Here is a 288358-nt window from a genome sequence, read left to right on the forward strand (position 1 = left end):
ATTTAATTATTGCCTCTTTGACATGGCTTTTATGAAGCTTCAAGACAGAATGCTAATGATGATAATAATCCCTCCTTTATATAACAGCACTACATATGGGTAAAGGAAGTATCAAGAAAATGATAGAAACTTGATGTGTTATTATTCAAATCGTATAACCCTCTTCAAATGTATTTTATTAACATCCGTTTTAAATAGTGTTATTAAAGCTTATTATAGGCTCTGTCCCCTACCCCCCAACCAGGTTTCTTGAGATATAATTGACATATACCTTTGTGTAAGTTTAAGGTATATGACATAATTAGATACACACACACACACACACACACATATTGCAAAATTATTACAATAAGGTTAGTCAATACATGTATCTCCTCACATAATTACTTGTGTATGTGTGTGTAGATAACAATTAACATCTACTCTCTTGGCAACTTTCAACTATATAATACAGTATTATTAACTATAATCACCATGTTAAATATTAGAGCTCCAGAAATTATTCATACTTTAATTGGATATTTGTACCATTTGACCAATATTTGCATTTTCCATAAACCTCCACCCCTCACAACTATCACTCTACTTTTTTTTTTATGGATTTGGGTACATTTTTTTTTGCTTAGATTCCACATAAAAGTGAAATCATATGGTATTTTTCTTTCACAGTCTGACTTATTTCACTTAGCATTATTTCTTCAAGGTCCATTCATATTGTCATAAATGGCAGGATTTCCTATTTTAATGGCTGAATAATATTTCATTGCATATATATTTTTAAATATCTTATAATTTTATTTGTCAATTATACCCTAATATAGCTGAGATTAAAAAAAATGCTGAAACAATAACACATGAGAAAAGTTGAAAATAAAAAGGAGAGGAGTTAAGATGGTGGAGTAGGGGGATCCTAGGCTTTCCTCGTTCCTCAAACACAGTTGTATTGAGGTTAGATTACTTGGAACACACAGGAAATCAATCTACAGAATGGCAGAATGACCTCCACAGGTGGAGGGAGACAGCTTGGCAGGTGGGAGGTGTGTGGATATGAATTGACGGAGAGAAAAATGTCAGTACCATGGAAGGGAGTGAACACTTTCCCTGGAGAGACAAAAGGGAGGGAATGACAGAGGGGTTGAGATAGTGCAACATCGAGTTATCACAAGAGGAAAACCCCTCTGGACCACAGACTGGAGAGCAAGAAGTACTGAGCGTTCTTTTCCCAGTTCTTTTTCACAGTTTTTGGAGCTCAAAATCTGAGGTTTTGGAAGTGCATAACTTTCTCTGGAGTGAAACTGTGGTGAGTGTTCCTGGAGAAAAGGGAGCTGGCCCTAGAGTGCATAGGATGTGGTAGAGATCCCTGGGGTGTACTTGGAAGAGAACTCCCTTCCTGGAGTACTTTTGGAAGAGGGTTTATGCCTCCCCTAGGACAAAAGACCCTGGGGGTGCCAGCCAAAGGCCTTTTATCAACACAAAGGAGAGGCTCTACTCTAGAGGTGGAGAGTGGATATGTACTTTGCCACATCTTTTAAGACTTTAGGTTTTGAATCCCAGCTGTGCACCAAAGAAAAAACACAGGAGCATTGTGGCGCAAGGCAAGCTGACTGCCTTTACTATTCTGTGAGGGCTGCCTGAAGAGCAGGGGTGAGATCCCTGGTCTGGGATCAAGAGCTTAGTGTGGTACCATTCTACCCCCAACGCCAACATGGTAGTAATTCACAGAGCAACTCAGTGGCTCCCAGTGGAAGTGGGACCTGTCTACACCAAACCCTGCCCCTCTGTGCCTGGCACTGGCTTATTTACTGGGACAATACTGACACTGAATGTAGCTGGCCTCTCTTCTAGAAGAGCAAAGCCAGTACCCCCCCCCCCAGGCACCAAGAGACAACTCATCCCCCCCATATTTACTTTTATTAGTAGTAGTATTAAGTATTAATTATTATTTGTAATCAGGCTCATAGTTCCTTACTTATTTTGTATCTTTTCCTTTATTCACTCTCTCTCCCTCTCTTTTTTCATATCAAGCTTTTTTATCCTTTTCTTGTTCTTTTATTTTTTCCTTTCTTCTGATTTTTTTCTATTTTTTCTCTTCTTTTTCTATGGAATAAGCCTCATAGTTTTTTGATTCTGTTTAAATTTTTTTGTTCCATTTGCTTTTCCCTTTTTTTTGGCATCAGTCTCACCCCCCTTTTTTTTCCAGGGTTACTTAACAAACAAATCAAAGCACACCTAGTTAAAGGTTCAAACAATACACCACTGCAAGCATGGAGGAGCTCTGCAGAGGACTGATTAGTGTGAAAGAGTAGAAGGCACAAAATACAGCAACAGAAGACACACAGCATACAGCAGAAACATTTCTTGGAGTGACAGGTGCCAGACAGTGTATGACCTCTTTTTAATATAGCATAGCTCTCAGGTGCAGGACATATAACAAGCTTTTAGAACATGCAAAAGACAGAAACTTAGTCAAAATGACAAGATGGAGGAATTCTTCCCAAAAGAAAGGTCAAGAAGAAATAACAGCCAGGGACGTGGTCCAAACAAATTTACACAATATAGCTGAACAAGAATTTAGAACAACAGTCATAAGAATACTAGCTGGGCTTGAAGAAAGCATAGAAGACACCAGAGATATCCTTGCTGCAGAGATCAAAGACCTAAGAACTAGTCAGGGTGAATTTAAAAATGTTATAACTGAGATGAAAAATAAATTAGACACAGTGACAATGAGGAATGAAGAGGTAAGCAAAGAATAGGTGAAATAGAAGATAAAATTATGGAAAATGATGAAGCAAAATAAAAGAAAAAAGGAAATTACTAAATCACAAGGTGAGAATTAGAGAAGTAAGTGATACCATGAAAAGAAACAATATCCGTATCATAGGAGTCTCAGAAGAAGAAGTGCAAGAAAAAGGGCCAAAGGTTTATTTGAACAAATTAAAGCTGAGAACTTCCCTTCTCTGGGGAAGGAAACAGGCATTCAAGTCCAAGAGACATGGGGAACTCCCTTGAAAATTAACAAAAACAGGTCAACACCACAACTTATAATAGGGAAACTTACAAAATACAAGCATAAAGAGAGACTTCTGAAAGCAGCTAGGGACAAAAGATACATTGGCTATAAGGGTAGACACAAAAGGTTAGAAGCAGACCTGTCCAGTGAAACTCGGCAGGCCAGAAGGGAGTGGCAGGAAATATTCAATGTGTTGAATAGGAAATATATGCAGCAATGAATTCTTTATCCAACAAGGTTGTTATTCATGAAAGAAGGAGAGATAAAGGCTTTTCCAGACAACCAAAAACTATGGGAGTTTCTTACCACTAAGCCAGGCCTGCAAGAAATTGTAAGGGGGATTCTCTGAGTGGAGAAAAAAAGGAAAAGAACACCAAAACAGTAAGGAGTACAAAGGACCAGAGAAAATCACCAGAAACATGAAATATTCAGATCACAGGATGGGACTAAACACATCTTTCAATAATCACTCTGAATGCAAATGGACTAAATGGTCTGATCAAAAGACATAGGGTATCATAATGAAAACAACAACAACAACAACAACAACAACAACAAAACAAGATCCATCAATATGCTGTTTCTAGAGACTCATTTTAGACCTAAAGAATCAATCCCATTTACAATTACCCCCAAACCCATAAGATACCCAGGAATAAATCTAACCAAAGAGGTAAAAGATCTATTCACTGAAAACTATAAACAGGTTGTGAAAGAAAGTGTAGAAGACTCAAAGAAATGGAAAAACATTCCATGCTCATGGATTGGAAGAAGAAATATTGTTAAAATGTTGCTACTACCCAAAGCAATCTACATATTCAATGCAAACCTTATCAAAATAAGACCAGCGTTCTTCACACAGGTAGAATAAACAATCCTAAAATTTTTATGGAACCACAAAACACCCCGAACAGCCAAAGTAATATTGAAAAAGAAAAGCAAAGCTGGAGGCATCACAATTCTGGACTTTAAGCTGTATTACAAAGCTCTAATCATCAATAGAGCATGGTACTGGCACAGAAACAGACACATAGATTAATGGAACAGAATAGGGAACACAGAAATGAACCTACAAATGTATGGACAACTAATCTTTGACAAAGCAGTAAAAAGAATCCAATGGAAAAATGAGTCTCTTTAGCAAATGGTGCTAGGAACACTGGGCAGCAACATGCAGAAGAATGAAACTAGACCACTTTCTTGCACCATACACAAAAATAAATCCAACGTGGATAAAAGACCAAACGACAAAACCATCAAACTCCTAGAGAAAACACGCAGAAACCTTTTTGACCTTAGCCACAGAAAATTCTTACTAGACATGTCTCTGGAGGGAAGGGAAACAAAAGCAAAAATGAACTATTGGGACCTCATCAAGATTAAAAGCTTCTGCACAGCAGAGGAAACAATCAACAAAACTAAAATTCCCAACATAATGGGAATGATATTTGCAAGTGACATATCAGATAAGGGGGTAGTATCCAAATTCTTTAAAAAAAAACTTTTTAAACTCAACACCCAAAAGTCAAATAATCCAGTGAAGAAATGGACAGAAGACTTGAAAAGACACTTTTCCAAAAACTATATCCAGATGGCTAACAGATACATGAAAAAATGCTCAACATCACTCATCATCAGAGAAATACAAATCAAAACCATGATAAGATACCACCACACACCTGTCAGGATGGCTAAAATGAACAACTCAGGAAACAACAGGTGTTGGCGAGGGTGAGAAGAAAGGGTAACCCTTTTGCATTTTTGGTTGGAATGATACCTGGTTTAGCCACTCTGGAAAACACTATGGAAGTTCCACACACACACACACACACACACACACACACACTAATAATAAATAGAACTACCCTATAACCAAGCAATTTCACTACTAGGAATTTATCCAAAGGGTATAAAAATGCTGATTGATTTGAAGGGGGTGCATGCACCCCAATGTTTATAGAAGCAATATCAACAACAGCCAAGTTATGAAAAGAGCCCAAATGTCCATTGACCTATGAATGGATAAAGAAGATGTGGTGTATATATATGATAGAATATTGTTCAACCATCAAAAAAACTGAAACCTTGTCATTTGCAACATGGATGGAGCTAGAGTGTACTACACTAAGCAAAATAAGTCAGTCAGAGAAAAACAAATATCAAATTATTTCACTCATATGTGAAATTTAAGAAACACAACAGATGAATATAAAGGAAGGGAAGGAAAAATAAGATAAAATCAGAGAGTGAGGCAAACCATAAGAGATTCTTAAATACAGAGAACAAACTGAAGATTGCTGGAGGAGAGGTGGGTCAGGAATGGGCTAAATGGTGATGGGCATTAAGGAGGGCACTTTTTGGGATGAGCCCTGGGTATTATCTGTAAGTGATGAATCACTGGGTTATGCTCCTGAAACCAATACTACATTGTATGTTAAATAACTCTAATTTAAATAAATTAATTAAAAAAGAGCCTTCTTTAAAGGTTTTTATGCTAATTCTGCTGCTAACAAATTCCCTTGATTTTCCTTCATCTGAGAATGTCTTGATTTCCCTTTTATTCTGGATAAAGGGATGGATATAGAGTTCTAAGTTCATGGTTTTTTTAATTCTTTTTAATTTTTATTTTTTACTATTATTATTTTTACCACTTGAATAATGTGACACTTTCTTTGGGCATCCATGGTTGATAATAATATATCCTTGTCATTTGAAGTTTTCCCTTATTAGCAAGGTGCCATTTTCCTCTTGTTGCTTTCAATATTTATTTCTTTGTCTTTAGTTTTCAGAAATATAATTATGAAGTGTTCTTAAATTAATTTGTTTGAGTTTATTCTGTGTGAGGTTTTCTCATTTTCTTGAATCCATAAGTATAAAAATCCTCTTTTGGCACCCAAAGAAAGATCACCCTTATTATTCCTGGTTGAAGGAAAGAGAGCTCCTCCACTAGGCCTACCCTTAAACTTCTCTTGCTGTCTGGGTTAACAGTGCCTCATTACTGCTCCCCACATGGCCTTCACTAATACCAAAAGGAAGGTGGGGTTGCTTCATTACTGCTAGGTGATGGGGAAAGTCCTGACTCTGTAATATGTCTTATACTAATCCAGTGTGGAGAGTGAGGAGTGCCTCCTTAGAGCCACATGTGGGTAGAAATCCAACCTTATCATACCTCCTTTTGGTCTTGACTGACACTGAATGTGGGAGATATTCTTTAATACTCAGTAGAGATTAAATTCCTATCTCTCCATCCTACCTTTTCTGAAAACATCTGGGCAGGGAGTTTGGGGTGCCTCTTTAAAGCCTGGAGAGGGTGGAAGTCTAGGTTTTCCACTTGGCTTTTGCTGGCAGGGATAAATATTCTGTTGCTATTTCTGTGGTGTCGGCTGAAGTAGAGCAGTTATTGTCTAATTTTTTTCTCTTGCTAAGGTGCCCCATTTGTAGTGATTTGGGTATAGAGAGCTAGCTTTTTGTTAGGATTTTTTCCCCTTCAACTTTAGGCAATTTTGGGTTGTTACCTTCTTCAGCACTCAGTCTGGGATACATAAGACAAAAAGAAAACCTGGAGAACTTGCAACTGTGTTGTTCTTCAGGTTCGAAGGTCCCTAACTGATTTGTCTTCTCTCCAACTTACAGAGTCATTTTATGTTTGTCTTACATATAATCCCCAGTATTTTCAGTTGTACTTTGTGAGAATAGGGAAAAGTGTACCTATTCCATCGTTCCAGAAGTATAAATCCCTCTTGAATATAACTTTTACATTTAATTTGCCTGAAGACCCAGATGCCCTTTTTTAAGGGAAGCAATATATCATCACGTTTTCCTTAGAAAGCTGGATAAGGGGAAATGTCGATCTACTTTTTACATTTCTATTTTATACCATTATTTCCAGAAATCATTTTACCTCTTCTATGATACCATAGAAAATTTTAATCCTCCATCAACATTCTGGTGTTAATGAAAAATCAACTAGAAGTGCAGATTTTCATTCTTCTGACATTTATGTTTTCAATAGATGCTAAAAAATGTATTCAAAAAATGACAATTTTTCTATTTTTTATTATTTGCATTGAATGGCTGAGTAAATAAATTGAGTAGCTTTGAGAATGGAGTAAGGTGTTATCTTCTACTTATTCTCCCAATTAAATATTGTAACATTGAAACAGAGAGCTAGCAGATTTGGGACATCAACTGTCTATGTCAAGGGTATTAATAAACATTATTTTAGTTATTTTATCAAAATCTACAATGGCAAAGATGGACCAAGAATTCAGTTAATCCTAGGAAGTACAAAATATTAAGATAGAACCATGAAAATTTTCAGACAACAGTTCTATGAAACCTGAAGTCAATCATAAGACGAAATATGGAAAGACCACAATTCACGGAGGTAAAGAACATTCTAGTAAATACTGAATGTGTTAATCAGGAAATTAAAGAAGAAAATAAAAAAATGCATGGAAGGAAATGCATGAAAACACTATAGTCCAGAACCTTTGTGACCCTGCAAAGGCAATCCAGAATTTTGGAATCCAGCAAAGGCAGTCCTAAGAGGGAAGTATATATTATTACAGGATTACCTCATGAAGCAAGTAATGTCTCAAATATACAACCTAATGTTACATCTAAAGGAGCTACAGAAGGAACATCAGATGAAGCCTAAATACAGCAGAAGAAGGCAAATAGTAAAAATTAGAGCAGAAGTAAATGATATAGTAACAACAATGATATAGTAACAACAACAACAACAACAACAACAACAACAACCCAGTAGAACAGAGCAATGAAACTAAGAGGTGGTTCTTTGAAATATTTAATAAAATTGATAGCCCACTAGCCAGACTTACCAAAAAGAGAAAAGACCCAAATAAATAAAATCATGAATGAAAGAGGAGAGACACAATCAACACCACAGAAATACAAACAATTAGAGGGGAATATTATGAAAAATTATATACCAACAAAGTGGTTTTGTTTTCTTTGGATAGAGCTCCTGTAGTAGTTTTATTTTTATTTTTTTTATATGCAATTTATTGTCACATTGGTTTCCATACAACACCCAGTGCTCATCCCAATAGGTGTCCTCCTCAATGCCCATCACCCACCCTCCCCTCCCTCCAACCTCAGTTTATTCTCAGTTTTTAAGAGTCTCATAGTTTGGCTCTCTCCCTAACTTGTTTTTTCTTCCCCCCTTCCATGGTCTTCTGTTAAGTTTCTCAGGATCCATATAAGAGTGAATACATATGGTATCTGTGTTTTCCTGTATGACTTATTTCACTTAGCATAACACTCTCCAGTTCCATCCACGTTGCTACAAAAAGAAATATTTCATTCTTTCTCATTGCCATGTAGTATTCCACTGTGTATATAAACCATAATTTTTTTATCCATTCATTGGTGGATGGACATTTAGGCTCTTTCCATAATTTGGCTATTGTTGAAAGTCCTGCTATAAACATTGGGGTACAGGTGCCCTATTCATCAGCATTCCTGTATCCCTTGGGTAAATTCCTAGCAGTGCTATTGCTGGGTCATAGGGTAGGTCTATTTTTAATTTTTTGAGAAACGTTCACACTGTTTTCCAGAGTGGCTACACCAGTTTGCATTCCCACCAACAGTGCAAGAGGGTTCCCATTTCTCCACATGCTCACCAGTATCTATAGTCTCCTGATTTGTTCATTTTAGGCAATCTGGCTGGCGTGAGGTGATACGTCAGTGTGGTTTGATTTGTATTTCCCTGATGAGGAGTGACGTTGAGCATCTTTTCATGTGCCTATTGGCCATCTGGATGTCTTCTTTAGAGAAGTGTGTATTCATTTCTTCTGCCCATTTCTTCACTAGATTATTTGTTTTTCAGGTGTGGAGTTTGGTGAGTTCTTTATAGATTTTGGATACTAGCCCTTTGTCTGATATTTCAATTGCAAATATCTTCTCCCAATCCGTTGGTTGCCTTTTAATTTTGTTGATTGTTTACCTTGCAGTGCAGAAGATATTATTTTTCTTCATGAGGTCCCAATAATTCATTTTTGCTTTCAATTCCCTTGCCTTTGGAGATGTGTCAAGTAAGAAAATGCTGCGGCTGAGGTCAGAGAGGTTTTTTCCTGCTTTCTCCTCTAGGGTTTTGATGGTTTCCTTTCCTGAAAAGGATTCAGGTCCTATATCCAATTTGAGTTTATTTTTTGAATAGTATAAGAAAGTGGTCTAGTTTCATTCTTCTGTATATTGCTGCCCATTTCTCCCAGCACCATTTATTAAAGAGACTGTCTTTTTTTCCATTGAATATTTCCTGATTTGTCAAAGATTAGTTGGCCATACTTTTGTGGGTCCAATTCTGGAGTCTGTATTCTATTCCATTGGTCTATGTGTCTGTTTTCATGCCAGTACCATGATGTCTTGATGATTACAGCTTTGCAGTAGAGGCTAAAATATGGGATTGTGTTGCCTTCTTCTTTGGTCTTCTTCAATATTACTTTGGCTTTTCAGGGTCTTTTGTGGTTCCATACAAATTTTAGGATTGTTTGTTCTAGCTTCGAGAAGAATCCTGGTGCAATTTTGATTGGGATTGCATTGAATGTGTAGATAGCTTTGGGTAGTATTGACATTTTAACAATATTTACTCTTCCAATCCATGAGCACAGAATATTTTTCGATTTCTTTGTATCTTCTTCAATTGCCTTCCTAAGCTTTCTATAGTTTTCAGCATATAGGTCTTTGTGACATCTTTGGTTAGATTTTTTCCTGGGTATTTTATGCTTCTTGGTGCAATTGTGAATGGGATCAGTTTCTTTATTTGTCTTTCTGTTGCTTCATTATTAGTGTATAAGAATGCAACTGATTTATGTACATTAATTTTGTATCTTGCAACTTTGATGAATTCATGCATCAGTTCTAGCAGACTTTTAGTGGAGTCTACCGGGTTTTCCATGTATAATATCATGTCATCTGCAAACGTGAAAGCTTGACTTCATCTTATCCAATTTTAGTGCCTTTGATTTCCTTTTGTTGTCTGATTGCTGATGCTAGAACTTCCAACACTATGTTAAACAACAGCAGTGAGAGTGGACATCCCTGTCCTGTTCCTGATCTCAGGGGGAAAGCTCTCAGTTTTCCGCCATTGAATATGATATTAGCTGTGGGATTTTCATAAATGGCTTTTATGGTGTTTAAGTATATTCCTTCTATCCCACCTTTTCCAGGGTTTTTATTAAGAAACAATGATGAATTTTGTCAAATGCTTTTTCTGCATCAATTGACAGGATCATATGGTTCCTACCTTTTCTTTTATTAATGTGATGTATTGATTGATTGCTTTGTGAATGTGGAACCAACTGTGCAGCCCAGGAAGGAATCCCAGTTGATCATGGTGAATAATTCTTTTTATACGCTGTTGAATTCTATTTGCTAGTATCTTGTTGAGAATTCTGGCATCCATTTTCATCAGGGATATTGGTCTGTAGTTCTCTTTTGTGGCTGGTTCTCTGTCTGCTTTGGAAATCAAAGTAATGCTGGCTTCATAGAATGAATCTGTAAGTTTTCCTTCCATTTCTATTTCTTGGAAAAGATTTAGAAGAATAGGTATTATCTCTGCTTTAAATGCCTGGTAGAATTCCCCAGCGAAGCCATGTGGTCTTGGACTCTTATTCATTGGGAGATTTTTGATAACTCATTCAATTTCTTTGCTGGTTATGGGTCTGTTCAAGTTTTCTATTTCTTCCTGTTTGAGTTTTGGTAGAGTGTGGGTGCTTAGGAATTTGTCCATTTCTTCCAGGTTGACCCGTTTGTTGGCATATAATTTTTCATAGTATTCCCTGATAATTGCTTGTATCTCTGAGGGATTGGGTGTAATCATTCCATTTTCATTCATGATTTTATCTATTTGGGTCATCTCCCCTTTCTTTTTGAGAGGCCTGGCTAGAGGTTTATCAATTTTTTTTCAAATAAACAACTCTTGATTTCATTGATCTGCTCTACAGTTTTTTTTTTTATTCTATATTGTTTATTTCCGTTCTGATATTTATTTCTCTTCTGCTGGGTTTGGGGTGTCTTTTCTGTTCTGCTCCTATATCCTTTACGTGTGCTGGTTGGATTTTGTATTTGGGATTTTTCTTCTTTCTTGAGATAGGCCTGGATTGCAATATATTTCCTTCTCAGGACTGACTTCGCTGCATCCCAAAGCATTTGGATTGTTGGATAGTCTTTTCATTTTCATTAGTTTCCATATATTTTTTTAAAAATTTCTTCTCTAATTGCCTGGTTGACCCATTCATTCTTTAGTAGGGTGTTCCTTAACCTCCATGCTTTTGGAGGTTTTCCAGATTTTTCCTGTGGTTAATTTCAAGTTTCATGTCATTCTGCTCTCAAAGTGCATGGTACGATCTCATTTCTTTTATAGTTATGAAGGGCTGTTTTGTGACCCAGTATGTGATCTATCTTGGAGAATGTTCCATGTGCACTCGAGAAGAAAGTATATTCTGTTGCTTTGAGGTGCAGAGTTCTAAATATATCTGTCAAGTCCATCTCGTCAATTGTATCATTCAGTCAGGGCTCTTGTTTCTTTATTGATCTTGTGTCTAGAGGATCTATCCATTGTTGTAAGTGGAGTATTAAAGTCCCCTGCAATTACCACATTCTTATCAATAAGGTTGTTTATGTTTGTGATTAATTGTTTTATGTAGTTGGGGACTCCCGTATTTGGCACATAGCCATTTATAATTGTTAGCTATTCCTGACGGATAGGCCCTGTAATTATTATATAATGCCGTTCTTCATCTCTTGTTACAGCCCTTAACTTGAAGTCTAGTTTGTCTGATATAAGTATGGCTACTCCAGCTTTCTTTTGACTTTCAGTAGCATGATAGATAGTTCTCCATCTCCTCACTTTCAATCTGAAGGTGTCCTCAGGTTTAAAATGAGTCTCTTGTAGACAGCAAATAGATGGTTCTTGCTTGTGTGTGTGTGTGTGTGTGTGTGTTTTATCCATTGTGATACCCTATGTCTTTTGGTTGGAGCATTTAGCACATTTACATTCAGTGTTATTATTGAAAGATATGATTTCAGAGTCATTGTGATGTCTGTAGCTTTCATTCTTGTAGTGATGTCTCTGGTACTTTGTTGTCCTTGCAACATTTCACTCACAGAATCCCCCTTAGGGTCTCTTGTAGGGCTGGTTTATTGGTGGTGAATTCCTTCAATTTTTGTTTGTTTGAGAAAACCTTTATCTCTCCTTCTATTCTGAGTGATATACTTGCTGGATAAAGGATTCTTGGCTGCATATTTTTTCTGTTCATCACATTGAAGATTTCCTGCCATCCCTTTTTGGTCTGCCAAGTTTCAGTAGATTGGTCTGCCACCACTCTTATGGGTCTACCTTTGTAAGTTAGAGCCTGTTTATCCCTAACTGCTTTCAGAATTTTCTCTTTATCCTTGTATTTTGCCAGTTTCAGTATGATATGTCATGCAGAAGATCGATTCAAGTTATGTCTGAAGGGAGTGATCTGTGCCTCTTGGATTTCAATGCCTTTTTCCTCCCCCAGATCAGGGAAGTTCTCAGCTATGATTTGTTCAAGTACACCTTCAGCCCCTTTCTCTCTTTCTTTGTGTTCTTGAATTCCTATGATATGGATATTGTTCTGTTTGATTGCATCACTTTGTTTTCTAATTCTCCCCTCATACTCCTGGATTTTTTTTATCTTTCTTTTTCTCAGCTTCCTCTTTTTTCATAATTTTATCTTCTAATTCACCTATCCTCTCCTGTGTCTTTTCAATCAGTGCTTTGGCTGCCTCTATTTTATTTTGCACCTCATTTATTTATAGCATTTTTAGCTCTTCATGACTATTTCTTAGTCCCTTGATCTCTGTAGCAATAGATTCTCTGCTGTTCTCTATGGTTTTTTCAAGCCCAGTGATTAATTTTATGACTATTATTCTAAATTCTTGTTCAGTAAGATTGCTTAAATCGTTTTTTTCCAATTCATTAGCTGTTGCTTCTTCCTGGAGTTTCTTTTGAAGAGAATTCTTCTGTTTTTTCATTTTGGGTATTCCCTGGGGTGGCTTTAATCTGCAGGGCACTTCCCTTGTCTGTCAGGAGTAACTTGTCTTGGTGGGTGGGGCCGCAGTCAGACCCAACGCCAGCCCCCAGCCCACCACTGGGGCCACAGTCAGACTGGTGTGTACCTTATCTTCCCCTCTCCCAGTGGCAGGACTCACTGTGGAGTGGTGTGGCCCCTGTCTGGGCTACTGGCACACTGCCAGGCTTGTGGTGCTGCTTCGATGAGATCTGGCATATTTGCCGGGGTATTTTTTTTTTTTAATTTTTGAAGTATCTCCATACTGTTTTTCATAGTGGCTGCACCAATTTTCATTGCCACCAACATTGCAAAAAGGTTTTATTTTCTCCATATTTTCACCAATGCCTGTTATTTCTTGTCTTTTTGATAATAGCCATTCTGACAAGTGTGTAGCAATATCTTTTTGAGGGTTTGGTTTGCATATATCCCTGATGATTAGTGATTTTGGCCAACTTTTCATGTGCCAGTTGGACATCTATATGTGTTCTTTGGAAAAATTTATTCAGGTGCTTTTCCCATTTTTAAATTGGATGTTTACTATTGATTTTAATGAGTTCTTTACATATTTTATATATTAACACTTTATTGGATATATGATTTCCAAGTATCTTCTCACATTCAATAGGATTCGTTTTCATTTTGTTTATGGTTTTCTTTGCTATGCAGAAGCTTTCCAGTTTGATGTAGCCACAGGTAATTATTTTTGCTTTTGTTTACTTTGCCTTGTAGTCAGATTCATAAAAACATTACCAATACCAATGTTCAGGATTTTACTGCCTGTTTTCATCTAGATCTTTCATGGTTCCAGGTATAACACTCAAGGCTTTAATTCACTTTGAGTTTATTTTTGTATATATATTGTAAGATACTGATCTAGTTTCATATTTTTTGCATGTAGCGGTCCAGGTTTCTAATGCAATTTATTTAAGAGACTGTCCTTTTCCCATTGTATATTCTTACCTCCTTTTTTATTAATTAATTAACCACATATGCATGGGTTAATTTAAAGGCTCTTTATTCTGTTCATTGATCAATGTGTCTGGTTTTACACCATAACCATACTGTTTTGATCACTATAGCTTTGTAATACAGTTTGAAGTTAGGGAGTGTGGTACCTCTGGCTTTTTTCTTCTTTCTCTAGATTGCTTTCGCTATTTGGGATCATTTGTGGTTCCATATAAATGTTAAGTTAACAGTTCTAGTTCTGAGAAAAATGCCGTTGGGATTTTTTATAGGAATTTTATTGAATGTGTAGATTACTTGGGTAGTATGGACATTTTAACAATAGTAATTGTTCCAAACTATGACATGAAGCATGTTTACATGTATTCATCTTTAATTTCTTTCAGCAATGTCAGGTAGTTTTCAGTGTACAGGTCTTTCACCACGTTGGCTAAATGTATTCCTAGGTATTTTGTTCCTTTTGATAAAATTGTAAATGGGATGGTTTTCTGGATTTCATTTTCAGATATTTTATTGTTAGTGTATATAAATGCAACTGAATTTTGCATTCTGTGTTTGTATCTTGCAACATTGCTGAATTCGTTGATTAGTTCTACAGTTTTTTGGTACCATTGTTAGAATTTTTTTTTTAATATATGAGATTATGCCATTTGCAAACAGAGACAACTTTATTTTTTCCTTTATGATTTTGGTGCCTATTATTTCTATTTCTCACCTAATTGCTCTGGGTACAACTTACAGTACCACGTTTAATAGAAGTGTTTCTGTTCCTCATTTCAGAGGGAAAGCTTGCATCCTTTCCTCCATTGAGTATAATGTTAGCTGTAAGTTTGTTATATATGTCTTTTATTATTTTGAGTTATGATCCTTCTCATATTTATTTTGTTGAAACTTGTATTATTACAGGATGTTGAATTTTGTTACATGCTTTTTCCACATTTACTGATATGATATCATTTTTACCTTTCATTTTAATAATGTGGTGTATTATGTTGATTGATTTGCAGGTGTTGAACCATTCTTGTTTTTCTGGAATAAATCCCACCTGTTCATGCTGTATGATTTTATTTAATATAATTTATTGTCAAGTTAGCTAACATACAGTGTAAACAGTGTGATCTTGGCTTCAGAAGTAGATTCCTATGATTTATCGCTTACATACCACACCCAATGCTCATCCCAACAAGTGCCCTCCTCAATGCCCATCACCCCTTTTCCCCTCTCTCCCATTCCCCCATCAACCCTCAGTTTGTTCTCTGTATTTAAAAGTCTCTTACGGTTTGCCTCCCTCTCTGTTTGAAACTATTTTTTTCCCTTCCCTTCCCCCATGGTCTTCTGTTAAGTTTCTCAAATTCCATATAATGAGTGAAAATATGATAACTGTCTTTCTCTGACTGACTTATTTCACTTAGCTTAATACACTCCAGATCCATCCACGTTGTTGCAAATGGCAAGATTTCATTCTTTCTCATTGCCAAGTAGTATTTAATTGTATGTATAAACCATATCTTCTTTATCCACTCATTGGTTGATGGACATTCAGGCTCTTTCCATAATTTGGCTATTGTTGATAGTGCTGCTATAAACATTGAGGTACATGTGCCCCTATGAATCATCACTCCTGTATCCTTTGAATAAATTCCTAGTAGTGCTATTGGTGGGTTCTAGGGTAATTCTATTTTTAATTTGTTTTGCAGAACCCCCACACTGTTTTCCAGAGTGGCCTCACCAGTTTTCATTTACTCCAACAGTGCAAGAGGGTTCCCATTTCTCCATATCCTTGACAACATCTGTTGTTTCTTGAGTTGTTAATTTTAGCCACTCTGACTGGTGTGAGGTGGTATCTCAATGTGGTTTTGATTTGTGTTTCCCTGATGATGAGTGATGTTGAGCATCTTTTCATTTGTCTGTTGGCATCTGGATATCTTCTTTGGAAAAGTGTCTATTCATGTCTTCTGCCCATTTCTTCACTGGACTATTTGGTTTTCGGGTGTGGAGCTTTGTGAGTTATTTATAGATTTTGGATATTAGCCCTTTGATGAGTGACGTTGGGCATCATTTCATGTCTCTGTTGGCCATCTGGATGTCTTTGGAAAAGTGCATGCTGTATGATTTTTTACTGTATTGCTGAATTTGGTTTGCTAATTTTTAATTGAGGAATCCTACGACTATGTTCATCAGAAATATTGGCTTGTTATTTTATTTTTTTGTGGTGACCTACTCTGGTTTTATTATCAGGATAATGCTAAACTTGTAAAATGAGTTTGGGTGTGTTCCTTTCTCTTCAATTTTTTGGAAGATTTTATTTTATTTTATTTTATCTTATCTTATTTTATTTTATTTTATTTTTGGAAGATTTTAAAAAGGATAAGTATTAAATCATTGTTTTCAGTGTTTTGTAGAATTCAACAGTGAATCCATCTGATCCTGAACTTTATTTAGTTGGGAGGTTTTTGATTACTGATTCAAGCTCCTTACCAGTAAACAAGCTATTCATATTTTATATTCCTTTATGATTCAGTCTTGGAAAATTTAAGTTTTTAGGCATTTATCCATTTCTGCTAGTTTTTCAACTTGTTGGTGAATACTTGTTCATAGTAGTCTCATGATTCTTCATATTTCTGTGGTATTAGTTATAATTTATCCTCTTTCATTTCAATGATAAATTGAATTATTTGACACTCTCTCATTTCTTCCTGGTAGATCTAGCTAAGTGTTTGTTCATTTTGTTCATCTTTTCAAAGAACCAGCTTTTAACTTCATTGATATTTTCTTTTGTCTTTTTAGTCTGTATTTCTTTTATTTCCACTCTGATTATTATGTCCTTTATTCTTATAACTTTAGATTTTGTCCTTTTTTTCTAGTCCTTTTAGGTGTAAAATTAAATTATTTATTTCAGATTTCTCTTGTTTCTTGATGTAGGCCTTTTTGTCATAAAATTTTTGTTGCATATAGAGATTTTGGTATGCTGTGCTTCTGTTTTTATTGTCTATCATTTTTTTTATTTCTCCTTTTATTTCTTTAGTAAGACAGTAGTTGTTGAGTAACATCTAATTTAATCTCCATGTATTTGTAGTTCTTTCCAGCTTCCTTCTTGTAATTGATCTATAGTTTTATACCATTGTGATCAGAATAAATATTGATATGATTTCAATCTTCTTAAGTTTATTGAGACTTGTTTTGTAGCTTAAAATGTGATCTATCCTGGAAAACATACTGAGTGCACTTGAAAAGAAAGTATATTCAGCTGCTTTTGAATGGAATGTTCTGTATATATCTATTAACCCCATCTGGTCTAATATATTGTTTAAAGCCAATGTTTTCTTATCGATTTTCCATCTGGATAATCTATTCATTGATGTGAGTTAGGTGTTGAAGTCCCCTACTATTATTTTATGGTTGTCAATTTCTTCCTTTAATTCTATAATATTACTTTATATATTTCAGTGCTCATCTTTTGAGTGGATATATATTTATAAATGTTACATCTTCTTGCTGAATTGACCCCTTTATTATTATGTAGTGCTGCTTTCTGGCTTTTATTGCAATCTTTGTTTTAAACGTCTATTTTGTCTGACATAAAAATAACTATAGCAGCTTTACTTTAGTTTCAATTTGCATGGACTATCATTTTGTATTCTTTCAGTTTTAGTCTGTGTACATTCTGAATACTGAAGTGAGTCTTTTATAGGCGGTGTATAGATGTGCCTAGATTTTGTTTTTTCCCTTTAGCCACTCTTATTTCTTTTGATGGGAGAATTTAGTCATTTAACTTTAATGTAATCATTGATACATATTTATTGCCACTTTGTTTATTGTTTTCTGGTTCTTTTTGTAGATTCTTTCTCTTTTCTTTTTCTCTTACTCTCTTCCCTTGTTATTTTATGACTTTCTTTAGTACTATATTTATATATTTTTTTAATTTGTGTATTCAATATAATTTTTTAGTTTGTAATTATTGCAAGTTTCACATATAAAAAAATTAATGTTTATTTATTTGTGAAAGACAGAGAATGAGTGAGAGTGTGAGTGGGGGGAGGGCAGAGAGGAATACACAGATTCTGAAGAGGCTCCAGGCTCTGAGCTGTCAGCACAGAGTCTGACGTGGGGGTTCAAACCCATGATCAGTGAGATCATGACTTGAGCCAAAGTCAGTCACTTAACTGACTGAGCCACACAGGCACCCCTCACATATCTTATAGTGTAAATTTGAGCACATTCCAAGACATTGATTTTTACACACCCCACCAATGTTTTATGTTTTTGATGCCACATTTTATTATATAATTATATTATTATTATTATTAAATAATTCATTAATTATTGTAGTTTTAATTATTTTTACTACTTTTGTCTTTTAAACCTCATAGTAGCTTTATAAATGATTAACCCACTACCTCTACTATATATTGACCTTTTCGAGGGAGATTTTTACTTACATATGTTCTGTTGTTATTAATTAGTACCATTTCTTTTCAGTTTAAAGAAGTTCCTTTAAGATTTCTTGTAAAGCTAGTTTAGCAGCAATAAAGTCCTTTAGCTTTTATAGTCTGGAAAACTCTTTATCTTGCCTTCTATTCTGAAGAATAACATTGGTAGGTAGAATATTCTTGGCTGTTAATTTTTTTCCAGCACTTTGAAAATGATATGCCAATCTGTTTTGGCCTGCACAGTTTCTGCTGAGAGATCTGCTGATGGACTTTTGGGGTTTCCTTTGTACCTATTTGTTTTTCTCTTTCTGCATTTACGATTTTTTTTAATTTAACTTTTGATATTTTAATTACATCGTTTCTTTGTATGTATATCTTTGAGTTTATCTTATTTGGAACTCTCTGTCCTTCCTAGAATTAGATATCTGTTTTATTTCCTATATTTGGGAATATTTCATCAATAATTTCTTTTCATTTTCAGTCCTTTTTCTCTTTCTTCTACTTCTGGGATCCTATAATGCGAATGCTATTCCATTTAATATTGTGCTATAGTTGCCTTATGTTATCCTCATTTTTTTAAATTATTTTTTCCTTTCTGCTTCTGTCTGCATAAGGTTCATTGTTTTGTCTTTCAGCTCACTGATCTGTTCTTCTGCTTCATCCCGTTTGCTGTTGAACATCTCTATTTTTCATTTAAGTTATTCTTCAGCCTATGATTTATGTTTGGTACTGTATATATGTTATATCTATTTGTTGATATTCTTATCGTGTTCATCCATTCTTCTCTCAAGTTCAGTGAGCATCTTTATGACCATTAGTATGAATTCCTTATCAGATAGATTACTTATCTCAGTGTCATTATAGTCTTTGAGGTTTTGAGTTTCTTTAATTTGTAACATATTTCTCTGTTTCCTCATTTGGCTTGGCTCTCTGTTATAAGATGAAACCGGTAGATCTCACAGGTAGATCATGTCTCATCCCATGTCTGTGATGCCATTTATTCAACCTGCAATAGCTTTTGGTGGCCTCTCAAAACTGCGATTTTCGAAACTGCTTGATTTATTCTTGATAGGTCTTGTTGGTATGCTAAGGTCAAGATAGGTCTTGAAGGTATGCTAAGACTTGTTAGTGTTCCAAGGGAAGAAATCTCATTTAGCTCCTCAATTGGGGATGCTTGGAAATCAGACCCTCAGCAGCTTTACAGTAGCCAAATATATATATGGTTTTGTGGGGCTGCAATTGTAATCCTTATTGGTGTTCAGATTATGAGGTCTGGAAGAGTCCTCTGGCTGACAGTTGGGAAAAAATGGGGCTCCAGACAAATGTATAAGCTCCTTTCTTAAAGGTATTGTCTAGCTGTAGTGAGGCCAAAAGAGTGCACAAAGATAAGATTTCCTTACTTACATTCCCAGAATGTACCTCTTTAGCCTCTAGATGTGTGGGAGAACTGAAGCCTGTCCCTCAGGATAGAGTTCCAGGCTAAGAAAATAGACGTTTTCTTTTTTATTTAAAATAAAATTTATTGTTTATTTACTTTTGAGAGAGACAGAAACAGAATGCGAGTGGGTTGGGGCAGAGAGAGAGGGAGGCACAGAATCTGAAGCAGGCTCCAGGCTCCGAGCTGTCAGCACAGAGCCTGACATGGGGCTTGAACTCAGGAGCAGTGAGATCACGAAGTCAGACACTCAACCTACTGAGCCACCTGGGCGCCCCGAAAATAGATGTTTTATATAGGAAGAAAAGTGTTTCAGTGTGTTGTAATTTCAGAGCCCTGGGGACGGTGCCCTGCCAAGTACTGTCTTTCCAATTGTTACATTCCCTTGGATCTCAGTAACTCCACATTCTGTGGCCACCAGGGCTCGTTGAACAAGTATCATTTCCTGTGGGAATTGTGTGCTACCACTAGCTTGAGCTATGCAGCAGGAGAATGTAGGAGATAAGGAACACTTGTTGCCTTCAGAAAGACAATACTGAGAAAGTAGAACAAAGCTGGAGGTATCACATTATCAGATTTCAAGATATAGTACAAAGCTGTGGTAATCGAAACAGTAGGATACTGGCACAAAGATGGACACATAGATCAATGGAACAGAATAAGAACCCAAAATTAAATTCACACCTATATGGTCAATTAATCTATGACAAATGAGGACACAGGACACATTGAGGGAAAGACAGTCTTTTCAACTTATGGTACTGGAGAAACTGGGTAGATAAAGCAATGGAATGAAACAGGACCACTTTATTACACCATATGCAAAAATGAACTCAAAATGGATTAAAGACATAAATGTGATACCTGAAACCATAAATCTCCTAAAAGAAGACATAAGCAGTAACTTTTGTACATTGGCCATAGCAACATTTTTATTTTTATTTATTTTTCTTAATTTTTTTAAATTTAAATTTTATTTTTTTGAATTTACTTCCAAATTAGTTAGCATATAGTGCAACAATTATTTCAAGAGTATATTCCTTAGTGCCCCTTACCCATTTAGCCCATTCCCCCCTCCAAAAACCCCTCCCGTAACCCTCAGTTTGTTCTCCATATATGGGTTTCTTCAGTTTTGTCCCCCTCTCTGTTTTTATATTATTTTTGTTTCCCTTCCATTATGTTCATCTGTTTTGTATCTTAAAATCCTCATGAGTGAAGGCATATGATTTTTGTCTTTCTCTGACTAATTTCACTTAGCATAATCCCCTCCAGTTCCATCCACGTAGTTGCAAATGGCAAGATTTCATTCTTTTTGACTGCCGAGTAATACTCCATTGTATACATAAAACACATCTTCTTTATCCATTCATCCTTCGATGGACATTTGTGCTCTTTTCATACTTTGGCTATTGTTGATAGTGCTGCTATAAACATGGAGGTGCATGTGTCCCTTCGAAACAGCACACCTGCATACCGTGGATAAATGCCTAGTAGTGCAATTGCTGGATCATAGGGTAGTTCTATTTTTAGTTTTTTGAGCAACCTCCATACTGTTTTCCAGAGTGGCTGCACCAGCTTGCATTCCCACCAACAATGCAAAAGAGATCCTCTTTCTCCACATCTTCGCCAACATCTGTTGCCTGAATTGTTCATGTTAGCCATTCTGACAGGTGTAAGGTGGTATCTCATTGTGGTTTCGATTTGTATTTCCCTGATGATGAATGAAGTTGGGCATTTTTTCATGTGTCGATGGGCCATCTGGATGTCTTCCTTGGAGAAGTGTCTATTCGTTTCTTTTGCCCATTTCTTCACTGGATTATTTATTTTTTGGGTATTGAGTTTGATCAGGTCTTTATAGATTTTGGATAGTAACCCTTTATCTGATATGTCATTTGCAAATATCTTCTCCCAATCTGTCTGTTGCCTTTTAGTTTTGCTGATTATTCCCATCACTGTGCAGAAGCTTTTTATTTTGATGAGGTCCCAGTAGTTCATTTTTGCTTGTGTTTCCCTTGGCTCTGGAGACATGTTGAGTAAGAAGTTGCTATGGCCAAGATCAGAGAGGTTTTTGCTTGCTTTCTCCTCAAGGATTTTGATGGCTTCCTGTCTTACATATATATCTTTCAGCAATTTAGAGTTTATTTTTGTGTATGGTGTAAGAAAGTGACCCAGGTTCATTCTTCTGCATGCCACTGTCCAGTTTTCGCAGCACCGCTTAGTGAAGAGACTGTCTTTATTCCATTGGATATTCTTTCCTGCTTTGTCAAAGATTAGTTGGCCATACGTTTGTGGGTCCATTTATGGGTTCTCTATTCTTTCCATTGATCTGACTGTCTGTTCTTGTGCCAGTACCATACTGTCTTGATGATTACAGCTTTGTAGTATAGCATGAAGTCTGGGATTGTGATGCCTCCTGCTTTGGTTTTCTTTTTCAAGATCGCTTTGGCTATTTGGGGTCTTTTCTGGTTCCATACAACTTTTTGGATTATTTATTCCACCTCTGGGAGGAATGCTGGTGTTATTTTAATAGAGATTGCATTGAATATGTAAATTGCTTTGTGTACTGTTGACATTTTAATATTTTTTCTTCCTATCCAGGACCATGGAATCTTTTTCTATTTTTTTTTTGTGTCTTCTTCCATTTCCTTCATCAGCTTTCTATATTTTTCAGTGTATAGATTTTTCACCTCTTTGGTTAGCTTTATTCCTAGGTATTTGATGGGTTTTGGTGCAATTGTAAATTGGATCAATTCCTTGATTTCACTTTCTGTCACTTCATTCTTGGTGTATAGGAATGCAACCAATTTCTGTACATGGATTTTATATCCTGTGACTTTGCTGAATCCATGAATCATTTCCAGCAGTTTTTTTGTGTTATCTTTTGGGTTTTCTATAAGGAGTATCATGTCATCTGCGAAGAGTTAAAGTGTGACCTACTCCTGGCCATTTTGGATGCCTTTTATTTCTTTGTGTTGTCTTATTGTAGAGGATGACTTCCAATAGTATGTTGAATAACAATGGCAAGAGTGGATATCCCTGTCTTGTTCCTGACCTTAGGGGGAAAGCCCTTAGTTTTTCTGATGGAGGATGATATTAGCATTGGGTCATTCTTATATGGCGTTTATGATCTCGAGGTATGCTCCTTCTATCCCTACTTTCTTGAGGGTTTGTATCAAGAAAGGATGCTGTATTTTGTCAAATGTTTTCTCTGTGTCTATTGGGAGGGTCATGTAGTTCTTGTCCTTTCTTTTATTGATGTGATGAAACACGTTAATTGTTTTGTGGATATTGAACCAGCGCTGCATCCCAGGTATAAATCCCAGTTGGTAGTGGTGAATAATTTTTTAACGTATTGTTGGATCCTGTTGGCTAATATCTTGTTCAGGAGTTTTGCATCCATGTTAATCATGAAAATTGGTCTATAGTTCTCGTTTGTAGTGGGGTCTCTGTCTGGTTTTGGAATCAAGGTAATGCTGGCTTCATAGAAAGAGTTTGGAAGTTTTCCTTCCATTTCTATGCTTTGGAACAGCTTCAAAAGAATAAGTGTTAACTCTTCCTTAAATGTTTGGTAGAATTCCCATGGAAAGCCATCTGGCCCATGACTCTTTTTTTTTTTTTTTTTTTTTTTGGCAGATTTTTCATTACTGATTTGTTTTCCTTACTGGTTATGGGTCTGTTCAAAATTTCTATTTCTTCCTGTTTCAGTTTTGGTGGTGTATATGTTTCTAGGAATTTGTCCATTTCTTCCAGATTGCCCATTTTATTGGCATATAATTGATCATAATATTCTCTTATTTTTGCTTTTATTTCTGCTGTGTTGGTTGTGATCTCTCCTCTTTCATTCCTGATTTTATTTATTTGGGTCCTTTCCTTTTTCTTTTTGATTAAACTGTCTCATGGTTTATCAATTTTGTTAATTCTTTAAAAGAACCAGCTTCTGGTTTCATTGATCTGTTCTACTTTTTTTGTTTGTTTGTCTGTTTGTTTTTGGTTTTGGTTTTGGTTTGGTTTCAATAACATTAATTTCTGCTCTAGTCTTTATTATTTCCTGTCTTCTTCTTGTTTTGGGCTTTATTTGCTGTTCTTTTTCCAGCTCCTTAAAGTGTAAAATTAGGTTGTGTATCTGAGATCTTTCTTCCTTCTTTAGGAAGGCCTGGAAATCTATATATTTTCCTCTTATGACCGCCTTTGCTGCATCCCAGCAACGTTTTTCTAAATATGTCTCTTTTGGCAAGAAAAGCAAAGGAAAGAAAAAACAATTGGAAGTAAACTAAAGTAAAAAGTTTTTGCACAATGAAGAACATTATTAATAAAATGAAAATATGACCTACTTAATGGGAGAAGATATTTGCAAATAATTTGATGAGTAAGGGGTTACCATCTAATTTATATAAATAAAACATATAACTTACTGCCAATGAAGCAAACACTCTGTCTAAAAAATGGACAGGGGACCCGAGTGGACATTTGTCCAGAGAAAACATACAGATGGCCAACAGACACATGAAAAGGTATCGAACGTCACTAATCACCAGGGAAATACAAATAAAAATGAGAATGAGATATCACTGTACACCATTTAGAATGGTTGCTATCAAAATGGTTGCTTTCAATAACAGGTGCTGGCAAAGATGACAAGCAAAGGGAAAGGTTGTGAATTGTTGATGTGAATGTAAATTGGTGCAACCACTGTAGAACCAGTATGGAGATTCCTCAAAAAATTAAAAACGGAAATACTATATGATCCAGTAGTTCCATTAATGGGTATTTACACAAAGCAAATGAAAACATTAATTTGAAAACATATATGCATCCTCAATGTTTATTGAAACATTATTTATAATAGCAAAGATATGGAAATATCTTAAGTGTCCGTAAGTAGATGATGGATAAAGAGGAATACACACACACACACACACACACACACACAAAATAGAATATTACTAATCCATAAAAAATAATTAGATCCATTTGTGGCAACGTGGATGGATCTACAGGGTATTATGATAAGTGAAATAAGGGAGACAGAAAGAGGCAAGTACCATATGATGTCATTTACATGTGGAATAAAAAAAAATAAGTAAACAAAAAACCACAAAAAAACCAACCCAGAACAGACTCATAAATACATAGAACATACTGGTGGTTTCCAGAAGGGAAGAGGGTGGGGAATTCAGCAAAATGAGTGAAGGGGTTTGGAAATTGTAGCCTTCCAGTTATGGAATAAATAAGTGATGGGATTGCAATGTACAGAATAAGGAATATAATCAGTGGTATTATAATACCATTGTATTGTGACAGATGGTAGCTACACTTGTGATGAGCATAGCATAATGTATAGAATTCTTCAGTCACTATATTATACATTTGAAACTAATGTAACATTGTGTTTCAGTTATACTTCAATAAAAACATTGATGAATCTGGGTAAAGAATAAAAAATAAATGGTGTTTTGCATTATTAAAAAACAACAAAAAAATACCTAAAGCCATATAGAAGCAACCCAAGTATACATCAATAGAGGACTGGATAAAGAAGAAGTGGTACACACACACACACACCAGAATATTAGTCATAAAAATTGATTTCATACAGAGAAATACCAACAATATATTATTTCACGTATATTTGGAATCTAAAAACCAAACTAATGAGTGAACAAACAAACAAAAAGCAGAATCAAAGCTATAAATACAGAATACAAACTTATGGTTGCCAGAGGGGTGTGGTCAGGGAGAATAGATAAAATAAGTAAAGGGGATTAAGAAGTATAAATTTCCAGTTATAGAATAAGTAAGTCATGGGAATTAAAAGTTAGGTGGAGGGAATATAGTCAATAATATTGTAATAATTTGTATGATGACGATGGTAGTTACACTTATGGTAAACATTTCGTAATGTATATAACATCAAATCACTATTTGACTTATTCAAGTTGTTCACTTGAAACTACTATAATATTCAATGCCAACTACACTTCAATTAAAAAAGAGAGAGACACACAGAAAATACAGGGTTAATATGTACATGGAAGAAGTATATTGCAAATTAAAGTTTTGGACTTATCATTTGTGGAAGTACAGACTGAGGAGCAGGAGGTCTCAACCTGGCCAGAGGTTAGTTTGTGAGAAGAAAACAGACCCATTATTGCAAACCATAAGCTAAAAATATGACCTAGCCAGTAAAATATATAATGTAATTCTAGTACAGTAAAAGTTCAGAATCTAGATAAAATTAGCAGTGGACCACATCTGGGGTACGTACTTCTAAAATGAATGCTTTCAGATAGGGAATCATCAAAATCCTAGAGGAGAACACAGGCAGCAACCTCTTTGGCATCAGCCTCAGCAACTTCTTACTAGACACGTCTCTGCAGGTAAAAGAAACAAAAGCAAAAATGAACTACTGGGGCTTAATCAAGATAAAAAGCTTCTGCACAGTGAAGGAAACAATCCATGAACCTAAAAGACAACCTATGGGATGGGAGAAGATATTTGCAACTAACATATCTGGTAAAGGCTTAGGATCCAAAACCTATAAATAATTTATCAAACTCAACACCCCAAAACCAAATAATCCAGTTAAGAAATGGGCAAAAGAAATGAAGAGACATTTTTTTTTCCAAAGAAGCTATCCAGGTGGCTAACAAACACATGAAAAGGTACTCAATATCACTCATCATCTGGGAAATACAAATAAAAACCATAATGAGATACCACCTCACACCTCTCAGAATGGTTAAAATTAACAACACAGAAACAAGGAATATGGAGGATGTGGAGAAAGGGGAACCCTCTTACACTGTTGGTGGAAATACAAACTTGTGCAGCAACTCTGGAAAACAGTATTGAGGTTCCTCAAAAAATTAAAAATAAAACTACCCTACGGCCCAGCAATTGCACTACTAAATATTTATCCAAAGAATATAAAATGCTGATTCGAAGGGGCTCATGCACCCCAATGTTTATGGAGGCACTACCAAAAATAGTCAAATTATGGAGTGCTCCCAAATGTACATTGACTGATGAATGGAAAAAGAAGTGATGGTAAGTATACATAATGGAATATTAGTCATGAGAAAGAGAGAAATCTTGCTATTTGCAATGATATGTATGGAACTAGAGTGTATTATTCTAAGGGAAATAAGTCTGTCAGAGAAAGACAAATACCATATGATTTGACCCATATGTGGAATTTAAGAAAGAAAACATACGAACATAGGGTAAGAAAGGGAAAAACAAAGAGGGAGACAAACTATAGGAAACTCTTAACTATAAAGAGCAAACTGAGGGTTGCTGGAGGGGTGGTGGGTGAAAGATGGGCTAAATTGGTGATGAGCATTAAGGAGAGCCTTTGTTTGTGGAGCACAGGGTGTTATATGTAAGTGATGAATCACTAAATTCTACTCCTGAAACCAATATTATACTATACATTAACTGACTAGAATTTAAATAAAAACTTAAAAAAGAGAAAGCCAATAAAATTTTTATGGTTTCAGATCTCACATTTAGGTCTTTAATTCAAACATTAGCTGTATTATTTTAGTCACCACAGAATTATTTAACTGAAGTTCATTGTTATGTGTCATATTTTTGTCATTTTTACACGTTGATAAAAAAACATCCTTATGAAGACCATCTATTGTTTTTTTGCTGCCTAATGATATTCACCTTTTTTTCTGGTAACCATCCCTTGATTTCAGTCTTCTTCTACACCTTATTTTCCTCAATTTTTGTCAATGTGTTCCTGGTGGAGTTCTCTCCTGGTCTGAGAGGTGGTTATATGAATCAGTCCTGGTCATTCTGATCATTACATTCAGTAAGTCACACCATTAATTTAGAGTTGAGCTAGTAACCCAGTTAGAGCAAATGATAGGATGTGAGATTTCTGTATAGGCTTGCCAGATTTAGAAAATAAAAAAAACAGGATTTCAGTCAATTTTTAGTATGAGAGTGTATTCTGTAATATTTAGGACATACAAAAAACATTGTTTATCTGAAACTCAAATTTAAGTAAGAATCCTGTATTTAACCTAGTGACCCTTCTTCTATTAGGACTTCTAATACTCTTGCTCTCTCCTTTTGGACATTATGGGAGAGACTTGGAGTCTCTGAAGAATATTTTTCCTCATGTGGAAACTGAGAATCAGCCCACATGGAAGAAAGTACAGTCAAGACATGAAGAGAAAACAAGTTCTGATGACATCATTTGAACTTTATATTCAGCAATGCCTGAATCTGGGTCTACCTCTGGACTTTCTCATTATATGGCACATTAAATACCTTTGGTTTTTTGACAGCTTGAGATGAATTTTCCATCACTTGCAATCAAATTTGTTAACATAAAATAGAATTTACCAGTGACAGAACCCTGAAATATAGAATTGGCTGACTTAAGCAAAGGTGTAGGACTAATGACCCCTCTATCTTGAGGTGGGAAGTTGGCAATCTTTTGTTATGTGGTAGCAAAAGAGGTGGCTAAAATGTCACATTTAATGATTAAAAAATGCATGTGTTGGAAACTAAATGAGAGATAAAATTGGGATATTATAGAAATGAAATCCCTAGGCCTCTTCCAAATGATTCCTGTGTGGAGTCTTGAGATCCCTTTCAGAGAAAGGCAACAATTACCACTATTATGCTTTCCCACCAAGGTTATTGTTATAAATGGTTGGAGGTCAAAATAGAGGATATTAAATTGAAAGGTAGAAGGATGAGCAGGTTTGTTGAGAAATAGAATTTTCCAGAATATATTCTATATTTAAAGATTATTAAATTTTTTTTTTAAAAAATTTTAAAAAAGGGGGGCTCTTGGATGGCTCAGTCAGTTGGGTGTCAGACTTTGGCTCAGGTCATGATCTCGTGGTTTATGGGTTTGAGCCCCGTGTTGGGCTCCATGCTGATAGGTCAGAGCCTGGAGCCTGCTTCAGATTCTATGTCTCCCTCTCTCTCTCCCCCTCCCCCACTCATCCTCTGTCTCTCTGTCTCTCTGTCTCTCTCTGTTAAAAATAAATACACATTAAAAATTTTAAAAAAATATTATGATTTAGCAAACTTACTAATTAATGGTGTTCAGCAAAATAAGAATAATTGAGAGTATGTTATTTTTGTTAATTCCAGTATACTTAATGTATAGTGTTATATTAGTTTCAGGTATACAATACAGTGATTCAACAATTGTATACATTAGTTATTTGTTCATCACAACAAGTGTACTCTTAATCCCTTTTACTTATTTCATCCATTCCCCCTCCCCCAACTTCTCTCTGGTAATCATCAATTTGTTCTCTATAGTTGGGAGTCTGTTTTTGTGTTTGTCTCTTTTTTTATTTATTTTTTTTTGTTCCTTAAATTCCACATATGATTGAAATCATTTGGTATTTTTTTCTGACTGATCTTATTTCATGAGTTTTTTTTTTTTTTCTCTTTGATTTCTTGGTTGACTCAATCATTGTTTAGTGGCCTGCTATTTTTATCTCCTTGTATTTGTTTTCTTCCCAGATACATTTTTGGTTGATTTATAGTTTGATACCATTGTAGTTAGAAGAGATGCATGGGATGACTTCCATATTTTTGAGTTTGTTGAGATATGTTTTGTGGCCTAACGTGATCTATTCTAAGAAATGTTCCATGTTATCTTGAAAAAAATGTGTATCTTCTGTTTTAGAGTGAAATGTCCTGAATATATTTGTTACATCCATCTGGTCCAATGTGTCATTCAAAGCCACTGTTTCCTGGTTGCTTTTCTAATTGGATGATCTATCCTTTGATGTAAGTGGGGTGTTAAACTCCCCTAGTTTTGTATTCTATTGATTACTTCCTTTATGTTTATTTTTAGCTCCTTTATATATCTGGGTGCATTTACAATTTTTATATCTTCTTGTAGGATTGTTTTCTTTATGATTATGTAGTGTCCTTTGTCTCTTGTTACAATTTTTGTTTTAAAATCTGTTTTTTTCTGATATAAGTCTTGCAACACCAGCTTCCTTTTTTTTTACATCCATTTACAGAGTAAACACTTTTCCATCCCTTTTCATGTGTTTTTAGGTCTGAAATGAATCTCTTGTAGGCAGCATATAGATAGGTCTTGATTTTTTATCATTCTGTCACCCTATGTACTTTTACTGGAGCACTTAGTCCATTTACATTCAAGTAATTATTGATAAGTATGTACTTATTGCCATTTTGTTACTTGTTTTATGTTTGTTTTTATAGTTTTCTGTTCCTGTTTTCCCTTGTTCTCTTCTCTTATGTTTTGGTGGCTTTCTTTAATGATATACTTGGATTACTTTCTCTTTATTTTTTGCATATTTATTTCTGGTTTTTCATTTGTAGTTACCATTAGGTTTATATGTAATATCTTATGCATATAGCCGTCTCTATATATTAAGTAGATGGGATCACTCAAGTTTGAGCCCATTCTAAAAGCAATAAATTTTTACTCCTCTCCCCCCATGTTTTAGGTGTATGGTGTCATATTTTACATCCTTTTATTTTGTGAATCACTTGACTGATTTTTATTTTATGTTATTTTACTTTTTTTAATGATTTTTATAAATATGTTTAATTTTGCTGCTTTTGTGCTTCCTATTTTCTTACTCCCCCTTACGTTCTTTCCTTTCCATTCAAAGACTCCCCTTTAACATTTCTTTTAAAGATATTTTAGTGGTGATGAATTCCTTTAACTTTTGTTTATTGGGGAAACTCTTTATCTCTCCTTCTATTCTTAATGATAGTCTTGCTGGATAGAATATTCTTGGTTACAGTTTGTTTGTTTGTTTGTTTGTTCACTTTGACGATATCATGCCACTCCCTTCTAGTCTGCAATATTTCTGCTGAAAACTCAGCTGAAAGCTTTATGGGGTTTCCCTTGTGTATAATTTTCTTTTCTCTTGCTGCTTTTTAAAATTCTCTCTTTATCACTACTTTTTGCCATTTTGATTAATATGTGTCTTGCTGTGAATCTCTGTGGGTTGATTTTTTGGGGGGCTCTCAGTGTCCCCTCACCTGGATTTCTGTTTTCTTCCCCAGATTAATGAAGTTTTCAGCTGTTATTTCTTTAAATAAATTTTCTGCTCTCTTTTTCTTCTCAACTTTTGATATCCTATAATGTGAATGTTATTAGGCTTGATAGTGTTACTGAGTTTTCCTTAATCTATTTTCATTTTGTATTATTTGTTTTTCTCTCTTGTTAAACTTGGTTGCTTTCCATTACTTTGTGCTTCAGGTCACTGACCCATTCTTTTGATTCCTCTAGTCTATTATTTATTCCCTCTAGTGTGTTTTCAATTTCAGTTTTTGTGTTCCTCATATCTTATTGGTCCTTTCTTATGCTTTTTATCTCTTCACTGAGGGTCTCAATAGGGTCCTCCACTTTTTTTCTCAAGTCCAGTATCTTTATGACTGATGCTTTAAATTCTCTATCAGGCATATTACGTGTCTTCATTTCATTTAGGTCTGTTGCTGTGATTTTGTTTTGTTCTTTCCCTTGGGATATATTCCTCTATCTCCTAATTTTAGTTGTCTCTCTGTGTCTGTTTCTATGTGTTAGGAAAGTCAGCTAAGTCCCCTGCTCTTGAGAGTAGTGGCCTTAGGAAGATGTTCTGTGGTGTCTTGCAGTGCATTTTCCCTATTCGCCAGAACCTGGAACCTCCAGGGTGTCTATGTGTGTTGCTTATGACCTACTGTTGTGGCAGAGCCATGCTTGTCTTCTTGTTGTGGGAAGGGTTTGGTCTTTGTGTTATTAGTGGGCAAGTCTGGGGACACCTTGGGCTTGAGTTGAGTCAAACTAGGCATTTGCCAGAGATGAGGCAGCACTGAAATGTAGGGCACTCTTCTTGTGTTGTCCCCTGAGAAGCTTTCATTAGTATGCAGGCCCATTGCTAGACCAAATGTCTGCCTCCTGCCCACTGCCAGGGCTGAAGCTGGACTGGTGTGTGTTTATCTTCCCTTCTTCCTGGGGCAGGAGTCACTTTGGAGTGGTGTTGCCCCCTGTTGGGGCTGCTTGCACCCTGCCAGGCTTGTCACACTGCTTTGGATTGTCTTCTGCCAAGGGCATGTTGGAGGGGGTGTTTTCACAGGAGAGCATTGGGGCACAGCATGTGTGCCAACAACATTTGCATAGGTCCTCTATGGGATAGGACTTATGACCACCTGGGAAAACTTCTGAGGCCAGGATAGAGGGAGTAGTTTCCCAGATGAGTATGGGGGTGGGACACTCTGTTAGCAAGCTAGGTAGAGAACTTTTGTGCTGTGCTGGTTTCTGTAGGTGTCTGTGTTATCTAGGCTGGGGGTGGGGTAGGGAAATGGTGCCCATGTGTCCTTTTGTAATTTGAGAAGTCTACCAAAGATCTTTGCCCCTCCAGCACGTGTTCTGAGATTAGTAAACAAATCTTCCCTGTATATCCCAGGCATTTCTCAAGCTGCTGCTTCTATGCTTTATTTCAGTAAGGCTGTTTGTTGTGATGTCTAAGGGCAAGGACTGTTTGCTATCATCCTCTGGCTCTTCCAGAGTGGAGATGCTGATTTTTAAAATTCTAGGTGTTAAGCACCACTGATTTTAAGAAGTAGCAAAGTTTGGCCCCTCTGGTTTTCAAAGCCAAATGTTATGGAGATTCATCTTCCCAGTGTGGGTCTCCAGTACCTGGGGTACTAGGTGTGGGATCTACTCCTTTCGCTTCTCCATGGCCAAGCATGCTTCCCTCATATGGATAGTCCTGTGGCTCCTGAACACATCTCCACCATTTCTACCCTCTTAGATGTAACCTCTTCTCTACATTTATCTGAGGACAGTCAGTTCTGCCAGTCTTCAGGTCATTTTTATGGTTTATTTACTCTCATGTGGGTGTCATCTAGGTATAACCATGGCATGGGGTAAGCCTAGGATCCTCATACTCAGCCATCTTCTCTGGAAGTCCCTGAAAGTATGCTGAACTTTTAAAGGTGCCATATTATCATGGTTCTTAAACCTAATAAAATCCTGTACTTATTCAACCCTTAAATGAGTAGTTCTCAAATGTAAGGATATATCAAATTGCCTGAATTTAAACCCAGACATCTCTGGGTCCCAGCTCTAGTTTCCAGTTCAGTAGGTCTGCAGTGGGCCTGAGAATCTGCATTTCTAACAAGTTCCTAGATGATACTAATGCTTCTGGTTTATAGCCTGCACTTTGAGAACAACTGGCCTAAGTCAATTTACAGTGCCTGAGGGAACTGAAAGAAAATAGGCTGCTAAGGACAGAATTTTCATTAAGATCAATTAAATTCTTATTTCTGATGTGGCCTTTAAGGGCAATAAACATACTTCAAGAACCAGGTGCTCAAAGATCAGTGAGTAAGGGCCTCATTCCATTACAATGGCAGAAAATCCTTATTCCAACTAAGAAATAGTTTATGTTCTATGGACTGAGGACCATTTCCCATTCTCACATGACCCAGTGAAAATTTTTGTTGCAATAATCCTGTTTTATCTTCACCATTATATGTTGGGAGTAATTAAATTTAATTATATTTTTCTATGAATCATAGGCATGTTGATCCAAAAGTTCATATAGAAAAATAAACACACAAGAATGGCTAGTTAAACATTTAAAAAGGAGCTATTAAAGTGAGGAGAACTAGCCACATCAGATATTTAAACATTATATCATGATGGGCACCTGGGTGGCTCGGTCAGTTGAGCGTCCAATTTTGGCTCAGGCCGTGATCTCATGGCTTGTGGGTTCAAACTGCACATTGGGCTCTCTGCTGTCAGCTCAGAGCCTGGGGCCTGCTTTGGATCCTCTGCCCCCCCACCTCTCTCTCTGCCCCTCCCCTGCTCATGCTCTCTCTGTCTCTCTCAAAAATAAACATTAAGAAAATTTTAAACATTATACCATGAAGCTTGCATAAGTAAAATACTGTAACATTTGAGCATTGGGTAGTCAAATAAGTGGCACAGAATAGAAGGTCCAGAAAAGAGACCTAACTACATAAAAAGTATAGTTCATGATACAAATAGTATATCTCAAATCACTTTGAGAAAGTGTTTTCATAACTGCTGTTGAGAAAACTAGATAATCATTTGGAATGGATAAAACTAGATACATTCTTAACACCATACACAAGAATAAAATTCAAAAGGAATGCAAAGAAAAATTTAAAAGTATACAAATACTAAAATAAAACATGTGTTACACTTTACCTGGGGTGTTGGGAAAGGCTTCCTAACTATGATTAAAAGCCTTGCTACAATGAAAGATAAATATGATAATTTTGATTTAAAACATTTTTAATTTTTTTCATGAAAAAATACCATGGGCAAAGTCAAAAACAAATGAAAAGCTGGGAGAAAATATTTGCAATGTATATCACAGATAAAGGTTAACAGCCTTAATTTATTTAAAGGACTTTTAAAAGTTGAGGAATTGATGGGCACCTCGGTGACTCAGTCGGTTAAACGTCCGACTTCATTCAGCTCAGGTCATAATCTCACGGTTTATGAGTTCAAGCCCTGGGTCAGGCTCAGTGGTGTCAACTCAGAGACTGGAGCCTGCTTCAGATTCTGTGTCTTCCTCTTTCTCTCCCTCTCGCCCACTCATGCTTTGTCTCTCAAAAATGAATCAACATTAAAAAAAATAAATAATAAATAAAAGTTGAGGAATAGAGAAGTCAGAATCCTGTAGACACAAGCATGCAAAAATATGTTCAATTTTATTCAAAATAAGAGAAATTCAAGCTAAAATTATACTGAGATGTTGTTTATCATTCCTCAGCTTGACAAAAATACTAAAGCCTGTCAATATACTTTATTGATGAAGCTATGGAAAAACAGGTGCTCATGCATTGCTGGGTAGAATGCAAAATAGTGTAACTCCTATTGAGGGGATTTTGGCAATAGCTAATAAAATTACATATGTAGTTACCCGTCAACTAACCAATCTCATTTTATAAATACTGACCATAACTTCAACAATATGAAAATGTATACACACAAGGCAGCACTGTTTGTTATTAAAAATATTGGAAACTATGTAAACATGGAAGAATAGGAGTTTGGTTAAATAAACTATAGCACATATACACAATAAAGTACCATGCAGCTCTAAAAAGGAATATGGAGGGTATCTATGAACTGATACGGATTTCCAAAATACATCAAGTGAAAAATAAAGCACAAGAGAACACTTACAGCATGCTACCTTTTGTGAAAGAAAAAAGGGAAAAGAGTAATACATATGTCAGTTTATCTTTACATAAAGAAACATTGAAAGGATGAACCAGAAAACAATGAATTTGGTTATCTACAAGGGGTGTAGGAAAATGGGGTAGAGAGGATACAGATAAGGGTGACAGTTCTTGGAGTATAACTTTCTGTATAGGTTTGATTTTTGGAAACATGTTGAAGTTCTACATATTCAAACATATGTAGAACAATAAAAAATTTTAATGGGTAATGGCATTCAAAAGGTGAAAACTTTAAGGGATGCCTGGGTGGCTCAGTCGGTTGAGCATCTGACTTCAGCTCAGGTCATGATCTCATGGTTCATGAGTTCCAGCCCTGCGCTGGGCTCCATGCTGACATCTCAGAGTCTGGAGCCTGCTTCCGATTCTGTGTCTCCCTCTCTCTCTGCCCCTCCCCTGTTCACACTCTATTTCTCTCTCTCTCTTTCAAAAATAAATGAACATTACAAATTTTTTTAAAAAGGTAAAAACTTTCAGCCATAAGGTAAGTAAGTCACAAGGATGAAATGTTACAGCACGGTGACTATAGTTAATAATATTGTATTGTATATTCAAAATTTGTTAAGAGAGTAGATCTTAAAAGTTCTCATCACAATAAATAAATGTCTGTATGTATGTGTGGTGATAGGTGGTGAATAAACTTATTCTGACAATAATTTTGCAATATATATGTATATATATCAAATTATTATGTCATACACCTAGAACTAATACAGTACTATATGTCAGTTATATCTCAATTTAAATAAATCAAGAAGAATGGGATGAGGGTGCTAAAATTGAAACTAAGTTGGAACAAATAAACCCAAATGAATTCCAAATAAAACACATAACCACACTGAAGAGAAACAACAAATCTTAGCCATAAGTTATCCATCATCCCTGATTGAAGGAACTGCACATCACGTAGAATTCCTGGTTCTGAAAGTACATTACTTAAGTGGATGAGACTTTGGGTATTCTGTTTGAGGAAGAATGGTACATTTATATACATGTAGGCATTTTTAAAAGTATATATGTGGGAAAGATATTGGGTAGCCAAAAGAACAGCAGACATGATTTGTTATGCTGTGTCAATTTGCCCTTCTTAGGGTTACATCAATTTCCATCAGAAAGATCACTCCTCTTCCCATTTTCTGTTCAAGTATTTTTTGTGGTGTTGACTCTCCTCCCAGAGTTGAACATGAAAGAGGAGGCATAGTTTGGACCTGTTGCTGCCATCTTGCCACCATGTAGAGTCTGAGAATAGGCCAACACTGAGATTTGAAAGATGGAAAAAAAATGTCCCCATGAAATTGCCTAAGATATGAATCCAGCCAATAAATCCATTCTGCTCTTTTAACCCATTTTGAATTAAGTATTAGCGCTTGAATCTATAAAGAGCTTAATGGGTTTCCTGTAAAACCCTGGTTAAAGACATTCATTTGAATGCCCCTAGCATCAAATTATCCTATGTTAAATATTTTGAAACATTAGTATCAGCAAAAAAATCTCTTGCTGAATTCTCATGCTTCTTGTCATATATTTATTACATAACCTGCTGATTTTCTCATCTTGCCTTTCCTGTCATGAAGCTCAGAGCTAAATTCAATGTTTAATTCAATTATCTATTAGTTCTGGCTGGGGGGAATGCTTTTCATTTAATGTTTTTTTTTTTTTTGGTTTCAATTTTAATAACCTTATTGCATACTTGTCTGTTACTATAAGCAAGCTTGCATATCTTTTAGAAGAAAATAAAATTAGTAATAGCATCTGGCACAGAAGCACAACATATGTCTGTTAAGTTAAAAATGCATTTATTAACAAAGAAAATGTGTTTTTGTCAGAATCTGAATAATCAGAGGTCAAATAAAGTGGCTTACTTTAAAATAATAAAAAAGAGAAAACTCTAAAGTATATAAGTTCAGGAAATATAGCAAATGTACCTGAGAGTCTTACAGCAAAGAGAAAAGGAATGCCCTGGGTTCTAACCTGTACTTAGGGAGGTGGGTCATAGGGATAAAGCAAGGAAAGATATAGAAAGAGAGGCTGCTGGGGTGCGTGGGTGGCTCAGTTGGTTGAATGTCTGACTTTGGCTCAGGTCATGATCTCACAGTTTGAGTTCAAGCCCCACATCAGGCTCTGTTCTGTCGATGCAGAGTGTACTTGGGATCCTGTCTCCCTTTTTCTCTGCCCCTCTCCCGCTCACTCTCTCAAAAATAAAAATAAAAAAAATACACTACAAAAAAAAAAAAAAGAGAGGCAGCTGCAGGCTTGAATAGAGCATGTTCTAATTCTAGAAGAAGCTAGTGGTAAAAGGACATATTTTCCACCTTCAAAAATAGGTCTCCCAATATTTTCAGTCTATCTCTCCAAGTAAATAGAAGGGCACCTTGGAATCATGGGAGAAACAAATTGTGTTCTGCTTCTTCCACCCCTTATCATACCTTCAAAGTCAACTTAGGAAGATTAAGTCAGCTTTAGCCTGGTAGGCCTGAATTAATTCAGGGCCCCACAGACCAAAAAACACATTCTTATCTTGGTAGCTAATGCTTACAAAAATGCAGAAAGAAGTTCAGTGCAAATAAGCTGCTTAAAGTATGATGATGTATAAATGACTATCAGATATTTTACTAAGGGGTTGGAGGGATGGGAGGTATGAAAGAAGTAAAAGTAGAAGATAAATGAAAAAAGAGGCGGCTGTGGGAAAGCAATTTTTGCAGACTTCCCAAAGTTGCCCTAGAGTCTATCCTGTTTACCTTTAAGAAGTTTAGAAATATAGAAGAGGTACATAGAGATTCTGATTTCCAGGCTCTAAATGCATTTTTGAACCTTCTATAAAATCATGTCTAAATGTGTATGCATAACTGCTATATCCTAACATGGCCTACAACTGTATGACTTTTTGTGGATGGGCACAATTTATGTAATTCTACTTGATACCAAACTTAAAATAATTTTTCCAGTACTTAGAGACTAAGGTTTTAATTTTTAAATACTGTAGAAAAGGTTGTCACCTCAACTAACTTTCAGACAAATGTATTTTCCTGATAAAGCCTAAAACTACTGTTAAGTTTTCATCTTCATTTTCTTAAATTACTTTGCCTTAAAGAAACATTAGAAGAGTAATCCTAAAGTGGGAAATTTTACAGCTCAGGAAATCTCAAGATATATGAATAAATAAATATCTTGAAACACTTTTATTATAACTGGCTCCTAAACAATATTGAACAGGTTTTAATAAAATATGCAAATAGCTGTCTGTGTTTATAAAAGTAGACACAGTTTTACATCTATAAATAATGAAACAAGGTCAATTTTAAAGTGTTAGAAAGTCGCAGCCTTTTTATTCAGTACCTAGAGAATGCCAGTAATTTAACATGATATAATGATAAATGTTACTTACAGAGTTTTAACAAGAACAAAAATAAATATAATTTCTATGTCATCTTTGGCATGTTGTAAATTCAAAATGATAACAATTTATTTAGCAGCACTGCGAGGGAAAAAAAACACTGTAAAATGTACTACTGGACTTGGTTTTACATGAAAAAAGTACAACGAAAACTTTAATGTCAAAAGTAACAGTGCTTTAAAGAAAACAGTTATAAAATAAATGATGGTGTTAATTCCATAATTTATCAGAAAAAAATATAGTTATTTGAATGTTGGGGACCTTGTTTTCTTAATTTAAACTTTTAAGTTTTTAAGTACATGTGGTTCAAATTTACACACAATTTCTATTTAACACCATTTCTGCCTTGAGAAGTGTGATAAAATGCCAGTAATTATATTTTTTATATCAGAAAATAAGTTTAGGAATCCCAAAATGTATGGGAAGTGTTGGAAAGACATTTTTTCTTATTGATAGCAAACATGTTATAGCTGCATAAACCCTATGTAACTCACATCTACTAACCCTACTAATTGTTTTTTTTAAATCAAATACAGAAAAACCATATTCTCTCTTTTTTTTGTACTGTGTAATTTAATGCAATATAAATTCTCATTCTCAAACCATGCTGGCATTTGTATATTTAATTAAGGTTTCTTGTATAACTTAAAACATTTTTTTTGCTAGAATGCTTTTGCAATGTTAGAAATAATTTTATTATAATTAAGAACAAACTTACATTTTTTGCTATTAGTGGTATCAGTTTCAGAGAGTGAACTGGAGAACCCAAATGTGACCTGAGCATTATTAGTTTTATAGGAAAGAAAAAAGCAAATCAATCCAATTGGTCACATTGTGTCAATTTATTAAGAAACTAATGCACATAGTATATTCTGCAAAAAATATGCAGAACTGTTCTGCATAAAATTAGATGTTTAATAAATACCTTTTGAAGAGAAAATTCGTTCACATAATTAGACAAATAGTATGAAAGCAAAACAGTCATCCAATGATGACTATTGACTATTGAAGGTTTAGAAATGTGAATATAGAACAAATCCTAACTTCGTAATCACATATGGACTTATTTCTAAGCATTTACTAATATTTCTTGCTGGTCAATAAAAGGTACATAATTTGTGGAATATATGTATACAAACTTGAATTACTACATTCTAAAAATACTTTTCCTTAGTGTTTTTATTTTTGTTTCAAAGAAACTTATCCCTATAATTTAGGACTTAAATACCTTCAACCAAACTGAATTTTAGGTGATCAAGCATTATCATTTTATTCAAATTATTTGATGGATTTTACTATATTGAAAGAATAAAACCAAGAACAGTGCATCCATAAGTATAATGTATTTGTGAATAATCATTATCAATGCCACTACACTCTTGCATAGGAAGGCAGATAGCACACTACTGAATTGTTCTGTTAATTTCAGCAATTAATAAATATAAATATACTGAGATACACATCAAAAATACCTAAGTAGGTTTTGAAATGTAAGAAATTGTTCTAAAGTAGTTTGATTGAAGTTGACCAGGCTATACTTAATATGGCTTTCATTCTTGTTGAGAAGTAACATTGAGGATCTCTGCATCCTGAAATGTAGACAAAGGATCTAGAGACTTGGACTCCACTGATATTGCATTCAACCTTTCCATACTCTTGCTTATCAAAAAACAGGGATAGAGGCTGGGGGGATGGGCTGGAGACTCCTTATGTCATAGGTTATATACTATGAGAAACAACAATACAGATAAATGTGCATTTAGCAACTGTCTCCCTCCACACCGTTCTGTCATAGAAGTTCACTGTGATTAAAAAGTTTGGAATCTACTCCTGAAATCATTGTTGCACTATATGCTAACTAATTTGGATGTAAATTTTAAAAAATAAAAAAAAATAAAACCAAATGTAAATGATAAAAAATTATTAAAAAATCATGGAAATTTCTTGGAAGAGAAAAAGAATTTTGAAAAGTAGAAAGGATGAAGCAGTGCAAAAAGGAAATCATTTATGGGATAATCTGATCCTGGGGCATACTGTGTAAATTCCTTGTCCCGAAGTATCTTCCCTGATAATAACTGATAAAAAATTATTCTCATCTGGTTAAACTGCCTAAAAATCCAGCAACTAGAAATTCATTAAATTAATGGGCAACTTCCTTCAAAAATACCAATTATTTATTAGCCATTGACAGAAAAATGAGAATTAATTTATCAAGATAATTCTCCTTTCACCCTTTTAGCTGAATATAACTGCTCTTTGAGAATGGAAGCTCTGATTTGGGGAGGGGAAAGCTTGTGAGGTACTTTGGGGCACAAAATCCTTCTGGAGTAAGCTTTAATCATGGAGTCCTCTGTGAGGTAGTCAAGTAGGATAGCATGTGGGGACTGGAAAGCAGGAGAAAGAGAATATACAGAATGCCAGAGACATATTTTGCCTAGTTTAAAACCTAAGTTTTCTAGTTGATCTTAAGGCCAAGTTAAGCAGGTTTATTATTTCCTTTTTTCATATATGAAGGGCCTCTTACTTCCAGGGAAATACTATTCGATCAGTATGAGTAAATTTCTATGGGCAGTAATACACAACATGAATGTTCAATGAGGAGACATTGTAAACATTAAACATCTATTCTTAAGTTTGTGGGTTGTCTATACATAAGAAATCCTTTTGGATTAACCAGAAGTACTATAAAAATGTTTTTTTTATGTTTAATTACTGATAGCAATACATTGCAAAAATTAATGTTTAGGCATTTCTGTGTCTAACAAAAGAGGCTCAAGTTTGATTTTCATGAATTGGCTGAAACCATTTTACCCCCACAAAATCACCACCACTACATTTCAATTTACTTACCAATGGCTTCCTGTGTTTACTTACGATAATATGCCCTTTAGGACCATAGATTCTTAGTCTTTCTGGGCAAACATGATGTTTTCCCTCTGAGGAAAATAAGAATACAATATCCTCTCCTTTCCAGAACAACAAAACTCCTAAATTGTGCTATCAGTAAATACTAGCAAGAACCATCAACTAAAAAGAAAAGCAATGGAAATTAATTGTTCATGAATCCATTAGAAACCACAGTATACTAAAATTTTATAGAAAGGATTTGTTTTTACTGGTTAAGCATTTATAGGAACCCCACCAAAACAGCTCCCATTTACATATGAATTTATTGCTCTAGCCAAAAAGTACATGAGTAAACGTCCCTATCTGGATTCCTTCTATAAAATTAGAGTATAATTTGAAGATTTCCCTTATACTAAAGTTGTCCCTACTACTTTTTTAAATCTACTTTGTTTGAATTTTCCAGCAGAAAAGTTTTGCACCATTATTGGGAAAATCTACTAGTGTTTCTGTGTCTTTTTATAATTTTTCAATCCTCATTGAGTGATGGAGAATCTTGCTGTTCATTGCTTAATTCTGATTGTGTTCCATTCATGAAAGGACTGTATAATATTACCCCTCTGAGCAACCTCAGTGAGAAATTAAGATAATCTACTTTTAAAAACCATTAATTAATTTAGAAAGATTGTAATTAATTATATGGAAAGATTAATTAATATAGAAAGATTGTAAGTTATTTTGTGATAATTTTGCACTTTCCAATTTCACATACCCTAATGCTATTACTTGAAAAGAATACTTGGAAATTGTATCTCTGTTCTGAAAAGTCCAACACCAAAATCATACCTCTAAGTTTGTCATATTAATTCTGATAAAAAGAAGGCATGACAACACCAATAAGATAATGACAAGAGGAAAGTAAGTCAGAATATATGAACACAAATGGTTACATGCAAGTAATTCTAGTAAGAAAGCAAAATGAGGAAAGAAAAGGCAAAATTGGGAAAGAAAAATCCACAAGATATGGTACATGTCTATTACTAAATAATGTTTTCCATGTGGCATTAGATGTTTTTAAATCTTTCAATTATTACAAAAGACACCTCAAAGTAAAGATGTATACTTTTATACATCATACCAAAGAAACAGATCTTTTTATATGGAATATATATCACTTATATTATAAAGAGAATATGTATAGTTTCCTTTATTGAATACCAAAGTTACAAGTCTTCTAGACTAAATTTTATACTTCAGTGCTTAGTAATCAGCTTGCTCTCTGGATTAAGCAAAATACACAAAAAACAGTACACTTAGCACACACAAGTTGTTCGCTTATATTCACTAAACAAAGCTATAATACCCTCCAGTTTACATTCATGAGTTCTTTCTGTCAGTAGTAGTAGTAGTAGTAGTAATGGTATTTTCTTCAACAAAATGAAAAGATTCTTTAAAATTCTATCATTTGAGATAACAATATATACTACCCCATGGTTCTAAATCATAAATTTAAAAATAAGACCAATTTTGCCAGACTTTTTTCATAAATAAGATGTAAAATGTGCTCGAATTTTATGTAGATCATTAATATTATTTTCTTTTCAAAATGTTAGTTTATCTCTTTGTAGCAATGTTTAAAGTTTACTGAAATGCATTGTATTATATCATGTGGGCTAAGCCCACAAGTCCATTACAATAAAATTTAAACTATATAACCATAGGATTCAAGGTAAATTAATACACTACACTGTAATTAAATTTTGAAAGTCCAAAGACAAAAATGTAGTTCATTACCAAAGGGAAAAATATGATTAAATCCAATTGAGTAAATTGAAAGTATGTCTACATATCATGAAGGTGGTATCAACACATGTACTTTATTTTCAAAGGCTTAATTATAACCTATTTAGTAGATTACAAGACCAATTATAAAGCCTTTGGCTAAAAAATTTATTCATTTGTACCATAATTTCATTAGATGTAAAATTTACAGAGGTCTTATGGAAACCTTTATTTCTAGATGAGGACATTTATGGATAATATATAGGTCTGTCTGAATACATAATCTGTGATTTGATTCTGTAAAAATTTTGGCACCAACTATATCAGGAGCTCATGTATCAGCACAAATGAATGTAGTCCTTTGGTTGTATGCAAAAACAAGTTTGTACAATACATTTTTGTTTGTTTTCTTTTTAAAAAAGCCTATTCTTCAGGATCTGATGTTAAAAATATTGGCATTGCTTGGCATTATACTATTGTATTTGCATCCTGATTGTTGGTACTGATTCCCCAAATCATTATTTTATGAAACTAGAAAAACTATTAAAATAACTTTATTTGAAAGGAACTTTACAAGTTAGTGTGCAGAGAAGTTGTTAGGACCTTGTAGACACCAATTATATATTTAAACACTTGGACACCACTACAAAACAACATAGAGTATGAATACTGTGGACCTGTGTATTTTTTTTTTATCTCATCTCTCCCTAAAAAAGGAGGCTTAAACAGAATATTCAAGTAATGTACCAGAAAACAATGCCTTTGATATAAGATTAGGCAAAAAGCCACACATTTAATTTTCTCTTCATCCAGTCTGGCTGAGGAACACTAGAAATATTATAGGCCAGTTGATGTTCGTTTTTTCATGCTCCGTCGCTGAGCTAAGTTTGAAGCAGCAACAGGCTCAAGGACTGGTTGAAAGGTCTTGTGAGTCAGGGCAGAACATGTGGTGACCACTACTCCCTAAAATAATGAGAAATAAGACAATCTGAATAACAATCTCTGGAGGTAAAAAATTTCCACATTATATCATGAGAGATTTAACTACAATACAACCTTATTTCTTAGGAAAATAATTGAGTATACTTGATCTATGCATTAATGTTTCTTTCACGAATTAATACCTGAATATACCTTGTATATTTTTTTTATTTCAATGACTATGCTGCTTACAAATTTTTAAAACACTAAAATGTATTATTTTTATCAGACTTTCATCACTCATGTAATTTGTTTTAAATGCTTTAAGAATTTTATTTAAAAAATTTTAAACTATTTTAAAATGTGTTTTTGAGAGACAGAGAGACAGAGTGTGAGTGGGGGAGGGGCAGAGACAGAGGGAGACACAGAATCCGAAGTAGGCTCTAGCCTCTGAGTTGTCAGCACAGAGCCTGAGGTGGGGCTTGAACCCATGTGCTGTGAGATCATGACCTGAGCTGAAGTCTGACGCTCAAATGACTGAGCCACCCAGACGCCCCAATAATGTTTTTTTTATCAACTAACAAAGATTTCATGTCCAGTCACAATAGACACACACATTACAGAACTATCATAACTCTGTTATGTTTTTTTTTTCTTAAGTCAACATAGTTTATTCCTTTTTAAAATTTTTTTAAATGAAATTTATTGTCAAATTGGTTTCCATACAACACCCAGTGCACATCCCAAAAGGGGTCCTCCTCAATACCCATCACTCACCCTCCCCTCCCTCCCACCCCCATCAACCCTCAGTTTGTTCTCAGTTTTTAAGAGTCTCTTATGCTTTGGCTCTCTCCCGCTCTAACCTCTTTTTTTTTTTCTTCCCCTCCCCCATAGACTTCTGTTAAGTTTCTCAGGATCCACATAAGAGTGAAAACATATGGTATCTGTCTTTCTCTCTCTGATTTATTTCACTTAACATAACACTCTCCAGTTCCATCCACGTTGCTACAAAAGGCCATATTTCATTCTTTCTCATTGCCACGTAGTATTCCATTGTGTATATAAACCACAATTTCTTTATCCATTCATCAGTTGATGGACTTTTAGGCTCTTTCCATATTTTGGCTATCATTGAGAGTGCTGCTATAAACACTGGGGTACAAGTGCCCCTATGCATCAGCACTCCTGTATCCCTTGGGCAAATTCCTAGCAGTGCTATTGCTGGGTCATAGGGTAGGTCTCTTTTTAATTTTTTGAGGAACCTCCACACTGTTTTCCAGAGTGGCTGCACCAGTTTGCATTTCCACCAACAGTGCAAGAGGGTTCCCGTTTCTGCACATCCTCTCCAGCATCTATAGTCTCCTGATTTGTTCATTTTAGCCACTCTGACTGTCGTGAGGTGATATCTGAGTGTGGTTTTGATTTGTTTTTCCCTGATGAGGAGCGACGTTGAGCATCTTTTCATATGCCTTTTGGCCATCTGGATGTCTTCTTTAGACAAGTGTCTATTCATGTTTACTGCCCATTTCTTCACTGGATTATTTGTTGTTCGGGTGTGGAGTTTGGTGAGCTCTTTATAGATTTTGGATACTAGCCCTTTGACCGGTATGTCATTTGCAAATATATTTTCCCATACCGTTGGTTGCCTTTTAGTTTTGTTGATTGTTTCCTTTCCTGTGCAGAGACTTTGCAGCTTCTTGAGGTCCCAATAGTTCCTTTTTGCTTTTAATTCCCTTGCCTTTGGAGATGTGTTAAGTAAGAAATTGCTGTGGCTGAGGTCAGAGAGGTTTTTTCCTGCTTTCTCCTCTAGGGTTTTGATGGCTTCCTGTCTCACATTCAGGTCCTTTATCCATTTTGAGTTGGTTTTTGTGAATGGTGTGAGAAAGTGGTCTAGTTTCATTCTTCTGCATGTTTCTGTCCAGTTTTCCCAGCACCATTTGTTAAAGAGACTGTCTTTTTTCCATTGGATATTCTTTCCTGCTTTTTCAAACATTAGTTGGCCATACATTTGTGGGTCTAGTTCTGGGGTTTCTATTCTATTCTACTGGTCTGTGTTCTGTTTTTGGGCCAATACCATGCTGCTTGATGATTACAGCTTTGTAGTAGAGGCTAAAGTCTGGGATTGTGATGCCTCCTGCTTTGGTCTTCTTCAAAATTACTTTGGCTATTTGGGCCTTTTGTGGTTCCTTATGAATTTTAGGATTGCTTGTTCTAGCTTCGAGAAGAATGCTGGTGCAATTTTGATTGGGATTGCATTGAATGCGTAGATAGTTGGGTAGTACTGACATTTTAACAATATTTATTCTTCCAATCCATGAGCACGGAATATTTTTCCATTTCTTTGTATCTTCTTCAATTTCCTTCATAAGCTTTCTATAGTTTTCAGCATACAGATATTTTACATCTTTGGTTAGGTTGATTCCTAGGTATTTTATGCTTCTTGGTGCAATTGTGAATGGGATCAGTTTCTTTATTTGTCTTTCTGTTGCTTCATTATTAGTGTATAAGAATGCAACTGTTTTCTGTACATTGATTTTGTATCCTGCGGCTTTGCTGAATTCATGTATCAGTTCTAGCAGACTTTTGGTGGAGTCTACCGGGTTTTCCATGTATAGTATCATGTTCTCTGCAAAAAGTGAAAGCTTGACTTCATCTTTGCCAATTTGGATGCCTTTGATATCTTTTTGTTGTCTGATTGCTGATGCTAGACCTTCCAACACTATGTTAAACAATAGCGGTGAGAGTGGACATCCTTGTCGTGTTCCTGATCTCAGGGAGAAAGCTGTCACTTTTTCCCCATTGAGAATGATATTAGCTGTGGGTTTTCATAAATGGTTTTTATGATGTTTAAGTATGTTCCTTCTATCCCGACTTTCTATGAAGCCAGCATTATTTTGATTCTTAAACCAGACAGAGACCCAGTAAAAAAAAGAGAATTATAGGCCAATATCCCTGATCAATATGGATGCAAAAGTCTCAATAAGATTCTAATAAATCGAATTCAACAGCATATAAAAAGAATTATTCACCATGATCAAGTGGGATTCATTCCTGGGCTGCAGGGCTGGTTCAACATTCACAAATCAATCAATGTGATACATCACATTAATAAAAGATAAGAACCATATGATCCTGTCAATCGATGCAGAAAAAGCATTTGACAAAATTCAGCATCTTTCTTAATAAAAACCCTCAAGAAAGTTGGGATAGAAGGAACAAGAATTTTGTTTTTAATATAAGTTGTATATATTTAAGACATGGAACACATTTTGATGTGCATATACATAGTACAATGATTACTATAGTCAAGCTAATGAACAAATCACATAGTTATCATATTGTTTTGATGAAAGCATGTGAAATCTACTCTTAGCAAATTTCATTTCCAATATTTAACAAATTTTTTTCAATTTTTTTAACATCTATTTATTTTTGAGACAGAGAGAGCATGAACGGGGGAGGGGCAGAGAGAGAGGGAGACACAGAATCGGAAGCAGGCTCCAGGCTCTGAGCCATCAGCCCAGAGCTTGACGCGGGACTCGAACTCATGGACTGCGAGATTGTGACCTGAGCTGAAGTCGGACGGTTAACCGACTGAGCCACCCAGGCGCCCCTTTTTAAAAATTTTTAATATTTGTGTATTTTTAAAAAAGAGAGAGAGAGAGAGAGAACAGGGGAGTGGCAGAGAGAGAGAGAGAGGGAGACAGAATCTGAAGTAGTCTCCAGGCTCTGAGGTGTCAGCACAGAGCCTGATGTGGGGCTTGAACTCACAAACCATGACCTGAGCCAAAGTCTAACACTTAACCAACTGAGCCACCCAGGCACCCATCCAATATTTAATACAGTATTATTAACTATAGTCATCATGCTGTACATTAGATATCTAGACTTATTCATCCTACATAACTGCAACTTTGTATTTTGACCAACATCTCCCCATTCTACCCTCTTCCCTGCCCCTGGTAACAACCTTTCTACTCTCTGCTTTTATATATTTAACTGGTTTAGATTCCACCTATAAGAGAGATTTATTTCTGTGTCTGTCCTATTTCATTTAGCATGTCTTCCAGGTTCATCCGTGTTGTTGCAAATGACAGGATCTAATTTTTAAAGCTGAATAGTATTCCACTGGATATTTGTCCACCACAATATTTATCCTCAAAGAGATCTTTGTTCTCCCATGTTCAGTGCAGCATTATTCACAATAGCCAAGACATAGAAACAATCTAAGTGTTCATCAACAGATGAATGAATGAAACACTAAATTTTCCATCTAGATTCAATGTCTATAAATATGGGAATTTGCAACCACGGTTATTTAGGAACCAATAGCAATATTTTCTTTACATATAAAACCTACATTTAGTATACTCTTAGCCCCAGTGTCTAAAGAGAAAGTTAAATACAATTAAGGAATTTTTATTTATCATCTTAAAGGCAATAGGTAAAGAAGATTAACAAGAATCCACAGTTGTTATTTAAAACAAAAACAAAGAACCTATAAATACATTTTTAAAAATAAAGATATTTAAGGTAATTATATGTGTTATCAGTAAATGGCACGCAATAGCTTTATCAAACATTTAGAAGATGCATAAAAAATGTTTGTTTTACCTTAATGACATGTGATGCATCATATCTATTTGGCTGATCATTCAGCAACTGATCTCTGTGGGTTATCCATGAGTGTTTTAATACTTGTTCTGTAGTGTACCGCTGATGTGGGTCCATATGTAGCATATGGGAGAGTAAATCCTATATTAAAATGAAAAAAAATATATACATATATATATACACACACACACACACACATACACACATATGTGAAACTGTATAGCAGTAAAAGTTTTAGTAAAATGTATTATTTCATATTTTCTTAAAATATAAAAGCACCAGCAGCTTTGTGATCAGTTTTAATTGACCTATATACAGGAAAAACTAACCTATACTCTGCACAGATAACTGTCAGATCTTCAAACAGATTTTTTGATATATGGTAAACCATTATTTGTCATTTCTAAATCAGAGGACACCAAATCTGTGGAACTGGAATGTGGTTAGTAGGAGAGGAAGAAAATATAAAGTAGCAGGAGTTATTCTAGAATGTGTGAAATGGTCAAGAGGAGAAAAGAGCTATTGATCTTTGCTGGTAAGCTGGGCCCCAAAGTATAAAGGTATACTTTTATATAGAAATTTCTATACTTTTATATAGTGTAGAAATGTACAACATAGAAGGGAGAACCCCATGTTGTTAACACACTCCCAATAATTGGGGGTTTATGTGTAAAATACTAAAGAAAGCAAAACATAAATTCAAGGCTAGCAGGTGATGGCTAGCACTCTTTAATGGTCAGAATATCCTAAGTTTCTCACAGAGCAACTGTGAATATGCTTATTTATTTCTGTTATAAGAAGTTGTAAATTTACTACAACTTGATAGTTTACCTCTGTGTTAATAACAAGTTGTAAATGTACTATAACTTGATAGTAAAACACAATTTTAAATACAAGCTATCTTTATCAAACATCTTTTAGGAAATGGAGAAGTGAACTCTCCTTAACAAGCATCATATAAAATAGAAACAGTCATCCATAGCATAAGTAGTGAAACTAAAGACTCTAAGTAGTTACATCAGAATTTGAAGAATAATAAAAGTATATAAGAGAGTAAAACAACCAATCAAAATCTATTGGAAAAAGGACAAATATGAAAAAATGAATGGGAAAATAATTTAGAAAATAAAATAACAGTGAATTACTTCAATAAAACACACCTAAATGATAGTCATAAAAATGATAAAAGTTCCATAGTCCAAGGACTTCTACCTCTGGCCAAAATAGACTATCAGAGATTGGATTCATCCACCTGTTTGAAACAATAACCCCTCCCAACACAAAAATAAGCAAATTAATTAATAAGTTAATAAATTCATTAACAAAATACAACAAACAACAGTTTCTAGAGATCAAATATTAGGCAACAAAAGAAAGCGATTCCCAACAGACTGGGAACAAATCAAACAAGCCCTATGATTGCCCAAACTTACCACCTTGAGAGTTTTCAGACTGTTGTGTAGGTAAAGGAAACTCAGACAGAACCTGGCAGATTCTCTGAGTTGACGAGACAAAACTGAGAGTCGGGGGGACCAAGGCAGATAGATTAGCATGATTGACTACTAGAGTGGTGAGAGGAGCAGAGAAAAGACTACAGAGACCTGTAGAGGTCTCCTCAAATATTCAGCAGATTACTGATAAACCTACAACTGTGAAAAGAACTATTTTAAAGGTTTAGAAGGAAATCAGAACTCATGGAGGATGGACATAAAAACACTGCCTGTTTCCACAAGCCAGGCTGGAACATCTCACAATTCATGAAGTACCTGGAGTTAACCAGCCTGAGTACTGTGTATCTCTAAACATTGTTCTGATCCTGCCTAAAAATCTTATTTATTTATTTTTTAATGTTTATTTATTTTTGAAGAAGAGAGAGACAGAGCATGAGTGGGGGAGGGGCAGAGAGAGTGGGAGACACAGAATCTGAAGCAGGCTCCAGGCTCTGAGCTGTCAGCACAGTCCCGCGGGCTCAAACTCATGAACCATGAGATGATGACCTGAGTCGAAGTGAGTTACTTAACCAACTGAGCCACCCAGATGTCCCTAAAAAGATCTTAAAAGGGAGAGTCCAAAGCATCAGATTGTTTCACCTAACTTAATTGTGCCCCAGAATAAAGTTCAAGAATATGTATAAGAATACAAAAGTTTCCAGCACACAGTAAGGCAAAATTCACATTGCTTGGCTTCTTATAAAAAATCGTCAGGCATTACATTATATGTTAATGGCATAACATTATATGTTAAAAATAACATATAATAAGAAGAAACCAACCAATCAATCAAAAATGACCCAGAATTGATACATATGTCAGAATTAGCAGATAAGGATGTTAAAATGGTCATTATAACTCCATTCCATATGTTAAAAATTAGAGACAGAGAAGATATAAAAAGCCACAAATCAAATTTCTAGAGATAAAAAACTAAAATTTGAGACAAAAAATAAAATGAATGGGATTAAAAGAAAATTTGATATGGAAGGTAAAAATATTGGGGAAGACACAACAATAGATGCCATCAAAAAGAAACACAGAGTGTAAAACAGGCAAAAGAACAGAGCATCTTGTGAGAAACAGAGCATCTGTGAGAAAACGTCAAGCAGTATAATACACAATTGCAACCGGTATCCCTGAAGTAAAGAAAAGGAAGGAAAAATATGTGAGGGAATAATATTTCCAAAATTATCAAATTTGGCAGAAACCATAAACCTACAGACCCAACAAGTTCAATGAAGTACAAATACAAGATATATATATATATATATATATATATATATATATATATATATATATCAAGGACATCAAACCAAATCTCAAAATCCAAGGCAGAGAGAATGTTAAAAGCAAATAGAGATTAAAAAAAGACACGTTACATATAGTGAAAAAATGATAAGAATAACAGAAGTTCTTGTCAGAAAAAAATCGAATAACAAGACAATATAACTCCTGAACAACCAATGAGTCAAAAAAAAATCAAATGGTAAATATAAACAAATAAAAATGTAAATAAACCATACCACAATTGGGGCACCTGGATGGTTCAGTTGGTTAAGCATCCAACTCTTGATTTTGGCTCAGGTCGTGATCTCACCATTCATGAGTTCGAGCCCTGCATTTGGCTCTGTGCTGACAATGCAGAACCTGCTAGGGATTCTCTCTCTCTCCTTCTGTCCTGCTTGCACTCTCTCTGTCTTTCTCAAAATAAATAAATAAACTTTAAAAAACCACCAAAACTTTATGAGATGCAGCAAAAGCAAGTCTAAAAGGAAAGTTTATAAAAAAGAATGCCTACACTAAGAAAAAAGAAAGATCTCAAAAAAAGAAAAGAAAAATAAAAGATCTTTAATAACTCAACCTTATACCTCAAAGAACTAGAAAAAAAAGAAGAAAAGAAAAGAAAAACAAAGCCTCAGAGCAGAAGGAAGGATATAATAAAGATCAAAGCAGAAATACATGGAATAGGGACCAGAAAAACAGTAGAAAAGATCAAGAACTAAGAGCTGGCTTTTTGAAATTATAAATAAAATTGACAATCCGTTAGCCAGATCAATAAAAATAAAAAAGAAAACTCAAATAAATTAAATTTAAAAAAAGGTGACGTTACATATGATGCCACAGAAATAAAAAGGATCATGAGAATACTATGAAAATTTATATGCCAACAAACTGGAATATTTAAAGGAAACAGATAAATTCCTAGATACACATATCTTACCAAAACTGAATAATGAAGAAAAAGAAAGCCTGAAAATACCAATAATAATGTGTAAAGAGACTGAAGTAGTTAATAAAAAATCTTGTAACAGAGAAAATCTCAGATAGTTTCACTCGTGAATATATGAAATATTTGAAGAAAATTAATGCCTATCCTTCTAAAACTCTTACAAAAATTGAAGAAGAGGAATATTCTCAAACTCATTTCATGAAGGCTGTATTGCCCAGTATTAAACCCCTATAAAGATACTATAAGAAAAAAAAAAGGAAACAAGACAGTATCATTGATTAATATAGGTGCAAAATTTCTCAACAAAATAGTAAGTAACTAAATTCAGCAGCACTTAAAAGAAAATACACCATGATCGAGTGGGATTTATCCCTGGGTTGTAAGGGTGGTTGAATATTCACAAATCAATCAATGTGATACACCACATTAATAAAAGAAAGGATAAGAATGATATTATCATTTCAGTAGATGAGAAAAAAAACATTTGACAAAGTACAATATATTTCATGATTAAAACCCTCAACAAAGTAGGGTTAGAGGGAACATACCTCAACATGATAAAGGCCATATATGAAAAACCCACAGCTAATATCATCCTCAATAGGGAAAAAATGAAAATTGTTTCTCTACAGTGAGGAGCAAAACAGGGATATCCACTCCCACCACTATTATTTCTTTTTATTTTTTTATGTTTTTTATTTATTTTTGAGAGCGAGAGAGAGAGAGAGCACGAGTAGAGGGAGGACAGAGAGAGAGGGAGACAAAGAATCCGAAGACAGACTCTAGGCTCTGAACTAGCTGTCAACACAGAGCCCAATGCGGGGCTTAAACACATGAATGTGAGGTCATGACCTGAACCTAAGTCAGACGCTTAACCGACTGAGCCACCCAGGCACCCCTCACCAGTATCATTTAATATAATACTGGAAGTTCTAGCCACAGCAATCAGAAAACAAAATAAAAGGCATTCAAATAGTCAAGGAAAAAGTAAAACTTTCATTATGTGCGTATGACATGATACTATATTGGGAAAACCGAAAAGACTTCAACAAAATCTTGCTAGAAGTGATACACAAATTCAGTAAAAGCGATGGATACAAAATCAATGTACAGAAATCTGTTGCATTTCTATATAGCAATAATGAAGCAGCAGAAAGAGAAATAAAAGAATCAATCCCATTTACAATTGCACCAAAACCCATAAGATACCTAGGAATCAACCTAATCAAAGAGGTAAAAAATCTGTACTCTGAATACTATAAAACACCTAGGAAAGAAATTGAAGATGAGACATAGAAATGGGAAAATGTCCCATGCTCATGGATTGGAAGAACAAATATTGTTAAAATGTCTGTGTTACCCAAAGCAATCTACACATTGACTGTGATCCCTATCCAAACAGGACCAGCATTTTCATAGAACTAGAACAAACAATCCTAAAATTTTTATGGAACCACAAAAGACCCTGAATAGTCAAAGCAATCTTGAAAACAAAACAAACAAAAAAAGCAAACCTCGAGGCATCACAATTCTGGACTTCAAAGCTATAGTGATCAGGACTATATGGCATAGGAACAAAACCGGACACATAGATCCATGGAACAGAATAGAAAACACAAAATTAAAACCTCAGGAAAAAACAGATGTTGTCGAGAATGTAGAGAAAGAGGAACACTTTTGCACTGCTGGTGGCAATGCAAACTGGTGTAGTCACTCTGGAAAGCAGTATGGAGTTCCTCAAAAAATTAAAAATAGAACTACCTTATGACCCAGCAATTGCACTACTAGGTATTTATCCAAAGAATATAAAATATTTGAAGGGCACATGCACCCCAATGTTTATATCAGAGCTATCAACAACAGCCAAATTATGGAAAGAGCCCAAATGTCCATTGACTGACAAATGGATAAAAAAATGTAGTATATATATTTACAACACACATACACATACATACATACACACATACATACATACATATACAATGGAATAATACTCAGCCATCAAAAATAATGAAATCTTGCCATTTGCAACAACGTGGATGGAACTAGAGTGTATTATGCTCAGCAATATAAGTCAGTCAGAGAAAGAAAGTATCGTATGATTTCACTCATATGTGGAATTTAAGAAACAAAACAGGGCCCCTGGGTAGTTCAGTCAATTGAGCATCTGATTTTGGCTCAGGTCATGATCTAATTTCTCGTGAGTTTGAGCCCTGCATTGGGTTCTGTGTGGACAGCTCAGAGCTTGGAGCTTGCTTCAGATTCTGTGTCTCTCTCTCTCAGCCCTTCCCCTGCTCGCACTTAGTCTCTCTCTCAAAAATAAATAAATATTTTAAAAAGTTTAAAAAAACAAAATAGATGAATATACAGGAAGGGAAGAAAAAAGATAAAAACAGGGAGGCAAACCACAAGATTCTTAAATACAGAGAACAAACTAAGGGTTGCTAGAGGGGTATTTGGTTGGGGGTGCACTAAATGGGTGATGGGCATTAAGGTGGGCACTTGTTGGCATGAGCACTGGGTATTATATGTAAGTGATGAATCAATAAATTCTATTCCTGAAATTAAAAATAATAATAAAATACTAAAATACATTATTTTTTTAATGCTTATTTGTTTTTGAGAGAGAGATGGAGAGTGAGAGGTGGAGGGTCAGAGAGGGAGGGAGACACAGAATCTAAAGCAGGCTCCAGGCTCTGAGCTGTCAGCACAAGGCCCTACACAGGGCCGAACCCATGAACTGTGAGACCATAACCTGAACTGAAGTCAGACACTTAACAAACTGAGCCACCCAGGTGCCTCTAAAATACATTCTTAATGCACCTTATCAGGAAAGTGAAAAGACAACCCATGGGAGAAAATATTTTCAAATCCTACACCTAATAAGGGATTAATATTAAGAATATATAAAGAACTCCTACAACTCAACAACAAAAACAACCAAACAATCTGATTGAAAAATGGGCAAAAAACTTGACATTTCTCCAAAGAAGAAACACAATTGTCTAGTCAACACAAGAAAAGGGGCTTAGCATCATTAATCATTAGAGAAATATGAATAAAAACCACCATGACACTCCACTTCACACCTAGTAGGATGGCTATAATACAAAATACAGAATATAGCAAGTTTGGTCAAGAATGTAGAAAAAATTGGAACATTTGATGTTATGGGTAGGAATGCAGTATGATGCAGCTGCTGTGGAAAACATTTTGGTATTTCTTCAAAAAGTTAAATATACCCATAATAACTGAAAACTGGTACTCAGATACTTGTATGCAATGTCCATTGTAGAATTATTCATAACAGTTGAAAAGTGGAAATAACCCAACTGTACATCAATATATGTATAGATAAATAAAATGCGGCATATCCATACAATGAAGTATTATTCATTCATAAAAAGGAATGAAGTTATGATACATGCTACAACATGGATGAAACTGAAATAAGGCCCAACACAAAGGACAAATATTATATGATTCCATTTATACGAGGCACTGAAAATATACAAATTCGCACAGGCAGAAAGTAAATTTGAGCTTACCAGAGAAGGGAGGAATAGGAGTCATTAATAGGTGTAGAGTTTGTATTTGGGGTGAGGAAAAAGTCTGGGAAATAGCGGTGATGGTTGCACAACACTATAAATGTAATTAATGCCATGGAAATGTACCCTTAAAAATAACTGAAATTGCAAACCTTATGTTATATATAAATAAGAAAATTGAATACTAAAAAAATAAAAATAAAAATTTGAGTACTTTAATAAAAATAAGAATACTAAAAAATTAAAAAGAATGATCATATTAAGTGGGAATGTAAAAGGATAGACATTTCAAAAGAGTTTGGTGGATTCTTAAAAAGCTAAATATAAAAAAATTTAAGTATATACCCAATCATTCCACTCCTGTGTGTTTATACAAAAATATGAAAGCTATACATTCATATAAGCAGTTGCACACACATACTGAGTGCAGTTTTAGTGGTAATATTTCTAAACTGCCAAAACCACATATTTTCATTAGCAGGTGAGTATATAAACAAAGTTTAGTGTATCCATACAATGGAATATTATTTGTGATATAAAGAAACTATTGATACATTCCTAAAAGTTTGATGAATCTTAAAATAATTATGAGTGAAAGAGACCTAAAAAAGTTTATATACTGTATGATTCCATTTATAAACATTTCTAGAAAGTGGAAAATAATGTGTAGTGTCAGCAGGTCAGTGGTTGTCAGGGAATCAGGGGTGGAGATAGTGAGTTGGGAATGTGGAGCAGGAGGGAAATATTATAGAGGGACATGAAGAAACTTAGGGTAATGGATATGTTGATTATCTTGATTTTTGTGATCATTTCATTGGTGTGTCAATATATCATAGCATTAAATTATATACTTGAAATACATGTGTTTTCTTGATCAGTTATACCTCAGTAAAGTTGTTAAAAAACAATCAATGGTTTAGCCCCAAAATAATAGGCCCCTCTGTTCTTACCAAAGTGTTTCAACATATATATATATATATATATATATATATATATATATATATATATACTAACATTTAAAAAAAAAACACTTCTCTGCTCTTCATTAAACCTATGTCACCTTTTGCATCTTCCTGTGGATTCTCAGAGACTACTGAAAAGTACAGGTAGCGATGTTGAAAGAATGAAAAAGAATTTAGGAAATGATCCTCTACAATACTGAAATACACACCTTAAATTTTACTCATGGGGGTCTTTGTTGCTAATAGGAAGGTCAAAGATAAACATATATTGTCAGAGTGATATATAGATTCTTAATGATATCAGCTAATACTTACACATACTACTTACTATGTGCCACACATATTAACCTTCATAATAGCCCTGAGGTGGAAACTGTGGCAGAAAGAGGTTAAGCATAATTCCCAAGGTAACATAAAGTAGGTGTAACATAGCTGGTAAGTAAGGAGATGCATCCAGGCAGTACGCCAGAGCCTGGCTCATAACTATACTATTTCTCATTCTTCCTCATTAAAATCAATGTTGATGCCTGAACTTTATATAACTGTTGCTGCTTTTTCAATGTTTATAGCATTAAATAAATATTTGTGGAAAACATCAAAATCCCTATTTCAGAAAAAAATAGTTTTTAATAATGAAGTGGAACAATACTGTTTTATTATATATTCATCAACAAAATTTAACTGACATTAAGGAGAGTTAAAGCTAGGTTGGCCATATAATTTGTTTATCCAAATCAGGTCACTTGAGAGTGAAAGGCATAAACCAAAACTATCCCAGGAAAACTGTCATATATGATCAACCAAGTTAAAGCAAAAAAGATATAATTACTTCTGGGGTAAAAATCAGCTAACTTATATAGGACTAATGTAATTTTATAAATGTTTCACAGGTTCTTAAGCATACAAAATGGTCACTTTTAATTTATAAACAGACTGATTTGCATAACCAAAGTGGATTCCCCTGAAATGAAAATGAAAATATAGTAAATATGGCAATATCCTAAATGCTGATAAAATATTACAAGTATTTTTTCCTAGGAAATGTATGAACAGAATGCTGATTTGTTTATGCAATCAAATGGCTTTATAGCATAAGTATCAATATTTTCCTACTGTCTTTTAAGTAAATGGAAGTAGTTGTAATATGACTTAATTTACCTTATTTCTTTTTAGCCTCCCTCGGAAATGAATGAGTAGCAAGATCTCCTTGACAGAATGACAAGCGGAGAAAAGATGACAAATGAAAGAGCAAAATCCACTGAATTTTCTTGATAGCTAAGAGGCAAATGAGTTCAGCCACAGTTCACAATTGTATATGAATAATTTTCCACTTTTTCTAAGTGGATGTATAAAGTGTTAACCAGTTTAAAAAATGATACTGAGCTATGGTAAGAATGATCACTTACACAATGAGTATTTAGTTAGATAACTTAACTGGTAGAAAACCACTACTAATAAAAATGATTAATTTAATCTAACCTAGACTTCAAGTTTCTTACTTTTTTAATATACATTTTAAGTAAATGCCAGCAAAACTCCAAATTCTTTGAATGTACATGAATACAAGAGAATGGCAATTTTCCTATTCTTCTTACAGTACTCAGATGGCAAATCATTAAAGTTTAGAAACTATTGATTAATAATTCATAAATTTATATTTCAATTTTAATAATGTGACTGAGATAAACCATTTATTCCATTAGAGTTATTATTAATTATACTATAAGCATTTTAATTCAGTCATATATGTTACAATTTATACTTCCTCAGTATAAATAGTGAGTTCCATAAATACTTTTTTTTAATGTTTATTTATTTTTGACAGAGAGAGAGAGACAGAGCATGAGCGGGGGACTGGCAGGGAGAGAGGGAGACACAGAATCTGAAGCAGGCTCCAGGCTCTGAGCTGCAAGCACAGAGCCAGATGCAGGGCTTCAAGTCATGGGGAGTGAGATCATGACCTGAGCCAAAGTCGGATACTCAACCGACTGAGCCATGCAGGAGACCCCATAAATACTTAAGGAACACTTACTGCCTTGATAACAGGTAACAAATAATAATCCCTACAGTAAGACTAAGAGTACAATTTTAATTACTGAATTTGCTAGTGTATCTTTTTAGCTTTGATTAGACATTGTAGTCTTTTTCTAGTAAAATTTGGCACAAGGCTACAAAAGTTATGATACCAATAATCTGTTATCACACTTTGTATTTCTGTGGTTCTCTGTTGTATTGTTTTCTCTTCCATTTTTCATTTTGGTTTTTGAATCTTCTCACTTTTATCCTTAGTGTGGTTAAAGTTTTGTCAGTTTTCTTTTTTTTTCCCTTTCCTTTCCTTTCCTTTCCTTTCCTTTCCTTTCCTTTCCTTTCCTTTCCGTTCCTTTCTTTTCTTTTCTTTTTTTGGAAAAATTGGTCTTTACTTTTAATGTTATGTTATTGTGAATTCTGGGCTCTATTTTACTTTATTTGATTTTGGTCTCTATTTTACTTCTGATTTTTCTTTGTTATTTCTTTCTGCTACTAATTTTAGCAAAGTTTCTTCTTTTTCTAGTTCCTTGTGGTATAATGTTAAGTTATTTATTGGACTTAAAATTTTTTTTTCTCCAAGTTTTTATTTAAACTCCAGTTAGTTAACACACAGTGCATGTTAGTTTCAGGTGTAGAATTTAGTGATTCAACATGTCCATACAATACCCATTGCTCATCCCAAGTGCCCTCCTTAGTCCCCATCACCTATTTATCCCAATCCTCCCAACCACCTCCCCTCTGGTAACCATCAGTTTGTTCTTTATAGTTAAGAAACTATTTCTTGGTTTGCCTCTCCCCCCCACCCCATGTTTGTTTGTTTTGTTTCATAAATTCCATTTATGAGTGAAATCTTATGGCATTTCTCTTTTGTATACTCTTTATTTTGCTAAGCATAATATTCTATCTCCATCCATGTCATTGCAAATGGCAATTATATATATATATATATATATATTGAAAATACATATATATATTGTAAATATATATACATATATATAAATATTTATATAAGACTAATGTTATTTTGTAAATGTTTCATAGGTCCTTAAGCATACATACATACATACATACATACATACATACATGCATACCATGGCGTCTTTATCCATTCATCAGTCCATGGACATTTGGGAACTTTAAGTAATTTGTCTATTGTTGATAATGCTGCTATAAATATTGGGGTGTATGTATCCCTTCAAATAAATATTTTTTGTACTTGGGTAAATACTTAGTAGTGAAATTGCTGGATCCTAGGGTGGTTCTATTTTTAGCTTTTTTGAGGAACTTCCATATTGTTTTCTACCATTGCTACACCAGTTTGCATTCCCATCAACAGTACAAGAGGGTTCCCCTTTATCTACATCTTCACCAACCTGTTGTATCTTGTATTGTTGATTTTAGTCATTATGACTGGTGTAAGATTATATCTTATTGTAGTTTTTATTCGTATTTCCTTGATGATCAGTGATGTTGAGCACCTTTTCATGTGTCTTGTTGGTCATTTGTATGCCCTCTTTGGAAAAATGTCTATTCATGTCTTCTGCCTATATTTTACTTGGATTATTAGTTTTTGGGGTGTTGAGTTGTACAAGTTCTTTATATATTTTGGATACTCTTTATCAGATATGTCATTTGAAAATATTTTCTTCCATTCCACAGGATGCCTTTTAGTTTTGTTGATTGTTTCCTTTACTGTACAGAAGGTTTTTATTTTGATCAAGTCCCCAAAGTTTATTTTTGCTTTCATTTCCCTTGCCTCTGGAGACACACCTAGTAAGAAGCTGCTAAGGCTGATGTCAAAGAGGTGACTGCCTCAGTTCTCTTCTAGGATTTTTATGGTTTCTTGTCTCACATTTAGGACTTTCATCCGTTTTGAATTTATTTTTGTGTGTGGTGTAAGAAAGTGGTCCAGTAACATTCTTCTGCATGTTGCTGTCCAGTTTTCCCAACACAATTTGTTGAAGTGACTGCCCTTTTTTACACTAGATATCCTTTCCTGTTTTGTTGAAGATTAATTGACCATAGAGTTGTGGCCTCATTTCTGGGCTTTCTATTCTGTTGTATTGATCTATGTGTCTATTTTCATGCCAGTACTATACTGTCCTCATTACTACAACTTTGTAATAAAACTTGATGTTTGGAATTGTGATTCCTCCAGCTTTGCATGACTTTTTCAAGACTGCTTTGGCTATTTGGGGTCTTTTGTGGCTCCATACAAATTTTAGAGCTGTGTTTTCTAGCTCTGTGAAAAATTCTGGTGGTATTTTGATAGGGAATGTATTCAATGTGTAAATTGATTTGGGTAGTATAGACATTTTAATAATATTTATTCTTCTAATCCTTAAGAATTAAATGTTTTTTCAATTCTTTGTGTCCTCTTTCTTTCATTAGTGTTTTATAGTTTTCACAGTACAGATCTTTCACCTCTTGGTTAGGTTTATTCCTATTATGGGCTTTGGTGCAATTGTAAATGGCACTGATTCCTTGAATCTAATTCTGCTGCTTCATTATTGATATATAGATATGCAACAGTTTTCTGTACATTGATATTGTATCCTGTGACTTTAATGAATTTGTGTATCTGTTCTAGTAATTTTTTGGTGGAGTGTTTTTGGTTTTCTATATAGAGTATCATGTCATCTGTAAATAGTGAATGTTTGATTTCTTCCCTGCTTATTTGGATGTCATGTATTTCTTGTTGTCTGATTTCTGTGGCTAGGATGTCCAATAGTATATTAAATAACAGTGGTGAGGGTGGACATCCTTGTCTTGTTCCTAAAGGTAGAGGAACACATTTCAGTTTTTCCCAATTGAGGATGATATTAGCTGTGGGTCTTTCATGTATGGCCTTAATCATGTTGAGGTACGTTCCCTCTAACCCTATTTGTTGAGGGTTTTAATCATGAATGGATGTTATGGTTTGCAAAATGTACTTTGTCAAATGCATTTTCTGCATCTATTGAAAGGATCATATGGTTTTTATCCTTTCTTTTATTAATGTGGTATCTCACATTGATTTTCCAATATTGAACCCCACTTGCAACCCAGGAATAAATCCCATTTGATTGTGGGGAATGATTATTTTAATGTACTGTTGGGATTCAATTTGCTAGTATTTTATTGAGAATTTCTGCATCTATGTTCATCACAGATTTTAGTCTGTAGTTCTCTTTTTTAGTGAAGTGTTTATCTGTTTTTGGTATCAGGATAATGTTGATCTCATAGAATGAATTTGCAAATATTCCTTCCATTACTAATTTTTGGGTAAGTTTGAGAAGAATGGGTATTACCTCTTCCTTAAATGTTTGGTAGAATTTACCTGTGATGCCACCTTACCCTGGATTTTGTTTGTTGGGAGATTTTTTTATTATTGATGAAATTTCTTTGCTGTTTATAAGTCTGTTCAAGTTTCCTATTTCTTTCCGTTTCAGTTTGGGTAGATTTTATGTTTCTAGGTATTTATCCATGTCTTCCAGGTTGTCCAATTTGTTGGCATAATTTTTCATATTTTACTTATAATTATATGTCTCTGGTGTTCATTATTATTTATCCTCTCTCATCTGTGATTTTTTTATAAGTCTGGCTAGGGGGTTATCAATTTTATTAACTTTTTAAAAAAAAAACCCAGCTCCTAGCTTCATTGATCTATTCTATTGTTTTGGTTTTTAGTTTCTATATCATTTATTTCTGCACTAATTTTTATTCTTTCCCTTCTTCTGCTGGCTTAAGGCTTGGTTTGTTTTTCTTTTTTGAGATCCTTTAGGTGTAAGGTTGTTTATTTTAGATTTTTCTTTCATTTTGAAATAAGCTGTATTATTATATACTTCCCTCTTATGACGGCTTTGCTGTACCTGAAGTGTTTTAAACTGTTGTGTTTTCATTTTCATTTGTTTCCATGTATTTTTTATTTCTTCTTTAATTTCCTGCTTGACCCATTCATTGTTCAGTAGCATGTTTTTTAACCTTTATGTGTTTGTGGTCTTTCTGAATATTTTCTCATGGTTGACTTCAAGGTTCATAGCATTGTGGTCAGAAAATATGCATGCTATGATCTTAATCTTTTTTGTGTTTGCTGAGGCCTGATTTGTGACCTTACAGTATGTGATGTATTCTGGAGAATGTTCTATGTTCACTTGAAGAGAATGTGTATTCTGCTGCTTTAGGGTGGAATGTTCTGAATATATCTGTTAAGTCCATCTCATCCAGTGTATCATTCAAAGCCATTGTTTCCTTGCTGATTTTCTGCTTACATGATCTGTTCGTTGATGTATGTGTACTGTTAAAGTCTGCTACATTTATTGTGTATTATCAATGAGTTCCTTTATGTTTATTATTAATTGTTTTATATGTTTGAGTGCTTCATGTTAGGGGCATAGATACTTAAAACAGATTTTCTCGTTGGATAGTTCCTTTTATTAGTATATGGTGCCCTTCTTCATCTCCTGTTACAGTCTTTGGTTTAAATTCTAATTTGGTCATCATCAGGGAAATGCACATCAAAACCATAATGAGTTACCACTTCAAACCTGTCAGAATGACTAAAACTAACAACACAAGAAACAACAAGTGTCAGCAAGCATGCAGAAAAAGAGCAACCCCCACACTGTTTTGCAGAGTGGCCTCAGCAGTTTGCATTCCCACCAACAGTGCAAGAAGGTTCCCGTTTCTCCAAGTCCTCTCCAGCATCCATAGTCTCCTTATTTGTTCATTTTAGCCACTCTGGCGTGAGGTGATATCTGAATGTGGTTTTGATTTGTTTTTCCTTGATGAGGAGCAACGTTCAGCATCTTTCCATGTGCCTGTTGACCATCTGGATGTCTTCTTTAGAGAAGTGTCTATTCATGTTTTCTGCCCATTTCTTCACTGGGTTATTTGTTCTTCGGGTGTGGAGTTTGGTGAACTCTTTATAGATTTTGGATAATAGCCCTTTGTCCAATATGTCATTTGCAAATATCTTTTCCCATTCCATTGGTTGCCTTTTAGTTTTGTTGATTGTTTCCTTTGCAGTGCACAAGGATTTTATCTTCATGAGGTCCCAATAGTTGATTTTTGGTTCTGTTTTGTTTCCCTTGCCTCCAGAGGTGATATACTGTCCAGTTCCTGGTGCTTCAGGGAGTGTCTCTGGTGTGTGGTGGATGCACTCTGCTGCTGTGTTTTAGCTGCTATATCCTTCAAACTAGTCATCAACAGAGGCTCTCTTTGCCTGGAGTGCACGGTGTTTGGTCCTTGGGCAAAGTTGAACTTTTTTTTTTCCTTTTTTTCTTTTTTTTTTTAATTTTTTTTAATGTTTATTTATTTTTGAGACAGAGAGAGACAGAGCATGAACGGGGGAGGGTCAGAGAGAGAGGGAGACACAGAATCTGAAGCAGGCTCCAGGCTCTGAGCTGCCAGCACAGAGCCTGACACCGGGCTAGAACTCACGGACCGCGAGATCACAACCTGAGCCGAAGTCAGACACTTAACTGACTAAGCCACCCAGATGCCCTGAACTTTTTTTTTTCTTAAAACAAGCATTTATAGGATAAATTTTACTCTAACATCTTCTTTTGCTGCATCCCACAGGTTTTGGGATATTGTGTTTTCTTTTTCTTTTGTTATGAGACATATTTTGAGGTGCCAATTGAATTCTTATTTGGCCCATTGTTTGTGCAGTAGTGTGTTGTTTAATATTTACATATTAATATTTAATAATTACATTGCAGATTTTCCAGCTTTGTTTGATTGTTGATGTTTAGTTTTGTACCACTGTGGTAAGAGTATATACTTGGTATGATTTTGGTCTTTTTAAATTTGTAATATTTGTTATGTCTCTTTTTATGTGATTTACTTAGGATTCTTCTGTGTGTACTTGAAGAAAATATGTATTCTATTTTTCTTATATGTAATGTTAAATATATATATATATATACATATATATATATGTATATATATATATAACACTGTATTATTAAGTATGCTTCCAGTAAAAAAATGTTGAAAAAATAACTTTAACTGAGGTTACTCATTTAAAATACAACATATCAGAGGCAAGGTCGGTGTGGCAATGGGTGAAACAGGTGAAGGTGATTAAGAGTATATTAATCATGATTACAGCTGTAATCATCAAGACAGTATGGTACTGGTGCAAGAACAGACACTCAGATAAATGGAACAGAATAGAAAACCCAGAAATGGACTCACAAACGCATGGCCAACTAATCTTTGACAAAGCAGGAAAAAATATCCAATGGAATAAAGAAAGTCTCTTCAGCAAGTGGTGCTGGGAAAACTGGACAGTGGCAGGCAGAAAAATGCACCTGCACCACTTTCTTACACCATACACAAAAATAAACTCAAAATGGATGAAAGACCTAAATGTAAGAGAGGAAGCCATCAAAATCCTTGAGGAAAAAGCAGGAAAAAACCTCTCTGATCTTGGCTGCAGCAACTTCTTACTCAACACGTCTCCGGAGGCAAGGGAAACAAAAGCAATAATGAAGTACTGGGATCTCATGAAGATAAAAACCTTCTGCACAGTGAAGGAAACACTCAGCAAAACTAAAAGGCAACCCATGTAATGGGAGAAGATATTTTCAAGTGACATATCAGATAAGAGGTTAGTATCCAAAATCTATAAAGAATTTATCAAACAATACCCCAAAACCAAATAATCCAATGAAGAAATGGGTAAAAGACATGAATAGACACTTCTGCAAAGAAGACATCCAGATGGCCAACCAACACAAGAAAAAATGCTCAAATCAGTCACCATCAGGGAAATACAAATCAAAACCACAATGAGGTAACCACCTCATACCTGTCAGAATAGCTAAAATTAACAACTCTGTCAACAAGAGATGTTGGAGAAGATGTTGAGAAAGAGGATCTCTTTTGCACTGCTGGTGGGAATGCAAACTGGTGCAGCTACTCTGGAAAACAGTATGGACGTTCCTTAAATAATTAAAAATAGAACTACTCTACGACCCAGCAATTGCACTGCTAGGTATTTATCCAAGGGACACAGGTATGCTGTTTGAAGGGGCATGTGCATGCCGATATTTATAGCAGCACTATCAACAATAGCCAAAGAATGGAAAGAGCCCAAATGTCCATCGATGGATGAATAGATAAAGAGATGTGGTATATATATACAATAGAGTATCACTCATCAATCAAAAAGAATGAAATCTTGCCATTTGGAACTACATGGATGGAACTGGAGGGTATTATGTTAAGTGAAATTAGTCAGAGAAAGACAAATATATGCTTTTACTCATATGAGGGCTTTAAGATACAAAACAGATGAACATAAGGGAAGGGAAGTAAAAATAATTTAACAATTAGGAGGGAGACAAAAACATAAGAGACTCATATATCGAGAACAAACAGAGGGTTACTGGAGGTGTTGTGGGAAGGGGGATGGGCTAAATGGATAAGAGGCATTAAGGAATCTACTTCTGAAGTCCTTATTACACTATATGCTAACTTAGATGTAAATTTAAAAAATAAATTAAGTTAAAAAATTTCCCAAAATTGGAACAAAACAAAAGAAAAGAAAACAAAATAAAAAGCACTGTACCACTCTATACTCACATCAACATCAAATTCAATGAACAGGCTTGATGGCAGAAACATCATAACCAACCCTATTACTCTTTTTAACTATCTGATAGTATTTTTTTGTGAAAATAAACATCTTGCTGTTCAAAACAAAACAAAACAAAACAAAAAGACTATACTAATCATGATGAGCACTGAGTGATGATGTACAGAATTGCTGAATCACTATAATGTACACCTGAAACTAATATAACACTGTACAGTTAATTATGATGGAATAAAAATTAAAAAAACTTAATAAAAAATACATAAATATGCTTGGGAAAATATGTAAAGTAAAATAAAATAAAATAATAAAATAAAATAAAATCTATGGTAGTAGAATTTCTAGAAGGATTTCAATATGTTGTTTAAGTGTAAAACTGTTCTCCAATATAGATTATGTAAAGGTTAATAAGTTCATAGGCCGTCTGGGTGGCTCAGTAATTTGAGTGTCCAACTTGGGCTCAGGTCATGATCTCACAGTTTGTGAGTTTGAGCCCCATATCAGGCTGTGTGCTGACACTTCAGAGCCTGGAGGCTGCTTCGGATTCTGTGTGTCCCTCTCTCTCTGCCCCTCCCCTGCTCTCACTTTGTCTCTCTCTCAAAAATAAATAAATACATTTTCAAAAAAAATTTTAAAATTAAAAAAAGGTTAATAAGTTCAGTACACTTGATTTTCATATTCTATAAAAGAAGTGGATGAACAATTATTCCTTTGCTTTTTCATTAAAGATTTATAGACCTCTTTCTCTTCCACTCTATTCACATAAGCAAGTTAATAAAGCCTTTCTTTCTCTAAAATGTCTTCCCTAAAATGTAGTAGACTAAAAAGAGTACTTAAAAATCATTTCCAGCTCTGCCACTTTTTGTGTGTGACCATGGGCAAGATAAAGTGTATACACCTTGGTTTATCTAACTACAAAATGAGAAACCAGGTTCCTTCCAGCTCTATAAATCTCTGACTTGTGAAGACATAAAAAACCTCTTCTATTAAGAGAAACTTCAAGCCAAAATTAAAAAGAAATATATATGTAAATCCTGGTCATTTACAGCAAATTTATAGTCATTCACAATTAGACAATATTTATCTTTATGTAATGGACAGGAACATCTTACTGTGCAAATTAACAAGGCAAAGTATACCTGAAGAAAAAATTAAATGGTTTATGAAAATATATTCGATTAAGTATTTATTGTGCTAAGGATGTTAGGAAATGTAAAAAAATGAGCATGACATTTAAATGCTCTCTGAATGGAAAGAATAAAAATGTATACAAATACATGGTAAAGGGGAACATGTTTAATGCTCTAATAAGGTACATACAACATAGTAATGGGAGCACAATAGAGGAAAGGTATAAGTTGTTCTTTTTATAGGAGGCAAGGGAAAAGGTCATAAATAATTGTCCCATAAGAACTTCTACTGGTCAATTCTTTGCTGGCTAAGGGTATATGCACTTGAAATACGTAACAGTTCATTTACTTAAAATATTCTAAAATTTAGATAGAACAGCCTTCTAATTAATCCAGTGTTATTGTGTTTATATACAGTGAAACCATAAAATTTTCATTACTCTCCTGCCTCTTCTATTTTTGCTGTGTTTACCAGATACTTCTTCTTGCCTTTCCTGTTTTACAAAAGGGAAGCAGTAACGCCAGTGTTCTCAAAGCCTGTGTTTTGGAGGTGAGAATTTAGCTGAAAGTATTGTAGCAATAAAACACACAAAAATAACATGATTTCCACTATCACCCCTCACCTCTACCACCATTTAACCGAATGAACAAAGTTTATGAACTCTGCATGGACAGGAGGCAAACAGAATCATCATCTTAAAAGGGAAAAGTAGCTTATAAGAAACTGCAAATAAGTAAAACAACTCTCAAGAAGTGATAGAAAATGCCGTAATTCTCATAACTAAGGGACACTAGTTTAAGGAGTTATGGGCAACTGAACAATAGTTTATCTTCATTGCTAATTTAAAACAAAAAAAATCAAACTGTTAAAATGTACAGAAGATAGTTTTTTAGAAGGTTCATATAGTTCCTTTGCTCAACATTTGCCATAATTTTCAGAATGTTTGAAAGATAGAACTAAAGTCACTTGATCCATAAAAAGGGAAATAATGAAAGACCATGTGAAATATTGAAAAAATAGCCCCTAAATCTTTTCCTATATTAATTACTCCAGAATATCACACTAAAAAGAGGAGGTGAAAATAAAACTAAACTTTAATATATATTATTTCTTAAGTACTAGACAGACTCAAACATAAAACACACAGAACATGGAAAACTGAGTACTAAGCATAATTGTCATATAAATATTTCAGGAGAGACTTGGCAGAAGATGGTGGCCTAGGAGGATGCTGGGCTCACCACGTCCTGGTGATCACTTAGATTCCACCCACATCTGTCTAAATAACTCAGAAGAACGCTAGAAGAATAGCAGAATGGACTCTCTCTAGCCAAGTGTAGACAAGAGGCCCACGGAAGAGGGTAGGAAGGGCAGAGAGGCAGTGCATGCTACACGCACTGGTGGGAGGGAACCAGGGCAGTGGAGGGGCAGCCTGCCTGGAAAGGCAGAACCCACGAGTCTGGCTTGCAAAAGTGGAGGGGCTGGACAGAGTGTGTTCTGGCACCCAGCGGGACTTAACATCTGGAATGCTATAAGTCAACAGCTCTGCTCCCAGAGCTGGAGGGCTAAAGGACAACAGGAGAGAGAGTTATTGAGCCCCAGAAGACAGAGCTCAGCTTGGCAGGGAACAAAGGCGCTCACCAGCACTATCTCCCTCGCCCATCCCCCAGCCAAAATCCCAAAGGGAACCCTTTCCCATCATTGAACTTGCTTGCACCGCACAAACACTCAACGCTGTGCTTCTGTGAATGCATCCCTCCGACGGTCTACCTCCCTCCCAGTGCTTCAGGGCCCCTCCTGGTGTGGAAAACCGAAGGCAAAATGAGCTGAGTCTGCCCCTCCCGCCCCTGTGCACCCTGCAGATCCACCCCGGCTAATACGGCAGATCCCATAGAAGCAGCACCACAAGCCTGGCAGTGTGCAAGTAGCCCAGACAGGGGCCACACCACTCCACAGTGAGTCCTGCCTCTGGGAGAGGGGAAGATAAGGTACACACCAGTCTGACTGTGGCCACAGCGGTGGGTTGGGAGCAGACATCAGGTCTGACTGCAGCCCCTCCCACCAACACAAGTTGCTCCAGACAGCACAGAGGAAGAGGCCTGCAGTTCTGCACAACTCCAGCGACTATCCAAAATGACGAAATGGAAGAATTCATCTCAAAAGAAACTCCAGGAAGCTAATGAACTGATCAAAAATGATTTAAGCAACGTAACAGCAAATGAATTTAAAGTAATAGTCAAAATTAATCGTTGAGCTTGAAAAAAGCATAGAAGACAGCAGAGAATCTATTACTACAGAGATCAAGGGACTAAGAAACAGTCAGGAGGAGCTAAAAAATGCTATAAATGAGCTGCAAAATAAAACGTAGGTGACCACAGCTTGGGTTTAAGAGGCAGAGGAGAGAATAGGTGACATAGAAGATAAAATTATGGAAAAAGAGGAAGTGAGAAAAAGAGAGATTAAAAAAAACAGGAGTATGAGGGGAGAATTAGAAAATTAAGTGATGCAATGAAACGCAATAATATGTGTATAATTTGGATTCCAGAGGAGAAACAGAGAGAGAAAGGTGCTGAAGGTGTACTGAAGAAATCATAGCTGAGAACTTCCCTGATCTGGGGAAGGAAAAAAAGCATTGATATCCAAGAGGCACAGAGAACTCCCTTCAGACATAACTTGAATCGATCTTCTGCATGACATATCATAGTGAAACTGGCAAAATAGAAGGATAAAGAGAAAATTCTGAAAGCACCTAGGGATAAACATGCTCTAACATATAAAGGGAGACCGATTAGACTAGTGATGGATCTGTCTACTGAAACTTGGCAGGCCAGAAAGGAATGGCAGGAAATCCTCAATGTGATGAACAGAAAAAAATATGCAGCTGAGAATCCTCTACCAGCAAATCTGTCATTTAGAACAGAAGGAGAGATAAAGGTCTTCCCAAACAAACAAACAAAAAAAAAATGAAGGAATTCATCACCACTAAACCAGCACTACAAGAGATCCTAAGGGGGATCCTGTGAGACAAAGTACTAGAGACATCACTACAAGCATGAAACATACAGACATCACAATGATTCTAAACCCATATCTTTCTGTAATAACACTGAATGTAAATGGACTAAATGCTCCAACCAAAAGACATAGAGTATCAGAATAGATTAAAAAAAAACCAAGACCCATCTATTTGTCGTCTACAAGAGACTCATTTTAGACCTGAGGACACCTCCAGATTGAAAGTGAGGGGAAGGAGAACTATCTATCATGCTACTGGAATCAAAAGAAAGCTGGAGTAGCCATACTTATATCAGACAAACTAGACTTTAAATTAAAGGCTATAACAAGAGATGAAGAAGGGCATTATATAATAATTACAGGGTCTATCCGTCAGGAAGAGCTAACAATTATAAATGTCTATGCGCCGAATATGGGAGCCCCCAAATATGGAAACAATTAATCACAAACACAAGCAACCTTATTGATAAGAATGTGGTAATTGCAGGGGACTTTAATACTACACTTATAATCACGGATAGATCATCTAAACACAAAATAAATAAGGAAACAAGGTCCCTGAATGATACATTAGATCAGATGGACTTGATAAATATATTTAGAACTCTGCATCCCAAAGCAACAGAATATAATTTCTTCTCAAGTGCACATGGAAGGTTCTCCAAGATACATCACATACTGGGTCACAAAACAGCCCTTCGTAAGTATACAAGAATTGAGATCATACCATGCATACTTTCAGACCACAATGCTATGAAGCTTGAAATAAACCACAGGAAGAAGCCTGGAAAACCTCCAAAAGCATGGAGGTTAAAGAACACCCTACTAAAGAATGAATGGGTCAACCAGACAATTAGAGAAAAATTTTAAAAAGTATATGGGAACAAATGAAAATGTAAAGACTACAATCCAAATGCCTTGGGATGCATCGAAGGCAGTCTTGAGAGGAAAATACGTTGCAATCCAGGCCTATCTCAAGAAACAAGAAAAATCCCAAATACAAAATCTAACAGCACACCTAAAGGAAATAGAAGCAGAAGAGCAAAGAACCCCAAACCCAGCAGAAGAAGAGAAATAATAAAGATCAGAGCAGAAATAAACAATATAGAATCTAAAAAAACTGTAGAGCAGATCAACGAAACCAAGAGATGGTTTTTTGAAAAAATAAACAAAATTGATAAACCTCTAGCCAGGCTTCTCAAAAAGAAAAGGGAGATGACCCAAATGAATAAAATCATGAATGAAAATGGAAGTATTACAACCAATCCCTCAGAAATACAAGCAATTATCAGGGAATATTATGAAAAATTATATGCCAACAAACGGATCAACCTGGAAGAAATGGACAAATTCCTAAACACTAACACACTTCCAAAACTCAAACTGGAAGAAATAGAAAGTTTGAACAGACCCATAACCAGCGAAGAAATTGAATCAGTTATGAACAACCTCCGAACAAATAAGAGTCCAGGACCAGATGGCTTCCCAGGGGAATTCTACCAGACATTTAAAGCAGAAATAATACCTATCCTTCTCAAGCTATTCCAAAAAATAGAAAGGGAGGGAAACCTTCCAGACTCATTCTATGAAGCCAGCATTCCTTTGATTCCTAAACCACATAGAGACCCAGTAAAAAAAAGAGAACTACCGGCCAATATCCCTCATCAATATGGATGCAAAATTCTCAATACGATACTAGCAAATTGAATTCAACAGCATATAAAAAGAATTATTCACCATGATCAAGTGGGATTCATTCTTGGGCTACAGGGCTGGTTTAACATTTGCAAATCAATCAATGTGATACATCACATTAAAAAAAGAAAAATAAGAACCATATGATCCTGTCAATCGATGCAGAAGAACCATTTGACAAAATTCAGCATCCTTTCTTAATAAAAACCCTCGAGAAAATAGGGATGGAAGGAACATACTTAAACATCATAAAAGCCATTTATGAAAATCCCACAGCTAATACCATGCTCAATGGGGAAAAACGGAGAGCTTTCCCCCTGAGATCAGGAACACGACAGGGATGTCCTCTCACATCGCTGTTGTTTAACATAGTGTTGGAAGTACTAGCATCAGCAATCAGACAACAAAAGGAAATCAAAGGCATCAAAATTGGCAAAGATGAATTCAAGCTTTCACTTTTTGCAGATGACATGATATTATACATGGAAAATACAGTAGACACCACCAGAAGTCTGCTAGAACTGGTACATGAATTCAGCAAAGTTGCAGGATACAAAATCAATGTACAGAAATTAGTTGCATTCTTATACACTAATAATTAAGCAACAGAAAGACAAATAAAGAAACTGATCCCATTCACAATTGCACCAAGAAGCATAAAATACCTAGGAATAAACCTAACCAAAGATGTAAAATATCTGTATGCTGAAAACTATAGAAAGCTTATGAAGGAAATTGAAGAAGATATAAAGAAATTGAAAAACATTCCCTGCTCATGGATTGGAAGAATAAATATTGTTAAAATGTTAATACTTCCCAAAGCTATCTACACATTCAATGAAATCCCAATCAAAATTGCACCAGCATTCTTCTCGAAACTAGAACAAGCAATACTAAAATTTGTATAGAACCACAAAAGGCCCTGAATAGCAAAAATAATTTTGAAGAAGAAGACCAAAGCAGGAGGCATCCCAATCCCAGACTTTAGCCTCTACTACAAAGCTGTAATCATCAAGACAGCATGGTATAGGCACAAAAACTGACACACAGACCAATGGAATAGAATAGAAACCTCAGAACTAGACCCACAAACATATGGCCAACTCATCTTTGACAAAGCAGGAAAGAACATCCAATGGAAAAAAAGACAGTCTCTTTAACAAATGGTGCTGGGAAAACTGGACAGAAACATGCAGAAGGATGAAACTAGACCACTTTCTCACACCATTCACAAAAACCAACTCAAAATGGATAAAGGACCTGAATGTGTGACAGGAAGCCATCAAAACCCTAGAGAAGAAAGCAGGAAAAAACCTCTCTGACCTCTGCCGCAACAATTTCTTACTTGACACATCCCCAAAGGCAAGGGAAATAAAAGCAAAAATGAACTATTGGCACCTCATGAAGATAAAAAGCTTCTGCACTGCAAGGGAAACAATCAACAAAACTAAAAGGCAACCAACGGAATGGGAAAAGGTATTTGCAAATGACATATCGGACAAAGGGCTAGTATCCAAAATCTATAAAGAGCTCACCAAACTCCACACCCGAACAACAAATAACCCAGTGAAGAAATGGGCAGAAAACATGAATAGACACTTCTCTAAAGAAGACATCCAGATGGCCAACAGGCACATGAAAAGATGCTGAAATTGCTTCTCACCAAGGAAAAACAAATCAAAACCACACTCAGATCTCACCTCACGCCAGTCAGTGTGGCTTAAATGAACAAATAAGGAGACTATGGATGCTGGAGATGATTTGGAGAAAAAAGAACCCTCTTGCACTGTTGGTGGGAATGCAAACTGGTGCAGCTGCTCTGTAAAACAATGTGGAGGTTCCTCAAAAAACTAAAAAGAGATCTACCCTATGACCTAGCAATAGCACTGCTAGGAATTTACCCAAGGGATACAGGAGTGCTGATGCATAGGGGCACTTGTACTCCAATGTTTATGGCAGCACTCTCAACAATAGCTAAATTATGGAAAGAGCCTAAAAGTCCATGAACTGATGAATGGATAAAGAAATTGTGGTTTATATACACAATGGAATACTACGTGGCAATGTAAAAGAATGAAATATGGTCTTTTGTAGCAACGTGGATGTAACTGGAGAGTGTCATGCTAAGTGCAATAAGTCATACAGAGACAGACAGATACCGTATGTTTTCACTCTTATGTGGATCCTGAGAAAGTTAACAATAGCCCATGGGGGAGGGGAGAAAAAAAAAGAAGTTAGGGAGAGAGCCAAAGCATAAGAGACTCTTAAAAATTGAGGGTTGATGGAGTGTGGGAGGGAGTAGAGGGTGGGCAATGGGTATTGAGGAGGGCAGCTTTTGGGATGAGCACTGGGTGTTGTATGGAAACCAATTTAACAATAAATTTTGTATCAAAAAAATAAAATGAATAAAATTAAAATAAATAAATAATAAATATCTATTTCAGCATTACTTTCACAGTTGGCAGTTATTTTTTAAAAGAAATGCAGAAATATCATATGTATAGCTCTAAACATTGGAATTGTTCCTTGGTAAACTGCATTTTGTGACACACAAACTGGCTGACTAGAAAATACATATATTTAATTAATAATACTAGTAGTTTCAATCACTTTGTATGTAGAAATATAACAAATTATAAAAAAAAAACTGCAAAGAAATGGGATTTTGGAGTCAGAAGGAATTTTGGAGAATCTAGTTCCTAAATTTTACAGATGAGAAAACTGAGGCAGTTCTTTATTGGATCCAAAAGTTACTCTGTTTTCCTAGCTTCTAATCAGTTTTTTTTTTTTTCTACTACACCACACAGTACACTTGTGTTATGGCTGAGACCCAAACTCAATCCCTTCCCTGTTTTTCTAATGTTTGAAAGGTCATTGCAATCAAATCCCTGATTTATTTACTCTATAATAATTAGGATATGAGATTTATTTCAAAATATACCCTACAGGTTAGCTAATGTTAAGACAATTAGATTTTATCATTAGCAGATATTAAATATAAGCAATTCCTTTGGAATTAAATTGTTTTCTATTTCATATGGCAGCTTAAAAGCTTCAGGGCCCTATAGGCCACATGCAGAAAACCTTTGGAGTTTTGTTTTAAAACTCAAAAATTTTAAAGTAAAAATGTTAAGAATTCATAGTCAAGGTTTGATCAATGTTTTTTCCTAAATTCAATAAGGCCAATTACACTGAAACTATACTGTCTACTATGACAGCCACTAGCTACATGTGGCTATTAAACCTTTTAAAATGTACGTAGTCCAACTTGAGACTATAGCATAATGTATGAACTTATTGCATTACTATGCTCTACATTTGAAACTAATGTAATATTGTGTGTCAAATATACTAAAATTAAAAAACAATAATGATAAAAAAAGAAAAAAATAAAAAGAAATGTGGGTAGTCCAAATTTATATGGCCTGTAAGTATAAAGTACATAACCAGATTTTGAAGTTTTAATATAAAAAAAGAATGTAAAATATATTACTAATTTTTATATTGATTATATGTAGAAATGATATATTTTAAATATACCAGGTTAAATAAAATATATTATTAAAATTAATTTCACCAGTTTCTTTTTGTTTCTAAATGTGACTACTGGAAATTTTTAAATTATGTATGTGGCTTTCATTATATTTCTCTTGGATAGCTCTGCATCTTCAATAAATATCTAGGTTTTACTGATAAATAGTTCATATATTATCAAGGAATAAGTTAACATTATAAAAACTGCTTGCATTATCATGAGTCAATGTCTGTACTAAAGAAGAAAAGATGTGTAAAAATATACCAAATGCAGAAATCAGCTCTAGTTAGCTTTAAATATGTATTTTTCCTCAGTAGATTTACATTTTTAGTTTGGTTAATAATGAAACTAGTTTATATTCCTTGAACACATATGAATTGATATGAGAGAAATATGGCCCAGAAGCATGGCAGAAAAAAAAATTAGCCTTCATCTTGTTCAATCCGCATATACATGTGAGTTGACTTAAAAACAAATACTGACATATAACACCATCAGATACTCTGAAAATACAGACTAGGCTATAACTTAAAGATTTCCACAATTTAATATGAATGCAACAAAAGATATTTATACTTTATACCTTTGCTCCATCTGAAATATTGTCCCAGTTTCCACCACTCAAAGAGAACTTGCCATTGCCTATACGTAGCAGTATCTCTTCAGGAGTATCATTGGGGCCATTAGCAAATGGAGTGTAGCTATTAATAAAATAGATTTGAATAGACATGAGGGCCTAATATACAAATTAAATCTAATTGAAAGCGATGAATATAAGACAACATGCAAATACTTACTATAGCAAATTAAAAGTATTATCTAATATTTCCCTTTACCTTTCATATCAAGTTTTATATTTGAAACAATGAACTTAATCTTCATGGATTATTTAATAAAATAGGGAGTCTTGCTTACATAAATATTTTTTCCTTTGATCAGTTAATCAAATTAAAATAAAATAAAGATGGCTTTTCGTGTGAAGCTATAGGCTTAAAATTAGACCAAAATAAAACATGCAAAGTTTGTATTCTCAGGCATAAGTTAGCAACACAAATATACTTACTATGAAGAAATTGTTAACTGTATAAATTGAGAATGTATTGAGTGATTGGTTCAAATTTATTCACTAACAAATTAACAGAATTATCCAGGGAAACAGGTTAACAATATTTTTAATTAATGTCCATAAACAATGCGTTAAATATTTATATCAATGTAACTAAAAACTCTATAGTCAATAAAATTATTATGTTGATCAATATTCATGGACAGGAAGACAAATACATTGTTTAATGTTTAAGTAACTTAAAATTAATATAGAATAACAAAGTGATCAGTTTGTATCATTATAACAGGTGAAACTGAAAATGGTATTCAAATTTGGGAATAAAGACTTATGGTTAAGAAGTATGAGGAAGATATCTTGATATGCTTATGTCTTAATTCTCTCTTGTAACAATTAGGTAGAGATAACACTAAATATATATACATACACTCACACACAAATTCATTTTCTGTTAGTCATAAAGTAAATATTTGAAAGCAGCAATCTAGAAATGGTATCCCCCATGGTTTGAAACCAGTAGCCCTAATTGCAGTTCATATGCAAACTTTTCACTACTGTTATCCTTAGTACTTGCTGTGGTCTATAACTAAATGTTTTGCATAAGTATGTAATATATCTAAAAGTATGTGGAATATGCTGATAAGCAATTACCATCAATCCAATAAATAATGCAAAGTCATCATATTCATAACTTATATTTATAAAGCTCCTGTTATGTCAAACATATTTAAATTTTACTAAATTCTTTCTTTAAAAGTCACACCTAAGTACATTATATAATTACATTATAATTCTTCAAATTCCATTCTTTGCAATATACTGCTAAACTTAGCCTTTTTTCTACAGCCATAAATTTTTATTCCTAAATAAAAGTGCTACTAATTATTAAGAGTACAACAGCAATTATATTATTTATAAATTACCAACATTAATATATTCAATTATTAAATTTGTTTAGTATTTATCTGTTTAAGGGAAGGCAGCTATGTGTTTCTGTAGTTGAGTATTCTGTTACTATTCATATTTTTTATAAAGTATGATCTTACTTAATCTCTATCATCAGAAGAGCCAGAATTCAAGTACTTTCAAAAAATTAACTCAATATCAAGAAACTCAGTGGGCAAGTACCCATTGAAAAAGAAATTATTATGTTCAAGTAAACATTAAAATATTAATGCACTGAATGTATAATATCAAAATAAAAATACATGTTTTAATTTTAAAAGTTTTAGTTCTAGTTGAAATTCTTTTAATTATATACCTGAAGAGTACCACACTAAACACTTTATTTTTTTACCTTTTATAAATAAACAATATATATTATTTTAAAATGTTGGTACTATTTTATTTAAGGCTATTTTCATCTGTCCATTTCTTTCCAGATGAAAATATACAGATGAAATTCAAATTATGATGTGTATTATTTTGAATATATGTTTCTTACCCAGCCAGCATGGTGTAAAAAAGGACACCTAGGCTCCAAATATCACAAGCAGCATCATAGCCCTGTTGCATAAGAACCTGAAGAAGAAATATATATTATCTGGTATCACTCAGTATAAACTCAGTTTTCTCATCTGAAAGACCATTGTTGTACTTCCAATAATCTCACAAATGTTCACAATTTAAAAACTTACATCATGTAAATCTTTTCAAAACTAGATTCATTTAATATTAAAGGCAGAGCCTTTGCAATTAGCAAGCATTGAATAAATGGCTAAAAATAAGGTGATTAAGTAACATGGGTCATAAAAGAAACAACTTTGAATATATGATCCCTGACTCCAATAAACTTTCACTCCTACTCTTAGAAAAACCAGACATAGACATCAAAATTTAAGATTAATGTATACAAAGAGCCTAATATGTACTATATACAGTACTGTCTTTTCATCCTGACACTATGAGGTACATATTATTATTTCAATTTTGAATATGAAGAAACTAAGGCAAATGTCACATAATTTGCCAAATATCAAAAAACTAGTAAGTAGTGTAGTAGGTATTCTTACTCTAGAGCTTGTGTTTTTAATGTCTATGATAATTGCCTCCTTACCATGCAAAAGATGGTAAGATGATATACACATTTATGAAAGCAAAATGAATTTATATCTTACATTCAAGGCTTATGTATTGGAAACAGTGGAATATTTATGGATCACAAAAACACATTTGATAAAATTCTGAATGGCTTAATTAATTTTTCATGCAATAATTTAGGTAGATGATTTTTGTTCTTGGGGCTAGTGTTAATAATATCAAACAATATATTTATTATATATTCATGTGAGGTTTCTATATGAAGTTAGTAGAGTTTTGTTGAAAATAGGTGAAATGGATTGTAAGACAAATATTTTTAAAAGTCTATACCAACCAAAGCAATCTACACATTCAGTTCAATCCCTATCACAATACCACCAGCACTTTTCACAGAGCTAGAAGAAACAATCCTAAAATTTGTATGGAACCACAAATACCTCAAATAGCTAAAGAAACCTTGAAAAGGAAAAGCAAAGCTGGAAGCATCACAATTCTGGACTTCAAGTCATATTACAAAGCTGTAATCATGAAGACAGTATGGTACTGGCAAAAAAAAGAAAAAAAAAAGACACACAGATCATTAGGATAAAATAGAAAAACCCAGAAATGAACCTACAACTCTATGGTCAATTTATCTTCGTCAAAGGAGGAAAGAATATCCAATGAGAAAAAGGTGTCTTCAACAAATGGTGTTGGGAAAACTGGAAAGTAACATGCAAAGGAATGAAACTGGACCACTTTCTTACACTATACACAAAAATAAATGCAGAATGGATTAAAGACCAAAACAAAAATGGATTAAAGACCTAATGAGAGACAGGAAGCCATTAAAATCTTAGACGAGAACTGAGGCAGTAACCTCTTTGACATTGGCCTTAGCAACTTCTTTCTAGATGTGTCTCCTGAGGCAAGGGAAACAAAAGCAGAAATAAACTATTGGGACCACATCAAAATAAAAATATTCTGTATAGCAAAGGAAAATAGTCAACAAAACTGAAAGGCAACCTTCTAATGGGAGAAGATATTTGGAAATGACATATCTGATAAAGTGTTAGTGTAAAACCGCTATAAAAAACTTATAAAACTCAACATCCAAAAACAGTTACAAATAATCCAGTTAAGATATGGGCAGAAGACATGAATAGACATTTTTCCAAAGAAGACATCCAGATCACTAACAGACACATGAAAAGATGCTCAACATCACTCACCATCAGGGAAATACAAATCAAACTACAATGAGACATTACCTGATACTGGTCATATTGGCTAAAATTAACAACACAGGAAACAGCAGGTTTTGGTGAGGATGCAGAGAAAAGGGAACCCTCTGACACTGTTGGTGGGAATGCAAACTGGTACAGCAACTGTGGAAAACAGTATGGAGGTTTCTCAAAAAGGTAAAAATAGAACTACCTTATGATCCACACTGCACTATTAGTTATTTGCTCAAAGGATAAAAAATACTAATTCAAAGGGATACATGCACCCCAATGTTTATAGCTGCAATATCTCCAATAGCCAAATTATGGAAACAGCTCACGTGCCCATCAACTGATGAATAGACAAAAAAGTTGTGGTATATATACACAATGGTATATTGCTAAGCCATCAAAAAGAATGAAATCTTGCCACTTGCAAGGTAGAGAGTATTATGTTAGGCAAAGTAAGTCAGTCAGAGAAAGACAAATACCATGTGATTTCACTCATATGTGGAATTTAAGAAACAAAACAAAGGATCAAAGGTGAAAAAAAAAAAAGACACAGAGAGGCAAACCAAGCAACAGACTCTTAAGTATAGAGAACAAACTGATGATTACCAGAGGGGTGGGTGGGGTGCTGGGTAAAATAGATGATGGGGATTAAGCAGTGCACTTGTGAAAAGCAATGGGTGTTGTATGTAAGGGTTGAATCACTACATTGCACACCTGAAAATAATATTGCACTGTATGTTAACTAACCAGAATTTAAATAAAAATTTAAAAATATAAAAAAATAAACCCACTGCTAATGCTTTTAGGCATAAAAACAGAATAAAAATACTATTAATACCTTAACACTGGGGAGTGCATAGCCAGCAGCATGAACATTTCACTTATAAAAGGTTAAAAATATTAATGTTTGGTTTTGACAATTGTCATACATGACTAATGAGTATCTAACTTAAACTTCAAGATATATTTTTTTCTTAGTCGAAATGTACTTACAAGAACAAGCATATGTGCAAACTTGAGAAGGTAAAGAGTTTATCAAAATGCCTGTGTAATTGGCTTACCTACATAACACAAGTAGGGACCACAAAGGCTAATAAATAATGAGATATAGCTAAACCACTCACATCACACAACTTCCCTCCAATTTACTATATGTTCCTTTAACTCAGGATCATTTTTAGACCTCAGTATACACTAAATATTAGTAGGAAATTATAAGTTGTTTGCTTTTATAAAAAATAAAATGTTTTGGAGGATATATTATTTTTTTGCAACATAGTTATAGTAGAAAAGCATCTCTAAGTAAACCTTAAGAGGTTGGTCAGGTTGATACATATCAAAAAGTGAATGCATATTTTTCTTTACTGTTAAGCCAAAATTGTACTCATTAGCATATCTTTTAGCAAACAAACATTCTATTTACTGTGATGAAATAGTGAATTTATACCCCCATAAATGCTATTATTTATTCAAATATCTGCACGGATACTTGAATCTTTCTGATTCTAGTTTAAAAGAGAATGTATTTCATATACTTTATTGCTAATTTTTGAAAAGGTCTGAAATTTAGAAACTAATCCTACACAAAACCTCTGTATTTCATTCATAAAATTGTATAAATATTAATATATTGCTTAGCAGAGGCTTCAGCATTTGATAATAAAACTTTTCAAAGTATTTTGAGGGGAGCCTGGGTGGCTCAGTTGGTTGAGCATCCGACTCTTGAATTCAGTTCAGGTCATGGTCCCAGAGTCGTGGGACCAAGCCCAACAGGCTCTGTGTTGAACACTGTGTGTGGAGCCTAAGATTCCCTCTCTTCCTCTCTCTTTGCCCCTTCCCCACTAATGTGCTCGGGTGTGTGTGAGTGCACATGCTCTCTCTCTCTCTCTCTCTCAAAAATAAAAAAAATATTTTGAAAATACAAATACTACCCAAAGATAGTTCAAGCACTAGTTATGGAGAAATGGTTTTCAGACGACCACTTGAAAACCTTCACTATTACAATGATGAGAATGTCATAATACAATGGCAGTCTGTGAAGATAAAAAGCATAAATGGGCTGTATTCTACTTTGTGGACCTGAACTCATTTAAAAATGTTTACCTCCTGACTAACCTGAAAATATTTACCTAATCATTAATCTAAACACAAACATACTCTGTATTTTTCCTTTCAATGTCTGACTTTAAAATGTTCATTTGGGACACACTTAGCCCTAACCTTTTCCCAGTGAGAAGTTTCCATCATACCAGATCCACAAGATTAAGTCAATATTAAAAATTCAGCCATTAAAATGGTTATTCTATACCCTTCTGTTGTCTACTGCATAAATGATAGACTATTTATGATGAATATATATCCTATATTTAACAGAAAAGCCCAAATCTTAAATATTCTACCTTCTTATCCTTACAAAAGCCTTAAATATTCTAGAAAGGCTAATTTTTCAATGTGTAAGCTATATTTCTTAAACCTAGGGGCAGTGCAATAACCCCTTTGTGGATCATGTATTTGTTCTGATATTTATTTTTGGAAATACAGTTTCTATATATTGTAATGTGATAAAAATTTGTACATTCATTATTCTATGTACTTAATTGAAATAGAGATTAAATTACATTTCCTGGATATGTACATAATTTTTATATGGCAAACCTCTTATCATAAAAACTTTATAAATCAGATGTTATGTTTCCTCTTCAACATCAACATCTTAAAGGAAGAAAATAAATTTTTAATACGGGAATTTTTAATTATTAATAAGTTATTTTTTATTTTCTATATTTTTATTTTTATTATTAAATATACTATTTCATACCTGAAACCAATATAACACTGTATGCAAATTTTACTTCAATAAAAATATATATACTTTTTAAAATTTAATTTATTGTAAAATTGGTTTCCATACAACACCCAGTGCTCATCCCAACAAGTACCCTCCTCCCTGCCCATCACCAACTTTCCCCTCTCCCCCCACCTCCCATCTACCCTTAGTTTGTTCTCAGTCCTTAAGAGTCTCTTATGGTTTGCCTCCCTCCCTCTCTGAAACTTTTTGTTTTTGTTTTTTCCCTCTTCCCCTCCCCCGTGGTCTTCTGTTACGTTTCTCAAGATCCCCATATGAGTGAAAACATATGGTATCTGTCTTTCTTTGCCTGGCTTATTTCACTTAGCATAATACCCTCCAGATCCATCCACTTTGCTACAAATGGCAAGATTTCATTCTTTCTCATTGTCAAGTAGTATTCCATTGCATACATAAACCATATCTTCTTTATCCATTCATCCGTTGATGGACATTTAGGCTCTTTCCATAGTTTGGCTATTGTTGAAAGTGCTGCTATAAACATTGGGGTACAAGTGCCCCTACGAATCAGCACTCCTGTAACTTTTGGGTAGATTCCTAGCAGTACTATTGCTGGGTCATAGGGTAGATCTATTTTTAATTTTTTGAGGAACATCCACACTGTTTTCCAGAGTGGCAGCACCAATTTGCATTCCCACCAACAGTGCAAGAGGGTTCCCGTTTCTCCACATGCTCACCAGTATCTATAGTCTCCTGATTTGTTCATTTTGGTCACTCTGACTGGCGTGAGGTGATATCTGAGTGTGGTTTTGATTTGTTTTTCCCTGATGAGGAGCGACGTTGAGCATCTTTTCATATGCCTGTTGTCCATCTGGATGTCTTCTTTAGAGAAGTGTCTATTCATGTTTTCTGCCCATTTCTTCACTGGGTTATTTGTTTTTTGGGTGTGGAGTTTGGTGAGCTCTTTATAGATTTTGGATACTAGCTCTTTGTCTGATATTTCATTTGCAAATATCTTTTCCCATTCCGTTGGTTGCTTTTAGTTTTGTTGATTGTTTCCCTTGCAGTGCAGAAGCTTTTTATCTTCATGAAGTCCCAATAGTTCATTTTTGCTTGAATTCCCTTGCCTTTGGAGATGTGTCTAGCAATAAATTGCTGCGGCTGAGGTCAATGAGGTTGTTGCCTGCTTTCTCCTCTAGGGTTTTAATGGTTTCCTGTCTCACATTCAGGTCTTTCATCCATTTTGAGTTTACTTTTTTGTATCGTGTAAGAATGTGGTCTAGTTTCATTCTTCTGCATGTTGCTGTCCAGTTCTCCCAGCACCATTTGTTAAAGAGGCTGTCTTTTTTCCGTTGGATACTCTTTCTTGCTTTGTCAAAGATCAGTTGGCCATACATTTCTGGGTCGAGTTCTGTGTTTTCTATTCTATTCCATTGGTCTATGTGTTTGCTTTTTTGACAGTACCATACTGTCTTGATGATTATAGCTTTATAGTAGAGGCTAAAGTCTCAGATTGTGATGCCTCCTGCTTTGGTCTTCTTCACTATCATTTTGGCTATTCAGGGTCTTTTGTGGTTCCATACAAATTTTAGGATTGCTTGTTCTAGCTTTGCAAAGATTGCTGGTACAATTTTGATTGGGATTGCATTGAATGTGTAGATAGCTTTGTGTAGTATTGGCATTTTAACAGTATTTAGTCTTCCAATCCATGAGCATGGAATGCTTTTCCATTTCTTTGTATCTTCTCCAATTGCTTTCATAAGCTTTCCATAGTTTTCAGCATACATATATTTTACATCTTTGGTTAGGTTTATTCCTAGGTATTTTATGATTCTTGGTGCAATTGTGAATGGGATCTGTTTCTTTATTTTTCTTTCTGTTGCTTCATTATTGGTGTATAAAAATGCAACCGATTTCTGTACATTAATTTTGCACCCTGCACCTTTGCTGAATTCATGTATCAGTTCTATCAGACTTTTGGTTGAGTCTTTCGGGTTTTCCATGTATGATATCATGTCATCTGCAAAAAGTGAGAGCTTAACTTTATCTTTGCCAATTTTGATGCCTTTTATTTCATTTTGTTGTCTGACTGCTGATGCTAGGACTTCCAATAATATGTTAGACAACAGCGGTGAGAGTCAACATCCCTGTCATGTTCCTGATCTCAGGGGAAAGCTCTCAGTTTTTCCCCATTGAGGATGATATTAGCTGTGGGCTTTTCATAAATGGCCTTTATGATGTTTAAGTATGTTCCTTCTATCCAGACTTTCTTGAGGGTTTTCATCAAGAAATGATGTTGTATTTTGTCAAATGTTTTTCTGCATCTATTGACAGGACTAGAAGAAGAACAGCAAAGTCACCCCAATCCAACAGAAGAAGAGAAATAATGAAGATCAGAGCAGAAATAAACAATCCAAAAAAGCAGTAGCACATATCAGTGAAACCAAGAGTTGGTTTTTGGAAAAAAAAATTGATAAACTTCTAGCCATGCTTCTCAAAAAGAAGAGAGAAATGACCCAAGTAGATAAAATCACGAAGGAAAATTGATTTATTATAACCAATCCCTCAGAAACACAAGCAATTATCAGGGAATACTATGAAAATTATATGCCAACAAACTGGACAACCTGGAAGACATGGACAAATTCCTAAACACCCACCCACTACCAAAACTCAAATGGGAAGAAATGGAAAATTTGAAGAGACCCATAACTAGTGAAGAGATTGAATGAGATGTCAAAAATCTCCCAACAAATTACAGTCCTGGACCAAATGGCTTCCCTGGGGAATTCTACCAGACATTTAAAGCAGAGTTAATACCTATCCTTCTCAAGTTGTTCCAGAAAATGGAAAGGGAAGGAAAACTTCTGGATTCATTCTATGAACCTAGCATTAACTTTGATTCCCAAACCAGACAGAGACCCAGCAAAAAAAGACAACCAGAGGCCAATATCCTTGATGAATATGGATGCCAGAATTCTTAACAAGATAACTAGCAAATTGAATTCAACAGCGTATAAAATGTTTTATTCACCATGATCAAGTGGGATTCATTCTTGGGCTGCAGGGCTGGTTCAATATTTCCAAATCAACCAATGTGAAAAATCACATCAATAAAAGAAAAGAAAAAATATTTTTCTAATAGCTACATTAAAATACAGATTTATTGATATTCATATACAAATGTCTTGCTATATGTGATGTGAAATATTATCCTGAAAGTTATAGTATTTGATATAAAAAAAACCCAGAAAACATGCACATGAGATGAGATAAGAATTCATCCTCAAATTATTTTACTCTTCTTCTCTGGCTTGAAACATTAAATTTTTCCAACATCTGACTTGAAACATTCAATTTTTTAACATGAAGATTTTTGTGTATTCTGATTTATGTTGTATATATGATAATTCATATGGGTTATCATTATTCATAGCATATAAGAACAGTTCCTAATTTATAAACAATAATATGTATATGGCCAATTCCATCCCTGATTTATTTTTTATCAATCATAATTACAGTCCTGTTGAGGTTGCTACTGTCAAAGCTCCTATCCCCAGTATCAGAAGTGACTGTTGGAAGTTGGTAAAAATGAAGCCTCTACCCCTTTACCTCCCCAGACTCACCTTTCCCGACTCTTCCCTCTAAGATCTACAAATGAGTATTATGTGCCAAGAAAAATCCCACTGCTTATAAAAATCCCTGTGAAGCTGTTTGCTCCAGAAATTATATCTTAAAGACAATCATGGGTGGTACTGCCCTTATAAGTTACATATAATGTTAAATATAAATTACCTCTTCTTCAGCACAAACTAAAATATCTGCAAATTTATCCTGGTTTTATTACTATGGGAATGTTGAGTCTTGAAAAATTTATTTAAGTACTTTGAGCCTCAATTACTTCATTTAGAATATTTAATGTTGAAGATGGGGTTATCTCTATTCTCCTCCCAGCTTTACAAGGGTATGATTCTGATGCTAGTACATAACACAAGAGAATACAATAGTCTGATTATTATACATTCAGGCTAGTTTCAGATGTGAGTTACTAGTCTGAATATTTATATTAAGGGTTATCAGAATTTGTGGATTTAAACAGCTTTATAGTTGGGAAAAGATAACTCAGTTTTTACCTATCAACTATAACACATATATGACATTATATATATTCAACTAAAAGAAAAGAACAAAAGGCTAATACTAAAGTTTTAAAGAATACCTCAGGTGCTACAAAGTTTGCAGTGTAGCATGGAGTTAAAAGAAGTCCATTTTCTCCACGAAGCTGTTTTGCAAACCCAAAATCACAGATCCTAATGGAGTCTGCATTGGCCGATTCATCCATATATAAAATATTACTAGGTTTAAGATCACGATGAACAACCTTGAACATAAAAGAAAAAAATATATTTCTATAGTGAACTATATATATCTATGAAATAACACATTTTGAGTTAACATATTTCCAGGAAAAATAACTTTCTAAATTATAAAAATTTGAAAATGACACTCTCTCCAGTGTTGGTAGCCTTGACAGCCTGAAGTATGTTCCAGTTTCTATTCAAGCCACAAGGTTCATTAAACATTTCCAATCTCAAATATTAAAACTCAATTCTCAGTTCCATTTCTGGAAATAAGGGACTAAGACCCTACTCAACGCTCTCCTCCCCACAATAAACAACTCTAAAGCTTGAACAAAATTGAAAAATCAACTACATGAAGATACTGGAGAATGGACAGAAGCAGACAGACTCTGATGGGATGCGTACACTTTGTTAAGGAGGGAAAATAGGGAGCTATAAGTAAGGCTCCCATATCTGTGGCTTTTAGCCTAGGATTAAGTGTAGTTCTTATGTCACCCAGTGATGGTGAAAACACATGTGGAAAAGCCCAGTCTTTCTGGCATGGAGGAACATAAAAGAGATGCTAAAAAACAGTGAATGCTTGTGAGGAATTCTGTACAAAAAAGAGCCAAAACTGACTCCTGAGTTAAAAATGTATAGAAGAGGCTCAATGTAATTCATACAAAGACAAAAGATAACAGAGTCCAGAGTTGCTACCCAAAAAGCAAAGAGTTTTCAGTGCAAACACTGCCATGAAAATTATCCACCAAAAAAAAAAAAATAATAATCATTGAAGAAAAATATCATTACAAAAAATCTTCATAATATTCAAATATGCAATATATAATCCAAAATTATCTAATTAACAAAGAACCAAGTAAATGGAACACAGTTTCAGGAAAAGAGAGTATCAATCAATTCCAAGCCCAAGATGAACCATATTGGACCTAACAGATGATTTTAAAGTGGCTGTTGTTATATGTGACATGATGAAGCTGCTAACTAATGCCATGGTATTAATCAAATTGCAGTACATAAATGTATCAAATCAATATGTTGTACACCTTAAACTTACATAATGTTATATGTCAATTATATCTCAATAAAATGAATTATTCAAACTTCACAAAACATTAAAAAATTAAAACATAAAATGGCTATTATAATTACATCAATGAAGTAAAACAAAAACATGCTTTCAATGAATGAAACTCTCAAGAAGAAAAACAGAAACAATGAGAACAAAATGAAATGCTAGAAATGGAAAATTTTCTAAACTTCCTTATGTGATGATTTTCTTACTAATACTATACACTTCATTTATTCTAGTCCTATATTTGATCAGCATTTCACTACACTAAAAGTTACTTAAAGATAAGGACCAAGTCTTACTCATGCTTGAATCTGCAATACATTTTACAATGCCTGGCATGAAGAAATGTTCAATATACGCCTGTCAAGTTATTTAATTGATGTAAGAACCTGAAGGTTCTAAAATAAAAGGGAGGAGTGATCAGGATGGTGGAGAAGTAGGGGGACCCTGGCCTTTCATTGTCCCTCAAACACAGCTGTAATGAGGTCAGATTACTTGGAGTACCCAAGAAATAGATCTGCAGAGTGGCAGAAGTATCTCCATAGTTGGAGGGAGACAGCTTGGCAAATGCAAGATGCATGGAGGTGATTTGGGGGACAGAAAAAATAAGAGTCATAGAGGGGAGGAAACCCCTTCTGGAGAGACAAAGGGGAGAGACAGAGAGAAGGGTTGAGAAAGTGTGGCATCGCATTAGCACAAGAGGAAAATCTCTGTGGACCATGGATTGGGAAGCAAGAAGTAATGAGTGTCCCAGTTCGGTTTTGCAAACAGCTTTTGGAGTTCAAACTCTGAGGTTTTGGAAGTATGCGACTTTCTCCAGAGTGGAGCCATGGCTCATGGTCCTGGGGAGGAAGGATCTGGCCCTGGAGTGCATAGCATGTAGATATTTATGGTGTGCACTGGGAAAGAACAGTCCCCTTCCTGGAGTACTTTTGGAAGAAGGTTTGTTGCCTCCCCAAGGACAAAAGACCCTGCAGGTGCCAGCCAAAAGCCTTTTATCAGCAGGGTGGAGAGGCTCTACTCCAGAGAACGGGAGCAGATCCACACCTTGCCAGGTCTTTAAGAGTTTGGGTTTTGAATCCCAGCCATGAACCAAGGAGAGGCACGGGATAGTTGTGGCACAGGTAAAACTTACTGCCATCGCTATTCTGTGAAGGCTTCCTGTATAGTGAGGGTTAAGATCCCCGCTCTGGAGACAAGAGATTGGTGTGGTGCCATTTTCCCCACCAAAACCAACATGGTGAGATTTCAGAGAGCAACACAGTGACCCTTAGTGGAGGCGGGCCCCAATTTCACCAAACCCTTCACCTCTGTGCCTAGTAACTGCTTATTTACTGGGGCAAGACTGATTCCAAGCCAGTGCAGCTGGCCTCTTTTCCAGACCAGCATAGCTAACACCTTTCAGGCACCAAGAGAGAACTCTTTTTCTTTCTTTTTTCCTCCTTCTTTTTTTCTTTTGTAATCAGGCTCATAATACCTGATTTTTTTTTGTCATTTCATCTTCTATTTTTCCTTGGATCAGACTTTTTTATTCTTTTCTTTTTCCTACTTTTCTCTTTCCTTCTACTTTTTTCTTTCTTTTTCCTTGGAATCAGCTTTATAGTTTTTTTGATTCTCTGTTTGTTTTGTGTGTGTGTGTGTTCCCTTTCTTTTTCTTTTCTTTTTTTTTCTTTTTTTTAACGTTTATTTATTTTTGAGACAGAGAGAGAAAGAGCATGAACGGAGGAGGGCCAGAGAGAGAGGGAGACACAGAATCTGAAACAGGCTCCAGGCTCTGAGCTGTCAGCACAGAGCCTGACGCGGGGCTTGAACTCACGACCGTGAGATCATACCTGAGCCGAAGTCAGACGCTTAACCGACTGAGCCACCCAGGCGCCCCTCTTTTTCTTTTTTTATGGGATCAAGCTACTGACACCTTTTTTTCCTCCCACAGTTCCTTCAACAACAAATCAAAGCACACCTGGGTAAAGGCCCAACACTCCACTACTGCAAGGCAGGAGGATCTCTGCAGAGGACTGACTAGTGCTAAAAAAACAGCAAAAACGAAACAGCAGAGTGCCAACATTGTAAACCAGAAACACTTGCTGAAATGCCAGGCCCTCGACAGTGTGTGACCAATTTTTCATTTAGTAGTACTGTCAGGTGCACGAAACATAACAAGCTTTTAAAACACACAAAAACAGAAACTTAGCCAAAATGAGAGGATGGAGGAATTCTCCCCAAAAGAAAGGTCAAGAAGAAATCACAGCCAGGACTTGCTCAAAACACATATAAACAACATATATGAAGAAGAATTTAGAATAACAATCATAAGACTGCTAGTTGAGCTTGAAAAAAGCATAATACACACAAGAGAGACCCTTGCTGTGGATCACAGACTTAAGAACTAGTCAGGATGAATTTTAAAATGCTATAGGTGAGATGCAAAAGAAACTAGATACAGTGACAGTGAGGATAAAAGAAGCAGGGGAGACAATAGGTGAAATAGAAGATAAAATTATGGAAAATAATGAAGTTGAAAAGAATAAGGAAAAGAAATTACTAGATCATGAGGGGAGAATTATAGAACTAAGTGATTCCATGAAACGAAACAATACCCATACCATAGGAGTCTCAGAAGAAGAAGAGCACGAAACAGGGACAAAAGTTTTATATGAACAAATTATAGCTGAGAACTTCCCAATCTGGGGAAGGAAACAGGCATTCAAGTCCAAGAGTTACAGAGAACTCCCTTTAAGATCAACAAAAACAGGTCAACATCACAACATATCATAGTTAAACTTGCAAAATACAAGGATAAAGAGAAAATTCTGAAAGCAGCTAGGAACAAATGGCCCTTAACCTACAAGGGTAGACACATAAGGTTAGCAGTAGACTTGTCCACCAAAACTTGGCATGCCAGAAGGGAGTGGCAGGAAATATTCAATATGCTGAATAAGAAAAATATGGAGCCAAGAATCATTGATCCAACAAGGCTGTCATTCAGAATAGAAGGAGAGATAAAGAATTTCCCAGACAAAGAAAAAATATGAGAGTTCATGACTACTAAAGCAACCCTTCAAGAAATTTTAAGGAGGACTCTTTGAGAAAAAAAAAAAAAAAAGACCAAAGCAGCAAAGACTACAAAGGGCCAGACAACATCACCAGAAACATGAAATCCAAAGATAACACAATAACACTAAATTCATATATTTCAATAATCACTCTGAATGTAAATGGACTAAATGCTCCAATCAAAAGGTATAGGGTATCAGAACAGATAAAAAAAAAACAAGATACATCTATATACTGCTGTGAAGGAACTCAGTTTATACCTGAGGACACCTGCAGAGTGAAAGTGAGGGGATGGAGAACCATCTATCATGCTAATGTATGTCAAAGGAAAGCCGAAGTAGCCACACTTATATCATACAAACTAGATTTTATTTATTTGTTTATTTATTTATTTATTTATTTACAATTTTTTAATGCTTATTTATTTTTGAGAGAGAGACAGAGTGTGAGTGGGGGAGGAGCATAGAGAGAGAGACACGCAAAATCCGAAGCAGGTTCCAGGCTCTAAGATGTCAGCACAGAGCCCAATGCAGTGCTCAAACTCATGAACCGCAAGGTCATGACCTGAGCCAAAGTCGAACACTTACTGACTGAGCCACCCAGGTTACCATACAACTATATTTTAAAGCAAAGACTGTAGCAAGAAGTTAAGATGGGCATTATATAATATTTAAGTGGCTTATCCATCAAAAATATCAAACAATTGTAAATATTTATGGCCCCAAGTTGGAAGAACATGAATATGTAAATCTATTAGTAATAAACATAGAGAAATTCATTGATAGTAACACCATAATAGTAGAAGACTTTGATACCCCACTTATAGGAAAGGAGAGATCATATAAGCAGAAAAGCAAAGAGGAAACAATGGATTTGAATGACATAGTGTATTGGATGAACTTAACAAATATATTCACAACATTTCATCCTAAAGCAGCAGAGTACACATTCTTTTTGGTGCATATGAAATGTTCTCGAGAATAGATCACATAATGTGTCACAAATCAGCCCTCAACAGGTACAAAAGATTGAGATCATACCATACATTTTTTTCAGATCACAACGTTATGAAAATTCAAGTCAACCACAAGAAAAAATTTGGAAAGCTCTCAAATATGTGGAGGTTAAAGAACATCCTACTAAAGAATGAATAGGTGAGCCAAGAAATTAAAGATGAAATAAAAAGTACATGAAAGCAAATGAAAATAAAAACATGACAGTCCAAACCACTTGGGATGCAGCAAAGGCAGTTCTAAGAGGAAAGTACATTGCAATTCAGGCCTATCTGAAAAAGCAAGAAAGGTTCCAAATACACATCCTAACCTTACACCTAAAGTACCTAGAAAAGGAGCAGTAAGTAAAGCAAAAAAGGCAGCAAAATAAGGGAAATAATAAAGATTAATGCAGAAATACATGATATATAAACAAACAAACAAAAAACCATGGTAGAACAGATCAATGAAACTGAAAGTTGGTTTTTTGAAAGAATAAACAAAACTGATAAACCCTTAGCTAGACTTCTCAAAAAGAAAGAAAAAAAAAAAAGGATCCAAATAGGCGAAATCACATATGGAACAGGACAGATCACAACCAACACCAAGAAATACAAACAATTATAAGAGAATACTATGAAATATTATATGCCAAAAACTGGACAATCTGGATGAAATGCACAAATTCCTAGACAGTCACACACTACCAAACCTCAATCAGGAAGAAACAGAAAATTTGAATAGGCCAATAAACAGCAAAGAAATTGAATCAGTTATCAAAAATGTCCCAACAAAATAAGAGTCCTGGGCCAGATGGTTTCCCAGGGGAATTCTACCAAACATGTAAAGTAGAGTTAATACATATTCTCAAATTTTCCAAAAAATAGAAATGGAAGGAAAGCTTCCAAACTCATCCTATGAAGCCAGCATTACCTTGATTCCAAAACCAGTCAAAGACTCCTCTAAAAAGGAGAATTACAGGCCAATATCCCTGATAAACGTGGATGTAAAAAATCTCAACAAGATATTAGGAAATCAAATTCAATAGTACATTAAAAGGATTATTCACCATGATTAAGTGGAATTTATTTCTGGGCTTTAGGGCTCATTTAATATTTGTAACTCAATCAATTTGATAAAACACATTAATAAAAGAAAGGATAAGAACTATAAGATCCTTTCAATAGATGAAGAAAAAGCATTTGACAAAATGTAGCATCCTTTCTTGATAAAAACCCTGAAGAAAGTAGGGATAGAAGGGAATATACCTCAACATCATAAAAGTCATATATGCAAGGCCCATAGCTAATGTCATCCCAAATGGGGAAAAACTGTCAGGAAAACGACAATGGGATGTTCACTCTCACCATTGTTGTCCAACATAGTACTGGGAACCCTAGCATCAGCAATCAGACAACAAAAAGCAATAAAAGGCATACAAATTGGCAAAGAAGAAGTAAAACTTTCACTCTTCACAGATGACATGATACTCTACATGGCAAATCTAAAAGACCCAACGAAAAATCTGCTAGAACTGATATGCAAATTCAGCAAAGTCACAGGATATAAAATGAACATACAGAAGTTTGTTATATTTCTATACACAAGTACTGAAGTAGCAGAAAGAGAAATCAAGAAATCAATCCCATTTACAATTGCAACAAAAACCGTAAGATAACTAGGAATAAACCTAACCAAAGAGGTAAAAAATATGTTCGTTGAAAACTTTGGAAAGCTTATGAAAGAAACTGAAGGAGAAACAAAGAAATGGAGAACATTCCATGTCCATGGATTGGAAGAAAAACATATTGTTAAAATGTCTATACTACCAAAGCAATCTACACATTCAATACAATCCTTATCGAAATAACAGCAGCATTCTTCACAGAGTTACAAGAAACAATCCTAAAATTTTATGGATCCAGAAAAGACCCTGAATAGCCAAAGTAATGTTGACAAAGAAAAGCAAAGCTGGAGGCATCACAATTCCGGACGTCAAGCTGTATTATAGAGCTCTAATCATCAAGACAGTATGGTACTAGCACAAAAACAGACACAAAGATCAGTGGAACAGAATAGAAAACCCAGAAATGGACTCATAAATATACGGACAACTAATCTTAGACAAAGGAGGAAAGAGTATCCAATGTAAAAAAGATGGTATCTTCAGCAAATAGTGCTGGGAAAACTGGACAGCAACATGTAAAAGAATGAAACTGGACTTCTTTCTTACACCATGCACAAAAATAAATTCAAAATGTGTGACAGGAAACCATCAAAATCCTAGACAAGAAAACAGGCAACAACCTCTTTGACCTTGGCTGGAGCAACTTCTTACTAGACACGTCTCCAGAGGCACGGGAAACAAAAGGAAAAAGGAACTATTAGGACCTCATCAAAATAAAAATATTCTGCACAGTGAAGGAAATAATCAACAAAACTAAAAGACAACTGATGAAATGGGAGAAGATATATGCAAATGACATATCAGATAAAGGGTGAGTATCCAAAATCTATGAGGATCTTGTCAAACTCAACACCCAAGAAACAAATAATACAATAAATAAATGGGCAGAAGACATGAATAGACTCTTTTTCAAAGACATCCAGATGCCTAACCTGAGAAGATTCTGAATATCACTCATCATTCAGGAAGTAGAAATCAAAACCACGATGACACACCACTTCACACCTGTCAGAATGGCTAAAATTAACAACTTAGGAAACAACAGATTTTGGCGAGGATATGGAGTACAAGGAACCCTTTTGCACTGTTGGTGGGAATGCAAACTGGTGCAACTACTCTGGAAAACAGTGTGGAGTTTCCTCAAAAAATTAAAAATAGAACTGCCCTATGACCCAGTAATTGCACGACCAGGAATTTATCCAAAGTATACAAAAATGCTGATTCAAAGGGGCATATGTACCCCAACGTTTATATCAATGCTATCAACAATACCCAAATTATGGAAAGAGCCCAAATGTCCATCCACTGATAAATGGATTAAGAAGATGTAGTATATATATACAATGGAATACTATCTAGCAATCAAAAAGAATGAAATCCTGTCATTTGCAACAATGTGGATGGAACTAGAGTGTATTATGCTAGTGAAATAAGTTAAGCAGAGAAAGACAAATATCATGATTTCACTCACATGTGGGATTTAATAAACACAACAGATGGACATAGGGGAAGGGAAGGAAAAATAAGATAAAAGCAGAGAGGGGGGCAAACCATAAGAGATTCTTAAATACAGAAAACAAACTGAGGGTTGCTGGAGGGGTGTTGGGTGGGGGAATGGGCTAAATGGGTGATGGGCATTAAGGAGGGCATGTGTTGAGATGAGCACTGGGTGTTATTTGTAAATAATGAATCACTGGGTTCTATTCCTGAAACCAATACTACACTGTATGTTAACTTATTGAATTTAAATTAAAAAATAAATGTGTATAAATTAAAATAGTAATGAAAAAAGTTATTTTACTCTTCTCAAAAATTCTGATTACACTTTTTTTAGAGAGTTTTGGTAACAAAAATCAAGGAATTAAATTATAATAGAATTATTCCTTTAGCACTATGCATTTTATTTCAAAATATTGAAAATATACTCTCCTAAACCACACACTGAGTAGTCTTATTTTTCTTAATTATAATAAGGCCTTATGTAGAATTTTCATTGTGCCAATTCTTAATAGTACATTTTTTAAGTGTTTTCATCTTAAGCAAGTATAGTTGCACAATTATGATGGATTCAAACTGAAACTTTTAAATGATTTGTGACTTTGTTTCCTTGTATAGCTGTATATAATAAAAGTTGACCTTTTTTTCATAACTCAATTCCTTTGCTTTCTATATGAAGACATAGGAAGCAAAATAACAGGCCTGCTCCTCAACTACAAGTTTTAATATGCTAATACTTCAAATTTTTAGAATCCAAATTTGCTATTGTATTTGGAGGAGGGGTTGGCAAGGATCAAGATATATAGTCCTCTGGACATTTTTGTAAAGAAGACATACAGATGGCCAACAGACACATGAAAAGATGCATTTCATCATCAGGAAATACAAATCGATACCACAATGAGTTACCACCTTACAATTATCAAATGGCTAGAATCAAAAAGACAAGTAATAACAAGTGTTAGCAAGGATGTGGAAAATAGGAAGCCTCGTGCACTGTTGATGGGAATGTTAAGTAAATTGGTACAACCAGTGTGGAAAACAGTATGGAGATCCCTCAAAAAAAAAAAAGAAAAAAGAAAAATAGAAATACCATATGATCTAATAATACCAGTAGTATTTACACAAAGAAAACAAAAATACTAATTGAAAAAGATATATGCATCCCTGTGTTTATTGCAGCATTATTTACAATACCCAAGGTATGGAAGCAACCCAAATGTCCATCCGTATGTGAATGGATAAAGAAGATAGGATATGTGTGTGCGTGTATGTGTGTGTGATGGGATATTATTACACAGCCATAAAAGATTAGAGCTTGCCATTTTCAACAACATGGATGGACCTGGAGGGTATTATCTAAGTAAAATGAGTCAGGCTGGGAAAGACAAATACCATATAATTTTACTCTTAAGTGAAATATAAAAAAAATGAATAACAAATAAAAAGCAGAATCAGACCTATAAATACAGAGACAAAATGGTGGTTTCTAGATAGTATTAGGTGGTGGTATGGGCAAAATGGGTGAAGAGGAATGGGAGATACATACTTCCAGTTATGGAATAAGTAAGCCACAGAAATAAAATGTATGGCATAGGGAATATAGTCACTGGTAATGAAATAGCATTGTATGGTGACAGTAGCTGAACTTGTGGTGAGCACAGCATAATATATAGAGTTGTTAAATCACTATGTTGTACAACTGCAACTAATGTAACACTGTGTGTCATCTATACCTCCCCCAAAAAGATATACAGTCCTTTTACTGCCAGAACCTTGTATGTTAGATACATTATAATTTGAATAATGTTCACAACATGTCCTTGGCTAATTATTTTGTTTGACTTTTTAATAATTTCAAAGTCAAGGTTACATACATTTATATAATTCAAACCACTTTTAAAACTAATATGCTTTTAAATCAGGGCAACAAGCAGAGTAAAGAGAATTAATAAAGTATTACCCAATTTCCTAAATCTATAACTTTTACTACATTATGGGTTTTCTTAGGATATCCTCTATAGAAATACATGTTACAGGAAAATTAATTCATTTTGGGTGGCATCTCCTAGATATATTTTTATTAAGATATAAGTCCTATAATTGAAGGGGAGAATATAACTACAACTTACTCCTTGACAATGAAGATAGTCAACTGTCTTAATTATTACAAACAGTACATCACTAGCTTCCCGTTCTGAGAAACACTTTTTTTTGAGAATATGGTCAAGTAGTTCTCCTCCTTTCATCAAATCCGTAACAAGGTAAACATATCTACCATCATCATAAACCTAAAAAAAAAAAATTAATGTTATTTTTAGTTATAATTCTTAAATGCTAAAATTATATTTACTTTCCTTTTCTAGTGAACCTCTAGTGGTCAAAAAGGACATTATCCCTTTACTGTTAATATAGTACAGACTACACTGAAGATTAAACTGGATAAACAACCTCCTACAGTCTTGAGATATGTAAAACATATAATTTTATTAACTTTTGAAGTTGTAAATTGTACTTCATCAAATTATATAAATGGAACAATAGGAATCTGTGCCTCTAAAATGGAATCTATCTTATTTTTGACTATATTATAGCCACTTCTGTTCCCTACTAACAATAAGCTCCCTTCTGGCAGTAAACATTGTTTTTAAATATCATTCCCAAAGTCCATTATCTGATATGGTGTCTTAAATATTTATTGAATTCAACTAGTATATCAAGGAAAATAAATAAGAGAAATACATGTACCCTTTCACTAGGGCATGTGGGATGTTAGTGTATATGGTGTGTGTGTGTGTGTGTGTGTGTGTGTATAACAAACTACTGCTTAAAGATTACAAATCAAAATGCATAATACTATTTCACTCAAGAAACAATCCATAATGTTATAGCTATTTACTGTATAACCAAGAAAGTAAAATATTTTAGAATTTGGCAGTTTCCCAATCTCCTATATCTTCTATATTTATAGTACTATAGGATAATAAATGGTGCTGGCTATAATGTTGACTAGTTAATGAGCTAGAATATATTCAAGTAATCAGGACACTCTCATTCACCTATCATCATAGTTCCTTTTTGATGTTGTATAAGAAGGGTAGGAGTATAGAATCACAGGGGGGAAAAAGAACTGAAGTGGCAAATTTAAGAATTTTGAGATTTTGTGGCATAAAAGTAGAATATAACATAAACAGGAAAAGTTTCAAAAAGAAAATAAAGTACCAAATCATAACTTCATTATCTTATTATCTGATATATAGATTTTAGATACCTACATCCTTTAAAGTAATAATGTTGGGGTGTTGTCCATAGCGCATCAATATTTCAATTTCTTCTGAAGGGTCTCTCTTACTTTTGTCAATGATCTAAGAAATAAGTCAAGAAAAATCTCAGAGAAAACCAAATTATTTTCTTTACCTGAAAGTGAATGAAATATTTTAATTTGGTCATATTTTAAGCAAACACTTAAAACTCAAGAATGATGCCTGCTTCGCATTATTTTAACATTTAAAATTTTCCTATAATGAAACTTAACAATAAAAAATACACCTTCCTTAACACTTTCCTATATTCCAGGTAACTGAAACTATACCAACTGATAATGTGATTCAAATGTGACAGTAATTGTCACAATTGAACAATTTTAACATATTATATTAAAATAAAACTAAAACAAGACATTCATGAAATACACCATTCCTCCAAAATAAAGTTTTAGAAATGCAAATGAAAATATTAAGTCTTAAGACTTTTCCTCATTATTTTATCTTTGCTATCTCCACTTGCTTCACTGAAAAATGTCTGTCAGTTAACCTTTAATTTATATATATATAAACAAACAAAAGAGTTAGATTCAGATAATACCTTCACTGCAAATTCCATGTTCGTGGCTGTATGTATGCATCGCTTGCAAACAGAATAGGAGCCAACACCAATATCTTCTTTTAGTTCATATAATTCAGCAAATTGTCCAGAATTTCCATTTATCTGTTTTTTTTAAAAGTAAGATACTAAGGAGAATGAAATATGTTCACTTTTTTTATCTTCTTTCCTAAATATGCATTAATCTTAAATATTTTAAAAATATTTTAGAGAAGTTTTATCAGTATTTGTAAAAGGTTTAAAGAGATACTGAGCTGATCCTAAATTTTAGGTTTTCTAGATCCCCAAAGCCAATACAATAAATCAACCAGCTTATACACTGCCATTACACTTTTCTTGCCAGAGGAGATTACGTAAATATAATTAAAGGTTAATTACTGTTTGCTTTTTTTCCAAAACATATTGTGACACCTTTAAATCATATTCTACATAGAGACAAATTTAGAAGTTAAAAATCACTTAAAAATTACTGTAAATCCATTAGCAATAACTGAAAGAAATAGTTATCCCTACACTGAATAATCTGATTAGGTGGAATTTACCTGAACAATTGGTAACACATTTGCACTTGTAACAGGAGTGATTTTATATTCTTCTGCAATAGAAGTTGCCACAAAGCTGAATCCTTTGAAGAGTTGATGAGCATTAGCACTAGCTGGTAAACCAGGAGAATCTAATATCCAAATAATGTTATTTAATTAGAACTACACAGAATTATGTGATATGAAATGTTAGCATTTCTTTAAATATAAAAGAAACCATTAAATGCTACCATCAGACATAGTATATCATGTGTTTGATTAATCGTATATTATTTGTCTCCTCATGCTAGTATGCAAGCCCCATGGACTGTAATTGTTGCCTCCCTGTTCACTACTACATCTTCACTGCTTAGTACCTTCAATATTTGTTGGCATTCAATATTTGCTGGATGAACGTGTGAAATACATGCTACTATAAGTAGAACTTATTAAATTATAAATTTTACGAGTCCGTTATATATGTCATGTCTTACCTCCTACCCCTTAACCTATAATTCATTACCATGTGAAAGGACATTTAAAAGAAGGAAGAAAAAAAATTTACCCTTTGCTCTAGCCCCTGCTTCCCTGATAAATATTTCCTATTTAAATCCTCTGTTTGAAAGATGCGCAACAATGATGTATATAAATTCTGCACTTTCATAAAGGGCAATCAATTATCTGCAAACTTAAAAATCATTTCGTTTTTACCTAAGACGCTAATTTATTTTTTAACCATCTAATTGAATGAAAGCCCGATGTTACATATAAACAAATATGCATTACCTTTAGGTGTTTTTGCAGTAAACTCAGGATCAAAACAAAAAGTATCATCTGGTTTTCCAGAAGCCGGTTTGAAAGGAGGTTGAACTTCTCTTCTATATAATTTCTAGAAGAAACAACAGGGTAGTGCAAAATCATATTAACACTCTAAAATTATATTTTGTAAGGGAAAGCAGAACATAACATTCACAGTCTTTAACAGAAGCTCACAATTTAATAAATAAAATTTTAACAGGCTTCAGATACCCATTAACCAAATTGTCAACATTTGAGAGATAATATACACAATGAAACAAGACCAGGAAACACAGCACTGATGCCAAAGGTTGTATTCACAAGGAATGATATTCAATTTTGATATCAAAAACTGACTTGAATTTGCATTAGTAAAATAACCATACAGAATATACTACAATGTGACCATGCAGAAACACCTAGCAACATTCAAGAATTTCAAAATTAGTAGACTATCTTCAAGAAGTATATATTTCACCTAAAATATTTTGTTTTTACATTAAAAATGTATTAAATACACTGTTTATGACTCTTCTTATATAATTCAAAAATGTAATCTTGTCCAAAATTTAAATTCCTAAAATTTATGTTTTTGAAACACATTTAAAACATCTTAAAATGTATACAATCTACTCCCATTTTTTTGAAAGCAACTTTTTTAAAAGGTTACAGACCCACAATGGGGGAATATTAATAGAGAATTACTTTGATTTTCATTTATTTAAATAAATAAACATTATATTCTTTTGTTATTTAAATTAAACACAATGGACATAAACTGTTTAGATATGAGAATGATGAAAAAAAGGAATTTGCAGTTTGTATACTTAAGAAGAAAGGAAGAGTAGATATGCATTAGAAAAAAAATAATAAACCAGTGAAGAAATGGGCAGAAGACATGAATAGACACTTTTCTAAAGAAGACACCCAGATGGCCAAAAGACACATGAAAAGATGTTCAACGTCACTCCTCATCAGGGAAATACAAATCAAAACCACACTGAGATACCACATCATGCCAGTCAGGGTGGCTAAAATGAACAAATCAGGGGACTATAGATGTTGGAGAGGATGTGGAGAAACGGGAATCCTCTTGCACTGCTGGTGGGAATGCAAACTGGTGCAGCCACTCTGGAAAACAGTGTGGAGGTTCCTCAAAAAATTAAAAATAGATCTACCCTATGACCCAGCAATAGCACTGCTAGGAATTTACCCAAGGGATAGAGGAGTGCTGATGCATAGGGGCACTTGTACCCCAATGTTTAAAGTGGCACTTTCAACAATAGCACTTTCAACAATAGCCAAATTATGGAAAGAGCCTAAATGTCCATCAACGGATGAATGGATAAAGAAGATGTGGTTTATATATACAATGGAGTACTACTTGGCAATGAGAAAGAATTAAATCTGGCCATTTGTAGCAATGTGGATGGAACTGGAGAGTATTATGCTAAGTGAAATAAGTCAGGCAAAGAAATACAGTTACCATATGTTTTCACTCATATGTGGATCCTGAGAAACTTAACAGAGAACCATGGGGGAGGGGGAAGGGGGGGAAGTTACAGAGAGGGAGGGAGGCAAACCATAAAAGACTTAAATACTGAGAACAAGCTGAGGGTTGATGGGGGGGTGGGGGAGAGGGGAAAGTGGGTGATGGGCATTGAGCAGGGCACCTGCTGGGATGATCACTGGGTGTTTTCTGGAAAACAATCTGACAATAAATTATGTTTAAAAGAAAAAAGGAAAAAAAAAGTGACACGGGGATAAAAGGACACCAGGGAAAGAAGCACATACATATAACAGGGCAGACTCCCATGTAGCGTGCCCATTGAGTGGTCTTTTAGGGTATTAATACTAACGGCTTCTGTTATGCAGTTTTACAATTATAAAAAATAAGTCACTTTTTCCAAGTTTTTGTTTAAATTTCAGCTAGTTAACATACAGTGCAATATTAATTTCAGGTATATAATTTAGTGATTCATCACTTACATACCATCCCCTGTGCTCATCATAACAGGTGCCCTCCTTAATGCCCATCACCTGTTTAACCCATTCCCCCATCCACTATCATTTTGTTCTCTAGAGTTAAGAGTCTCTTTCTTGGTTTGCCTTTTCTTCCCCGTATGTTCATCTGTTTTGTTTCTTAAATTCCACATATGAGTAATATCATATGGGATCTTTCTCTGACTGACTTATTTTGCTTAGCATAGTACACTCTAGCTACATCCATGTCATTGCAAATGGCAAGATTTCATTAGTTTTTAATGGCTGAGTAATATTCTATTCTATATATATACTACTTCTTTTTATATTCGTCAGTATGAACATTTGTGTTCCTTCCATACTTTGGCTATTGCTAATAATACTGTTGTAAACATTGGGGTGCATTTATCCCTTCTTTTTTTTATCCTTTGGGCAAATTCCTAGTAGTAGAATTTCTGGATGGTAGGGTAGTTGCACCTTTATGTGACGAACCTCCATACTGTTTCCCCAGAGTGGCTGCACCAATTTGCATTCCCACCAACAATATAAGAAGGTTCCCCTTTCTCCAAATCTGTTGTTTCTTGGGTTGTTAATTTTAGCCATTCTGACTTGCATGAGGTGAAATCTCACTGTAGTTTTGATTTGTATTTCCCTGATGATGAGTGAAGTTGATTATCTTTTTATGTGTCTGTTGGCCATCTGGATGTCTTTGAAAAAATGTCTATTCATGTCTTCTGCACACTTTTATTTGGATTATTCATTTTTTGGGTGTTGAGTTTTACAAGTTGTTTATAGACTTTGGATATTAGCCCTTTATCAGATATGTCATTTACAAATATCTTCCACAATTCTGTTGATTGCCTTTTAGTTTTGTTGATTGTTTCCTTCACTGTGCAGAGACTTTTTACCTGTTAAGTGTGGTTGTCTACCACATTTAGATTGGGGAGTATGAAGGAGGAAGAGAAATGAATTAGAATTCATTTTCTTTAAGAATTTGCCTTATCATTCACCTCCTCACCTCTTTCTCTTCCTCCTTCACATTCCCCAACCTAGAACAGGGGAAAATAGTAACCACACTTAACAGGTAAAACATATGATAGACAAAAATTTAGTAAATATCATCCACACACCTACTGGTTCAAGGTAATTGCCATGACATCTACGCCTCTAAGTAAAAACCTCATATCAAAAAAAAAAAAAAAGGATTAAGTTTATCAGCAAAGCCCAAATATGAGCATTTTATTCTTCAGTGTTAATTCATAATAAGTCACTCAGTGACAAAGTTTCTACTGAAGTTACAACTGAACTTACATTCCAGTCAACATTTGCAAAAAAAAGATGTCTTTTGATTTCCTCAACTCCTTCTGAACCTATAAAAAAGGAAATAATTTTTTACTGGTATAATTATTTTTAATCTTTCTACCTGGCTTCTCTGCTGTTATATGTACAAACGAATACACCTTTCATATACTCCTTGCAGTGAAATGTTTATTATTTCTTATTTGATATTTTGGGTTTTTTTTCAATTTAATATAATAAAACATAACTGATGCTCACACTGAAGCATATAAAGTATGATGAAATAATGAAATTCCTTCTAAATCAAATAAAAATAATGTTTAACATATCACTAAAATATATATATATATGTGTGTGTATATATATGTGTGTGTGTGTGTGTGTATATACATATATATATCACAATTAAACTTATGGCTTAGTATCTCAAAGACAAATTACAAAGTGCAATATAATAAAGTGATATTAAAATTTTAACACAAAAATTAAATAATATAATCACATTTGGATCCAGGGAAAGGCTATCAGAAAGTGGCCAAATAATGAGTGGCTATGGAAACATATTTATCTCAAAGAATACTTGAAGGGACAAAATACTTACCTTCAAATATCTAAAAAGATTACCTATATAAGGGAGAATTCTGTGAATTATTTCAAAAGAAGTAATCCATATGATATACATAATGACATACATTAAACGGAAGTTCTGAATAGCTAGACTATTGTTTAATCGTGGACAAAACAGAGTTTACTGGATCTATGTGCTTACAAAATGCAAACTCCTAGGTATAAATATATAGCAGCAGTAAATGAACTAGGCCAGAAAATATAAAGGTACAATGATCCTCCCAAAACAGGCAGTGTATTGTTGTAAAAGTTAAGGCAATAAATAATACCCAATCTATTTGCTGGATTTCTTTTGAATAACATCCTTAGTAGACTTTGTGCTTCAGCACTAAGAAACTGAGGCATTCCGAGTTTTGCTCTGAAAAAGAGTTTTAGAAAATTTCATTTAAATCTAGACATACTTTAAATTGACAAATCTCAAAAAGAACTTAAAAGAATGTTTTAACAATGAAAAATAATGTCCCTTATATGGTAGGAGAAGAAAATAAGACAGTGTGAAAAAGTGTTCTTTTGTGTCAATTGAAAACAAGTTTCAAGAAACTGAAAACAAGGAATTTTTCCCAAAAGAAAAAAAATAACTGTTTACACTTACTTTAATATCATATTCATGGTCTCATTTCTGTCTTTACCTTGAAATGGCAGAGTACCAGTAAGCATTTCAAACTAAAACAAACAAAAAGTAACACATAATTTGCCAGAGCTTAGAATATATGATAAAATTTTTTAGGAAAACAACTGAGACTTGTAATACATGATCATCAAATGATTAAGGATCTATACGATAGGTCAAAATAGGAACAGAAAAGTAAGTCAATTAAGGAAATGCACTGCTGGTACCTCACTATATATAGCCCAACTGATAGGTGACCTGTAGCAAATGAAACCAACCAGTTTTTTTTTTTTCAGTCCTATCTAATCTGGCTGGGTTCCCAAACCAAAGCAATTTGAAAATAGATAGACAGCATTTTCTTTTAAACCAAAGATATGCTCTTAAAGCAAACATTTAACAAAGAATGGAAAGTAAAACTAAGCAGGGAACCATTTCAAATTCATAAGTGCTTTGTACACCTGAAACTAATATTACACTCTATATTAACTAACTGGAATTTAATGTTTATTTATTTTTGAGAGAGAGAGAGAGAGAGAGAGAGAGAGAGAGAGAGAGCATGAGTGGGGGGGGGGGGTGCAGAGAGAGAGGGAGACACAGAATCCGAAGCAGGCTCCAGGCTCTGAGATGTCAGCACAGAGCCTGTCGCGGGGCTCGAACTCATGAACCGTGAGGTCGTGACCTGAGCTGAAGTTGGATGCTCAACCTACTGAGCCAGCCAGGTACCCCTGGAATTTAAATAAAACCTTAAAAAAGAAGATACACAAAAGGCCAATAAACACATGAAAAGATGCTTAACATCATTGGTCATTAGGGAAATTAAAAAAAAGAAAGAAAGATGTAACCATTCTCATTCTCCTCACTCCAAAAAGCAATAAAAAAAGAACAAGAAAGCTACACATGTACACCAGTATCTTAAAAAAATAATAAAGCTGTACATGACATAAAAATAAACATTTTCCCTAAGATATTTAATTGCTATGTATATTACTAGAACATTAAATAATGGTGTAAAAAACTAGTTTTGAAAATGAAGATCATTATACTTTGATAAAAAGAAAAGTTTTCATATCTCTAATATTTAAATCTTGAACTTAGATTCAGTAATGACGTTGGCTTCAGTCCTCTGCTCATTTATCTGAATTCATAACCTTAGTTAGATTATCAATTCAACCCTTTCCTATATATTGATGACTTTCAAATCTGTTCCAGCCTCAATCTCTCTCAAGTCCTAGTTCTCCCTCCCAAATCTACAGTAATGTTTCTTAACTGGATGTTGAAGAAGTAGGGGCAGGGGCCACAGAAAGAGAAAGAAGACAAAGAAAGTATGGTATATGGGGATCGTCTCTCTCAAGCTCCAGTCCTCTGCTTCCAAATTTAAAGTTATTGTTCTCTATTGGTGACCAGAGTAGCAGAGGTGGTAATGGCAAGGACAAAAAGAGGGAGCATATTATACTGGAATCCACCTCCCCCCTAAATTAAATTGCATGTTGGCTGACTGAGTAGTATTTTTAAAGGTCTCCAGATGATTCTGATCCTGTCTCCACTGTTCCCTCCTAATTTATTACCACCAAGGGTTTAACCACAAACCTGTAATAACCTATGCAACATGTTATAAATAAACTATTTCTCCACTTCCAAAACCAGCTGCCCTTTCCAGGTATGTCTTTTCTGCTGAACTATCATTCTTTTCAAACTCCCTAAGTTCATAAATTTTAGAGGTGTTTTTATCTTTGACCTTAACCCTCTCCATCTGTGACATTAAATCAGCTATTAAGATCAGACACTTCTTCCTTTGACATATATTTAAGATTTCATCTTTTATATTCTATAATGTTACAACTGTCTTGTAAGGAGACCTTGTTGGTCTCCCTACTTCCAGTTTCCTCTATTTACAATCCATTTATACAATGCTGTCAAGGCTAATCTTCTTTAAATACATTTTTCTCTAATTACTATCTTGTTAAAGAACTACAAAATCTGGGGTGTCCGGGTGGCTCGTGTCAGTTAAGCATCTGACTATTGATATTGGCTCAGGTCATGATCTCACAGTTCATGAGATCCTTGCTTGGGATTCATTCTCTCTCTTTCTCTCTCTCTCTCTCTCTCTCTCTCTCTCTCTCTCTCTCTCTGTCCCCGCCCTCTCAAAATTAATAAAGATGAAAAATTAATAAACATTAAAAAATAATCTACAAAAGTTTCCTACTACTCAGAGTACTGCATGCAAATGCTTATTGGCATATAGTCTCATTTCCTCCACCGTCACCCTCATTCTCTACTACTATTCTACTCAAACTAGTTCTCTAGGTCTTTGCTACTAATACGATCCTTCTTGATTTGCAGTTATTTAAATTTTTCTACCCTTCCGGGATTAATCTAAGCTCCACCTCCTCCACTTTTCCTACATCAACTTATATGATTTCTTGCCTGAATTCCTAAGGTATATTTTTGGATGGTTCATTTAGCTATTTCAACTGTTTGCCTAAACAGATTGTATGCATTCTTTGGTCACGGAAAATGTCAAAATTATATCTTCAGTTTGTTGCTACCCCACTATCCTACACAAATGTCAGGTTTATAATAGGCCCTAATATATTGAAGTGTCATATAGTATGTTATAAAGTAATAAATAGGCAAAATGGATTATCAGCAAGATGGATTATACAAACAAATTGCTTCAATAGCTATTCACTCAGTGCCCTGCTTGATATTGAAAATATACTCTTAATTTATACCAAATTAGTCAGTTTGTATGCCTGCTATGCTAGGTACCATGACAGATGTTAAGTAGCATGAGACATGACTGCTCTCCACAAAAAGTTTAGTCTTTCTAGGGACATGCATGAAACAATTTGACAATAAGTTTATGGTAAGGTGCTAAATTCTGTGATACCCAACTAAAATAGTATATGGTATTTTTTTAAGTTTATTATTTTTGAGAAAGAGCTGGAAAGGGGCAAAGAGAGAGAGGGAGAGAGAATTCCAGGCAGGCTCTGCACCATCAGTGTGGAGCCTGATGCGGGGTTCAAACCCATGAACTGCGAGATCATGACTTGAGCTGAAATCAAGTGTCGAGCACTTAACTGACTGAGCCACCCAGGCAACCCCCCCATGTGACATTTAAACAAAGTAACCTGGGGGTGCCTGGGTGGCTCATTCAGTTAAGCATCCGACTTTGGCTCAGGTCATGATCTCACAGTTCGTGAGTTTGAGCCCTGCATCGGGTTCTGTGCTGACAGCTCCGAGCCTGGAACCTGCTTCAGATTCTGGGTCCCTCTCTCTCTCTGCCCCTCCCCTGCTCATGCTCTCTCTCTCTCTCTTTCTGAAATAAATACACGTTAAAAAAATTAAACACAGTATTCTGAAATCTAAAATCTGGTAAGCCTTTTTCTCAGTTTCAAATTTGAATAGCTTATAAAAGAATGCTACCATTTACCTTTTCATCTAGAAACTTTAAAATAAATCAGAGTACCAAAATCGTAATTCTTCCTTTATAACAGCTAGCCAATCAGAAGATTTTTTTTAAATAATCATGAATTATCAAAACTCTATTCTCACCAGACACATTCCAAAATTTAAAACAAAATTCTAAATAATATTAATTTTATATTGGCACAATTTAAAAATAACACTACTTACCATAAGTACACCATATGACCACCAATCAGCACTTTGGGAGTGGCCTCTCCTATTTACTACTTCAGGAGCCATGTACTCCACTGTACCACAAAATGAGTAAGCCTTCTTTTCTTGATCTACAGATTCCTTGCTGAGTCCAAAATCTATGATAACAATGTGACAGAAAAATATATCTGAAGATACTCAGAAAATAGAAACTACCAAAGGAAACAAAACTATGTGTTAGAACTTAAAACGATTCATGGATGGGCTATAATTACTCAAGAAAGCTCCGGTGAGACAAATAATGGAAAACAGCCTGTATTTCATGATACCGTTTTAAGAGCACTTAGAGATTGCTCAGTTAAATTCCATCCTCAAAATACATGTTTTCATATTTATATTAGTATATCATTCAGCAATTTTGAGAGGTCAACAATTAAATCATCAAAGCTGTCATAGTGTTCTAAGTTTTAAAATAGACTAAGAGACAAAAGAGACACTTTTTAAAACACTAAAAAAGCAAATTATGCTTTTGAGCTTCCATTTTTGTTTAAGGCTTTCAAAGAGCTAAAGGTACCAATATATAAAAACCAATCATTCCTATGTGCTAGCAGTGAAAATTGGAAGTTGAAATGTAAAAAGTACCATTTATAATACCACCACCAAAAAAAAAAAAAAAACCTGCATGAAATCCACAGGCATAAATATACAAAGTAGATGTAAGACCTGCATGCTAAAAACTAGAAACACCTATGAAAGAAATCAAAGTAGATCTAAATAAGTGGAGAGACATATTGTATGCATGGTTTGGAAGATTCAATGTTGTTAAAGATATCAAGTCCCAAAAAACTGATCTACAGTGTCAATGAAACTTTAACAAAAGTCCCAGTAAGATTTATTTTGTAAAAACAAAAGAAAACGAAACTTAAAATTTATAAAAAAGACTCAAGAAAATAGAATAGCCAAAATAATTTTGATGAAGAAAACCAATGAAGGACTTACACAACCTCACTTCAAAACTTATGATAAAGCTACAGTAATCAAGAAAGCGTGGCATTGGAGAAAGGCTACATGTGTATATATCAATGCAAAAGGACAGTGCCCAAGAATAGACTAACACATACAGTTCTGCTATAATGCTTGTTTTGAAAATGCAAATTTACTCCAACGTGATTGATATGTTAGAAAACAATTTAAGCATAACACAAATTTCAAATGGGTTTGACTTAATGTGTGGTTTATATGCAATTTTGTCTATAAGAAACACTAGGTGAGACACTATAAAACTGAACCTAGCTGGGTGTGCCTGAGTGGCTCAGTCAGTTAAGTGTCTGACTTTGGTTCAGTTTGTGATCTCAGTTGATGAGTTAGAGACCCACATAGGGCTCTCTGCTGTCAGCACAGAGCCTGCTTTAGATCCTCTGTAGCCCTCGCTCTACCCCTCCACCCCATCTCAAAAATAAATACTTAAAAAAATGAACCTACTTGAACCAAGCCAAGTAATGATAGATACATGCACATACCCCAAACATCTGCCAGATTTCAGCTCATTATGTATATTATGAGCTACTCCTGCCCACCTGTAGTGTTACAATCTTCCTCCCAATTCCACATAATCTATCTTCTACCACTTCACAATAACCAACATACTGCAACCTTTCTGACAACAATTCTACAGTCAAATATCAGGATTTTTTCAAGGTAAGGTACCTTTTTATTGTAGTATTTACATATTGTTAAACATTTAGAATATGTAAAACAATGTTGTCATTTTTATCAACTTCTTTTCTTTAGTGTGCACTGGTTATATATTTGAGTGTTAAATCCCTAACCCCATTTCTCCCATAAGTCCTGTGCTTTTTATTATATGTAATTATTCACAGTGAAGTGATTTTTTAAAAGATCACATGTGCACATGTGCTGTATTAGAACTTGCTATATATTGTCAATTGATTCCTGATAAAGGTGTAAAAGCAATTCCATGAAGAAAGTTCTTAACAACAAATGGTGACAGAACAATAGGATTAATATACAAAAAACATCCTCATACCATAAAAAATTAACTAAACATGAACCACAGAACTAAATGTAAAACATAAAACTAAAATTTTCAAAAGAATAAAAAGAAAATCTTTGTGATGGTTTGTTAGGCAATGATTTGTAAGATACAACATCAAAATATAATTCATGAAAGAAAAACGTTGATAAATGGACTTTATCAGAATCAAAGCTGCTCTTCAAAAAATACTGTTCAGAGAAGAAAAAAGAAGCTACAGACTGGAGAAAATATTTGCAAACTGCATACCTGATATAGCTCTTGTATTCAGAGTATATTTAAAAACTCAAAATTCAATAATAAGAAAATAATACACATTTTTTAAATGGGCAAAATATCTGAACAGACATTTCTCCAGAAAAATAAATGCATAAAAAGATGCTCACTGTTGTTAGTTATCAGGGACATTCAAATTAAAACCCCAATGAGATACTACTACATGCCTATTAGTAGAGCTAAAATAAAAATACTGACAATACCAAGTAATGGCAAGGATGTAGATAGAGCAAGTAGAGCTCTCCTATGTTGCTGATGGGTATACAAAATGGCACAACCACTTAGAAAACAGTTTGGAGGTTTCTCACTAAGTTAACAATACACTTACCGTATAACCAAGCAATCCCACTCCTTTGGTATTTACTCAAGTGAAATAAAAATTTATATTCATATAAAACCTGCACATGAATATTTACAGTGGCTTTATTTATCACTTTCAAACTGGAAACAACCCAAATACCCCTTAATTGGGGATTAGACAAGCAAACCATGGTATCATCATAAAATGGAACACTATTCAGCAATAAAAAATAAACTGATACACACAAAATATAGATTAATCTCAAATGCACTTTATTAAGTAAATGAAGTCAGACTCAAAAGGCTATTTACTATATGCCTCTGTGTACATTACATTGTGGAAAAGGTGAAACTGTAGGGACAGAAAGCAGATGGATGTTTAGATAGGGTAAAAAGGAAGGTAAAAAGGACTTATGCAGAAATTGTGGAGAGTGGTATAATTGTATTATACCTCTTTTTTATTTCAAGTTTTTATATAAATTCTAGTTAGTCAATATATATGGTAAAACTGGTTTTCGATGTAGAATTTAGTGATTCCTCACTTACATAATTTTGATGTTGGTGGTGGGAATACAACTAAATGTATTTGTCAAAGTTTGCAGAACTATAGATGAGAAAGTGATTTTTTTTAATTAAACTTTATATTTTGAGACAATTACAAACTCACATGCAGTTATGTGAAATACTACAAGAGATCCTATTTACCTTTTACCCAGTTTCCCCCCCCCCATGGTAACATCTTGCAAAACTTATATTAAAATATCACAGCCACAATACTGACAAGGATGTTGCCATGATACAGAATAGTTCCATCACCACAAGGATCTGAAGAATGAGTTTTACTGTATGTAAATTATATCTTAATTCTATAAGTGATAAAAAAAAAAGTTGTAGCCCTACATTGCTCTTAAAATAAAATACCAACATTAATAATTTTATCATCCCTCAAAACTAACTTTCTAACCATGTTTAATATTTTCATTTAGAATTCATTTATCCTTGTATAATAACTTGAATGAATTATGATTTTAACATAATAAATTTTTTCAATGTACTATTATTAGTTTCTTTCTCTACATTTTGAGACTTTTAAACTCTTGCACATTCCATTTCAAAGATGAAATATAATAAAAGCTAATCTTCAAGGTCAGTTCAGCTGAATATAACAACATACCTTGCAGAGAAGAACACTGGTTTCTTTGGCCATTCCACAGAGGAGGAGAAAGGGAAGAGAATTTTCTTATCCTCCATTACCTTTCAGAGATTTATACCACTCCATAGAGGTCCTCTGCTGTTTTTTTTTTTTTTTCTGACAAAACTGACATTTAACACTAGAATTTGCTCAGCAATCAATTGACAAAAAAAAAAAACTTTTATGATAATAAGACTTAGCTACAAGATTAAATAAAACATATGTTAATTAGTGATTTCTCCAACCCACTATTTTAAAAACAAAATGCAGAGTTCAGCTACAAAAAGGCTCCTTTTGGGGAGGGAGGGCGGTATATCTTTGTAACCTTAAATGATTCTATGATTTTAAAATTTAAAAGCCTGCCTAGAAAACAATAATAAGTATTTACTACGAGTAAAAGTAATCTCAGTGACTAATTTGCAGATAACCATAAAAATTATTAAAACTATTTTAGTGTATACATTTTCTCTTAAATATCTAGTTCAAGTACTGTGTGATATAAATTTCTGACACTGTATATTTTTTCTCCATTCTCTTTATATAAATTACCCTACATTATGTCCCTCAGAAAACACATTATAGCAACTACAGAGAGTTCAAATCAATTGTGTGTTCAATTTATGGTTTTTAGTGGGATATTATGAGTAAATATTATTTTCTAAACCAGGCAACTCATATTACATGGTTAATTTTATATAGACTATAACGTGGGGTGTTCCAAAAAAGTAAGACATAAAAACAATATAAATAATATATTGACATGTATGCAGATATTTTCAGGGTACTTATTCTCATTCTACCAATCTTATTTTATACAATCATAATCTTGGTATGAAGTCAATTAGGCTCAAAGCATAGTCATACCAATGAACCTCTCTATAGTCCACTGCCATTCCAGCTAACCTGTTAAACATTAAGTGTATTCTTTACATCTAGAGGATTTTGAAAGTAGACAGGTCAAAAGAAAGATATTGCCTGTCTCTGGTACTTTTGACTGTAGTATTCAAAATGGGAGGAAGAAGATAGGAAAAGTAAGAGGAAAAGGAGAGGAAGATGGAAGAAAGACACACAAAAGTTAAAAAAGAAAGGAAGAAAAAGAGAAGGAAATAATAAAAAGAAAATAAGTTAAAGGAAATAATGAAAAAACATTATTAGAATATTTACTATGAATGGTCACACTTTAACCAACCTGATTGGGATGTTCTGAGGTTAAATTCATAAATTTATTACTCATTTAAAAACTTTGAATTAGGCTATAATTATAAAATAGTGTCAATTACCTAATATTCATTATTGTATATTTCTTCAAAGAAATTTTTATGGCATCTTGAGGAAAATAGATTGAATTCTGCATATATATATATATATTTTAACAATTAAATCTAATATGTGCATATATATATTTTTAACAATTGAATCTATTTTCCTTAAGATGTCATAAAGATTTCTTTGAAGACATATACAATAATGAATGCATATATATGTGCATATATATATATATATATATATATAACATTTTCTTCCTGTTACAAGCCTTCTGTCCCTTGTTTAAAAGTTAACATTTATTCTAACTATTCCTTCCTCCTCAGCCAGTTTAAGTCCAAAATCTATAAAAGAAAAATTCACATTACAAGACTAAATATAAAATATAAATATAAAACAATTTGACATCATTATTCTCTTACTGGAGAATATAGGTAGGATTTATTCTAATTTTTTCCCACCTCCTTTCTTCATTCCTTACAAAACAAGTATACTGTAGTTTTTAAATGAAAATAATTAAATTCTAACCAAATTTGCAACAAAAACTTGAATGCTATAAAAAATTATATAATACATAAAATCTCAAAACTCTATTATTCTGTCTTCCTATTTTTTTCCTTTTCCTCTTTCAATCCCTTTAAATCTACTTTGTATCTTCTAAATATGAAAAAGAGAATCAGGCTATGAATTAAAAAGATTTACTAAACTTTATTTGAGCTTGGTCACATTTTCCTGAGCTTTCAAGTTAACAGCTTTATACTTTATTTTTACATTGAAGCAGTATACTTAGGAATTTAAAGCAACTTACCTTTAAAGTGTACTGGTCCAAAATTCTCTGTAAAGACCACATCTTCATTTTATTTCTGTTTTAATATTCTGATAATTAAATAAAGATTTTACTATCTATTTATAACATAATTAGCCTTTCGAGATTGACTCACTCAGCATAATACCCTTGAGTCCATCCAAGTTGTTGCATATATCAAGAGTTCTTTCCTTTTTACTGATGGGTAGTACTCCATTGTATGGATGTATCAGTTTGTTTATCCATTCATTCTCTGAAGGACATTTGGGACATTTCCAGTCTGGGGCTATTACAAATAGAGCTGCTATGAAAATTCGTGTATAGGTTTTTATGTGCACATAAGTTTTTATTTCTCTAGGATAAATGTCCAGAATGGGTACTGTGTGGTTGTATTTATATCATATTCTCAACATAACAAAACTAGAGTTGTAGAATAAATAAGTGATACCAGAAGTGAGAGTAGGAGGAGGGAAGAGATAACTGTAAATGGGAAGCACAAGAGAGTTCTTTTTCAATTGTAGAACAATTTTGCATATTCATTATAGTGGTGGTAATAAAATATATATGTGATAAAAATGTCATAGAATTATACACAAACAAAAAAATACATGCATGCAAAAACTAGTGAAATCCAAGTAATGTATATGGTCCAGTGAGTTGTACTATATCAATTAATTTCCAGGGTTTAATAAAGCACTGCAGTTTCATAAGATGTCACCATTGGGGAAAGCTGAGTGACGGGTACACAGGTCCTCTCAGTACTATTTTTGCAACTTACTAAGAGTCTACAATTATTTGAAAATAAAAGTTTTTTTTAAATGGTATAATAGATATATTTTATGCCTAATAATCCTGTAAGGATTTAGCACCTTGTCTTATAGTAAACCCTCAATATTCAAAATAAGGAAAAATAAAACATGTTTTCACAAATAAAGAAAAAAAGGAACTTCTGATTCTGAAATACTTGGTTTAAAAGTTTATAATTCACTACACTTCAAACGTGATAACTACTTATGATAAATCTTATAGTCGAGATTACCTAAAATAATGTTTTTACCTAGCATGCCAAATGTTATTTGATAATTAGGATAGTGACTCTATTGTATAAATTTTTGGTATTACAATTAGAACATATTGAGAGCTACCTTATCTACTTTTTAAATGAATTTTAGTTCACTAAAGAGATGAATAAAATACAAATTAAGTAAAAGAAAAAAGAAAACAGGCTTAGTCAGATATATATTAAATAAAATTATAAAATAGAGTAAAATAAGAAAATCTGCATACCTGTTAACTTGATATGTCCTATTTCATCAAGCAAAATGCTGTAAATCAAAATTCACATTCAACAAGATGGAATCAAATATTTTTATATTTTCATTTACATAAAAATCATCATAAACTTAAAAATGGTATCTATTTGATTTACTGGAAAATATTTAAATGATTAACTTAAAATCAATGAGTATCTCGGTGCGCCTGGATAATTCAGTCAGTTAAAGCATCTGGCTTCGTCTCAGGTCATGATCTCAAGGCTCATGAGTTCGAGTCCTGCATCATGCTCTGTGCTGACAGCTCAGAGCCTGGAGCCTGCTTGGGATTTTGTGTCTCCTTCTCTCTTTTCCTTCCCCACGCTCACTCTCTCTCTCTTTCTCCTCTCACTCTCTCAAAAATAAATAAAAATTAAAAAAATTTTAAAAATCAATGGGTACCTCATAAAGATTACTTGTTATAAATAAGTTTCATATAATTGCATAATTCATGTATATTTTCACATAATTTTTAAAACAAAACACTTAGTGGAGAAAACTGTAATTACAGAAATACTGGTGACAGGGATTCATAAGGAGAATATAGCCTTACTTTTCTGGTTTCAGGTCTCTATATACAATTCCTAATTGGTGCAGATGATCCAAAGCAAGTGCCAGTTCTGCAAGGTAGAATTTCACATCTTCCTCTGTAAACAGAACCTAGAATGCAATAATTTACCATTTGGTCCTTTCTTCAATATTGAATTTTAAAAATTTACTTCTTTAAAAATGAATAAACAGACAAATCTAGGTTAATTAAAAAAATAAGAGAAGTAGTTAGATGAAATTAACTCTTTAAGAATCCTCTCTTTAATACTGTTTTAATGCAAATCTTCCTAAAACATATAATGGAGTTTATATATCTTCTACATTGAATGTACTCTGCAGGATTTACCTTTTTGTAACACTTTAGTGTCATAATGCAATTATTAATTTTAGTACTCTGCTACAATGTAGTCATATTCTCAGGATTTTTGAAGTTTATAGGATATTTTGGTGTACATTGGTAATTCCACTATTTCTACATTTTCTCTTTCACTGTCTACTATCACTTCTCAGGAATTTCACTATTAACATCTCTAACTAACCCAAAGTTTCTAGTATACCAACACAAGATGTTAAATGAGTAACTCTTACATTAAACACAGTTCTAAACCCAGTGTCTAACCTAAAGAGTAGATCTAGGCCCATTCTGCTAGTAAAGTACTTGGGTTTAATGACATTTTATTCCTCATTTTGTGCCTGGGAATAAAGCTGCTATGGTGAAGTGAAAAGAGCACTGGAATTAGAATCAGATTAGCAGTGTAATGTTTGACATGTTACTTAGCCCTCTAGGCTTTAGTTTCTAAAGCTGTAAAATAAGGATAATAACACTTGCTATATCTACCTAACAAGGTTATTTTAAAAGCCATATTAGGGGGCTTGTGTGGCTCATTCAGTTAAGCGTCTGACTTCAGCTCAGGTCATGATCTCACAGCTTGTGGGTTCAAGCCCCATGTCGGGCTCTGTGCTGACAGCTCAGAGCCTGGAGCCTGCTTCAGATTCTGTGTCTCCCTCTCTCTCTCTGCGCCTCCCCCTCTCACACTCTGTCTCTCTCAAAAAAAAAAAAAAAAACATTAATTTTTTGTAAAAAAACCGTATTAGTTTATGTGGAAAAAAACTTTGTAAATTGTAGAATGCTATGTATTTAACCATGAGGCATAATTATTATAGGTTTATGCCTATATTCATTCCTGAGTGTTAAATTTACACACAAAATTGGGTACTACTCAAACATTAGATGTAATTTTTAAGATTTATCAAAGGCTTCTGAATGGCAAAACAAATAACTTGTCTAGAAATTAGCTATTTTCATTAAAGAAGTCTCTGGATTATTAGGAAAGCTCAAAATTTGAATGAAACATCATAAAATCTTATAACTGAACTGCCCATTTATTATTATGCTCACTGAATTACATAATACAGACTCAGGTTACTAGTAAAATTTCAGAGAATGAGCAGTTAAAGATAAATTTTGAAACTCTGCCTACTTCTGAAAATGATCTATAGAAAAACAAAGTTGTGCATTATCTAAATTTCAGAGTTCATGTGAATATAATGGTAAAAGTATATGAACATAATTTTCACTTGATACTTTATGAAGAATAAATATGTTTGTTACTTATTTCTCAGGAAGGCTAATCAAAACTTTCATTTAAACCTAACACATAAGAAAACCTTAAACAAATACCTTACAAACTCTAAATTAGAGTCTTTGCCTAAGTTTTATGGCAAGCATATTATTTTGTCATTAAACTGTGTTAAAAGCCTCATGAGAGACACAAATAAGAAACTTACTAAGTAGCAATTATATGCCAGTAACTTTGCATTCATTATGGTATTACACTCTTTCAAACAACCCTATGAAGTAGGTATTATCACCACCTTATATATGGAAAAAGAGACAAAGAGACAAAGTGATAAAATATTTTGCCCAGAATAACATAGCTAGTAAGAAGCAGGTCTAGGATTTGAACTCAGGAATACTTATTCCTAAGAAGTACCTAAGAAGTACCTCTTTCCCAGAAGCCACTTCTGCCGGCTATATTTCAACTCTGTTTTAGTTTCAGTACCATTAATGCTTTCCTATTCACTAATCACCCTATCACAAATGAACCCATGAAAAAACATCACTTAAAACCCTAGCACCTTGCTAGGCTTTCGTTGTCTGCTCTTCAAATTGTTTGTGTATGTATGAGTGCATGTGTGTTTTAACATATTTAAGATCACACTATATACTATTTAGTGTCCTCCTTTTTACCCACTTATCATATCATAAGCAACATCCCATATCTTTAAAATGTTATACACACACACACACACACACACACACATATTATAAAGTTATCTAAGATAATTAAGATAATTAAAAACTGGAAATAACCCAACAGAACACTTAGGTAAATTATGGTAAATTAGTTTGGTGATATTATATTTTATGGTTCTCAATGCCTGAAGAATATCAACATAACTAATTTACCATAATTTACCTAAATGTTCATTTGGGTTACTTCCAGTTTTTCATTATCTTAGATAACACTATTATATATATATATATACATATATATATATATGTGTATACATATATATATATATGTATATATGTATTTTCCACACTTATGATTATTAACCCAAGAAGGATTCCTAAGAAATAAGACAGGAAGTACTGGGTTGGTAAAAATAAATAGTCCAAGATTTTTGATATAAAGAATAAAATTATTTTCCAAAAAAGTTTACAATAATTTATACTCCCATCAGCAATTTATGAAAACATTTGTCTTACTACATACACCATAGCACTGAATATTACTCTTCAAAAATATTTTTTAATTTGCTACACAAAAATGTCACCAATTTTTTTTAATTTAAATTTTGATTCCTAGGCTAAACATTTTTTACCATGTTCTCTAGGCCTTTCTATTTTGTAAGTGAATTATCAGCAATGTTTCTGCCTATTTTTCATTATTTACTTACTGTTTTTTCAGTTGGTATAAGCCCTTTAAATATTAAAAATGTCAGTTCTCCATAATATTACTTGTAAATATTGTAATATTGTAAATATTGTAAATATTTTCACCATTTTGTGCTTGTTGTCTTACATTCAGTAATTCTTAATTTTATGTAGTCAAATTTATGTATCATTTATGTATGATTTTCCTTCATTATTTTAATGATTACAGAAATCTCTATTCAATGGTCAACTACAAATTCAACTGCATTTTCTTTCAGAACAATTGTTTTCCCAGATTTAACTATTTAGGTAAAATTTATCATTTGTATGAAATAGAGGTGAAAATTTAAAATGATTTTTCTCTGAAATATCTGATTTATAATATACTATTTGCTAATCAATCAATCTCTGCCATTAACTTGCTATCCATCTTCTATCATAGTAACATATGGTAAATCATATATACCAGAATATTTTGGGCCTATACAGTATGTGTCTAATCTTGTGTTGATACTATGATGTTTTGCTGATAGAAGTATATTTATAAAATTTTAAACAAGAGGTAGGGCAATAAAAAGGTGTGCCTTATTTTCAAAACCTTAGTTTTCCTCCATTTGTTTACTTTCCCAGATAAGTTGGTAAAAATAATTCTGTCACTTTCAAACAAACAAAAATTCCTATTGAGACACTGATTGAAATTTTATTAAACTTATAAATTAATTCTGGAAAAACTGGAAGCTCTAAAATTATCATTCATTCATCCAAATATATTTTCTGAATATTAGCAAAGTAAAACATAGCTTAAGAGTTTTGTGTGTGTATCTGTGTGTGTGCATGTATATGTTGGGGGTGGGGAGAGAAATTTAGGAAGGTACCATTCCCTTTAAAATATATGACATATATCATAAAAGTCTTTAACACATACAAAATGTACTTTTAAAAGTCTTCTTCTAAGGCATAATGAAAATACCTCATTTTGGATGACATGACAATTTTATTGTATACACAAGTGAAGTATAACAAATAAATAACTTCTTCTTAATAAGCTGTCTAAAGAAGTAACAAATCATTTTCTAAAAGCCTGTACAACGAATATACTAATTTATTGTCTTTTGGGAAATGCATTGAAAATGCTTGCTCTTACCTAATATTCCAGACTTAGGAATCAAAACTTACTGACTGCATCTCTGTGCTAGTATGGGTTTAGATAGTCCCACATCGACAATGAAGGTCTGAAGAGTTTAAAAGAAAATTAGAAATGACTACAAGTAAGAATTGCTCACACATTCTTGAAATTTCTACACTATAACACAAGAAACCATGAATTCTGGAGCCTTGTTTCTCTGTTGTTATTCTATGTCTTGAGAACAGCTTTTATCAAGGTCCTTTAAAAACCCTCCTTGGAAGGGGGTCCTAGACAGACCCTACCATAAACTGAATTCTGTTCTATAATAAACAATATACCAAGATCACAGTCTATATTCATGCATGGCATGTTCTTCACTGGAGGTAGACAGATAGAAGCCAGAGACCTTAGCCACTTAAGCACTAGCTAGCATATCATAAGCATACTTTTCCCTTTTCAAAGCAAGTTCCACAGCTCTGGGAATCAATAATACCTTTCCTGTGCTCAACATTTTAATTCTGGAAGTGAGATGTTGATCCACTATCACCCAATTGAAATGCTAGTCCCAGACTACCACTTTAAGACAAAATGAAGTAGACAAAGACACGACTTAATCTTCTGCCTGAAACAACTAAATAACAGTACAAAATCTATGAAATGACATTTTTGAAGACATTGCCATCAGTCAACAAAAGACAGTGAATGTGAAAAATAGGAAACAAACAAGATAAACATTACAGCTATCCTACCTAACAATCTGGAAACAGTTTCTAAAGCAGCAGTGCAGGAAGGGCCAAGTAAGGCAGAGCCTTGAAGACTCTGAGTTAGTGAGAGGCTGGGGAGACAAGAAGGATAGAATTCACAAGATAGAGTACAGAAGGGATAATTTCGGAGAGAGAAAGAGAGAGAGAGAGAGAGAGAGAGAGAACAATAGAGTTATGTCGAGGTCTCCCTCAAGTATTTAGCAGAGAAATGCTTGGGACATATGAGTGAGGAAACTATCGTGAACTAGGAAACAATCAATTAAAGGATTAGAGGGACTATCCTACAGAATTTATACAGGGTGAGGAACTTCCTGTTACCTCCAACCAGAGCAGAAAATCTCATAATTCACAGGGTATTGGATAAAGTAATCCAAAGTGTTTTGCATCAGAGTGGTGCAAAATTAGTCCCTGACTAAACGCAGTTTTAGTCCAGTTTAACAACCTGAAAAAAATCAAATTAGTTCTATATTCCATAATAAATCTAAATATTTATAATACAAAAATATCCATCACCTAACAAGATAAATTTCAGATTGTCTGCCATCTAATAAAAAATTGCCAATCATGGACATGAAGAAACTACCTAAACCCAGGTAATCCTAAAGGATTAAAAAGAGAATCCACAGAGTTCACAAAGGAACAGGATAGGTCCTGTTCTCAACAGTGAGAATAAAAAATATATATATATAATTCACAGGGTATGGGTTAGAATACTAAAAAGGGTCATGCTGCAGTATTGGCAAAAATTGATTCTAGACTAAATTCTGCTCTAGTTCTACATAACAAAGTTTAAAATCAAAACTCAAAAGCTTAACTAAATCTGAGAACAAAGATAATTCTACTTATAAGAAAACAATAGTATCCAGAATACAATAAAAATATATTCATAATGCTTACCATCCAATAAAAAATTACCATGTAATTACACTTCCTGTTGAAGCATGAAAGCAGATACAGATAAAACTTAAATCAATTGGTGTGGCTGTGTTCCAATAAAACTGCATTTACAGAAATAAGAAACTAGCTATATCTTCTGTGAGATCACAGATTCCTAACTCCTGAGTTACAGATTTACACTATAAACACTAAAACAACTGCTAAAATAACAAAAAAGTGTTATGGATAAAAACAATTAAATTGAAAATAATGCACTAAAGGGGAGGTGGTGGTCCAAGACAATGTCCTGATAGGAAGATTCTGAACTCACTTCGTCCCATGGACACACCAAATCTATGGCTATATAAGGAAAAATTCACTATGAAAGAGACCTGAAAACTAACTGAACACTTCTTCACAAGAAATGGTAAAAGGCTCACACTTTAGAGCCTATGGAGGTGGTCTGAGGAACATAGGCCAGGGAGCATCATTTTTGTGCCCTCGCTCAGCCTTGATACAACATGCTGGTACCTCACATAAAGGAACTCATACACTCATATGAATTTCTGAATTTTGTAACTATAGCCTAGGGGCCCTTACAGATTTCCAGGTCTGGAGCCCAGTAGGGTTTATAATTATACTCCAAAGGAATGTATATATATATATATATATATATATATATATATACACACACATATATATATATATACATATATATATACATATATATATATATACACATATATATATATATATACACATATATATGCATACTTTAAAACTCCTGCCTGAGGCTTCTGAGAAAGGGGCAACCTGGCGGAGAAGTAGTGAGACTTGTACTTTCTGCATCTCTCAAACAAAGAAAGTCTGAAGCCAATGGACTTTGAACCCCAAGAGTCTGGGAGGAAAAGAGACTGAGTACAACAGGGAGACACTGGAACAACCTTACAGGCTATAGGGCTACTTCAAGAAACAAATCAAAGCACACTTGATGGAGGATCCAAAACATCACTACAAGTAGGGAAATAAAATAAGCAAAGTCACTACAACAGACAGCAAGTAACACTCTCCAAAAAACATCTCCCGAAGGCCCAGGCCATGGACACTGTATGACCCCACCCCTTTAATATAGCAGTGCTCACAGGTGAAGAGCATATAAAAAGCTTTTAAAACGCATAAGGGACAGAAAATTAGCCAAAATGATGAAAAGGAAGAATTCTCTGCAAAAGAAATTCCAGGAAAAAGTAACAGCTAAAGAATTGATCAAAACAGATATAAGCAATATAACTGAACAAATATTTAGGGTAATAGTCATAAAATTTATTGCTGGGCTTGAAAAAAGCATAGAAGACAGCAGAGAATCTATTACTGCAGAGATTAAGGGACAAAAAACAGTCATGAGGAATTTAAAAATGTTATAAATGAAGTTCAAAATAAAATGGAGGTGGCTACAGTGCGGGTGAAGAGGCAGAGGGGAGAATAGGTGAATTAGAAGATAAAATTATGGAAAAAAGAGGAAGCTGAGAAAAAGAGAGATAAAAAAATCCAGGATCATGAGGGGATAATTAGAGAACTAAGTGATTCAGTCAACAGAACAATATGCATATCATAAGAATTCAAGAAGAATAAGAAGAAAGAGAAAGGGGCTGAAGGTGTACTTGAACAAATCATAGCTGAGAACTTCCACAATCTGGGGAAAGAAACAGGATTGAAATCCAAGAGGCACAGAGAACTCCTCTCAGACGTAACATGAATAAACCTTCTGCATGACATATACTGAAACTGGCAAAATACAAGGATAAACAGAATTCTGAAAGCAGCTAAGGATAAACAGGCCTTAACATACAAAGGTAGATACATAACGGTAGTAGCAGACTTATCTACTGAAACTTGGCAGGCAAGAAAGGAATGACAAGAAATATTCAATGTGATAAACAGGAAAAATATGCAGCCAAGAATCTTTTACCCAGCAAGCTTGTCATTCAGAATAGAAGGAGAGTTAAAGGTTTTCCCAAACAAAAACTGAAGGATTTCATCACCACTAAACCAGCCCTACAAGAGATCCTAAGGGGGGCTCTGAGTGAAATGTTGCAAGGACCACAAAGTACCAGAGACATCACTACAAGCATGAAACCTACAGACATCACAATGACTCTAAACCCATAACTTTCTATAATAACACTGAATGTAAATGGACTAAATGCGCCAACCAAAAGACATAGGGTCTCAGAATGCATTAAAAAAAAAAAAACAAAACCCATCTATTTTCTGTCTACAAGACTCATTTTAGACCTGAGGACACCTTCAGATTGAAAGTGAGGGGATGGAGAACTATCTATCATGCTATTGGAAGTCAAAAGAAAGTTGGGGTAGCCATATTTATAACTGACAAACTAGACTTTAAATTAAAGGCTGTAACAAGAGATGAAGAAAGGCATTACATAATGACAGGGTCTATCCATTGGGAGGAGCTAACAATTATAAATGTCTATGCACCAAAGTCAGGAGCACCCAAATATATAATACATTTAATCACAAACATAAACAATTTTATTGCTAAGAAGGGGTTAATTGCAGGGGACTTTAATACTCCACTTACAGCCATGGACAGAACATCTAGACAGAGAATCAGTAAAGAAACAATGGCCCTGAATGATTGGACCAGATGGACTTGACAGATACATGTAGAACTCTAAATGCCAAAGGAGCAGAATATACCTTCTTCTGAAATGCACATGGAACATTCTCTGAGATAGATCACATTATGGGTCACAAAAAAGCCCTTCATAAGTATAAAAGAATTGAGATCATACCATGCACACTTTTCAGATCACAATGCTATGAAGCTTGATATCAACCACAGGAAAAATTCTGGAAAATCTCCAAAAGCATGGAGGTTAAAGAACATCCTACTAAAGAATGAATGGGTCAACCAGGCAATTAGAGAAGAAATTTAAAAGATATATGGAAATAAATGAAAATGAAAAGACAACAATCCAAACCCTTTGGGATGCAGCAAAGGCAGTCCTAAAAAGAAAATACATTGCAATCCAGCCCTATCTCAAATAACAAGAAAAATCCCAAATACAAACTCTAATAGCACACCTATAGGAGCTAGAAGCAGAGCAGCAAAGACACCCAAAAGCCAGCAGAAGAAAATAAATAATAAAGATCAGAGCAGAAATAAACAATATGGAATCCAAAAAAAGCCCAGCAGAACAGATCAGTGGAACCAAGAGTTGGTTTTTGAAAACATAAACAAAATTGATAAATCCCTAGTAAGACTTCTCAAAAAGAAAAGAGAGAGGAATCAAACATAAAATCACGAATGAAATGGATTTATTACAACCAATCACTCAGTGATACAAGCAATTGTCAGGTAATACTATGAAAATTTATATGCCAACAAACTGGACAACATGGTAGAAATGAAGAAATTTCTAAATACCCACACACTACCAAAACTCAAATGGGAAGAAATAGAAAATTTGAACAGACCCATAACTGGTGAAGAAATTGAATCAGTTATCAAAAATCTCCCAACAAATAGGAGTCCAGGACCACATGGCTTCCCTGGGGAATTCTACCAGACATTTAAATCAGACTTAATACCTATCCTTCTCAAGCTGCTCCAAAAAATAAAAGGGGAAGGAAAACTTCCAGTCTCATTCTATGACACTTACATTACTTTGATTCCCAAACCAGACAGAGACACATCAAAAAAAAAAAAAAAAAAAAAAAGAAAAGAGAGAGAGAGAACTACAGGCCAACATTCCTGATGAATATCAATGCCAGAATTCTCAACAAGTTACTAGCAAAGGAAATTCAACAGCATATAAAAAGAATTCTTCAACATGATCAAGTGGGATTCATTCCTGGGCTGCAGGGCTGCTTCAATAATCACAAATCAATCAATGTGATACATCACATTAATAAAAGAAAAGATGAGAACCATATGGTCATGTCAATAGATGCAGAAAAAGCGTTTGACAAAATACAGCATCCTTTCTTACTAAAAACCCTCAGGAAAGTTGAGACAGAAGGAAAAACTTAAACATCATAAAAGCCATTTATGAAAAGCTCACAGCTAATATCATCCTCAATGAGGAAAAAGTGAGAGCTTTCCCCCTGAGACCAGGAACACGACAGGGATGTCCACTCTCACCACTGTTGTTTAGCATAGTGTTGGAAGTCCTAGCATCAGCAATCAGACAACAAAATGAAATCAAAGGCGTCAAAATTGGCAAAGATGAAGTCAAACCTTCACTTTTCACAGATGACATGATACTCTGCATGGAAAAAGTGAGAGACTTCACCAAAAGGCTGCTAGAACTGATACATGAATTCAGCAAAGTTGCAGGATACAAAATCAATGTACACAAATAGGTTGCATTTTTATACACCAATAATGAAGCAATAGAAAGAGAGATAAAGAAACTGATCCCATTCACAATTGCACCAAGAACCATAAAATACTTAGGTATATACTTAACCAAAGATGTAAAATATCTGTATGCTGTAAACTATAGAAAGCTTATGAAGGAAACTGAAGAAGAGACAAAGAAATGGAAAAAGATTCCATGCTCATGGATTGGAGGGACAAATATTGTTAAAATGTCAATACTACCCAAATTTTTTTTAAAAAAAGTCAATACTACCCAAAGCAATCTACATATTCAATGCAATCTCAATCAAAATTGCACCAGCATTCTTCTCAACGCTAGAACAAGCAATCCTAAAATTTGTATGGAGCCACTAAAGACCCCAAATAGCCAAAATAATATTGAAGAAGAAAATCAAAGCAAGAGGCATCACAGTCTCAGACTTTAGCTTCTGCTACAAAGCTGTAATCACCAAGACAGTATAGTATTGGAACAAAAACAGACACAAAGACCAATGGAATAGAATACAGAACCCAGAATTGGACCTACAAAATATGGCCAACTAATCTTTGACAAAGTAAGAAAGAGTATCCAATAAAAAAAGACGGCTTCGTTAACAAATGGTGTTGGGAGAACTGGACAGCAACATGTACAAGAATGAAGACAGACCACTTTCTTACACCATACACAAAAATAAACTCAAAATGGATAAAGGACCTGAATGTGAGACAGGAAACCATCAAAACCCTAGAGGAGAAAGCAGGAAAAACCTCTCTGACCTCAGCTGCAGCAATTTCTTACTCGACACATCTCCAAAGGCAAGGGAATTAAAATCAAAAATGAACTATTGGGACCTCATGAAGATAAAAAGCTTCTGCACAGCAAAGGAAACAATCAACAAAACTAAAAGGCAACCAACGGAATGGGAAAAGATATTTGTAAATGATGTAGCACATAAAGGGTTAGTATCCACAATCTATAAAGAACTCACCAAACTCCACACCTGAAAAGCAAATAATCCAGTGAAGAAATGGGAAGAGTACATGAATGGACACTTTTCCAAAGAAGACATCCAGATGGGCAACAGACACATGAAAAGATGCTCATCATCAGGAAAATGCAAATCAAAACCAAAATAAGATACCACCTCATGCTGGTCAGAGTGGCTAAAATGAACAAATCAGGAGATTATAGGTGCTGGCGAGCATGTGGAGAAATGGGAACCCTCTTGCCCCATTTGTGGGAATGCAAACTGGTGCAGCCACTCTGGAAAACAGTGTGGAGGTTCCTCAAAAAATTAAAAATAGAACTACCCTACAACCCAGCAATAGCACTACTGAAAATTTATCCAAAGTATATGGGAGTGTTGATGCATAGGGTCACTTGTACCCCAATGTTTATAGCAGCACTTTCAACAATAGCCAAATTATGGGAAGAGCCTAAATGCCCATCAACTGATGAATGGATAAAGAAGATGTAGTTTATATATACAATGGAGTACTACTTGCAATGAGAAAGAATGAAATCTGGCCATTTGCAGCAGCATAGATGGAACTGGTGGGTATTATGCTGAGTAAAATAAGTCAATAAGAGTAAGACCGATAACATATGTTTTTACTCATATGTCGATCTTGAGAAACTTAACAGAATATGATGGGGGAAGGGGAAGGGGAAAAAAAGGTTACAGAGAGGTAGGGAGGCAAACCATAAGAGACTCTTAAATACTGAGAACAAATTGAGGTTGATGGGGGTGGGGGAGAGTAGAATGTGGGTGATGGGCATTGAGGAGAGCACTTGTTGGGATGAGCACTGGGTGTTGTATGGAAACCAATTCGACAATAAGGTATATTTAAAAAAATAAAGAATAAAATAAAACTCCTGCCTGAGGATCTGGCTCTCAATCCTGAAACTAGGTGCTGACTGAGATCTTTCCCTCTGGAACACTGACAGTTCTTGGCACACCCTCAACAACTGGGACCTATCAAGAATAAATCAGGATGCTTAGACAATCACAAAGGTTTAAGAGAACCAAGAGTTAGGATATGGTTGAAAGATAAGGTTCATCTCTTACACAAGACCATTCTTTGAAGCAAGACTGGGATAAGTAGATGTTTCATATAATACACAGAAACACAGAAAGTCAAGTGGAATGAGGAAATAGACATATGTGTTCCAAATGAAAGAACAAGATGAAACCCCAGAAAAAAAAGACCTTAATGTAACAGATATAAGTAATGTACCTAATAAAGAGTTCAGAGTATTAGTTTTAAAAATGCTCATCAAAGCATTTTTGCTTTGATAGAGAAGCATGGAAACACGGTGAAAACTGCAACAAAGAGATAGAATATATAAGAAAAAATGAACAAAAATAATAGAGTCAAAGAATAAAATAACTAAATGGAAAAATACACTAGAGGGTTTCTACAACAGATTAGATGAAGCAGAAGAAAGACTCAGTTGTTTAGACGACAGGGCAGTTGAATTCACCCAAACAGAGTGGCAAAAAGAAAAAAAGAATTTCAAAACCAAAGATAGTTTTAGTATCCTATGGACAACATAAAACAGAACAACATTCACATTATAGGAGTTCAAGAAGGAGAAGAGAGAGAGAAAATGTGAGAACATTTATTTGAAGAAACAATAGCCTCAAACTTCTCTAGCCTGTGGTGAAAACAAATATCTAGATAAAGGAAGCCCTCAGAGGCCCAAATAAGAAAAACCAAGGAAGATCCACACAAGACATTAGAAGTAAAATTTCAAAAGTTAAAAATAGAGATTCTTAAAAGCAGCAAGAGAAAAACAACTTATTACATACAAGGAAACCCCATAGGACTATCAACAGATTTTTCAGCAGAATCTCTGCAGACCAGAAGGGAGTGGCACAATATATTAAAAAGACCGAGGGAAAAAAATTCAAAAAATACTGTACACAGTAATGTTATCATTTAAAACTGAAGGAGAAATAGAGTTTTCCAGACAAGAAAAAGCTAAAAGAGTTCATCACCAATAAACTGGTCATATAAGAAATGTTAAGGGACTCCTTTAAGCTGAAAAAAGGGGTATTAACTACTCACAAGAAAACACGTGGAAGTATATATCTCACTAGTAAAGGTAAATACAGTAGTCCTCACAATTACTGGCAAGAGATATGTTCCAACACACTCAGTGGCTGCCTAAAACTGCAGGTAGTGCCAAACCTTATACATAGTATGTTTTTTCAATACATACATTATGATAAAGTTTAACTTATAATTTTGACACAATAAAATATTAGCAACAAAAACAAATAACAAAAAAGAATAAGTATAACATTATGTTGTAATAAAAGTTACATGAACGTGGGTTCTCTCTCAAAATAATTGTTATGCTGCAATTGCCCTTATTCTTGTGATGATTTGAGATGATAAAATGCCTACGTGATGAGATGAAGTAAAGGGAATGACATATACATTATGCCATAGCATTAACCTACTACTGATCTTCTGAGGATATGTCCAAAGTACGATTGTCTGCTTCTGGACCATGGCTGCCCATGGGTAAGAGAAACAGCACAGAAAAACTGCAGATAATGAGGGACTGCTGTATATAAGATAGTGGATTGGGGTGCCTGAGTGGCTCAGTCAGTTGAGCTTCTGAATTCGGCTCAGGCGATGATCTCACAGCTCATGAGTTCGAGCCTCACATGGGGCTCTCTGCTGTCAGCCTGTCATTGCAGGGTCTGCTTTGGATCCTCTGTAACCCCCTCTCTCTCTGCCTCTCCCCCACTCATGTTCTCTCTCAAAAAATAAATTAAAAAATTATTTTAAAAAACATAGTGGATTAATTACCTATAAAATAGTGTGAAGAATAAAAGACACAAGTAGAAGAGAGGGTTAAAATGGCAGAGATGTAGGGTGACCCTAAACTTGTCTCCTCCCCTGAACAGCTAGATAAATATCAAATCACTCTGAACACCCAAGAAACCAATCAGAAGTCTTAGATAATGAGGCTGCACTACTACAAACAAAAAATAACCCATGGAAGGTAGGAACTGCAGAGTTGATTGGAGGGAGAAAACAGTGGCAGGCCCTGTGGTGGGGAGAGAGCTCTGATCTTAGAGAGAGAAACAGGGAAACAGAATGGAAAAAAAGGAGTGAAAACACACCCAGAGGACTGCACAAGAAACTGTTACCAAAAAATATTGATGGGGAAAAAGGAGAGGTTTTCAATATTGCCTGTTTTCTTAAACAGCAGAGCACATAGCCTGAAGTTTTGGAGGTCAGTGTCTGGTGGTGCTCCAGCAAGGAAGCACGGCTGAGCCTTGGTGGCTGGCAGTGTGGTCTGAGGATCCCCTGGACTGCACAGGGAAAAGTGATTCCCCTGCTTGGAGTGCCTTTGGTAGAGGTGATACAGCCTCTCCATGGGCAAAAGACTCTATCGATAGGAGTCATTGAGCTGTTCCATTTATCAGTATAGTAACAAAGACATTGGCTGAGGGCTGCAAACCTTGAAGCCAGCTGTGTGTTGTAATTTACTCTAAACTCTAAGCCACTGCCATTGCAGTCAAAGCAACTGTTTTCTGGGACAAACTGGCACCAGCCAGAGCACAACAAGACCATCCCCCAGGGGATCAGTGCAGGTCCAAGCTGCGGGGGTCTCTAAAGCATGGGATTTTAAAACACAGCCTCATCTGGGATAAAACACACGACTGCTGGCAGGCAGACAGCTCAGTCAAAGACAGGGTGAAAGTGCGGATCTGACGCAAGCCAAAACCCAGGAGGGATGATTCTGAGGGCATGAACTTCCAGCTTTTGAGACTAAAAAGCAGGGCAAAGCATTTACACCCTTAGCCCACCAGCATTGAAGGACCTCAATGAGTTAAACAGTGCCACCAAGTGGAGAATGGAACCATTACACCAAGTCCCACCCCACTGCACACTCCACAGGCACATCTTTACTAGGGCAAATCCACCTGAGAATGAGAACAGGCCTCTCTCCCAGAAGACCAGCACAAAACCCTCCCACATACTAAGTCTACAGATCATAGAATGCTACAAAGCTTCAGCTCTAGGGGAAACAGGATCTAGCTTTATATGGGTTGTTTATTTTTTGTTTGTGTGTGTGTGTGTGTGTGTGTGTGTGTGTGTTTTGTTATACTTTGTATTTTTTTCTTAGAGAAAGAGCAAATTTTATTTTATTTTATTTTATTTTATAATTTTTAAATAAGTTTTTTTTCTTTTTCCTATCAAGCTTCTCACAGCAAGCAGAAAGAAAACACACCTAGAATCTAGCTTCATTTATCTTTTATAATTATTAAATTTTAATTTAATTTTTTTAATTTATTTAAATTTTAGATAGTAAGGATACAGTGAAATATTGGTTTCAGGAATGGAATTCAGTTATTCATCACATACAATACTCACTGATCATCAAAATTGCCCTCCTTAATACCCATCACCCATGTAGCCCATCTCTAGCCCAGTTCCCTCGATCATTCCTTTGTTCTCCATCATTAAAAGTTCCTGTGGTTTGTTTCCCTTTCTTCTCCCCACCTCCTTTCCATATGTTCATCTGTTTTGTTTCTTAAATTCCAAATATGAGTGAAATCATATGGTGTTTGTCTTTCTCTGATTGACTTATTCTGCTTAGGATAATGCATTCTAGTCTCAACCATGTGGTTCAAATGGCAAGATTTCGTTCTTTTTCATGGATGAGTAATATTCCACCACCCCCCCCCACATATATATATATATATATATATATATATATATATATATATATATAACTCATCGTCTTTATCCATTCATCAGTCGATGAGCATTTGGTTTTTCTCCATAGTTTGGCTATTGTTGATAATTCTGCTATAAATATTGGGGTGCATGTATCCCTTCAAATCTGCATTGTTGTATCCTTTAGGTAAATACCTAATAGTGAAATTTCTGGATCATAGAATAGTTCTGTGTTTATTTTTTTGAGGAACCTCCATACAGTTCTCCAGATTTGCTACACTACTTTACATTCTCACCAGCAGTGCAACAGGTTTCCTAGTTCTCCACAACACCTGTTTTTTCTCATCCTGTTAATTTTAGCCATTCTAACAGGTATGAAGTGGAACTCATTGTGGTTTTTATTTGCATTTCCCTGATGATGAGAGATATGAGCATCTTTTAATGTGTTTGTTAGCCATCTGGATGTCTTCATTGAAAAGAAGACGTATTTGGAAATGAAATAGACATATATGTCTATTCATATATTCTGCCCATTTCTTAACTGGGTTGTTTGTTTTTTGCATGTTCAGTTTGATATGTTCTTTATAGATTTTGTATACTAACCATTTATCAGATATGTTGATTGCAAATATTTTCTCTCATACTGTAGGCTGCCTCCTAGTTTTTTTGATTGTTTGCTTTTCTTTGCAGAAGTTTTGGTCTTGAGGAAGTCCCAATAGTTCATGTTGTCTTTTGTTTCCCTTTCCTTTGGCAACGTGTTTAGTAATAAATTGCTCTGGCCAAGATCAAAGAGGTTGCTGCCTGTGTTCTCTAGGATTTTGATGGTTTCTTGATTCACATTTAGGTCTTTCATTCATTTGGAATTTATTTTTATGGATGGTGAAAGAAAGTGATCCAGGTTCATTCTTCTGCATGTTGCCATCCAGATGTCTCAACGCCAATTTTTGGAGAGACTGCCTTGGATTTTTTCTTACTACTTTCTCAGAGATTAGTTGACCATATAGTTGTGGGTCCATTTGTGGGGGTGATTTCTTCCTGTTCTTTGTTCTTCCTGTTCACCCCTATTGGGGTGAATTCCTCTGTCTTGTCCTTGTGGACAGAAAAATTATAAAATAAAAATTTAAGGAGAAGTTAAGATGTTGGTTAAGTAGGCAGGCATGGGCTTTCCTCATCCGTCAAAAACTGTTGTACTGAGGTCAGAACATTTGGAACATGCTGGAAATCAATCTGACAATGGGTAGAAAGATTTCCATGGTTGGAGGGAGGTATTGTGGCAGGCACAAGGCTTATGTTAACAAACAAATCAAAGGACACCTAGTTAAAGGTCCAAAGGTTCCCCATTGCAAGCCAGGAGGAGCTATACAGGGGAGTGACCACTGGAAAAGAGCAGCCAAAATGCAGCAGCAGAGTACACACAGTATACCCCAGAAACACTTCCTGAAGTTCTAGACCTGGACATTGCATGACTCCTTTTTAATATAGTATTACTCTCAAGTGCAGGAAACATAACAAGCTTTCAAAATACACAAAAGGCAGAAACTTAGCCACAATGGCAAGATGGAGGAATTCTTCCCAAAAGAAAGGTCAAGTAGAAATCACAGCCAAGGATTTTCTCAAAACAGATATATGCCATATATCTAAACAAGAATTTAGAACAATAGTCATAAGACTACTAGCTGGGCATGGGAAAAAAAAGCATAGAAGACACCAGAGAAACCCTTGTTGCAGAGACAGAAGAATAAAAATAGTCAGGCTGTAATAAAAAATGATATAACTGAGATGCAAAGCTGACTAGATATAGTGATAATGATAACTGAAGAAGCAGAGAAAAGAATAGGTGATATAGAAGATAAAATTTTGGAAAATAATGAAGCTGAGAAGAAGAGGGAAAGAAAATTATTAGCTCATGAAGGGAAACTTAAGGATCTCAGTGATTCCATGAAATGAATCAATATTTGTACCACAGGAATCCCAGAAGAGTAAGAGTGGAAAAATGGGGTTGAAGGTTTATTTGAACAAATTATAGTTGAGAACTTCTTTAATCTGGGGAAAGATACAGGCATTCAAGTCCAAGAAGTACAGAGAACTCCCCTCAAAAGCAAACAAACAACAACACCCACAGGTCAACACCACGACATATCATAGTGAAACATGCAAAATACAAAGGGAATATAAAGGGAATTCTGAAATCATCTAGGGACAAAAGGTCCTTACATAAGGGTGAGTGTAGACACATAAGGTTAGAAGCAGACCTGTCCACTGAAACTTAGCAGGCCAATGGGAATGGCAGGATATATTCAATATGGTGAATGGGAAAAATATGCAGCCAATAATTCTTTATTCAGCAAGGCTGTCATTCAGAATAGGAGAGATAAAGTGCTTTAATAAAAATTAAAGGAGTTTGTGACCACTAAACAGCCCTGCAAGATATTTCAAGGATGAATTTTTGAGTGGAGAAAAACAAATAAACAAAGAAAGAGACCAACGCAATAAAGACTATAAAGTGCCAGAAGCATCACCAGAAACACCAACTTTACAGGTAACACAATGGCACTAAATTTATCTTGCAATCATCACTCTGAATGTAAGTGAACTAAATGCTCCAATCAAAAGACATAGGATATCAGAAGGGATTAAAGAACAAGATCCATTTACATGTATCCTAAAAGAGACTCATTTTAGACCTGAAGATACCTGCAGATTAAGTGAGTGAATGGAGAACCATCTATCATTCTAATAGATATCAAAAGGAGCCAGAGTTGCCACACTTATATCAGATAAGGTAGATTTTAAAACAAAGAGTATAACAATTAATTAAGAAAGACATTATCATAATTAAGGGGTCTATCCATCAAGAAGATCTAACAATTGTAAACATTTACTCCCTCAACTTGGAAGCACTCAGATATATATAAATCAATTAATAACAAACAAAAAGAAACTCATTCATAATAATACAGTACTAGTAGAGGACATTGATATCCCACTTACAGCAATGGACTGATAATCTATGCAGAAAATCAACAAGGAAACAATGGCTTTGAATGACACACTGGACCCGATGGACTTAACAGATATATTCAGAACATTTCATCCTAAAGCAGCAGAATACACATTCTTCCCGAGTGCACATGGAACATTCTCCAGAATAGATCACATACTGGGACACAAATCAGCCCTCAACAAGTACAAATATATTGAGATCATGTAATGAATATTTTTGGATCAAAACGCTATGAAACATGAAGTCAACCACAAGAAAAAATTTGGAATGACCACAAATACATGGACGTTAAAAAACATCCTACTAAACAATGAATGGGTTAACCAGGAAATTAAAGAGTTAAAAAATACATGGAAGCAAATGAAAATGAAAACATGACAGTCCAAACACTTTTGGATTCAGCAAAGGCAGTTCTAAGAGGGAAGTACATTGCAATTTGGGCCTACCTCAAGAAGAAAAGTCCCAAACACATAATCTAACCTTACACCCACAGGAGTTAGAAAAGGAACAGAAAATAAATCCTCAATCCAGCAGAAGGGAAATAATAAAGACTAGAGCAGAAGTAAATGATATAGTAACTTAAAAAAAAAAGCACGAGAACAGATCAATGAAAGCAGGAGCTGGTTTTTTGAAAAAGTTAATAAAATTGATATCCCTCTAGCCAGACATACCAAAAAGAAAGGAGAAATGACCCAAATGAAATAATAACCAATACCACAAAAATACAAACAATCATGAGCATATTATGAAAAACTTTATGTCAAAATATTTGACAACCTGTAAGAAATGGATACATTTCTAGAAACATATAACCACCTTCCGAAACTGAAACATGAAGAAATAGAAAACTTGAACAGACCAATAACCAGCAAAGAATTTGAATCAGTAATGAAAACTTTCCTTACAAACAAAAGTCCAGGCCTAGATGCCTTCACAGAAAATTCTACCAAGCATTTAAAAAAGAGGCAATTACTCTTCTTCTCAAATTATTCCAAAAAATAGAAATGGAGGGAAAATTTCCAAATTTATTCTATGAGGCCTAAATTACTTTGATACTAAAACCAGATAAACACTCCATAAAAAAAGAGAACTATAGGTTAATATTGCTGATGAACATGGATTTAAAAATTGTAAATACCGGCACTGGGGTGACTCAGTAGGTTGAGTATCTGACTCTAGATTTCAGCTCAGATCGCGATTTCATGTGATTTGGCCCAGCATTGGGGATTCTCTCTCACCCTCTCTCTCTGGCCCTCCCCCACTCATGTTGCTCACTCTCTCTCTTTCTCAAAATAAATAAACCTAAAAAAATTAAAAATTCTCAATAAAATACTAGCAAATCAAATTAAACAGTACATTAAAAAAATCACTTCACATGATCAAATGTGATATATTCTTGTGCTGTCAGGGTAGTCAATTATTCACAAATCTATCATCAGAACACACCACATTAATAAAATATTTATGAACCATATGATCCTCTCAATAGATGCAAAAAAAACATTTTACATATTACAACATCCATTCATGATAAAAATTCAACAAAGTAGGTTTAGAATGAACATATATCAACATAATAAAGTCCTTATATGAAAAACTTACAGTGAAAATAATATTCAATGGGGAAAAGCCAAGAGGTTTCCCCCTAAGGTCAGGAACAAGAAAAGGATGTTTACTCTCACCACTTTTATTAAATATATTACTGGAAGTCCTAGCCACAGGATTCAGACAACAAGAGGAAATAAAAGGGATCTAAATCAGCAAGGAAGATATAAAACTTTCACTATCTGCAGTTGAAAGGGTATTCTATATAGAAAATCTGAATGAATCCACCAGAAACTAATTAGAACTGATTGATGAATTTGGTAAAGTTGCAGGATAAAAAATCAGTGTGTAGAAATGTGTTGCCTTTCTATGCACAAAATAATGAAGCAGCAGAAACTGAAATTAAGATAATCAATTTTACATTTGCATCAAAAACAATAAAATATCTAGGAGTAAACTTAACCAAAGAAATGAAAGACCTGTAGTCTAAGAATTATAAAACACTGATGAAAGAAACTGAAGACCACACAAATAAAAGGAAAGATATTCCATGTTCATGGATTAGAAGAACAAATATTGTTAACATGTGTATACTACCCAAAGGAATCTACACATTTAAAGTAATCCTTATCAAAATAACAACAGAATTTTTCATAGAACTAGAAGAAATAATCCTAAAATTTGTATGGAAGCATTGAAGACCCTTAACAACAAAAGCAACCTTGAAAAATAAAAACAAAACTGGAGGCATCACAATTCCAGACATCAAGTCATATTACAAAGCTGTGGTAAACAAAATAGTATGGTACTGGCACAAAAATAGACCCACACATCAATAGAAAATAATAGAAAATCCAGAAATATACACACAATTATTTGGTAAATTAATTTTGGACAATGGAAGAAAGAATATACAATGGAAAAAAGACATCTCTTCAAGAAATGATGATGGTAAAACTGAGTTGTAACATGTAAAAGAATGAAACTGGACCCTTTCTTATACCATATACAAAAATAAACACAAAAGCAATTAAAGACCTAAATGTGAGACCTGAAACCATAACATTCCTACAACAGAGCATAGTTGGTAATTTTTCTGACATCAGCTATAGCAATATTTTTCTAGATAAGTCTCCTGAGGCAAAGAAAATAAAAGGAAAAAAAAAACAACTATTGGGACTACATCAAAATAAAAAGCTTTTGCACAGCAAAGGAAATGATCATCAAAATGAAAGGGAACATACTTAATGGGAGAAGATATTTTCAAATGCCATATCTAAAAATGGGCTAGTCCCAAGAAGGTGTAAAAAGATTGATACCCCTCTCGAAAACAATGCGGAGTCTCTTCAAATATCTAAAATAGAACTACCTTATGATCCAGCAATCACACTACGGGGTATTTATCCAAAGAGTAAAAAACAAACAAACAAAAAAACAAAAAACCCTGATGTTTATACTAGCATTATCTACAATAACCAAATTATGGAGACAGCCCAAGTGTCCATTAACTGATGAATGCATAAAGATAATGTGGTATATACATATGATGGAAATTGCTCAGCCATAAAAAGAATGCAGTCTTGCCATGTGCAATGACATGGATAGAGCTAGAGAGTATTATGCTAAGCAAAATGAATCAGTGAGAGAAAGACAACATATTATTTCACTCATGTGTGGCTTTAAGAAACAAAATCAACAAGCCAAGGATTAAAAAAAAGAAGAAGAAGAAGAGGAAATCCAAGAAACAGATCTTTAACTCTAAAGAACAAACTGATGGTTACAAAGGGAGTGGTGTCTGGAGGGATGGATTAAATAGTTGATAGGGAATAAGGAGAGAAATTGTCTTGAGCACTGGGTGTTAAGTTGAAGTGTTGAATCACTGTATTGTAGAACTTAAACTAATATTACACTGTTAACTGGAATTTAAATAAAAAACTTATAAAAAAACAGATTTGATACAACTCAACTTCCAAAAAACAAATAATCCAATTAAAAAATAGGCAGAAGACATGAACAGAGGTTTATCCAAAAAAGACATACAAACAGCCAATAGACACATAAAAATATGTTCAACATCACTCATAATCAAGGAAATGCAAATCAAAACTACAATGAGATATCACCCCACTTCTGTCAAAATGGCTAAAATAAAGAACACATGAAACAACAAGTGTTGGTGAGGATGTTAAGAAAAAGGAACCCTTGTGCACTGTTTGTGGGAATATGAACTGGTGCAGCCACTATGGAAACCAGTATGGAGGCTCCTCAAAAAGTTAAAAATGGCACTAATCTGTGATCCAGTAATCACACTACTGTTTTTTTTTTTTACCAAAAACCACAAAACCCTAATTCAAAGGGATACGTGCATCCCTATATTTATTGCAGCATTATTTACAACAGTCAAATTATTGAAGCATCCCCAGTTTCCACTGACAGATGAGTGGACAAAGATGTGGTATATATTTGTACAGTGGAATATTATTCAGCCACAAGAAGAATGAAATCTTGCCATTTGCAATGACAGGATAAACAAAATTGACAAACTTTTCACTAAACTCACCATGAAAAAAGTAAGATGGGTCAAATAAACAAAATCAGAAATGAAAGAGAAGTTACAACCTCTAACAAATATAAAACATAGTGTAAGAGGTTGCTATGAACAATACTGGAAGCAATAGTAAATTCTTGAAACATATAATAATCCAAAACTGGATCAAGAAGAAATAGAAAATCAGAACAAAGCCATTAGCAGTAATAAAACTGAATCATTTATTATATATATATATATATATATATATATATATATATATATCTCCTAACAAAAGTCAGACAACTTCATAGTTGAATTCTATCAAACATTTAAAGAAGAGTGAGTACCTATCCTAAAACTATATTTAAAAAAAATGAAGTAGAGGCAAAGTTTCCAAAATCATTTCATGAAGCCAGAATTATCCTGATAATGAAACTGCACAAGGTACTAAAAAAACTAAAAGAAACAAGAGAAAAAAAAAATAGAAAAGTGCAGCGCAATATCCCTGATAAACATACATTCAAAAATTTTCAACAAAATATTCCAAAATTCAACAACACATTAAAAGAACTGTATACCATAATCAAGAGGGATTTATTCCAGGGATACAGGGATGATTCCACACCGAAAAATCAAACATGAACCACCACATTAACAGAATAAAGGATAAAAATTACATGATCATGTCAGTAGACGTAGAAAAAAACCTGTGGCAAAATTCAACACCTTTTTAAGTAAAATCTCTCAAAAATGTGGGTGTAGAGGGAACATACCTCAACGTAATAAATAAGTCCACAGCTAATATACTCAACTGTGAAAAGCTTCCTAAGATAGGAACAAGACAAGGATGTCCACTTTCTCCACTTTTATTCAACATATGTATTAAAAATCTTCACTAGACCAATTAGGAAGAAAAATAATTAAAAAGACATCCAAATTGGAATGAAGAAGTAAAACCACCACTATTTGTAGGCACCATAATTTTGTGTATGGAAAACACTAAAGACTCCATTAAAAAAAAAAGTGTTAGAACTAATAAACAAAGTCGGTAAACTTCCAAGGTACAAAATCAACATGCAATAATCTGTTGCATTTCTATAAACTAATAATGAACTATCAGAAAGAGAAATTAAGAAAACTATCCATTTATATTATATTATTTAAAAAAGAAAAAAAATATCTACATATAAACTTAATCAAAGGGTTAAAAATCTGTACACTGAAAACTATAACACATTGATGAAAGTAATTGAAGAGGGAATTAAGATGGGAGTTAAGTAGGGCGACCGGGATTTTTGTTGTCCCTCAAACACAGCTTTATTGAGGTCAGATCACTTGGAACACCCATGAAAGCAATCTGTGAATTGGCAGAAGGATCTCCACAGTTGGAGGGAGACAGCTTGGCAGGATCGAGGTGCCTGCATGTGAATTGGGGGTGATAAAATGGCATAGGCACTGAGGGGAGGGAACCCTTTCTGTGGAGAGACAAAAAAGAGAGAAAGAGAAAGGGGTTGTGAAAGTGCAGCATCACATTAGCACAAAAGGAAAACCTCACTGGATCACAGACTGGGAAACAAGAAGTATGGAAAGGGCCAGTTTATTTTTTGCAAACAGCCTTAGAAGCTGAAACTTGGGAGGTCTGAAAGTGTGTGACTTTCTCTGGAACAAAGCTGGGAGCCTTGGTTTGCGCACGTGGACAGGTAAGAGCTGGCCCAGGAGTACATAGCATGGTATAGCGTTCTCAGGGGCACACTGGGACAGAACAGCCCCCTTCCTGGAGGACTTTGGGAAGAAGGTTTATTGCTTTCCCAAAGACAAAAGACCCTGCAGGTGTCAGCCAAAGGCCTTTTATCAGCAGGGCAGAGTGGCTCTACTCTGCAACAGGGGAGAAAAGCCAGACAGACTGGGTCCTTTAAGACTTTGGGCTTTGAAGCTCAGCCAAGTACCTAGAAGGTGAAGGAGAACTGTGGAGCAGGGCAAGCTGACCGCCTTCACTATTCTATGAGGGCTGCCTGAACGGCGTGGGTTGAGATACCTAGTCTGGGGAGGACAGAGTGGGGTGTTGCCATTTTACTCCCAACACCAAAATGGTGGGACTTCAGAGAGCAGCACAGGGGACCCCAGTAGAGATGGGACAGGCTTACACCAAATCCCCTAAGTCCATGCAGGCAACTGCTTATCTACTGGAGCAAGACTGACTGCCCCAACTCAGTCAGACTCTCCTCCAGTCCAGCACAGCTACTGGTCCCAAGAACCAATAGACATATCTTTTCACTTATTTTATTTTATTTTTCATTTTTTTCTACATTTTTTTTTCTTTTGGAATCAGGCTCATCATTTCTGATTTGTTTTGGGTCAATTCTTACTATAAATACACACACACACACACACACACACACATTTGTTTGTTTCTTTGTTTAATCAGGCATCTTTATTCTTTTCTTTTCCCACCTTTTCCTTTCTTATTTTTAATTCCCTTTCTCTTTCTCTGGTTTAACCTTATACTTTTTTGATTCTCTGCTCTTCTTACTGCCCCTTTCATTTTTCCTTTTTTATAGGATCAGTCTTCGCCTCCCCCCCACCCAACTTTTCCTTCTTTTATTTCCACAGCCATTTCAATAAAAAAATCAAAGCATATCTGGTTGAGGGTCCAAACACTCCACCGCTACAATCAAGGAGGAGCTCTGCAGAGGACTGACCAGTAGAATACACCAGCCAAAACGTAACAACAGGTGCATGCAACATACACCGAAACCACATCCTGAAGTGCCAGGTCAGGACAATGTATGGCGCCTCTATAATATAGTAGTACACTCAGGGGTAGGACATATAACAAGCTTTTAAAAGACACAAAAGACAGAAGTTTGGCAAAATGACAAGTTGGAGGACCTTTCGCCAAAGAAAGGTCAAGAAGAAATCACAGTCAGAGAATTGCTCAAAACAGATATAAGAAGATATCTGAAAAACATTGAAACACAGTTTTTTAATATTTATTTTTGAGAAAGAGGGAAAGACCATGAGCACTGGGGAGCAGGGAGCAGAGAGAACAAGACACATAATCTCAAGCAGGCTCCAGGCTCTGGGCTGTCAGTACAGAGTCTGATGAGGGCATGGGGCTCGAACTCTCAAACCACTAGATCATGACCTGAGATGAATTCAAATACTTAACCGACTGAGCTACCCAGGTGCCCCATGAAAAAAAATTACTATAACAGTCCTAAGACTAATAGTTGGGCTTGATAAAAGCATAGAACACACCAGGGAAACTCTTGCTGCAGAGATCAAAAACCTAAGAACTAGTCAGGATGAATTTAGAAATGCTATAACTGAAATGCAAAATAAATTAGATACAATGACAGTAAGGATGAAAGAAGCAGATGAGAAAATAGGTGAAATAAAAGAAAAATTATGAAAAATAATAAATCTGAAAAAAATAGGGAAAGGAAATTACTAGATCACAAGGGGAGAATTGGAGAGCTAAGTGATTCCATGAAATGAAAATATCTGTGTCAATGGAGTTCCAGAAGAAGAGCAAGAGAAAGGGTCAGAAGGTTTATTTGAACAAAGTATAGCTGAGAACGTCCCTAATCTGAGAAGGGAAACAGGTATCCAAGTCCAAGAGGCACAGAGAACTCCCTTCAAAATCAACAAAAACAGGTCAACACCACAAAATATCATAGTGAAACTTGCAAAATACAATGACAGAGAGAATTCTGAAAACAGCTAGGGACAAACATTTCTTAACCTACATGGGTAGATACATAAGGTTAGTAGAACCTCTTAGTAAAACCTGTCCAATGAAACTTGGCAGGCCAGAAGGGAGTGACAGGAAATATTCAATGTGCTGAACATAAAAACTATGGAGCCAAGAATCCTTTACACAGCAAAGCTGCCATTCAGAATAGAAGGAGAAATAAAGACTTTCCCAGACAACCAAAAACTATGGGAGTTCTTGAGCACTAAAATAGTCTGGTAATAGATCCTAAGGGGGACCGTGAGAGTGGAAAGCAGCAAAGACTGAAAAAGACCAGAGACATCATAACAAACATGAAATCTATAGATAACACAAAGGCACTAAATTCGTATATTTCAAAAATCACTCTGAATATAAATGAACTAAATGCCCCAATCAAAAAAGTACAGGACATCAGAATGGATTAAAAAAAAAAAGATACATCTATACGCTGCCTACAAGAGACTCATTTTAGACTTAGACACCTGAAGAGTGAAAGTGATGTGATGGAGAACCATCTACATGCTAACAAACATCAAAAGAAAGCCAAAGTAGCCATACTTATACCAGACAAACTAGATTTGAAACCAAAGACTGTAACAAGAAATGAAGGGCATTATATCATAATTAAAGGGTCTATCCATCAAGAAGAACTAACATTATAAATATTTATGCCCCCAATATGATAGCACCCAGATATATGAATCAATTAATCACAATCATAAGCAAGCTTATGGATAATACTGTCACAATTGCAGGAGATTTTAGTACTCCATTAACAGCAATGGACAGATCATCTAGGCAGAAAATCAACAAGGAAACTACAACACTGAATGACACATTGGACCAGATAGACTTCACAGATATATTCAGAACACTTCATCTTAAAGCAACAGAATACACATTCTTCTTGAGTGAACATGGAACATTCTCCAAAACCGATCATATACTGTGTCACAAAATAGCTCTCAACAGGTACAAAAAGATCAAGATCATACCATGCATATTTTCAGATCACAATACTATGAAACTTGAAGTCAACCACAAGAAAAAAATTGGAAATCCCTCAAATACATGGAGGTTAAAGACCATCCTACTAAAGAATGAATGGGTTACCCAGGAAATTAAAGAAATTAAAAAATACATGGAAGCAAATGAAAATTAAAACACAATAGTCCAAACCCTTTGGGATGCAGGCCTAAGAGGAAAATACCTTGCAATTCAGCCCAATCTCAAGAAGCAAGAAAGGTCCCAAATACACAACCTAACCTTACATCTAAAGGACTTAGAAAAGGAGCACTGAATAAAGCCCAAAGCCAGCAGAAGAAGGGAAATAATAAGGAACAGTGCAGAAATAAACAATACAGAATAATAATAATAATAATAATAATAAACAGTAGAACAGGTTAATTAAACTAAGAGCTGGTTTTTTGAAAGAATAAACAAAATTGATAAAGCCCTATATGGACTACCAAAAAGAAAAGAGAGAGGACCCAAATAAATCAAATCGCAAATGAACAAGGAGAGACCACAACCAACACCACAGAAACACAAACAATTATAAGAGAATAGTATGAAAAATTATATGCCAAAAAACTGGACAATCTGGACGAAATGGAGAAATTCCTAAACATTCACACACTACAAAAATTCAAACAAGAAGAATTAGAAATTTTGAACAAACCCATAACCAGCAAAGAAATTGAATGAGTTATCAAATATCTTCCAACAAGTAAGCATCCTGGGCCAGATGGCTTCCCAGGGGAATTCTACCAGAATTTAAGGAAGAGTAAATACATATTCTCCTCAAAATGTTCCAAAAAATAGAAATGGAAGGAAAAGTTCTAAACTCATTCTATGAAGCAAGCATTATATTGATTCCAAACCAGACAAAACCCCACTAAAAAGGAGAATTACATGCCAATATTCATGTTAACCTAGATACAAAATTTCTTAACAAGATACTAGGAAATCAAATTGAACAGTATATTAGAAGAATTATTCATCATGATCAACTTTAAATCATTCCTTGGCTGCAGGGCTGGTTCAATATTTGCAAATCAATCAACGTGATGCATCACATTAATAGAAGAAAGGGTAAGGACTATATGATCCAGTCAATAGATGCAAAAAAAAGCAGTTGACAAAATATAGCATCATTTCCTGATAAAAACACTCAAGAAAGTAGGTATAGAAGAAGCATACCTTAACGTCATGAAAGCCATACATGAAAGGCCCACAGCTAATATTATCCTCAATGTGGAAAAACTGAGAGCTTTCCCCGTAAGATCAGGAACATGACAGGGATGTCCACTCTCACCACTTGTTGTTCAACATAGTGTTGGTAGTCCTAGCCTCAGCAATCAGAAACCAAAACGAAATAAATGGCATACAAATTGGCAAGGAGAAAGTTAAACTTTTACTCCTTGCAGATGACATGATACTCTACATGGAAAACCCGAAATACTCCACAAAAAAAAAAAAAAAAGAAAAAGAAAAACTGCTAGGGCTGATACATGAATTCAGCAAAGTCGTAGGACATAAAATCAACATACAGAAATCAGTTACATTTCTATACACCAATAATGAAGCAACAGACAGAGGTATCAAGGAATTGATCCCATTTACAATTGTAACAAAAATGATAAAATACCTAGGATTAAACCTGACCAAAGACGTAAAGATTTTTATGCTAAAAACTATAGAAAGCTGATGAAAGAAATTGAAGAACACATAAAGAAATGGAAAAGCATTCCATGCTCATGGACTGGAAGAACAAATATTGTTAAAATATCAATACTCCCCAAAGCAATCAACACATTTAATGCAATCCCTACCCAAATAATACCAGCATTCTTCACAGAGCTAGAACAAACAATCCTAAAATTTGTATGTAACCACAAAGACCCTGAATAGCCAAAGTGATGTTGAAAAAAAAACAAAGTAGAGACATCACAATCCCAGACTTTTAACCTGTATTGCAAAGCAATATCATTAAGATAGGATGGTATCGGCACAAAATAGACCTATAGACCAATGGAATAAAGAACCCAGAAATGGACACACAAATATATGGTCAACTAATCTTCAACAAAACAGAAAAGAGTATCCAATGGCAAAAAGACAGTCTGTTTATCAAATGGTGCTGGGAGAACTGGACAGCAACATACAGAAGAATGAACCTCGACCACGTTCTTAAACCATACAAAAATAAATTCAAAATAGATGAAAGATCTAAATGTGATACTGGAAACCATCAAAATCCTATGGGAGAATACAGGCAGCAACCACTTTCACTTAGGCCACAGCAACTTCTTACTTGACGTGTCTCCAGTGGCAAGAGAAATAAAAGCAGAAATGAACTATTGGGACCACATCAAGATAAAAAGCTTCTGAACAGCAAAGGAAACAATCAACAAAACTAAAGCGGATTTGATGGAATAGAAGAAGATATTTGCAAATGATATATCAGATAAAGGATGAGTATTCAAAATCTATAAAGATCTTACCAAACTCAACACCCCAAAAAAACACAAATATCCAGTGAATAAATGGGTAGAAAACACAAATAGACACACTTTTCCAAAGAAGTCATCCAGATGGCTAACTGACACATGAAAAGAGGCTCAACATCACTCATAATCAGGGAAATACAAAACAAAACCACAAGGAGACACCAGTCAGAATGGCTAAAATCAACTCAGGAAACAATAGATTTGGGCAAGAACGTGGAGAAAGGGGAACCCTTTTGTACTGTTGGTAGTAATGCAAACTGGTGCAGCTATTCTGGAAAACAATATGGAGGTTCCATTTTTAATTTTAAATAATTAAAAATAGAACTACCCTACAACCCAGCAATTGCACTACTAGGAATTTATTCAAAGAATACAAAAATGCTGATTTGAAGGGGCATGTGTGCCTCAATGTTTATAGCAGTGCTTTCAACAATAGCCAAATTATGGAAAGAGCCCAAATGTCCTTCAACTGATGAATGGATTAAGAAGATGTACATACAACATGGTACACTACTTGGTGATGAAAAGAATAAAATCTTACCATTTGCAACAATATGGGTGGAACTGGAGAGTAGTATGCTAAGTGACATAAGTCAGTCTGATAAAGACATACCACATAATTTCATTCATACGTGGAATTTGGTAAACTCAACAGATGAACATAGGGGAAGGGAAGGAAAAATTAGATCAAAACAAAGGGGGATAAAACCATAATAAACTCTTAAATACATAGAACAAACTGAGGGTTGCTGGAGGGGGTGAGTTAAATGGGTGAAAGGCATAAAGGAGGGCACTTTTTGAGATGAGCTCTATCACATGTAAGAGATGAATCACTGGGTTCTACTACTGACACCAAGACTGCACTGTATGTTTACTAACTGGAAAATTAAAAAAATAATAATAAATGGAAAAGGTCACAAATAAATGGAACAATATTCTCCACTACAGATCAGAAGAATTAATACTGTTAAATTGTCCACATTATCCAAGAAAAATGTACAAATTCAATACAATTCCATTATAATTCCAAAGGCATTATTGAAGAAAGTTAGAATGAACAATTTTAAAATCTGTTTGGAATAATAAAAGATCTTAAATATCCAAAGCAACCTTGAGAAAGAAAAAAAATGTAGTCATCAAGCTCCCTGAGTTAAAACTACATTACAAAGCTATAGTAAGAAAAATAATATGGTATTGACATAAAAATAGACACATACCTTAATAGAACAGAGTCCAAAAATAAACCTATACATATATGGCCAATTAACTTATGATAAAGGAGAATATACAAGGGCGAAAAGATAGTCTCTTTAATAAATGTTGTTGGGAAAACTGGATAGCCACATGAAAACAATGCAACTAGGTTAATATCTTATACCATACACACAAAGAAAATTAAGTTAAAATGGATTAAAGAGTTAAACATAGGACCCAAAACCATAAAACTCCTGAAAGAAAACTTAGGCAGTAAAAACTCCTTGACATTGATCTTAATGTTTTTTTTTAATCTGACTCCAAAGGTAACAACAGCAAAAATAAACAAGTGGGACCACATCAAACAAAAAAGCTCCTGCACGGCAAAGAAAAATATCAATGAAATGAAAAAGCAACATACTAATATTTGCAAGTCACATATCTGATAAGGTATTACTATCCAAAATATATAATCAACTCCTGCAACTCATCATCAAAAAATAAAAAACAATTTGATTTTAAAAAATGATCAGAAGATCTGAATAGACATATTTTCAAAGAAGACATTACTAATCATCAGGGAAATGCAAATCAAATGCACAATTAGATATTGCCTCACACCTGTTAGAATGGCTATTATCAAAAAGAAAAGAATAATAACTATTGAGGATGATGTGGAGAAAATGGATCACTTGTGCACTGTTTGTAGGAATGTAAATTGGTATGGCCACTATGCAAACCAGTATATGAAGATTCCTCAAAAAATTAAAAACACAGAACTACCATGTGATCTGGCAATTTCAAGGCTGGATATTTACCCACAGGAAATATAAACACCAATTTGAAAAGATGTCCACCCCTATGTTTGCTATAGCATTACTTACAACAGCCAATATACAGAAATCATGTTAAGTGTCCATTGATTTATGAATGGATAAAGAAGAGGTGGTATATGTATACAATGGAGTATTATCTACCAATAAAAAAGAAGGAAAATTTTCCATTTGTAACAACATGGGTGGACCTTGAGGGTGTTATGCTACATGAAATAAGTCAAAGAATCGCAAATATCATATTATTTCACGTGTAATCTAAAAAACAAAACAAACAAATATAATAAAAGTCATGGAAATGAGAAGAGTGGTGGCTGCCTGACAAAGGATGGTTGGTGAGTGGAGGAATGGGTGAGGGGGGGTCAGTAGGTACAAACTTCAGTTGTGATAAACAAATAGGTGGTGGGTATGTGGTGTGCAGCATGGTGACTACAGTCAGTGGTATTGTAGTGAATATTTATAGATGACACAAGAATAGATCTTGAAAATTCTTAGCACAAGAAAAAAAATTGGTAACTTTTTGTGGTGAAATATGATGACTAGATTTACTGTGGTGATCAATTTGCAGTGTACACAAGTGTCAAATCATTGTTGTACACCTGACACTAATATAAAGTTGTACATCAATTTAAAAATAAGTCAGAAAATAGGGAAAAACAAAGAACAGATGAGACAAAAAAACCCATATAAACAGCAAAATTGGAGATTTAAACACAGCCAAATCAATAATCATATTAAATGTAACAGATATAACACTCAAATTAAAATTAAAAGGCATAGATTTTCAGATTGGATAAAAAGCAAGGATAATTGCTTTAAGTACTGCTTCAAGTATTGCTTTAAGTACTTTTACAATTAAAAGGCATAGATTTTCAGATTGGATAAAAAGCAAGGATAATTGCTTTAAGTACATTAACAGTGTTAAAATATGTCATCTCATAATAATAAAGGTATCAGTTTATCAAAAAGAAATGATAATCCCAAAAATTTACACACTCAGTAACTTTGAAATACATAAACCAAAACTTAACAGAAATTTAAAATTAACAGAAAAAAGATAAATATATAATTATAGTCAAAGTTTTCAATCTCTGTATCACAAAAATTTATAGAATATATAGGCAAAAAATTAAGAATGCAGTAGACTTAATCCACTATCAGCCAACCTGATCTAATTGCATTTAGGACCTTCCACTACTCGAAATCAGAATACACATTCTCCTTAAGTATACACAGAACATTTACAAAAATATACTATATACTGAAGCATAAAATAATTATAAGTGAATTTAAGGGAATTGAAGTCATACAAACTATGGTTTATGACTACAATAAAAATAAATTAGAAGTCAATAATACAAAGTTATCTGGAAAATGCCAAAATATTTATAAATTAAATAACATACTTCTAAATACTCCATGAGTCAAAGAAAAAATAAAAAGGAAATTAGAGAGTACGTGAAACTGAAGGAAAATAAAAACATCACATATCAAAATATGTGGGATAATGCTAAAGTATTGTTCAGAGAGATGGTTAAAACAGTATACACCTACGTTAGGAAAGATGAAAGGTCTCAAATTAGTAACTTCAGCTTCCATCTTAAAAACCTGAAAAGTTAGTGAAATATATAGTAAGCAGGAAAAAAATGAAGTAATAAAAGTTACTGTGGAAAACAATGAAATAGAATAGAGAAAATCAGTGAAGCCCAAAGCCAGTTGATTTGTTGAGAAAAAATAAAATAAAATTGATAAACCTCTAGCAAGGCTAAGCAAGATAAAAAAGAGAGAAGAGACAAAATAAGAACATCAGGTATGGTGATACAAGTATCATTAATGCTTCTACTGCTATAAAAAGGATAATAAGGGAGTATTATGAACAATTTCATGCCAGTGAATTTGATAAATTTGCTAAAATGGTAAAATGGTTAAATTTTTAAAAGGCAAAGATACCAAAGCTCACTCAAAAAAAAAAAAAAAAAGATACCTCCAAGTCTCTTAAACAAATTGAATTTGTAGTTAAAACATCTTACCATTAAAAAACTTCAGGCCAGATAGATTCACTGGTGAATTCTACCAATCATTTAGTAACAATTTAACATTGAATTCTTCTAGACTTTAATAACAATTTAACATTGAATTCTCTAAAAAAACAGAACAGGAGAAAACACTACCCAACTCATTCTATAAAACCAGATTTGCTCTGACATCAAAACAAGGCATAAACAATACACAAAATCTATAGTCAAATGTCCCTCATAAAAATAAATGTAAAAATTCTTAACAAGCATTTAGGAAATATCACCCACCAATATGCAAAAAAGATAATGCATCATGATTACATGGTGGGGGTTCATCCATAGGCAAGATTGCTTCAACATTTGACAATCAATCAATGTAATTCACCTATTAAAACATTAAAGAAGAGGGGCGCCTGGGTGGCTCAGTCGGTTAAGCGTCGGACTTTGGCTCAGATCATGATCTCACGGTCCGTGAGTTCGAGCCCCGCTTCGGGCTCTGTGCTGACAGTTCAGAGCCTGGAGCCTGCTTCAGATTCTGTGTCTCCCTCTCTCTCTGACCCTCCCCCGTTCATGCTCTTTCTCTGTCTCAAAAATAAATAAAACATTAAAAAAATTAAAAAAAACATTAAAGAAGAAAAAATATATAACACCTCAATAATGGCAGTAAAAGAATATTACAGGGGCGCCTGGGTGTCTCAGTCGGTTGAGCATCCAGTTCCTGATTTTGGCTCATGTCATGATCTCATGGTTCGTGGGATTGACCCCTGCATCGGGCTCTTTGCTGACAGCATGGAGCCTGCTTGGAATTCTCTCTCTCCCTCTCTCTCTGCCCTTTCCCTGCTCCCACATAAATAAATAAACATTTGGGGAAAAAAAGAAAAAAATAAATAAATATTACAAAATCTAACATACAACAAACAAGAAACAGAAAGGATCTTTCACTTGATAAAGAACACGTAAAAAGACCTATACTTAACTTTATAACTTATGCTAAAATTATGCTTTTCCCCTAAGACCAGAAATAAGGCAAGAGTGTCTGCTCTTATCAATTCAATAGAAGACTGAACTGGAGGGCCCAGCCAGTGCAGCAAAGACAAATAAAAGAAATGATGTTGATAATGGAAAATAAGTAAAAACTCCTTATTTGCAGATTACAAATAGAAAATTCTATGGAGTCTACAAAAAAAAGCTGTTAGGTGTAATAAGGAAGTTCAGTTAAACTGTGGGACACAAATTCAGTATGCAAAACATCAATTGTATTTCCATCCAACTTGAAAATGAAATTAATAAGAAAGCAATTCCATTTACAACGGCATTTTTATTTTTTTTTATTTTTTAATTTTTTTAATGTTTATTTTTGAGAGAGATGGAGACAGAATATGAGTGGGGAAGGGAGAGAGAAAGAGGGAGACACAGAATCCGAAGCAGGCTCCAGGCTCCAAACTGTCAGCACAGAGCCTGACGCGGGGCTCAAACCCACGAGTTGTGAGATCATGACCTGAGTCGAAGTTGGACGCTCAACTGATTGAGCCACCAGGCGCCCCTACAATGGCATTTTTCAAAGGAAACAGGTAAATTTGATTAATAAATGCATAAGACTTATAGACTGAAAATGACAACCTATAGACTTAAAATGACAAGATATTGATGAGAGAAATTGAAGAAGACTCAAAAACTGGAAAGAAATATATTCGTGGATTGGGAGACTCAATGTTATGAAATGTAAATTATTTGCAAATTGACTTAGAGTTTCAATGCAATCCACAGTAAGCTTTTTTGTAGAAAGTGAAGAGCTGATTTTAAAATTGATATGGAAATGCAAAGGATCCAGAAGAGGCAAAACAACTTTGAAAAAGAAGAGCAAAGCTAAAGGATTTGCACTACCTTACTTTAAGACATATTATAAAGGTAATCAAGAAATCACGTGATATTGAAATCAAGATAGACAAATAGATCAACAGAACAAAATATGATCAATTGATTTTCAACAAAAATGCAAGGTAATTCAGTGAAGAAAGCATGGACTTTTCTAATCATAATGCTAGAACAATGGGGTATGTACATGCAAAAAAAAAAAAAAAAAAGGACTTCAACACATATCTTCACCATACACTAAAGGATTATAAACTTAAATGTAAAACCTAAAATTACAAATTGTGTAGGAAACAGAAAATCTTTGTGACCTGAGATTACGCAAATATTTTTTTAAATAGGACACCACATTCATAAAAGAAAAAAATTAAGTTGGACTTGATCAAAATTAGGAACTTCTGCTTTTTTAAAAAGAACTGCTTTTTGAAAGACATTGTTAAAGAGAATGAAAACATAAACTACAGACCAGAAGAAAATATTTACAAACAACATATATGTTAAACGACCTACCATCCAAAATATATAAAGACTCTCAAAACTCAGAAGAACAACTCAATTCAAAAATGGGCCAAAGATTTAAACAGATATTTTACCAAAGAAAATAAACAGTTGTCAAATAAGTGCACTGAAAAATTCTCAACATCATCAGTCATTAGAATTATGCAATTCAAAACCACAATAAGGTACCACTACACACACTTATGTCCAAAATGAAAACAAGACTGACCATATATCAAGGGTTGGCAAGGATGTGGAGCAACTGAAACTCTCATATGTTGCTGTTGGGAGTGTAAAAGTTATACCACCTTGGAAAACAATTTGACGGTGTCTTTAAAATAAGTTAAAACATACATCTACCAAATAGCCCCGTCATACTCCTAGGTATTTAACCATAAATATGAAAACATATGTCCATACACTCATTTGTACATGAACGTTTGTAGCAGTTTTATTGGTAATATCCCAAAACTGCAAATAATCCAAACATCCATCAATAAATTAATGCATAAACAAATTGTGGCATATTCATACAGTGGAATACTACTCAGCAATAAAAATGAATGAACCACTGATACATATAACACCATGGTGAAATCTCAAAATAATTATTGAGTTAAATACGCCAGACCAAAAAAAAATACATACATTATGATTCCATTTATATAAAATCCTAGAAAATGCAAACCAAACAATGACAAAAATCAGATTCAGTAGGAGTGGGGCAGAAGGGAGGAATTACAAAGGGGCACAAGAAAATGGTTGGGGACGACGGATAAGCTTATTATCTTGATTGTGACGATGGTTTCACAGGTATATACGAATGTCAAATTTTATCAAATATGTACCGTAATATATGCAATTTATTCTATGTCAATTATACCTCCATACACCTGTTTTAAACATGAATAAAATAAACACTACTCCCAGAGGCATTTTGGTAGCTTGAGTAGCCAAAATCCTAGGCTTGCCCCTATCTACTTCATCCAGTTATTTATATTGATCTTGTGCCTAAGGGAATAATGAGTAGCACATTGAGATGGATCTAAATGACAGGAAGACAGAAAATACCATTAACTGGCACATCCACTAAATACTATGCAGTGAAACAAACAGAATAATTATTTAACTTTTCTATAGAAAAATTAATTATCAGAACAAAAATGATTTTTGTTTCAATAAAATATAGTAAAAATTCACAGATACTCACCTCTTTGGATAATCTTGTAAAGACATCTCCTCCCCTGAGAAAATCTAGTATTAAATACAGCTTCCCTTCAGTCTGAAAGGCTAATTATAAATTAGAATGTAGTAACAGAACAATCTTAAAGGCTTAACAAGCTTAGTATAAATTTTGATAAACAAATTTAGAGTTTTATCATTAAACACTATAAAGGAATTAAGAATTTATTCAAATGGTCCAATGTTATTGGGTAACATTATCTCACAATTGAATTTAGTGTTGAAATAGCTATAAACGCCTTCCCAGAACATAATCAACTTTGCATGTGGCTTTACACAGAAATGTCTACCACCATCATTTTCCTGATTTATGGATCAATGGTGTTCAATTGCAAACTTCCTGAACTCTGCCTCCCTACCTAATGAAAATCTACTAATTCTTTCAAGCTCAACAAAAATGCCAACTCCTCTATTAAGCTTTCCTCTATTAAGGATTTCTCTCTTTTCACATTTCCTTTAGCATCTTTACCCTCTTCTGCATAAGAATTATTTGGTACTGCTTTTGAGATATCATTGTTCTTTATTCATGTCTCTCTTAACTCCACTTTGGAATGTACAGTTAATTCGTTTACATGTCTGTGTTCCCATAGATATAATTTTTTTTGAGATCAGAGATTGTTTCACCTCTAGAGCCTACTGCATTCAATACAGTGTTTTGCACACAATTGGTATATACTGATTAATGTCATGTCACCCTAGAGATTTAAGGAAGAGATTTAGGATAACAGGGAGTAAAAGAAAAATGGGTGGAAATTTCTTGAGTGTTTTTTATAAAAATTATTTAATACCTACTTTACTGCATTATTTTTCAAAATTACCTAAGAATTTTTTAAATCTACTGCTAATTTATCTCTTGAAAATTTAAAGTGACATTGTAGAATGTATCAGTGATTTAATGATGTATATACCTTTGCATTCTCCAGGAAAACCAAACTTCACAATCTCATGCATGCATTAAATTATCAATGGAGCCATGATTCAAACTCAGAACAGTCGGACTCCAAATTCATGTTCTTTCCATTATACCTACTTGCTTCTTACTGGTATTCTTCTCCCCCCAAATATAAGAGAGAATAACTTAAATGGGCTAATATACCTACATTGTCCTCTCCAATAGAAGTAGGAAATAAATGAATATACTCATTATGAACAACATGTAAGAGGAACACATGCAAACACCAAATGCTTTGAATAAATCATCACACTTTATAGCCTAAGATCATTAAAGGTACAGCATAGCAGAGTAAAGAAATACTACCAGACAGGTAATCAGAAGATACTATCTTATTACCTTAGACAAGTTAACCAACAAATACAGAAAATACAATTCAAAGCTGGTTATTAATTCTTATTCTTATTTCAGATGAATATGTTTTACATAGTTGAATTATTAAATCAGTTTGAAGTATTTATTTCTTATTATATTATTACTTGAAAGGAAAGCTTAACTCTCTAATTCCATAAATTAAAAAAATTACATACCATAGTGTAATTTGACAATAAATGGATGATTTACTTCCACCAGTATATCCCTCTCCATCTTTGTCCGAACTCTGTCTCGAACTAAAAATTATAGTAGAGTAGAATATATTACTCTTCTATATAAAATTTAAGTAGAGATCTCATAAATAATTCACCAAACAAAAATATGAAAATATAAAATGCAACTTTATAAGTGCCTAAATTTGCCTAAATTTGCAGTCTATATATTCCTAGACAGTAATTACCATACTATCAGAAAGCCAACAAATTTAGTTTTGATCTAGAGATGGGTTAAAGTGACATAAATAGGTATTTGGTTAATATGCATTTATTATGTATTGGTCTCCGATTGTTCAAATGTGTTTACTGATTAAAACTGAGCAACGTTGGGGCACCTGGGTGGCTCAGTTGGTTGAGCAATTGGCTTCGGCTCAGGTCATGATCTCACGGTTTGTGAGTTTGAGCCCCGCGTCGGGCTCTATGATGACAGCTCTGAGCCTGGAGCCTGCTTCGGATTCTGTGTCTCCCCCTCTCTCTCTGCCCCTCCCCCACTCATTCTCTGTCTCTCTCTCTCTCTCTCAGAAATAAATAAACATTAAAAAAATTAAAAAAAAAACTGGGCAATGTTATTGTTATCACAGCCTAGAAGATGGTGTATATATGTGTATCCAAGTGGTTGTGCTTTTTCAGTATGCAAAACCAACACAAATAGAACAGAAAAAAATTAAGAAACTTGAAATAAAATAATATAGCTTAATAAAACAAGTACATTTTAAGTAAAATAAAATGTGTCACTTTTATACCATTAAATTTTTACCAGGGTATAGTCTCACTAAATTACAGTATATGCCAATATCAAACCTAGAAATATCACTTACAGGCTAGAAAACTGTAACAATTACTAATGTTTAAAGAAAACTGAATCTACTCAATTTTTACAAGCAATACACAGCATATTTGTTAAAACAAGATTTATCAAATTCTATTTTATTAAACTTTTTCATCTTCTACCTTTTAAAGAAGCTTTTTTTAACACCTTCATTGCATAGAGCTGCCCAGCATCAGGACCAGTCTTCTTTCGAACAAGAAAAACCTAACAGAGGAATTTTTTGAAAAAAGTAAAATTCACATTTCAAGACATTCTTGCTATACACATAGACTAGTGCATGTTTCAGGGCCTACATTTTCTCTAATTTTATAAAGATAGATCTTTCTCTATAAATTATACTCTTACTTGATTTTTTTCTCATTTTCGTTCATTTACTAAATCACACTCTCATACATATTACCATAGGAAAGAAAATTATTAAAATAGATGACATGGTCAAGGACTTTAAGAAGTTTGTGACATAAAAGATAAGCAACATAATGAAGGGCAATTTCATCTAAAGGAACTCCTTTTAATACCCAAGCTCCTTTTTGTTACCTTAATAAAGACCAAAAAATGATATAACTCTTAGTTTGATATCTTCATTTCTACTTCCTTATTGGTCCATTTTAGAAATTAGCATACATTTTATTTTCTGTAAGAAATCAGAGGCAATTGTATCTGTCTGCCAGGTTGAAGAATCAAGATGGCTAATTATTCAAATACATTAAAGTTAAACTCTTTACTGTTACTGAGCAAGCTTAGGTAATAATATCTCATATTTTCAAATTAAAATTATGACTCATTAAAGCTAAGTTTCTAGGGGTGTCTGGGTGGCTCAGTCGGTTAAGCATCCAACCTCAGCTCAGGTTATAGTCTCATGGTTCATGAGTTTGAGCCCCACGTCAGGAACTGTGCTGACAGCTCAGAACCTGGAGCCTGTTTCGGATTCTGTGTCTCCCTCTCTCTCTGCTCCTCCTCGGCTTGCTCTCTGTCTCTCTCTGTCTCTCTCTGTCTCTGTCTCTCTCTCAAAAATAAATAAACATTAAAAATGCTGTTTTTAAAAAGCCTTAGTTATAAAGATAAATATTAATAGATGGAAATTTTACAGGAGTTATTTACTAGTAGAGAGTGGTTTCATTTTTTAAAAATAGTAAAAGTTGTTCACTGCTTTGAAATAAACTATATAGAAACAAAAAAAAAACAACAATAGAACAGATCAATGAAAGCAGGAGTTGGTTCCTTGAAACAACTAATAAAACTGATAAACCTCTAGCCAGATTATCAAAAAGAAAAGAGAAAGGACCCAAATGAATAAATCACAAATGACAGAAAAGAAATAATAACGAACACCACAGAAATACAAACAGTTGTAGAAGAATATGAAATACAAATATGAAAAACTATATGCCAACAAATTGGGACAGCCTGTAAGAAATGGATAAATTCCTAGAAACAATATAAATTACAAAAACTGAAACAAGAAGTAATAGAAAACTTGAACAGACCAATTACTAGCAATGAAATGAATCAGTAATCAAAAAAATCCAAACAAACAAAAGTTCAGGACCAGATGGGTTCGCAGAGTTCTACCAAACCTTTAAATAAGAGTTAATATATATTCTTCTCAAATTATTCTAAGAATTAGAAAAAAGAAGGAAAACTTCCAATTCATTCTATTAGTGAGCATTACCCTGATACCAACACCAGAGAGACACCACAAAAAGAGATCTACAGGCCAATATCCCTGATACCAACACCAGACAGACACCACAAAAAGAGAACTACAGGCCAATATCCCTGATGAATACAGGTGCAAAAATTCTTAACAGAATATTAGCAAAATTAATCCACAATAGATTTTAAAAAAAATCAAGGTTGTCTGGATGGCTCAATCAGTAGAGCATGCATCTAATCTCGGGGTTGTAAGTTCAAGCCCCACAGTGGGTGTAGAAATTACGTAAAAATAAAATCTTAAAAAAAACTATCATTCACCATGACCAATTGGGATTTATTCTTGGGTTAAAACAGTGGTTCAATATTCATAAATCAATCAACATGATATATAACATTATTAAAAGAAAGGACAAAAACATTACAATCATTTCAAAAGACGCAGAAAAAGCATTTGACAAAGTACAATATCCATTCATAATAAAAACCCTCCAGAAAGTAAGATTAGAGGGAGCAAACCACAATATAATTAAGGTCATATATGACAAATACACAGCTAATATCATCTTTATTGGGGAAAAACTGAGAGCTTCCTAACAAGACAGGAAAATCCACTCTCACCACTTTGATTTAACATAGTACTGGAAGTCTGATCCACAGCAATCAGAGAAAAAAAAAAGAAGAAACACAAAGCATCCAAATTCTTCCTTGCCAGAAAGAATAAAACTTTCACTATTTGTAGATGGCATGATACCATATATAGAAAACCCAAAAGACTCCACAAAAAAACTTACTAAAACTCATAAACAAGTTCAGTAGAGTCACAAGATACAAAATGAGTGTACAGCAATCTGTTACATTTCTATACACCAATAATGAAGAAGTGAAAAGAGAAATCAATAAATTGATCCCATTTCCAATTGCACCAAAACCATAAGATACCTAGGAATGAACCTAATGAAAGAGGTAAAAGATCTGCACTCTAAAAAACTATAGATACTGATGAAAGAAATTAAAGAGGACACAAAGAAATGGAAAAGCGTTCCATGCTCATGAATTGGAAGGACAAATATTGTTAAAATGTCTACATTACTCAAAGCAATCTACACATTTAATGTAATCTCTAAAAAAATACTACAGTATTTTTCACAGAGCTAGAACCGTCCTAAAATTTGAATGGAATCACAAAAGACCCCGCATAGCCAAAGCAATCTTGAAAAGAAAAGCAAACCTGGAGACATGACAATTCCAGACTTCAAGTTATATTACAAAGCTGTAGTGATCAAGAAACTACATTACTGGCAAAAAAGAGACACACAGATCAATGGAACAGAATAGAAAACCCAGAAATGAACCCAGAACTATATGATCAAATAATCTTTGACAAAGTTGGGAAGAATAACCAATGGATAAAAAACAGTCTCTTCAACAAATGATGCTGGGAAAACTAGACAGTAATTTGCAAAAGAATGAAACTAGACCAGGGGCACCTGGGTAGCTCAGTCAGTTGGGTATCCGACTTTGGCTCAGGTCATGATCTCATGGTTTATGAGTTCAAGCCCCACATCAGGCTCTGTGCTGACAGCTCAGAGCCTGAAGCCTGCTCCAGATTCTGTCTCTGTCTCTCTCTCTCTGCCCCTCCCCTGCTTGTGCTCTGTCTGTTTCTCTCTAAAAAATAAAAAAAATAAAACTGGACCACACTTTTTTACACTATACACAAAAACAAATTCAAACTGAATGACAGATGTATGTGAGACAGTAAACCATCAAAAACCTAAAGGGAACATAGGCAGCAACCTCTTTGACATCAGGTATGACTAGGTATATCTCCTGAGCCAAGAGAACCAAAGGCAAAAATAAACTACTGGGACTTTATCAAAATAAAAGTTTTCTGTACAGTGAAGGAGACAAACAACAAAACTAAAAGGCAACTTACACAATGGGAGAAGATATTTGCAAAAGACATTTCTGATAAAGGGTTCGAATCCAAAATATGAAAATAACTTATCAAACTCAACACCCAAAAAATAAATAATCCAATTAAAAAATGGGCAAAAGACACGAATCAATATTTTTCCAAAGAAGACATACAGATGGACAACAGACAAATGAAAAGATGTTCAACACCACTCATCAAAAGGGAAATACATATCAAAACCACAATGAGATATCACCTCACACCAGTAGAATGGCTAAAATTAACAACACAGGAAACAACAGGTGTTGTTGAGGATGTGGAGAAAGGGGAACCCTCTTACACTGTTGGTGGGAATGCAAACTGGTATAGCCACTCTGGAAAACAGAATGGATGTTCTTCAAAAAATTGAAAATAGAACTACAATATGATCTACCAATTGCATGACTAGGTATTTACCCAAAGGATACAAAAATACTGATTTGAAGTGATACGTGCACCCCAATGTTTACAGCAGCATTACCAACAATAGCCAACTTAGGGGAAGACCCCAAATGTCCATCTACTGAAGAATATATAAAGATGTGGCATACACACACACACACACAGAGTGTAATATTACTCAGTGATGAAAAAATAATGAAATATTGCCATTTGAAAGGACATGGATGGAGCTAGAGAATATTATGCTAACTGAAATGTCAGAGAAGGACAGATACCATACAATTTCACTCATATGTGGAATTTAAGAAACAAAACAAACGAACATGGGGGTGAGGGGAAGAGAGAAAAATAAAGATACAGATTCTTAACTATAAAGATCAAACTGATAGTTGCCAGAGGGAAGGTGGGCAGAAGATAGGGTTAAATATGTGATGGGGAATAAGGAGGGGATTTGTGATGAGCACCAGGTGATTTATTTAAGTGTTGAATCAGGAAAGTCTACAACCGAACCTGCATTACACTGTATGTTAACTAAAAGGAATTTAAATAAATCTTGAGGGAAAAACAAAACAAAAGAAAGAAAACAGAAGGACCAACTGAATGTCCACTTAGAGAGTATTTAGACCACCAAGTACCCTCTTTACCTTAGCTCAGTGGATGGTTGCCTTCTTTGTTCTCACTCCAATAAAATTCTGATGTCTTATTCTCTGGAGAAATCTCTCAACTGTATGACGCTAAGCACAAACCCTAAGCCTAACACACTTTAACCCTGACTCTATGCCTAACCCTACCCCTTACCAATAACCCCTAAGCTCTACATCTAGCCCTAACTCTAACCCTAAACTTAGCCTCTGGAGAGGTCTCAAACTGCTGGAATGGAGGCACATAGACTCACCCTAATCTTAAACCTAGCTAGCTCCAAACCTTAACCCTAACCCCTAACTGCTAACCATTAATCCCAACCCTAACTCTAACCCTAAACTGATCCCTCTGTAGAGGTCTCTGAATTGCAAGATAATAGGCATATACCCTCACCCTGGCTGTAACTCTAACCCTAACCCATACCTTAGCTCTAAACCAAACCCTAATCCAAGATCTGAGGAAAAAAATTTGCTATATATATCATATGTATGTATGAGAAAAAAAGAAACATAGAGGCAAACCAAGAAACAGACTATAGACAGCAAATGATGGTTGCTAGAGCGAAGGTGGGTGGGATGTATGGGTGAAATAGGTGATAGAGATTAAGGAGAGCACTTGTGATGAGCACCAGGTGTTGTATGGAAGTCTTTAATCACTATGCTGTACACCAGTATCTAATATTACCCTATATTTTAACAAACTGGAATTAAAATAGAAACTTAAAAAACAAACCAACAAAAAATAGAGTAAACGAATTGCCATAACACACAAAGACACACACACACACACACACACACACACACACACACACACACTTCAGCTAAATATATGGCATTAACCCTAAGCATCAGACTCAAAGTTTTCAGATACCCAATTTCCCTTTTCCTAATCAATATCATGTGGCCAAGAGGATGTCAACAAAGAAGTCAAGTAATTTCATGAATAATGACTCTACCACAAGTAGGAAAACTATTTTTATCAGTTTCTTAAAGTAAAGCAGTTCTCATTTTCTTTGGTCTCAGAAATCCTTTACAATCTTAAAAATTATTGACGACTCCAAAGTGTTTTTGGTATTTTTGTGGATATCTATTGATATGTACCATATTAGAAATTAAAAGAGAAAAAGCAACTAGGTATTGATTCATTAAAAAATAATAAACCTGCCACATGTGAGCATATTTTTTATAAAAATAACTATGTTTTCCAAAGCAAAAAAAATGTGAAGAGTGACATTGATCATTTTTTTTTGTGAATCTCTAATATCTGACCTAACAAAAAGAGAGTTGGATACTTATGTCTGCTCTGCATTCAGTCTGTTGCAATTAAGTTGCTTTGCTTGAGGCAGAGAAAGAAAATCAGGTCTCACACATATATGTATATAGAAAAGAAGAGGAGTATTTTAAGAGCTGTTTTACATAATTGTGCTGATTCTTCTTTGATATGACACAAGAACTTAAAAAGTGGCAGTTTCTTAAAGGTTAGTTATAATGAAGAATCTGAAACCATATCCATTAATTGTCCGAATTCTGTTATGTAATAATCCATTTGTCTACCTTACATTTTGAAAGTGTTTGTACTCATGTCTGATTTGATAACATAACATATTGGTCATCTCAAAAGTACTGCTTCACTGAATTATGCAGATCTACATATGAACAGCAGTGATCTCATCAGAAAAGTTTAGTATTAAGGTGTCAAGTTCACAGTGGCAAATAAAAATTTTCCAAAACTAAATTTTTGCTTCAAAGCTCAAATTTTATCATTGACAAAAATATTGTCAGTTGTTTTACATGAAATAACAGGATCACTCCTATTCATTTTTGAGGAAATATCTACCAAATACACAAGTTTAGTAACCATAGTTTGTCAATCATTCTTTCAAATAAAAATGATGTTCCATGGAAAAAGTGGCTAGTTCAGCTTACAACTCAAAAAATCACACAAGTGCTTTGTGTTGATGGTATGAAACTTCTGGTATACACCTAAAGTGCTTTATGTGTACTTCTCATTTCATCACACAATATTAAAAAGAACTATATTCAAGGGTTGGGATTAAATAAATTTAATCACTGTTAACACTTCATCAAGGACATTCTGAGGTAACATTTGCATTTTTTAAACTGCAAAGTGTGTAGCAGTGAAGAATACAATGACTACTGACATAATTTGTAATCACTGCCTTGATTGTGCCAAGATGCCAGAAGTTTTGTAAATAGTATCTTAGTTTTATTATAAAATAGTTTCGACCTTGAGGATTCCCTGAAAGCATCTTATTAGACAGACCATACATTGAGGGTCACTGTTCCAAAACACAACACTTAGTAGAGTTGAAAAAATGGAATGTAGAGGGCAAAAAGAAGCAAGCAAGCAAGAAAAAAAAATGGTCCAGACTTTCTGGAAGACATCTGCACAAAGCAGCCACTTTTTCTCTAGCTCTTCTAAAGCTCACTAACATCCTACTATGTCATCTAATAGAAGCCACTATTTATAGTCTAGAGAAATAATTGTTTATTTGTTCATCACCTGATTTGTTCTTTTCTGATCTTATGGGTGGACTTAACTAGCATAAGAAAATATCATCTCACTCTGTTCTTTTCCCATTATCAACTACAAAAGAAGTTGCATATCTTCAAACTACTGTATCTAAAAACATATCTATCCTCATCAAAGAGGTTTCTTTTCAGCCACACTGATACAATTCTTGGAAACAGTTTGTTAAAGAAATGAGTGAGTGAGCTACTCCAATATATCTCTTTAGGTCATGTGGACTTTTATATTTTACATGAAGAAGTACTCAGTAAGGGGGAACCTGGGTGGCTCATTCAGTTGAGTGTCCAACTATTGATTTCAGCTCCAGTCATGATCTCACAATTTGTGGGATCAAGCCCCACATCAGCATCTGCACTGACAGTGTGGACCCTGCTTGGGAATCTCTCTCCCTCTCTCTCTGCCCCTCCCCTGTTCATGCTGTTTCTCTCTTTCAAAATAAATAAATAAATAAATAAATAAATAAATACTTTAAAAAGTACTCAGTAAATATTTGTTGAAGTGAATTTTAACAGTGACACTGACTGAAGACAAGAACAAACTGCAAGGGATTTTAAGATACAAAGATATATTTTTAAAACTATCTCTTGATAATTACTCAAGAGGGCAAGGGTTTAATATTTTCAAAAATTCATTTTAAAATCCTATATAATCCATGAATGTTAAAATGTATGCTTTGTATAAATATTACTTGGCATGTGAAATACAAGGAAGGCCAGTCTGACAATTGTGATCATGTTTTCTTTCATGTGTTGTATTTGATTGTGTTTTAAAATAATCCACGTAACTTGTTTGGTATACTACATTTCAATCTTTCATTAGTAATCATTAATAGTATTATACTTGGTGTGTTTAGTACAGAATTTTTATATGCATATTTCATGATGATAATGCAAGCTTCTTTAAAATACAATTTTACAAATGTCTTTAGTAGTGATTTTCCCCATTAAATATACTATAAAGATATCTAATCTTGCAAGACTTTGTATAGGCTAAAAGTCCATTTATTGCATTTTAACAATGGAACTTTTGCAGGCAACTATATAAGACTGCAGCCCAAAGTTTCTTAGAATTGCTCCTACATTTCTCTGATTCACAGCCTTGGTCAAATTCCTGCATAGGTTCAGCCTATAACAAGTCACACCCAAACAATGCCCATGCAAATGATGTATTCCTGACAAGCAAGTAGGTTCACATACTAGGAAGAAAAAAATATTAAGCTACCTCCTTAATATTTGGTTGATGAACTGCATGAAATTCACTATTCTGTAATTCAGTATTACAAATTTTAAAAAGGTTTCTATGATATGCTTGTTAAACTAAAGTTCCTACACAAAATTGAGTATTCCCTGAATTTAAGGACTGCATTAAAAACTTGTCTACATGTTGCTATATATAATGTGGAGATATGACTGAAGACATTTCATTATGTTAAACTGTATTCTTCTATGGAGCCCCATGGGGAAAAATTTTTTTTGATCTGTTAGATCTTTTTACAACCTTAAAGATACTGTCAATAATCATGCAATAAAAGGTATCAACTTCTTTATAATGGCTACCAAAAATTTTAAGTCTTCATTTTGTCCCAGTTCTGGAAGATATAGGCCATTATGCCATGCATTTGTAAACAACAAGAATGTATCTCTGGCTTCATCTATTCTTTCCTGCTCTAATTTTTCTGCTTCCATTTTCCTCTCCACTTATTTTTTAATTTTTTTTTTACTTGGTATTCATCTACGAAAACCTTAAATTCTTTCTGGAGCAAAGCTGGATATAAATATGTATACATATGAATTAATATATAACTGAAATGAAAAAAACAAATGACTTTTAATGGCTTGAAAGGTTTGCCTATTGAGATTTTATTCAAGTCAATACTTAAGCATTTATACATTTGGGATATAAAAGAACTTCATCTCTGTTCTTCTAAAATTAACATCATAAAATGCAAAATATTTAAGAGAATATTATACTTTTAGAAAGTCTAAAAGCTAAAGGTCTGCAAGGGTGCCTGGGCGGTTCAGTCAGTTGAGAATTTGACGTCTCCTCAGTTCATGATCTCATAGTTCGTGAGTTTGAGCCCCACGTTAGGCTCTGTGCTGAAAGCTCAGAGCCTGGAGCCTGTTTCAGATTCTGTGTCTCCCCTGCTCTTTGACCCTCCCCCACTCACTCTCTGTCTCTCTATCTCTATCTCTCTCAAAAACAAATAAACATTAAAAAAATTTTTTTAAAGTGTGCAGAATGTACATACCTACTCCACAGGTCAGTTCTATAAGCACACCCCACATACAATATATATTAAAAGCTCTTTCTAATTTTACTCTTCTCAGCACAACTATTCAAGTCATATCTCCTTATCTTCATATGCCTCCCTTGCCAATTTACTGCCAAACCATAACCTGCCTTAGTTTTGTGTGTGTGTGTGTGTGTCCTGAAAATGCTTTTCTGTATTTTATATGTTACATTCTATACCACATAAATAACAGGTTACTTTAAGAAAATTAATGTCAAGTTTATATTCACTAATACAGCTTTTACAAATGTTCTGCGCACACACTGGGTATTCAAAAATATTTTTCTTTTGAAGAAGGGAGTTAAGATGTTAGAGAAGTAGGGGGATCTGGATTTTCCTCATTCTTCAAACAGGGTTGTATTGAGGTCAGATCACCAGGAAATAGATGCACAGAGCAGTGGAAGGATCTCCACAGCTGGAGGGAGAAAACTTGACAGGATTGAGGTACATGTAAATTTGTTGGGGGAGATAAAATGATGGAGCTACAGAGGAGAGGGAACCCCTTCTGTGGAGGGACAAAAGGGAGAGAGAGAGGGGTTGTGAAAGTGCGGCATTGAGTTAGCACAATAGCAAAACCTCTCTGGACCACACACTTTTGTAAACAGCCTTGGGAGCTGAAACTCTGAGGCTTTTGACATGCATGATTTTCTCTGGATCTTTCTCTGGATCGGAGCTATGGAGCACTTCCTGGGGAGGAGGGAGCTGGTCCAGGAGTGCATAGAGTGGTGTAGCGAACTCCAGGGACACTGGAACAGAACAGTTCCCTTCCTAGAGTACTTTGGGAAGAGGGCTTATTGCCCCCAAGACAAAAGAACCTACAGGTACCAGCCACAGGCCTTTCATCAGCAGGGCAGAGAGGCTCCACTTCAGAGCAGAGAAGCAGATTGAAGCAGTGCCAGGTTCTTTAAGACATGGGGTTTTGAATCCCAGTCAGGGGGCCAAGAAGAAGGTGTGGGACAAATGTGGAGCAGGACAAGCTAACCACCATTGCTATTCTGTGAAGACTGCCTGAAGACCAGACTCACCCAAGTCTGGGGAGAAGAGACTGGGGTGATGCTATTTTTTGCTCCAACAACAACATGGTGGTACGTGAGAGAATGGCACAGAGACCCCCAGTGGAGGAGGGACAAGCTTACACTAAACCCTGCTCCTCTGTGCCTGGCAATTGCTTATTTACTGGAGCAAGGCAGACTAACACGATGCAGTAAGACTCTCCTCCAGACCAGCACAGCCACCAACCCCAGGCAACAAAGGACAACTCTTTTTCTTTTTCTTTCCTCCTTCTTTTTTTCTAATGGAATCAGGCTAATAGTTTCTGATTTGTTTTTTGTCAATTATTATTTTATATATGTATATTTTTTAATCAGGCATTTTTATTCTATCCTTTTTCCATCTTTTCTCTTTATTCTTCTGTATTTTCCTTTCTCTTTCTCTGGAATTAGCTTATAGTTTATTGATTCTCTGTTTGGTTTTCTTGTCTCTCCTTTCCTTTTTCTCCTTTTATGGGATCAGGCTTCCCCTCATTTTTTTTTCCAGGGTTACTACAACAAACCAATCAAAGCATACCTAGTGAAAGGTCCAAACACTCCACCACAGCAAGAGAGGAAAAGCTCTGCACAGAACTAACCAGTGGGACAGAGCAGCCAAAACACCAGAGCAGAATACATAAAACATATACCAGAAACACTTCCTGGAGTGTGAGGCCCTGGAGAGTGTATGACCCTTTTGGAATATAGTAGCACTCTGAGGCGAAGGAAACATAACAAATTTTAAAACAGAAGTTCAGCCAAAATGACAAGACAGAGGAATTCTCCCAAAGAAAAGTCAGAAGAAATCACAGCCAAAGAATTGCTCAAAAGAAATATAAATAATATATCTGAAAAAAATTTAGAATAACAGTGATAAGACTAATATAGCTAGTCTTGAACAAAAGCACAGAACACATCAGAGAAATCCTTCCTACAGAGATCAAAGACCTAAGAACTAGTCAGGATGAATTAAAAAATGCTATAGCTAAGATGCAAAATAAACTAGATACAGTGACACCAAGGATTGAAGAAGCAGAGGAGGGAATATGAGAAATAGAAGAAACCATTATGGAAAATAACAAAGCTTAAAAAAAGAAGGAAAGGAAATTGTGAGAACAGGAGGGAAGAATTAGAGAACTAAGTGATTCCATGAAACGAAACAATATCCATATGATACGAGTCACAGAAGAAGAGAGCAAGAAAAAGGGGTGGAACGTTTATTTGAACAAATCATAGCTGAGAACTTTCCCAATCTCGGGAAGGAATAGGCATCAAAGTCCAAGAAGCACAGAGAACACCCCTCAAAATCAACAAAAAGAGGTCAACATCACAACATGTCAGAGCAAAACTTGCAAAATACTAAGATTAAGAGAATTCTGGAAGCAGCTAGGGACAAAAGGTCATTAACCTACAAGGGTAGACACACAAGATTATTAGCAGACCTGTCCACTGAAACTTGACAAGCCAGAAGGAAGTGCTAGGAAATGTTCAATATGCTGAATAGGAAAAAAAATGCAGCCAAGAATCCTTTATCCAGCAGGGCTGTCATTCAGAAAGGAGAGATAAAGGCTTTCCCAGACGAACAAAAACCAAAGGAGCTTCTGAACACTAAATCAGCCCTGTAAGAGATTCTAAGGGGGATTCTTTCTGAGTGGAAAGCAGCAAAGACTACAAACAACTGGAAAACATCACCACAAACATGAAATCTACAGATAACACAATGGCCCTAAAATCATATATTTCAATAATCACTCTGAATGTAAATGGAGTAAATGTTACAATCAAGAGACATAGGGTATCAGAATGGATTAAAAAAAAACAATATCCATCTATATGCTGCCTGCAAGAGACTCATTTTAGACCTGAGGACACCAGCATAGTGAAAGTGAGAGGATGGAGAACAATTTGTCATGCTAATGGACATCAAAAGAAAGCCACAGTAGTCATACTTATATCAGATGAACTAGATTTTAAACCAAAGATTGTAACAAGAGATGGATAAGGGCATTATATCATAATTAAGGGTTTTTTTCCATCAAAAAGAGCTAATAATTATAAATATTTATGCCCACAAAAAGAGAGCACCAAAATATATAAATCAAGTAATCATAAACAAAAGCAAAGTTATTTATAATAATATCATAATTGTGAGAGATTTTAATACTCCACTTACAACAATGTATAGATCATCTAAGCAGAATATTAACACAGAAACAACAACTCTGAATGACACACTGGGCTAGATGGACTTAACAGGTATATTGAAAACATTTCATCCTAAATCAGCAGAGTACACCTTATTCTCAGTGCACATGAAACAGTCACCAGAATAGATCCCACAATGGGTCACAAATCACCCTTCAACAGGTACAAAAAGATTGAGGACATACCAGGCATACTGTCAGATCACAACGCTATGAAACTTGAAGTCAACCACAAGAAAAAAATTGGAAAGCCCTCAAACACATGGAGGTTAAAGAACATCCTACTAAAGAATGAATGGGTTAATTAGGAAATTAAAGAAGAATTTAAAAAATACATGGAAGCAAATGAAAATGAAAACACAACAGTTAAAACCCTTTGGGGTGCAGTCCTAAGAGTAAAATACATTGCAATTTAGCCCTATCTCAAGGAGCAAGAAAGGTCCCAAACACACAAACTAACCTTACACCTAAAGGACCTAGAAAGAGAGCAGTGAATAACACCCAAAGTCAGCAGAAGAAGGGAAATAAATAATAAAGATTAGAGCAGAAATAAAAGATATAGAATCCAAAAAAACAATAGAACAGATCAATGAAACTAGGAGCTGGTTTTTTGAAAGAATAAACAAAATTGATAAGCCCCTAGCCAGACTTCTCAAAAAGAAAAGAGAAAGGACCCAAATAGATAAAATCACAAATGAAAGAGGAGAGATCACAACCTACCACAAAAATAAAACAATTATAAGAGAATACTAGGAAAACTTATATGTCAACAAAGTGGACAATCTGGAAGAAATGTACAAATTCATAGACACTCACATACCTCCAAAACTCAAAGAGGAAAAAATAGAAAATTTGAACAGGCTCATAACCAACAAATAAATTGAATCAGTTATCAAAAACCTCACACCAAATAAGAGTCTTGGGCCGGATGGCTTCCCAGGGGAATTCTATCAGAGATTTAAAGAAGGGTTAATACCTATACTCCTCAAAATGTTCCCCCCTCAAAAAATAGAAAAAGAAGGAAAGCTTCCAATGTCATTCTATGAAGCCAGGATTACCTTGATTCTAAAACCAGACAAAGACCCCACTAAGTGGGAGAATTACAGTCCAATATCCATGATGAAACTGTATGCAAAATTTCTCAACAAATACTAACAAATCCAATTCAACAGTACATTAAAAGAATCATTCACCATGATCAAGTGGGACTTATTCCTGGGTGCAGGCTGTTTTTATATTTGCAAATCAATCAATGTGATACACTACATTAATTAAAAAAAAAGGATAAGAACCATATGATCTTTTCAATAGATGAAGAAAAAGCATTTGACAAAATATAGTATCCTTTATTGATAAAACCCCTTAAGAAAGTAGGGTTAGAAGGAACATACCTTAACATCATAAAAGCAATACATGAAGGGCCCACAGCTAATATCATCCTCAATGGGGAAAAACTGAGAGCTTTTCCCCTAAGATCAGGAATACGACATGGATGTCTACTCTCACCACTGTTGTTCAACATAATGTTGGAAGTCCTAGCCTCAGCAATCATACAACAAAAAGAATTACAAGTCATCCAAATCAGCAAGGAAGAAGTCAAATATTCAGTCTTCACAAATGACATGATACTCTATATGGAAAACCAGAAAGACTCCACCAAAAACCTCCTAGAGCTGATACATGAATTGATCAAAGTCACAGCATATAAAATCAATGTTCAGAAATCAGTTGCATTTCTATACACCAATAATGAAGCAACAGAAAAAGAAATCAAGGAATCAATCCCATTTACAATTGCACCAAAAACTATAAGATACCTATGAATAAACCTAACCAAAAAGGTAAAATATCTGTATGCTGAAAACTATAGAAAGCTTATGAAAGAAACTGAAGACACAAAGAAACGGAAAAACATTCCATGCTCATGGATTGGAAGAACAAATGTTGTTACAATGTCAATATTACCTAAAGAAATCTACACATTCAATGCAATCCATATCAAAATAACGCTAGCATTCTTCACAGAACTAGAACAAATAATTCTGGACCCCAAATACCCAATGTAATCTTTAAAAAGAAAACCAAAGTTGGAGGAATCACAAATCCAGACTTTAACCTGTATTGCAAAGCTGTAATAATCAAGACAGGATACTATTGGCACAAAAAGAAACACATAGACCAATGGAATAGCATAGAGAATACAGAATGGAAGCACAAATATATGGCCAACTAATCTTTGACAAAACAGGAAAGATTATCCAACGGAAAAAAAAAAGATATTTTCTAGCAAATGGTGCTGGGAGAACTGGACAGCAACATGCAGAAGAATGAACGTAGATACTTTCTTACAACACACATTCAATAAATTCAAAATGCATCAAAAACCTAAATGTGACACTGGAAACCATCAAAATCCTAGAGTGGAAAACAGGCAACAGCCTCTTTGACCTAGGCCATAGCAACTTCTTACTTGATATATCTTCAGAGGCAAGAGAAATAACAACAGAAATGAACTACTGGGACCTCATCAAGATAAAAACCTTCTGCACAGCAAAGGAAACAATCAACAAAACTAAAAGGCAACTAATGGAATGGGAGAAGGTATTTGCAAATGACATAGCAGATAAAGGGTTAGTATTCAAAATCTGTAAAGAATTTACCAACTCAACACACAAAAAACAATCTAGTGAAGTAATCAGCAAAAGGTATGAATAGACACTTTAATCCAGATGTCTAACAGACACATGAAGAAAGGCTCAATGTCACTCATAAGGGAAATAGAAATCAAAACCACAATGAGATACCACTTCACACCTGTCAGAATGGCTAAAATTAACAACTCAGGAAACAACAGATGTTGGCGAGGATGTGGAGAAAAGGAACCCTTTTGCACTGTTGGTGAGAATGCAAACTGGTGCAACCACTCTGGAAAACAGGATGGAGGTTCCTTTTTTAATTAAAAAAAAAAATAAAAATAGAACTACCCTTCAACCCAGCTATTGGACTACTAGGAATTTATCCAAAGGATACAAAAATGCTGATTCATAGGGGCACATACACCCCAATATTTATAGCAGTGCTATTAACAATAGCCTAATTATGGAAAGAGCCAAAATGTTCATCCACTGATAACTGGATTAAGAAAGATTTGGTACACACACACACACACACACACACACACACACACACACACACACTGGAATACTATTTGGCAATGAGAAGAATGAAATCTTGCCATTTGCAACTATGTGGATGGAACTAGAGGGTATTATGCTAAGTGAAATAAGCCTGTCAGAGAAAGACAGACATCATATGATGTCATTCATATGTGGAATTTGAGAAACTCAACAGATGAACATAGGGGAAGGAAAGGGAAAATAAAATAAAAGCAGAGAGGGAGGCAAACCATAAGCGACTCTAAACTACAAAAAACAAACTGAGAGATGTTCGAGGGCATGTGAGTGGGGGTTGGGTTAAATGGGTGATGGGCATTAACAAGGGCACTTTTCAGGATGAGTACTCGGTGTCGTATGTTAGTGATGAATCACTGGGTTCTACTCCTGAAGACAAGACTACTCTGAATGTTAACAAACTTGAATTTAAATTATGTGTATGTGGGTGTGTATCTTTCTTTTAAAATGATTTAAATCATAATGATTTAGATCATAATAATCACTGCTCAGTTGCCCTGCTTTTCCCCTTTAAAACTAAATCTCAGCCACACTCAAATTAGTAGTTTCTCCTTATCTTTCTCCCCTTCAATTGTTGTTTCTGTTTTCCTAAAGGCTATGTGTCTGTGTGTGTGCAGTAACTTTCATGACTTAGATATTAGCTGTACAAAGTCAAGAACCAGACCTACACCCTCGAAAAATTATATGCCATTAAGCACTTAATAAACAGTTTTAATAATGAATTTCTGAGTTAATGTTTCTCAATTTTTTCTCTTTCTCTTGAAATTTAAGCTCCTTAAATGTAGGGTTTCACATCATCCACATGTCACCCAGTATCTTTCCCTTTTGTCCTTCACACACATACTACTTTAACAGATAATAGGTGAATTCATGCATTCATATATGAATTGATACCTACATTCTGGCTTTTGTGATAGAGCTACAGGATATAAATAAAATCATCAGGAGAGAGAAAGCTGTAATCATGCAAGCATATGAACAGAGAAACAAGGAAGACTTTTTTAAAAAAATACTTTAATTTAGACAGCTAATAAATAGCATCCTATATTTTGTCCTAAAGAAATCAGTGATGAGTGCCTGGGTGGCTCAGTCAGCTAAGCATCTGATTCTTGATTTTGGCTCAGTTTATGCCCTTGCTGTTCATGAGATGGATCCCCACCATCAGGCTCTGTGCTGACAATGTGGAGACTATGTAGGATTCTCTCTCTCCCTCACTCTCTGCCCTTAACTTGCTCATGTGAGTGCTTTCTCTCTCTCTCTCTCTCTCTCTCTCTCTCTCTGAAAATAAATAAATATACATGAAAAAAAGAAATCAGTGAGCCAAAGGTACTGGAAAAGATTCGTTATTATAGAGAAGTATAAAGAAATGGAATTAAAAGTAGAAATAAAAGCAATAAAATTACAGAATTAGCTTTGTGTGTATCCTTTGACAAATTTAGAAATGGCATATTTTCAGATTTTTCTATATGTGTACCTTTTATTTGCTAAATGTTTAGAAGAGGAAAAAATGTGGAATAAAACATTTATTACCTTTCCAAAGGATCCCTGACCAAGAACTTTGAGCAACTCAAATTGTGCAGGATCTGCTTTCTCATACCCTTCCTTAACATGATGAGTAATAGGGATTTCTTTAACAATTCCTTCATCCTGTAAAAAGAAATCCAAAAATACTCAAATCCAGCTGCAACATCTTAAGATTAGCTCCATTAAGAATCAGAAATCACACCAGAAATTAACTGAATATCCAACTCCTTCAATATAACACAGAGTTTTATGGACTACTGGTATATTCATTTCCCTGTTTTCTAACACATAGAGATACACCACCATCTTCACCACCCCTATTAAGTAATTGCATGTAAATATAAGCACATAAAATCTATGGTTCAGCTTTTCCTGTTTCAGCTTTCCCTTCCAACTAGGTAGTGACACAAGAAAAACATCAATAACTAATTCACTGGAGTGGTGCCTGGCTGGCTCAGTTGGTTGAGCATCCAAATCATAATATTGGTAAAGCATGTGACTCTCAGTCTCAGGGTTTATTCAAGCCCCATGTTGGGCATGGAGTCTACTTAATAAAAGGACCCTCATTGGAGTATGATTTATGAAGTAGATGCAGAAAAAAAGATAGATAAAACCTTGTACATTATAGGGCATGACAAAATATGTGAACTTCAAAAGTTCTTTGAAATAGAATTCCACTGTAGCCTTTTAAGTAGTCAGTGATATATAAATACTTAAATGTCCAACTAGCCATATTATTGAAATGAAAAACTGGCTATAGGCAAACAAAGTCTGCAAATCCCAAACAAATGTTTCCGGGCCATATTTGTTATTGAAATTTTGTATGTAAATTATATGCCAGATTTCCTACCACCTGGTCAGGCAGATAAGAAGGTACCCAGGGAGTGTTGTTCTGCTTTTTGTTGCTCTATTCAGCTGTGAAGATTACACTCAGATGAGGTGTAATTCTAGTCCCTAGAGAAGCATAGTAGCTAGGATGAAAAAACGTCAAATGTATTACATATCACAAAATAACAAGAGCTGGGAAATAGTATCTAACATTCTGACTATATAGTGGAAGAAAACCTGAGATCCACAGAGTTTAAGTTCACATGACCAGTTAATCACCATGTCTAGAAATCTTGGTAGATTTCCATAATACCATATTAATTCTTGTCTAGATGGCAAGAATCATCTCAATTCATGCTTTAATTAATTAATAAATATTGGCTGTGGCCAAAGCAGGCACGAACATAATCCCAAGTAGCTAGACTTCATGGTAGCTAAAATAACACAGGTAGTCAAACATTAATTCACCAGAGTGGTAGGTAGGAGGAGTATTCAGTCATAAATGAAGAATCAGCTCTGAACGTATGTCCATGGATGTTCATTACACATTAAAATATTATTTCAGCAGACTCTTAAGTAGCTATGAGAGTGAGTTTTCCTTTTGAAGGGGTTTCTTTTTTAAAAAATGAAAAACCCCTTTTAATGCAAATACATATGCTTTGCAGCTACCATTTTGGATTAAAGTATGGCATATCTGTATGCACCTTTGCAACAGAATATGTGTATACCAAAAGCAACATCATCAGATTGTATACTTTTAAATTATGGTTAACTGAGTTTTCACCACATACTATGAATGTACTACTAGTCTTCAAAGAATATAATAAAAACACTTACTGGAATTTCTATCCACATGAAAGAATACTGGTAGAAGAGTCAGTAGACTAAGTTTTGCTCTTAGTTCTGCCATGTATAAGCTAAGCAGCCTTGGCCAAATCACAAACCACTTTATTTCAGTATTCTCACATGACAAACATGTTATGTTAAAAGGGTCTTTAAGGTTTCCCCACAAGTCTGTGATTTTTTTTAACTTTTTTAATGTTTATTTTTGAGATAAAGGGGGGGGGGAGGAGCAGAGAGAGAGGGAGACACAGAATCCGAACAAGGCTCCAGGCTCCAAACTGTCAGTACAGAGCCCGATGCGGGGCTCGAATTCACAAGCCATGAGATCATGACCTGAGCCAAAGTCAGATGCTTAACAAACTGAGCCATCCAGGTGCACCAAGTTCAATTCCATATTGAACACAGTACAGCAGTTTTATGCTTGATCGCTTTACTTTCTGCCCTGTTTAAAATCATCATCATAAACATGGGTCATGATGACATTAGTTTTTTTAAAATTTTCATATTTAGGAAGCAACTACTCTATTCTAATTACTGTCACCAAGGAAACAACTATACTCTACTCTAGTTAGTTTCACCAACCCTAAGAATGCCTTCCAAATGAAAGAGTCTGTCGAATACCTCTTCTAATTAAAGTCCACATATGCCCATCCCTTAAAAATGTAATATGTCTTTCAATTTTTGGCAGCATTCCCATAAAATTTCCAACATGAAAATGCTACTATATTAGAAAAGACCACTTTTCCCAGCGGATAGTCACCATAGAATATTGTTACACTGTGTCCTAATAACTCATCACCTTGTCTTTCTCTCCCACTAGACCATGAGCTGCCTGAATGCAGGTATTAATCATACTCATCTCTGCATTCCTAATGTTTAGCACGATATTTGTTTGATTTTATGGGAGCAGACATCCAAAGAAATCCACCCAATTTCGTAACAAGGGCATGAAGAAAAACATTTTTTCAGTATAGTTGACACAAAATGTTACATTAGTTTCAGGCATACAAGGTAGGATTCAACTATTCTGTATGATATCCTATGTTTACCGCAAGTGTAGCTACCATCTGTCACCATAGAAAGCTATTATAGTACCATTGACTATATTCCCTGTGCTGTAGATCTTATTCCCATGACTTATTCATTCTGTAACTGAAAGCCTGTATCTCTGACTCCACCTCACCCATTTTGCCCATCCGTTAGCTCCCCTCCCTTCTGGCAACCATCAGCTTATTCTCACTTGTAAAAAGAAAGATAAATTAACTAGTAAGAAGCCTCAAAATTATTTTTAAATACCATTTAAAAAAACAGAAAAATATGTGTCCAGAATTATTTTTTTAATACTTAAAGGAAATAGGCAAACAGGAAATTCATTCTGGATAATGGATAATGTCGTTTTGAACACAACTGCCTTTATTTCTAAATTTAATTAAATATGCATTTTTCCTTAGAGTGTGAGGAATATAAATAAACATTTTTTCCAGATTACCCATGGTCAGTAGTTTTATTACACTGTGTGGTACTCAATACAAATGAAGAGCATAGTGACACCAGAATCTGTATTTTTTTTAAATCCTGATATTAACTTGCTAATTGGCCATCTGTCTTCTCTAATAAAAATATAACTCCCCAGGCAAACAACTACTATGCGTTATATTACTAAATTATGGATAGTTTGCCTTTAAGTAGACAGTAGCTTACAATGCCCTAGCTGCTAATAAAAATTAATAGTAATATAATTTTTTTCATTTTTTTAATATGAAATTTATTGTCAAATTGGTTTCCATGCAACACCCAGTGCTCATCCCAAAAGGTGCCATCCTCAATACCCATAACCCACCTTCCCCTCCCTCCCACAACCCATCAACCCTCAATTTGTTCTCAGTTTTTAAGAGTCTCTTATGCTTTGGCTCTCTCCCACTCTAACTTCTTTTTTTTTTTTTTTCCTTGCCCTCCCCCATGGGTTTCTGTTAAGTTTCTCAGGATCCACATAAGAGTGAAAACATATGGTATCTGTCTTTCTCTGTATGGCTTATTTCACTTAGCATCACACTCTGCAGTTCCATCCACGTTGCTACAAAGGGCCATATTTCGTTCTTTCTCATTGCCACGTAGTACTCCATTGTGTATCTAAACCACAATTTCTTTATCCATTCATCAGTTGATGGACATTTAAGCTCTTTCCATAATTTGGCTATTGTTGAGAGTGCTGCTATAAACATTGCGGTACAAGTGCCCCTAGGCATCAGTACTCCTGTATCCCTTGGGTAAATTCCTAGCAGTGCTATTGCTGGGTCATAGGGTAGGTCTATTTTTACTTTCTGAGGAACCTCCACACTGCTTTCCAGAGTGGTTGCACCAATTTGCATTACCACCAACAGTGCAAGAGGGTTCTCGTTTCTCCACATCCTCGCCAGCATCTACAGTCTCCTGATTTCTTCATTTTGGCCACTCTGACTAGCATGAGGTGATATCTGAGTGTGGTTTTGATTTGTATTTCCCTGATGAGGAGCGACGTTGAGCATCTTTTCATGTGCCTGTTGGCCGTCCGGATGTCTTCTTTAGAGAAGTGTCTATTCATGCTTTCTGCCCATTTCTTCACTGGGTTATTTGTTTTTTGGGTCTGGAGTTTGGTGAGCTCTTTATAGATTTTGGATACTAGCCCTTTGTCCGATATGTCATTTGCAAATATTTTTTCCCATTCTGTTGGTTGCCTTTTAGTTTTGTTGGTTGTTTCCTTTGCTGTGCAGAAGCTTTTTATATTCATAAGGTCCCAGTAGTTCATTTTTGCTTTTAATTCCCTTGCCTTTGGGGATGTGTCCAGTAAGAGATTGCTACAGCTGAGGTCAGGGAGGTCTTTTTCTGCTTTCTCCTCTAGGGTTTTGATGGTTTCCTGTCTCACATTCAGGTCCTTTATCCATTTTGAGTTTATTTTTGTGAATGGTGTGAGAAAGTGGTCTAGTTTCAACCTTCTGCATGTTGCTGTCCAGTTTTCCCAGTACCATTTGTTAAAGAGGCTGTCTTTTTTCCATTGGATATTTTTTCCTGCTTTGTCAAAGATGAGTTGGCCATACTTTTGTGGGTCTAGTTCTGGGGTTTTTATTCTATTCCATTGGTCTATGTGCCTGTTTTCGTGCAATACCATGCTGTCTTGATGATTACAGCTTTGTAGTGGAGGCTAAAGTCTGGGATTGTGATGCCTCCTGCTTTGGTCTTCTTCTCCAAAATTACTTTGGCTATTCGGAACCTTTGTGGTTCCATACAAATTTTAGGATTCCTTGTTCTAGCTTCGAGAAGAATGCTGGTGCAATTGTGATTGGGATTGCGTTGAATGTGTAGATAGTTTTGGGTAGTATTGACATGTTAACAATATTTATTCTTCCAATCCATGAGCACGGAATGTTTTTCTATTTCTTTATATCTTCTTCAATTTCCTTCATAAGCTTTCTATAGTTTTCAGCATACAGATCTTTTACATCTTTGGTTAGGTTTATTCCTAGGAATGTTATGCTTCTTGGTGCAATTGTCAATGGGATCAATTTCTTTATTTGTATTTCCCTTGCTTCATTATTAGTGTGTAAATATGCAACTGATTTCTGTACATTATTTTTGTATCCAGCGACTTTGCTGAATTCATGTGTCAGTTCTAGCAGGCTTTTGCTGGAGTCTATCGGATTTTCCATGTATAATATCATGTCATCTGCAAAGTGAAAGATTGACTTCATCTTTGCCAATCTTGATGCCTTTGATTTCCTTTTGTTTTCTGATTGCTGATGCTAGAACTTCCAACACTATGTTAAACAACAGAGGTGAGAGTCGACATCCCTGTCGTGTTCTGAATCTCAGGGGGAAAGCTCTCGGTTTTTCCCCATTGAGGATGATATTAGCTGTGGGCTTTTCATAAATGGCTTTTATGATGTTTAAGTATGTTCCTTCTATCCCGACATTCTCAACGGTATTTATTAAGAAAGGATGCTGAATTTTGTCAAATATTTTTTCTGCATCAATTGACAGGATCATATGGTTCTTTTCTTTTCTTTTCTTTTCTTCTCTTTTTTCTTTTCTTTTTTCTTTATTAAGGTGATGTATCACATTGATTGATTTGCGAATGTTGAACCAGCCCTGCATCCCAGGAATGAATCCCACTTGATCATGGTGAATAATTCTTTTTATATGCTGTTGAATTCGATTTGCTAGTATCTTATTGAGAATTTTTGCATCCATATTCATCAGGGATACTGGCCTGTAGTTCTCTTTTTTTTTTACTGGGTCTCTGACTGGTTTAGGAATCAAAGTAATGCTGGATTCATAGAATGAGTCTGGAAGTTTTCCTTCCCTTTCTATTTTTTGGAATAGCTTGAGAAGGATAGGTATTATCTCTGCTTTAAATGTCTGGTAGAATTCCCCTGGGAAGCCATCTTCCCATCTGGTCCTGCACTCCTATTTGTTGGGAGATTTTGACAACTGATTCAATTTCTTCGCTGGTTATGGGTCTGTTCAAATTTTCTATTTCTTCCTGTTTGAGTTTTTGATGTGTGTGGGTGCTTAGGAATTTGTCCATTTCTTCCAGGTTGACCCGTTTGTTGGCATATAATTTTTCATGGTATTCCTTGATAATTGCTTGTATCTCTGAGAGGTTGGTTGTAATAATTCCTTTTTCATTCATGATTTTATATATTTGGGTCATCTTCCTTTTCTTTTTGAGAAGCCTGGCTAGAGGTTTATCAATTTTGTTTATTTTTTCAAAAAAAAAAAAAAACTCTTGGTTTCATTGATCTGCTCTACAGATTTTTTTTTATTCTATATTGTTTATTTCTGCTCTAATCTTTATTATTTCTCTTCTTCTGCTGGGTTTGGGGTTCTTTGCTGTTCTGCTTCTATTTCCTTCAGGTGTGCTGTTAGATTTTGTATTTGGGATTATTTCTTGTTTCTTGAGATAGGCCTGGATTGCAAAGTATTTTCCTCTCAGGACTGCCTTTGCTGCATCCCAAAGCATTTGGATTGTTGTATTTTCACTTTCACTTGTTTCCATATATTTTTCAAATTTCTTCTCTAATTGCCTGGTTGACCCACTCATTCTTTAGTAGGGTGTTCGTTAACCTCCATGCTTTTGGAGGTTTTCCAGGCTTTTTCCTGTGGTTGATTTCTTTTTTTTTAATTTTTTTTTAAATTTTTTAATGTTTATTTTTTTTTTTTGAGACAGAGAGAGACACAGCATGAGCAGGGAAGGGGCAGAGAGAGATGGAGACACAGAATGTGAAGCAGGCTCCAGGCTCTGAGCTGTAAGCACAGAGCCCAAAGCAGGGCTCGAACTCACGAACTGTGGAGATCATGATCTGAGCCGAAGTCGGACGCTTAACCCACTGAGCCACCCAGGCGCCCCTCCTGTGGTTGATTTCAAGCTTCATAGCATTGTGGTCTGAAACTATGCATGGTATGATCTCAATTCTTGTATACTTATGAAGGGCTGTTTTGTGACCCAGTGTGTTATCTATCTTGGAGAATGTTCCATGTGCACTCGAGAAGAAAGTATATTTTGTTGCTTTGGGATGCAGAGTTCTAAATATATCTGTCAAGTCCATCTGATCCAACGTATCATTCAGGGCCCTTGTTTCTTTATTGATCCTGTGTCTAGATGATCTCTCCATTGTTGTAAGTGGAGTATTAAAGTCTCCTGCAATTACCACATTCTTATCAATCAGATTGCTTATGTTTGTGATTGTTTTATATATTTGGGGACTCCCGTATTTGGCGCATAGACATTTATAATTGTTAGCTCTTCCTGATGGATAGACCCTGTAATTATTATATAATGCCCTTCTTCATCTCTTGTTGCGGACTTTAATTGAAACTCTAGTTTTTCTGATATAAGTATGGCTACCCCAGTTTTCTTTTGACTTCCAGTAGAATGATAGATAGTTCTCCATCCCCTCAGTTTCAATCTGAAAGTGTCCTAAGGTATACAATTAGTCTCTTGTAGACAGCAAATAGATGGGTCATGGTTTTGTTTTGTTTTTTCCATTCTGATACCCTATGTCTTTTGGTTGGAGCATTTAGTCCATTTACATTCAGTGTTATTATAGAAAGATATGGGTTTAGAGTCATTGTGATGCCTGTGGCTATCATGCTTGTAGTGATGTTTCTGGTACCTTGTCTCACAGGGTCCCCCTTAGGATCTCTTGTAGGGCTGGTTTAGTGGTGACAAATTCCTTCAGTTTTTGTTTATTTTCGAAGACCTTTATCTCTCCTTCTATTCTAAATGACAGATTTGCTGGATAAAGGATTCTTGGCTGCATATTTTTTCTGTTCATCACATTGAATATTTCCTGCCATTCCTTTCTGGCCTGCGGAGTTTCAGTAGATAAATCCGTCACGAGTCTTATCAGTCTCCCTTTATATGTTAGAGCCTGTTTATCCCTAGCTGCTTTCAGAATTTTCTCTTTATCCTTGTAGTTTGCCAGTTTCACTATGATATGTCATGCAGAAGATCGATTCAAGTTACATCTAAATGCAGTTCACTGTGCCTCTTGGATTTCAATGCCTTCTTCCTTCCCCAGATCAGGGAAGTTCTCAGCTATGGTTTCTTCAAGTACACCTTCAGCTCTTTCCCTCTCTCTTCCTCTTCTGAAATCCCAATTATGCGTATGTTATTATGTTTAATTGTGTGACTTAGTTCTCTAATTCTCCCCTCATACTCCTAGATTCTTTTATCTCTCTTTTTCTCAGCTTCCTCTTTTTCATAATTTTATTTTCTAACACCTAACTCTCCTCTACCTCTTGAATCCAAGCTGTGGTCGCCTCCATTTTATTTTGCACCTCATTTATAGCATTTTTTAGCTCCTCCTGACTACTTCTTAATCCCTTGATCTCTGTAGTAATAGATTCTCTGTTGTCCTCTATGCTTTTTTCAAGCCCAGCCATTAATTTTATGACTATTATTTTAAATTCATTTTCTGTTACATTGCTTAAATCGTTTTTGATCAGTTCGTTAGCTGTCACTACTTCCTGGAGTTTCTTCTGAGATGAATTCTTCCATTTCGTCATTTTGGATAGACCCTGGAGTGGCGCAGAACAGCAGGGCTCTTTCTCTGTGCTGTCTTGAGTAACTTGCATTGGTGGGCGGGGACACAGTCAGACCCAATGTCTACCCCCAGCCCACCACTGGGGCCACAGTCAGACTGCTGTGTACCTTATCTTCCCCTCTCCCAGGGTTAGGACTCACTGAGGAATGGTGTGGCCCTTGTCTGAGCTATTTGCACACTGCCAGGCTTGTGGTGCTGCTTCTATGGGATCTGGTGTAGTAGCCGGGGGGCGGGGGGGGATCCGCAGGGTGCACAGGGGTGGGAGGTGCACACTCAGCTCATTTTGCCTTTGGTGGTCCACTTCAGAAGGGGCCCTGTGGCACTGGGAGGGAGGCAGATCCGTCACAGGGATGGATCCACAACGTTGGGTGTTTGCGTGGTGCAAGCAAGTTCAGTGACGGAAACTGGTTGCCTTTGGGATTTTGGCTGGGGGATGGGCGAGGGAGATGGTGCTGGTGAGCACCTTTGTTCTCCATGAATCTGAGCTCTGTCCTCTGGGGGTCAACAACTCTCCCTCCCATTGTCCTCTAGCTTCCCCCACTATCAGAGCAGAGCTATTGACTTATAATATTCCAGATGTGAAGTCCCACTGGCTGTCAGAACACACTCCGTCTGGCCCCTCCACTTTTGCAAACCAGACTCGGGGGCTCTACCTTGCCAGGTGGGCTGGCTGCCCCTCCACCGCCCCGGCTCCTTCCCATCAGTCCATGTACTGCGCAATGCCTCTCAGTCCTTCCTACCCTTTTCCGTGGGCCTCTCATCTATGCTTGGCTCCAGAGAGTCCATTCTGCTAGTCTTCTGGCGGTTTTCTGGGTTATTTAGTCAGATGTGGGTGGAATCTAATTGGTCAGCAGGACGTGGTGAGCCCAGCTTCCTCCTACGCTGCCATCTTCCTCTTCTTCATCAATAAATATTTATTTAATACACATGTTTGAGTCTCACCCTCAGAGATTATGGTCCAGTAGAACTAGGGTGAGACCTAGCATTTTCTAAAACCTCCCCAGATGATTCTGATACATGATCAGGACTGAAAAAAGTTATTTAGGTGTTTCTAAGATATACTTATATGGGTATATATAGATACACAAATACACACATACATCCACAGCTACTTATTATAGAAGTGTTTTATATTTTGTATGTACTAGCTATTTTTATTGTCAAATCATGACACCCTCTGTGTCATCATTTGTAATATCAGTCTTATTTCATCTACTCCCCACCCTAGTCTTGTCTATTGCTTAACATGTCTCAGCCTCCCCAAGGCTATACTTATTGATGTTTACTATTAAAACATTTTTGTGTCAGCTGCAGCCCTTTTCCCTTCCACTACTTCACTTTCTTCTGCTTCTGCACTATTCCAAAAGCTTGAGACTGGAAGCATTGTAGCCTGAAATAAGATAGTGATGTACCTATCAGCAATCCATTTGTTTTCTCTTAGGAATGAATCATCTTCAAAAAATGTTCTCTATTCTGGTACAATGAAGTCATGATATATTACATAATCTTCCCATTTATACAGTCTTCTCTTTAATCATTCACTCATTCAGATAAATCAACATTTAAGGAATATACTATTAGGTACAGTGCTACACATTGGGAATACAGGATAAAATGTAGACTTGAGGATAACATTTTTTTGTCTTATATATCACATTCCCTAATGAAACAAAAGGGTATACTATACATTATGGGCTAAATCTTTTCCCCTCAAAACTCATGTGCTAAAGTCTTAACCCCCAGTACCTCAGAATGACTATTTGGAGACAGGGCCTTTAAAAAGGTAATTAAGGTAAAATAAGGTCATTAGGATGGACCCAATCCTAATCCAATATTACTGGTATTCTCATAAGAAAAGGAGATTAGGAAACAGACACATAAAGGATGAGGCACAGCACAAAGACAGCCATCTATAAACCAAGGGTTTGAAATTTTTCAAAAACCAAGGAGAGTGGCCTCAGAAGAAACCAGCTCTGCCAACACCTTGATCTTGAACTTCTAGCCTCCATAATTGTGATAAAATAAATTTGTCATTTAAGTTACTTAGCCTGTAGTATTTACTTATGGCAGCCCTTGCAAACTTATACAAAGTACCTAATCATAGTTGATCTGTGTAAAGACAGTTGCTACTGTGAAATTAAGATTTAATAACTTTGAAATAGGAACCACTATTCTTTCCAACACCATATGAAAAAATTGGTGATTTTTTAGAATATCATAGTAATTGTTGATAAATACAAAAATTATGAATGCTCAGTCACAACCAAAATAGTATGCTCTGATATCTATAATCTGTGATCATCTTTTTAATTCAGGGGTCAACAATGTTATAACACTGGAAAAATATACTGATATAGTTCAAAATGAACTTCTAAGTACACTACTGCTCCATTCATTTGAAAACCAATTTCAAATCATCTGTTAATGAGAAAGAAAAGTTGATGACAATCTATTAGGAATTCATACTATATAATTCTATTACAACAGTTTCCTTGGACTATGGAACTAAGCATAGATACCTCCAGAAAAGAGGTCAAAAGAAAAAGGATGAACTTAGGAAGTATAATGCTAAGTGAAGCAAGTCAGTTAGAAAAAGACAAATACCGTATTATTTCACTCATATGTGGAATTTAATAAACAAAACAAAGGAGCATGGGGGAAAGAGAGAGAGAGAGAGAGAGAGAATGAGACAGAGAGAGAGAGAGAAGCCAAAAAACAGATGCTAAACTATTAAGAAAAAACTGATGGTTACCAGAGGGGAGGTGGGGGGGGGGAGGATGGTTGAAACAGGTGGTGAAGATTAAGGAGTATAATGGGGCACCTGGGTGGTTCAGTCAGTTAAGTGTCCAACTTAGGCTCACGTCATGATCTCACAGCTCGTGAGTTTGAGCCCCAGGTCGGGCTCTGTGCTAACAGCTCAGAGCTTAGAGCCTGCCCTGGATTCTGTGTCTCTCCCTCTCTCTGTCCCTCCCATGTTCATGCTGTCTCCTTCAGTCTCTCAATAATGAATAAACTTAAAAAAAAAGATTAGGGAGTATAATTGTCATGATGAGCACTGGATGATGTATAGAATTGTTGACTCACTATATTGTACACTTGAAACTAATATAACACTGTATATTAACTATACTGGAATTAAATTTTTTAAACTTAAAAAGAAGAGGGATTTTAAAAGCATAAATTTGGGGGTTTTATTCAATAATGTCATATCCACCTGTCCCAACATGTGTTTTATTTGGGAGTAGATAGGCCAGTTTGATCATCAGGAAATTCCAAAAGCATGTAGTTGTGGATTTGTTAAAATGTACATGCAGAGATTTGGGAAAGCGGCTTGATGTATTTTTCTCATGCGGGTCTTCTTTCTTTATTGTGGGAAAGCGGTGAATAATCCAGGGTCACTGAAAACCAAGCGAAGTATCAACATACTTTGAACGAAGGCTAACAGTAATAATAATGCACATGTCAAAATGCCACTAGGATGAAGAAAACATTTCAAATGATGTACATATTGAAAAGTAATTGCCAAATATTTAGGTTAGGAAAACAGTATCAATTTGTATGAATGACTGAAAACCAAAGAAGGATGGCAAACTAGTTCCCACTTGGCTTGGTTTATTCTACTTTATAGAATTATCTCTTTAGTTCCCTTATCTATAAAATTGGAATAAAACCTGCCCTATCCATTTCATATCTGGGTTAGAGAATTTTGAAAACCACAAAATGTCTATAAAAATTGAAATCATTGAATTATTTATACTATTTATCTTTGCATCCTTTGTGGTTTAGCATGCAACTCTACCTTATATTGGCTGTCCATCAATGTTTAGTTGAACAATAATTGTTTATCTAAGAGTTTTGCATACCTGTAATACAAGGGTTTGAAATTTTTAAAAAACACTAAATGAATAAAAAGCACCAACTTTCCAAGGGAAGAAAAACATTGAAGCACAGCAAGGATAAATTTTTAGAATGGGAAGAGAAATAAAGGAAGGAAAAATCCACCGTAAAGAAGCATGCCCCCGAAGTTAAAAGACTTCCTACTTACGGCTATACCTGAGTTTAAGTAAAACACACTTGTAAAAGAATATTTCTTAAAGGATTCTTACGACAGACATATGTCTAGAATGGTTTTCAAAATTAGAAATGTAGGGTTTCAAAATATCAGGAAATCATTTTTTTATGTACATTTTCAGTTAAATGTAACCTTTTTATTTCTGGGTATTAAAAATATATATCAGCTTGGAGATTAAACATACTGCTAATGTACTAATGGAATAAACTAAAAAATCTAAGTGTTAAGTGAATATTCTTTTGAAATTTCTAAAATATTGGTAACATTAAAAATATGTATCTTATTTCAGGAAAAATAATCATTCCACACAAACTTTAAAAGTAAATATAAATGGATCACAAACTAGGAAATATAAGACATCTCTACTCATTTTGACAACATAAAACAATTAATTCATGTCAGTAATCTACTAAAGAAGAATTATAACACCTTTTTCTTCTAGCCTGGACACAGTTGAGAGAAGTAAGGGACTAGGTGATGAATACGGTATCAAATATCTTTTATCCGTGAGCTGTTACATAATACTTACCAAATGTGAACATTGTCTTGAGAAATGGAAAAATTAATTCTAACTAAACTAGACATATTAAAATTATACTAACTATAATTTAGTCTTGTCAATAATATGCTGGACACATACAGGAAGTTTGGGAAGCAATTTAATTAACTTTGCTTGTTTTAACTGAAGAAAAGAGATCAGATGACCATGAAAGTCTAAAGCTATGATAAGTGAGATGAAGTAGATCGGTTGTTTAAATCAGTCAATCACAAAACAGCATCAGGCAACATAAGCAATACCTAAGTTCAAATTTAAAGAACACTGTTTAAAGAATCTCTACATCACAGAGCAATCTCTACAACATTCCATTATTAAACAAAAAAGAGACAGCTGCAAAAAAACACACATCTGCCAGCATCACACTGGAATAGGCAACTACATCCCCTCAAATCCTATATTTTAAACCAGTAAACAAAGATATAAATTTATATGGTTAGTGTTTCTTATCACCCGCACCATTTAACTGACACAAAATGAGTACCTGAACCATTGCACAGCAAATGTACTTTGTTTTAAGTTCCAATAGCTCAGGCTATAAACTAAATCAAATCCTTGGAAGTGATTCTAGGTCTCTTATTTTCCAATACTTCAGATTTCCCTTTCTAGATACTGAAGTTGACTGTCTAATTTAGATCATATTAACATCTATCACTGTATATTTTACTGCTTTTCCATTAAAACTGTAATTCTTGACTCATCTTTCATTAAAATTGGGAAGGCAAATATTTGACAATAACCCTATGTATATATCTATATTTTTATGTTGGCTACACATGTACTTATGTACACATGCACACACACAGTTGTTTTGTTTTTTTTTTTTTTTGTCTTCTTCCTGTGGTGTGGGGCATGGCATTTCCTTGTTAATTTATTAATACTCAAATATACCCTTCCCCACTGCCTTTTGTATTTTCTTACACTTTATGTTTTATAAACTAGTAACATAATTACAACTATGCCTCCTAGTACACATGATCTGTAATAAAGCTTTAGATGACTTTGATAGCAGCTTACATTTAATTATACTCAAAATTAACATGTTACTAATATCAAGTAAAGTGCAAAAGCCATAATGACAACATTTTACCTCTTATTAAGCAGAAGTAAGATTATTGTTACATCATCACAACCTGAAGAGACAGTGAATTTTTACATAGACTATTTCAAATAAGAGTCTTGGAGAAACCCAATTTAAATATCTCTCCTGGTCCTATCTAAAAAAATCCTCTTATAAACTAGTATCCAGGAAAAAAAAAGGACATCAAGGTTGATTTTATCAATAACTAAATAAAAAAAAGTATGGAGCTTTCCTTATTTTCCACTTCTTTGAGTCTACACAATACACAGATGACTTAGCATGAGGCACACTGGGTCATAAGTCTTGTTTCTGCTATTGTTACTTTGATGACCTAGTATAACAACCTCTCCAAGTCTCAAAAGACTTACCTAAATATACAATGAGGTTATTATAAAATATTATCTCTGAGGCTCCTTACAGCTTAAACAGTCCATAATTCCATGAAAATATCAATTAAAATGATAATCATAAAATAACAAAATAAATGTGGATCTCCATCTTAGACACTTCTTGAAAACTTAAGAACACTCTTCCATAAAACTAGACCTTGGGGCACCTGGCTGGCTCAGTTGGTTGTGCGTCCAACTTCGGCTCAGGTCATGATCTCAGCGTTCCTGAGTTCAAGCCCTGTTTTGGGCTCTGTGCTTATGGCTCAGAGCCTGGAGCCTATTTCAGATTCTGTATCTCCCTCTCTGTCTCTGCCCCTCTCCCTCTCATGCTCTGTCTCTCTCTCTCTTTCTTCCAAAAATAAATAAACATTAGGAAAAAGAAAAAGAAAACTAGACCTTGTACAATGAGAGTCTAGTATATAGGCCTGGCATTGAATGGCCTAATAGTTAAATGGTCTTTAAAATTGGTTAGAAACTTCTAGGGCACCTGGGTGGTACAGTCAGTTAAGCATCCTACTCTTGATTGCAGCTCAGGTCATGATCTCGCAGTTCATGAATTCAAGCCTCACATCAGGCTCTGCACTGACATTGTGGGACCTGCTTAAGATTCTCTCTCTCTCTCTCTCTCTCTCTCTCTCCCCCCACACACACGCTTGTATTCTCTCTCTCTCTCTCTCAAAATAAATGAATAAACTTAAAAAAAACTAGTTAGAAACTACTGAAATAATTTAGTTGTAAAACTTTTTCAAAGCCAGGAAATGGATTTTAAATGATCTCAGGTTAAATATTTCTACATTAAATCTCCTTTCTACCCAAAAGTTGAGCATAACCTGATTTAGTTTAATGTAGAAGACTGTGTATTTTAGTGCTACACTTACTCATATGCTAGCAAGTAAAAATTTCATTCATTACACTAAAAATGAGTGAATTTCATGGCATGTAAATTATACCTCAATAAAGTTGTTTAAAAAAAACTTCACTGGGGCCCCCCATGTGGCTCAGTCAGTTAAGCGTCTAACTTGATTTCAGCTCAAGTCATAATCTCACAGTTCATGAGATCAAGCTCCTCATTGGGCTCCACACTGTCAGCACAGGACCTGCTTGAGATTCTCTCTCCCTTCTCTCTCTGCCCATACCCCAGCTTGTGCTCTCTCTCTGTCTCTCAAAATAAATAAATATTTTTTAAAAAAAAAACCCTTCAGTTATAAAAATTTCTAACAAGAAAACTGTCTTATATTTTAAACTGCTATTATTTTATTAATAAATGAATTTGCTTATTATTAACTTACCTGAATAAATTTATTTAAGTGACAGAAGACTTTCTCTTTTCCCATTATTCTCTTTCCTTATATTTTAAAAATGTACCTTAATGAATTAATGTGAGTACTTACTTGGCAAGAATCTGCTTCTCCCTCTTCCATTGGCTCATCAACCATTTTAAGACCATCCACCTGAAAAATATTCAAATCAAAAACCAAAGTTCAGGATTACTAGAATAAGAATAAGAACTAAGAAAAATATAACAACTAGGCATTTCCCATCACAATCTAACAAGATCCACTCTTACTGAAACACAAACTGACAAAGGACATATAAAAGGTATTTAGAAAAGGAACATTAAATATGGTTTCCAGATTATTCTTGAGAATCCTTAACTTTCAGAGCTGTAGATTTCATTCCATAGTATTTAGAGCATTGCTATGATAGATTAACATATACTAACCATATGACCTTTGTGGTTTCATTAATAGTATCCCCAGCCCAACACCAAGAAGTCAATTAAAAATAGGGCGCCTGGGTGGCCCAGTAGGTTGAGCATCCGACTTCAGCTAAAGTCATGATATCATGGTTCGTGAGTTTAAGCCCTGCATCGGGCTCTGTGCTGACAGCTCAGAGCCTGGAGCCTGCTTCTGATTCTGTGTCTTCCTCTTTCTCTCTGCCCGTCCCCTGCTCATTCTCTGTCTCTGTCTCTCCAAAATAAATAAATGTAAAAAAATATTAAAAATAGGCAGAGGATCTAAATAGACATATTTCCAAAGACATACGGAAGTTCAATAGGCACATGAAAAGATGCTCAACAGTACTAATCATCAGAAAAATGCTAGTCAAACCCACAATGAGATATCATCTCACACCAATGAGAGTGACAATTATAAAAAGACAAGAAATAACAAGCATTGATAAGGATGTGGAGAAAACAAAACCATTGTGTAGTGCTGGTGAAAATGTAAATTGGTGTAGTCACTGTGGAAAATAGTATAGAGGTTTCTCCAAAAATTCAAAGTAGAAATAGTATACAATCCAGCAATTCTACTTCTGGGTATTTACCCAAAGCAAAAAATAAAAAAAAAAAAACAAAAAAAACACTGATTGGAAAAGATACATCCACTCCTATGTTCATTGCAGCATTACTTGCAATAGCCAAGATATGGAAGCAACCTAGGTATCCACTAGTAGATAAATGGATAAATAAGATGTGAGATACGTGTATGTATATATATATATATATATATACACACATATATGTGTATATATATATGTGTATATATACACACATATATATATATACACATTGACTCATTTCACTTAATATAACACTCTCTAGATTCCTCCATCTTGTCATGGCCATATTTCATTCATTTTTATGGCGGAGTAATATACTATGAGTGTGTACATACACACACACATATGTATAGGTATATATATGTATATATATATGTGTGTGTATATATATGTATATACATATATATGTGTATATATATGTATGTATGTATATATGTATATATGTATGTATATATATGTATATACAAATATATACATACTTGTTCTGGTTCTTTTTAGATTCTACATGTAAGTAAAATCATATGGTATTTGTCTGTGACTCATTTCACTTAATATAACACTCTCTAGATTCCTCCATGTTGTCATGGCCATATTTCATTCATTTTTATGGCGGAGTAATATACTATGAGTGTGTACATGGAGGAATCTAGAGAGTGTAGAATCTAAAAAGAACCAAAACAAATGAACAAACAAAACAAAACAGAAACAGACTCAAAAATACAGAGACCAAACTGGTTCTAGAGAGAGGGGAGGGATGGGGAAAATAGGTGAAATGGATAAAAAGGTTCATAAACTTCCAGTTATGAAATAAATAAGACACAAAGATTTAATGTACAACATAAGGAATATAGTCAGTAACATTGAAATAACATTGCATGGTGACAGATGATAATTACACTTATCATGGTGAGGATTTCAAAATAAATATAAATGCCAAATCACTGTATTGTACACCTGAAATTAATATAACGTTGCATGACAACTATACTTTAAACATTTTTTAAGAATAATTTTTTAAATTTATTTCTTTCTTTTGACAGAGAGAGAGAGAGAGAGAGAGAACAAGTGGCGAAGGGTCGGAAAGAGAGGGAGAGAGAGAATCTGAAGCAGTCTCCACACTGTCAGCACAGAGCCCAATGCGGTGCTCAAATTCACAAACGTGAGATCATGAACTGAGCTGAAATCAAGAGTCAGATGCTTAGCCAACTGAGCCATCTAGCTACCCCTAATTAAAAAAAAAAATTGAAGTTCTCCCTAACCAAATATTTATGAGATGGGGGGGGAATGCCATACAAATATCTACTGTGGGGATATATTTAAAGCAAATTAAAATGGGAAGAGTTTTATGTAATTGCACTATTGTTAATTCCTTTCCTTTCTTTTAGTTCAATTAAATTTTTAGTTACTCTACAGAAGAATAAATTATAGGAAAAATATGTGTAAGTAGTGATGAAAACAAAATTAATTTTACATACAAAGTTCAGTAGGTAATAATACTCTTCAAGCACTATTTTAGGAAAGAGTTAATTGCAGAGGACTTAGATCAGGAGTCTGCAAACTATGGCCCAATGGGCCAAATCTACCCCACTGTTTTTGTTGTTGTTGTTGTTTGTTTGTTTTTTGTGTTTTTTTGTAAATAAAATTTTACTGTAACACAGAAACATCCATTTGTGTCCATATTATCTATGGATGCTTTCTCACTGCAACAGCCGAGTTGAATAGATGAGAGTCCCCTATACTTGCAAATCCTGCAATATTTACTGTTTGTCCCTTTACAGAAAAACTCTGTCAGCTAGTGATCTAAGATATTTGAAAATTAAGCACAGCAAGATGGTCTAGAAAAAAAGAAATTTAACCACTGCCTATTTATGAATCTACAGAAAGGACAGGACAGGACAGGAAAGGAAAGGAAAGGAAGAAGGAGGGAGAGAGAGAAAGGAAGGATGGATGGAAGAAGGAAGGAAGAAAAGAAGGAAGGAAGGAAGGAAGGAAGGAAGGAAGGAAGGAAGGAAGGAAGGAAATAGAGCTTCTGGTGACAGCCAAGAAGAAATAAGTTTATTTGTCCTCTAGTTATAAATTAAAATCTCCACACAAAATACAGAAAGGACTATCTAAAGACTCTGAAATTAAATATTAACAAGCAGTTTAGGGACAGACAACACAATTCAAAGAATAACTAGTGTTGTGGTGAGTTTCCTGGGTTTATTTCCAAACACTTTGTCTCTTGACTTTGACCCAAGAAGAGACTGATTCATGGAACTCCAGAGTAAGAACAATATTTCCAAAAGAAACTCCACTTATTTCAGAGACGACCAGGAAAAGATGCACTTTTGAGCTGGTAAACAAAAAGAGAATCACAAGTTTTCTTTTTTTCCCAATTTTTTTTTTCTTTTTTGACTCCCACTCCTGATCCAAGGCAAGCCCCAATTAAGAGAAAACCTATCTGATCAAAGAGACAAGGAAAAGAGGCCCATATGATTTTTTAAAAAGAGGGTAGGGTAATCCTTGTTATATTTTTCATGTTCTCCTTCATTTTACCCCAAAGGCAGCCCCAACAGTACTAACCTGTGTGACATCATCAAAGACTAAAACTCAGAGAAACTCTACTTCTGGTCAGTGGAATCAGGATAAAGGGCCCATTGAACTGGAGAATTCATAGAAGAAATCATGGAAAGACAGAATTGGAAAAGGAGATCCCTAATTCTCTGTATGAACAGACACAAGTCCTTGTCTCAACAACAAATTGCATATATGTGGAACAGAATCAAACCACTGCTCAGTTCTCAAACTAACCACTGAGTTAGCACATGCAGAGCTCTGACCCAAACAATCTGAAGACATAATCAACACTGGAACCATCACACAGAGAGGGGGAGATAGAACTTGAACCAAACTAGGAAGACTATGTGCTGAAACAGTCAAAATTAACAGGCATCAATCCCAGTATAACTCCAATGTTGAAATATCTGACAAGGATCATGCAGCTATTATAAATATGCTTTTGGTTAAAAATAAACACAATTGAAAAATAAACACACTTGAGTCGAATGTTAAAAGTTATCAGCAGAAAAATATAAACTATTAAAAAAAAAACAAAACAAATGTAGAGGGGCGCCTGAGTGGCTCACTTAGTTAAGCATCTGACTTCAGCTCAGTTCATAATCTCGTGATTCATGGGTTCCTGCCTGCATTGGGCTCTATGCAGGCAGCTCAGAGCCTGGAGCCTGCTTCAGATTCTGTGTCTCCCTTTCTCTCTGCCCCTCCCCTGCTCACATTCTGTCTTTCTCTCCTTCAAAAAATAAATAAACATTTGAGAAAAGCTGTGCCTCTGCAACCAATCAGAGCCGCTTCCCCAAGCAGCTGCAGTGTCCATGTTGATGGCCCAAAGCGGAAGTCCTTAGGCAGAGCAGAAGGGGAACCTGCAGGGGGAATTCTGACAGCAACCTGTGCCTTTTCTCTGGCTGTCCGAGCATGGCCTCTGGAATCAGACCACTTAGATTAAAGTCCTAGCTTGACCACTTGCCATCTGAATGCTCTCCAGTAAGTTATTTCACTTCTCTGGGTCTCAGTTTCCTATCTGTAATAATAGTATTTACCTCAGAGGACGACGATGAAGAACTAATGAGTTAACATTTGCAAACATCCCAATAGGGTGGAGACACATCTCTGCTGATCTCTCCTGTATCTGCTCTCAGGGATATACAATGTGTTACCACTGAGAATGGGCAGTAGTTAACTTCACAGCAGAGGAGAAGGTGGTGGCATAGGAGGACTCTGGGCTCACCATGTCCTGCTGATCACTTAGATTCTACCCACATCTGTCTAAATAACCCAGAAAACTGCCAGAAGACTAGCAGAACAGACTCTCCAGAGCCAAGCATAGGCAAGAGGTCCACTGAAGAGGGTAAGAAGGGCAAAGAGGTGGTGCACGTTGCACGGACTGGTGGGAGGGAGCCAGGAGAGTGGAGGGGCAGCCCGCCTGGCAAGCCAGAGCCCCCAAGTCTGGCTTGGAAGAGTGCAGGGGGCAGACTGCGTGAGTTCTGACAGCCAGCAGGACTTAACTACTGGAATGTTACAAGTCAAAAGCTCTGCTCGGAGAGCGGGAGGGGGAGAGAACACTGGGAGGGAGAGGTGTTGAGCCTTGAAAGACAGAGCTCAGCTCAGCGGGGAAACAAAGGCACTGGCCAGGGACATATCCCTCTCCCATCCCCCACCTGAAATCCTAAAGGGAAGCAGTTCCCATCACTAAACTTGCTTGCACTGCGCACACACCTAACACTGCTTCTGTGGATCCATCCCTCCGACGGGTCAGCCTGCCTCTTTCGAGGTGCTGCAGGGCCCCTCCTGCAGAGGACTACAAACAGCAAAGCAATGCTAAGCCTGCCCCTCCCGCCCCTGTGCACCTTGCAGATCCACCCCAGCTAATACGCCAGATCCCATCAAAGCAGCACCACAAGCCTGGCAGTGTGCAAGTAGCCCAGACAGAGGCCACACCACTCTACAGTGAGTCCTGCCCCAGGGAGAGGGAAGATAAGGTACACACCAGTCTGACTGTAGCCGCAGTGATGGGCTGGGGGCTGACATCGGGTCTGACTGCTGCCCCACCCACTAACACAACTTACTCCATACAACACAGGGGAAGTGCCCTGCAGTTCCGTGCCACTCCAGGGACTATCCAACATGAATAAATGGAAGAATTCATCTCAAAAGAAACTCCAAGAAGTAGCGACAGCTAACGAATTGATCAAAAACGATTTAAGCAATATAACAGAACAAGAATTTAGAATAATAGTCAAAAATTAATTGCTGGGCTTGAAAAAAGCATAGAAGTCAGCAGAGAAACTATTGCTATAGAGATCAGGGGACTAAGAAACGGTCACGAAGAGCTAAAAAAATGCAATAAATGAGATGCAGAATAAAATGGAGGTAACCACAGCTCGGACTGAAGAGGCAGAGGAGAGAATAGGTGAATTAGAAGATAACATTATGGAAAAAGAGAAAGCTGAGGAAAAGATAGATGAAAAAATCCAGGAGTATGAGGGGAGAATTAGAGAACTAAGTGATGCATTCAAACGGAACGAAGTCCCCATGATAAGAATATTAGAAGATGAATAGAGAGAAGAGGGGGACTGAAGGTGTACTTGAAGAAACCATAGCTGAGAACTTCCCTGATGTGGGGAAGGAAAAAGGCATTGAAATACAAGAGGCACAAAGAACTCCCTTCAGACGTAACTTGAATCAATCTTTGACATGACATATCATAGTGAAACTGGCAAAATACAAGGATAAAGGGAAAATTCTGAAAGCAGCTAGGGATAAACAGGCTCTAACTTATAAAGGTACACACATAAGAGTAGTGGCAGATCTATCTACTGAAACTTGGCAGGCCAGAAAGGAATGGCAGGAAATCTTCAATGTGCTGAACAGAAAAAATATGTAGCTGAGAATCCTTTATCCAGCAAATCTATCATTCAGAATATAAGGAGAAATAAAGGTCTTCCCAAACAAACAAAAACTGAAGGAAGTCATCACCAGTAAAGGAGCCCTACAAGAGATGCTAAGGGGAACTCTGTGAGTGAAATCTTGCAAGGACCACAAAGTACCAGAGATATCACTACAAGCATGGAAACTACAGACATCACAATGACTCTAAACCCGTATCTTTCTATAATAACACTGAATGTAAATGGACTAAATGCTCCAACCAACAGACATAGGGTATCAGAATAGATAAAAAAAAAAAAAAAAAAAAACAAGATCCATCTATTTGCTGTCTACAAAAGACTCATTTTAGACCTGAGGACACTTTCAAGTTGAAAGTGAGGGGATGGAGAACTATCTATCATGCTGCTGGAAGTCAAAAGAAAGCTGGAGTAACATATCAGACAAACTAGACTGTAAATTAAAGGCTGTAACAAGAGATGAAAAGGGCATCATATAATAATTACAGGGTCTATCCATCAGGGAAGAGCTAACAATTATAAATGTCTATGCGCCAAATACAGGAGCTGCCAAATATAGAAAACGATCACAAACATAAACAACCTTATTGATAATAATGGAGTAACTGCAGGGGACTTTAATACTCCATTTACAACAATGGATAGATCATCTAGACACAGGATCAATAAAGAAACAAGGGCCCTGAATGACACATTGGATCACATGGACTTGACAGATATATTTAGAACGCTGCATTCCAAAAAACAGAATATATTTGCTTCTTGAGTGCACATGGAACATTCTCCAAGATAGATCACATACCGGGTCACAAAACAGCCCTTCATAAGTATACAAGTATTGAGATCATACCATGCATACTTTCAAACCACAATACTACAAAGCTTGAAATCAACCACAGGAAAAAGACTGGAAAACCTCCAAAAGCATGGAAGTTAAAGAACACCCTACTAAATAATGAATGGGACAACCACGCAATTTAAAAAATATATGGAAACAAATGAAAGTGAAAATACAACAATCCAAAAGCTTTGGGATGCAGCAAAGGCAGTCCTGAGAGGAAAATACTTTGCAATCCAGGCCTATCTCAAGAAACAAGAAAAATCCCAAATACAAAATCTAACAGCACACCTGAAGGAAATAGAAGCAGAACAGCAAAGAACACCAAACCCAGCAGAAGAAGAGAAATAATAAAGATTAGAGCAGAAATAAACAATGTAGAAAAAAAAATCTGTAGAGCAGATCAATGAAACCAAGAGTTTTTTTTTTTGTTTTTTTGTTTTTGAAAAAATAAACAAAATTGATAAACCTCTAGCCAGGCTTCTCAAAAAGAAAAGGAAGATGACCCAAATATATAAAATCATGAATGAAAAAGGAATTATTACAACCAATCTCTCAGAGATACAAGCAATTATCAAGGAATACCATGAAAAATTATATGCCAACAAACGGGTCAACCTGGAAGAAATGGACAAATTCCTAAGCACCCGCACATTTTGAAAACTCAAACAGGAAGAAATAGAAAATTTGAACAGACCCATAACCAGCGAAGAAATTGAATCAGTTGTCAAAATCTCCCAACAAATAGGAGTCCAGGACCAGATGGGAAGATGGCTTCCCAGGGGAATTCTACCAGACATTTAAAGCAGAGATAATACCTATCCTTCTCAAGCTATTCCAAAAAATAGAAAGGGAAGGAAAACTTCCAGACTCATTCTATGAATCCAGCATTACTTTGATTCCTAAACCAGACAGAGACCCAGAAAAAAAAAAAAAGAGAGAGAGAGAGAGAACTACAGGCCAAGATCTCTGATGAATATGGATGCAAAAATTCTCAATAAGATACTAGCAAATCGAATTCAACAGCATATAAAAAGAATTATTCACCATGATCAAGTGGGATTCATTCCTGGGATGCAGGGCTCATTCAACATTCCCAAATCAATCAACGTGATACATCACATTAATAAAACAAAAGAAAAGAACCATATGATCCTGTCAATCGATGCAGTAAAAGCATTTGACAAAATTCAGCATTCTTTCTTAATAAAAACCCTTGAGAAAGTTGGGATAGAAGGAACACACGTAAACATCATAAATGCCATTTATGAAAGGCCCACAGCTCATATCATCCTCAATGGGGAAAAACGGAGCTTTCTCCCTGAGATCAGGAAACATCAGGGATATCCACTCTCACCGCTGTTGTTTAACATAGTGTTGGAAATGCTAGCATCAGGAATCAGACAACAAAAGGAAACCAAAGGCATCAAAATTGGCAAAGATGAAGTCAAGCTTTCACTTTTTGCAGATGACATGATATTATACATGGAAAGCCCGAGAGACTCTGGTACATGAATTCATGAATTCATGCAAATTCAGCAAAGTCGCAGGATACAAAATGAATTCAGCAAAGTTGCAGGATACAAAATCAATGTACAGAAATCAGTTGCATTCTTACTACACTAAAAATGAAGCAACAGAAAGGCAAATAAAGAAACTGATCCCATTCACAATTGCACTAAGAATCATAAAATACCTAGGAATAAACCTAACCAAAGATGTAAAAGATCTGTATGCTGAAAACCATAGAAACTTTATGAAGGAAATTGAAGAAGATATAAAGAAATGGAAAAACATTCCATGCTCATGGATTGGAAGAATAAATATTGCTAAAATGTCAATATTACACAAAGCTATCTACACATTCAATGCAATTCCAATCAAAATTGTACTAGATATCTTTGCAAAGCTAGAACAAGCAATCCTAAAATTTGTATGGAACCACAAAAGACCCCGAATAGCCAAAGTAATTTTGAAGAAGACCAAAGCGGGAGGCATCACAATCCCAGACTTTAGCCTCTACTACAAAGCTGTCATCATCAAGACAGCATGGTATTGGCACAAACACAGACACATAGACCAATGGAATAGAATAGAAACCCCAGAACTAGACCCACAAACGTATGGCCAACTACTTTTTGACAAAGCAGGAAAGAACATCCAATGGAAAAAAGATAGTCTCTTTAACAAATGGTGCTGGGAGAACTGGACAGCAACATGCAGAAGGTTGAAACTAGACCACTTTCTCACACCATTCACAAAAATAAACTCAAAATGGATAAAGGACCTGAATGTGAGACAGGAAACCATCAAAACCCTAGAGGAAAAAGCAGCAAATGACCTCTCTGACCTCAGCCTTAGCAATCTCTTACTCGACACATCCCCAAAGGCAAGGGAATTAAAAGCTAAAATGAATTACTGGGACCTTATGAAGATAAAAAGCTTCTGCACAGCAAAGGAAACAACCAACAAAACTAAAAGGCAACCAACGGAATGGGAAAAGATATTTGCAAATGACATATCGGACAAAGGGCTAGTATCCAAAATCTATAAAGAGCTCACCAAACTCCACACCCGAAAAACAAATAACCCAGTGAAGAAATGGACAGAAAACGTGAATAGACACTTCTCTAAAGAAGACATCCAGATGGCCAACAGGCACATGAAAAGATGCTCAACGTCACTCCTCATCAGGGAAATACAAATCAAAACCACACTCAGATATCACCTCATGCCAGTCAGAGTGGCCAAAATGAACAAGTCAGGAGACTATAGATGCTGGAGAGGATGTGGAGAAACGGGAACCCTCTTGCACTGTTGGTGGGAATGCAAATTGGTGCAGCCGCTCTGGAAAGCAGTGTGGAGGTTCCTCAGAAAATTAAAAATAGACCTACCCTATGACCCAGCAATAGCACTGCTAGGACTTTACCCAAGGGATACAGGAGTACTGATGCCTAGGGGCACTTGTACCCCAATGTTTATAGCAGCACCTCAACAATAGCCAAATTATGGAAAGAGCCTAAATATCCATCAACTGATGAATGGATAAAGAAATTGTGGTTTATATACACAATGGAGTACTACATGGCAATGAGAAAGAACGAAATATGGCCCTTTGTAGCAACGTGGATGGAACTGGAGAGTGTGATGCTAAGTGAAATAATCCATACAGAGAAAGACAGATACCATATGTTTTCACTCTTATGTGGATCCTGAGAAACTTAACAGAAACCCATGGGGGAGGGCAAGGAAAAAAAAAAAAGCGGTTAGAGTGGGAGAGAGCCAAAGCATAAGAGACTCTTAAAAACTGAGAACAAACTGAGGGTTGATGGGGGGTGGGAGGGAGGGGAGGGTGGGTGATGGTTATTGAGGAGGGCACCTTTTGGGATGAGCACTGGGTGTTGTATGGAAACCAATTTAACAATAAATTCCATATATTGAAAAAAAACTGAGAACAAACTGAGGGTTGATGGGGGTGGGAGGGAGGAGAGGGTGGGTGATGGGTATTGAGGAGGGCACCTTTTGGGATGAGCACTGGGTGTTGTATAGAAACCAATTTGACAATAAATTTCATATATTGAAAAAGAAAAAAAGAAAATAGTCTATTAATCACAGCAAAATATATTTCTCTTCTCCACTTTTTCCCTTTCTTCCTTTACTCTTCCCCATCATGTAGCTCTTCCTTCCCCTCCTCCCTCTTCTCCTTCCCCTCCTCCCTCTTCTCCCTTCCCCTTCTCCTTTTCTTTCCCTCTTTTCTGGTTCATCTTTAGAAAAGGAACCATAAGGGCTCCGGATAATAGTATGGCCTAATAAACAGTTAAAAAATGCTATATTGTTAATATACATGATTTTAGAGCCTAATTTTTTTTCTGGATTCATATGGAAGATTTACTTGATGACATCTAAATGTAAGCATAGTGCAATGTGTTAAGTTATTAGTACCAGATATTACATCTAGCAGCGTTAAGTACTGCAAGGTTTAAAATTGAGAAATGTTATGTTTGCTTTATGGTCTTTGTTTTCATGCTTAATGTGAATAAAAGGTTGTCATTTGGTATCTCATTTGACATTTAAAAACAAAAAAAGTGAGAATAACCTGAGGGTTGATGGGGGGTGGGAGGGAGGGGAGGGTGGGTGATGGGTATTGAGGAGGGCACCTTTTGGGATGAGCACTGGGTGTTGTATGGAAACAAATTTGACAATAAATTTCATATATTGAAAAAAATAAAATAAAATAAAAGGTAAATAACTAATTTGGAACATCACAAAAAAAATAAATAAATAAAATTGCACTGTCACTATAATAGCCATTTATGTTTTCTGCCATATTTTAGCACATACTTCAGCAAGCTGGAGATGAAATATACATAATCAAGTATCATTGAATTGAGAACTACCACTGGCTACTTGAAGGGCGACTTGCTAATCCAGAAAACCAACCTATAGAAACCTGATTATTTCAACATCAATGCAGTAAGTTCAAAGAACTAAGAAACCCAAATTCAAAGGCAATCCATTAGTAAAAGTAAGGTTCCTTTTCCATGTAGCAAAAATGATTGTAGAAGAACACTAAATAAAAGCAAGAGGGACATATGTCCAAACATAATAATCCTCTCCAACTGACACAATCAAATGCCAGGAGTAAGGGGAGGGAGTTAAAACAAGAATAAGGCACCAAATGAATTGCCACACATACTGTGACTCCACTCTTGATAGCTGGCTTAAGTAGAGGAAATCTATTAATATTTTGTAAAAACTGCCAATATTTTTTTAGAAAGCAAAGAGTGGGAAGCAACTATCAATTAATCTGCAAGTAATAATACCACAGGACTATAGATTTAAAACATTAATGCCCCAGAAAAATAAAATTTAAGAAAAGCTTTCTATAAGCCTAAATTTGTTAGTCTTTTTAACACAATACACTGTCCTTTCAGACATTTTCTTGTGACTATGGAAGAATGGATGTATACACTTAATTGGTATTCAGTTATCAAGAGAAACCTAGAGCAGCACTAACCAAATGATAGATGTCTAATAACTAACATAACACCTTACACATAAACAGGCATTTAAAATAATCTACTGAATAAATGCATGCAAAATAATATTTAGAACCAATTAAAGCCAATTTCATTACCATCATGCTTTAAAAAGGACTAGTAGTGGGGCGTCTGGATGGCTCAGTTGGTTAAGCTTTGGACTTCAGCTCATGTCATGATCTCACGGTTCATGGGTTCGACCTACGCATTCAGCTCTGTGCTGATAGCTCAGAGCCTGGAACCTGCTTCAGATTTGTGTCTCCCTCTTTCTCTGCCCCTCCTCCATTCACTCTGTCTCTCTCAAAAAATATATAAAACATTAAAAATTAATAAAAAATAAAAAGGACTAGTAGTTCTGCAAATGATAGGTTATTATGAGTTGAACTAAGCATATCAATATCATATACACATTACAAGGTATTTGTGGAACATTTGAGTTTTTAAAAGTTGTTGGTCCTGAGAAACTTAACAGAAGACCAGGAGGGAGGGGAAAAGGGGAAAATAAGTTACAGAGAGGGAAGGAGGCAAACCATAAGAGACTCTTAAATACTGAGAACAAACTGAGGGTTGATGGGAGGTGGGGGAGAGAGAAAAGTGGATAATGGGCATTGAAAGGGGCACCTGTTGGGATGAGCACTGGGTGTTGTATGGAAACCAATTTGAAAATAAATTATATAATAATAATAAAGTAAAAACAAAAAATAAAAATAAAATAAAAGTTTGATTCAGTGACAGAGAAGCAGCTTCCCTGGTTATTATTCAGGCAGGAATGTTTACTCTGCTTGGTTGAAATCAAAGCTAATGACTTTAATGGTTTTTAATAGATCCAATGTATGCCTAATGCCAAGGCACTGGCCATCCGGCCAGTATCATATTACCTACAACATATGCATTAGAAAGTTTACTTTCAAAGAATATGTACATATAGATGTGCAGAGGAATTCACGTGTATACATTACATATGTACATACATGGCATTCTTTGGTAGTAATTCTTCTTCCTGGAGTAACCTCTTAGAGATATGAAGTCCATGTAATTTCATTAAAATACTACCTTGGGAAACGTGAAATAAGTTTAAACTGCCCATTGAGTTATTTATCAGGGTAAAAAAGTACTTTGTTTAGGACACTTAAATTTTAGAGTCATTTTGTTAAAACAACAAGACTTTATTAATCTTGTCAAACATTACAAAGCACAATTGCTTTACTTCTCAAAATAATAAGAAACACATTAATTTTCATCTTATATATGAGGAAACTGAAGATCTTTATTTGCTTTTGCACTTTGTCAGATATCAGTTAAGCATATTTGTGTGGATCTATTTCTGGGTTCCCTATTTTGTTCCATTAATCTATGTATCTATTCTTCCATCAATACAACACTGTCTTAATTACTTGCTGTAATATAGTAAATCTTAACTTTCCATACAGAATAATTCCTTGCATTTAGTCTTCTTTTTCAAAATTGTTTTAGATATTCTAGGTCTTATATAAAAATGTGTATGTCTAGGAAAAACTTCATTGACTTTTGTTGACCTTTATTTTGAGTAGATATGGTTATTAAATTGGCAGATCTGATTTACTTATCCGATATGGTTACCAACAACTTGTCTATATCCTCTCCTTATCTTTAATATTGTCCTTATGGGGGGGGTGGGGGCAACAATGTATAGATAAAAGAGCATGAAATTATGAAAATTATCTAGGTTCAAATTCCAAATATGCCTCCCACTAATTTATACGTCTTTTTCTCATCTGTTAAAAAGACGCACCTTTTTCTTACCAAGCTATTTTGAAGAGTGAATAAAACTGAAGAGATCATACATGCTCAATAAATGTCATATCTTTCTCCCTTAGGTTTAGAAACATTTAAAATGGAATGTATTCCACTGTCTTTTAGGTAAAAATGTTGCATTAGGTGTTAGATTACTATATTCCCTCTTAAAGTGTGTGCCCAATCACTTTATAGGAGAGGCAGATAGGTCCTATATTAAGAATAATTGTCTATGGCCTTTGAAATTTTTGTTACAGATGTAGTAGGATATTTTATTGAAAACAGAGTCACTATCTCCTTACTTAGCTGGTAAGGCACATAGATCATTTTAATCTACACATTATAAGGATAAGCAACATCAAAATCAGCTAGAACACTTATATTTTGTCTTTACTCTTATGGGAAAGCATGTTCCTCAAAACTACACAGCAAGAGTATACAAGACAGCTCAAGTACTTCCAATACCCCATCCATATCTTAAAATAGCAATAAAATGAAACATGCAGAAAAAACAATACAATTCACAGGAAATTTATTTTAGGGCTAATTGCTAGCTTTTGTAATTGATATGCTTTTTGTTGTTGTTGGATAATGAGAACTATATCACTAATTATATTTTTACTCTGGCCCAGAACTATGTTTTTATATCCTTGGTTGTATACCATAATCATCTGGGGAATGATGCCCAGGCCCCCACCAGATCAGTAAATTATGAATCTCTATGAGTCACTAGCATGGAAAATTATTTTTAAACTCCCAGGTATATATAATATACAGTCAGAGTTGAGAACTACCAGCCCAAGGAAATTCAAAGCCAAATTTGCAATTCAACTATATTTTAAATGTGTAGACGACTCTTATAGCCTACTTACCTGTGTTCTATTTCACTCTCCAAACCCATCTCCATCCTTTCCATACATCTCCTACTTTATGTTTTTCTTTATCCTAAATACCAAACTAGTTTGTTATTGGATTGTATTTCCTATAAACCATCTCAAAGACTTTGTGAAATGAAGGAAGGTATAAGTAAAATTCTCTCTCAGGTGCATACATACACATGCACACATGCACACACACACACACAGTAGGACCTACTTCAAATGTATAGATACAGGTTGAAATCCAGCAGCAAAATCAGTTATATAGAATTCCTCCAGGTAAATTCAGAAAACACTGCTATTATCTACAAAAACCTGATTAAGCTCAACTCTAAATCTCTCTCCCATCCAACTCCTTTCCCACTTCCTATGTAAAAACAAACCAAAAGAAAACAAAATACACAAAGAAAACTATCAGCAAGAATAGTAAATAATCTTTGAAAATAACGTGTAAACATTGTATAGCAAATTCTGACAAAGTACTAAAAGGCTTTTCTAAATATTCCAAGTGCTTACCAAATCTTCAGAATTGCTGATAAAGACAATGAAAGCATCCACCAATACAGAAATTTTCAAGAAGGTAAAAAATTTTGTATTTCCTTCTCACAATTAGAGATGGAGACTATAAGAGAGGTGGTATTGAAACAACAGTGTGGTCCACAATAGCAACACCACCAAGTCATTATGCAATGGTAATGATAACGATAAGCTCTCTTGATGAAATAATCAAGGTCAGTAAATACAGAGGTCCTTCCCTGAAGGAACTGACTGGAATATTTCCAGACCAGACCTGATTAAAGGAAAACAGTTTTGGAGGAAACTGGAGGCACTTGTGGTGGAGAGAGCAGGGCCCTATTGGCCCCTCCCACTTCCTAATCCAAATAAACTTTGTGAAAACACACAAGAAATACAGATGTCCCTATTCCCTTTTCTACATTCCAGAAAGTAGCACCAACCACTATTTTCAGAACAGCCCTCTGCACCCAGGGGCTGCTGACCATTTAAGATGAATATTGATGAAACAAGAATTACAGGTCCAAGACCATTTAAAAAGCATGAAGGGGCGCCTGGGTGGATCAGTCAGTTGGGCATCTGATTTTGGCTCAGGTCATGATCTCACAGTTCCTAAGTTCCAGCCTTGCATTGGGCTCTGTGCTGACAGCTCAGAGCCTGGAGCCTCGGATTCTGTGTCTCCCTCTCCCTCTGCCCCTCCCCCATTCGTGCTCCATCTCTGTCTCTCAAAAATAAATAAATGTTAAAAAGCATGAAAAACTTTTTAGCTAAGAAATAAATGCATTTGTCTGTAGCAGTAAAAATTTTAAGCACAGTAAGAAATCATCACAGTGGTCTGCTTTTGTTCAAGACAATATGAGAGAAGGGAAAGTTCATTTTATCTTTCTATCTACCTATGCTGCAAAGATCTACTATCTTTGTACTAGTCCAGTGGCTAACATAGACACTTATATTGGCTGGAATGCATTAAATATGTATTAAATTAAGGACTATCAAAACACTGCTAATAAGTGTTTTCATTCTTCCCTCTTATTTCTAATCAGTTGCCAACTTCTGTTTTTATCTCTGTAAGTTCTTTCCCCATAAGTCTTCTTTTCTACCCTTTTTGCCCTAGTTCAAAAATCTCACTATTACTTCCACTAATACAATAGCCTCCTAGCTGTTATTCCCCACCTTCAGTCTCTCCCTGACTCTGATCTATCCTACACACTACCATCAGTTATTTTTCAAAGCATAGATCTGGTCATGTCACTCATGTCCTTGACATCCTTTATTATATCCCCTTTATAAATTAACATTGAACCCTCAAATCCTTTTAAATCCCCATGAAAACTGGGACTAACCTACCTTTAGTACATTCCTTACCTCATCTCACACTGTATCTTCATTCTCACATCATAGACTTATATCCTAGCAGTATTAGATTCTTCCTACAAGAACACCCCTATGTATTTGCCTCTACTGTCCCCATCCACCAGAAATATGCTCCGTTCATCTCTATCTGTGAAAATATTACCCACTCTCTAATGCCCTGCTCAAATTCCACCTCTTTCACAAGGCATTACCAGATCTATCCCTAAATCACTACCACAACCACCTCATTGTTGATGGTCTTGTGATTTGTGTAACAGAAGTTTCCATACATGTCTATCTTGCCCACCCAAATGTAAACCCATGGGAATGGGGTAAGACTTTGTGTGGTATATATTTAGGCATTTCATATTACAGTACTATGTACTGCACTGCCTTTTACCCTATAAACACTTGATCAACTGAACCAATTCCTACCATGACAAAAGTTCAGAAAGGGGGGAAAAAAGAAATGTCAATGAAATACCTCATTAGCCAGTTATAATAAATTGAATTGTCTCTTATCCCCCCTAGTGCTCCTAACTTCATATTTTATCCCTGAATCACCCTATCTGTGATTACAAAAGTGATTACTATACTTCAATGAAATATTCAGATATAGGATGAAAGTCTTAAGAAAAACTTCTCATAATAGAGAAAGCTGGGGGCTATGACCACGGCTATCTAAATCCCAAAGGTTTTTTTTTTTCTTTTTGACAGAAAAATAGAGCATTTTATTATCTTTTAATATGAAATTTACTGTCAAATTGGTTTCCATACAACACCCAGTGCTCATCCCCACAGGTGTCCTCCTCAATGCCCATCACTCACTTTCCCCTCCCTCCCACCCCCATCAACCCTCAGTTTATTCTCAGTTTTTAAGAGTCTCTTATGGTTTGGCTCACTCCTTCTCTAACTTTTTTCTTCCCTTCCCCTCCCCCATGGTCTTCTGTTAAGTTTCTCAGAATCCACATAAGAGTGAAAACATATGGTATGTGTATATCAGCACTTTCAACAATAGCCAAATTATGAAAGATCCTAAATGTCCATCAACTGATGAATGGATAAAGAAATTGTGGTTTATATATATACAATGGAATACTACTTGGCAATGAGAAAGAATGAAATATGGCCTTTTGTAGCAATGTGGATGGAATCAGAGAGTGTTATGCTAAGTGAAATAAGTCATACAGAAAAAGACAAATCCCAAAGTTAATATAGGTGACAATAATTCAGAGTTTAAGGGTGGGGGAAAGAAAAATGATGATGATTGTGGGGAAAGAGAGGGAACCCCTGTGTATTAGAGACGTACTATTTGCAAAGCAACTTTTATTTATTTTGTTATCCTTAGATCTTTTTTAACAAAAATAGTCATGGTTTAATTTGATGTTAAATTGTATTCACTATCTCTAAAACAACTCCACGCATTTTGTAATGCAAGAGTTATCTTGTCCAAGAAATTCAGCTATACACATTTCTGTTGCTTTCCTACATACCCTCATCTGAACAAAAAATTCAAAGCATCAAAAGGCTTAATACTGCCTAACAGTATTATATGCATAATACTGCCATAACAATTACAAACAAAATTTGTTGGTAGAGCTGAAATAAGATAGAATTTCTTTTTCCCCCTTCCATGAAACAATTGTACTGTGAAAGACATATGCCCTAATTCTGGTACTGAAAGATATATTCATTTTTTTGTTGTTGTTTTTGTGATAAGTGTATTAAACCCAGTACTGAATTTTTTAACATAACAATGCTTGAAATTTTTTTTCCCATTTACAAATGAAGAAACTTAGTCTCAGAGAGACTAAGTGTTGGGTCACACATCTAGTATGAGTTGGAGGGGAGAATGGAACCCATATTAATAAGCTTCCTAAACCCATGTTCTTTCCTCTGTTACTATAGGGTCTCATTAAATTAAATAAAACTAGCAATTTTTCTCAATCTGCCATATAGGTGTCATTCTGGTTAAATATTTAAAGTCTGTGGCTTTAATCCCAAACTGTTTTTATCAGTGAACTTTATTTCTAAATTAACTTCTTTAAACAAAGCCAGTATTGATATGGAAATAATATAAAAGTACCATTTGGAGAAATGAAGATGGTGGCATAGCAGGAGGACCCTAGGCTCATCTCATCCCATCTCTTGAATACATCTAGATGACTATCAAATTATTCTGAATACCAAAGACATCAACCTGAAGACTGATAGAACAAACTCCACAACAAAAGGGAGAGAAGAAGCCACATCCAAGAAGGTAGGAAGTGCAGAGACTTGGTTTGGGGAAGAAATGGATGACAGGTGGTGTAGGAGGAAGGAAGCCATGGTCCCAGAGAAATGTAAGAGAGAGAGAAGCATACAGTGGAACTCATAAAGATAATACTTCCCCAAAACCACTGCCTGGGAAAACGAGAGGAGCTGATTTTCATGAGTTTTGCAAGGAGCAGGGCTTGAAGACTGGAGTTTTAAAGGTCTGAGGCTAAGCTGGATAGAGCCCTGAGGGTACTACCCTACTCCTGGGGAGAGGCAGCCAAACAAATCTGGGGGCAGACAGCATAGAAACAGTGATCTGGGAATTCCGGAAGACAGCGGCAGAGGAGGACACTGGGCTCACCGCGCGTCCTGCTGATCACTTAGATTCCACCTACACCTGCCTAAATACCCCAGAAAACCGCCAGAGGATTAGCAGAACGGAGTCGCCTGAGCCAAGCGCAGACGAGAGGCCCACAGAAGAGGGTAGGAAGGGCGGGGAGGCTGTGCGCCCTCCACGGACTGGCGGGAGGGAGCCGGGGTTGAGGGGGCGGCTCCCCGGCCAAGCAGAGCCCCCGAGTCTGACTTGCAAAAGCGGAAGGGCCTGACAGACTGTGTTCCCACAGCAAGCGCGACTTAGCGTCTGGGAGGTCATAACTTAACAGCTCTGCTCTGAAAGGGGAAGGCTGGAGGACAAAGGGAGGGAGAGCTGCTGAGCCCCCAGAGGACAGAGCTCAGTTTGGTGGGGAACAAAGGCTCTCGCCAGCGCCATCTCCCCCGCCCATCCCCCAGCCAAAATCCCAAAGAGAACCAGTTCCTGCCAGGGAACTTGCTCCCTCCACACAAACACCCAACTCTGTGCTTCTGCGGAGCCAAACCTCCGGCAGCGGATCTGACTCCCTCCTGCTGCCACAGGGCCCCTCCTGAAGTGGATCACCTAAGGAGAAGCGAGCTAAGCCTGCCCCTCCTGCCCCCGTGCACCTTGCCTACCCACCCCAGCTAATACGCCAGATCCCCAGCATCACAAGCCTGGCAGTGTGCAAGTAGCCCAAATGGGCCACGCCACCCCACAGTGAATCCCGCCCCTAGGAGAGGGGAAGAGAAGGCACACACCAGTCTGACTGTGGCCCCAGCTGTGGGCTGGGGCAGACATCAGGTCGGACTGCGGCCCCGCCCACCAACTCCAGTTATACACCACAGCACAGGGGAAGTGCCCTGCAGGTCCTCACCAGGCCAGGGATTATCCAAAATGACCAAGTGGAAGAATTCCACTCAGAAGAATCTCCAGGAAATAACAACAGCTAATGAGCTGATCAAAAAGGATTTAAATAATATAACAGAAAGTGAATTTAGAATAATAGTCATAAAATTAATCACTGGGCTTGAAAACAGTATACAGGACAGCAGAGAATCTCTTGCTACAGAGATCAAGGGACTAAGGAACAGTCATGAGGAGCTGAAAACCGCTTTAAACAAAATGCAAAACAAAACGGAAACCACTACGGCTCAGACTGAAGACGCAGAGGAGAGAATAGGTGAACTAGAAGATAAAGTTATGGAAAAAGAGAAAGCTGAGAGAAAGAGAGATAAAAAAATCCAGGAGTATGAGGGGAAAATTAGAGAACTAAGTGATACACTAAAAAGAAATAATATATGCATAATTGGTATCCCAGAGGAGGAAGAGAGAGGGAAAGGTGCTGAAGGGGTACTTGAAGAAATTATAGCTGAGAACTTCCCTGAACTGGGGAAGGAAAAAGGCATTGAAATCCAAGAGGCACAGAGAAATCCCTTCAGACGTAACTTGAATCGATCTTCTGCACGACATATCATAGTGAAACTGGCAAAATACAAGGATAAAGAGAAAATTCTGAAAGCAGCAAGGGGTAAACGTGCCCTCACATATAAAGGGAGACCTATAAGACTCGTGACTGATCTCTCTTTTGAAACTTGGCAGGCCAGAAAGAATTGGCACGAGATTTTCAGTGTGCTAGACAGAAAAAATATGCAGCCGAGAATCCTTTACCCAGCAAGTCTGTCATTTAGAATAGAAAGAGAGATAAAGGTCTTCCCAAACAAACAAAAACTGAAGGAATTTGTCACCACTAAACCAGCCCTACAAGAGATCCTAAGGGGGACCCTGTGAGACAAAGTACCAGAGACATCACTACAAGCATAAAACATACAGACATCACAATGACTCTAAACCCGTATCTTTCTATAATAACACTGAATGTAAATGGATTAAATGCGCCAACCAAAAGACATAGGGTATCAGAATGGATAAAAAAAGAAGACCCATCTATTTGCTGTCTACAAGAGACACATTTTAGATCTGAGGACACCTTTAGATTGAGAGTGAGGGGATGGAGAACTATTTATCATGCTACTGGAAGCCAAAAGAAAGCTGGAGTAGCCATACTTATATCAGACAAACTAGACTTGAAATTAAAGGCTGGAACAAGAGATGAAGAAGGACATTATACAATAGTTACAGGGTCTATCCATCAGGAAGAGCTAACAATTATAAATGTCTATGCGCCGAATACCGGAGCCCCCAAATATATAAAACAATCACTCATAAACATAAGCAACCTTATTGATAAGAATGTGGTAATTGCAGGGGACTTTAACACCCCACTTACAGAAATGGATAGATCATCTAGACACACGGTCAATAAAGAAACAAGGGCCCTGAAAGAGACATTGGATCAGATGGACTTGACAGATATATTTAGAACTCTGCATCCCAAAGCAAGAGAATACACTTTCTCTCGAGTGCACATGGACCATTCTCCAAGATAGATCATATACTGGGTCACAAAACAGCCCTTCATAAGTTTACAAGAATTGAAATCATACCATGCATACTTTCAGACCACAATGCTATGAAGCTTGAAATCAACCACAGAAAAAGGTCTGGAAAACTTTCCAAAAGCATGGAGGTTAAAGAACACCCTACTAACGAATGAGTGGGTCAACCAGGCAATTAGAGAAGAAATTTAAAAATATATGGAAACAAACGAAAATGAAAATACAACAATCCAAACGCTTTGGGACGCAGCGAAGGCAGTCCTGAGAGGAAAATACATTGCAATCCAGGCCTATCTCAAGAAACAAGAAAAATCCCAAATACAAAATCTAACAGCACACCTAAAGGAAATAGAAGCAGAACAGCAAAGGCAGCCTAAACCCAGCAGAAGAAGAGAAATAATAAAGATCAGAGCAGAAATAAACAATATAGAATCTAAAAAAACTGTAGAGCAGATCAACGAAACCAAGAGTTGGTTTTTGAAAAAATAAACAAAATTGACAAACCTCTAGCCAGGCTTCTCAAAAAGAAAAGGGAGATGACCCAAATAGATAAAATCATGAATGAAAATGGAATTATTACAACCAATCCCTCAGAGATACAAACAATTATCAGGGAATACTATGAAAAATTATATGCCAACAAATTGGACAACCTGGAAGGAATGGACAAATTCCTAAACACCCACACTCTTCCAAAACTCAATCAGGAGGAAATAGAAAGCTTGAACAGACCCATAACCAGCGAAGAAATTGAATCGGTTATCAAAAATCTCCCAACAAATAAGAGTCCAGGACCAGATGGCTTCCCAGGGGAGTTCTACCAGACGTTTAAAGCAGAGATAATACCTATCCTTCTCAAGCTATTCCAAGAAATAGAAAGGGAAGGAAAACTTCCAGACTCATTCTATGAAGCCAGTATTACTTTGATTCCTAAACCAGACAGAGACCCAGTAAAAAAAGAGAACTACAGGCCAATATCCCTGATGAATATGGATGCAAAAATTCTCAATAAGATACTAGCAAATCGAATTCAACAGCATATAAAAAGAATGATTCACCATGATCAAGTGGGATTCATTCCTGGGATGCAGGGCTGGTTCAACATTCGCAAATCAATCAACGTGATACATCACATTAATAAAAGAAAAGATCAGAACCATATGATCCTGTCAATCGATGCAGAAAAGGCCTTTGACAAAATCCAGCACCCTTTCTTAATAAAAACCCTTGAGAAAGTCGGGATAGAAGGAACATACTTAAAGATCATAAAAGCCATTTATGAAAAGCCCACAGCTAACATCATCCTCAACGGGGAAAAACTGAGAGCTTGTTCCCTGAGATCAGGAACACGACAGGGATGCCCACTCTCACCGCTGTTGTTTAACATAGTGCTGGAAGTTCTAGCATCAGCAATCAGACAACAAAAGGAAATCAAAGGCATCAAAATTGGCAAAGATGAAGTCAAGCTTTCGCTTTTTGCAGATGACATGATATTATACATGGAAAATCGGATAGACTCCACCAAAAGTCTGCTAGAACTGATACATGAATTCAGCAAAGTTGCAGGATACAAAATCAATGTACAGAAATCAGTTGCATTCTTATACACTAACAATGAAGCAACAGAAAGACAAATAAAGAAACTGATCCCATTCACAATTGCACCAAGAAGCATAAAATACCTAGGAATAAATCTAACCAAAGATGTAAAGGATCTGTATGCTGAAAACTATAGAAAGCTTATGAAGGTAATTGAAGAAGATTTAAAGAAATGGAAAGACATTCCCTGCTCATGGATTGGAAGAATAAATATTGTCAAAATGTCAATACTACCCAAAGCTATCTACACATTCAATGCAATCCCAATCAAAATTGCACCAGCATTCTTCTCGAAACTAGAACAAGCAATCCTAAAATTCATATGGAACCACAAAAGGCCCCGAATAGCCAAAGCAATTTTGAAGAAGAAGACCAAAGCAGGAGGCATCACAATCCCAGACTTTAGCCTCTACTCCAAAGCTGTCATCATCAAGACAGCATGGTATTGGCACAAACACAGACACATAGACCAATGGAATAGAATAGAAACCCCAGAACTAGACCCACAAACGTATGGCCAACTAATCTTTGACAAAGCAGGAAAGAACATCCAATGGAAAAAAGACAGTCTCTTTAACAAATGGGGCTGGGAGAACTGGACAGCAACATGCAGAAGGTTGAAACTAGACCACTTCCTCACACCATTCACAAAAATAAACTCAAAATGGATAAAGGACCTGAATGTGAGACAGGAAACCATCAAAACCTTAGAGGAGAAAGCAGGAAAAGACCTCTCTGACCTCAGCCATAGCAATCTCTTACTCGACACATCCCCAAAGGCAAGGGAATTAAAAGCAAAAGTGAATTACTGGGACCTTATGAAGATAAAAAGCTTCTGCACAGCAAAGGAAACAACCAACAAAACTAAAAGGCAACCAATGGAATGGGAAAAGATATTTGCAAATGACATATCGGACAAAGGGCTAGTATCCAAAATCTATAAAGAGCTCACCAAACTCCACACCCGAAAAACAAATAACCCAGTGAAGAAATGGGCAGAAAACATGAATAGACACTCTCTAAAGAAGACATCCAGATGGCCAACAGGCACATGAAAAGATGTTCAGCGTCGCTCCTTATCAGGGAAATGCAAATCAAAACCCCACTCAGGTATCTCCTCATGCCAGTCAGAGTGGCCAAAATGAACAAATCAGGAGACTATAGATGCTGGAGAGGATGTGGAGAAACGGGAACCCTCTTGCACTGTTGGTGGGAATGCAAATTGGTGCAGCCGCTCTGGAAAGCAGTGTGGAGGTTCCTCAGAAAATTAAAAATAGACCTACCCTATGACCCAGCAATAGCACTGCTAGGAATTTTCCAAGGGATACAGGAGTACTGATGCCTAGGGGCACTTGTACCCCAATGTTCATAGCAGCACTCTCAACAATAGCCAAATTATGGAAAGAGCCTAAATGTCCATCAACTGATGAATGGATAAAGAAATTGTGGTTTATATACACAATGGAATACTACGTGGCAATGAGAAAAAATGAAATATGGCCTTTTGTAGCAACGTGGATGGAACTGGAGAGTGTGATGCTAAGTGAAATAAGCCATACAGAGAAAGACAGATACTATATGGTTTCACTCTTATGTGGATCCTGAGAAACTTAACGGGAACCCATGGGGGAGGGGAAGGAAAAAAAAAAAAAGAGGTTAGAGTGGGAGAGAGCCAAAGCATAAGAGACTGTTAAAAACTGAGAACAAACTGAGGGTTGATGGGGGGTGGGAGGGAGGAGAGGGTGGGGGATGGGTATTGAGGAGGGCACCTTTTGGGATGAGCACTGGGTGTTGTATGGAAACCAATTTGACAATAAATTTCATATATTAAAAAAAATAAAGTAATAATAATTGGTAATAACCAAAAAAAAATAAAAAAAATAAAAAAATAAAGAGGATACGACATTCCCCCCTCCCCCCCCCCAAAAAAAAAAGAAACAGTGATCTGAGGAATGCCTGGGTAACAAGGGGTAGATTACTGGCTCTTCTTGGATATCCTACATGAGAGATAACATTGACAGGCAAGCCTCTTCAGGGACAGAGAAGCCCTCATGCTCCATTTCCCTCCCCCTTCAGCATAAACACAGAGCCATCTGCCAAGGGCAGCTCAGCCCCAACACTGGCTGCCTGGTCTGTTTGTTTTGGGTACCACATCCCTGCACTCTGGTGCAACTGCCCTTCCAGGTTAATCCAGCACATCGAAACCCTTCCCAGTGGACTGGCGCAGGCTGCTGCCCACATCACTTCCCTAGAGCCTGGAGTTCTGAAAGTCTCCAGGCTTGGCTGGGAGAGAACCTGGAGGGCACTGCACTGCTCCTGGAGAGAAGGCAGTAAAACATCCCAGAGGCAGTTAGTGATCACGGAAGGCACCTGGGACACAAAGGAGGGAACCTGTTTGCTCTTCCCGGGGTGCTTCCCTGATGGCAGCAAGCACAGAAATCCCACTTCAGGGACAAAGGAGCTGCCTAGCCCCATTTTCCTCCTCTGCATAAAAACAGGACCAACTTCTGCACCACAGTGCCAATACTGGCTGCCTAACCTGATTATGCCAGGTCCCATACCCCTGTACTCTGCAAGTAAAGACTTTCTAGGTGAAGTTTGCCTCTGTCCCAGCATGCTGGGCCTCTTCCTGAGAAGACCAGCAGAACTCCCACCCACACCATGTCTCCCAACAGGACAGTTCTGCAAGGCTTCAGTTCTAGTGGAAATAGCATCGGGTTTCATTCAATAAGCAGACCAAAGCACACCTAGTTAAAACTCACCACACTCTAGCCAAGGACCAAACACTGCCCACTGCAGGCAAGGAGAGCCTCTGCAGACAACTGGTATGAAGGATAGAGCAGCCAAAACACAACAGCAGATGCACACAGCACATTCCAGTGAGACTCCCTGAAGTGTCAGGCCCTGAACACTGCATGATCTCTTCTGCAGAAAGCCATTACACTAAGGAATAGGAAACATAACAGGCTTTTCTAACACAGAAGAAAAGACAGAGACTTAGAAAAAATGCCAAAATGGAGGAATTCATCCCACATGAAACAAGATAAGGTCATGGCAAAAAGATCTAAGCAAAACAGATATAAGAAATATGTCAGATGGAGAATTTAAAGCAATAATCATAGAGTTGCCTGAGTGGCTCAGTCAGTTAAGCATCTGACTCCTGATTTGGTTCAGGTCATGATCTCATGGTTTGTGAGATTGAGCCCTGCATCAGGCTCCATGATGTCAGCATGAAGACTGCTTGAGATTCTCTCTCTCTCTCTCTCTCTCTCTCTCTCTGCCTGTCCCCTGCTCACTCACTTGCTCTCTCTCACTCTCTCTCCCTCAAAAATAAATAAACTTTAGAAAAACAAATTAATAAAAATAAAGCAACAATCATAAGGAAACTCGCTGGACTTGAGAAAAGAATGGAAGACTTTGGGGAGGTCCTTACTGCAGAGATAGAAGAGTTAAAAAAATCAGTCAGAAATGAAAAACACAATAACTGAGGTTCCAAACACACTGGATGCAATGACACAAGGCTGGAAAAAGAAGAGGAATGTATAAGTGATACAGAAAAAAATAATGGCAAATTAATGAAGTTCAACAAAAGAGAGAAAGAATTATGGAACAAGGAGAATTAGGGAACTCAGTGACTCCATCAAACATAATAACATTCATATTATAGGAGTCCTAGAAGAAGAAGAGAAAAGGGGAAAGAAAATTTATTTGAGGAAATAATAGGTGAAAACTTCCCTAACATGGGGAAGGAAACATATATCCAGATACAGGAGGCACAGATAACTCTCATCAAAATCAACAAAATCAGGACAACACCAAGACAGTGTAATTAAATTTGCAAAATATAGCACAAAATAAAAAATCTTAAAAGCAGCAAGACAAAAGAAGTACCTAATTTACAAGGAAACATCCATAAAGCTAGCTATGGATCTGTCAACAGAAACTTGGCAAGCCAGAAGGGAGTGGCATGATATAGTCAAAGTGCTGAATGGGAAAAATCTGCAGCCAAGAATACTCTATCCAGCAAGGCTATCATTCACAATAGAAGGAGAGATAAAGAGTTTCCCAGACAAACAAAAATGAAAGGAGTTCATGACCACTAAAGTAGCACTGCAAAACATATTACAGGGGACTCTTTAAGTGGAAAAGAAAGACCAAAAGTGACAAAGGCAAGAAAAAAAAAAGGCAGAAAATCTGCAGAAACAATGACAAAATGGGCACTAAAATGGCACTAAATACATATCTATCAATAATCATTCTGAATGTAAATGGAATAAATGCTCCAATCAAAAAATATAGGGTGTCAGACAGATTAAAAAGAAACAATTCCTATCCATATGCTGCATACAAGAAATCCATTTTAGAACTAAAGGTACCTGCAGATTCAAAGTGAGAGGATGAAGAAATATTTATCATGCAAACAAAGTCAAAAGTCAGAGGAGCAATACTTACATCAGACAAATGAAATTTTAAACCAAAGACTGTAACAAGAGATGAAGAGCACTATATCATCATATATCCAACAAGATCAAACAAATGTAAACATTTATGCCCCTAATAGGAAAGCACCCAAATATATGCAATAATTAATAATAAAATTAAAGGAAATCATTGACAATAATATAATAACAGTAGCAGATTTTACATCCCACTTACATCAATGGACAGATCATCTAAGCATAAAATCAACAGGGAAACAATACTTTTAAAAGGCACATTGGACCAGATGGACTTAACAGATATATCCAGAACACTCTATCCTATAGCAACACAATTCACATTATCTTCAAGTGCACATTATCTTCAAGTGCACACTAGATCACAAATTAGGCCCCAACAAGTACAAAAAGAGTTAGATCGTACCATGCATATTTTCTATCCACAACACTATGAAACTTGATGTCAACTAGAAGAAAGAAAATTGGAAAGACCACAAACACAAAGAGGTTGAAGAACATGCTACTAAACAATGGTTGGGGCAAACAGGAAATCAAAGAAGAAATAAAAATATACATGAAAACAAATGAAAATGAAAAAACAATGGTCTAAGACCTTTCAGATGCAGCAAAAACAGTCATAAGAAGATAGTATATAGCAATACAGGCCTATATCCAGAAGCGAGAAAAATCTCAAATAAACAACCTAACCTTACACTTAAGGGAGCTTGAAAAAGAACAATGAATGAATCCTAAAGCCAGCAGAAGAAGAGAAATAATAAAGATTAGACAAGAAATGGAGGAAAAACTTCCAAATTCATTCTCTCAGGCCAACATTACCCTGATACCAAAACCAGACAAAGACACCACTAAAAAAGAGAACTACAGGCCAACATCCCTGATGCACATGGATGCAAAAATTCTCAACAAAATAGTAGCAAATTGAATCCAACAGTACATTAAAAGAATCATTCTCCACAATCAAGTAGGATTTATTCCTGGGCTACAAGGTGGTTCGATATTTGCAAATCAATCAACCTGACACTACATTAATAAAAGAAAGGATTAGAACCATATGATCTTTGCAATAGATGCAGAAAAAGCATTTGACAAAGTACAACATCCATTCATGATAGCATTTGACAAAGTACAACATCCATTCATAATAAAAACCCTCAACAAGGGCTAGAGGAAACATACCTCAACATAATAAGGGCCATATACAAAAAACGCACTCTTCATATCATCTTCAATGGGCAAAAAACTGAGAGCTCTTCCTCTTCAGTCAGGAAAAATACAAGGATGTCCACTCTCACCACTGTTATTTAACATGGAACTACTAGTCTTAGTCACAGCAATAAGACAGCAAAAAGGAATAAAAGGCATCCAAATCAATAAAGAAGTCAAACTTTCACTATTTGTAGATGACATGATACTTTATATAGAAAACCTGAAAGACTCTCCTCAAAAAACTGCTAGAACTGACATACAAATTTAGTAAAGTCACAGGATACAAAATGAACATACAGAAATCCCATTTACAATTGCACAAAAAACAATAAGATACCTAGGAATAAACCTAACCAAAGAAGTGAAAGACCTGTACTCTGAAATCTATAAAACACTGATTAAAGAAATTGAAGGTAACACAACAAATGGAAAAACATCCCATGCTCATGGACTGGAAGAACAAATATTGTTAAAATGTCTATATTACCAACGCAATCTATATATTTAGTGCAATCCCTATCAAAATACCCCCAGTATTTTTCACAGAACTAGAACAAACGATCCTAAAATTTGTATAGAACCACAAAAGACCACGAAATGCCAAAGCAACACTGAAAAAGAAAAGCAAAGCTGGAGGCATCACAATTCCAGATTTCAAGTCATATTACAAAGCTGTAGTGATCAAGAGAGTATGGTACTGGCACAAAAAGAGACACTTAGATAATGGAATAGAATAGAAAACCCAGAAATGAACCCACGACTATATAGTCAACTAATCTTTGACAAAGCAGAAAAGAATATCCAATTGGGGAAAAAAAGGCTCTTCAACAAATGCCGTTGGAAATATTATAGGCATGCAAAAAATGAAAAGACTGAAACTGGACCACTTTCTTACACAATACACAAAAATAAATTCAAAATGGATGAAAGACCTAAATGTGAAAGAGGAAACCATCAAAACACTAGAGGAGAACACAGACTGCAGTCTCTTTGACATCAGCCATAGCAACTTTTTACTAGACACGTCTCTGAAGGCAAGAAAAACAAAACAAAACAAAAAAGATATTGGGACTTCATAAAAATAAAAACCTGCTGCGCAGCAAAGGAAATAATCAACAAAACTAAAAGGCAACCTACTGAATGGGAGAATATATTTGCAAATGGAGTATCTGATAGAGGGTTAGTATCCAAAATATATAAAGAACTTATAAAATTCAACATCTAAAAAACAAAGAATCCAATTAACAAACAGGCAGAAGACATGAATAGACATTTTTTCCAAAGAAGTCAGACAGATGGACAACAGCCACATGCAAAGGCTCATTATCACACATCATCAGGGAAATACAAATCAAAACTACAATGATTTATCACCACACAACAGTCAGAATGGCTAAAATTAACAACACAGGAAACCACAGGTGTTGGTGAGTCTGCAGAGGAAGGGGAACCCTCTTACACTGTTGGGTGAATGCAAACTTGTATAGCCACTCTGGAAATCAATATGGAGGTTCCTCAAAACTTTTAAAATTGAACTACCCTAGATTCAGCAATTGCACTACTAGGTATTTACCCTAAGGATACAAAAATACTGATTAGAAGGGATACATGTACCAGAATGTACAGAAGTATTATCAACAATACCCAATTTATGGAAAGAGTCCAAATGACCGTCAACTGATGAATGGATAAAAGTGGTATATATAATGGAATATTACTCAGCTATAAAAAAGAATGAAATCTTGCCATTTGCAAGGACCTGGATGAACTAGAGAGTATTATGCTAAGTGAAATAAGTTAGAGAAAGGCAAATATCATCTGATTTCACTCATATGTGGGATTTAAGAGACAAAACAAATGCATATGGAGGAAAAAAAAAAAGACAGGAAAACCAAAAAACGGACTCTTAACTATAGAAAACAAACTGATGGTTACCAGAGGTAGGGTGTGTGGGGTGATGGGTTAAATAGGTGATGGGGATTAAGGAGGGTACTTGTGATGATCACTGGGTGCTGTATGTGAGTGTTTAATCACCAAATTCTACTCCTGAAAATAATATTACACTGTATGATCTTAGGATGAGGAGTTCAAGCCCCACACTGGGTTAGAGATTACTTAAATAAATAAACTTTCAAAATAATATGCAATTTGAAAACTATAATCAATTCCTCCATCACAAAGCAAGCACTGTCTCACCAAAAACAACCAACCAACCAACCAACCAACTAAATGCACACTGTAATGTATATTGCACTAACTCATGAAAAGTTAACTTTACTAAATCAGGCTGTTCTTTATGACCCTTACCCAGGAGTGTTCAATACCCATCAGACCTCAAGTAACACCTCTTCCTTCATCCAGACAAAAATCCAGGCAAGAGCTAAAATTATGGCTTCCTAGAGGGTGATGCCCTTTGAAGTTCCTACTCCTAGTATACTTAATTAAGACAGTCACTGTAAGAGCTCTCGCAACCAAAGCCTCTTGCTTATCCTATTTCCACTCTCCCAAAAACCTTCTCAGAAACCAACAGAGCCCATATTTGCCCTTTTCAGGCCCATTTTCCACCTCTCACTGGAACCAAGATAGTTCTTATCTAAAACGTCCAACACATTTCCCCACAGGACAATTTTACAAACAGTGGTTAGTTCTTCATCATTATACCTCACTATTGTGCACTGGTCTAAAAATGTAACTATTAATAAGTTTTTCCTGTAGGAAATCATGTTCAGAATCTCAAACAAGCAATACTCACACTTTTGAATGTTAATTCAGAGGTTAACAATTGCCCATGAAATAAGACAAGTAAAAGATAGATGCTGAAAAAGACTCCACAGTATATGATAGTGCATATAATCTTTAATTTTACCAGGATACAACACACAAAAAAACTGACAGAAATAACTCCTTTGACATTAAAGTTAACACATTCTCACTCACATTTTCTTTAAGGATTCCAATACATTTTCAAAAAACATATTCCACAATTAAAGCATCCTTAGTCCTAAAAACTATCATGACTGAGGCTGCAAAGCTCATGCTGAAGGGTTAATATTCCTAAAGTCAACATCAACAAACAAGAAATTAAAATAAATATAAAGTCTGGGAGGTAAAATTGTTTCCTTCTTATCAAAAGAGCACTATTATAGGGGCGCCTGGGTGGCGCAGTCGGTTAAGCGTCCGACTTCAGCCAGGTCACGATCTCGCGGTCCGTGAGTTCGAGCCCCGCGTCAGGCTCTGGGCTGATGGCTCAGAGCCTGGAGCCTGTTTCCGATTCTGTGTCTCCCTCTGTCTCTGCCCCTCCCCATTCATGCTCTGTCTCTCTCTGTCCCAAAAAATAAATAAACGTTGAAAAAGAGCACTATTATAAACAACAACAACAAAAAAGCTCTTTTACATACTAAACAGGTCTGTTCAGATATAGCACTTAGGTTTCACCTAGAATATTTTTAAGTCACTTGAAGAATTAAATCTAAAAAATCATAACTGTTCTAGACAAAGGAGGCAAAAATGCTATCTTCACCACAGTACCTTCACCTTTTGTTTTACTTCAGAGGGTTTAACAATTTCCACTTGAGTATTTTCCAAACTGCGGAGTTAGAGAGACCCATTGTTAAATCTCTATAATAACCTAAAACATACTGCAAACAACAAAAATACCATATATGGTAATTATGATTTAAAACAGTTCTGCATGCAAATGTAACAAAAATAATAAAATAGTAGGCATGCAAAAGGCTCTCCATCTCCCACCCCATCCTTATATACAAGCATTTAACTGTTTTTATAAACGTGATACCTGGGACTATAAGTCAACTGATTACATTAGTGAATAAAATAAAATTCCTCTCCCTTTTAATGGTCTTGCTAGAAAATTCTTGAAGTACGAATCAATTCCAAGAAGAAATGAACCCTTTTTCATTTATCCTGTTCTTAAGAGATGTAGACTATTAAAATGCATTTTGGAACTGCTTAATTTACTTGTAAAATATGTACTATAGTGGAGAAGGTTCAACTTTAGACTCCTGAATTCATTTCTGTTACACATTTCTTGTTAAATGTTATCCTGGCACGTAATTTTAACCCCAATTTGTTGGAAATTTGAAAAAGATAAAAGAACGAGTTAAACTGAGAACAGTCCAAAGTGTATTTTTAAGGATGGAGCAAGTATTTGAAGACAAATTTGCATCTTGAGATCCGGAGGACTGCGATTGCCAGTGCTACCTCAAAATATCCTATTGTGAATCAATACTTGGCATTCACGTATTTTTATGAGGTCTATTGTGGCCTCTACTGGAGTACTATGCTGCCAATCCATTAAGTTATCATAAAAGGATCCAATTTTCTATCCCCAAAGTCTCATTTTTAGTGTTTAAATGCTGCCCGCTTCTAACAACACCAACAAACAGCAATAACACTGCTTTTACAGAGTACCTGTGCACATCTAAGTGTTCACTACATAGCTGACCTAAGTCCAACCGGAACAGTTTCAGAAGAGCGAGAACAGAGAAAAATCAAAATATCCTGGTTGAACCTAGTAGTCTTCCAAAGATTCCTCTTAATAAGGGCTGGGGTTTCCTTTGCGTTTTCTTTTAAAGACTAACAGGGCAGAGACATCATTTGGGGAAAGAAGGGCAGGAGGAAGAGGGTGGTGGAACTGAGGGGACCACAGAACATCACCTTAATGTAAATAAAGAAACCTGGCTGCCAGTTAATCTCTACTTGGGTTGTTACAAAAACCACAACATGCCACGGAGAATCCAGCAACCTAAGTAAGGAGCACACATCCGTATAAGCAAAGGTCCCCAGAGTTAGTCTGACACCTAGGTATGTTTTTGTTGCGCTGGAATCCTAAAGCACACGGGGTTCTACAGCTAACTGGAATCAGCAGCTGTCCCCGAAAGTGGTCCCAACCAGCAAACCCGGCGCAGCAGAGAAAGAGGAATGCACAGAGCTAGGCGCTGCACCAGGGGGGTTCCCTAGTCCCATTTCAGGTCGCAAAGGGAAGAAACTTAGTCACAACTCCAGCGTGGTTCGTGCAGCAGGAGCTCCTTCTGAGAAGGAGCCCAGGCCCGGGCTGCTCTCACTCCCCACGCCCTAGCCCGCCGTCTCCAGGGAATGCACAGTTGGGGCAGCGCGTGCTTCACCATCCTGCAGCCTCAAGGGATCTTGCCTGGGCACCCCGCTCCCTAGCCCTATGCCCCTTCTCTCTCAGGCCTCCAGCCAGCGTCCTGTGGAAAGAAGGGGGTTGGCTCCAGTCCTCGGCCACCATACTAACCTCGCCGCTGCTTGCGCCGCCTCCGAACACCTCCATTTCTTGGTTCCAAAGCTCCTCCTGAGGAGTGAACGGTAGCATTGCCCCTTCAGGAGCACTTGAACAGGAGCTGCTAACCGCTGGAGCGACCGCGCATCCCGTCGTTTGAGCTTGCCTGCCGCCGCCAACACCCACGTAACCCTCAGACCCTGCTTCAGCCACCGCTGCTCTCGCTGCAGCGTCCGCTCACAGGCTGCGAGCTGAGGATCGCCGCCGCAGGCAGCTGCCCCAATAGACAAGAAAACTCTGCTGCCTCACGGAGAGCTCCTCTCGACTGGTGCTCAGCACTGCCGCCGCCGCGACTGTTGCTTGGCGTTGACTCTGTCCCCCACCCCTGTTCCTAGGGCCCCCTCCCCATCCCCAGCTCTGTCAATATGGCGGCAGCGGTGGCGTTACCTGTGCAGCGCTTGGAAACCACCCCCACCTACCCACAGTGGCAGCACAGTAGCGTCACCCGAACGTCAATGGAGATTCCCCAGCCTGGGGTGATGAGTGGGTGGGAAAGAAAGGAGGGGGTGGATACGGAGGACAGCGTGGTTGGGGGTGGGTAAGAGGGAAGACGGACGCGCCGGGTGGAGAGGCGGGAGAAGAGTAGTAAAAGCCACTGCTAACGCTTCAATAAACCTGCCCACTACAGGGAGCATGCGCGTCGCTGTTCACACAGGCTCAGCAGGCCCTCTCAAGTCTATGAAGCTCGCTTGCTGGCGGGAGGATTCCCAAAATGAATGCTGGAACTGGGAGATGATCCTGAGTATTGGAGGAGTCACTGTCAGGGGAGGACTCCAGGAATATCTGCTTGCAGGGCTCACAAAAGCAGATAGGTGTCCTATACACCAAACCACATCCATTTTTGTATAGTGATGAATACTACAGCGGGGGTTTTAGTCCAGTATTGGACTTCTAGAAGCTGGATGCAGAAATAAAATTCATCAAAAATAAATTAGTATACCTGCGCTCCCTATCTCCTCCACCCCCTGCTCTTGTCCCTCTCACAGCATTTCCTCTGGTATTGATGACACGCAGTGTTTCTAGTGTTCACATACACATGCACATAAATACACCACTTACTGGATTCTACCTGTCGTATTGAAAACAAAGTAATCGAAGCTAACCTCACCCCCCCCCCAACACACACACACCCCGCTGAGAAGGTACTGGACCTGTAGTGAAAGTAATAATCATTTTCCTATCTTCTTCAAATCAAACCTTTGCTACTCTAAGCCACACGCTGTACTGGGAGCTAGTGATATAACTGAGATATATAAAGTACAGTCCCACACACGGGGGATGATCAAGATCCTTATCCAAACACTTTAGAACACTTAATAACAAAGTTATTCCACTGTTGACACTTCAAAGACTTAAAATAGCAAAGGTAATAGCAACAAGGCAGCTCAATATCTTGAAGAGGTTTCTAATGGTCAATGTAAAATGCTAGCACCCTTTTCCCACTTACTACACATAGAGCTACTGTGTTGTGCTCTAAGAAAACACTGAACTATGCCCTCCATTTATTTCACCATAGCGTGCAGGGCTAGGGAAGTAAAAAGCAGACCTACTACCTCAAATGCCAGTCAAATCCATGCACGTGTTATTATATCCTCCCTATCCCAGTCTTCCTAAACAACTTATTTTAATAGTAGTCAATACTAACAACTATTTAGTGATAGCCCACTATGTTCCAGACGTATGCTCTTCATGAATTCATTTAGCACTCATAACAACTTGTAAAAAACATATTATCTGTATTTTAAAGATTAAGAAATTGAGCCCAGAAAAGTTCATTGTTTTTACCAAGACCTCACAGATATTAAATGGAAACTCTAGAATTAAAAATAGTTTTGCCTGAATTCGAACCTTATATCCCACTCTGTTGCTCTGTGAAACCCCTCTGATATTACCTTACCCTCTCCATACCCTCCTTCCTCTCGTCCCTAGGGAAAATGAGTCACCCATTCCTCTTTACTTCCATAAAATATTTTCCATATCCTTATTTCAACACCTTAACCTTCTTTACCAACAAACTTTGAGATTTTGATGTTAGTAAATTAACCTATTAACCTCTGCATTCAGAGCATAGGGCTGGTGCTCAATATGTTAGACGGACAAACAATACTCTATCTAGACACTGTGTTAAAGCTGTGGGCTAATATAAAAATGAATGGCACTACTTAACTCTGCAGAGTTTAATGCTTCTTTGTTCTGTGTTGATTCACTATATCAAAGATATATTCTCTGATTTTAAGTTACTAGTAACCAGGACCTATTATGTACAATTTTGACTAGCCCAGAGGTTCTTAGATTGTCGGCGAAAAATATTTTAGCTTTATTTAAGCACAAAGGCAGGTATTAAAGAAGACTCAAGCTTCAGTTGTAGAGATTCTTGCTTTCACTTTAGTCTTCAGGAAAATTTTAGCCTAAAATTTTCTGTATACCTATGTATCTCTGGATCTCCAGTCATTCTAGCATAACATTAAAAGTTTACACAATATTTAGTAATATTTGGGTGGCTCTGGAACTGGGATGCACTACATCTAGTTTCTAAATAATGTATTGTTCATCATAAAAGGTGATGAGATGGGCTCTACCACCATTAGATCATGTGTTATGACTATTTTCAGGACTAAGGAAAAAGTACACTTAAACCTTCACAGTGACTCATTTACCCTGTGATAAATGGCATACATTGGATTACCAGGGTCAGAGGTGAAAATAAGTGGTCATGCAATTTAACTGATAAAAATTAACTGACCCATATGGAGATAAAAACTTCCTGGCCGCACTAGAGGGTTGTAAAATATGAAACAAGAGCCTTTGATCAGCAGATCACAGACCAACCATGAATTCTACACTGTGGTTCTGATTTCTAAACTGTAGCATATACAAAGCCATGCATACTTGGGGTATAATTATAGAAAGAACCACATAGTATCTCAGTATTATCCAAAGTTTATAATCCAAATAGCTGGAAAATGGTGAACCAACACAGAACATAAAAGCACAATTAGGGAAATATTCAAATATTTTATTTTGGAGGTATTCAGACATAAAATATAAAAATGGATTCATGTACACAAACGTGGAATTTTTAATGCTTATTTATTTTTGAGAGAGAGAGGGAGAGAGGATCCCAAGCAGACCCACACATGGGGCTTGAACTCAAGAACGGTAAGATCTGAGCCAAAATTAAAAGTCAGACATTGACTGAGCCACAACGGCGCCCAACACAAACAGTGAAGTTTTAAGTGTTTAAGTTTTAACAAATGCTGCACTTATAATCTTTAAATAATGACTTAGTTGTGTCAGATAACTTTCATTCTCTAAAAATAAGAAATAACTTTGAGACCCCTACAAATCAATTTCAAAAGGGGAGCAATTCATACTTACTTGTAAAATGTGAGTTCATAATTGCCTTTTTGTTGAAATTAATGAGATTAAACAATAAACAAATGATAAATATGATCATAGTTTAATAGTTGTTCTTGTTTGAACAATAAAGTTTATAGTGCATGAAAAGGGAAATCCCTTAATAAGGCTAGAGAGTAGGAAGAGTGGTAACCATCATTTTTAGTCTAACTCCTAGGATTTTTATGAAAGATACTTACATATCATGATTTAGCTTCAACTCCTTAAATTGTAGCAATGGTATATTGCTAAAAAGGAGTTCTACTGTATTATATATAAGGATAATAACAAGGAGTGAAATTTTATTTTCTTTTTATTTCTAAATCTCTTTGAATCATGTCTACATATTGGTTATAATGCTATTTTCCAGGGGGAAAGAACAGTTGATCTTACTAGTGGGTATGTCAAAATGCTAGAATGACAGGAAATGAATTCCAAGAATGATGTAAATAAATATAATAACCAACCATAGTTGATTAAATCGATACATTTTTATAAACCAAAGGAATACACCAGATATGAAAGCAATCTGCCTGCCCGTATCCTTCACAGCATTGTTCACAACAGTTGAGTTAGCCAATTTGACAAGTTATTTGACATCTCTTTCCTAACTCACAATTTTCCATTGGGTCCCTAGCAAATCTTGGAAACTTTTGTGAAGAGAATTCCATCTGAGATAAGGTGGACCATCCACTGATTAAGAATATAGGAATATCTAGGTCACCTGAGTGGCTCAGTCAGTTAAGCAACTGATTTTGCCTCAGGTCATGATCTCATGGTTAATGAGTTCAAGCCCTACATAGTGCTTCATGCTGAAAGTGAGAAGCCTGCTTGGAATCCTCTCCCCCTCTCTCTGCCCTTTCCCCCTCTCAAAATAAATAATAAATGAAAAAAGAATTTGGGAAATAGCTATGTTACCCTATTCAAACTTCAAACACACTCATAAATCTGTAAAGCAATTAAAATATATAAATGTGTGCAACCACCAATTTAACTAGTTTCAGAATGTCTTTTGCATATAATTTGCAAAACTGTTGTTACCTACAATAAAACATGTGATTAGAGTTCCCATGACTGAGGTAATGATAAAAAGTTTCCCTGGAACCATCCATATCTGCTTACTGGGTTCTCTCAGTATTTAAGGTTCCACATTTAAGGTTTCTACAGAATTTACATTAAATTGAACCAGATAATTTTAGACTTATAGTCATGGTCTTATTAGTATCATACTCTAAGTCACTGATAAGTGTGCATCAGAATTTTCTGCAGCGATTTGTCAAAACATAGATTTCCGAACACTAATGTTTCTGATTCAGTAAATTGGGATTGGGAACTGAGTGTTTGCATTTCTACCAAGTTCCCAGGGATTCTTATAATGCTGGCTTGGGGACTGTACTTTGACAACCACTGCTTTTTAAGTTATAGTTAGCCAAATTAATACATAGATATTTTAGAGTAATTTTGTTCAAATAGCCTAAATAATCCATTCAAATTTTAGATCTTTTTGAACTCATGACAAATGAATAGAGACTTGGAAAGTAAATTAATTTTTCAAAGGAAAACCTATAGAAGGTACAAACCCTATTAAGGCATTTAAAAACATTATAAGGGGTGCCTGGGGTGGAGGATTACTTAAATTTCCTAAGTAATATTTGGAACCCTTATCAGATGAAAGGGGTACATATTTTTACTACTTTGGAGTAATAGAGAGATCCATAATCCCAAGTAGGTCTATGTCAAGATCCAGATATATGTAAATAAAACAAGACTTTTCAAACTAAGAATTTTTTTTTCATTCTGAAACTGAAAATTATTGTCATTATTTCCTTTCGGAATTTAGTGAGTCAAAGTTCATTAGGTCCTAAATTATTCATTGAACTGACCTAAAGTCTAGTCTCAACAGGTTTTCAAAGTGAATGTAATACAAACTTCTTAATATATACCAGGAAAATATGATGTATATAACCATTTAAAGTTATTGAAGGCAACACAGCTTCTACCTAACGTCTCTGCTTTTTACATCTTTGAGTATATTTAAATGAAAATTTAATTAAAACTAGATTAAAACCTATTTTTAAAAAATCTTATTGTTATTTATTTTTGAGAGAGAGTGAGATAGAGTGATAGCAGAGGAGGGACAGAGAGAGAGGGATACAAAATCTGAAACAGACTCCAGGCTCTGAGCTGCCGGCATAGAGCCTAACGTGGTGCTGGAACTCAGGAATGGCGAGATCATGACCTGAGCAGAAGTTGGACACTCAACCGACTGAGCCACCCAGGTTCCCCTGATTAAAACCTATTTTAACAAAAAAAATTGTACCCGCTTAACATGTACAATATGATGATTTGATATACATATACATAGTAAAAGGATTATTGTAGTCAAGCTAATTAACATATCATTTCCTCCTAGCTACCATTTTTTGTGTGTAATGAGAGTACCTGAAATCTATTCTCTTAACAAATTTCCAGTATTCACCGTAGTATTATTGACAATAGTTGCGAAGTCTGGGTGGCTCAGTTGGTTAAGCATCCAACTCATGGTTTTCGCTCAGGTCATGATCTCAGGGTCATGAGATGGAGCCATGCATTGGGCTCCATGCTGAGTGTGGAACCTGCTTAAGATTGTCTCTCTCCAAGGGCGCCTGGGTGGCTCAGTCAGTTGGGCGTCTGACCACTACTTGGGTCATGATCTCACCATTTGTGAGTTCAAGCCCCACATCGGACTCTGTACTGACAGCTCAGAGCCTGGAGCCTGCTTCTGATTCTGTGTCTCCCTCTCTTTCTGTCCCTCTGCTGCTCATGCTCTCTCTCTCCCCCAAAAATAAATAAATATTTTTAAAAAAAAGGTTCTCTCTTTCCATCCCTCTACCCCTTACCCCACGTGCTCATGCATGCTGTCTATCTCACTTTCTTTCTCTCTTTCTAAAAAAAACAATAGTCATCATGCTGTAGATGATCTATAGACTTATTCATCCTAAATAACTGCAACTTTGTATTCTTTGATAAGTATCTCCCCATTTTCTCCACCTCTTTGCCCCTGGTAACCACCATTCTACTATCTGTTTCTTTGTGTTAGACTTTTTTAGATTCTACATGTAACTGAGAACATCCAGTATTTTTTTTTCTGTGTCTGATTTATTTCACTTAGCATAATGCCCTCTAAGTTCATCCATGTTGTTACAAATAGCACAATTTCCTTCTTTTTCATAATTAGATAATATTTCAAATACTTTCTTCTGTATCTATTCACCAATCAACACTTAAGCTGTTTCCATATTCTGACTGTTGTGAATAATTCTGCAGTGAACGTGGGAGTGCAGATATCTCTTCAAAGTACTCAGTTCATTTACTTTGGATATATATCCTGAAGAGAAATTGCTGGACCATATGATTGTTCTATTTTTAGAACTCTACCTTTACTTGGAGGTCGACCAATGGTATTTCCTGTCTTATGAATTTTAATCCATTTGAAGAAAATAAGTTAAAGTCTTACTTAAATGGATAGCTATTCAAACTGACTCTAATTTGATACCTTATAAACACTTTGCTGTTTATCATATGACATTTAAATGAGAAAAAAACTTAATAAAAACATAAATACTATAAATTAAATCAGGTGAGATTCTTAAGTCTTTTAAAAATAATAAAATATTGACATTGCAATCACCTTAGAACTAGAACAGATAACTGGGCCTATATACAAGGAGGCATAATACTAAAGGAGACTCATATAGTCTCTCCTTCAACATTATTTGAGAAAATTGAATATTTAAGAAGATACTAACCAACGTTTCACTTCAACCTAGGATATCAAGAAGATGGAAAGTGCATCACTTCTACCCTAACAACAACAAAAAAGAAAATAGGCAGCAAAATCATAACATTTCTTGAACACTTCAGAGACCTGATGCCACAGGGCAACAGAATAGCCCCAAATACAAAGACAAGCCTTCCAAGGACAGAAAGAATACAAATTGGTTCACCTATAGCAGAGCACTGGGGTAAGAGATATAGGGTGCCCTAAAGCAGGAAGAGAATTGAATTAAATATTTAATGAATTGCCTAAAGCCAAATGTGGAGTAGCATGATATCATAGAATTTCTTGGAGTTGCAGAGACACAGGAAGTTGACGTCCACTCTTAGGCTTTCCTCCTCAGACTTACTTCTGGTGATCATAAGAAAGATAGATGTTAGGGAAAATATTAGATAATGTCTTCCTGAAGATTACAGGCCTGGGAGAGAAGGACAGCCACTGTTGCAGGAAAGGCAATAACACTGCACAAATGTTACTGGGTGGTAGTTGGGAGGTGGGGGTAGCACACACAGTTGCCCCTCAGGAAACATGTGAACACCCACTGCTTCCAAGGAAGGTAAAAGAAAAAGAAATCCCTCTATTTCTTGGGAGAGGGAAAGAAAAGTGTTCTAGACTCAGATTATTAGAGGCTTCTTACCAATGGGAAGGGGAAAAATAATTCCCTCAAATGTTCACCAAAGATATAAGGCAAACTTTGGCTGCCATGTAGAGGAGAGTCAGTATCACTGAGAAAACACTGGAAAAACAAGGACACAAGCTTGTCTAAGACTAAGGCTAAACCAGGACAACAGGGAAATACCCTTGTCCCACTAACATGCTTGCATGCACTAAATAAAAACCAAATAGCAAATTAACTGAATTTGAACCTTATTATAAAATTAAAAAACTATGAAACTTTTAAAAGAAAACACTAAATAATCTTTGTGACTTGGCATCACAAGTCTTATGTGAAGAGTTCTTAAATATGAGACCAAAGCCATGATCCATAGAACAATGAATTGATAAACTAGGTCTCATCAAAATTAAAGTATTTTGTTCTCAGGGCACCTGGGTGGCTCAGTCAATTAAGCATCTAACTTCAGCTCAGGTCATGATCTTGCGGTTTGTGAGTTTGAGCCCCACAATGGTCTCTCTGCTGTCAGTGCAGAGCCTGCTTTAGATCCTCTGTCTCCCTTCCTCTATACCTCTCCCTCACTTGCTCTCTCTCTCTCTCTCTCAAAAATAATAAATATTTACAAAATAAAATATTTTGCTCTGCAAAAGTTCTTATCTAGAGTATTAAAATGTAAGCTAAAACTAAGGAAAATATTTGGAAATCACATATCTGATGAAAGCCTTGTACCCAGAACATATAAATACTTCTGTAACTTCAAAAGAATAAAAAGGATCCAATTAAATTAAAAATATAAGAAAAAAAGAAATTAACACCTACTAAATAAAACATATGTGCAAATAAAACCTGAAAACATATTCAACACTGACAATACCAAATTCTGGTAACAGGAAATTTCATTCATTGTTGGAGGGGATGCATAATGGTATAGCCACTTTGGAAGACAGTTTGGTGGTTCCCTACAAAATTAAACTCTTAAACATCTGATCCAGAGATTGTGCTCCTATGTATTTACCCAAAGGAACTGAAAAGTTATATCCACTTGCACATGGATGTTTATAGCAGCTTTATTTATAATTGCCAGAACTTGAAAGCAACCAAGATTTCCTTCAGTAGGTGAAAGGATATGTAAATTGTGATACATTCACACAATGAAATACTATTCAATGCTAAAAAAAAATGAGAGCAGAACGGAGTCTCCGGAGCCAAGCACAGACCACAGGCCCACGGAAGAGGGTAGGAAGGGGAGCGAGGTGGTGCATGCTCCACGGACTGGCGGGAGGGAGCCGGGGCGGAGGGGCAGCCTGACGGCCAAGCAGAGCCCCCGAGTCTGGCTGGCAAAAGCGGAGGGGCCTGACAGACTGTGTTCCGACAGCAAGCGCGACTTAGCATCTGGGAGGTCATAAGTTACCAGCTCTGCTCGGAAAGTGGGAAGGCTGGAGGACAAAGGGAGGGAGAGTTGCTGAGCCCCCAGAGGACAGAGCTCAGCTTGGCAGGGAACAAAGGCGCTCGCCAGCACCATCTCCCCCGCCCATCCCCCAGCCAAAATCCCAAAGGGAACCAGTTCCTGCCAGGGAACTTGCTCCCTCCACACAAACACCCAACTCTGTGCTTCTGTGCAGCCAAACCTCCGGCAGCGGATCTGACTCCCTCCCGCTGCCACAGGGACCCTCCTGAAGTGGATCACCTAAGGAGAAGCGAGCTAAGCCTGCCGCTCCTGCCCCCGTGCACCTTGCCTACCCACCCCAGCTAATACGCCAGATCCCCAGCACCACAAGCCTGGCAGTGTGCAAGTAGCCCAGACGGGCCACGCCACCCCACAGTGAATCCCGCCCCTAGGAGAGGGGAAGAGAAGGCACACACCAGTCTGACTGTGGCCCCAGCGGTGGGCTGGGGCAGACATCAGGTCGGACTGCGGCCCCGCCCACCAACTCCAGTTATACACCACAGCACAGGGGAAGTGCCCTGCAGGTCCTCTCCACTCCAGGGACTATCCAAAATGACCAAGCGGAAGAATTCCCCTCAGAAGAATCTCCAGGAAATAACAACAGCCAATGAACTGATCAAAAAGGATTTAAATAATATAACAGAAAGTGAATTTAGAATAATAGTCATAAAATTAATCGCTGGGCTTGAAAACAGTATAGAGGACAGCAGAGAATCTCTTGCTACAGAGATCAAGGGACTAAGGAACAGTCACGAGGAGCTGAAAAACGCTTTAAACGAAATGCAAAACAAAATGGAAACCACCACGGCTCGGATTGAAGAGGCAGAGGAGAGAATAGGTGAACTAGAAGATAAAGTTATGGAAAAAGAGGAAGCTGAGAAAAAGAGAGATAAAAAAAATCCAGGAGTATGAGGGGAAAATTAGAGAACTAAGTGATACACTAAAAAGGAATAATATATGCATAATTGGTATCCCAGAGGAGGAAGAGAGAGGGAAAGGTGCTGAAGGGGTACTTGAAGAAATTATAGCTGAGAACTTCCCTGAACTGGGGAAGGAAAAAGGCATTGAAATCCAAGAGGCACAGAGAACTCCCTTCAGACGTAACTTGAATCGATCTTCTGCATGACATATCATAGTGAAACTGGCAAAATACAAGGATAAAGAGAAAATTCTGAAAGCAGCAAGGGGTAAACGTGCCCTCACATATAAAGGGAGACCTATAAGACTCGTGACTGATCTCTCTTTTGAAACTTGGCAGGCCAGAAAGCATTGGCACGATATCTTCAGTGTGCTAGACAGAAAAAATATGCAGCCGAGAATCCTTTATCCAGCAAGTCTGTCATTTAGAATAGAAGGAGAGATAAAGGTCTTCCAAATAAACAAAAACTGAAGGAATTTGTCACCACTAAACCAGGCCTACAAGAGATCCTAAGGGGGACCCTGTGAGACAAAGTAACAGAGACATCGCTACAAGCATAAAACATACAGACATCACAATGACTCTAAACCCGTATCTTTCTATAATAACACTGAATGTAAATGGATTAAATGCGCCAACCAAAAGACATAGGGTATCAGAATGGATAAAAAAACAAGACCCATCTATTTGCTGTCTACAAGAGACTCATTTTAGACCTGAGGACACCTTTAGATTGAGAGTGAGGGGATGGAGAACTATTTATCATGCTACTGGAAGCCAAAAGAAAGCTGGAGTAGCCATACTTATATCAGACAAACTAGACTTGAAATTAAAGGCTGTAACAAGAGATGAAGAAGGGCATTATATAATAGTTACAGGGTCTATCCATCAGGAAGAGCTAACAATTATAAATGTCTATGCGCCGAATACCGGAGCCCCCAAATATATAAAACAATTACTCATAAACATAAGCAACCTTATTGATAAGAATGTGGTAATTGCAGGGGACTTTAACACCCCACTTACAGAAATGGATAGATCATCTAGACACACGGTCAATAAAGAAACAAGGGCCCTGAATGAGACATTGGATCAGATGGACTTGACAGATATATTTAGAACTCTGCATCCCAAAGCAACAGAATACACTTTCTTCTCAAGTGCACATGGACCATTCTCCAAGATAGATCATATACTGGGTCACAAAACAGCCCTTCATAAGTTTACAAGAATTGAAATCATACCATGCATACTTTCAGACCACAATGCTATGAAGCTTGAAATCAACCACAGAAAAAAGTCTGGAAAAATTTCCAAAAGCATGGAGGTTAAAGAACACCCTACTAACGAATGAGTGGGTCAACCAGCAATTAGAGAAGAAATTTAAAAATATATGGAAACAAACGAAAATGAAAATACAACAATCCAAACGCTTTGGGACGCAGCGAAGGCAGTCCTGAGAGGAAAATACATTGCAATCCAGGCCTATCTCAAGAAACAAGAAAAATCCCAAATACAAAATCTAACAGCACACCTAAAGGAAAGAGAAGCAGAACAGCAAAGGCAGCCTAAACCCAGCAGAAGAAGAGAAATAATAAAGAACAGAGCAGAAATAAACAATATAGAATCTAAAAAAACTGTAAAGCAGATCAATGAAACCAAGAGTTGGTTTTTGAAAAAATAAACAAAATTGACAAACCTCTAGCCAGGCTTCTCAAAAAGAAAAGGGAGATGACCCAAATAGATAAAATCATGAATGAAAATGGAATTATTACAACCAATCCCTCAGAGATACAAACAATTATCAGGGAATACTATGAAAAATTATATGCCAACAAATTGGACAACCTGGAAGGAATGGACAAATTCCTAAACACCCACACTCTTCCAAAACTCAATCAGGAGAAAAGAGAAAGCTTGAACAGACCCATACCCAGCGAAGAAATTGAATCGGTTATCAAAATCTTCCAACAAATAAGAGTCCAGGACCAGATGGCTTCCCAGGGGAGTTCTACCAGACGTTTAAAGCAGAGATAATACCTATCCTTCTCAAGCTATTCCAAGAAATAGAAAGGGAAGGAAAACTTCCAGACTCATTCTATGAAGCCAGTATTCCTTTGATTCCTAAACCAGACAGAGACCCAGTAAAAAAAGAGAACTACAGGCCAGTATCCCTGATGAATATGGATGCAAAAATTCTCAATAAGGTACTAGCAAATCGAATTCAACAGCATATAAAAAGAATGATTCACCATGATCAAGTGGGATTCATTCCTGGGATGCAGGGCTGGTTCAACATTCGCAAATCAATCAACGTGATACATCACATTAATAAAAGAAAAGATCAGAACCATATGATCCTGTCAATGGATGCAGAAAAGGCCTTTGACAAAATCCAGCACCCTTTCTTAATAAAAACGCTTGAGAAAGTCGGGATAGAAGGAACATACTTAAAGATCATAAAAGCCATTTATGAAAAGCCCACAGCTAACATCATCCTCAACGGAGAAAAACTGAGAGCTTGTTCCCTGGGATCAGGAACACGACAGGGATGCCCACTCTCACCGCTGTTGTTTAATATAGTGCTGGAAGTTCTAGCATCAGTAATCAGACAACAAAAGGAAATCAAAGGCATCCAAATTGGCAAAGATGAAGTCAAGCTTTCGCTTTTTGCAGATGACATGATATTATACATGGAAAATCGGATAGACTCCACCAAAAGTCTGCTAGAACTGATACATGAATTCAGCAAAGTTGCAGGATACAAAATCAATGTACAGAAATCAGTTGCATTCTTATACACTAACAATGAAGCAACAGAAAGACAAATAAAGAAACTGATCCCATTCACAATTGCACCAAGAAGCATAAAATACCTAGGAATAAATCTAACCAAAGATGTAAAGGATCTGTATGCTGAAAACTATAGAAAGCTTATGAAGGTTATTGAAGAAGATTTAAAGAAATGGAAAGACATTCCCTGCTCATGGATTGGAAGAATAAATATTGTCAAAATGTCAATACTACCCAAAGCTATCTACACATTCAATGCAATCCCAATCAAAATTGCACCAGCATTCTTCTTGAAACTAGAACAAGCCATCCTAAAATTCATATGGAACCACAAAACGCCCCGAATAGCCAAAGTTATTTTGAAGAAGAAGACCAAAGCAGGAGGCATCACAATCCTAGACTTTAGCCTCTACTACAAAGCTGTCATCATCAAGACAGCATGGTATTGGCACAAACACAGACACATAGACCAATGGAATAGAATAGAAACCCCAGAACTAGACCCACAAACTTATGGCCAACTACTCTTTGACAAATCAGGAAAGAACATCCAATGGAAAAAAGACAGTCTCTTTAACAAATGGTGCTGGGAGAACTGGACAGCAACATGCAGAAGGTTGAAACTTCACCACTTCCTCACACCATTCACAAAAATAAACTCAAAATGGATAAAGGACCTGAATGTGAGACAGGAAACCATCAAAACCTTTGAGGAGAAAGCAGGAAAAGACCTCTCTGACCTCAGCTGTAGCAATCTCTTACTCGACACATCCCCAAAGGCAAGGGAATTAAAAGCTAAAATGAATTACTGGGACCTTATGAAGGTAAAGAGCTTCTGCACAGCAAAGGAAACAACCAACAAAACTAAAAGGCAACCAACGAAATGGGAAATGGTATTTGCAAATGACATATCGGACAAAGGGCTAGTATCCAAAATCTATAAAGAGCTCACCAAACTCCACACCCGAAAAACAAATAACCCAGGAAAGAAATGGGCAGAAAACATGAATACACAGTCCTCTAAAGAAGACATCCGGATGGCCAACAGGCACATGAAAAGATGTTCAACGTCGCTCCTCATCAGGGAAATACAAGTCAAAACCACACTCAGGTATCACCTCACGCCAGTCAGAGTGGCCAAAATGAACAAATCAGGAGACTATAGATGCTGGCGAGGATGTGGAGAAATGGGAACCCTCTTGCCCTGTTATTGGGAATGCAAATTGGTGCAGCCGCTCTGGAAAGCAGTGTGGAGGTTCCTCAGAAAATTAAAAATAGACCTACCCTATGACCCAGCAATAACACTGCTAGGAATTTACCCAAGGGATACAGGAGTACCGATGCCTAGGGGCATTTGTACCCCAATGTTTATAGCAGCTCTCTCAACAATAGCCAAATTTTGGAAAGAGCCTAAATGTCCATCAGCTGATGAATGGATAAAGCAATTGTGGTTTATATACACAATGGAATAGTATGTGGCAATGAGAAGGAATGAAATATGGCCCTTTGTAGCAACGTGGATGGAACTGGAGAGTGTGATGCTAAGTGAAATAAGCCATACAGAGAAAGACAGATATCATATGTTTTCACTCTTATGTGGATCCTGAGAAACTTAACAGAAACCCATGGGGGAGGGCAAGGAAAAAAAAAAAGAGGTTAGAGTGGGAGAGAGCCAAAGAATAGGAGACTGTTAAAAACTGAGAACAAACTGAGGGTTGATGGGGGGTGGGAGGGAGGGGAGGGTGGTTGATGGGTATTGAGGAGGGCACCTTTTGGGTTGAGCACTGGGTGTTGTATGGAAACCAATTTGACAATAAATGTCATATATTGAAAAAAAATGAGCTACCTTTCGGCTGAATAATATTCCAAAGAATATGTGTCTTCCAAAGTAGATGTGTACCCCACATCTTCTCTATCCATTCATCTATTTATGGACTCTTGGCTTGCTTCCATAATTTGGCTATTGTACACAATACTGCATCTATCCCTTCGAATTAATGTTTTCATATTCTTTGGGTAAATACCTAGTAGTGATTCCTGGATCATAGGGTAGCTCTATTTTTAACTGTTTGAAGAAATTTCATACTGTTTTCCACAGTGGCTGTGTCAGTTTGCATTCCCATCAGCACTGGAAGAGGGTTCCTTTAATTCCACATCTTCACCAGCACTTATGGTTTCTTGTGTTTTTGATTTTAGTCATTCTGACAGGTGTGAGGTGGTATCTCATTGTAGTTTTCATTTGCACTTCCCTAATGATGAGTGATGTTGAGCATATTTTCATATGTCTGTTGACCATGTGAATGTCTTCTTTGGAGAAATGTCTGTTCATTTCTCCTGCCCATTTTTAATTGGATTATTTGTTATTTGGCTGTTGAGTTGTATGAGTTCCTTATATATTTTTAACACTAAGCCAGTATCAGATATACCATTTACAAAAAATCATCTCCAATTCGGCATGTTACATTTTAATTTTCTTGATTGTTTCCTTCATTGTACAGAAGTTTTTGCTTTTGATGTATTCCCAATTAGTTTACTTTTGCTTTATTTCCCATACCTCAGAAAACATATCTAGAAAGATGTTGGTACAGTTGATATTAGAGATATTACAGCCTGTGCTGTCTTCTAGACTGTTTATGCTTTCATGTCTCACATTTAGGTTTTTAATCCATTTTGAATATATTTTTTTGTGGATGGTGTAAGAAAGTGGTCCAGTTTCATTCTTTTGCATATAACTGACCAGTTTTCCCAACACCATTAGTTTAAAAGACTATCTTTTTCCCATTGTGTATCCTTTCCTTGTTTGTTGAAGATCAATTGACTACATAATTGTGGGTTTATTTCTGGTGGTTTCTATTCTGTTCCACTGATTTATGTGTCTATTTTTGTGCTAGTACCATACTGTTTTGATTACTACAACTTTTAATGTTTATTTTGAGAGAGAGAGGGAGAGCACATGTGCACGTGGGGGAGGGACAAAGAGAGAGGGTGAGAGAGAATCCCAAGTGGGCTATGTGCTGTCAGTGCAGAGGCTTGATCTCAATGGAATATTGTGTGCATATATATATATATATACATATATATATATATATATATATACAACATTATATATTGGAATGGAATATCACACACACACACACACACACACACACACACACAGCATGGAAAAACCAATCTGAAGAGTGCCTGGGGCTAATAGCAGAGATGTTATTCACTCAACTTGGAGTGCCCTTCAGAGAAAGGGCATTCATGGAGATACAACTCTGGGAACAAAGGGACTGGCCAGTGCCATTTCCCTTCTCTGCCCCTCAGCATAAATGAAAGGCCACCTGAGGGAACCAGCAGAATTCCTCTCTTCATTATCCATTCATCTATCAATGGACACTTGGAATAGTTTGGCAGCCTTCTCTCTTTTTTCTTGATTGGTACAAATAGTGGTTTATCTGTTTGATTTATCTTTTTTAAAAGTGTCAAATGTTGGTTTTATTGATTTTCCTTATTGTTTTCTGTCTTCAATTTTTTTGATTTCCAGTCTTATTTTTTTATTATTTTTTGTTTGCCTTGAGTTCAATCTGCTCTTCTTTTACTACAGCTTTGGAAGATAACTTGAAGTCTGGAATTGTGATACCTCCAGCTTTGATTTTCTTTTTGCAAAATTACTTTGGCAATTTGGGGTCTTTTGTTGTACTATATAAATGTAGGGATTCTGGTTTAGTTCTCTGAAAAATGCTGTTGGTATTTTGATAGGTATTGCATTAACTGTGTAGATTGCTTTGGGTAGTATAGAAATTTTAGCAATATTTGTTCTTTCAATACATGAGCATGGAATGTCTTTCTATTTCTTTGTGTCATCTTGAACTTCTTTTATTAGCCTTTTATAGTTTTCAGAGTACATATCTTTCACTTCTTTTATTAAATTTATGGATAGATATAGTGAAATAAGCCAGTCAGAGAAAGACAAATGCCATGTGATTTCAATCATATGTGTAATTTAAAAAACAAAACAAACAAAAAAGGAAAAGAGGGAGGCAAACCAAGAAACAGACTCTTAACTGTAGAGAACAAACAGAAACATATGGTTAACAGAGAGAGGTGGGTGAGAGGATGGGTGAAATGGGGGAAGGGGATTAAGAGTACACTTATCTTTATGAGCACTGAGTTATATATGGAAATGTGGAATCACTATACTGTACACCTGAAACTAATATAGCAATGTATGTTAACTATACAGGAATTGAAAAAGAAAGATTTATTGATTGTAAAAAATGTACAACTCTGGTGTGGGATGTTGATAGTAGGAGAGGCTATACATGCATGTGGAAGGGCATGTACAGGAACTCAATTATGCTAACACTGCTATAAAAAATAAAAATCTAATTTAAATATTTTTAAAGAATTGAGCCAGCATTATTTTTATTTTTTTAAATTATTTTTTAATTTACGCCCATAAATCCAAAAACTTAGATAAAATGACTGAATTTCCTGAAACAAAACAAAAGCTTACTCAAGAATCAATATATATTTAATAGAATATTATTCAGCCATAAAATAAATGAACTACTGTAACATCTAAAACATTGACGAATATTGAAAACATGCTAAGTGAAAAAAAAGACCACATACTGTAAGATTCCATTTATATAAATTATCCTCAATAAGCAAATCTATAAAGATAGAATACAGGTTAGTAGTTTCCAGGAGATGAGGGGAAAGGGAAATAAGGAGGTACTATTAATGAGTACTGGGTTTTTTAAGGGGTGATAAAAATGTTTTGGAGTTATATGGTATTGATGGTGATACAATATCATAAATATACTAAATTATACACTTTAAAATGGTGAGTCTTATAGTATGTAAATTGTATCTCAATAAAAATGATAGCATGACTACTCAAAGTCATTGAACTCATAGTCTAAAATATCCAACAAAGAAAATTTTAGCTCAGAATGTTTGGTGAATTCTAACAAATATTTAATTAATAAATAATACCATAAAGATGTAGTCTGGGAAAGAAAGGGATCATGACTTCTCTAGTGCTAAGGGAGCCCTGGTTCTGGGAAAGAGTGAGAGACAGACTAGCACACAGGGGAGTGCATGGGGAAAATGAATCCCCATAGCAATTGGCTTGGAAAATGAGAGGGACCTAATTTCATGAGTTCTTGAAACCAGCCAAGCTTAAAGCCTGGGTTTTTATTTTTTAATGTTTATTTACTTATTTTGAAAGAGAAAAAGAGAATGAATATAAGTGGGAGAGGGGCAGAGAGAGGGAGAGAGAGAACCCCAAGAAGGCTAGCAAGCTTCATGCTCAATACAGAGTCCAACACAGGCATGATCTCATCACCATGAGTTCATGACCTGAGATGAAATAAAGAGCTGGACACTTAACCAACTTAGCCACTCAGGTGCCCGATGCCTGGAGTTTTAAATGTCAGCATTCTTGGCTCTTGGAGAGCCCAGAGGTAATTGGGGCTGCTCTTAGAAAGGAGTAAAGAAAACAACTAATGCACATACAGCATGGAAAAAGCAATCTGAAAAGTGCCTAATGCTTATAGTGGGGAGGTTAGTCACTCAACTTGGAGTGCCTTCCAGAGAAAGGGCATTCATGGAGATACAACTCTGAGAACAAAGGAACTTACCAGTGCCATTTCCCTTCCTTGCCCTTCAGCATAAATGAAGGTCCACCAGAGGGAACCAGCAGAGTGCCAACATTCACTACCCAACTTGCTTACACCAAGCCCCACACCCCTGTGATCCTGTGGAACTTCCTTCACAGTCAGGCTTATTTGGGATTGCCCAGAAGACAATCCCAAATCCCTGCTCACACCACATCACTCAACATAGGAGTTTTTAGAGCCTTGAATCCAGTAGTGGTAGTGAGAGGTCTCATTTCAACAGAGAAGAGCATACCTAGTTAAAATATGCCACATTCATGTCAGGGACGAGACACTGTCCACAACAGGTAAGGAGAGCCTCTGGAGACAACTGGCCTGAAAGATAAAGAGGCTAGAACAAAACAGCAGGGCACATGAACAGCACATTGGGGACACTACTGGCAGCATCAGACCCTGCACAATAGGGGCACTACACGTCAGGGCACTACAGGCCTTTTTCTTCATAAGGGCATTTTTCAGCAGACACTTGCCAAGCCAGAGGGGAGGGCATGATATATTCGATGTACTGAATAGGAAAAATCTGCAACAAAGAATACTCTATCCAGCAAGGCTATCATTAAGAATAGAAGGAGAAAGAAAAAGTTTCACATAAAAAAACAAACTAAAGAAGTTTATGAACATTACATCAATCCTCCAAGAAGTGTTAAAGGAGAATCTTTGAGTGGAAAGGAGAGACCAAAAGTGAGAGTATACAGTTAGGAAACACAAAAGCAGTAAGAATGAGTATTTCTGTAAAAAATCAAGGAACTCAAAAAATAAAAAGATGTAAAACATGACAACATATACTTAAAACATGGGAGGAGAAGAGTAAAGAATGGATTGAAATTTAAATGACCATGAACTTAATATACCCTGCTTTATGCAGAAGAGGTTACATGTAAACATGTATTAAAACATATGTTAAAAAACAACTAGTGCAAAGACTAAAGAGAAAGAAGTACAAATATATCACTAAAGAAAATTGAGAAACTGTGAAAGAGAATACAATAAAGGATCAGAGAAAACTATCAGAAACAACCACAAAACAAATAATAAAATGACAACAAATGCATATCTATCAATAATTACTTTGAATTAAAATGCCCTAAATGCTCCATTCAAAAGACATAGGGTAACAGAATGTATAAAAAACAAGACCCATTTATATGCTGCCTATAAGAGACTCATTTTAGACCTAAGACACCTGAAGATTGAAAGGGAAGAGATGTAGAAACATTTGTCATGCAAATAGATGTCAAAAGAAAGTCAAAGTAACAATACTTACATTAGACAAAATAGACTTTAAAGATTGTAACAACAAAGAATAACACTCTATAATAAAGGAGACAATCCAACAAGAAAATATAACAATTGTAAAAATTTATGCACCCAACACAGAAGCACCCAAATACATAAAACAGTTTAAAACAAACATACAAGAACTAATCAAAAGTAATACAATAATAGTAGGAGACTTAAACACCCCACCTATGTCAACGGACAGACCATCTACACAGAAAATCAACAGGGAAGATATGACTTTCAGTGACACAGTGGAACAGGTAGATTTAACAGTTGTATTCAAAACATTCCATCCTAAAACATCATAATACACATTTTTTTCAAGTGCATATGGCACACTTTCCAGAATGGATCAATATTAGCCAACAAAACATGCCTTAACAAATTCACGAAGATCAAAGTCATACCATGCACCGTTTCTGACAACAACACTATGAAACTTAGAAGTCAATCACAAGAGCAACTCTGGAAAGACCATCCAGGAAATAAAAGGAGAAATAATAAGTACATGAAAATAAATGAAAATGAAAAAAGCAATTCAAAGCCTTTGGAATGCAGCAAAAGTGGTTCAAAGAGGGAAATTTATATTAATACAGGGCTACTTCAAGAAATAAGAAAAAGCCCAAATAAACAACCAAAACTTTACACCTAAAGGAGCTAGAAAGAGAACAAAGAAAACAAAACCAGAAGGAATGAAATAATAGAAATTTGAGCAGAAATAAATGATACAGAAACAAATAAACAAAAACCAATAGAACAGTTCAATGAAACCAAGAGCTGATTCTTTTAAAAAATTCAATAAAATTGATAAACTGCTAGCCAGAACTTATCAAGAAAAAAAGAGAAAAGACTAAAATAAAATCACAATTGAGAGAGAAGAAATAATAACCAATGCCACAGAAATACAATTACAAGAGAATATTGTGAAAAACTGTATGCCAACAAATTAGACAACCTAAAAGAAATGGACAAATTCCTAGAAACATAATAAACTACCAAAACTGAAACAGGAAAATTGGAAAATTTGAACAGACTGATAACTAGCAAAGAAATTGAATAATCAAAAACTTCCAACAAACTAAAGTTCAGGACCAGATGGCTCCACAGGCAAATACTACCAAACATTTAAAGAGCCAATACCTATTCTTTTTAAACTATTCCAAAAAGTGGAAAAGGAAGGAAAACTTCCGAATTCATTTTATGAAGACAGCATTACCCTGACATTAAAACCAGATAAAGACACTACCAAAAAGACAGTGAGAGAGAGAGAGAGAGAGAGAGAGAGAGAGAGAGAGAGAGAGAACTGCAAGCCAATATCTCTGTAGTAAAATACTAGCAAACAGAATTCAACAGTACATTTAAAAAATCATTCACCACAATGAACTAAGATTTATTCCTGGGTTTCAAGGATGGTTCAGTATTCACAAATCAGGCAACAAAATACATCACATCAATAAAAGCAAGGATAAGATATATATGATCATTTAAATATGACACAGGAAAAGCATTTCATGATAAAAAAAAACCCTTAACAAATCAGATTAAAGGGAACATAACTCAACATAATGAAAGCCATATATGAAAAACCCACTGTGAACATCATCCTCAAGGGGGAAAAACAAAGAGTTTTCCTGTAAGGTCAGGAACAAGACAAGGATATCTACATTCCCCACTTTGTTTCAACATAGTACTGACAGTCTTAACCACAGCAATCAGGCAAGAAAAAAAATAAAAGCACCCAAATTGGTAAGGAAGAAGTAAAGCTATTACACTTTACAGATTACATACTATGTATATAAATTCCTAGGGTGTAGACACACACACACACACACACACACACACACACACACACACACTACTAGAACTGATAAATGAATTCAGTAAAGTCACAGGATACACAATTAACATACACAAATCTGTTGCATTTCTATACAGTAAAAATGAAGGAACAGAAATTAACAAAAAATCTCATTTACAATTACACCAAAAATAATAAGATACCTAGGAATAAACATAATCAATGAGGTGAAAGACATTTCCTCTGAAAGCTATAAACCACTGATGAAAAAATTTGAAGATGACACAAAGAAATGGAAACACATTCCACACTCATGGATTGGAAGAAAAAATATTGTTAAAATGTCTATACTACCCAGAACAATCTACACATTTAAAGCAATCCCTATTAAAATACCAACAGCATGTTTCACAGAACTAGAACAGTCCTAAAATTTGTATATAACTACTAAGGCCCTGAATAGTTATAGCAATCTTGAAAAAAGAAAAGTAAAGCTGGAGGCATCACAATTCCAGACTTCCAGTTATATTATAGAGCTGTAGTAATCAAAACAGTATGGTATGGGCACTAAAATCAACACATAGATCAATGGAACAATAGAAAACCCAGAAGTATACCCACAGCTATATGGTCAATTAATCTTTGACAAACAAGGAAAGAATATCCAATGAGAAAAATGTCTCTTCAACAAATCGTGTTGGGAAAAGCGGATAGCAACATGCAAAAGAAAGAAACTGGACCACTTTTTTTACATCATACACGAAAATAAATTCAAAATTGATGAAAGACCTACATGTAAGACCCGAAACCATAAACACCCTGAAGAGAACACAGGCAGTAACTTCTTCGACATCAGCCATAGCAACTGCTTTCTAGATACATCTCCTGAGGTAATGGGAACTAAAGTAAAAATAAACCATTGGGACTACATCAAAGTAAAAAGCTTCTGCATCGCAAAGGGAACAATCCACAAAACTGAAAAGCAACCTACGAAATGGGAGGAGGTATTTGCATATGACATACCTGATGAAGGACTAGTATACAAAATATATAAAGAATATATAAAACTGAACATCCAAAACACAGATAATCCAATTAAAAATGGGCAGAATATATGAATAGACATTGCTCCAAAGAAGACATACAGATGGCCCACAGATATATGAAAAGATGTTCATCATCACTTACCATCAGGGAAATGCAAAACAAAACTACAATAGGATGTCACCTCACACCTGTCAAAATGGCTAAAATCAACAGCACAAGAAACAAAAGATGTTGGGGACGATGTGGAAAAAAAGGAACACACATGCACTGTTGGTGAGAATGCAAACTGATGCAGCCACTGTGGAAAACAGTATAGAGGTTCTTCAAAAAGTTAAAAATGGACTATGATGGGGCACCTAAGTGTCACAGCTAGTTGAGAGTCCAACTTTTGATTTAGGCTCAGGTCATGATCTCACAGTTCATGGAATTGAGCCCCGTGTCAGTCTCTGCTGACAGAGTGGAGCCTGCTTGTGATTCTCTCTCCCTCTGCCTCTGCCCCTCGTGCATGTGCTCTCTCTCTCCTCTCTGTCTCTCCAAACATAAATCAATAATTTTTTTAAAAAAAATACAGGCCAATATACTACAAGAACATAAATGCAAATATTGTTAGCAATATATAAGCAGGTTTCATAAATAGATAAAAATGAAGAAAGAAAGAAAGAAAGAAAGAAAGAAATTAAAAGAAATAAAGAAATTCTTTACAACATGAGAGATTTCTCATGAGAATTAAAGGTAGCCCAACATTGGATAAACGAGCAATGTATTTCACCATATGAAGAAACTAAAGAAGAAAAAAATACAAATAATTTCTTCAATGGATGTGGAAAAAAAAAAACATTTGACAAAATCCAACATCCATTCATGACAAAAACTCTCAGCGAATTAAGAACAGAAAGAAACTTCCTGAACCTGAATAAGGATATCTACAAAAACCATACAGCTAAAATTATACTTAATGATAAAATATTGATTGCTTTTCCCCTAAGATCAGGAACAAGAAAGGCAAGAGTGTCCACTCTCAACACTGCTACTTGACATTGCACTGTAAGTTTTAGCCAGTACAATATGAGATGAAAATAATTTTAAAACATACAAATTGGATAGGAAAAAATAAAATTCTCTATTTGTAAAAAACATGAGTGTCTACACAGAAAAAAACAAAAAAGATACATAAAAATCTGCTGGAACTAATATGTGAGTTCAGCAAGGTCACAGGCTACAAGAGCAATATAAAAAATATTTTTATGTCTATATACTAGCAATTGGAAATTATTAAGTAAACTATACTATTTATAATAGCATAAAATAATATGAAATACTTAGATATAAGTCTAACAAAATATGTGTAGGCTTTTTATGATGAAAATAAAAAACAGTGATGAAATAAATCAAAGAAGATATATAAATAAAGAAGTGTACTGCATTCATTGATTCAATTTCAAAGAGTCAATATTATTAAGATATTAATTCTCTCCAATATGAATCTATATATTCAATGCAATTTCAATAAAAATCCTAGTATAATACTTGTAGCTATTGATAAGGTAATTATGTAATTTATACAACTGATAGAAAGGCAAAGGATCAAAACAATTCTCAAAAACAACAAAGTTGAAGGATTTGCAGTATCAGACTTGAAGACATTACAAAGATACACTAATCAAGAGAGTATTTTAACAAGATAAACAAATACATCAGTGGAAATTAGTGTAATTGCAGAAATACAGTCAACTGATCTTTTACAAAGCCAGAAAGGTAATTCAATAAAGAAAGGATAGACTTTTCAACAATGCGTGGTATAAAAATTATGTATCCATTTGAAACAAAATGAACTTTGATCCATTCTTTGCATAAAGAGTAAGTCAAGATGGATCATATGCAGCAATGTAAAACTTAAAACCATAAAATTGTAGAGAAAAGTAAAAAGGAAAAAAAATTGAGACCCTTTGCTAGGTAATGATTTCTTAAATTGGATACTAAAAGCACAATCCGTAAAAGAAAAAAAAAATTGACTTCATCAAAATTTAAAATGCTTGCTCTTGTAAGACACTTTAAGAATGAATAGACAAGCCACAGGGTGGGAAAAAAGATTTGTAAATCTTATATCTGACAATGGACTTGTATCTATTGTAAGAGATTCTTAAAATCCGATAATAAGAAAAATAAATTTTTGAAAATGCAAGTGATTTCAATAGACATCTCACCAAAGAAGATATACTGATGGCAAAAAATCCCATGAGAAAATGCTCAACACCATTAATCAATAGGGAAATCCACATGAAAACCATAATAAGATGTAACTGAACATCGGTTATGGACTGAATTTTTTATCTCAAAATTTTGTTTTGAAATCCTAACACTCAAATTTATGGTATTAGAAAGTGGAGCCTTTGGAAGTTAATCCCTCATGAATGGGATTAAAAGAGATTCTAGAGAGCTCTTTTTTCCTATTTCAAGCACGTGAGGATATAATGAGAAGATAACCATCTAAGAACAAAAAATGGGCCCTCATCAGACTACTACATCTGCCAGTGTCTTAGTCTTAGAACTCTCAGCCTCAAAAACTGTGAAAAAGTAAATGTTTGTTGTTTAAGCCACTCAGTCTATGATATTTTGTTATATCAGTCCAAATGGACTAATGACTAAACAAATAAGAAAAACCTGACAAAACCAAGTGTTAAAGAATGTGCAGCAATTGGAATTCTCTTGCAGTGCTAACTGGAACACAAAATGTTACAGCCACTTTGGAAAACAGTTTGACTATTTCCTGTAAAGTAAGCATATACTTCTTAAATAACCTAGCACCCTACTCCTAGATCTTAACCAAGGAAATTAAAATATATGTTCACACAATAACAGTATATGAATGCTCATAGCAGCTTTAATCACAGTCTCCCCAAACTGGAAACCACCAAAATGCCCTACATCTATAGAATGGATGAACAGACTATGGTATATCCATTGAAAAGAATACTACACAAAAATAAAAATGAAGGAACTACTGGTAACTGCAACAAAATGAATGAAATTCAAATACATTATTTCATGTGAAAAAATGCTAGCTTTAAAAAAGCTTCATACTCTATTATTTCCTTTGTGTGGTATCTTAAAAAGGCAAGCTGTAGAGCAAACTGTAGTGGTTGCCAGGGGCAGGAGGTGAAGGGAAGAATTTTATTCAAAGGGCCAGAAGTTTTGGAATGATTAAAATGTTCTGTGGTTGTGGTTACATGACTGCATGTGTTTATCAAAACTTACAGAAGTGTATCCTCAAAATCGTGTTTTATTATAGAAAAAAGTATTCTTCAAAAACCTAACATATAAAAGGACCATAATACAGGCCAAAAGAAAGGAAATATATATACATAGTCACACAAAGTATGAACAATAGTGGAGGGTAATGTTAAGAATTTTAAGGATTGTACAGGGATGTACAAGGAGCTGCATTTTTGCAAAATGTCATCTTGAGGCTCAAAGAAAAATATTTAAAGGAGAGGAAACTTTTGTGACAAAACCAACCTTGTTACCTTGGTTATGGATGTGGGTGTTTATATACTGATTATATAAGAACACCTCAAATCCTTTTTAGCAATAGCCTGTTATGTCACCTGATTATCCCTCCCACTGAAATATTGAGTCACTATCCTTCCAGAGTACCTGTGCAGCACAAGCAACATACTCCCTGTAAGAGTGCAGAGCATCATAAAATGTGAGGCCCAAAGGGCTTGCTATGATGTGCTAATCCTAGAGTCAAATCCTCAGCCTGAATAAATTTTGAAAAATGCCCTCAGAAAGGAACACATTCCAATTTATATATTTAATTTTTTCGATTTTTAAATTGAAGTATAATTTAAAAAATAAAATAAATTGAAGTGTAATTGACATACAATGTTATATTAGTTTTAGGTGTACAAAATATTAATTCAACAATTCTATACATTATTTAATGTTCATCACGATAAGTGTTGTCACCACACATTATTAGAATATTGGTGACCATATTCGATATGCAGTACTTTTCATCTGTGAATTATTTATTTTGTAACTGGAAGTTTGTACCTTTTAATCCCTTAGGTCTGTTATACCCATTCGTCCACTCACCTCCTCTCTTGCAACCACCAGTTTCTTCTCTGTATTTTTATTTATTTTTATGTTTTTAAATATGACATTTATTGTCAATTGGTTTCCATACAACACCTAGTGCTCATCGAAACAGGTGCCTTCCCCAATACCCATCACCCACCCTCCCCTCCCTCTCACCCCCCATCAGCCCTCAGTTTGTTCTCAGTTTTGAAGAGTCTCTTATGTTTTGGTTCCCTCCCTCTCTAACCTCTTTTTTTTTCCTTACCCTCCCCCATGGCCTTCTGTTACATTTCTCAGGAGCCACATAAGAGTGAAAACATATGGTATCTGTCTTTCTCTGTATGACTTACTGCACTTACCATAACACTTTCCAGTTCCGTCCACGTTGCTACAAAAGGCCATATTTCATTCTTTCTCATTGCTATGTAGTATTCCATTGTGTATATAAACCACAATTTCTTTCTCCATTCATCCATTGATGGACATTTAGGCTCTTTCCATAATTTGGCTATTGTTGAAAGTGCTGCTATAAACATTGGGGTACAAGTGTCCCTATGCTTCAGCACTCCTGTATCCCTTGGATAAATTCCTAGCAGTGCTATTGCTAGGTCATAGGGTAGATCTCTTTCTAATTTTTTGAGGAAATTCCACACTGTTTTCCAGAGCGGCTGCACCAGTTTGCATTCCCACTAACAGTGCAAGAGGGTTCCCGTTTCTCCACATCCTCGCCAGCATCTATAGTCTCCCTATTTGTTCATTTTAGCCACTCTTACTGGTGTGAGGTGGTATCTGAGTGTGGCTTTGATTTGTATTTCTCTGATGAGAGGCAACATTGAGCATCTTTTCATGTGCCTGTTGGCCATCTGGACGTCTTCTTTAGAAAAGTGTCTATTCATGTCCTCTGCCCATTTCTTCACTGGCTTATTTGTTTTTTGGGTGTGGAGTTTGGTGATTTCTTTATAGATTTTGGATACTAACTCTTTATCCAATATGTCATTTGCAAGTATCTTGGTGGGATCTATCAGGTTTTCCATGTATAATATCATGTCATCTGCAAAAAGTGAAAGCTTGACTTCATCTTTGCCAATTTTGATGCCTTTGGTTTCCTCTTGTTGTCTGATTCCTGATGCTAGCACTTCCAACACTATGCTAAACAACAGCAGTGAGTGTCGACATCCCTGTCGTGGTCCTCATCTCACGGGGAATGCTCTCAGTTTTTTCCCATTGAGAATGATATTAGATGTGAGCTTCTCATAAATGGCTTTTGTGACGTTTAAGTATGTTCCTTCTATCCCGACTTTCTCAAAGGTTTTTATTAAGAAAGGATGCTGAATTTTGTCAAATGCTTTTTCTGCATCAATTGACAGGATCATATGGTTCTTTTCTTTTCTTTTCTTTTTCTTTTCTTTTCTTTTATTAATGTGATATTTCACATTGATTTATTTGAGAATGTTGAACCAGCCCTTCAGCCCAGGAATGAATCCCACTTGATCATGGTGAATAATTCTTTTTATATGCTGGTGAATTCAATTTGCTAGTATCTTGTTGAGAATTTTTGCATCCATATTCATCAGGGATATTGGCCTGTATTTCTTTTTTTGCTGGGTCAGTGTCTGGTTTAGGAATTAAAGTAATGCTGGCTTCATAGAAATAATCTGGGAGTTTTGCTTCCATTTCTATTTTTTGGAACAGCTTGAGAAAGATAGGTATTATCTCTGCTTTAAATGTCTGGTAGAATTTCCCTGGGAAGCCATGTGGTTCTGGACTCTTATTTGTTGGGAGATGTTTGATAACTGATTCAATTTCTTCGCTGGTTATGGGTCTGTTGAATTCTATTTCTTCCTGTTCGAGTTTTGGAAGTGCATCGGTGCTTAGGAATTTGTCCATCTTTTCCAGGTGGTCCAGTTTGTTGGCATATAATTTTTTCATAGTATTCCCTAATAATTGCTTGTATTTCTCAGGGATTGGTTATAATAATTTCATTTTCATTCATGATTTATCTATTTGGGTCATCTCCCTTTTCTTTTTGAGAAGTCTGGCTAGAGGTTTATCAATTTTATTTATTTTTTCAAAAAAACAACTCTTGGTTTCATTGATCTGCTCTACAGTTTTTTTAGATTCTATATTGTTTATTTCTGCTCTGATCTTTATTATTTCTCTTCTTCTGCTCGGTTTGGGGTGTCTTTGCTGTTCTGCTTTTCTTTCCTTTAGGTGTGCTGTTAGATTTTGTGTTTGGGATTTTTCTTGCTTCTTGAGATAGGCCTGGATTGCAATGTATTTTCCTCTCAGGACTGCCTTCACTGCATCCTAAAGCATTTGGATTGTTGTATTTTCATTTTCGTTTGTTTGCATATATTTTTTAATTTCTTCTCTAATTGCCTGGTTGACCCACTCATTCTTTAGTAGGGTGTTCTTTAACCTCCATGCTTTTGGAGGTTTTCCAGACTTTTACCTGTGTTTGATTTCAAGCCTCATAGCATTGTGTTCTGAAAGTGTGCATGGTATGGTCTCAATTCTTGTATACTTATGAAGGGGTGTTTTGTGACCCAGTATGTGATCTATCTTGGAGAATGTTCCATGTGAACTTGAGAAGAAACTATATTCTGTTGCTTTGGGCTGCAGAGTTCTAAATATATCTATCAAGTCAATCTGATCCAATGTATCATTCAGGGCCCTTGTTTCTTTATTGCTCCTGTGTCTAGATGATCTCTCCATTGTTGTAAGTGGAGTATTAAAGTCCCCTGCAATTACCACATTCTTATCAATAAGGTTGCTTATGTTTGTGATTAATTGTTTTATATATTTGAGGGCTTCCGTATTCAGCACATAGACATTTATAATTGTTAGCTCTTCCTGATGGTAGACTCTGTAATTTTTATATAATGCCCTTTTTCATTTCTTGTGACAGCCTTTAATTTAATGTCTAGTTTGTGTGATATAAGTATGGCTACTCCAGCTTTCTTTTGACTTCCATTAGCATGATAGATAGTTCTCCATTCCCTCACTTTCAATCTGAAGGTGTCCTCAGGTCTAAAATGAGTCTCTTGTAGACAGCAAATAAATTGGTCTTGTTTTTTTTTTAAATCTATTCTGATACCCTATGTCTGTTGGTTGGAGCATTTAGTCCATTTACATTTAGTGTTATTATAGAAAGATATGGGTTTAGAGTCATTGTGATGTCTGTAGGTTCCATGCCTGTAGTGATGTCTCTGGTACTTTGTGTTCCTTGCAACATTTCACTCACAGAATCCCCCTTAGGATCTCTTGTAGGGCTGGTTTAGTGGTGATGACTTCCTTTAGTTTTTGTTTGTTTGGGAAAACCTTTATCTCTCCTTCTATTCGAATGACAGCTTGCTGGATAAAGGATTCTTGGCTGCATATATTTTCTGTTCATCACATTGAAGATTTCCTGCCATTCCTTTCTGGCTTTCCAAGTTTCAGTAGATAAGTCTGCCACTAGTCTTATCGGTCTTCCTTTATGTGCTAGAGCATGTTTATCCCTAGCTGCTTTCAGAATTTTCTCTTTATCCTTGTATTTTGCGAGTTTCACTATGATATGTCATGCAGAAGATCAATTGAAGTTATGTCTGAAGGGAGTTCTCTGTGCCTCTTGGATTTCAATGCCTTTTTCCTTCCCCATATCAGGGAAGTTCTCACCTATGATTTGTTCAAGCACACCTTCAGCCCCTTTCTCTCTCTATTGCTCTTCTGAAATTCCTATTATATGGATATTGTTCCGTTTCATTGTATCACTTAGTTCTCTAATTCTCCCCTCACACTCCTGGTGTTTGTTTTTTTTTTATCTCCCTTTTTCTCAGCTTCCTCTTTTTCCATAATTTTATCTTCTAATTCACCTATTCTCTCCTCTGCCTCTTCAATCTGTGCTATGGCCGCCTCCATTTTATTTTGCACGTCATTTATAGCAATTTTTTAGCTCCTCATGACTATTTATTAGTCCCTTGATCTGTAGCAATAGATTCTCTGCTGTCCTCTATACTTTTTTCAAAAGCCCAGTGATTACTTTTACAAGTTAATCTAAATTCTTGTTCTGTTGTGTTGCTTAAATCGTTTTTTTTAATTCATTAGCTGTCGCTACTTCCTAGAGTTTCTTTTGAGGGGAATTCTTCTGTTTCATCATTTTGGATAGTCCCTGGCATGGTGCGGAACTGCAGCACAATTCCCCTGTGCCCAGTGGTGTAACTTGTGTTTGTTGGTGGGGCTACAGTCAGACCTGATGTTATTCCCCAGCCCACTACTGGGGCCACGGTCAGACTGGTGTGTACCTTATCTTCCCCTCTCCCAGAGGCAGGACTCACTGTGGAGTGGTGTGGCCCCTGTCTGGGCTACTTGCACATGACCAGGCTTGTGGTGCTGCTTTGATGGGATCTGGTGTATTAGCCAGGGTGGATCTGCAAGGTGCACAGGAACAAGAGGGGTAGGCTTAGCATTGCTTTGCTGTTGGTGGTTCCCTGTGGGAGGGGCCCTGCAACACTGGGAGGGAGGTAGGCAGACCAGTTGGAGAGATGGATCCACAGCAGCACAGCGTTGGGTGTTTGCTAGGTGGAAGCATGTTCGGTGATGGGAACTGTTTCCCTTTGGGATTTCAGCTGGGGGATGGGAGACCGATATGGTGCCGGCCAGTATCTTTGTTCCCTGCAGAGCTGAGCTCTGTCTTCCAGGGCTCAACAACTTTCCCTCCCTGTGTTCTCTTGTCCTCCCCACTCTCTGAGAGCAGAGCTGTTGACTTATAACATTCCAGATGTTAAGGCCCACTGGCTGTCAGAACTCATGCAGCCTGGCCCCTCTGCTTTTGTAAGCAAGACTAGGGGATTCCACCTTGCTGGGTGGACTGCCCCTCCACCTCCCCAGCTCCCTCCCACCAGTCCGTGTAGCATGCACCGCCTCTCCACCTCTCCTACCCTTTTCCGTTGGCCTCTTGTCTATTCTTGGCTCAGGAGGGTCCGTTCTGCTAGTCTTCTGGCCATTTTTTGGGTTATTTAGGCAGATATGGGTGGAATCTAAGTGGTCAGCATGACGAGGTGAGCCCAGCGTCCTCCTACACCACCATCTTCTCAATCCTCTCTCTATGTAATTTGATTGGAGCATTTAGTTCACTTAAACTCAAAGGAATTATTGATAGAAATGTATTTATTGTATTTTGTGGTTGTTTCTGAAGATTTTCTCTGATTCTTTCTTGTCTTTCCCTCTTTCATGGTTTGTTGATTGTCTTTAGTTATGTATTTGTATGTCTCTCCTTTCATTTTTTGCATATTAGTGGGTTTTGATATGGTTACCATTAGGTTCTTATATAACCTCTTCTCCATATAACAGTCTACATTAAGTTGATGGTTTTAATTCAAACCCATTCCTGACTCTTCTCCTCCCTATGTTGTAGGCATATGTTGTCATATTTTTCACCATCTTGTTTTGTGAGTACCTTGACTGATTTTTTACAGATACATTTATTTTTTACTGCTTTTGTGTTTCCTAACTCCATACTGTCACTTTTGGTCTCTCCTTTCCTCTCAAAGATTCCCATTTAATATTTCTTGCAGGCCTTAGTTAGAGGTCATGAATTACTTTAGTTTGTGTTTGTCTGTGAAACTCTTTATCTGTCCTATTCTCAATTATAGACTTGATAGAGTGTTCTTGGTTACAGACTTTTCCCATTCAACACTTTGAATATATCATGAGACTCTCTTCTGGCTTGGAAAGTTTCTGCAGAAAAATCCCCTGCTAGACTAGTGGGTTTTCACTTGAAGTTAATGTCTTCATTTATCATGCTGTTTTAAAGTTTTTCTTTATTGGGGTGCCTGGTTGGGCTCAGTCAATTAGGCGTCCAAGTTCAGCTCGGGTCATGATCTCATGGTTCATGGGTTTGAGCCTTGCATTGGGCTTTGTGCTGACAGCTCAGAGCCTGGAGCCTGCTTTGGATTCTATGTCACCCTCTCTCTGTCCCTCCTCCACTTGTGCTCTGTCTCTCAAAACTAAATAAACATTTTAAAAAATTAAAATTTTTCTTGTTTATTACTATTTTTTGCCAATTTACTGACAATATGTCTTGGTGTGGATTTGCTTTTGTGGATTTTGATGGGGCTTCTCTGTGCCTCCTGGATTTAGATATCTGTTTTCTTCCCCAGATTAGGGAAGTTTTCAGCTATTATGTCTTCAAATAAATTTTCTTCCCCCTTTTTTCTCTCTTCTCCTCTGGGTGTCTTATGATATGAATGTTATTACATTTGATAGAGTCACTGAGGTCCCTATGTCTATTCGTATTTTGCATAATTATTTTTTGTCTCTTTTATTCAGCGTGATTATTTTTCACTTCTCTGTCTTCTAAGCCATTAATTCATTCTTCTGCTTCTTCTAGCCTGCTGTTCATTGCATCAGTAACGTTTCTCATTTCATTTATTGAGCCCTTCATCTCTGCTTCCTTGTCTCTGTGTTAAAGGTCTCATTCATGTCTTCTCCTCTTCATCAAGTTTAGCGAGTATCTTTATGATCGTTACCTTAAATTCTCTATCAGGCATGTTAGTTATATCTGTTTCACTTGGGTCTGACTACTGCCTTTTCCTGTTCTTTCATTTGAGATAAATTTGTCTGTTGACATTCTCATTTTGTGTAGTCCTCTGTGCATGTTTCTCTGTTAGGAAACTCAGCTATGTCCCCTGTTCTTAAGGGTAATTGTCTTCTGAAGATGTTCTGTAGTGTCTTTCAATGTAGAGTCTCCTGTTCCCTGTTGCTTGGCACTTCCAAGAGTTTCTCCAATGTGTGCTGCCTGTGCTATGCTGTTTTGTTTGGATGCTTTATCTTTCAGGACAGTGATCCCCAGAGGCTATTTGCCTGTTGTGGGTGGTGTTTTTTCCCTTGCCTGAATGTGGCACATTTAACTTGGCATGTTATGGTCTGCTTGTGAAATGAGATATGTGGCCAGCCACCACTGGAACCAAGACTCTGCAAAACTCCTGTATTATGAGACAAGGTGAGAGTAGGGGTTTGAGCAGGTGTGGTGGGGGAGGGGGACTGTTGTCCTGGGGCTCAGGTGAGGGGTACTGGGAAGGAAAGTTTTTCCAGAGCACGATGGGCTGATCTAGGTAGTTCGGTGAGTTGGGTGAGTTGGTGCTGTACTGGTTCTTGCAAGTGGCCCTTTGTTTATGCTGAGGGTTGGGGAAATAAATGATGAAAGCTAGTTCCTTTGCTTTTGGAGGGTGTCTCCATGAATGCTGTCTCTCTAGGAAATTCTTCAAGATGAGCTAATAAACACACTGTGTGCCCTAGGCACTCTTAACATAGCTTTTACTATACTGTATGACCATGGGTTGTTTTCATGCCTTCTCTCCAAGAGCAGCCCCAATGCCCTTTGAACTCTATCCCAGTCATGCTTGCTGATCTTTAAAACTCCAGGCTTTAAGCCCCACTGGTTGCCAGAACTCACAAAATTCAACCCTTAATATTTTTCAAGCCAGTTTTTAAGGTGATTCTTTTTCTACTGTGCACTCCCCTGTGAGTCTGTCTGTTGCCTTTGTCCAAGTCCCGCTCTACCAGAGCAGCCATGATCCATTTCTCTCATAAACCATGCTTCCACACTTCCTAACTTAGATGTGTCCACTTCTCTACCTTTAGTTTGTTCAGCCAGTCTTCAGGTCAATGTCTTGGATATTTAAGATAATTTGATAGTTATCAATTTATATTCATGTGAGGAGGTGAGCCTAAGGTCTTCCTAATCTGCCAACATCCTCCAACCTGGTATGTTGTAGTTTTGGTCTTATTAATCTCAAAGAATTTTCTAACTTAGCATTTATTCTTGAGACATTAGTTGTTTAAAAATGTATTATTTAATTTCCACATTTGTAATTTATTTGTAAATTTTAAGTTTTGCCTTTTTTTACCATTTTATTATTTTTTTTATTTACATCCAAGTTAGCTAGCATATAGTGCAACAATGATTTCAGGAATAGATTCCTTAATGTCCCTTACCCATTTAGCCCATCCCACCTCCCACAACCCCTCCAGTAACCATCTGTTTGTCCTCCATATTTAAGAGTTTTTTATGTTTTATCCCCATCCCTGTTTTTATATTAATTTTGCTTCTCATCCCTTATGTTCATCTGTTCTGGGTCTAAAAGTCCTCATATGAATGAAGTCATGTGATATTTGTCTTTCTCTGACTGACTAATTTCTCTTAACATAATACCATCTAGTTCCACCCATGAAGTTTCAAATGGCAAGATTATATTTTTATTTCCAAGTAATACTCCATTGTGTGTGTGTATATATGTGTATATATATGTATACACACACACACACACACACACACACACACACCACACCTTCTTTATCCATTCATCCATCAATGGACATTGGTGTATGGTGTAAAGCGCTCCATACTTTGGCTATTGTTGATAGTGCTGCTTTAAACATTGGGGTGCATGTACCCCTTTGAAACAGCACACCTGTATCCCTTGGAAAATACCTAGTAGTGCAATTGCTGGATCATAGGGTAGTTCTATTGTTAATTTTTTGAGGAACCTCCATACTGTTTTCCAGAGTGGCTGCACCAGCTTGCATTCCCACAAGCAGTGCAAAAGAAATCCTCTTTCTCCGCATCCTCGCCAACATCTGTTGTTGCCTGAGTTGTTAATGTTAGCCATTTTGACAGGTGTAAGGTGGTATCTCATTATGGTTTTGATTTGTATTTCCCTGATGATAAGTGATGTTGAGCATCATTTCATGTGTCGGTTGGCCATCTGAATTTCTCCTTTCAAGAAGTGTCTATTCATGTCTTTTGCCCATATCTTCCTGGATTATTTGTTTTTCGGGTGGTGAGTTTGATAAGTTCTTTGTAGATTTTGGATACTAACCCTTTATCTGATATGTTGTTTGCAAATATCTTCTCCCATTCTGTCGGTTGCCTTTTAGTCTTGATGATTGTTTCCATCACTGTGCACAAGCTTTTTGTTTTGATGAGGTCCCAAAGCTCATTTTTGCTTTTTTTTCCCTTGCTTCTGGAGATATGTTGAGTAAGAAGTTGCTACAGCCAAAATCAAAGAGGTTTTTGCCTGCTTTCTTGAGGATTTTGATGGCTTCCTGTCTCACATTGAGGTCTTTCATCCATTTTGAGTTTATTTTTGTGTATGGTGTAAGAAGGTGGACCAGGTTCATTCTTCTGCATGTCACTGTCTAGTTTTCCCAGCACCACTTTATTCCATTGGATATTCTTTCCTGCTTTGTCAAAGATTAGTTGACATTACATTTCTGGGTCCATTTCTGGGGTCCCTATTCTGTTCCATTGATCTGAGTGTCTGTTTTTGTGCCAAGAAGTATATTTCTTAATGCCTCTTACCCATTTAGCCCATCCCACCTCCCACAACCCCTCCAATAACCCTCTGTTTGTTCTCCATATTTGAGTCCTAATGATTTTCCCCCACCCAGTTTTTATATTATTTTTGCTTCCTTTCCCTTATGTTCATCTATTTTGTATCTTAAAATACTCATATGAGTGATGTCATATGATATTTGTCTTTCTCTGGCTGACTAATTTCGCTTAGCATAATACCATCTAGTTCCATCCATCAAGTTTCAAATGGCAAGATTTCATTCTTTTTGGTTTCCAAGTAATACTCAGTTGTATGTATGTATGTATGTATGTATGTATGTGTGTGTATCACATCTTCTTTATCCATTCATTCATCAATAGACTTGAGCTCTTTCCATACTTTGGCTATTGTTGATAGTGCTGCTATAAACATTAGGGTGCATGTGTCCCTTCGAAACAGCATACCTGTGTCCCTTGGATAAATACGTAGTAGTGCAATTGGTGGGTCATAGGGTACTTCTATTTTTATTTTATTTTATTTTTTTTGAGGAAACTCCATACTGTTTTCCAGAGTGGCTACACCAGCTTGCATTCCCACAAGCAGTGCAAAAGAGATCCTCTTTTCCCGCATCCTTACAAACATCTGTTTTTGCCTGAGTTGTTAATGTTAGCCATTTTGACAGGTTGAGATTGTATTTCATTGTGGTTTTGGTTTGTATTTCCCTGATGATGGGTGATGTTGAGCATCATTTCATGTGTCGGTTGACCATCTGAAGGTCTTCTTTGAGAAATGTCTATTCATGTCTTTTGCCCATTTCTTCCTGGATTATTTGTTTTTCAGGTGGTGAGTTTGATAAGTTCTTTATAGATATTAGATACTAACGCTTTATCTGATAGGTCGTTTGCAAATATCTTTTCCTATTCCATCGGTTGCTTTTTGGTTTTACTGATTGTCTTTCGTTGTGCAGAAGCTTCTTATTTTGATGAGGTCCCAGTAATTCATTTGTGATTGTGTTTCACTTGCCTCCGGAGACGTGTTGAGTAAACAGTTCCTGAGGCCAAGGTCAGAGAGGTTTTTGCCTGCTTTCTCCTTGAGGATTTTGATGGCTTCCTGTCTTACATTTAAGTCCTTCATCCATTTTAAGTTTATTTTTGTGTACAGTGTAAGAAAGCGGACCAGGTTCATTCTTATGCATGTTGCTGTACAGTTTTCCCGGCACCATTTGATGAAGAGACTGTCTTTATTCCATTGGATTTTCTTCCCTGCTTTGTCAAAGATTAGTTGACCATACGTTTGTGGGTCCATTTCTAGGTTCTCTTTTGTGTTCCATTGATCTGAGTGTCTGTTTTTGTGCCAGTACCATACTGTCTTGATGATTACAGCTTTGTGATACAGCTTGAAGTCCAGGATTGTGATTCCTCCTGCTTTCATTTTCTTTTTAAAGATTGCTTAGGCTATTTGTGGTCTTTTCTGGTTCCAGACAAGTTTTAGGATTGTTTGTCCTAGCTCTGTGAAGAATCCTGGTAATATTTTGTTAGGTATTTCATTGAATATGTAGATTGCTTTGGGTCATATTGACATTTTAACAATATTTTTTCTTTATATCCAAGAGCATGGAATCGTTTTCCATTTTTTTGTGTGTGTGTTTTCTTCAATTTCTTTCATAAGCTTTCTATACTTTTCAGTGTATAGATTTTTCACCTCTTTAGTTATATTTATTCCTAGGTATTTTATGACTTTTGTCCTATTGTAAATGGGATCAATTCCTTGTTTTTTTCTTTCTGTCACTTCATTGTTGGTGTATAGGAATGAAACCGATTTCTGTTCATTCATTTTGTATCCAGCAAATTTGCTGAATTCATGGATCACTTCTAGCAGTTTTTTGGTGGAATCTTTTGGGATTTCCATATAAAATATCATGTCATCTGTGAAGAATGAAAGTTTGACCTTCTCCTAATTTGGATGTCTTTTATTTCTTTGTGTTGTTTAATTGTAGAGGCTAAGACTTCCAATACTATGTTGAATAATAGTGGCATGAGTGGACATCCCAGTCTTGTTCCTGACCTTAGAGGGAAAGATTTCATTTTTCTCCATTGAAGATGATACTAGCATTGGGTCTTTCATATATGGTTTTATGATCTCTAGGTATGATCCTTCTATTCCTACTTTCTTGAGAGATTTATTAATAAAGTATTATGTATTTTGTCAAATGTTCTTCCTGCATCTATTGAGAGGATCATGTGGTTCTTGCCCTTGCTTTTATTGATGTGATAAATCACATTGACTGTTTTGAAAATACTGAACCACCCTTGTATCCCAGGTATAAATTTCACTTGGCCGTGGTGAATATAATTTTTTAATGTATTTTTGGATCCCGTTGGCTAATATATTGGTGAGGATTTTTGCATCCATGTTCATCAGGGAAATTGGTCTGTAGTTCTCCTTTTTAGTGGGGTCTGTGTCTGGTTTTGGAATCAAGGCAATGCTGGCTTCATAGAAAGAGTTTGGAAGTTTTCCTTCCATTTCTATTTTTGGAACAGCTTCAAAGAGAATAGATGTTAACTCTTCCTTAAATGTTTGGTAAAATTGCCCTGGAAAGCCATTTTGCCCTGGACTCTTGTCTTTTGGGAGATTTTTGATTACCCATTTGATTTCTTTACTGCTTATGGGTCTGTTCAAATTTTCTATTTCTTCCTGTTTCATTTTTAGTAGTATATATGTTTCTATGAATTGTCCAATTCTTCTAGATTGCCGATTTTATTGGTGTATAATTTCCTGTAATATTCTTCTATTATTCTTATAATTTCTGTTGCGTTGGTTGTGATCTCTCCTCTTTCATTCTTGATTTTATTTATTTGGGTACTTTCCTGTTTCTTTTTATTAAACTGGCTAGGGGTTTATCAATTTTGTTAATTCTTTTAAGGACCAGCTTCTGGTTTCATTGATCTTTCTATTTTTTATTTATTTGTTTGTTTGTTTGTTTATTGTTTTGTTTTGCTTTTTTTTTTGGTTTTGGTAGCATTAATTTCTGCTTTAATCTTATTTCTTGTCTCCTTCTGGTTTTGGGTATTATTTTCTGTTCGTTTTCCAGCCCTTTAAGGTGATATGTTAGGTTGTGTATCTGAGACCTTTCTTCTTTATTTTGGAAGGCCTGGATTGCTATATACTTTCCTGTTATGATGCCTTTGCTACATCCCAGAGGTTTGGAGCTGTGGTGTTATCATTTTCATTAGCTTCCATGTACTTTTTAATTTTCCTCTTTAATTTATTGGTTAGTCCATTCATTCTTTAGTAGGATGTTCCTTAGTCTCCAAGTATTTGTTACCTTTCCAAATTTTTTCTTGTGGTTGATTTCGACTTTCATATTCTTGTGGTCTGAAAATATGTACGGTATTATCTCAATTTTTTTGTACTTGTTGAGGGCTGATTTGTGTCCCAGTATGTGATCTATTCTGGAGAAAATTCCATGTGCACTGGGAAAGAATGTATTCTGCTGCTTTATGATGAAATGTTCTTAATATATCTGTTAAGTCCATCTGGTCCAGTGTGTCATTCAATGCCATTGTTTCCTTGTTGATTTTCTGTTTGTATGGTCTGTCCATTGTTGTAAGTGGGGTGTTGAAGTCCTCTACTATTATTGTATTATTATTGGTGGATTTTTTATGTTTGTGATTAATTGACTTATATATTTGGGTGATACTACATTTGGTACATAAATATTTACAATTGTTAGGTCTTCTAGGTGGACTGACCCCTTAATTATGATATAATGTCCTTCTTTATCTCTTGTTACAGTCTTTATTTTAAAGTCTAGATTGTCTGCTACAAGTATGGCTACTCCACCTTTCTTTTGTTGACCATTAGCATGCTAGATGATTCTCTATCCCTTTAATTTCAATCTGAATGCGTTTTTAAGTCTAAAGTGGGTCTCTTGTAAACAGGATACAGATGGATCTTGTTTTCTTATCCATTCTGTTACCCTATGTGTTTTGATTGGAGCATTTATTCCATTGAGGTTTACAGTGAATACTGAAAGATATGCATTTATTGCCATTATGATGCTTGTAGAGTTGGAGTTTCTGGTGGTTTTTCTGGTCCTTTCTAGTCTTTGTTACTTTTGGTCTTTTCTTTTCTTTTTTCTTTTTTTTTTTTTTTTTTTTTTTTTGTCTTTTCTACCCTCAGAGAGTCCCTGTTAAAATTTCTTGCAGGGGTGGTTTAGTAGTCACAAACTCCTTTCATTTTCATTTCTGAGAAACTTTTAATCTCTCCTTCTATCTTGAATGACAGCCTTGTTGGTTAAAGAATTCTTGGCTGCATATTTTTCTGATTCAGCACATTGGATATATCCTACCACTGCTTTCTTGCCTGCTGAGTTTCTGTGGATAGGTCTCCTGCAAACCTGATCTGTCATCCCTGTTAAGTTAAGGACTTTTTTCCCTTGCTGTTTTCATGGTTCTTTCCTTGCCTGAGTATTTTGTGAATTTGGCCATGATATGCTTTGTCAATGTTCGGTTTTTGTTGAATCTAATGAGAGTCCTCTGTCCTTCATGGATTTTGATGTCTGTGTCTTTCCCCAGCTTAGGACAGTTTTCTGCTATGATTTGCTCATGTAACCCTTCCACCCCTTTTTCTCTGTTTTCATCTTCTGGGATCTCTATGATTCTGATGCTGTTCCTTTTTAATGAGTCACGGATTTCTCTAATTCTTTCCTTTATTTTTTAATCTTTATTTTTGAGAGAGAGAGAGAGAGAGAGAAACAGAGTGTGAGCAGGGGAGGAACAGAGAAAGGAGACACAGAATCTGAAGCAGGCTCCAGGCTCTAAGCTGTCAGCACAGAGCCCGACATGGGGTTTGAACCCACAAACCATGAGATCATTACCTGAGCCTATGTCAGATGCTACCTGACTGAGCCACCCAGATGCCCCGCTGATTTCTCTAATTCTTTAATCATGTTCTTTTGCCTTAGTCTCCCTCTTTTTTTCTGCTTCATTATTCTCTGTAAGTTTGTTCTTTATATCGCTGATTCGCTGCTCGGTCTCATCCATCCTTGCTGTCATGGCAACCATTCGAGATTGCAGCTCAGTTATAGAATTTTTTATTTCATCCTGAGGAGCTTTTACTTCTTTTATCTCCACAGAGAGGGATTTTAATCTATTTTCAATGCCAGCTAGTATTATTATTGTGATTCTAAATTCTGGTTCAGACATCTTGCTTGTATCTGTGTTGATTAATTCTCTGGCTGCCATTCCTTCCTGCTCTTTCCTTTGGCGTGAATTCATTCATTTCATCATTTTGAAGGAAAAATAGGAATGAATAAGGTAAAAAAATTAAAATTAAAAACAGCACACACACATAAAATGAAATAAATGATGTTAAATCCTGGGTGTTTTTTGGTCTGGGTGTTGAAATGAGCTTGATATTTTAGAGAAAAAAGGGAAAAAGAAAAAAATATGGAAAAAGGTTGAAAATTTGAAAAAATGAATATAATGAAGTAGAATAAAATGAAATGATGGAAGTAAAATAGAATTTGAAAAATTTACATAAAAGTAAAAACATAGTCGAAAAAACTTTAAAAAATATTTTTAAAACAATTAAAAATAAAAATAATTCTTTTTCTTTCTGCTGAGTTCTGTGGTTCAAGTTGTTCAGATTTTTGTGTTAATCCTCACATCAGGTTTCTATATGTGCAGGATGGTTTAGTGTTGTTCTGGCTGTATTTCATGGACACAAGACACAAAAATCACCTCCATGCTGTCCCGCCGTCTTGGCTCCTCCTCTATTTTTGCCTTTTTTAAATTGAATTCTAGCTTCATCTCATTGTCAGGGAAGAAGATACTTTTGATGATTTCAATCTTTTAAAATTTATTAACACTTCTTTTTGATCTAGTACTTTACTTAGGGAAAACATTCCCTCTGCACTTGAGAATGCACAGTATGTTGTTTTTGGATGAATTTTTCTACTATATCTAGTTAAATTACAGAGTTGTTCAAGTCCTCTATTTCCTTGCTCATCTTCTGTCGAGATAATCTATCCATTATTGGAAGTATATATTGAACTCTTCTACTCTTCTTATAGAACAACTATTTCTTTCTTCCAGTCTGTCAATTATTACTTTATATATTTTGAATCTTCTGTTAGGTTTGTGAATGTTTATAATTCTTGTATTCTTCCCTTATATTCTTCTCTCTGTATTGAACCAAATATTTTATCAATATATAATGCCATTATTTGTCTCTTGTACATTTTTGAGTTTAAAGGCAGCTTTACCTCGTATTTTTATAGCTTCCCATTTCTCTTTTGGCTATTATTTGCATGAAGCATATTTTGTCATCATTTCACTTTCAACAAACTTGTGTCTTTGCGTCTAAAGTGAGTACCTTGTAATACGAATATAGTTGGAACATGGTTTTTACCCATGCTGCCGATCTCTGTCTTTTAATTGATGAGTTTAATCCATTTGCACTTAAAGTGATTACTGGTAATGGAAGGACTTATTTCTTCCATCTTGCTATTGTAATATATGTTTTGTGTGTTTTTTCCTTATTTTTTCCAATACTACCTTTTTTGGTCTTTTGTTATTTCTTTTAGTGTACTATTTTGATTTCTCATTGTCTTTTCAGCCTGATTTATTTTTTTAATTTATTTAATATTTCTTTATTTTTTTATAGAGAAAGAGACACAACATGAGCAGGGAAGGGGCAGAAAGAGAAGGAGACACAGAATCTGAAACAAGCTCCAAGCTCTGAGCTATTGGCACAAAGCTCAAGGTGTGGCTCGAACCCATGAACTGTGAGATCATGACCTGAGCTGCAGTCAGACCCTCAACTGACTGAGCCACCCAGGCGCCTTTTTAAAAAATTTTTAAACATTCCTTTTTTAATGTTTATTTTTATTTTTTAATTTTTAAAATTTTTTTAACATTTATTTATTTTTGACAGAGAGATAGAGAGAGAGAGAGAGAGAGAGCATAAGCAGGGGAGGGGCAGAGAGAGAGGGAGACACAGAATCTAAAGCAGGCTCCAAGCTCCGAGCTGTCAGAACAGAGCCTGACACAGGGCTTGAACTCACAGACCACAAGATCATGACCTGAGCTAAAGTCAGACCCTCAACTGACTGAGCCACCCAGGCACCCTTAATGTTTATTTCTGAGTGAGAGAGCAACCTGGGCAGGGACAGAGAGAGACAGAGACACAGAATCCGAAGGATGCTCCAAGCTCTGAGATGTCAGCAAAGGGCCTGATGCAGGGCTGGAACCCACAAGCTGTGAGATCATGACCTGAGCTGAAGTCAGACCCTCAACCAACTGAGTCACCCAGGTGCCCCATCATCCTGGTTTAGTTGTTTTCTTAGTTTTTTGCCATGGAGATTACAGTTAACATCTTAAATTTATAACAACCTAGTTTGAATTGACACCAAATTAGCTTCAAGAAACATATTTTATCTCCTATACAGCTCCATCCCTCCTTTATGTTTTGTCACAAATTAAATCTTTATACTTTGTGTGCCAATTAACATGGATTTATAATTATTGTCCTATGCATTTGTCTGTGAAATCATGTAAAAAACAGAAGAGTTGCAAACAAAAAATACAATAATACAAGCTGTACTTCTTTTATTTTCATTGAAGTATAATTAATATACAGTGTTATATTAGTTTCAGGGGTACAACATAATAATTCAACAACTGTATACATTACTAAGTACTCACCACATAAGTGTACTCCTAATCCCCTTAATCTATTTCACCTATCCACTTCCCCTCTGGTAAACATCAGTTTATTCTTTGTATTTCATAGTCTGCTTTGTTGTATGACTCTTTCTTTGTTTCTTAAATTCCACATATGACTAAAATCATATGGTACTTGTTTTTCTCAGTCTGACTTATTTCTCCAAGCATTCTATGCTCTAGTCCATCCATGTTGTTGCAAATGGCAAGATCTCATTGTTGTTGTTGTTGTTGTTCTTTTCATAGTTGAGTAATATCCCATTGTTCATATATATACCAACTCTTCTTTATCCATTCATATATAGATGAACACTAGGATTGCTTTAGTGTCTTGGCTTGTAAATAATGCTTCAATAAACATAAGGGTGCATATATTATTTCAAATTAGTGTTTTTGTTTTCTTTGGGCAAATGCTCAGTAGTGGATCATACAGTAATTCTAGTTTTAATTTTTTGAAGAAACTTCAAACTGCTTTCCACAGTGACTGCACCAATTTACATTCCCACTAGCAGTGCACGTTTTCTCTTTCTTCACATCTTTGCCAACACTTGTTATTTCTTGTCTTTTTCATTCTAGCCTTTCTGACAGATGCAATGTGATATCTTATTGTAGTTTTGATTTGCATTTCTCTGATGGTTAGTGATATTGAAGATCTTTTCATGAGTCTATTGGTCGTTTGTATGTCTTCTATGTAAAAATGGCTATTCAGTTTCTCTGCTGATTATCAAATCTTATTTTTAGTGTTTTTTTTAATGTTGAGCTGTATAAGTTCTTTATATTATTTTTTGCATATTAACCCGTATTGGCTATATCATTTTCAAAGTTCTTTTCCCATTCAGCAGATTGTCCTGTCATTTTGTTGATGGATTCCTTCACTTTGCAAAAGTTTGTGTGTGTGTGTGTGTGTGTGTGTGTAGTCCCACTAGTTTTGTTTCTGTTTCCCTTGCATGAAGGCACATGTTTGGAGAAATGTTTCTATAGCCAATGTCAAAGAACCTGCTGCCTATGATTTTGTCTAATAGTTTTATGGTTTCCAGTCTCATATTTATGTCCTTAACACAATTTGAGTTTATTTTTGTGTATGGTGTAAAAAAGTAGCCCTGCCTCACTCATTTCCATGTAGCTGTCCAGTTTTCCTAATACTACATATTAAAAAGACTGTCTTTTACTTGTTGTATATTCTTGTTTCCTTTGACATAGATTAATAGACCAAATCAGAGTGGGCCTATTTCTAGGGTCTCTATTCTGTTCTCTTGATCTCTGTGTCTATATTTGTGTCAATACCTCACTGTAGCTTTGTAGTACACATCGAAATCTGGGATTGTGTTACCCTCATCTTTGTTCTCTTTTGTCAAGATTGCTTTGTCTATTCAAGGCCTTTTGTAGTTCCATGAATTCATGTTTTTATTTGTTCTCATACTGTGAAAAATATTGTTTGAACTTTTACAGAGATTGCATTAAATCTGTAGATTGCTTTAGGTTGCATTGGCATTTTAGCACTGTTTGTTCTTCCAATCCATGAGCCTGGAATGTCTTTCCATTTTTTTTGTATCATCTTCAATATATTTTTTAAAATATTTTTTAAATATTTATTTTTGAGAGTGATAGAGTATGAGTGGGAGAAGAGCAGAGACAGAGGGAGACAAAATCCCAAGCAGACTCCAGGCTCTGAGCTGGAGGCCTACATGGGGCTCAAAACCACAAACCGTGAGATCATGATCTGCCGTGAAGTTGGATGCTTAAATGACTGAGCCACACAGGTGCCCCTCAATTTCAATTTCTTTCATCAATGCTTCAACGTTTTCAGAGTATTGGTATTTCACTTCCTTGGTTAAGATTATTTTTAATTATTATTTTTTAAATTTTTGGTGCAATTATAAATGAGATTTTCTTAATTTCCCTTTATGTTACTTAATTATTAGTGTGCAGAAATGCAACAGATTTCTATATATTAATTATTTATCTTGCAACTTTACTAAATTTATTTATCAGTTCTAGAAGTTTTTTAGCGGAGTCTTTAGGGTTTTCTATATACAATTTCATGTCATCTGTAAAAAGTGAAAGTTTTACCTCTTCCTTACCAATTTAGATGCCTTTTATTTTTTTTTATTTCTTGTCAAATTGCTGTGATTAGAACGTCCAATACTATTTTGAATAAAGTGGCAACAGTATATATCCTTGTCTTTTTCCTGATCTTAGAGAAAAAACTCAATTTTTCATAAGAATGTATGATGATATTTGTGGGATGTTTATATCTGGACATTCTTATGCTGAGTTATGTTCTCTCTAAACCTACTTTGTAAAGAATTTTATCAGGAATAGATCTTGTACTTTGTCAAATGTTTTTTCAGCATCTATTTAAATGATCATATAGTTTTTATCCTTTCTTTTGTTAAGGTGATGTAACAGATTGATTTATGAATATTGACCAGTGCTTGCATCCATGGAACAAATGCATGTTGTGATTAGTGAAATCTTAATGTGCTGTTGGATTCAATTTGCTAATATTTTATTTGTTGGATGCAATTTGCTAATATTTTATTGATGATTTTTGCACCTATGTTCATCAGAGATATTTCCCTATTCTTTTCTTATTTGTGTACTTTCTTTATCTGGTTTTGTTATCAAGGTAAAGCTGGCCTTGTAGAGTAATTCTGGATGATTTCTACCTTCTATTTTTTGGAATAGTTTGAGAAGCAGAGATATTAACCTTTTTTTATTATGTTTTTAACATTTATATTAAGTTAGTTAATACACAGTATAGTCTTGACTTCAGGAGTAGAACCGAGTGATTCATCTCTTACATATGACACCCAGTGCTCATCCCAACAAGTGCTATCCTTAATGTTCATCACTCCTTTAACTCACCCCCCACCCTGCCCTACAGCAACCTTTAGTTTCTTCTCTGCATTTAAGACTCTCTTATGGTTTGTCTTCCTCTCTGTTTTATCTTATTTTTCCTTCCCTTCCCCTTATGTTCATCTGTTGATTTTCTCAGATTCCACATATGAGTGAAATCATATGAAATCTGTCTTTCTTTGACTGACTCATTTCACTTAGCATAATACTCTTCAGTCCATCCACCTTATTTCAAATGGCAAAATTTCATTCTTTTTCATTGCCAAGTAGTATTCCAGTGTGTGTGTGTGTGTGTGTGTGTGTGTGTGTGTGAGTGTGTTCATACCACACCTTCTTTTTTTGTTATGAAAAGTATTGTCAAATTGGTTTCCATACAACACCCAGTATTCATCTCAAAAGGCGCCCTCCTCAATGTGCATCACCCACCCTACCCTCCCTCCCACCTCCCATCAACCCTCAGTTTGTTCTCAGTTTTTAAGAGTCTCTTATGGTTTGCCTCCCTCCCTAACTTTTTGTTTCCTTCCCCTCCCCCATGGCCTTCTGTTAAGTTTCTTAGGATCCACATGAGAGTGAAAACATATGGTATCTGTCTTTGTCTGTATGACTTATTTCACTTAGCATAACTATCTTCAGTTCCAACCACGTTGCTACAAAAAGCCATATTTTGTTCTTTCTCATTGTCAAGTAGTATTCCATTTTGTATATAAACCACAATTTCTTTATCCATTCATCAGTTGATGGACATTTAGGCTCTTTCCATAATTTGGCTATTGTTGAAAGTGCTGCTGTAAACATTGGGGTACAAGTGCCCCCATGCATCACCACTGCTGTATCCCTTAGATAAATTCCTAGCAGTGCTATTTCTGGGTCATAGGGGAGATCTATTTTTAATTTTTGGAGGAACCTCCACACTGTTTTCCAGAGCGGCTGCACCAGTTTGCATTCCCACTAACGGTGCAAGAGGGTTCCCGTTTCTCCACATCCTCACCACATCTATAATCTCCTAATTTGTTCATTTTAGCCACTCTGACTGGTGTGAGGTGGTATCTGAGTGTGGTTTTGATTTGTATTTCCCTGATGAGGAGCGACGTTGAGCATCTTTTCATGTGCCTGTTAGCCATCTGGATGTCTTCTTTAGAGAAGTGTCTTCATGTCTTTTGCCCATTTCTTCACTGGATTATTTGTTTTTTGGGTGTGGAGTTTGCTGAGTTCTTTACAGATTTTGGATACTAGCCCTTTGTCTGATATGTCATTTCCAAATATCTTTTCCCATTCGGTCAGTTGGCTTTTAATTTTGTTGATTGTTTCCTTTGCAGTGCAGAAGGTTTTAATCCTCATGAGGTCCCAATAGTTCATCTTTGCTTTTAATTACCTTGCCTTTGGATATGTGTCAATTAAGAAAATTCTGCGGCTGAGGTCAGAGAGGTTTTTTCCTGCTTTCTTCTCTAGGGTTTTGATGGTTTCTTTTCCTGAGAAGGATTCAGGTCCTTTATCCATTTTGAGTTTATTTTTGTGAATGGTGTGAGAACGTCGTCTAGTTTCTTTCTTCTGCATGTTGCTGTCTAGTTCTCCCAGCAACATTTGTTAAAGAGACTGCCTTTTTTCCCTTGGATATTCTTTCCTGCTTTGTCAAAGATTAGTTGGCCATATGTTTGTGTTTTCAATTCTGGAGTCTCTATTCTATTTCATTGGTCTGTGTGTCTGTTTTTCTGCCAATAGCATGCTGTCTTGTTGATTACAGCTTTGTAGTACAAGCTAAAGTCTGGGATGGTGATGCCTCCTGCTTTGGTCTTCTTCAATATTACTTTGGCTATTCGGGATCTTTTGTGGTTCCATATAAATTTTAGGATTATTTTTGTTGTAGCTTTGAGAAGAACCCTGGTGCAATTTTGATTGTGATTGTATTGAATGTGTAGATTGCATTGAGTAGTATTAACATTTTAACAATGTGTATTCTTCCAATACATAAGCATGGAATGTTTTCCCATTTGGGCTCTTTCCATAATTTGGTTATTGATACCACTGCTATAAACATTAGGGTGCCTGTGCCTCTTCGAATCAGCATTTTTATATCCTTTGGATAAATTCCTAGTAGTGCAATTGCTGGGGAACCTCCAGCTTTGGCTTTCTTTTTCAACATTACTTTGGCTATTTGGGTCTTTTGTAGTTCCATACAAATTTTAAGGTTGTTTGTTTTAGATCTGTGAAGAATGCTGGTGGTATTTTGTGGATTGCATTAAATGTGTAGATTACTTAGGGTAGTATAGACATTTTAACAATAATCGTTCTTTAAATCCATGAGTATGGAATATTTTGGACTTTAACATGTATTACAAAGCTGTAATCAAGACAGTATGGTATTGACACAATAACACTTTATTATTTTTTAATTGTTTTAAATGTTTTTATTTATTTGAGAGAAAGAGAATGAGCAGGGGAGGGGCAGAGAAAGAGGGAGACACAGAATTTGAAGCAGACTCCAGGCTCTGAGCCATCAGCACAGAGCCGACATAGGGCTTGAACTCACAAACAGTGAGATCATGACCTGAGCCAAAGTCAGACGCTCAACCGACTGAGCCACCCAGGTGCACCACTATAACCCTTCTTTAAATGTTAGTAGAATTCACTGCGAACCCATCCGGTCCTGTACTTGATTTTTGGGAGATTTTTTTAAATTACTGATTCAATTTCATTGCTAGTAATCAATGTGTTTAAATTTTCAATTTCTTCTGGATTAGGTTTTGGAACGTTATATGTTTGTAAGAATTTGTCCATTTATTCTAGGTTGTCCAATTTAGTGGTATACTATGCTTCATAAAAGTATCTCATAATCCTTTGTGTTTTTTTGGTGTCAATTGTTATTTCTCCTCCTGCATTTCTGATTTTATTTTTTGAGTCCTCTCTATTTCTTTTTGAGTTTGTCTAAAATTTTATCAATTTTGTTGATTTTTTCAAAGAACCAGCTCCTTCTTTCACTTATCTTCTTTGTTGTTGTTTTTTTTTTTTTTTTTTTTAGTCTCTTTCATTTACTTGTATTCTAATCTTTATTATATCCTTCCTTTACTGGCTTCGGGCTTTGTTCTTCTGGGTCCTTCAGTTGTAAGATTAAACTTTTAATCTGAGATTTTTCTTGCTTTCTAATGTAGGTCTGTATTGCTATAAACTTCTATCTGAAGAATTTTTGCTTCATCCCAAAGATTTTAGATAATTGTATTTTCACTTTCATTTGTGTCTCTTTATTGTTTATTTCCTCTTTAATATCTTGATTGACTCAGTCATTGTTTAGTAGCATGTTATTTATTCTTCATGTATTTATACTCTTAGAGTTTTTTTTTTCTTGTGATTGATTTGTGTCATACAGTTGTGGTTGGAAAAGATACATGGTATAATTGCAATCTTCTCGAGTTTATAGAAACTTATTTTGTGACCAAACATGTGATGTGTCCTGGAAAATGAGCCATGTACATTTGAAAAGAATATGTATCCTGTGCTTTTTGAGAATGGAATGTTCTCTATATATCTGTTTTGCCTATCTGGTCTAATGTATTTTTCAAACCACACTTCTTCCTTGTTGATTTTGTGTCTAGATGATCTCTCCATTGATGTTAGTAGGGTGTTAAAGTCCCCTTCTCCTAGTGATTTTTTTTCATTTATGTCTGTTAATAGTTGCTTTATGTGTTAAGGTGCTACCATGTTGGGTGCATAAATATTTAATATTGCTATTTCATATTGTTGGATTGTTCCCTTTATCATTATGTAGTGTCCTTCTTTGTCTCTTGTTACAGTCTTTGTTTTAAAGTCTATTTTGCCTGATACAATATTGCTAAACCAGCTTTTTAAAATTCTATTAGCATGGTAAATGTTTTCCATCCCTCCACTTTCTTTTTTTTAATGTTTATTTATTTTTGAGAGAGAGATAGGGAGAGTGAGAATGGGGGAGTGGTATAGATAGATAGGGAAACAGAGGATCCAAAGCAGGCTCCACACAGACAGCAAAGAAACCAATGCAGGGCTTGAACTCAGTGAACCAGATCATGACCTGAGCTAAAGTTGCATGCTTAACTCACTGAGCTACCCAGACATCCCCCCATCCTTCCACTTTCAATCTACAAGTGTCTTTAGGTCTAAATTGAGTCTCTTGTAGGCTGCAAATAAATGAATGATACAGTTTTACCCACTTAGTCAAGCTATGTTTTTATTATATCCATTTAGTCAACCTATGTTTTTTATTATTGGAGCATTTAGTCCAATTCCATTTAAGTTATTGATTTGTATGTACTTATTGGCATGTTGTTGCCTGTTTTACAATTGTTTTTATGGTTCATTTCTGTTACTTTCTTCCCCTCTTGCTCTCGTTCCTTGCGGTTAATAGCTTTCTGTAGTGTTTTGCTTGGATTCCTTTCTTTTTATTTTCTTTTCATTTCTAGTACAAAAACTAAATTATGTTTTTTTTGATTCGTGTTATTACATTCATATGTGGCATCTTATGTATATAGCAGTCTACATTACGTTTATGGTGGCTTAAGTTTTAACCCATTTTAAATGTTTATTTATTTATTTATTTATTTATTTATTGTTTGAGAGAGAGAGAGCACAAGCAGGGGAGGAGCAGAGAAAGAGGGGGAGACACAAAATCCAAAGCAGGCTTCGGGCTCTTAGCTTTCAGCACAATGTCCAACACCGGGTTCAAACCCACAAGCCGTGAGATCATGGCCTGAGCAGAATTCAGATGCTTAACAGACTGAGTCACCCAGGCAACCCTTACATTTTAACCCATTTTAAAGCATTGAATTTTTACTCCCCTACCCCACATTTTATGTATATGAGGTCTTACTTTTTATCCTTTTATATCGTGAATCTCTTGGTTGATTTTTGGAGATGTATTTGATTTAACTACTTTTATACTTTGATGTTGATATTACTTTTATAAATAATTAGATTAACACATTTAGTATATGTTTGCATTTACCTGTGAAATTTGTTGTTTCCTAATTTTCTTAATCCTGATTATAGCCTCTCTTTTCCACCCAAAGAATTCCCTTTGACATTTCTGTAAGGCTGGTTTAATGTTGATGAATACTTTTAACTTTAGTTTGGGAACTCTATTATTCTATTTTTGAATACTGACATTGCTGGGTAGAGTATTTTTGTTTGCAGTTTTTTCCTTTCAGCACTTTGAATAGATAATGCCACGCTTTTCTGGCCTGCAAAGTCTCTGTTAAAAGCATCAGCTGATTGCCTTATGGTATTTCCTTCGTATGTGATCATTTTCTCTTCCTGCTTTTAAAATTCTCTCTTAATTACTACTAGTTGACATTTTAAGCATTCTACCTCTTTCTGTGGACATCCTTGGGTTAATTTTGTTGGTGAATTTCTGTGCCTCCTGGATTTGGATGTTTATATCCTTCCCCAGATTAGGGAAGCTTTTAGCTATTATTTCTTCAAGTACCTTTTCTGCCCCCTTCCCTCTCTCTTCTCCTCTTAGAATTACTATACTGCAAATGTTATTATCCTTGAAGATGTCTCTATGTTCCCTTAAACTATTTTAATTTTTTATTATTCTTTTTTCTTTCTGATGTTCATCTTGGTTGCTTTCCATTACCCTATCTTCCAAACCACTGATTCATTCTTCTGCATCCTCTAACCTGCTATTGATTCCTCTAGTGTATTTTTTATGCCAGATATTGAGTTCTTAATCTCTTACTGGTTCGTTTTAATATTTTCTATTTCTTTATTGAAGGCCTCACTGAGATCCTCCACTCCTTTCTCTAGTCCAGTGGGTATCTCAATGACCATTACTTTGCATTCTCTGTAAAGCATATTGCTTACCTCTGTTTTATTTAGCTCTTTTACGGTGGTTTTGTTGTATTCTTTACTTTGAGATATATTCCTCTGTCTCCTCATTTTGTCTTTCTGTTTGTTTCTATGTATTAGGAAGGTCAACAATATCTCTTGATCATGAAAATAATGGCTGTCTGAGAAGGAGGTCCTTAGTGCCTTGTAGCAACTGCCCTCTGTTTGTCAGAAACAGATGCTTAAGAGTATTTTCTGGAGGACTGGAGGGAAGATGGCGGCATAGGAGGACGCTGGGCTCACCGCGCGTCCTGCTGATCACTTAGATTCGACCTACACCTGCCTAAATACCCCAGAAAACCGCCAGAGGATTAGCAGAACAGAGTCTCCGGAGCCAAGGGCAGACGAGAGGCCCACGGAAGAGGGTAGGAAGGGCAGCGAGGTGGTGCGCGCTCCACGGACTGGCGGGAGGGAGCCGGGGCAGAGGGGCGGCTCACCGGCCAAGCAGAGCCCCCGAGTCTGGCTTGCAAAAGCGGAAGGGCCTGACAGACTGTGTTCCCACAGCAAGCGCGACTTAGCGTCTGGGAGGTCATAAGTTAACAGCTCTGCTCGGAAAGCGGGAAGGCTGGAGGACAAAGGGAGGGAGAGCTGCTGAGCCCCCAGAGGACAGAGCTCAGTTTGGTGGGGAACAAAGGTGCTCGCCAGCGCCATCTCCCCCGCCCATCCCCCAGCCAAATTCCCAAAGAGAACCAGTTCCTGCCAGGGAACTTGCTCCCTCCACACAAACACCCAACTCTGTGCTTCTGCGGAGCCAAACCTCCGGCAGCGGATCTGACTCCCTCCCACTGCCACAGGGCCCCTCCTGAAGTGGATCACCTAAGCAGAAGCGAGCTAAGCCTGCCCTCCTGCCCCTGTGCACCTTGCCTACCCACCCCAGCTAATACGCCAGATCCCCAGCATCACAAGCCTGGCAGTGTGCAAGTAGCCCAGACGGGCCACGCCACCCCACAGTGAATCCCACCCCTAGGAGAGGGGAAGAGAAGGCACACACCAGTCTGACTGTGGCCCCAGCAGTGGGCTGGGGCAGACAGCAGGTCGGACTGCGGCCCCGCCCACCAACTCCAGTTATACACCACAGCACAGGGGAAGTGCCCTGCAGGTCCTCACCAGGCCAGGGACTATCCAAAATGACCAAGCGGAAGAATTCCCCTCAGAAGAATCTCCAGGAAATAACAACAGCTAATGAGCTGATCAAAAAGGATTTAAATAATATAACAGAAAGTGAATTTAGAATAATAGTCATAAAATTAATCGCTGGGCTTGAAAATAGTATACAGGACAGCAGAGAATCTCTTGCTACAGAGATCAAGGGACTAAGGAACAGTCATGAGGAGCTGAAAAGCGCTTTAAATGAAATGCAAAACAAAATGGAAACCACCACGGCTCAGATTGAAGAGGCAGAGGAGAGAATAGGTGAACTAGAAGATAAAGTTATGGAAAAGAGGAAGCTGAGAAAAAGAGAGATAAAAAAAAATCCAGGAGTATGAGGGGAAAATTAGAGAACTAAGTGATACACTAAAAAGAAATAATATATGCATAATTGGTATCCCAGAGGAGGAAGAGAGAGGGAAAGGTGCTGAAGGGGTACTTGAAGAAATTATAGCTGAGAACTTCCCTGAACTGGGGAAGGAAAAACGCATTGAAATCCAAGAGGCACAGAGAACTCCCTTCAGACGTAACTTGAATCGATCTTCTGCACGACATATCATAGTGAAACTGGCAAAATACAAGGATAAAGAGAAAATTCTGAAAGCAGCAAGGGGTAAACGTGCCCTCACATATAAAGGGAGACCTATAAGACTCGTGACTGATCTCTCTTTTGAAACTTGGCAGGCCAGAAAGCATTGGCACGAGATTTTCAGTGTGCTAGACAGAAAAAATATGCAGCCGAGAATCCTTTATCCAGCAAGTCTGTCATTTAGAATAGAAGGAGAGATAAAGGTCTTCCAAATAAACAAAAACTGAAGGAATTTGTCACCACTAAACCAGGCCTACAAGAGATCCTAAGGGGGACCCTGTGAGACAAAGTAACAGAGACATCGCTACAAGCATAAAACATACAGACATCACAATGACTCTAAACCCGTATCTTTCTATAATAACACTGCATGTAAATGGACTAAATGCACCAACCAAAAGACATAGGGTATCAGAATGGATAAAAAAACAAGACCCATCTATTTGCTGTCTACAAGAGACACATTTTAGACCTGAGGACACCTTTAGATTGAGAGTGAGGGGATGGAGAACTATTTATCATGCTACTGGAAGCCAAAAGAAAGCTGGAGTAGCCATACTTATATCAGACAAACTAGACTTGAAATTAAAGGCTGGAACAAGAGATGAAGAAGGACATTATACAATAGTTACAGGGTCTATCCATCAGGAAGAGCTAACAATTATAAATGTCTATGCGCCGAATACCGGAGCCCCCAAATATATAAAACAATCACTCATAAACATAAGCAACCTTATTGATAAGAATGTGGTAATTGCAGGGGACTTTAACACCCCACTTACAGAAATGGATAGATCATCTAGACACACGGTCAATAAAGAAACAAGGGCCCTGAATGAGACATTGGATCAGATGGACTTGACAGATATATTTAGAACTCTGCATCCCAAAGCAACAGAATACACTTTCTTCTCAAGTGCACATGGACCATTCTCCAAGATAGATCATATACTGGGTCACAAAACAGCCCTTCATAAGTTTACAAGAATTGAAATCATACCATGCATACTTTCAGACCACAATGCTATGAAGCTTGAAATCAACCACAGAAAAAAGTCTGGAAAAATTTCCAAAAGCATGGAGGTTAAAGAACACCCTACTAACGAATGAGTGGGTCAACCAGCAATTAGAGAAGAAATTTAAAAATATATGGAAACAAACGAAAATGAAAATACAACAATCCAAACGCTTTGGGACGCAGCGAAGGCAGCCCTGAGAGGAAAATACATTGCAATCCAGGCCTATCTCAAGAAACAAGAAAAATCCCAAATACAAAATCTAACAGCACACCTAAAGGAAAGAGAAGCAGAACAGCAAAGGCAGCCTAAACCCAGCAGAAGAAGAGAAATAATAAAGAACAGAGCAGAAATAAACAATATAGAATCTAAAAAAACTGTAAAGCAGATCAACGAAACCAAGAGTTGGTTTTTGAAAAAATAAACAAAATTGACAAACCTCTAGCCAGGCTTCTCAAAAAGAAAAGGGAGATGACCCAAATAGATAAAATCATGAATGAAAATGGAATTATTACAACCAATCCCTCAGAGATACAAACAATTATCAGGGAATACTATGAAAAATTATATGCCAACAAATTGGACAACCTGGAAGGAATGGACAAATTCCTAAACACCCACACTCTTCCAAAACTCAATCAGGAGAAAAGAGAAAGCTTGAACAGACCCATACCCAGCGAAGAAATTGAATCGGTTATCAAAATCTTCCAACAAATAAGAGTCCAGGACCAGATGGCTTCCCAGGGGAGTTCTACCAGACGTTTAAAGCAGAGATAATACCTATCCTTCTCAAGCTATTCCAAGAAATAGAAAGGGAAGGAAAACTTCCAGACTCATTCTATGAAGCCAGTATTCCTTTGATTCCTAAACCAGACAGAGACCCAGTAAAAAAAGAGAACTACAGGCCAGTATCCCTGATGAATATGGATGCAAAAATTCTCAATAAGATACTAGCAAATCGAATTCAACAGCATATAAAAAGAATGATTCACCATGATCAAGTGGGATTCATTCCTGGGATGCAGGGCTGGTTCAACATTCGCAAATCAATCAACGTGATACATCACATTAATAAAAGAAAAGATCAGAACCATATGATCCTGTCAATGGATGCAGAAAAGGCCTTTGACAAAATCCAGCACCCTTTCTTAATAAAAACGCTTGAGAAAGTCGGAATAGAAGGAACATACTTAAAGATCATAAAAGCCATTTATGAAAAGCCCACAGCTAACATCATCCTTAACGGAGAAAAACTGAGAGCTTGTTCCCTGAGATCAGGAACACGACAGGGATGCCCACTCTCACTGCTGTTGTTTAATATAGTGCTGGAAGTTCTAGCATCAGCAATCAGACAACAAAAAGAAATCAAAGGCATCCAAATTGGCAAAGATGAAGTCAAGCTTTCGCTTTTTGCAGATGACATGATATTATACATGGAAAATCCGATAGACTCCACCAAAAGTCTGCTAGAACTGATACATGAATTCAGCAAAGTTGCAGGATACAAAATCAATGTACAGAAATCAGTTGCATTCTTATACACTAACAATGAAGCAACAGAAAGACAAATAAAGAAACTGATCCCATTCACAATTGCACCAAGAAGCATAAAATACCTAGGAATAAATCCAACCAAAGATGTAAAGGATCTGTATGCTGAAAACTATAGAAAACTTATGAAGGTAATTGAAGAAGATTTAAAGAAATAGAAAGACATTCCCTGCTCATGGATTGGAAAAATAAATATTGTCAAAATGTCAATACTACCCAAAGCTATCTACACATTCAATGCAATCCCAATCAAAATTGCACCAGCATTCTTCTCGAAACTAGAAGAAGCCATCCTAAAATTCATATGGAACCACAAAAGGCCCCGAATAGGCAAAGTAATTTTGAAGAAGAAGACCAAAGCAGGAGGCATCACAATCCCAGACTTTAGCCTCTACTCCAAAGCTGTCATCATCAAGACAGCATGGTATTGGCACAAAAACAGACACATAGACCAATGGAATAGAATAGAAACCCCAGAACTAGACCCACAAACGTATGGCCAACTCATCTTTGACAAAGCAGGAAAGAACATCCAATGGAAAAAAGACAGCCTCTTTAACAAATGGTGCTGGGAGAACTGGACAGCAACATTCAGAAGGTTGAAACTAGACCACTTCCTCACACCATTCACAAAAATAAACTCAAAATGGATAAAGGACCTGAATGTGAGACAGGAAACCATCAAAACCTTTGAGGAGAAAGCAGGAAAAGACCTCTCTGACCTCAGCCGTAGCAATCTCTTACTCGACACATCCCCAAAGGCTAGGGAATTAAAAGCAAAAGTGAATTACTGGGACCTTATGAAGATAAAAAGCTTCTGCACAGCAAAGGAAACAACCAACAAAACTAAAAGGCAACCAACGGAAAGGGAAAAAGATATTTGCAAATGACATATCGGACAAAGGGCTAGTATCCAAATCTATAAAGTGCTCACCAAACTCCACACCCGAAAAACAAATAACCCAGTGAAGAAATGGGCAGAAAACATGAATAGACACTTCTCTAAAGAAGACATCCGGATGGCCAACAGGCACATGAAAAGATGTTCAACGTCGCTCCTATCAGGGAAATACAAATCAAAACCACACTCAGATATCACCTCACGCCAGTCAGAGTGGCCAAAATGAACAAATCAGGAGACTATAGATGCTGGAGAGGATGTGGAGAAACAGGAACCCTCTTGCACTGTTAATGGGAATGAAAATTGGTGTAGCCGCTCTGGAAAGCAGTGTGGAGGTTCCTCAGAAAATTAAAAATAGACCTACCCTATGACCCAGCAATAGCACTGTTAGGAATTTATCCAAGGGATAAAGGAGTACTGATGCATAAGGGCACCTGTACCCCAATGTTCATAGCAGCACTCTCAACAATAGCCAAATTATGGAAAGAGCCTAAATGTCCATCAACTGATGAATGGATAAAGAAATTGTGGTTTATATACACAATGGAATACTACGTGGCAATGAGAAAAAATGAAATATGGCCTTTTGTAGCAATGTGGATGGAACTGGAGAGTGTGATGCTAAGTGAAATAAGCCATACAGAGAAAGACAGATACCATATGTTTTCACTCTTATGTGGATCCTGAGAAACTTAACAGAACCCATGGGGGAGGGGGAGGACAAAAGAAAAAAAAAAGAGGTTAGAGTGGGAGAGAGCCAAAGCATAAGAGACTGTTAAAAACTGAGAACAAACTGAGGGTTGATGGGGGGTGGGATGGAGGAGAGGGTGGGTGATGGGTATTGAGGAGGGCACCTTTTTGGATGAGCACTGGGTGTTGTATGGAAACCAATTTGACAATAAATTTCATATATTTAAAATAAAAAATAAATAAATAGATAATTAAATAAAAAGAGTATTTTCTGACACTGTTGTGCCTTACTGTTGTGGCTGAGCTGAGCTGAATTTGCATTCAGTCTAGTCAGCTGCAATGACCCACTTTTCTTGTTGTGAGTGCACAAGCAAGGTTTTATCCCTGTGCTGTTACAGGGCCTGTCTAGGGCTACCCCATGTTTGTATTAAGGCAGTATCCAACTGGATGCTGTGTTCCATCATTCCACTAGGCCTGCAGTTGCACTGAACTGTTGGGCAATCTTCCTGGTGTGTATGGATATATTCCCCTCTCCCCAGGGTATGGGTCGCTCTGGAGTGATGCAGGTCTCTGCAGAGGTTGTTTACAAGGGTTGTGTTCCAGGGACACCTACCAGGTGAGGCAGAGTGAATGGTACTGATCTGCAGAAGATCAAGGATGTAGGTCATGGAATGCTAGCAAGATAGGTAGAGAGTATTGCAATGGTTCCTGCAAGTGTTTACATATCTAAGCTGGGGAGGGGGGAGAAATTACACCTGCCAGTTCTTTTGTTTTTCGAGAAGTTTGCTAAAAAAAGAAAATGTTTTTCCAGTGTATGTTCTAGGATTAGTAAATAAATCTCCTGCGCATATACCCCAGGTGCTTTTCAATCTGCTGTTTGTGTGCTGGGCCTTGGCTGGTTTATCATGCTTACTTTTTTAAAGGAAAGGACCCAGTTTCCTATTGCCATAGGCCTCTCTTAGAGTGAAGCCTACTGATTTTTAAAATACTGAGTTAAACCCTGCTAACTGTAAAAATTCACAAAGTTGAGCCCCACTGTTTTTCAAAGCCAAATATTATGGGGAGTCCTTTTCCCAGTGCCAGTCCCTCTGCCTGTAGTGACTAGTGTGGGATATGATCCTCTCACTTCTCTGTGCTTATATTGTCCACCCCATTTGTGGTTAGTCTCAGTAAGGATTGATTCTCAACTGCATCTCTCCCACCCTACCCTTTTCAGTGTGGCCTCCTCTCTACAATTAACCGTGGAATGTCTGTTCTGCCAATCTTCAGGTCATTTTAAAAATTGGTTGCACAAATGTAATTATTATCTCAATATGTCCATGGGACAAGGTAAGCTCAGGTTCCTCCTACTCCACCTTCTTCCCTGAAGTGTCCCAATGATACTAGCTTCTATTTTTACCTATTTAGTTACCTTTACAAGAAATCTTTATTTCTTCATTTGCTTTGAGTTACTATATAGTTTTTTTTTTTTATTTTAGCCTGAAGGACTACCTTTAACATTTCTTATAGAGGAAGTTTACTAGAAGCAAACTCCTTTAGCTTTTACCTGAGAATGCCTTAATTTCTGCTGTATTTTTGAAGAATAGTTTTTTATGGACTTAAAATTCTTTGCTGATATATGATCTAGCAATTTCACTCCTATAATTATATCCACAAGACTTGAAAGCAGGTACTTGAACAGGTATCTGTACAGATTTGAGGAAATGAATTAAGACCTTAAAAACATCATTTAAGAGCTAGTATAAGGAGCACACAACTGAGTAAAATTCCTAAAAACCAAATTAATAAAATAGAAGAATATTCAAAATATAGACACAGAAATTAAACTAATTAGAATATAATAGAGATAGAGAACGAAGATAAACTAATAAAGATAATGCTGAAATTGAATAACTTCAATTCAGGAATGGAAAAGATGTATGAGAAGATGTATGTATGAGAAGATACAACAAACAGAAAATTTCCTTGAAATAATGTAGGAACTAAATTTGCAAATATAAAGACTGTACTCTGTGTTCAAGGTTAATGTGATAGATATTGATTGAAATCTAGTCATAACTTGAATACATCATTAAACATCAAAGATAAAGAAGGCAACCAGACACAGAAGGCAAGTCATGTATGCAAACAAATGGAAAAAAAATGTTGGTATTGCGCTTCTCTGGAGATGCAGCTAGTGTCAGAAAACAATGGATGAAATGTGTATAATGTTCTAAGAGACAGTATGATCCAAAAATACTAGTCAAGTTTTAGATCAAATGCAAATTTTATGGGCATACCTTCTAAAGCATGAGAGAACTCAGAATATATATAATGAGCATGAGTACACTTTGAGGGGGAACTACTGAATGATAAAATGTTTCATTTTAAAAAAACTACTGGGGGTACCTGCTGAGCATCTGACTCGGTTTTGGCTCAGGTCATGATCTCAGTTTGTGGGTTCAAGCCCCTCATCAGGCTCTGTGCTGACAGCTAGGTGCCTGCTTGGGATTCTGTGTCTCTGTCTCTCTCTCTCCCTCCCTACCCCACTCTTGCTCTCTCTCTCTCAAAATAAATAAACTTATGAACTTATAAATAAATTAATTAAATAAGTAAGTAAACAAATAAACAAACTACTGAATAATGAATTGTCAACTGAAAAAAGAATGGAGAAGCTGTAGAAAATGGACTAGTAGTGGACATTTATTCCAGTTAACCATATAGTTAAGAATAAACGGAGGGACTATTGTTATGGAATAGGATATGAATGTCACATATTCTAAGTTGTAAATGTCATATATTCTAATTATACATACATACTCATATAACGATATCATCAAGCAGTGGTGGAGAAGAGTATATGAAATATACCAGTGCTGTTTTCCTCATCTTTCAAAACAGAGAATCAATAGTTATTGTATAAAATTGAGGCATAAAGCTTAACAATTCATAACTCCAAAATCTTACTGTTTCTAATTCTATATTTTCTTTTATATTGCCATACATAGTCTCACATTCACAACTCATTATATGATTATGAGAGTCACCAATTCCCAATCTGAAAATCAAAGGAAAATAGTGCATTGGAAGACAGAGGTAAGATATATGTTACTCCAAATCAAGGACATCTCCATTACTACATGATATTCCCTAGAACTTGACAGCTTCAACAAAGCCTGGAAAACAAGAAAAGAAATGAAAATCTTGACTTATTTGAGGCTTAGGTGCACTAAAGCAACAAATGAAAGGCTAAGTGGCACTGTCTCCTAATCAGGGAAGTAATTTGAGAATAACTTGCTGCAGGTGAGGGAGAATAGACAGCGCCACCATGTTTACATAATTATTGCCAGTAGAATGATCAAGGATCATTTTCATAGAATTATAGGGTGAACTATGAGGTATAGGCAAAAACTGGAGAGGTGTGGTGGGTAACATGAGCAAAGAATGTAGGTACACAGACTAGTCATATATTTACAGGGCAAAGTTCTTCCTATTGGTAGCTTCAAGGACACTAAACTGTGAGACAAATCCCAGTTTTGCCACTTCACTGGCTATATGACCTTGGGCATGTCACTTCCTCTCTGGAGGCCTCAACTTTCCTCTCTCTGGAGTATTCTTGATATTCCTGAGTCTCTGGTACGTATGGGGTCACTTTCTCAGGCTAGGCTGAAGCTGGGACAAAACTCCCTAATTGGTAACTACTAGACATCAATTTCTAGGCATAACCTTTAGCAAAAATCTGAAGTTAGTAACACTTATCTCTGGAGCCCTCCCATATTTCTAATACCGTGAGTAATCCTCATTTTGGTGCTTGTTTCAATTTCTCTCTCACTTCCTCCAATAGCTTATCTAAAGTTTTTTTAAGGTTAGCTCAAAATGGTTTAAATGTTAAAGGTGGGGCAGGGGGGGATTAAGGAAATATTTATGGAGAGGAGAGGTTAACATGTGCAGTGTAAATATTTGGGGCAAAGGAAATTGTCCATTTTGCTAGATACACAGGGTAGATTGCTGGTAATGATGGGCTAGAATTGTTATATTGGGATATAATTGTGGGGGGCTTTATATCTCAGGGTCGAGACATTTGAAATTAATTTTATTGATAGTGGAAAGCCTTTTAAGATTTTGTCCAGGGGGTAACCCGAACAAGATGAAGGAGTTTACAAAAAAAAACAAGTTAAAATGCAAATTATATTCCCTGAGAGGTAATACATTAGTTCATTAGCACTTACTAACACCTTAGAGAGAGATTTATTATCAAGGAGCAAAGTGCCCTGACTGGGTTATAAGCACCAGTCTGAGAAATATTGATTAGGAAGAAAAACAGAGTAAACAAGATTCAGAGAACAAGTGGTACCTAAAATATATATTGCAAGGGGGCACTGAACATATGGAAGCAGGAGAACATCACTGGGCTTCAGATGAGGAGAATGTAAGGGCACCAATGTTAGAGTGCAAGGTTGGGTTCTGGGTCCATGTATAGTGATTTGAAAACAGCTTCTGACACAGAAAGAGCTGCCTTTTTCTGCTAGCTAGAAATCACACCATAAGAGATTAATTCTTTATGATCTGAAGAATTCTCTAGGTATTCATTTTTATATATCCTGAGATCCAAAGAAAATTCAAATACCTTTGGATAGCAAACACCTAATATGGATTATTGGGCTCTAATTTCATCACTTCTTATAATCTCCTTTTCCACATGTGTAAAATGGGGGAAATGCCTGTTTTGCCTAACTCATAAATTTGAGGTGAGAGAATGAGAAATTCAGATGAGATGGTAGATGTTACAG

The 288358-nt window shown here is 35.8% G+C and overlaps 1 protein-coding gene across 2 annotated transcripts; it reads right to left on the bottom strand.

Moving 5' to 3' along the window:
• Positions 1-42972: 42972 nt before the first annotated feature.
• On the bottom strand, positions 42973-225654 carry RPS6KA6 (ribosomal protein S6 kinase A6). Of its 2 annotated transcripts, XM_053201420.1 has the most exons (23): positions 225033-225654; positions 190621-190680; positions 174385-174501; positions 157060-157141; positions 156049-156129; positions 154535-154614; positions 116790-116896; positions 116214-116251; positions 115063-115212; positions 109053-109195; positions 105399-105469; positions 105076-105164; positions 104192-104250; positions 100886-100988; positions 100121-100251; positions 99561-99683; positions 98972-99061; positions 97829-97987; positions 87253-87414; positions 78415-78491; positions 76488-76605; positions 48683-48823; positions 42973-44110 (listed from the first exon to the last, which is right to left on the bottom strand). In XM_053201420.1, exons 1-23 carry the CDS (start codon positions 225108-225110, stop codon positions 43985-43987), a joined length of 2385 nt encoding a protein of 794 aa, XP_053057395.1. In that variant the 5' UTR covers positions 225111-225654; the 3' UTR covers positions 42973-43984. The 2 variants fall into 2 exon arrangements, with proteins under 2 accessions (XP_053057395.1, XP_026909535.1); XM_027053734.2 differs by lacking the exon at positions 115063-115212.
• Between the last annotated feature and the right edge of the window lie 62704 nt (positions 225655-288358).

This window comes from Acinonyx jubatus, chromosome X (genome assembly GCF_027475565.1).
Source record: "Acinonyx jubatus isolate Ajub_Pintada_27869175 chromosome X, VMU_Ajub_asm_v1.0, whole genome shotgun sequence".
In the NCBI taxonomy this organism is placed as follows: domain Eukaryota; kingdom Metazoa; phylum Chordata; class Mammalia; order Carnivora; family Felidae; genus Acinonyx; species Acinonyx jubatus.

What these genes read in the sequence shown, in the direction of transcription:
- RPS6KA6 (XM_053201420.1), bottom strand. Translation starts at nt 225,110, where the DNA reads ATGCTACCGTTCACTCCTCAGGAGGAGCTTTGGAACCAAGAAATGGAG. An exon ending in GCGGCGCAAGCAGCGGCGAG is followed by an intron (nt 190,681 to 225,032) that starts GTTAGTATGGTG and finishes AATATTTTTCAG; the next exon opens with GTGGATGGTCTTAAAATGGT. An exon ending in TTGCAAATGTTGACTGGAAT is followed by an intron (nt 100,989 to 104,191) that starts GTAAGTTCAGTT and finishes TGTTTCTTCTAG; the next exon opens with AAATTATATAGAAGAGAAGT.